Here is a 288358-nt window from a genome sequence, read left to right on the forward strand (position 1 = left end):
TAATGACCTAATCAAGTAAATTAAGAAGTTAACATTGTTGTTAATTCATGCTTGATCTGTAGAACTGCACAAATGCTAGTATATATTTGCCAGGCCATCTGGCAGCCCTTAGCATGCCAAATTTCTGTGCTGCCAAGCGTGTCTCAATAAGTAGTTCAGGATAAGTCTGCACTCAACTGGATGCACTGTAAAAACTACAGCCAGGCATTTTAATTTATTTTTTAATGTGGGAGTGAAGTGCAACTTTCAAACAGCAGGAGAAACTAGCCATTTGTATGTATGTAAATAAATACATACATTCATAAATAAATAAATAGCAATCATATAGTGCTACTGTTCATCAAAGCCCTGTCTGAAAAAGTCTCTAGGATTTTATCTAAAAGAATGCCAGGTCAACACACATTTCACTAAGTCCCACAGTAGAAATTTTCAAAGGCATCTTAAATGATGGAAGTATAGATATATCTGACGGCAAGCTTCCATATCATCATTGTAATATACTGCTGCCCCAAAGCACTGGTATGTGCCATTATATGAATACAGCTTACTGTATTATATGAATACAGCTTACTGTTTATAAGGCGTTCCTCAAATGTCCAATGTATTCTCTGTAAAATAGGCTAGAATAATTTATTCAGTATTATCGAGGGGAAGCTGTGATAGATCACTAAGATCAATAAACATACTCATTCCTAAAGGTAAGCTATGAATACAAGAATTCCCTATTTGCAGTTCATAATAACCACTAGTGCCAGATTTGGCTTTGTGGTAGAAATGGGTAAGGAAGTTCTGCTGAAACAAAAAATGACCGTGCGCACATAAAAACAGAAGATTCAGCACCAACCTTGTCTAGTCATTTTCTGCTGGGAAATTGATCCTTCCTGGGTCTACATGGCAAAGCAGCAGGATGCAAAACTGAAATGGATATGGTAGGATGAAAGTTCTGTCTCTACTGTCATGACCACTACTTTCTGCATTTCTAGAAATTTAAGAAATAGGACTGCAAGATTAAGGCTGCAATCCGTAACATATTTCTTCCCAGCCAGGATGTTGGTGACTAAAAAAGGCTGCTCCTTATTAACATAAAGGAAACACAGAGCTATAAAAGTTAATCTGCTAATGGAATGTAACAAAATTCACACAACATATATAAAGGTTTATTAGGCAATATAAGTGCCAAGTACTCGTAGATACATACATTAAAACACATTTGAAGCATACTGTATTACATTATAAATCTTCACACATTTAGCACTTTCAGCAATGGAATAAAGCTCTGCTCATCCCTAGAGTAGCTCACTGAATAGTAACTTAAATGCATTAAATAGCCTGTTAAAACATTATTTCTACATTACGAGTTGATTAGCCAAGCAAAACACAATAGAAATAGCTGAAATTACACCTGCAGAAAACAAAAAGAGCATTTGCTTCCATAAATGACACTCAAGCAATGATAAGCCTTCAAGAAGGAACAGTGCTTTCCCTTAAGACAGATAATACTTTGGCCCCTAGATGCAAACAGCTGCATTAACTGAATTCCAGAAACAGATGCTTACTCAGCTCCTTGAAGGATATGTAGCTCTCATATGACAAAACATATCTGCAATGGGTTAGATACTGAATTAGGGTAAGAATCATGGAACATGGCACTCTCAGCTCCCTCTTCCCTCTGGAGATTCCTGCACCCTCCTGAATTCTGCTTCAGAGGGTTGAAGGAACATCTGGAACAGATGTGGTGGTACTGGTGAATAACATAGGGAAAAGCATAATTGGTGAAAATTCCCTTGCTTCCATTTGTCAAAGGTCCACTAGATTCAAGTTCTTTTCATAAATGGAAGGGAACTTTTGAATTCAGTCAAACAGCTTTCCCCTTCAAAATCACGAATCTTCCCTGTAGTCATTCAGAAATGAACTTTCATAGTCTTCACACAGAAGTTCTTCCACATAAGCATTTCTTCTTCTGATTCTCCCACCATGATAGTTGAGCCTTCTGGAAACCCTGAAAAGGAAAGAGGATCTTGTCTGTTCAAAATAGTGTTGGAAAGATGCAGTAAAATGAACTGGCAGCAAACAACTTCTTCCCAAAGACTAGGATATTTTTTGCTGTTTCAACGGAAATAAATAATAATAATAAAATAATAATAAAATAAAATAATAATAATAAAAACAACACATTTCCCTCAATCTCCAGTTCCTTGCATAATACACTGGTGAATATTCATGGTGTTTCAGATAAATCTGTACAAAATATAATCCATTGTATATCACATAAAAAGAGTGCAATAAGTAAAGAGACTTCATATTAAAGTTACTAATTTTAAACCCAACAAAGTGCTGCAAGCTCAAAAGGATGCTATAGGTGCAGCAATTTCAGGATCTCGCTCAGTAATGGCATTATTTTCACTGTGATAGACAGCATCTATTGTCTCTAGAAGAGTATTAACCATTTGGAGATGACTCCTGACTAATGCAATAAAACACCAATATAAAGTAACTCTTCAGTCATCCCTGAGTCATATATAAAAAAGTTGTGCTCATAACGGACTTCCTACATTCTTTTAAATACCTTTCCAGTTTCCAAACCAACCCCCCAATATTTGGCACACTACTGCCAAGACCATATTTCTCAAAAAGGAATCAGCACTGCAAAGGGGAGGGAAGAATGTATTAAGCCAACTTGACAATATGCTATCTATTATAATACCAATAAATGCTACACGGAACCACACTACCTACAGGAGAGGGCTACCAAATTTCATCTGGTCCTAGCAAACTTGAAAGGAGCAAATTTAACACATTCATGTCAAACATCCAATAGTTTTTAACAACAAATAAGTGGTTAGTTAGATGCCAGTCACATAAAGCACCAATGTGCAAAGTAGATTTTAAGACAAGTTACAGTGCAAGTCCTTCAACTCATCTTAGGTGTAGCTTATAGGAAACCATTATTGCTTCTCCTCATCATATACTTTCACAGAGAAATACAGCAAAGGGATACTGAAAAGGAATTCAGGTGATACTTAACGGTGATGTATAGTTCTGTGATTTTCTTATGGAATCACTATTTTGCACAAACGTGGGCATCTTTTCATCCACACTTGTAATTCTGGATTCTGTGATGAGATTAGATGCAGTAAGTAAAGCAAGAAATTTGCATGCTAATTATAAAAAAGCAATTTCTATACCACTTTATATTTTTAATAAAAATCTCAAAGCGGATTATAGAATATTAAAACATCAATAAAACATCAATAAAGCCATCTGAAGAAAGTCAAATATAGAGTCAAACCAACATAATTAACAGAAAACTAAACTATTATCTTAAAGATTTCAAAATAAAACATTACAAAGGAGGTCAACTACAGAATACGTATTTAACGCAAACAAAGTTAACAAAAATACTTTAAATCTTAGCAGGGTGGATAAATAAAAGGGAATTACAATGTTTTTGTAACTTGCTGGGAGAAAGTTTACCTGTTTGACAAAACGGGAAACAATGGTTAATTGGAGACTTCCTGATTTAACTGCAGCATGAATGAAGAGAGGAGCAAAGGGATGTCTGTACAAGCAAAATGATTCTGTGTATCTCAGCTTCCCCAGTTTTAATTTAAGAACTTCAGAACCAATACCCAAATTAAAAACAGACAAACCCAGATAATAATCACTGCAGCAGATGTGAGCATTACTCAGACATTAAAAATTACTGCTTCTTCCTTTAGAATGAGCGGAGAAGGAACTTGGAATTTCTGGGATGTGCCTGCAAATGTTTAAGAGTCCATGTAGCACTTTAAGTGTTCTATCACAGTTCTCATGCTTTTGCTTGTGTAAGATGTGACATAAATAGAACATTTTGGTTTTACAGTGCAATCCTGATCACGTCTAATAAGCAAGTCCGATTCCATTCAATGGGACTTACTCACAGGGAACTGAGGTTAGGATTGGAGCCTTAGGACTTATCCACACTTACCTTTCCTCTGTTTTTTCTAGGCACAGTCCGTGCTTTAAAGCACTGAGTGCCCCCCCCTTGCTCCAGAGCTTTCTTTGCGAAAATCCACTCTTTAAAGCTCAATTGGAGTAAAGAGCAATCCTTGGAAATCCAAACAGATGTTTGCTCTGTTGAGTGCTAAAGAGTGGGTTTCCATGGGAGAGGGACCCACATCTAGACATGGCATTTTAAGTGTAGAACTATGCCTGGAAAGAGCAGGGCAAAAGCTAAGTGTGAATAAGCTCTTAGTGTCCATCCTTCTTTTCACACAATGCTCTAGCCACTAGTTTTACAAAACAACCCTGCCACCAGTAGGACATCTTTGGGACTAACACACTGAACTGAACTAAAGGGCTACAAACAAGCCAACCAGACGAAAATACATGCGGTGGGATACTGACTGGAATATAAGAGCTCCCCCCCCCCCTTAGCTCAAGAAAAACCTCTTTTTCAAATCTGGAAATCCCCCGTTTGCTTGGCCAACAGCATAACAATTCAGTAAGTCAATGCTTATGTTTGACATGTATGCATGTCTAGATTTAGGTTCCATTTTCTACTCTTGTATTTAAAATAAGCAGGCCATGTGAATGGAATATTATTTCTAAGACTGAAAAAGGTTTCAATAATTTCCATGAATATTTTAAGTTTTCCAGCTTTACCCAGTCAGTACCACGAGCAACTTTCTTTAAAAATCTCCAATCCCCAAGTATTTAACAGCACTCTGTCCATATCTATTTCCCCCCTGGAGAATGGACCTGGGAAAGAGAATGGGTACTTTCTAAACAATGGTTATCTTCTGCTGTGGAACACCTCCAGGCTATTCTTATTTTATTGTTCTTTCGTATACAGCTGATGCCCCCCAAAAAGTTTTTCAAATTAAAGCTGGCCAAGTAACTAAAGACTGGATAATTCTTGGAAGCACAAGAAATGATGGGCTAGAGAAAGAATGGGCCTCCTGTCAAAGATCTAAAGAGAGCTGCTTCAATTTCCTCTGGACAACGCTTATTCGATACCATAGATTACTTTCTCATCTTTAAAACCTACCTTTTATACAAGTACTTGGAACAGCCATAAAGGTGTGATTTGAAGAAATACAAAACCCAGAATCCTAAAAATAAAATGTTGAAATATTAAAAATGATGCAGATGGGGGCATATTTTTCAGAAGATTGGGAAAACCTGAATATTACTTTTCCCCTCCCCTGCTTCATACACATTCTGTTCAGTTACCAAGATGCAAAGTGATGCTGTTCTATAGTACCATAATTCACTCAAGAAAGAATGGGATCGGGGACATGTATAATAAGACTTCTAGCCCAGTCCTATGCAAGCTTACTTGAAACAAGTCCTGGAAATTTATATTTTATCTACTTCAGGACTCTTGTCACCGAGGGCATACTTAAGAGTCTTTCAGTTTGAAGTACTGTTTCATATATTTTGAAGTCAATAGTTTACTTACCATGTTTGAGGTCCAATTGTTGGCATTAGGAGTATGCAGTGTGAAAGTCATGTCAGTTTTCTGAAGACTGTTTTTCCAGTAAGGTAGCTTCTGACTTATTCGATAAGGTGAGTTCTCAGATATATTTTTTAATCTTTTCAACGGTGAAGTCTGAGAGTCTTCAATGCAGAAGTTTGCTGCTCTTTTAATTCTGGCAACTGCAGGTAAAGTTCTTACAGGAGAATTAACTAGGGCATTCACTGTGTCAGACATCGGGATTCCTTCATATTTTTTTAAGTTTGCAGCACGCATGAATGTAGGAATTTTGGGAAGCCCTTCAGAACACAATTTCTGATATATACTCTCAATCATATTTTTACGCTTCTGATTAAAATTTGAAGAAAGACTTTTAAAACCAAACTTGCACAGTTCTGGAGACTTCCTAGGACTCGTGCATATAGTTGAGCACTTAAATGGTTTTCGCATCTTTGAACAACAAAGCTCCTTATACATTTTTTGGAAGGCATCGTCACATTTCTGGTGAGTTTTGATGGGACTGCGATTAACAGGAAGTGATGAAAATGAATGACTTCGCTGTAGTGAAACAGCTTTGTTGAATGTTTTAATTTCATGATTCCCAGGTAATCTATTTGAAGTTTTCACCGGAGAAGACTTGTTATTTTGCAAGCCACAGCTTATGCCTCTATTCAAAGACAAGCTTAAACATGATGTAGCATTGAATGTCCTAGTGCTCATCTCAGTTTTATAATCTTCTGCTAGATTAAATGTTGTTCCTGTATCTACAGTGCAAATTGAAGAGTACTCTTCAAATGATTGAGCCTTTCTTCCAAAGTTTGACAACGAAGGGATATAAGATGCAGTTCTGACCAGAGATGTTTCTTCTGTAGAAAGATCCCTGGGAAAAATGGTGGACTCCACGCCATTTAGTCCGACATTCTCTGTGTATGAATGATCTTCTATGATGCCAGAAGCATCCATTTCCACACTATCTGTATTACAGTCCATGGAAGATACTACTTTAGTTGCCTTGTTCATTGAGCATTGCATTTCATGATTGCCATCATACGAAGGACTAATTTGCCCATTATTTGCCATGGACAATTGATATCCCTTAGAATCATCTTCTCTAATTGTCAAGCTAGACTTCTGTTTTAATTGTCTGGACTTCCTTACTCTCTCTGTACTGGTATTAAGCTTTGTTTTCTTAGGGTGCCAATAGCCATATCTGTACCGTTTAATCAATGAATTAGAAGAAGCTTCACGGGATGCTTTATGCAACAATCTGCTAAGTGCCTTCACCATTCCTGGATACAAGTCTACTATTGTTACATTATTCCAAGAACAATGCTCATCCGCAGACTCGTACATTTCTAAAAAGCTACTGCAGGCAGTTTCATTTCCACCCCCAAGAGACTGATTTTCAGGCAGAATTGTCATAATGTCTGAGCCTGCAGTAGCAGAGTTGGACAGCTGCAGAGATGTTGATGAAGGATGCCCATTTATAGATTCTGTTTGCTTCCTCAGGACCACATCATGGTGACCTACTAGACCAAATAAAGGGAAGTATAAGTACTACTACTTAATTTTTTTTTAACCATTAAGACTATTGCTAATGATGTTCCAAACAAGCTATAATGTAAGAAAAAAAAATTAAAATAAGAAGGCACTAACCACATTTTTAAATTACCTAGGATTTTCTCAGTTCCCATTGTGAAACCAGATATTTTCTATGTGTTTTAAGAAACAATCATTGTCATGATTACTTTTAAATTAAATTTTGTAGCAGCAATTTATAGTTTCACTTGATAATGAGGCAATGCAGACCAATATGCTATTTAATGAAGATACTGGCACTCTCTACCTGGTGAAATCAAGTCTACATAGCTTCAGGCACCAACTTAAGACTATTTCAGAAAGCCATCTTATGAAAATTATATGTGTGTGTGTGTGTGTGTGTGTGTGTGTGTATATATATATATGTGTGTGTGTGTGTGTGTGTGTGTGAGAGAGAGAGAGAGAGAGAGAGAGAGAGAGAGATATGACCCATTTTTATATTTGTTTCTTCTGTCACAAGAGACTAGGGCCCTGCGGGACCTGACATCTTTCCGCAGGGCCTGCAAGACAGAGTTGTTTCACCAGGCCTTTGGTCAGGGCGCAGCCTGACTCCCTCCTCTGGCAACCTGCACAGAATTTTGCTTAATCGGTTGCCATTAATTTGATTTTAATTAATTTTTATAATGAAATATTTTTAGAATGTGGGATTATTTGATTGTTTGATTATTTGATTATTGTTAGCCGCCCTGAGCCCGGCTTCGGCTGGGGAGGGCGGGATATAAATAAATTTTATTATTATTATTATTATTATTATTGATTTATGTCATTTTTGTTTTAACACATATATTTTTATATGATTTTGCACGTATGCAAGTAAATAAATATATGAAACAAATTATTGGTAATCCCTTTAAAAGACCCCCAACTCTGATCCAAAGGATGTCATGCAGTCTAATAAGTTGAGAGCTCCTAAATAAACTCATATTCCCATTCCTATCAATATCACAGGGACATCTCTACACACATAACGCTTAAATGAGACAGAATTTTCTCCAGCAATGTAGAAGCTTCAGTAAAGATTCTGTATATATAGATATGCACAGTACTTTGATTAGGCTGAATTGCTGCATTCATCATTCTTCAAATCCATCCAATAACTAACAAAAATCAAACTACAGTAAAGCATTTTTAAGCTAAAAAATTCAGAGATTTACAATCCTCATTTCGCTTATCCTCAAAGAATAAATTTGGTTGAAAAATTGTCATTTGTCCAAAGCTATCCAGTAAATTTCAAAGCTAAATGGGAATCTGAAGCTGCATATCATACATCTAAACACAGCTTAAGCCACTGCACCATGTTGCCTCAAATTAATGTCAATCTATGTAATTTAACTACATATAGCTAGGAGGAACATGAAACAAATTGCTTTGTAAGACAGAACGAGAAAATATGACATCCTTTGACATAAAGCAGCATTCAATTTACTACAGCTGATAGAGAGTACTAGACACCTGTTACCTGTTAATCTGTTCATAATGATACTTCAGGGTGTTGTAAAGTACAGGTTTATTACCATACACCTGTAAGCATATTCATTTAAAATTACCTAGAGTGCTACCCTTATAAAAATTGTTTGCAGCTGACTTAAACAACACAGTAGAATCTAGCTACAGTGGTACCTCCATTTACGAACTTAATTCGTTCCAGAGGTCCGTTCTTAACCAGAAACTGTTCTTAACTTGAGGCGTGCTTATGCTAATGGGGCCTCTTGCTGACTTCCACTCACATCCCGGGCAAAGTTTGCTACCCGGAACACCTACTTCCGGGTTAGCAGAGCTCGTAACCCGGTGTGTTCGTAAGGAGGACAGTACACAACCCGAGGTACCACTGTACTGAAAATGAGCTACCAAAGGAAAACAAGTTCTGACAGTGGGCTCATATCAGCCACCAGAGTGTTATACAGGGGTCGGGGGAGACACACCAGAGACTTCCATGCTTGTGAACAAATGCCAAGACTCTGGACAGGATGGAGTTACTGTAGGGACAGGAGGGACCACAGATCAGTGGTAGAATATATGCTTTGCACAAAGAAGAAAATACTTCTTCATGCAGTGCATTGTCCAACTATGGAGCTCACTCCCCTAGGAGGCAGCCAAGGTCACCAACTTGGATGGCTTTAAAAGAGGATGGAGAAGAGGACTATCAACAGAAGGAGCAATGCTTCTGGATTCCAGACGCAGGAAACCACAAGAGGGGAGAGTACTCTTGCGCTCATGTTCAGGGATGTTGGACTGGATGGGCCATTGGCCTGATCCAGCAGGCTCTTCTTATGCTCAGAGGTGGGAAATACTCGTGCCAGAAGCCATGAATAACTACTGCCAATAAGCATAGACAGTGCTGTGCTAGTTGGACCAGTGCTTTGACAGGTAGGTAAAGTGCTCTGACAGGCCATGGCACAGCATTAAAAGCCCTCCATGGCTTCCGGCAGAACGCTGGACCACTCAGATCCTGAGCAGTTGCTCTTGCAGCACTGAGGATCCAGCTGAAAAAAAGAATGGCAATGGCGGCGGCGGGGGAAGAGATGTTGCAGTCCTTACAAGGCCTTTTCATAGCAGATGCAAAGGAGCAGGCTGGAGCTAGATAAACAGATATGCTGTTACAGCCATTGCTTGTCAAAGGAGCCATAGCAGGTAAGTACATGCTGGTCCAGTTGGTCTTTGTATACTCCACAAAAAAACTCAAGAGCTAGACTCATATGTAGCTCATTTCCAATTCAGATAACAAAGTTCCTAAAAACATCAATTAATTAGGTTTTATAAGGAGTGCTTAGCATTACGGTACCAAGCCAGCCAATCAGAGCTAGCATTTGTGCTCACTAGATTGGAAAGTTTGTTGTGCCAGCCTTCTTATGCAAGTAAACCATTTACTTCTTTAAACACTACATTTCAGTAAAACATTTAGGATTTGTCATGATGCTCACCACTCAAGGATTCACCTCCTAGATTTTGCAAAGGAGACCATTGGTAAACACTCTTTGCTCTGGGTCTTGTAACCTAAGCCAAAATCCCAAAGGTAGATAGTCAGTAAACAGAAAAGATTTGCAGAAAGACACAAGCCTTAAATGACTGAGCAATTAAACACTACTTGAGATATATATCCTATGTACTATAGTTTGATGCTTTCCAAATTGAGTATGAGTGCCAAATAATACATTCAAACTTAAAATATTATGTAACAGTTGCATTTTTATACCCCATTTATTATGTCCCAGCCCAATGAGACCGAAGCACACACAGGAAGAACAAAATCCCATCTCAATAACTATTAACCTGGTTTCATACTTTATGGCTATTACGGTGTCAGTACAGGAGATATTACACTTAAGTCTTCCCCATCCATTTCAATAGAAACACAGGAATGTGTACAGATAATGTACCTCCAAGAGAAAAAAATAATAAATGGGGAAGACAGGAAAACTGAACTGCACATAGAAACCTGGATTTGCATTACTAGCTATAAGTTTAAAGATTTCAATACAATCAGCTGAACAGTTACCGTAAGTGATTTTGGACCAAAGTAGACACTATTCTCCAACAGAACATCCATTTTGACTTGGTATTTATTCTTTGCAGGTGTTCCAGAAAAGTATACGAGAGAGGTATCTTCCTTTTGTTAAAAAAAGAGTGAATAGAAGTTGAAACAAGATGCTACGTGGGCCTTCCACTCAAGAGTGTTGTTGATTTTTATGTTGAACCAACAAGGATAGTACACACAATCAATGTAGTCTACTCTCATTCTTAAGTTGTTGAGGGTTTTGCCTTTAAGGCTATGTTTCTAAATCCATATGTGACAAAGCCTTTTTGAGCTGTTTGAACAGGTTGCACATTCCATTTGTCTCATCCTACCAGGTTTCAGTAATGCCTATTAGGCCATATTTGCTTGTCTGTATTAACATATCAAGCAAATTATTATTATTATTATTATTATTATTATTATTCCTTGATTTCCATAGGTACCACTTGCTGTACATGGCAATGACCAATATTTTCTCTTCTCTCTTAAACTAGAAGAAACCCACAATGACTGCAGTCCCTGCAATAAGGAAGAGAAAGGCTTTTCATATACTATCCACTCAGCCACATTAGTACACTGTGATCAAGAATTTGGAAGGGAATCACAGATTTTGAAAAGTAAGAAAGAGCAAAGCAGAACTCATGGCTATAGTTTGATAAACACAGACAGAGCCTATGGAATATTCAGAAAACTTTTGGCAGAACTCAGGGGAGCTTCGAGTTCAGAGCCACTCCTCATATTCCTTGTTACCTGCCAATCTTCTTCCTAATCGTATCTCTCCTAAGACAAATATCCTAAATTTTCAAATGTTCAAATAATGTAACCAAAATTCTCATTTACCTTGATATGCATATTTTCCAAATGTCTTTGAATGGATGCCGATTCAACATCACTTTTGTGACCTATAATTCAAAGTTAAAAAACAAAACATATCTCAAATATAAGATTGCTTCCAATTTCTTTGATAAAAGAAATTTGTACAAAATTTAACCTGGACACAAAACTTCAAGGCAATGAACTATGCAATATTCTGTTTCCAAAGACTGAAAATTTTCTCTGGGTTTATTATTCCCCTCGTTGCTAGCACACCTCTCTTTGGGTGTTACTTGGATGAAGCAGGTAAGTGTGGTGAAAGTAGCTGTAGGCTCATGCAATTTATAACCCTGACTGCCCAGGAATTTAAATCACACAGGGAGTCTCAAGCACAATGCAGAGTCTCCACTTTAGAAGTTATGCCTCTGTAGGCACTATGAAGGAGTCGCACAACTCTGGGAAAAGGGGCAAACTGCACAACGTCAAAACCTCCTTCCCTGCAACACCTGAAGGAAGAGATTGTGAAGCTTATGTATTGTCCCAAAGCCATTTCATTACTCTCACCTCTTGATAGGTAACTATTTAATAGGGATGAGAAATGTTGGAATTAAAAGTGTTGTTCTTTCTTTCCCACCCTAAAGGTAGGGCAGAGACCAAAAACAGAAGGCGGCTCATGAATATGGCATGCAGAAAAGCTACTGGGTCAAAGTTAGGGGTGTAGTCTTGTTTTCCCTTTGCAATTATAGTTACCCAAAGGAGAGCAAAATTAAGGATACTAATAAGAGTGCAGAAGGGGCTACATTGTGGCAACAATACAGGATTCAGCAAATGATAAGACAAGTAGTTGATATTGCTCCTTAAGTTACTGACTTTAATAAGTCCAAACAGTACCCCAATTTGGTTACTGCTATATTAACTATCTCACTTACAGAAGAAAACTTTTGATGAAGGGTTCAACTGTTTGAACAAGGAGTCATGCTCAAAAGAAAATGAGAAATCATTTTTCAGTTAAGGTGCATGTCACAACCTTAATGTACAAATTTATGTACAAAGACTATAGATTCCTCCCTCCCCTGTAAATTGGAAAGAAATAAAGCAAAACAATCATTGCTCAGTGGCATATAATAATTTTAAAATGCATGTGATCATCTCTCTCAATTGTCATCCACATCCAAGACAGCTTGAATGCTCTTCCACCAAGTCTGCCTTACCTGTATCAAGTAGGCTCTTTCCACATGAGTCCATGGACTGTTCTTCATTAGGTGACTTAATAATTGCAAAAAACAAAACAAAAAACAACAGCCCTGTATTAGCTAAATTTGGGCTAGAAAATCAACTTTAATATTAGAGTCAACGTATAGGGATGTAATGGATCTTCATTCTATCAAACTTACATATTTACTGTACTTGATTTAAACATTCGATCAAATGCTAGCATCACTCCACATAAGCCTGCGATGGCTATGGCTGTCAACAATCTAACTGTGCAATACATATGTTGCTTCAAAAGACTTAGGCAAGCATTTTAAAATATATACTACACATTTACCTGCCCCCATCACCTTCTCAATGCACAGGCAATTTAATATTACCTTCAATTATTTGTACACTTTTCTTGCTACTAACAAAAAAATAAAGTTATGGGATGGGAAGATTAATCTCCTTCTGATGGGGAAGAGGGCTATCGATGGCTACTAGCCATGATAGCTATGTTTTGCCTTCACAGTTGGAAGTAGCAATGCTTCTGAATACCAGTTGCTGGAAACCACAGAAAGGGGAGAGTGCTCTGGTGTTTGAATCCTGCAGGTTTCCCACAGGCATATCTGGTCGGCCACTGTGAGAACAGGATGCTGGGTCATTGGCTGGATCCAGCAGATAAAAGATTCATGCAGAACTGAAAGTTTCAGGCAAATTCTAAATGCAGAAGCACACAGCTTTAGCTGAAGCTGTTTTCATGAATTTTACAGGGTGTGAAGCTATTCAAGACTGCAGGGGAAGTGCCAATAAGTTGGCACAAGCTATATAATATTATTTGGGGGCATTTCTCTAAGCAAGGACAGTTTTCTTGCACATTTCTTAATAGGGTTAGAAAAGCACCCTACAGCTCTGAGAGTTTGGGTATTGTTAAGCACACTTCTGACACCACAGAAACAATATTTTATAGGGTTGCAGTTCTACCCTGCCCTACATTGGAAATCTCAGTGGGATGGAAAGTACACCCCTTAAACCTGTTAATGTTATTCTCATTCTCCCCACGCCATGTTGGATGAAGGTTCATATCTACATGAAATCTGCTGAAAACAGTCATCTGGAGTTTTGGAACTATCAGTACACTGATGACATGGAGCTCTATTTCTGCATAATAACTGAATCAGGAGAGGCTGTGTGAGCCCTAGACCAGTGTCTGGATGCAATGGTGGGATGGATGAGGGAAAATAAACTGAGCTTGAATCCTCGTAATCCACTGTGAGTGAATGGTTCCCATGGTCTACCCTGGACAAAGTTGGGTGTGGGCTGGATCCAGCTTTGTCACTTGATGCCCAGGTAGCCCCAGTGACTGTTTCAGGACTGGGAGAGCTTGACCACAGTAGTTCAGGTACTGGTGACTTCAACATTGGATTACTTCAATGTAAGTCTTCTCTTTTGCTACATTTCATTCTGAGTGCTGCAGTAAGGTTGCCAACAGAAGTGAAAAACCTTGTGAGCATATAATAGTTCTGGTCAGAGATCTGCACTGGTTGCCCATTTGACACCAGGTCAAGTCGAAGACGTTACTATTAGTACATAAAACCTTTAATAGCTTGGCACGTTTACTTGCAGGATCACCTTGGCCCAATACAGTGGTACGTCAGTTCTTGAACATATCCGTTGATGAACGTTTCAGAACCCGAACGCCGAAAACGCAGAAGTAAATGCCTCCATTTCCGAATGCACCTCGGAAGTCGAACAACTTCCGTTGTGTGTTTTTCAATTTTCTCAATTACATTTGCGGGCAGCCTTTTGCGCCTCAGTTTTTGAACGTTTCGGAACTTGAACGGTCTTCCGGAACGGATTACGTTCGAGAACCAAGGTACCACTGTATATATTTCATAATAATTATAAACTGTTTGATTGTAAAACAATTCCAAGTGGTTTACAAAAAATACTTGCTAGACTGGTTCGAGCTATGGAACTGGCACTGTTGCATGTACCACAATCAGTATTTTTGTGTGGCAGCGCCTACACTTTGAAACTCCCTGCCTATGAACACCAGCCAGGCACTTTCTCTGCACTCTTCCTTCAGTGACTGTACCATTTCCTCAATAGGCCCATGAACAGGATCCCGGAACAGACCCTATTCAAATACAACTCCAGAAAAAAGTAGATGGATAACTATTCTGGTTGACTGCTGTCATGGGTCCTACATACCTGATACTCCTCGTAGTTCTCATTTTCAGAGTCAGAGGCCAGCTGCGTCTCAATTTCTTAATTGAAAAAGAATTCATTGAAATTATAAAGCTGAAGATAATAGCTCTCTCTTCAGTGACAGGTTATAATCAGTCCACATAGTCAAAGGTAGCCACTTGGCTTTTCCATCTGAGAACCCTTGCCCCACTTTACAAATTCTATGGAGAAATCTCCCTTTAAAACTGGCTGTACAGCCACCTCTATTGTAGTGACTGTTCTGAATGGGAAAATGATTCATGTGATCCTGGAAATGATTGTTTGTAGCACAAGACTCAGTTTTGCTACACAAGCGCAATGCAAATTTTTGAAATCTAGATCTTACACCTACATATATGCAACCGAGTTGAATATATGTTTAAATAGTTCTCATAGGCAGTTAAATAAAATTAGGCATGATACAGGTTTCATCATACCAACACTAGAGTATATATCAAAGCAACTGCCTTCAAGTCCCATGAAGTTGATGCTTAACACAATATCCTTAGGAATTAATGAGATCTGGTAAGTGGCAGGTCTTAAAGAGAGGAAGGTCAGCTCTTCTAATGAAATGCATTGCATCCAAAGACACTTTTCAGAATAATAAGTACAGGCAAACCCCCCCCCCCATTTATGTGTGTTCTATTTGTGCGCGACCGCAAATGCATGAATCACGCCAAACTGGGAAGTGATCCCAAAACATCACAAAAGGGGGAAGACTTGGGTGGGATGGGGCGGAACAGGGTACTTGCAGGTTTTGCTAGTTGCTTGTAATTCAAACATATTTGAGTGAGCCATAAAACTCATTTAAAAAGCAATTCCATAACAACTAAAGAATTAAGCTCAAGTGACTATTTTATGAATACCTTGCAAGAATGAACAATTAGATGCTGCTTTATAACATATAAGGCTCATAAAGTCTTTCCAAGTGAAAAGCAGGCTTTTTAAAAAAAGATACAAATACATTCATATGAAGAAACAGTACACTGATAAACATATCCAATAAAAATAGCCAATTTTATATGGTATTTTCCCCTTTGCAATATCTTATTTAAATTAAGATTACAGCAAGATTATCAATCTGTGGATTTAGTACAAAAAAGAACAAAATCATGTATCTTAAGCCAAATTAATCTTCTTTCATAAAAACTGTTGACTATTATATTTGCAAGCAGTTGTTTTTTAAGAGCCAGCTCTAGAAAGGAATACTGTCTCAGATTTATAATTGATCTTTTTCTTTCACCATTAAGAACCATTAAAGTTAAATCTTTACACAATTTAAACATACAAGTATTGCAGAAAGTTCTAAGATTTCCCTTACCTGTGTTTTCCTGATATGATACAATATTCTGTAATATGAAAAGCAGGAAAATTTCAGTGTATAAAAATTATTTCTTGTACAAAAAAGGCACCGTGCTTTCATTTTCAAAAGAATGTATTTTTTTTTCTTTAAAAGATCCTCCCATTCAGAAATAAGCATATTGTAAAATTGCTTATGTCTGTAACCCTTTGCCTATTGGTCTGGAAACATGAAGGATACTGATAAAGATTGTCATTTGGTTAATTACTGACACACTCAGGGCAAGCAGGCAGCATGATCTGCCAAGAATTCTAATACTTGAAATATTTTGATATACAATTTCTACACACACTGCCAAACTCAAGTCACAGGGCAAAATAATTAGGGACAAAGATAACAGTTTTCATATTTCTTAGTTACAGTGGTTCCCAAGCTACTTCCCCCATGGATCACTTGAAAATTGCTGAAAGACTTGGTGTACTACTTAAAATATAATTCTGCTTGCTATAGCACCTGTAATGTGCTGTGCTAGATGCTGCATAATTTTTATTTTATTTTTTGCTTTATTTCTTCTATTGGATGTTAATTGTATTACAGTATGAATTCCATAGAACTCAAATATGAATTCCATAGAAATCAAATTGTAAGTGTCCTTTACACACACACAAAACTACTTGAATGAAGCTCATGAACCACTGGTGGTCCGTAGACAAGTTTAGAAACCCCTGTCTTAGCGCACTGAATTTGATACATCTGCACTGTATCAAGTGAATTATCTTCCAGTAAGTCTGGAAGAGTAATTAAGACAAAATTTGAGAATTTTGTTCTGAAGACTGGTATCACCAATTTAAATCACCCCACCAGCATTTCAGATTGCAGGTAAGACCACAAAAGCTGTGTTTTCATCAGTCAAATGTCTCCATTAATTAGAGCAATGTATAACAATGAAAACAAATTTCATTGAGCTATTTGGATGTGCTCTTTTTGGTATCAGCTTTACCAATGGTCTGAAATTTAAGGAAAAGAGAAAGCTGAATGAGAGAAAGCAATATTCTCCAACTTAAGTTCATAAACCCTGAATAGAATCTATGGTTTTTCCCCGATTCAAGTTGCCACAGAAACATTGTTTAAAAATACTACTATTATAGCTATGCATCCAGTCTCCCAGAGATATTTCTAGATTTTTAATTTGTCACAATAACTTAGAAAACATCAAAATACGGTCATTACAAGTTATGCATTTACCGTACCTGAGAGCGATCTATAATTTCGGTGCTTGTGTGTTGTTCTTCTCCCCAAACCCTTGGCCCTAGAAACAATACAAAAATTTCTACAATAAATGCCACATGCATAAGAATTTCTTAGAACAGACATTTGTGATAAACAGAGGAGTAATGTTAATCTTTTGCAGTAAACATAGTAAATAAGTCTTGTGGCACTCTGAAGACTAATTCATTCTGGCATAAGCTGTCATAGACTACAGTCCACTTCATCAAATGCATGAAGAGATATACAGTGGTACCTCGGGTTAAGAACTCAATTCGTTTTGGAGGTCCATTCTTAAACTGAAACTGTTCTTAACCTGAGGTACCACTTTAGCTAATGGGGCCTCCCGCTGCTGCCCAATTTCTGTTCTCATCCTGAAGCAAAGTTCTTAACCAGAGGTACTATTTCTGGGTTAGCGGAGTCTGTAACCTAAAGTGTCTGTAATCCGAGGTACCACTGTACTGGGTTGTATGTCCATATATACATGGTTGGGTAGGGGATTGTAAAAAGTAAACTCAGAATTAAAATTCACAGAAATACAGTGATACCTAAGAGTGGCAATCCACAAAACAGTTTCTGATGACAGATCGCTCCTGCTTTGCCACCGATTCTCTCCAGCACAAAGCAACAAACCACGATTCTTAGCTTAGTATTATATCTGAACCAAATCATAATTTATTTTGCTCCATGCAAACTACAGTTTGAAGCCATGGTTTCTTATTGGCTTCAGGTAGTCATTTTGTTTGCAGTGAAATAAACCAGAACCCCCAATTTTGAAACAATGCTAGGCAAAGATTGTGGCGATCTCACTTGTGCTAGGGGAAAAGCAAAATGACAGCAATTTGTTTATTCATGGTAAACAGTTTACCATGACTTATGGCATGCAAGCCCTATCACTATTATGTATAGTCACACTGTTACAACAAACATCGTTTCCAATCAGTCTTTGATTGAATAAAGTTTGATACATTTTCATCAGACTTTGTAAATTGCACTACAGACACAGCATCCACAGGTTTCAAAAAGTCTCTATACTATGTTTTTATAAAGGCAAACTAGAATATAGTAATCAATAAAAGCGATCTTACCTTGAGGTGTATCATAAGTCAATGATCTGATAGAAATGACCATATCATCATCAAAGGGGAAGTTGTACTGGATTAAAAGAAACACACACCATTTTTACCTAAGACTACAGTGCTAGAGATTATAATAAAAGCTTTTTTGGGGGTGAAATACATACATATTAAACCTCCATTCAAACTTCTAACTAGTCTACTTGCAAGTTAAGTCACTCCTATCTAGTTGGAAGTACACAGGGCCCAACTACATGTTACATGACACATCTGTGATGGAACATCATCATCATCATTATTATTAGAATTTATATACTGCCCTATACCCAGGGATCTCAGGGCAATTCACAGAATAAAATCAAGATATAAAACCATAACATACATGATAAAAATAAAAACAACAACCCCCACCCCCAATTTTGATTTTTTTTAATATTTTTTTTATATTAAGGCAGTGTGTCCAAATTTGGCTGAAACAGACAGACAGGGCTGGATTTAGGTTTGATGAGATTTAGGGTGTTGATGTTTTTTGTGTTGAATATATGCTATATGGTAATTTATGGACCTAATAGATATCTAAAGCCATTTGCACATAACAAATAGGAGCCCACACAACACAAAAAACTATTGCTGTATGTAGGTTTTATCTTATATTTTGGAAATGTACATCCAGTTTTTTCCCCTTTACATTTTTTGGGGAGCCCTAAGCTATAGCTTGTATGAGACAGACAAAAGTTAGCCCTTAAGAGTGCAAGAATTATGGTGCTGGAGGAGACTCTTGAGAGTCCCATGGACTGCAAGAAGATTAAACCTCTCCATTCTGAAGGAAATCAGCCCTGAGTGCTCACTGGAAGGACAGAAAGTGAAGCTGATTCTACAATACTTTGGCCACCTCATAAGAAGAGAAGACTCCCTGGAAAAGACCCTGATGTTGGGAAAGATGGAGGGCACAAGGAGAAGGGGACGACAAAGGACGAGATGGTTGGACGGTGTTCTCGAAGCAACAAACATGAGTTTGACCAAACTGCGGGAGGCAGTGGAAGACAGGGGTGCCAGGCGTGCTCTGGTCCATGGGGTCACGAAGAGTCGGACACGACTAAACGACTAAACAACAACAAGAAGAAGAATGCAAGAAACCCTGCTGGAAGGAAGGAAGGGAGGGAGGGAGAGGGACCGAAATCTGACATTTCAATTGCATTTATTAATTATCTCCTCGCCCCCGTGACGTCACACAGCGGGTATTTCGAACGTTTCCCCACGTATATTCCGTGGAAAAGGGGGGAGGAACCGGCCCAGGAGCCCCGAGCCGATCCCGCCCGGGGCCTCGGCCTTCCGGAAAAGGCCTGCGACCCTCGGCCCGTCCAGCTCGCCGAAGCCGCCCCTGGAGCCGCGTCGAGCTCACCTTTTCCACAACGCTGCTCATGGCGGAGGCGAAGCGGAGGGTGCTTCTCCTCAGGCGGCGCTCCATGGCTGGAGTGCCGCCGCCGCCGCCGCCTCCCGACCCTCCTCTTCGCCGGCGGTCCGCGGCCTGGCTCTCCATCCCTCCCCCCCTCGCTCTCCCCATCTCGGCCGTCGCCTTGGCCCGTTCGGTGCGGCCCAAGGCCGAGGATTGGTCGCTTCCAGGTTGGGCAACTCCTTCAACCCGATTCAAATCCGCCGCTGCGCTAGTCCCGCGAGAGTGCGCTTCATTTTACCGTCGCCGGATTGGTAGTTGTTCGCCAATCGGGAGAGACCCGAGGAGCAGTTCTGTTTTGATTGGCTGGCTGCCGCCGCCCCACCCCTGACCCCGCCTCCCTATCTCTAGCTGAAACTCTCTGCCCTCAGCAAGGTCTTCGTTGAGCGCGAAAGTCGAACGAGCAGGAGAGATTTGGGAATGGCGCGGGCCAGCGTAGCGACGCAAACTGCGTAAGCGTGCGAATGGGAGAAGCAGAAAGGTTTTGTTGTTCAGGGAGATGTAAGGAGACGCCAAATGGGTAGTGGATTAGTTTTGCCCGTTCGAAGTTAGCTGTTTCTACGGACTATATACCTAAAGATCGATGAGTTTTGTGGCACTTTGGAAGCTCACACATTTATTGTGGCATAAACTCTGCCGGGTTGGAATTGCTCGTATCATCATTCAGTGCAAGGCAATGGTAGTAGTTTGCTTTCATAAAGCTTTTGAAAAATGCCAGCTGCTGATTATATCAGGGAATGACTGCTGCAGATATATATTTTTTATTGAGTCTGTTATTTGGATAAGTCTTTTCATTGTGTTTGATTCGCGTTTAATTATTTTGTTTTTGTTCTGTTTAATAGGGTTTTTTGGTTACCTGATCTGCAGATTCAAAAGTTCAAGTATTTTACGGTTGCTTTAATTAATAAATAAAGAATGGAAAAGAATTAAGCAAGCTTTTGAGTTCATCATGAAGGTTGATCAAGCTGGATGTTAAGCTTAAGCATAAAAGCGGAAACAAAAGGTGGGGGGATGTTACGTGGTGAGTTTAAATCTGCAGATTATCATATTCCGATGACAGGAGGTAGGAGGTGTCACATCGACTTCCTTAGATTAGATTATGCTTGTTGCAAAATCTTTTCGAATTCCACCAAATGTCATCGGGGATGGAGAAGCATGTTTAACTCTTCATATGGTGCAACATGAAATCAGAGTGGCTGAACCAATTAACAAGTGTTTTATTGTTAAATTTAGTGCCTGAACTGGAACTGAAATGAAGAATTCGAAAACACCAAGGAACCTAAACTAGAGCCAAAATCAATTTTTGTATGTTTCTACTGCTTAATTTACTGGAGTATAGTTTTTAGCTGAGAAACAATGTGTTTCCCCTAAATCCTTTATGTTTCATGTCAAAAAGGCAGAGCTCTTTTTGCATAATGTGTCAAAGGGACAAACAACTCAGGCACCAGTAATAAGAAAACCGTAGTTTCTATAGAGTTTATCACAGTTGTTAAATTATTTCAAAATACCATTGATCTCTTTGAAGTGTTACTAGAAAATCAATATGTAGAACAAGAATAGTGTACAATTTTACTATTATTAATTACATATATCAGTTGTCTTTAAACCTAGTCCTCTGGGTGATGTACAGCAAAAAATGAAAACACAAATCAAATAATGCAGTAAAATATCAAATCAGATAAAATGCAACATCAGCACAAAATATGTAGGTACATAAAAAGGGCCAACATAATCCCACATGGTTAAAATAGCATGTGCAAATGCTGTCAGAGCAGAGAATAAAATCATACAATAATTGATAACAACCTAAGATAATATTTTTTATCTCCATGGCTTGTTAATCCTTCCCATTTGCTTTGTTCTTTTTTCAGCCTTATATTTTCAAGTCCACATTTCCATGCTGGCCACAAAGGATGACAAGCATGGAAAATGCAGGCTGGTAAAAATGAAATACAAAAGCAGGCCTTAAAAGGACAGATGGAACAATCCCTCAGTCCTCAGCCACCTTCCACATTTCTATACTGGCCATAGAGGAAGGTGTTTCCCATCATCTACAGCTACCATAGAAACCAAAGATGGAGTGAGTGATTCATCGCTCCTTCACCAGCCCACTCACTATCCCAACTGCCTATGGCAGTTGAGAAAGCTATTAAATACAAGGCTGCTTTCTTCTCAAGTTATAACTTTTTGGTTATTACCCAGAAAAAGAAGTTGCCTCTTCCAGAGACTTTGCAGAACACCATCAACTCTTAAATCGTTTGAAATAGTTTTATGTAAAATGTGAGTCTTTGACTGATGTAATTAATTGCCATTTGAAAACATGTTTTTTTGTCTTTTTCTGTGGTTTTCTTTAGCAATGGATGCCATTAAATGTGAAGAGCATGGGATTGGATCTGTGCAGATTGTTAAGAGATGTGTGGTTATGGAAACAAGAGGAGAAAAGGAGTGTCCATTCATTGGTGATGTTGGCTGATCTGTAGGAACCCATCCTACATTAAGGCTGCAATCCTATACACCTTTACATGAGAGTAAGTGCAATGGAACTTTATGAAACCTGAGCAAGACATGCATAGGATTGCTTGGTTAGTCTATGTACTTTTTCATCCAGTGTTGATATTCCACTCTCTTTCCCCTTCTGCACTTGTAATTTACAATTAAGATAACTTAACTGGCACCCTCAATTATTAAAACATCATATAGAGTATAATAAGCTCATTTCTCACTCAGTTATGCTTATAACCACAATGAAACATAAGGATGTACGAAACAAAAATGTCACCCTTCTTACCTGTTTCAGTTGCTCAAAACATAAAATAGTGACATAAAAATATAAAAAATATATAAACAAAGTATATACCTTGAGAGCAATGCTATGAAGCGACAGATTTGCTCAATGAAGTCTTCTAATAAGTGTTTCCCAACCCGTTCACAATTAAATCCTATGCATATCTACTTGGAAGTAAGCCCTATTGAGTTCAGTTTACTCCCAGATAAGAATGTATAGAACTGGGGTGTTAGCCCACTATTAATCTACACATGGAGCTTGCAATCTGGAAAAGGACTACCTGGTAAAAAATGAGGTCTCAAAGTTTGGACACAGGCTTTTCATGATCTGAGTTATGCCTGTGCATTGAAAAAAGAATCTCTTCAGCTATGGTGTTACCTGCACTGAAAATCATTATCCTTCAGAGGCGGAGAAATTTTCCTGTTTTAGCTTACTAGACTGTAAAAGCAAATATAGAAAATGACTTGCCTGACACACAATGGACTATAATGGGTGTGTCCTCAGGGGAGCATCTTCATTTATTCTGTTATATTTTCAGCAACACTTTTTACATTATTATTATTATTATTATTATTATTATTATTATTAAGCTAGGTTTTCTAGGATGTTTAATTCTGACTGATGGGATTATCAGTTTTTCCAATGTCTCCTCTGCCTCCTGTGATCTTATTCTGATTATTTATATATCAATATACCTGAAGGAGCATCTCTACCCCATCATTCATCCCGGACACTGAGGTCCAGCACCGAGGGCCTTCTGGCGGTTCCCCCACTGCGAGAAGTGAGGTTACAGGGAACCGGGCAGAGGGCCTTCTTGGTAGTGGCACATGCCCTGTGGAACGCCCTCCCAGCAGATGTCAAGGAAATCAACAATTATCTTACTTTTAAAAGACATCTGAAGGCCACCCTGTTTAGAGGAAGTTTTTAATGTCTGATGTTTTATCCTGTTTTTAATATTCTGTTGGGAGCTGCCCAGAGTGGCTGGGGAAACTCAGCCAGATGAGCGGGGTATAAATAATAATTTATTATTATCACTATTATTATTTATAAGACTGGTATTATTTCAACATTTTGTACAGGCAGCAACCATTTTGCATCGGAGTTCCATTCCTAGCTGCCGTTCTGTCTCTACCTCCATTCTGCCTCCATTCTGCCCAGTTGGACGCAAACAAAATGGTTGCCGGTTGTAGGCTAATTTGAAAGGCCAAAAACCCCCAAAGTGGTGTAAACATGATTCAAATAAAAAAAACAAATCTCTCTTCAGCAGGTAACCCCGTCTCTCCCCCCCTTCTAGTTTTCAGTGGATTTTTAAGAGCCAAGAAATAACAGAATTTCATTTTATTCAAATCAGTTGGCTCGCTCACAAAACTGGTGCTCTGCACATCATCATTCGAATCAAAACTAACATTTTCAACCCTAAAAGGACTCTGGAAAGCTCAAAACCTTTCTCAGAAGGGATGTAACCTAATAGACTGCTGCTGCACTGTCTCCATTCACTTCAGGAGAATACAGTTTCCGTTTATTTAATCCTTCCTTGCTACATTGAGTTTTTCCTTCAGTTATTAAAAAATACTGAGACAGAACGTAATATATTACTGTACCTATGTTGAAGAAGTTGAAGTTCCCATTCATTATTGCAGGTTTTTTAGAGGGTGGGTGGAAATCATAAAATAATCTAAATGTCAAAGCTATAATGTCAACTCTGCTTATAATACCAAGTGATACATTGCATAGTTTGGCTGTCTGCTATATCGATCAAACTACTGGTAAAATAATTACAGATGATGTGGTGCATTTCACGCACACCTATCCATAGAGGCTAAGCAAAACTGAAAACATTTTCATTGCTCAGGTTTGATCACCTTTTGGGGGAAATTGCTTGCCCAGCCTTGTTCACCATTCACTTCCAACAGAATTCAAGCACTTACAAGGATTCAAAGGAAAGTTTCAATAAGGGATACCTGAGGAAATAGATGCTGGGTCTCCGCAATATTTTCATTAAGAGGTATGCCCTTAGAGCTGGTCTTGCCCAAATTTGAAGTGATTCCCCTATTGTTTCCTGTTTCATGCCACTCTATATTTTTCATTACCCTGACAATACTTCACATTATTATTATGCCATTATTTAGTATGTTTCCTCCCTCAAAGCTCAGTATAGCTTCGTGTCTGTGCTTATTTTCCTACATGTCAAAAAACCTGTAGATGAAAGTGAGGCTGACCAGCTTTAGGCATCCCTTACTCTTTGAAGCATGGCCAGCGGAACATGTTCTTTCAGCATGTTAAATAAAACTAGGCCTCCAGTTTCCTGCCAAAACACTACGGAAGTAAATCAAGACCAACCCAGTATACTTTCTTTACACCTCATTACTATTTCCCTAAGCATTTTCTGGGATGAGCATTAACTTGAAACAAGCCTGGTTTATAATCCTGTAAAATCTGAAATCACGCACATTGGGACTTTTGGATACATAAAGAAATATTCAAATTAATTGGAATAAATGGAGAAATTTTGCTATCATCCCTGCTTTCAGCACTGCAAAGCCCTCAGCTTATGCCTGAACTTCAGGCTGCAGTGGTTCCTGCTGGGCTGTGTGGGTGACGTGCACTGGCATGAGTTCTATGCACGTTCCACAACTAAAGAATGACATCAAGCTCCCTACACGGGGTGGTAAATAAAATCTCTGTTGTAGCACTAGAAAGCTAGAATGAAGAAACAAGCTAAGTCACATCAAGCAATTGGGCTGAAAGCCAGGATGCAGTGTGACAGGAGAAAAACAACCCATAATCAAACATCGCAAGCACAAATTTGATGGGGATGTGGAAGTTTAGAATAGTAGTTAAGGTCAGCAGATGCCAATGAACTGAGATAGGACTGAGATGGGAGGTCTTCCAAACTGAGAAAGTGGTCCACAAGGCATTTTTTGCCATTTCCAAAGGTGACTTTGAGGCAGGTGAAACCCATTTAGGACTCTCAAATAAGAACAGGGGATGTTGTAAGCAAAGCAACTCCTTCTTCTGTATACATCCCTCCTGGAGTGATCAACTGTTTCCCATTTATTATTAAGAGTATTAAGCTTGTGTATTTTTTAAAATAAACCGTAGGGGGTGGGGATTGTGTGAACTGGCTTTCCGTTGAATCGAATAGGCATAAATTCTCTTTTAAAGTCATGGAATTAATCTTGGATCACTGAAGCCAGTGTTTTTGAAGCTTTGAAGTTTTAATTATTTCCCCGAAATGGTGTCACTCCATGACAAATGTAAAGCTTCTCTAAAAAGGTTAATCCTTTTTTTCTAACTACATCATAAAGGTAAAAAGAAAAGAAAAAGGCAAAACAGTTGAAACATCAAAGCCCTAAGTCACATTAACTTACAGATGTAATAATAATACCAAAGTGGTAAGCAGCTTCCATAAGTGGATATTTATCTTTGGAGTCATAAGCTGATTGAGGTGTTTCCCAGATAATCCATTCCTATTTTAAGCACTGATTAGTGCAAATGTTAAGTTAATGCAAACCATGCTTCATCCTTAATTGATCTAGAAGGAAGCCAATCCTATCTAGTGGTTTATCACCACATTGTAAATTTCAAGTTAAACAACCAGTACTTAAAAGGAGCAATTTATCAGCACAGGATCTTCAAGAAGTGTCCGGTTTGTCTTCTTCCTCTGTATAGTTCTGTTTTGCTAATTCCCCCATTACAATCAATGAGAGACTGTGTCTGTTTTTGCTGCACTAAATAGCTTTTGTGATGCATGTAGACAAATGTTGTGCTCTCACAGTGGCTGCCACATCCACTGGGAAGGAGAAACGGTGAAAATAGATGGCAGATGGAGCTGAAGTGAAAATTCCTCCTGGAGCTTCTTATATCCTGAACAGTGGATGGGAAATGTAAAAGTCAGTGCTGAAATTTAATAGGTTCCTTGTCACAAGTCCCATTTATGTTATGAAAAGTCTCAGACGCTGTGTCTTCGCCCACTTTGTATAATTTTCAGTACATTGGAAAGGTCAAAGCTCTTTGAAATCATTTCCAGGAGATTTTCATCGCTTTCCACTCCGCTGATGAACTCTTCTAAACTCAATTCCCCTAGAATAAAAAAAACCCATAAGTGCTTAGGAATATACATAGGTAATTATAGATCATAAGAACTATTTCAAAATACCATACCTTTTAACCCCTAAGCTCTTCAATGGAGCAGTAACTCTCAAATTTAGGGAAAATATTATTAAACACCACTGGAACATTTTTAAGTTCTTATAGGACTTGGCAAAGACAATGCATGAGTTGAAGGGTCTGCACTGCATAATGAAACTAGTCAAGACCAGCATATCCCAGTTGTTTTTTAAAAAATGCTATGTTGTCGGAGATGCTTATCAGTTCAAATCTAGAAACCAAAGTTTAGCCAAGCTAAGCTGTTTAATAGAATACTCACTTGTCTTCCAAATCTCCTGGCTTTTTTTGAGGAATCTATGATATTCTCATTGATTTGGCTTACCTCCCCATCATAACGTATTAAACAGACTCAGGTCATCTTAATTCTGTTTTTGTTTTGACGATTTATATACCGCTTAATTAGAATTGCATTGAAGCTGCTGTTTAGCAAATGATTTATAAAGAAATTACATCTAGTACCACCTTAACGCTCTTGGTTTAAGATAAGCTCACTTAATAGCCTTGCTGCCCATAAAAGTCAATAAGAGAAATGGCTGGTTTTAAATTTCAGATATTTCTAATATTAGAGTCTGGAATTAGTTAAATTGATTATATGACTTGCATAAAAAGCCCATTGTCTATAGTGCATTGTATACCTTTTAATAATAAAAGTTTTTTAAAAGTAGATACGTTAAATATAACAATAACATGCTTTAACTCTAGCAATAATCACCAGCTGGAGCTACTACAAGAATAATGAAATGACAATATCAAAATTCATTTGCACTACATTGGCATTATTATTTTAAAATTCCCCTTAATGCATGTTGTTTTTACTAAAGCCACTGCACCAGATACTTTGCTTTGTATAGTCCAGATGATTTGGTAGAGCATTTAATGCATTTCTGAATCCTGCGCTGCACATGCAGAGAAAAGATGGAACGGAAAGAACTAGTGTGGTGTAGCAGGCAAAGTGCAGGCCAGCGTCAGATTTGGCGTAGATCCAAAGCAGACATGAAACATCTACACACACCATATATTTAAAGCACATGGCTTTCCCCAAAGAATCATGGGTGTTGGGGATTGCAGCTCTGGAAAGGGTGAACTACAGTTCCCAGGCTTATTTGGAAGAAGCCATCTGCTTTAAATGTGTGGTGTGGAGAAATACATGGCAGGTATTTGGAAATCCGGAACAGAAAAAGAAGCAGAGAGGAAAAGAGGAAGCAGCCTGCCTTCAAATCCCTACCTTCCTTAGAATGCTTTGGTTGAAAAAAATAATTGAAAGGCAAAAGAAAGACCCATGTAATCGTATGTCTCCATTAGTTTGGGCCTCAGCTATAAAGTTCCGCAGATGGCCTTTCTAAAGTACCTCTAAAGTGAGGCTAAAATGGGGTTTCCCATGTATTCCAGCCCATGTTCCTTGGAAGAAAGATGGGTTAGAAATGTGTAAAGGATCCTGAATAGACCTCCAACACTTTCCCCCCAAATTATGCCCATGCCTGACATACGTAAAGTGTGGGGCAGGTAAAGGCATTGCTGACATGGGCAGCACTAGGAAATCCCATATCGAGAACTGATGTGATGGGGCTGATTCTCAACACCAGCAGGCTGATTGGCCCTGTGAGCAACTCCTGTTGGGAGTCTCATTGCGGGTATAGCTTGCATTCAAATGCTGCTTGCAAATGCACATGTTTTTCCCTGCTGACCAGCAAAGAAAAAATGTAAGTTTGAAGCCATGGTTTGAATCCATACCACACCTGCTGAGAGCAAGTCCCTTTGAAGTGGTCAGCCGCTGTCGTCATGACACCAAGTGATTGACAGGTTGGCTGCCCAACCAACTGTCAAACTGGACCCACACTTGAATTTTTTTTTATAATCTTACCGTCGTTGTTAACATCTATCTTCTGGAATACCATGTTTGTGAATTCTTCTGGAGTCAATTCTTGGTTGCCATTGATAGCTTGAATGGCCTGAAGGGATGGGAAAAATGCAAACATGTCAGCAGGTCATAATGCGAATTTAATTTATGGCTGCTGGTTCGCTCAGCATCTGAGGCAGGAGTGGGTGGCAGGAGCAGGCGTAATCTCCAGGAAATCTTCAGTAATGAGGATTGTAAATTAAATTATTATAACAGAACCGAAAGGATTATAGATCCAATTAGCATATCATTGAAGATCCTGTCAGGACACGTGATTTTTCTTAAACCCAGCTACGTTTTTATCCTGCCCTGGAGAATCTGTTCTTTCAGAGTATTCCATGTCATTTAAAGTAAGGATTATTTTATATGTATGTACATGGTGTGGAAGCTTAAGCAACTTTTCTCATCATATACATATAGACGTACAGTGCTTTTTTCTAAAAAAATGTTTAGGGGTACTCTCATTTTCCTACACATATTGAAATATTGCCCCTCAATGAGGCCTGACTTAGATTCACAAAATGTTTAGGGGTATGCGTACCCCTGTGTCCCCCAGAAAAAAGCACTGGATATGTACACCCACCCACAAACTTAATCCTTAGCATCATAAAAATGTATAGGTATTTTTCACATTGCACAGGAAAACAGGCTTTACACTACTAGCCATACTGACTATTATCTATCTTCACTACTATTGTGCTCATCAGTGTTAGAAATGAAAGCTAGGAGCTAAATGGCACCTAAAACCTAGATTATGGGGGCAATAACGGAATGTCTAGGCAAGCTTTTTTATAAGAAGAATACAAAACTGAACATGAGTGAACTGCAGCTAAAGTATTATGTTCATTTTTCACATGGTCTAGTCCTTGCCCTGCCCACCCCCTAATATTCCTAAGAGGGTCTCTTCTCCAGTCTTCAGAGAGTAGCTGGAAGTGGGGAGGCAGAAAAAAGGCCCTCCTTTCCTTCCCCTCAGCAGTTTTATTCTGAAATCTTAGATGCAGTACTGCGCCCAGAGCTCAGAAACTGCTCGCACTAATGAAATTCCCTAAATGCCCCTAGAACAATGGGAGTTTCAAACACCGCTGCTCTTGTCCAGCTTGTAGACTTCCCACAGACATGTGGTCGGCCACTGTGAGAACAGGATGCTGAAAAATATGAGTCATTGGCTTGATCTACTTGTCATTAATCTTGATCTACTTGTCAGAATTTATGGAAGGGAAAAGTTGTTATCTACTGAGTTGAATAGGATCCAAAATGCAGCAGTCTGGTCCTAGAACAATAGGATCCAAAATGCAGCAGTCTGATTGGTCCTAGAAGAATAGGATCCAAAATGCAGCAATCTGATTGGTCCTAGAACAATGCAGCAGTATGATTGGTCCTCAGGAGCCACCCAATCCAGCTCCAGATGGAAGTGAATCCACAACCTGATTGGCTTACAGGAGAATCCCGGAATTAGCCAGTCACGTGCAGCTCATTGTGTAAATAATGTATATAAAGCAGATATTGTGGGGGAACTTCCATTCCTCCTCACCACTATGAGTTGAATAAAGAGCATGAAATCCACTCTCGACTCCGAGTATATTTCAAAAGCGGAAGGGAGCTCTTTTTTCAACTTAATGTACTTTCTTAGGACATTTTCACATTGCCCCAGTTCTGGCTGGGGCTGATGGGAGTTGTAGGGTCCAGGTTGGGAAAGGCTGATACAGAGCCATGCTAGCGATGAGACATTGTGGGAAACTAAATCCAACCATATGGAGCTGCTGAGAGTGCCAGTTCAGAACCTTTATTCAGAGCATAGCTGTCAACGTTTCCCTTTTTTTAAAGGGAAATTCCCTTATTCCAAATAGGATTCCTCACAAGAAAAGGGAAAAGTTGACAGCTATGATTCAGAGGCGCCTAGCGTGGGTATCCGCAGTGGGCCCTGACAGCTACCCAAAGATGCCTGGTGCTGGCACCAGCCTTGTGTAATTCCCTCTATTTCACTGCATTGGGGACAGGGAGATCTCATTGCAGGCCCGTGTTCCCCTTTCCCATTGATTTCTGGAACAAAAGAGAAGCCATGAGTGACCGTCTAGCCAGATAATGACTGAAACAGGCAGTGAACTACAGCCAAAACATCAATAGGTTTAAATAATTGATTTCCCATAAAACGCTTCATGGCAAATATATGCTAACATATAACCATTCCCTTACCGTGAATATGCTTAAGAGTTCTCTTTTGTCAATAGTTCCATTCCCATCAGCGTCATAGAGTTTAAAATACCATTTCAATTTTTGGTCAATTTTTCCTCGTATAACCAGATTTATTGCAGCTATAAATTCCAAGAAGTCGATAAACCCATCCTAAAGAAGGAAAGAAAGATAAGTTTGTAGCATGTATAGCCCTTAATTTATTCTGGCAATAATATTAATAAGGGGCTGGTCTGCTGCAAAAAGAATACAAGCTGAAAGCAACTTACACTGAAATCCCCCTGGGGCATTCAAAAAATGTGAATATATCAGTTCATACAAAAGCAATACAGAAAAGCTTTAACACATAAGGGCATGTCCTAACTGGTGAAATTAAGATACTCTCTTTTCCTCTTCAGTGATTATTTCTTGTATAAACGATCAACCTTTTGTTCTTGGAGACTTCATAGGCAATTGGTTTTTCACACAAGAAATGCACTATTGGTACTCATTTGTTGTTGGGAGTCGGATAGCTGGCAGTTCTACTGCAGGGATACCGCATTTTCTAAACAATCACACCACAATATTTTGTCCCCAAGAAATAACATTTACGGTATATTCGAGGAAAAAACAGTTGTTACTATTGCCATCGTCATGTCAAATGTAGTTGCTGATGGCACTGTCAATGAACCATGCTATTTCCTGCATCTTCCCCATGCCTGCAATATTTTGTGACTTTTTTAAAAAAAAATAAAGTTATACGATGGCAATTTATTTGCATTGATTTTTTTTTTTATTTGATAAAGGATGATTTCTCTCTCTGTACTACTGCTTCAGAGTGTCCATAGAGTCTGAAAAAGAAAAAATGATGAACCGCAGAAATGCCACTGCGTGGAGTAGAGCTGTCTATTGCAAAAATGGCAGCCCTGTGTCAAGTCCCTTATCCTGTGTCCTGATGTCACCAGCCAGTGTTTCCTCACCTTGTTATGCAGAGGTTGGGAGCACACATATCTTAATGGGTGTGGCTGTGTATCACAAGGCCACATGTCAAGCCTTGCCCCCATCCATGTGTTTGGTGCACATGAGAAAGGGATCTACATGCTTTTATGTTTGGTGCACGTAGAGATCTCCTATGTGGAGAAGGGATCATGGCTCAATCAGGATCTATGAGTGTATGTCATGCTTTCCAGAGAATCCAGACACACAGATGTCAAGGGGACATGACCATTTAATGCATTGGCAGTGAGCACTTCCGGGTCGGTGCCATCGCCGAATGGCGGACTCCCTCCGAGCTCCGGAGGGAGTCTGCTGGGTAGGGGTCGGGTCCTGCTGCGCCGGCGACGCGGGGACCCTCAAAAACCATGGGCGGTGATGCCCATGGACTTGGTGACTCGGCGGGCACCGTTTGCCCCCCCCCGACCCGCGAAGGAGCCTTTTTAAAGGTTGCGGAGTGGGTGACGGGGTGTGTGTGGTGCTATGAGTCCACTGCTTCCCCTGCCTAGCGAAGCCGCATGCCATTCGGCGGAGAGCAACGACTTCTTCTTTGGAAATTTCGGATTTGGATTAAAAAGAACAACCCGTGAGTAAATTTATTGGACTTAAAAGGAAAATCTGATCGATGAATTTGGAGCGGGGGGGGGGGTGCAAAAAGGAAGTCCGCCCCCCCCCCTGTTGTAGATGGCTTAACGCAAGGATTTGACAACTAAGATCGAGAGATGAACTTGCTTATTTGGAAAAAAAACTAATTTCACGAAGGGAAATTACAATAATTGCGCTGGAGGAGAAGATTGGTTTGAGGGAATTAAAGAGCAACCCTCCGGGAACCGGGAACGATCCGCTATGAGAGACTGGCGAAGGGACACAGAAACTTTGACAGCTGTCAAAGTAGCTGTCAAAGCAGGAAAATAAAGAGAGAACTTGTTACGATGGCTTTGCTGGTTAGATTTGTTACAATTTGGACATAAATTATTGGAAATAAAGGCAACAAGTTATTTGACTTTTGGGTCTGATCTGGAAAAGAAATTAAGTTACCATATTCCCTCTAGAGGGAGGCCGGGACATTGCAACAGTAGCAGCAAGTGGAAAAATACTATGAATTTGAGCAGGATTTGTTATCTCTTGGGAAAGCTGCAAAAACGAAGCATTATTTTGTCTACAGAGGTCTCTATACCAAAGGAGACAATGGATTTATCTATTGAAGAAAGGAAGGGACTTGACGTAAGTTTATGTTCCTGAATAACAAAAGCCTCTGTGGAGAACAAGAAGTTTCTGAATAAGTTTCTGAATTAGAAGGTTTTTGCAGCAGAACAGGAAAAAGAAATCTGAAGAATAAGAGCTGGACTAAACTTGAAGTTGGAGCATTTGGGACATCCAGACTTTAAAAGGATCAAGAAACAGAATTTGAGTTACACTCTTAAACATAGAGGTCTGGAAGGAAGAAGAATGATCTTTTCTGAGAGTTTCTCCAAGATTGGACTTTCTGAAATTAAAAGCTATCAAAAGACGGCAAAGTGGAACTGAGACATGGGCGTGGATTCACCAGGCTGGCAGTAGACGATGGATGAACTCTGGGGATCGGAACCGGGGAATGGGGGGGGGGGGATTTGGAACCCAAAGGCTGTAAAATTACATATTTTTTCTTTCTTTCTTTCTTTCTTTCTTGTTTGTTGTTTGGAAATTAACTTAAGGGAAATAGAATACAATGGGGGGGGGGGGAGTCCGGGAAAGATGTTAATGATACTAAGTGTAAACTATACTTTTCTCTTCTGTCTATCTTTCCTTTTTTATTCTGGGAAATTTAATAAATATTATTAAAAAAATAATAATGCATTGGCAGTGAGGGAAAGATTACCCCACATATCTTTATCACACACATGCACACACACATGCATTCTTTGAATGCACAATGGGCAATATGAATGGAACACAGGAAGGTGCCATATACCAAATCAGATCATTGGTACGTCTAGCTCAGGATTGCCTAGCAGCTCCCCAGAGTTTCAGACAGAGGATCTCCTCGCCCTACCCTTCAGTACCAGCTGAGTCGCATCCCAGTGCTTGAAACAGTTACATCATCATGCAAAAAGAAACAGCATTTTTAATATGGCTGAAAGTGAGTAAAACATCTGCTTTGTGTGGACTGGGTATCTCACTCATGTCTTTGAACAGCATATTCCACAATGAATAAAAGGCAGATGGGGCCAGCAGGCTATACCATCTAGATCAGACTATGTCTCCAGATGTTGTTGAACTACAATTTCAACCCTGTGATACGCTGAACGAAATTTTACTAATGGGTGGAGCCAGACACAGGGATACCATTTTCAGCCACCATTCCTTACCATTGGTCTGACAAAGTTCCAACAACATTTGGGAGACAGGTGGGGCAGGTTTCCTATTTATGATCTATATAAATTCTTGAAATTCTGGGTTAAATCACTGCTCCAGTATATCAGTTTAAAATACATTGCTCACTTTTCAATTCACTGAGCAATCTCCCTTTTCCATTCACTGAGCAATTGCCTTCTTTTTTTATTTTGCGAATTGCCGTACAATAAAAAACAACAACAGTTACAGATCTATCATGTGTCGTTGTTGCAGTATATGATTGGAAAGAAGTGATAAGCATTGAAAACAGATAAGCAATAAGTAAAGCAACACTGTAGTTTCCTATGGATTATTCCAGCCCTTTGGTGTCAGTGACAGTTTTCTTTGCTGTGGACTCTACCCTTGCCTTTCTGTTATGACCACCTGCAGACCTTTCTTAGACAGTACATCCACCTGGGGTGCTTGATTCAGCCCTGTTGATCACCACAGTTCCAGTGCATTGCTGTTTCCTTCCACACATTCTCCTCAGCAGTCTACACAGTGACACAGTCTAGATGGCATGGCATGTCTTGGAGTTTTTTAAGCAGAGGTTGGCTGGCCATCTGTCTTGGATGATCTAGTTGAGATTCCTGCACTGCATGGGGTTAGACTATAGATGACCCTTGGGGTCCCTTTCAACTCTACGATTCTATGAAATTCATCCTTATTAAAGACAGATTCATTTCTTTTCAGAATGTTTGATGGCAGCTGATTTTGTGCTCAAAAGCTATGCTGAATGAACTAAATGATTCAGAAGACCAGGAAGGATGTTCCCATTCAGCACAGATACCATATAGTTTTGCTTTAGGTTTCTCTCATTTCTGGAGGAACCTCCACATGTTCACATGGAGTGGGCAGTGAAACCACATCCACCAGCCTACTGCACCATGCACCAGCCAACTTTGTCTCCTAGTCTCTGCTCTCTACACTTTTGGGAACTCCATTTGACCAAGGTTCCTCATAGCACAGAGTGCCTGCTTTTTTGTATAATTTTCACACTTAACTCCCCTTTCCAAAATAAAACACGTGTGTTGGGGGAGCTCTGGAAAGTCATAGGGATGTGTCCCACTGCCACCTTGATGGGTTGACAGAACAAATGTCTAATTTCACTAGAATGAGACATAAAACAGGCGCCCAAACTAGTAAGATGTTACACAACAAAACAGGATGCTGTTACTGATGGAATTTGGATGCATCAGCAGAAGCCTGAACTGAACACTGAATCTCTGCTGGAGGAGCACACTTTATTTATAGATGCAATCTCACTTAGACTCTCCGTTTGGAAAATAAGAAAGCTGAATTTATTAAAGGAAATACAAGTGTGATAAAGCGGATCCTAGTTCTGTCTAAAGAGGATGCCTGTTCTCGGCAGGAGACACACACAAAGATATTTCCTCAACCCAAGGGTTGAAGAAGGGTGGAACAGGAAATGAGATCAGCAAACCCTTCATTCCATTTGTGCCACATAAAATCATAGAATTGTAGAGTTGGAAGAGACCGTGAGGATCTAGTCCAACCCTCTGCAATACAGGAATTTCACCTAAAGCATCCATGCCTGATCACCATCCAACTTCTGCTTAAAAAGGAGAGATTTCACTACCTTCCAAAGGGATCGATTCCACTGTCTAACATTCCACTTCCTGATGTTTAGTCAGAATATGCTTCCTTTTAATTTGAACCCATCGGTTTGGGTCCCACTCCCTGGAGCAGGAGAAAACAACCTAGCTTAATTTTCTGTGTCATAGTGATTTAGAGTCAGAACCTGATTGATGTTTGTTCCAGTTCAGTGGTAAACAGCGGGTTTTCCCAGGGAAAGGATCAGGACAAAAAACAAAACCCCACTTGGACCTATGCCTAGAAATCATTAACCTGTGCCTAGAAACCACAGGAAAAAAAGAAGTGTGATGACCCCCCTGAGAGTATCACTTGAGAGAAGGCAGCAGCGGATTTAGGGTTGTGCAGGCAGTCCCCCCCCCCACCTCCACAGGGTGCCAAGCTGAGGGAGCACAAAATTATTATTATAATAAAACCTATTTTTATATGTGTATCTACTGAAATCCATAAAAAGCAACTGTACTAAAAGGAATTATTATGAAAATAAGTAATTTTAGGGAGGGACACCAAATTTTACTCTCGTTCAGCCTACCAAAGCCCATCCCTGTGGAAGGTTAGCAGAGGTTAAAGGGACAGTCTAGGACACCTGGAGGTTCATTTCTCTATTTGCCTTCTCCCCACTCAGCCCCGCCAGTCTTCAATACAAGCTGAGTTGCACCCCAGCGCTTGCAACAACTACATCATTACCCAGCATCATCACTAAAACAAACAAAATTTTGCTGAAAGTGAATAAATTCCAAAACAGAAAAGGGCAGGGGTTAGATGGGGAAGGAATTCATTTGTCACTGAGCACTAGTGCAGGATTGGACAATTCAAAGTATGGTCAAAAACAAATAGCACTTCTTGATATGTAAAAACGGAAGCCACCTCTTGGTGTAAATAAAAAAACAAAAATGTGAATAGTTTGGGTTCCACTATGGTTACGCTCCTTTCACTATAATGACAAGGTCTGTTTGAGGGTTTATCCACATCTTTAAGGTTCTATTAAGTCTGTCCCTATAGATATAGCTAAACATGGGAAACGGTGCTGAACAATTTCTTGCACCTTTCCTGGAGAATAATTACTCACAGTTTTCTGCTAGGCTAGGATCATTAAGTTGTATCATGTCAACCAAGTTTATCGATACATAGGGCAACTCCCAATGCTGTCCACCTACTTGTGCAATAGGATTTCTGCTCTCCTCCCTGCAGCAACCCCTCAACCTCAAAATTGGAGCCCCCCCCCCCAACCATCATTAGCAATTCTGCAGGTCTGAGAGGGCTGGGGGGCGGGGGAGAGAGAGATGAAGCCAAAACTGCATTGCACAAGTGGATCCTTGCCTATGCTATGCTGGATGTCACCCATTTTATATAGCCTTCCAAACCTTCCTGGCCCTCTTTCATTAGTCTGATAAACCTGATTCTGGACAAAGGCATTGAAACAAATTAGTTCTCCAGAATCTCACAACTGCATTTTCAAATTATAACTACATATTTTCAGTACAGTAATCTGTAAAAAATTTGGTGCTTACAAGGCTATTAACATACCTGGCTAAATAGGAGGTTCAGCCAAATTCATGAAGGACATTACTGGTGATTTTTTGGTATTTATAAAAGTGCACTATATAAGTCTATCTTTTATATAATTACATTTAAGGAGAGGAGGGTAATCTCACTGGGCCAGAAAGCATGCATTAGTACACCCTTTGAAGTTGAAGATACATATGCACTAAGTGACCAAAAAAAGAGAAAAAAAACTCAACCCTTGAAAACAGACTATCAAACTATATTAGACTTGTATGGTAACATGATATCCAATGGTGTATGGTACAATGACATCAAAACATCCTATATAAACACCCAGATGTGCCAAAATGAAAAAAAAGATTCGTTCCGGAGGTCCGTTCTTAACCTGAAACTGTTCTTAACCTGAAGCACCACTTTAGCTAATGGGGCATCCTGCTGCCGCTGCACCGCCGAAGCCCGATTTCTCTTCTTATCCTGAAGCAAAGTTCTTAACCTGAAGCACTATTTCTCGGTTAGTGGAGTGTGTAACATGAAGCGTATGTAACCTGAAGCGTATGTAACCCGAGGTACCACTGTACAACGTATGCCTATCCAAGAGGACCTTATTCATGAAACAAACAAACAAACAAGCAGCTCAGTCTTATATTTTTTTTTTCTCAATCTCGGAGCATTTGAAACTATGGTTGGGAGCCTGAGGCAAACTATGGTTATTGCAAACACAGAAAGGAGGAAGAGCAGAATGTGTGCAGATACGTTTGCAGTGCCTGAAGCGCATTCCTGAGTGCCAGATCTTTATATCTGATTCAATGTTCTTTGTTCAGAGAATTTCTACAGCTGTGGTTTCATGAAGATAACAATCCCTTCTGTGCTTATAGGCCTCTTCTGGGGCTTCCATTCCAGGAACCTTCAGGCAAGAGGCTGTTCTAGCCTCCCCCAATCTGGCGCCTTCCAGATGTTTTTAGACTACAGCTCCCATCAGCCCTAGCTGATGGAGAATGACGAGGAGAGAGAAAGACATGATAATTTTGGGGCACAGGGCTTGTCCACACATCTGCTTGTGGCGTGCCTAAAAAGCACGGGGTCAAGCAGTTTTCCGCTTGTCCCCCTCCTTTCCAAGGGAAAACCCACTCCTTAGTGATACTTCGAGAAAAAATGGCAATGGTTTTCCCCAGGAGGTAGGGGGAAGCAACAGAAGAGAAGTGTGGATAAGCCCACAGTACAAAGTCAAACAAATCTGTCACTACAGAATTCTGACAGAAACTCCAAATTCTGCCTTTTGACCACTAGGTGGCAACAATATGTCCATATGCTCAGAAGGCTTTCATGCCATCCAAATGGAATCCTGATCTTCCATCAAGTATTGCCCATAGACTTCCAAGCTTATTGTTACATCCTTGAGGGCTAAAAACTCGAGGGGGGGGGGCTGGGCGATATGCAGAGAGGAGGCGTCTATGTTGGAGAATTCTTCATGCAAGAGGAAGAAGGTATCAACTTTCCTTTTCTAGCTTCCCAGGATGGCGAGATATTTGCACCTTGCGCCAGGAGGACTGCAGCGTCATGGAATATGTACAGTCTTGAGATTGGATGCTATATATCGTAGAATGTGTGTATAAAGGATAATCCCAGAACGAACTATTGCTTTCCCTGCCACATTCAGGTGCACATTCTGTGACCGTCAGTGGGATTTTTGTAGAACGAAACTCCTGTAAAATGGCTGTAAAATTGGGTAGGAACATGGTCCTTCAAAGCCCACTGTCCTTGTTCACAGCCTACAGAGACAGTTGTGCCCATAAAAAAAACAAAATGGGACATGTGAGATTAGAACATTATGCAAGGGTTAGGTAACAGGCACTGGAAGCTGGAAGCTTAACAAGGTCGTTATCCTTTTATATTTAGAGTAGCGTTGATAATCCCCTGTTCAAACTGCAGTTCTTTCCCTTCTGATAGCCTAACCGAAACTGATACATAGCACAGGCGATCCCAGTGAGACTGCTTAGAAGCCTGGGGTGTGATTTTTGTGGGGAAAGGGGTTCTTCCCATGGTCATAGCTGTAAACATTTCCCTTTTTTAAAGGGAAATTCCCTTATTCCGAATAGGATTCCTTGCAAGAAAAGGGAAAGGTTGACAGCTATGCCCATGGTCCTAATGTAAACAACCCACTCACAGCTGCTCTTAGCACTGCGGGGGGTGGGGGGGCGGCGGCAATGGGGCAGGAAGGACCAGAACAGGATCTCTTGCCTTCAGATTTTATAAGACAAAAGTCCGTACCCAACTGTAAAGGGAGAATTGCTTGGTCAGAGCTTAAGAATCTTGAGATGTTTTTCTTGAGATCGGGTGTGGGGAACCTTTGACTCTCCAACTGCTGAACTACAACTCCCAGAAAGCTTGGCCCAATGACTAGGGATGATGGAAGTTGTAGTTGTCCGGAGCTGCAGTCCGGAGCAGGTCAGCAACAAAACACTCAGTGTCAGTGAAGTTATTCTCTTTATTCAAAGAACCCAAAACAGTGCAGGCCTAGTGCAGCAACTGTTCCCAGTAGGTCTTGCCCCAGTGAGGCAGTTGTGAGTACTGAAGGTCTCTGCCTTCCCACCACTCTCTAAGATTCCTCCTCCAGGGTCCTCTCCCAGTAACCTGAGGCTCCTTTGTCTTATCTCTCTTTGCTCTGCTCTCTTCATACCTCTTCAGGTTCTGGGAGACCAGGAGGGGAGAGGAGCTGGTTGCGCCAGGAAGGGGAGACTCCTTGGATTCTTCAGCAGCCTGTCTCAACTCTGTCTCCTGCCCCACCTCCTCTCCAGCCTCTGAATCAGGACTGTTCTTTGCCCCAGCTTATTCCTGCTCACTAAGTCCTGTTGTCTTTTCTGCTGCCGATACATCCTCTTCCCAGTCTTCACCCAGTCTTCTCCCTCTGACCACTCATCGTCTTCCCACCACCAATTCTCTGAGCCTTCTTCCCCTGGAGGTTCCTTTGGGGGTTCCCCAGCTGGTGCCTCCCACCACTCCTCTGCATCTGGCCAGTCCATGACAGGTCAGCAACATCTGGAGGGCCAAAGAGTCTTCATGCCTGCTTTAGCTACAGCACTTATTTCATCCCTATATGCCCACATGGGCAAGCGATGGCTTAGCACTGCCCTCAAATCCTGTTCTTCTTGGTACCATTTCCTCTTTCTTCCTTTGGCTTCATGGTCCTCTTACTCATCAGGACTCTGATGTTGGCTCTTGTGATCTCACATGATGTTATTGATGTCATGACACCACATGTGATAAAGTCACAGATGCTCATAAAACCAAATCCACAGTCAAGATTAAATTGCAGGGTGGGCAAATGATGCTGAGGGTTCTGGGAGGAAAGGAGAAGGTTCAAACAAGCACTGCAAATAGGCAGCATCCAGGGAACAAAAAAGGTGTGAAAGAGCAGTGAAACAGTGCAAATGTTTAGCCGGTTTACTACTCTGATCAGCTACATATAATAGTAATAATTAAAAGTTTATTATTATTATTGCCCACGCTTCACCATAAGATCCCAGGGTGGATGAGAACAGTATAAAAATATAGATTAATATCAGTTAAAACAAGTCTCAAAATGTGCTAACATTGGAACCAGCATATATTAAGTGCAGCCCTAGAATAAAAAATCATTAAATAGACTGTGTATTGTAGTAGAATTCTGGCCATCCCCGTTACCTTGGTTAAAACCCCCCAACAGGGATACTGTTTTTTAAATGATCTCCATTATCGCAGCGTATATCATTTATCTACAGTGAAAGGATGAAAAGCTAAGTCACAGCTTCATGAAGCTTATAAACCTGTCAGTCTTCCAGACAGTCTGGGCATTTCTAACCAAAAGCTTAGACCACTAAGCCAACCCCTCTGCCTTTTAAAACACTTCTTAAGAAGCATCAGCAAGATAGTGGGAAGAGGTTAATATCAGGTCTGGCCAAGGGCTGGATTCCCACAGCTTAGAAAAAGTAATCCCACCTTTCATTACCAAATTTATTTGAAAAACGAGATTATCGGAATGAATGTAAAAATTCCACAGGATTGCAATTCCTAGATATGGCAAAACTCTGGCCATCTAGTTTTGTTGCCAAATTACAAAACCGTATTGTTATTGTTATTTTTAATTGCACACAATGCTGGACAAATGTGCTGTGACAGATGTTTCATTTAATGCCAATGTTTCTGATAGAATTTAAATATGCTGAAGATTGTACACTTGAGTATTATCAAGAGCCCCCAACAAACATATCATATACCAAAGGATGAGAACAAAAGGGAAATTGAACATATGTGAAATTTAACTGAAGTCTTTCTGTTTCCACTATACACACAAAGATATATCTGGATGAAAAGCCTTCTTTTCTTCCTAATACTGCTGGAAAATGAGCTCTAGAAATGCTGGCCTGGTTCACAAAAAGCCAGACTAAAGGCATAGTCTGGCCAGCTGAAGCGTCTCATCAGAGCTGGGTTGCAAGAACCTCAGTTTGCATGGAACATGCTTTTCTGTAGATCTTCAGTAGTTGTGAACTGGGGTTACGATGCAATAGCTGGCGTGAAATGAAATGATTTTACTTCTCTTACTTTAATTGTGAACCTCAGTGTTTTGTTTTACACAGCTTTTGTTAATGATAAGTTGAATTCTGTTTTGGGAAGATATTTAGATTTGGAAAGGTGGCTTAGAAGAAGGGCCTTAAATAAATAAATATATTAGACAGAGGTTAGGTACTCCTTGACCTCACTATGTCAGCAGAGATCAGCCTGCATTGGACAGGTAGTGAAATGTCTTTTAGCAGTGTCTGTGGTAGCTTCAAAAATCCTGGAGAAATGGTAGTTGGAAGTGTTAACACAGATGGTAAATGATGGATGATAAATTGGACATAGGGAAGATCAAGTGCCCATATGTCGTCACCTGTTTAGGAGACAAATTGTCTATGAGTGGAATCATTTCCTCTAACAGGGCCTTAGCTAGGACACTGGTGTAAAGTGCTGGGACAGACTGAATTAGAACTAGATGAGCAATTGTTCTCATCTTCAGTACTATGTGTATCTTGCCACCTATCAGCAGGTTCACCATTATTCCACCCATTAAAGTTTGTGGAAATGAAGAATAAATCCACAGAATGTATAAGTCCTCTGTCTTCAATCTGTCTCTCTGTCTTCAATAGCCTATGAATCCATAGAGACATAGGCTATGCACATATCATACAATTAAACCATATTCTCCCCAAAGAATCCTGGGAACTGTAGCTCACCACTCCCAGAGCAACTGTTGCTGTTCCAATGATTCTTTTTTGGGGCGAAATGTGTTTTAAATATATGGTGACTATGTAGCTATAGTTTCAAGATCCAAAGATACAAGGAGATGAGCATCCATCCCTAGACGTGTAGGGTTTGAAAACATAACCTGTATCTTGCAAAAATGGAAGCTACAAATAGAGCACACTGAATTTAGAGGTTTGGGTATGTATGTGAAGGCACCAGTGCAGACAAGACCTTGAAAAGTGGTGAAGATTGGGGTGGTGGCAGCAGGCAGCAGGCACCACCCCAAACCTCTTCTACGTAGTCGTCTGTGCACAGATTGAAGGCTTGCATGGTGGTTTGCTATAAAAAGCTCACAGACCCACTGCAGACCTGTGCCTGTGCAGATCTCCAGTTTATTATCATCATCATGTTGGAGTGAGGAGAAAAGGAGAAGAGTATCAGAAGGTGGGTGGAAAGGAGAAGACAGATCAGAATGTGACTGGGAGGAGGTAGAAAAGGATCAGTGGTGGTATCTGGGGGAAGGAAGCATGTTGTGTTCAGTAGCCTTCATCCACCTGGTGCCCTCCAGCTGCTTGGGACTACAACTCCCATCAGCCACAGCTGTAGCACAGGGGTGGCCAACATATTTGGCCCTCAAACATTTTATTGAGCCCTCTCCAGGTCCTCCTAGATTTTGTAATTTTAGATTTTAGGTGGATTTTAGAAAAAAAGCAAAACAACAACAACATTTTTTCTTCTTGCTCTTCTTCCTTATTGACACTAGCTGTTTCAGGGAGAGGGTTGGTATCCAAACCTGCCTGAACACCCTAATCTTGTAAAATTGTTTCCTGCTGCGTCCTGTCCTTGGTGCCTCCTTGGCTTCCTGGCTCTCTTTGAGGAGAGATTGCATCTTTCTGTCAGCCTACAGAGCCAGCTAATGCTTCAGCAACTTGTGTATATAGAGCCAGATCATTCAGTGTGGTGGATGAATGAATTGCAACAACCAAGAAGAAACAAAAGAAAGAATGCTTCTATCTACCTATCTAAGTCTTGATTGAGGACAATCCATAGTGGCCAACAACCCTTACACTAAAATAAAACTAATGCATCAATAGAGCAAAACTTCAGACCAGGAAAAGACTTGAAGGGTTCACACTGAATTGATCCCATACCCAATCCAGTTAAGAAGCCATTGTAAAGGTTACTGAGCCCACTCTGACAAAGGCCCCATCTCCTTTAAAGTAGTATCATAGCACATTAAACAGCCATGGCTTTCCCCAAAGAATCCTGCAAATTGTAGTTTGTTATGGGTGCTGAGAGTTGTTAGAAGACCCCTGATCCTCTCATGAAGCTACAATTCCCAGAATTCCCTGTGGAGAAAGATTGATTATTGTACCACACAACTAAATGATCACACTGCCAAATCCTGCTCACAAAAAGTGCCAGTTTCCAATATGTTTACTCCATACCTGGATATACAACACACCTTTTTATGTTCATTTCCTTTCCTACACTTAATGTGAAACTGATATAGCTGTAATGCCAAATACTACCTGATAATTACATTCTCTACTCTTCATTTGATGTGTAGAGCACTGCCTGTGATCATACATGGGTATCTTCTGCATGTGTGCACCAGCGCATGTAAGAACATAAGAAGAGCTTAGTGGATCTGACCAATGGCCAGTCTAGACCATCCTGTTCTCACAGTGGCCAACCTATGGAGAGCCTGAAAGCAGGACCTGAGCACAACAGCAATCTCCTCACTTGTGATTCCCAGCAACAGGCATTCACAAACATACTGCCTCTGATAGTGTTGGTAGAACAGAGCCATTAGGGTTATTAGCCACTATTAGCCTTATGCCCTCTAATACTCTTTTAAAGCTTTCCAAGTTGGCCATCACTGATTCTTTACTCCACATTTTGGAGAAGTCCAATCCAGGTGTACTGGGTGTATAGTCATTCACACAAACAGCTGAACATGTGGCAGACTCCTTGTATATATGGACAGCACAACGTGAACAGCCCCTGTGTTGCTAACATGATGGTCATATGCATTTCAGTGGAACTTACTTCCAGGTAGGGGTGTGTAAGATTGCAGTCTCAGACAAACTGTGCTTCTGAGTACGATCTGCATGGTTCAATTGCCCATATATACCATTTTAAACCAATAGCATGTAAATAATAATAATAGTAATAGTAATTTATTATTTGTACCCCACCCATCTGGCTGGGTTTCCCCGGCCACTCTGGGTGGCTTCCAACAAAGATTAAAAATACACTAAGATGTCACACATTAAAAACTTCCCTGATGCCTTCAGATGTCTTCTAAATGTCAGGTAGTTGTTTATCTCTTTGACATCTGATGGGAGGGTGTTCCACAGGGCAGGCGCCACTACTGAGAAGGCCCTCTGCCTGGTTCCCTGTAGCTTTGCTTCTCGCAATGAGGGAACCACCAGAAGGCCCGTGGCGCTGGACCTCAGTGTCTGGGCAGAACGATGGGGGTGGAGACGCTCCTTCAGGTCTACTGGGCCAAGGCCGTTTAGGACTTTAAAGGTCAGCACCAACACTTTGAATTGTGCTCAGAAATGTACTGGGAGCCAATGTAGGTCTTTCAAGACCAGTGTTATATGGTCTCGGTGGCTGCCCCCAGTCACCAGTCTAGCTGCCGCATTCTGGATTAGTTGTAGTTTCCAGGTCACCTTCAAAGGTAGCCCCACATAGAGCCCATTGCAGTAGTTCAAATCGATTCAGATCCAATACAGATGCCAACTGTGATAAATATTTTAATCTAGACGACTTGTGTTAACACATGGAGGGCTGATTGCAGACATGTGGGCTGCACCTACAGAGAGGCATGGCAACTCCAATGTTTTCCAAGGGGTGGAGTTGGGCAGCAGTTTGATTCATTCAGTGTTTGTTGATGCTAATTCTCCCCTTGTTGATCCAAAGCAAATTTGGAAAGAAAACACTAGGCTAGATTTTGCCTTCTCCCCCTTGAAGCTTGTCACTTCCTACTCGGTTCAGACCGCATCTTTTATTTAAAAAATGCTTCCTAGCCTGGTGCCCTCCTGCGGTTCTTGACTACGATTCCCATCAGCCAGAGCCAGCAGGACCAGCCACATCTGAAGAGCACCAAGTTGGGGAAAAGTTGATTTAAGCGCCTAAACTCAGTGGTGCAGCTGGGTAATTTAAACCCTCATGAGGAGGGCCCTTTAGATCACCATGTGTATTCACAGTTGTGAAGTAGACAATTAACATTTCTCTCCTCCACCATTTCATGATTTACAGAGGTTTCTACAGTCCTGATAGGTGAAAGCTAAAAAAGCAGCTTGCCAGCCTTGATTTTTAAAAACAAAACAAAACCCTGAGCATGTTCAGCTTCACATTTTAAACTCCGTTAAAGCACAGTCACGACTAAAGAAATAAAATGGTGTTTGCTTCCGCTGCCCTGATGCTATAAACATTATTTGTCAAGAAGCATTATTTTGTTGCAGGAAAATATAATTGTTTTCAAAGCCTCTTTTCACCATTTACATAACCAGCCAGCAGTCCTGGATTGTAATTTTTTAAAGAATAGAAAGAGAGGATGCTGTGGTGACTAGGGTCAGTTGGCATGCCCATGCTGGCCCAAGTGCTGATGCTGGACTTCTTTGTCACTAGCATCTGGTGGTCATTTTTTTTCAGAGGATGGGGGCTGTAGGGCCACAGACTTTAGCTCTGAGTTCCAGCCTCAGCTGTGCCCCTGCATGAACTACATTATTATTATTATTATTAATTATTGTTATTTTCTGAAGTTACATAACAAATCTAGTCAATCAAAAATTCAACAAAGGAGAAAAGAAACATCACAAAATCTAAACTATAACCAACTAATCAGAAACAGAAACACCAAGTGGCTTCTGTGTGCAGACTCTGCAGAAAGTTTTCTAATAAATGCAGAGATACAGTATTTAAATCAATAGAAAGGAAAAACAACACGTAAACATAGCTGTATATTGGAGTACCCCCTAGGGATTGTATTTCCTTTTGCATAAGCATCAAAAAGCAAGAATAGTTATTTTCCCCGTGGCTCATATTCTTTTCTCTTTTTCTACCAAGACAACGGAGCACCAGTAGCTCTCTGTCCTTGGGCATGTATGCAGTTAAACAAAAGAAGAGGGAGAAGGAAACAGCCAATATAGTTGTCATCCATTTTCCAGCAGGAATCATATTCCTGTACTGCTAAGGAGAGGTGGAAATTCCTTAGGTGAAGCTTTTCTTGACACTGGACATAAAGTGATAGGAATACAAGTTTGCCAAAAGGAGAAATATGGCAAGGGATGATTTCTACATTATCTTATTTTAAAGATTTTTCTACCACTTTTCAGAGTTTCAGAGAGGACATTCTGCTTCATTTCCAATTAGTACAGGCCCTGTAACCTCCAGCTGAAATCCTGTAACTTTTTATAACCACAAATGTTCCGGTTGTGTACCCCCCCCCGCCCTGCTTTTGTCACACTGTATTGCCAAAGTGCCCCTCCAGGCAGTAATAATATGGTGACACTGTGGAAGCATTGCAGGACTATGAAAATGCAATGATATGTGGATGGTCCTGTATAAATCCACCATTAATGCTTGTATCCATGTTGCGGAAAAGACTTGCAAAACCCCCCCCACACAAAACAACAACACTAGTCTGGAGGGTCCTTGGAACTGAAATTTAACCATAGCCTAGAAAGAAAAGAGGGTTTCAGGGCAATTACCATATGGATGAAATCTGGCAGAAATGGAATACAATGGAATAAACCTTTGATGTTGGACTGGTCAAGCCCTGTATGTGAAATACGAACCTTAGACTTCCTGGCCTTTGTTAACCTGATGCCCTTCAGATGTTTTGGAATACAACTATCAGCCCCAGTCATCATGGCTAAAATAGAAGAACTAGCAATGTGTGCAATGTGCAGTGGCGCAGCTTGATGCTCCGGCACTGGGGGGTGGAGAGCAGGTGGGGGCGAGGCTGGTGTGTGTCCCAGGGGTGATGCCACCCCACCGGGATTGCGCTGCCGGGGGCGGTGCGCTCCCCCCCCCACTCCTCTTCCTCTGCCAGTGGCAATGTGTTGAATGTATTAACACACCCTGCACACGGTTCAGCATGATTACTTCTGAATATTATAAACAGGGAAAACCCTTTGTTGAATGTGTGTTTGGTCTAATAACTGTTAGTAAAAGTAAAAACACTACACAAATACTGGAGCTGCAAATTTGTAATTTCACCAGTATCAGTTTCAACTTAACTTTCCTTATAGCCCCAAAGTGTTGGTACATGTGAAGTTAGCCATTTGAGGAAAAGATAGCATAGAAAATTGTTATTGCTTTTGTTATTTGTGGTAGGCAGTTCAGCTTATGAGCTGTACATGGCATTTAATAGCATGCTAAACACCTCTAATTAGAATCAGCAGGTAATTTAAGCAGAAATTGCCCCAGAGTGACTTCAAGCAATCACAGCAAAACAACAGATAGTTAATTGAAATAAATAGAGAAAGCATTGTTACTCAAAAGTGTTCCGTTAAGATGGCTTTCTGGTTTCTGTGAGTGCTACATAATAGTTTCTAAATTAATGTTTATTGTGTATTTCGGTTTCTTTTTCATCTATGCAGAGATCTGAAACTGGTTCCTTCTAGGAAAGGGTATTAAACTGCAACTGATAATTATGTACTTTACAGTGCTATCCAGTACATGTCTACTCAGAAATAAGTCCCACTGAGTTCAAAGCAGCTTACTCCTCGGTAGGTGGAGATATGATTGCAGTCTTAGTTATAGGTGGCAAAATGTGTTGGAGATTTTTTACAAAGGAAGTCTCCTGGTCAAGTCTCACTATAGTCATGAACTTCCTAGCTTACTTTCGACATGCTGATATTATCTCATCTCCAGCACTCCATCTGTGATGTGTCTTATTCAATATCTTTATCAACGACTTGGATGATGGACTCAAGGACATCCTGATCAAATTTGCAGATGACACCAAACTGGGAGGGGTGGCTAACACCCAAGAGGACAGGATCACACTTCAAAACGACCTTGACAGATTAGAGAACTGGGCCAAAACAAACAAGATGAACTTTAACAGGGAGAAATGTAAAGTATTGCACTTGGGCAAAAAAAATGAGAGGCACAAATACAAGATGGGTGACACCTGGCTTGAGAGCAGTACATGTGAAAAGGATCTAGGAGTCTTGGTTGACCACAAACTTGACATGAGCCAACAGTGTGACGCGGCAGCTAAAAAAGCCAATGCAATTCTGGGCTGCATCAATAGGAGTATAGCATCTAGATCAAGGGAAGTAATAGTGCCACTGTATTCTGCTCTGGTCAGACCTCACCTGGAGTACTGTGTCCAGTTCTGGGCACCACAGTTCAAGAAGGACACTGAGAAACTGGAACGTGTCCAGAGGAGGGCAACCAAAATGGTCAAAGGCCTGGAAACGATGCCTTATGAGGAACGGCTAAGGGAGCTGGGCATGTTTAGCCTGGAGAAGAGGAGGTTAAGGGGTGATATGATAGCCATGTTCAAATATATAAAAGGATGTCACATAGAGGAGGGAGAAAGGTTGTTTTCTGCTGCTCCAGAGAAGCGGACACGGAGCAATGGATCCAAACTACAAGAAAGAAGATTCCACCTAAACATTAGGAAGAACTTCCTGACAGTAAGAGCTGTTCGACAGTGGAATTTGCTGCCAAGGAGTGTGGTGGAGTCTCCTTCTTTGGAGGTCTTTAAGCAGAGGCTTGACAACCATATGTCAGGAGTGCTCTGATGGTGTTTCCTGCTTGGCAGGGGGTTGGACTCGATGGCCCTTGTGGTCTCTTCCAACTCTATGATTCTATGATTCTATGAAAGATAATAGACAGTGTTCTTCTAAACAGTAAATTCCACATTTTGCTGGTGGGTGCCAGGGTGTCCTAGTTTTTACTTTTTGAAATATGGAGCCCTAGGTAATGGGGAGATGTGGTGATAAACATGCTAGTTCTGCCCTGAAATTGCAATTCCATCACTCTCCATGGGCTGAAGGGCGACTTCTGAAGCGGGGAGCTTCCTGCATTTGTGGAGGCTTCCCACACAATTTAAATTATTGCAAAATTATGTTTCTGCATTGCATGGGAGTCCTCCGTGGAGGTTCGGATGGTTCTGGGAGAGATAGCACATTCATCACCTCATTCACTTCTCATTGGAACTGTTGTAAAGATTACTGAGATATGTAACCTATAGGAAATGTTCTGAACACTCTGGCTGCAATGCAAAGCCCCTTTGCTCTGGGCTGCAGGAAGTTTGGATTGAGATGAGGTGTCCCTTTGCCCAGCCCACCAGTCTTTGCTAGTCTCCGCCCACAGAACGATGCCAACATCTCTCCAGTGGTGTGGAACTCCCTATTGTGCCCATCCAATGGGTGTGCAGGCAGGAGTACCACCGTTGGGACACTTTGGGCAATAGCCCACAAAAAGCCCTGAAGGGATTTACTAGGGACAGGAAAAGGCTGAGATGGGCTGAAGCCCATGGACCCTGAGCTGGTCCCATTGCTGTCATGTGACCAGCATCAGGCCTTGTTTGCCTGCCTTCTGCCCATTTTGAAGCAATGCTACTGAATCTAAGTACCTGCATGGAAAGTTCCTATTCAAGAGAAAGAGGCTTATTTCAGGGGAAATTGGAAAGTGACGTAAAATCAGACATGCATGTAAATAAACAGAAAATGCAGACCCGTAAGGTAAACAAATGAGGAAATTGCTGAGGAGCACTGTACATCATTTGTAGAATTAGCAAGGACATTGGCAGTCAATTTCAAGAAACATATAGAAACCTATGTTTCTCTCACACTGAGAGCCAAAGCAGATGCGAAGTTAAATGTGTCTTTGCAATAAATGTGCAAGAATTGTTTAAAAGCAAATAGTATCAGCTGGAGGTTGGTAGTTATTGTGATTGTGGCAGACATGGAGGGGGATTTAACTCTTTCCTCCCATGTGGCCCTAAGGAAAATATCTTTCCTGAAGCTGGTATTTGATTTGGGGGGAAATTCCAAGCCAATATTAGCTTCAGAAAAGCAGGCAATATTTTTCCTGAGCAGATTCCTGCTATGATCCCATTAATTAGTCACCGCAGTCGCGGTCCTGTGTAGGGGCCCATGAGGAAGAGCAGCAAAGCTGGCCAGTCATTCCAGCACCATGGAGAGCTCCTAGTGGACAACTTGCTCTGATATGGGTTGGAAACTAACAGAACCCTTCTGTATCTCTGTATCTCAGTCCATTCCTTCCAGAATCTGCCCCCTTATGGAGAAGCAGAGTTTTTTCAGGGGCCAATTCTGTGGCCAGAAGAAAGGCTCCGCTCCTTTGCTGTATTGCCTCCTGTCTGATATGCTCTTGGCACTGATGAGGGACTGTGGGAGGCATTTGGCTTCTTAGGCTTAGGGGAAGACAGACGTGAGGGTATTGGCTCAGGTTCATGGACACTGGTGCTGTGGCATCTGACCCAGTGGGCTTCTGTCTGCTACCCTCGTGTTCAGAGGCTCTCCATTCATCAACCTCAGATGCAGGAACCTAGTTTGGTTCCTTAGCTGGTAGCACTGTGGCTTCCAGTTCGGTTTTTCTGGTAACTGCTGGGATCATGGCATGCACCCAGCTGGTAATATCTGCATTTTAGAACACCAGCACATTAAGTGTAAGGATGCAAAACAGCACAGCTAGTTTGGCTGCCTAAGTGGTTGATGGGAAACCAGGAACAACTTAAGATAAACAAAGAGAGAGCTAGGGTACGCCACTTTTTATGGATGAGCTTGTCTGGGAGTTTGCACAGATTGACAAGAGAAGCCAAGGATGAACACAGATGTTCAACAAAAGCACTCTCAGCGGGTTCTTCCCAACTTTACAATTGAACTGACAGATGAGCACAGCAGTGAATCAAATGCTGGTTCAAGCTGTCACTCATACCTGCCCCACTTCCACTCCATCTCAGTATTCCAAAGTGCTCAAACATTATCTCAAGAGTCTTTACAACTATCGTGTAAACTAAGGCAGTATTGTTAAGTTCAGGTTACATTTTGTCTGCACAAAAATGTATGCTTCACTCTCAATCTAGAATCATTCATGCTCCTCCTCAACATGTTGCTTTCAATCTAGATTGATTCTAGACCCTATCACCCACAAAGAGGGGTGTGATTACTTGATAGGCATTTGAAAACCCTCCCCTTGACTAGGTTATTCACACATATTCCTTCCTGCACGTGCCCCATCTTGTTTGTGAGTTCTAGAAGACCTGCCCCCTGCCTTGTAGGTCATTCCCCACCTGGCCTGGGAGGGTGGGGCCTTGATTGACTCCAGCTACAAAAGATGAGGCTGCTGAGCAGAATCTTGTGTTGGAGTATTGTTTAGGGGTTTTCTGGAGTTTTTTTTTTAAAAAAAAATGATATTAAATTTTTGTATCTTTATTTTAAACCTTATGCTTTTTGTGGAAATTATTTAATTTAGTTTGATGTTCTGTTGATTGTTTACGGCTAATTTTGTTAAGTTTGTAATTATGTATCCCCCCCCCCCATGTTGTAAGCAGCCTTGAGCATGGTTTTACTTCTAAAGGTGCCATACAAATAAAATTATGCATGTATGTGTGCTAATGAAGAAGGAAGTGATGATTGTGATCTTGGTATACAGCTACATCTGTTTTCAAATGGACACACTGCAGGGTAATGCAGACTCAATCTGTGATGAGCTTTTATTTTCAGAGTGAAACCAGTTTTTCAAGATGCACTTTTCAGGGGCAAAAAATATGCGGCAGATCTGGATTGAGTATGGACCATGTAGAAAAAACTAGAACCTAGTCTCCTTCAATTCTAGATTAACCTGTAGCGTGTATACAACCTTAGTGAGTTCCTAGCCAGGATTAAATTTGAACTAAATATCTCCCATCTTCCAGATCATGCATTTGGCCATTAGGTTCCTTGGTTTAATGCGCTAACCATGTGCACTTGGTGTTCCCCTGTTGAATAGAAATATGATGCAAACCCTAGCTTCTAAAACAATTCCACAACCACTTAATGTTAATAGAGCGTCACTGAAATCAGTTGGAGTATGTCTCTGTAAAGTAGTAACTGAACTGGCAGCTTGGAGATGCTCTTGTGCAGATTTATTTACTTACATATTTAATTTTGATCTATACTTTATCTTGCACTTCTGTTCTGAATTTATTTTGGAGGCCAATAAAAAATTATGGCTGTTTTGAAATTGTTATTGAGGTGGAATACCACATGGAACATCAGTAAAGCAGTGGTACATGCTGATAAATGGATTACCCCAGTCTGAAGGAACGGCAGGAATGAATCACTCTTGAAATCTCCTAAACCATTTTAAAAGGTGAATGTGTACCGTGAGCTTGAATGCAATGCTTAATTTGGGAGGCATTAGTTACCCCAGGGTTCCATGTTAAATAAAACACTTACATTATGCAGTCATTTTGTTTCAAAACCTCCAATAGCTCCTTGTTTTAAATTCTTTAGGATTGGGGAATTAATTATAGGACTACTCAAGCTATTCCAATTGCTTTTTTATTTCCATTTGCTTTTTTATTTCCATTTATTTCCATTTCTGAATAGAGGAAAACAAAAATACCATCACATATTGCTCTAGCTCTTGAAACCACGACAGTTCTCTTTGATACACAGGTGATCTCTCACTAGAATTTGCAATATATGTGTGTGTGTGTGTGTGTGCGCGCGCGCACACACACACACAAACACACATAATCACTTTAAACAGAGAAGAGGGAAGAGAAAATTTAAAGGCAATTTAAAACTTACGAATAAAATCCAGAGTAGTAAAATCTAGTAGGTGGAATTCAACAATGTACTATTACAAATGTTCTATTGGTGCAAGCATACCGCCTGCTGAAGGAACTATCTGCCTCCGCACTCCCAAAGTGCTGTTCTAGGTGTTCGCCTGTGATCCCCTGAGCCAATTTCAGGGGTGTGGGGCACACAGGAGTGAGGAATGAGAGTGGGGGGAAGTGTCATTGTACAGGTGGAAGACCTTGCATGGGGCTTCTGCTGATGGGGTTTGATAGCTGAATCCTTCTCTGTATCTTGCTTAATGTGGAAAGGGTTGCATCTCATGCACACGTTTCTCTGAGCCCAATTCAAGCTCCCCACATTAGTCTGTCAAGCCCTAAATGACTAATAATAATAATAATAATAATAATAATAGTAATTTATTTATACCCCACCCATCTGGCCACTCTGGGCAGCTCCCAACAGAATTAATAATAATAAAAATAACAATAATAAAGCGATAAAACATCTGACATTGAAAACTTCCCTAAACAGGGCTGCCTTCAGATGTCTTCTAAAAGTCAGATGGTTGCTTATTTCCTTGACATCTGCTGGGAGGGCGTTCCACAGGACGGGCGCCACTACTGAGAAGGCCCTCTGCCTGGTTCCCTGTAACCTCACGTCTCGCAGTGAGGGAACTGCCAGAAGGCCCTCGGAGCTGGACCTCAGTGTCCGGGCTGAACAATGGGGGGTGGGGGGGTGGAGACGCTCCTTCAGGTATACTGAAGACCCTACCTGCCTGCGGACTGTCTCGCCAGAGTGATCCATACTCTAGTTATCTCCCGCTTGGACTACTGCAATGCGCTCTACGTGGGGCTACCTTTGAAGGTGACCTGGAAACTACAACTAATCCAGAATGCGGCAGCTAGATTGGTGACTGGGAGCGGCCGCCAAGACCACATAACACCGGTCTTAAAAGACCTACATTGGCTCCCAGTACGTTTCCGAGCACAATTCAAAGTATTGGTGCTGACCTTTAAAGCCCTAAATGGCCTCAGCCCTGTATACCTGAAGGAGCGTATCCACCCCCATCGTTCTGCCCAGACACTGAGGTCCAGCACCAAGGGCCTTCTGGCGGTTCCCTCATTGCGAGAAGCAAAGCTACAGGGAACCAGGCAGCGGGCCTTCTTAGTAGTGGCGCCTGCCCTGTGGAACACCCTCCCATCAGATGTCAAAGAGATAAACAACTACCTGACATTTAGAAGACATCTGAAGGCAGCCCTGTTCAGGGAAGTTTTCAATGTGTGACATCTTAGTGTATTTTTGGTCTTTGTTGGAAGCTGCCCAGAGTGGCTGGGGAAACCCAGCGAGATGGGCGGGGTACAAATAAATAATAATAATAATTATTATTATTATTATTATTATTATTATTATTATTATTACTGGGCTTAGACCCCAAATGCCTCAAAGACTGTCTCTATCCCTACCAATCCTCTTGGCTGTTAAGATCAGCAGAAGGGGTCCTCTTGGTAGTTTCAGCAGTGGCAGCCCCTACCTTGTGGAATTCTTGTAACACAAAGGTATGCCTAGTACCTTCTTCCTGATGCAGTTTCACATTCTGAGGGCACACCCCTTTACCCTGGCCTTTGACACCTGATGTATATTCTTAGGATCACCTTATTATTTTTGGGTTTTGTTTTTTTTTTTAAATAAATCTATACCACTCTTCAGCCGAAGATCACAGGGTGGTTTATAATATAAAACACTAAAATACATACGATGATAACAAATAAAAACTGATTTTCAGATTGTATTTTTAAATTGCTATAGCACACCCTAAGCCCTCATAGTGAATAATAATAATAATAATATGCCGATAGAGCTATTTGATCCAGCAGCAGAAGTCTGGGGAGGGAGATCTCCTTGCCGTTCCCACACCATCTTCCAAGCTGCTCTGAAGGGTCTTTGAATCCCAATTCTTTGGATCACATTAGGGGCCTTGGGGAGCTTCAAGGGGAAGAGGAAAATCAGGGGGGAAATTACCCCTTCCTATTTTAGCGATGGAAATCTTGACTGAATAGAAGTGCCTTCTAACAGCAGTTGGACGCCATTGAATACAAGCCTGTGTATAAACAATTAGCAAGATATGACCTCTGATTTTAGCAGACAAGAGTCAATAGACTGATGCCTGAAAAGAAGGGTTTGATTTTCTTAACATATGCGATACCCATTGCATATATGTGCCTCAATGCAAATCCTATTGTTAAAGGCAGGTAAGTTGCTGTTATTATTCCGGTAACATGTTATGAAATTCAAGCCAGTGGTGCTTAATGAATAACTTATTTTCATTTTAATATTTTATATAGGGGGTAAACAATGCCATAACTATTGATTGGAAAGACAGCTTGCAATGAGTGCAGACAAGCAGAAAATAAAAATAAAAATAAATGGATGGCTTGTGGAAAGCTTATTTAAAATGCTGTATATGTTCAGTAATAATACAGTTTCTTGTGGTTTAATGACATGTTAGAAATTTGATTATCTTATAGAAGATTGCATTGACCTGACAGCCAGTGGGACTGAATTGAAATAGCAAACAGAAAAGAGGGGTCTTCAAATAGGATTTCAGTTTTGTGAATAAAAGACACTAGACAATCCTGTTTCTTTATAAGCCAATTGTGAAGTTCCCATTAATTTTAATGGAGTAGGGCTTAAGAGTCTGTATATTCAGCAAGGCTTAGGGCAGGTCATACAGTGTTTGCTCAATGCTTCAATTCCCATTTTCGAAAGCAAAAAAAAAAAATAAAAAAATTCTCCTCCTATCTCTATGGGTTGAAATTGTGATAATATACGGTACTCTTGAGTATTTTGAAAGTGCTTTCAAACTATAGTAGCAACTACCAGCAACTGAGATAATGGTTAACTGGGGAAATAAATATGGTTAACAGAATTTTCAGACTGGCTTCATTCTTTTTTCCATCTATCTATCATCTGTCTGTCTGTCTGTCTGTCTGTCTATCTAATCTATCTGGCGTATCTATGTTTTAAATGCTTCCACATAAATAGACGATGACAATAATTAGGAATGCTTATAGAGGCAGCCTGACTGAGCATAGCAAAATACTATCTTCACAGCATAGGCCTGTGAGCCATTCTGCTGTTTTTAGAGTGCATTTAAATGGTAGCTACCCTAGCATCAAGGTATAAAATTGAGCTTACCTTGTTTAAGTCAAATGTGTTGAACACTTGATCGACATAATGATTTGCCTGTGGACTCAAACCAGTGAGACCCAGAAGCGCCTTGAATTCATGCAGGCTCAGTTGCCCCGATGGACACTCTTTCATAAATTTGGTATACCAGTGGTGGGCGTCTTGGGTCAGAATATCTTCAGCAGGTGTTGATTCATTGGCGCCCATTGCATAGTACACAGCAAGTATCCTAAATTCCAGTGTTTTATTCATCTACCTCATTTCCCATCTTCAGTGGCTTCTATCCACACACACACAAACCCTGTACTGACAACTCGTCTAAACCTCTTACACGATGGGGGCACAAAGGCTAAGTAATAATAGAAACTTAAGCAAGATTACCTTCAGCCCCCTGTTTTAAACCAGAAGAGTTCTGTAACATATGTACAGCAAACAGATCCACTCTCGGGATAAATTTAAAGAAAATGTATTCATATCAGAAGGCTTCTTATATGGCGCATTGTAATTTTAGTGAAGGCGTCTCACACACACACACCCCGTCCCAAAGAGTTACCAAGCTTTCAAACAAGTTTTCAGGACCTTGGGAGCTATTCTTGGCAAAAAGCCAATCTCTAAGCAATCATGACTGATAGGTTCCACGTATGCGGTAACTAAGAAGAAAAAGATCAAGTGGGTGATGAGCACGTGCTGGTAGTGAACGAGGGTGGGGGAAGTGATAAAGGAAAGAGTGAGAAGGTGAAGCTGAGAACAACTTTGGGTAGATGATACATCCTTAGGGACTATAATAGAGGTGGGAAACATCAAGCCTAGGAGCCAAATGCAGGTCCCCCTGGGCCAGTCTGTCTGGTCTTTGGAACTCTACCTGGCCACCCCAAAACTCCAGGCCACACCCCTCACTGGTCCTGGTTCACATCCTGATGTCATGCCTAGTTCTGACCTGATACTAGACACAAAGTCCTCAGAGGATGAACCAAGCACCCCACAGGTTGAGGAGCAGCAGCCAGGGTCTCCTGGACCCACTGCTGAGGATTCCCTTGAAGCCCCTAGGGAATGAGACCTGATGAAGGACACTGGAGCTATCAAGAGTCACCGCCACACAGTCCTTGAGAACAGAGAGCCAAAGAGCAACAACATAGTGTGTGTTATGGACCCAGAGTTATCACAAAGTTCATGAGTAAGGTGTCTCCTGATGAGTAAGGAACATAGCTGTCAACGTTTCCCTTTTTTAAAGGGAAATCCCCTTATTCCGAATAGGATTCCTCGCAAGAAAAGGGGAAAGTTGACAGCTATGGGAAGGAATCACTGAAATTTCTTTCTCTGCCAACAGCTGTGGTTAGGTTGTGGCCCAGGAAAGATATATAATGCTTCCTTCTTGAGTTGCTGGAAACAACAGAGGTCTGTGGTTCTTCATTCCAGAGTCTAGTCCCCGGCTTACTGTATTGTATGTTGCCTGAACACCCTGTGATATTGACCTTGGATTCCTGCCTGACCTTATGTCTGGATTGGATTTTGGATCAAGACCGATACACTGTGCTTGACCTTAGTTCGTCTGAACTGCATTGCATCTGTAACCCTGTCCTCGTTGGTGAGTATTTTGGTAAGAGGCTTATGCCAATTGGAACCCCACCGCCTGAGGGCACTCACTAGAGCATAACAGCTGTGTGTTTGTGCCTGGCTGAAAAGTATTGTTGAACTCTGCTAATGTCTCTTGTTTATCTGGCTGGAGGATAAAGAGGAGCCTATGTAGAACGGAGCCTAAAGCAGAATTTGTATTTGTTGCACCACCCACTTCTGCTTCTGGACACGCCCATCACTGTCATGTGGCCCTTCAGAGGTTGTAAAGAAGGAAATGTGGCCCACAGGCTGAAAAAAGTTCCCCACACATGGTCTCTAAGTTTCTTTGGGCTTCCATTGGATGTATTTCCTACATCCACTGAGATCTTTTCCTTTGCCTCAGGCAGCAAAATGTCATGGGCTGGCTTGAGCTTATGAATTCAAACTCTGTGTAGACTGGTGCTCAGCAAATGTTGATAATACCCTTTATCAAATATTGATGGAGCCTTTTCCAATCTGGAAGAAGCTCAGGAAAAGTGAGATGCTGAAAAGTGAGGAAAAGTGAGATGCTGATTTGATCCCTGTTTTGGGGGGCAAGGAAAGGGATCTCTGCCATTGAGATCAGAAATAGGATACATACAGATCTTTCAAGGAACTCTGAATGAACCTAGCTTGATTGGTCCCATATACTCTGGTGATCCATAAAATCATGTCTTGATTTGGTTCCCCAAACAAATTGCCACAAAAGATGAGGGCTTATCCAGAAAGGAAAAACCGGAATTATTCCCATGCACTATTCCCATGGTCGCTCATGCTATTTTTTTTTTTTTTTTTTTTAATTTTTTATTAAGTTTTGCATAAGTATATTTCACAAACATACAAAAGACAAAAGACAAAAGTAAATAAAACAAACATAAAAAAGAAAAAAGACATACAATGCATACTACCTAAACAACACAACTTAACATTAATTTTACAACAACATTGATCGACTTCCCTTTATCTCGATTTCGGATAATGTTATCTTGGTTGTCTATCTGCTGTATCTATTCCAAAATGACATTTGTAACGTAGTAAGCGTTATCTCATGCCTACTGTGATTTTTTTTTTTTTTTTTTTTGATACATATATATTTCTGATTAACATTTTGATGTACCCCTTGTCTCTATTTCCATATATGTTTTAAATTTATCCCATTCATTACTAAATTTTGTACGTTTTTGATTTCTTATTTTTTGTGTCAATTTTGCCAATTCTAAATAATCCAATAATTTAAATTGCCACTCCTTTAATGTTGGGATTTTTGGTGTTTTCCAGCACTGTGCTATGAGGGTTCTAGCGGCAGCTGTTGCGTATTGGAAAAAGGTCCTATCTTCTTCTTTGATATCCTTGCCAATTATCCCCAGCAGGAAAGCTTCAGGTTTTTTGACAAACGTATATTTGAGAATTTTTTTTAATTCATTATAAATAGATTCCCAAAATTTCTTGAGAATCTCGCACGTCCACCACATATGGAAGAATTCGCCCTCCTTGTTCTTGCATTTCCAACACAATTTATCACCTGTTCTATAAATTTTATGCAATTTTATCGGCGTTATGTACCATCTGTACATCATCTTGTACATGTTTTCTTTGAGTGTCGTGCATGCTGAATAGTTCATATCTTTGCGCCATAAAGCTTCCCATTTATCAAATTCTATGTTATACCCTAGATCTACCGCCCACTTCACCATCACCTCCTTTACTTCCTCGTCCTTGGTGTCCCACTCAAGCAACTGGTTGTACATTTTTGATAATAATTTTGTTTTACTTTCTATTATTTCAATCTGGAATCTGGATTTTTTCTCACTTATGTCGCTCATGCTATTAAAGCAAAGGTTCACTGAGCAAGGCTCACCAGGGCTTAGCCCTAGAACTCCCCCTGACCCCCAAATGCTTGGTCCTGCAATATGCCAATTCAATAAATAAAGATAAGAGTGAATATATACAGGTGCGTTGTCTCCATTGCTAAGTAACTAACTAACTATATTCAGCTATTAATATACTTCAAACAGTAACACCCTGCTTTTCACTAGGTGGGTCCCAAAGCTGCTTATACTGTATAGAAAAACACAGAAGGATAATGAGATTCTACACACTTGAGCTAAAGGGAAGGACTTTCAGCTCAGAGAGTGTTACATTTATGCAGGATTAACCTTTAGTATGTAGCAGTGGTGGAGTGACCCCTAGCTAATTGTTTTGGTGTGGACTGCTAGCTATGCCCTCCTCCAGGACAGAATTCTTTGTCTCTTTTTTGCCCCACCCTTTAACATAATGGGTACCCCGCCATCTTCACTGTATGATGTTTATATTGCTATTCCGAAATCTGGTAATAATGTAAAATACAGGTCAATCTCCTTAATTAATGTAGATGCCAAGATATTACCAGCAATCCTTGCTTGCACCTTGCAGGTTGTGATATATCAGGTGGACTTTGTTTGCCAAAGGCAGGGTGCACATAATTTAAGACTAGTAGCAAATCCGGTGGCTTTAAAGAGTGAAAGAAATGATGCTGCTTGGATTCCCAACCCCCCTCGATGCTGAAACAGCATTTTATAAAATATATTGGCTTTTTCGTTCTGTTTTTTAAAATTTGAGTTTCCTCAGGAATTTATTAATTGGACTATAATATTGTACCTGTCTTCCCAATCACAGGTGAGGGTAAATGGGATTCCCTTCAGCATGGCTGGTTTAGAGAAAGGTAGGAGGCAGGGCTTCCCTCTCCGTTGATCTTTGATTTGTGTTTGGAGCCTTCGGAAGAACAGAGATTCATAGCTTCGTACACAGACAAGTGGAATTTAACACTGTGGATATCCAGATTCATTGTTGTAATTTATCAGTAGGCCCAAATCATCCATAATTTTTGTGTGATTTCTGGCTATACAATTAACTGCTTAAAATTTGAATTAATGTCAGGGGGCACAATTAATATATCTAGTTTATATGCTAATTGGCAATTTATTTGGTACTTAGAGGTTATAACAGATTAAGTTACAGTCAAACCTCGGTTGTCGAATGTAATCCATTCTGGAAGCCCGTTTGGTTTCCAAAATGTTCGACAACTGAGGCTCAGCTTCCAATTGGTTGCAGGAGCTTCCTGCACTGCATGTTCGGCTTCTGAAAAACGTTCGAAAACTGGAACATTTACTTCCAGGTTTTCAGAGTTCAAGAGCCAAAAAGTTCCAAAATGGAGCTGTTCAGGAACTGAAGTTTTATATTTTGTTTCCAAGAAGCATTTCTCCATGATTAGATTGATTTTCAATAGTTTGACAGAGAAAGCTGTTTGGAAACATGGGTGTTTCTTGGACTTCATATTAGGGTGAGGCCGAATAAGATGAATATTTGGCCATGGATCATATGTGCGTCATGATATTTCTTTATGAATTCCCCAAGTGTTTTTCCTCAAATTTCATGGGGCATTTCAGAGGTTTGCTTGGGAGACCTCTTTCTTTCTTTAAAAAAGCTTTAGTTGTCAATATTGGAAGAAGGATTTGATTTTTAAGGTCTTCGTTTATATCTTAAAGCATACTTTTTACCTTGTACAAATGATTGGTGAGCCTCATTTTTCTGCAAATACCCTCATGTGTATAAACTTGGTAAGGATGCATTTGGAACGTTTTTATGGATGGATGTTGTTAGGGTCTACAGAAATAAAAAGAAAAGGACAAGCGTGGTGTAGTGGTTAAGAGCGGTGCACTCGTAATCTGGTGAACCGGGTTTGCTTCCCCGCTCCTCCACATGCAGCTGCTGGGTGACCTTGGGCTAGTCACACTTCTCTGAAGTGTCTCAGCCTCACTTATCTCACAGAGTGTTTGTTGTGGGGGAGGAAGGGAAAGGAGAATGTTAGCCGCTTTGAGACTCCTTAAAGGGAGTGAAAGGCGGGATATCAAATCCAAACTCTTCTTCTTTTCCACCTGTAGTTTCAGTGGCTAGGGAGGCATGGCATATAATGTCTCATCAGTTGTATTTTGACCAATATTTTCATGCCAAATTAACTCCTTGTACCTCTGATCAGTTGTTTGGATGGGATGGATAATTTTAGTTCTTTTCAATGCTGCTGTTTAGGTACCACTTACCTGCTTGGGCTGAATGGTATTATCTTCAACTGCAGCACCTATTAGTGCCCATTTATGGATCATCAGCTTTGAGTTGCCTCAGCATCTCATATATTGCTGGAGGAAATAATTGGATATTTGCAGAAAGCTAAACCCACAACAGTTGTTTATAAATGTTTATTGGAATGTTCTAAATTGGATGTTCAGGATCTTAGAGATGAATGGAATAAGGAGTTAGAGGGTTCTATACAGCCTAATCAATGGAAAGTTGCTTTAGCGGCTATATTTAATATTTTTTAGATTTAAAATGGAGACCAGCTTAACAAAAATGGATGTTCTGGGTATACTGGACTCTACAATGTGTTTTTAACAAGAAATTCATTAGTTCAGAGAGAAGCTGACAATATAATTCTGATAATGCCTCTTTGAAGCAGATGATTTGGGCATGTCCTGTGCTATTCTTTTTCTGGTCAGAAATTATTGTTCTGATTGACTTCGAAAAAACAATGCTTTGAGGATGTTCATGCACTCTCAAATTATATTCTTGTGGTGTGGAGACTAGCAGATGGACAACAAAAGTGTCTGTCTTATGGTTGCAAAGAGATTTATAATTCAAGCATGGAAGAACAAACAATTTGAACACGTAGCTTATGGTCATCAATCTAGTTTGGATATAAGTTTATGTGTGGAAGTCAAGATTGATGGAATAATTTTGTGTGTGAATGTCAGCTGATTATGTTTCTTTCCTGTGTGTTATATTTGCAAAAATAATGTTGGCCACCTCAGTTGCCAATTCCAGTCCTTTACACTTTACCCAACCTTACCGAAGCCTGCCATATCTTCACAGCTTCCCTGTGTCCATCCATCCCTGCTTTATTCAAAGTTTTGCTGTTGTTTAAAACTCTTATTTTAAAACCTTCCAAACCTGCCTTCTGTTACACTCTCTTTCCCTATCCTAACTTTATTCAAATCCAGGATTGTGATGTGGCACTACAAATCCTCCAATGGAGACTGCTCAATGACAGCTTTTACATTTTTACATATGTAGGAAGGTGCCTGTAAAATCTCATGCTGGCATTTCTGTCAAATTCTCTTAGGGTAGTTTATGTTAATAGAAGAATAAAATACAGTAAAAACACATTAACAAAGCTCCATATTAAAATGTTAAATCAGCAGGAAACAGGAAGGCACAAACATGATAGAATCTAACAAAACATCACTAGGTGTTCTGGGCGAATGAAAAATGTTATGCCTAGCACTGAAAAAAGCTGGAACTACACAAGCTTCTCTAGGGCAACACAACCAAGCTAACCCTCTCCCCGTTCATATTATGCCTAAATTCAGAATATACTTGTAGAAGTGCATGCCTTCTTCTTAAATACTTCACATGAAAAATCTCATTTGGAGTCAAAACATGTTGGGTGGGACTCTCCTGCCACCACTCTGGAGTAGCCATGTGGATAAAGTTGAAAACATTAGTTTTACTTCTTAACTATCCATAGACAGTTTAATCCAAACTGGAAACTGAGGTTAATTTTAACGATGGCTTATTTGAAAAAGCCAGCGTCAGAAACCATGGTTTGACGTTGGCTTGTTTGCGGGTGGTGCTGTGGGTTAAACCACAGAGCCTAGGACTTGCTAATCAGAAGGTCGGCGGTTCGAATCCCCACAACGGGGTGATCTCCCGTAGTTCAGTCCCAGCTCCTGCCCACCTAGCAGTTCGAAAGCGCATCAAAGTTCAAGTAGATAAATAGGTACCGCTCTGGCGGGAAGATAAACAGTGTTTCCGTGCGCTGCTCTGGTTTGCCAGAAGTGGTTTAGTCATGCTGGCCACATGACCTGGAAGCTGTATGCCGGCTCCCTTGGCCAATAAAGCGAGATGAGCGCCGCAACCCCAGAGTCGGTCACGACTGGACCTGATGGTCAGGAGTCCCTTTACCTTTACCTGTTTGTACAAAACCTTAGCTAAACTAACTACAGTGTGCCCCTATTCAAACAAAACAATAAACTGTAGTTACTTGAAAATGGTGTTGGGCGCTTCCAAGTTTCTTCCAGCGGGAGAGCAACAAGCCTGAGTTTCCTTCATGTAAAAATCAGCAGAGGGAGCCTTCTTGGTAGTTCGTCCACCCTTGGGTTTTGAAAGGAGTGACTTGCAAGAGGGAATTCTCTGTGGCAGCCCCTGAGCTGAGGAATTCCCTCTCCACAGAGCTGCATCTGGCACCCTCCTTGCACAACTTTTGCCCTATGCTGAGGAAATGCCCTTCTCTATATGAAACCTGCCCTGGAACCTTTCTGGTGAAGAGAAGGTTGTTGTTATTAACAATACAATGTTACTAACATGAGAGAGATGTCTATGCATGACAGTTCACCAGTGGTGCTTTATATGTTTCTCCTTAGGTTAGAGATAATGGTAGATATTTATTTAAATTTGCATACCGTATTTTGCCCTTCACAGAGGCATTGCTCTGTGCTTCTTCTGGGGGTAGTTTGTCCATCTTTGGTTGAACAGCCAACTAAAGGAAACTAAGAGTCCTGTCCTTTTATGGGGGGTGGGGACTGAAGATTGAAGCAAAGGATGACACTATCCTTACCCTTGTGACATTGTACAGTCATTTATGTGCAAGGACTGGAGAAGGTCAGAAGCAAGAGTTTGTGAAAAGCATATTGACAAAGCTCGTTTTAAGAAGAGTTTTTCATTAGAATTTCCATGCCAAAGGTAAGCTACCTTGAGTGTAGATTCATTATTTAGAACAGGGAGGCCAAATCTGTAGTTGATCTAAATCTCCTCCTCCAAACTTGCTGTTAGTTCCTCAGTACAATAGCAACACACACAAAAATTATTTATCATGACTATTTCTCCCCATGATAGGACAAGGATCAGCTCTTTCTGTGTGGGGGGTGCATATTAGTAAAATGGCAGGGAAGGTTAAACACCTTTTCCCAGTGTCTGCCCCCTGGGAAGATCTTTTTTAAAAGTCAGGCCATCCAATCACGGAAGTCACATGTTATGTTGTTTTGACATTTAATGAATGGATTACTAGTACTAAAGCTTCATATGAAGTCATTATGTTGCCTTTTAAAGCTTGCCCTTTTGCATTATATAATCTGCAAAGGTCAGTCCCAGCATACATTCCGATTATTTTCTAAACGAAAAAAACAGGCAACAGATTGCAAATTGCTGGATGCTATAAAACTCCATAAATTGAATAGGAATTGTGGAAACAGCCCACAGGAACTTTTTTCTTTTGCATAGCTCACAGTCCACGGCCCTGAATCTCCAAAGATCAAGTACTGCAGTTTGCTATCTTATACCTCACTGAAATAGGCATGGCTACTCTAAAAAGTTTTGTTTGATTCCAGTTCCTACAATTTCTATGTGTCTGTTTCTAGAAGACAGTGCTGCTTTAAGTTTTGTCAGCAGTTTTGTTTTTAGGAAAGAAACTGAGCTCGTATATAAAGAAATGTGGAAGTAAATGTGGAGCAACTACCCTATAAGGAAGGGTTACAATATTGGGTGCTCTTCTTTTAGTTTAGAAAGAGGGTATAAGGAAAATGTCTGGGGAATGTTTGCCTTAGCATGCTGAAGTCCCAAGCCCAGATCCTGCTATCTCTAGGTAGGGCTAGGACAGACCCCTAGAGTCTGATTTTGTATAGGGCAGTTTCCTATTCTATAATAGAGGAACATAAAATTATGCCTGGAGTGAAGAAGGTAAACAGAGATGGTTTTTCTTCCTCTCTCATAATATTAGAGCCTGCAATCATTCAGTGAATATGAGTACAAAATACTTGGGACAGACTCAAGGAAGCACTCCCACAGCACTGGAGATTGTGGTGGAGAAGATGTGATTCAGTTCACATTTAACAACAATTTACTTCATTTATGCTTCCTGAAACCATAGATGAACTGAAATGTAATTGTCCTTCAAAATTTGCACTTCTCCAAATTGTGCAGTACATTTCTCCAAACCATGTAAACAAATATGCATTTACTAGGCAAAGTGTGCCTAAAACCCAGATATTCTTAAAAATAGTCTTAAAAAAATAACATATGAAATGCATTATATTAGGAGAAATTCACACAACGCTGATGAATTTTCATGAAGCCTTTTTTCCATTTTTTTAAAAATCACAAAAAGATGTGGAAGACTGGACTTGATTGGGGGGAAAATTAGAATCCAAAATGGACAGATTAGTCTATAGCTACACAGCACTTAGTTAAACTATGGAACACGTTACAAGGTGTAGTGATGGCTTTACAAAGGATTTGGACGATAAGAGTTATCAGTGGTTACAAGCCACAATATCTATGCTCTATCACCATAGTCACTGGGAATCTTGAATGACTCCTATCCTGTTTGGGAGCTTCTGATAGGTATCTGGCTTCCCACTTTAAGAACAGTGTGCTGGATGAGATGGGCCTTTGGTCTGATCCAGCTGGGCTGTTTTTATATTCTTACGTATATGTATAAAATGAGAAGACACAATTAAAATTACAATTTTAAGAAACGCTGGTAAGATTTTTATTAAATTACCTTCAATTTAGAATTTGCTTTTTCTTCAGCATGGTTGCTGGAAAATATCGTTCTATGGCTATCAATATAAAATTTCAATGCATGGTATGAGTCATAAACCCCAAAATATCAGGGGAAATACTGCAGAATAATTTGTTTACTGTCATCACGTTTAGAAAGTTTTAAACTGGCACAGATTCTTTACTGCCTACGGTTATTTCATGTAGATGCCGCTATTGCTAAAAGAAAAGGTAAATCTGAATATGAGTCAAGAATACAATGTGAGCTATTCAGAATTTAAAATAATTGAATAATAAGTGATGCACAACATAATCCAAACAATGTACTCTAGAAATAATTCTTACCTTATTTGAATCAAATATATTAAACACTGTCTCAACATAGGTATTTGCCTGATCAGTTGGGTTATCAAGACCAAGGAGCCTCTTGCATTCATACATGCTGAGTTGTCCAGACGGGCATTCTTTCATGAATTTTGCATACCAATGATGGTTTTCCATAGCAACAATCTCCTCAATTGATTCATTGCCACCCATCTTGTTGTAAGATGCTTGTCCTTCTCTTTGCTCAAGTCTGCTTCTACACAGGAATCTACCCTCACTATCAATGGCTCTCATCCAACTGGGATACACAAAGAAACTACAAACCCTATAGCTATTGTAAACCTCTTACACATCATTATAGATGTAGGCTGGGTAAAAATAGAAGCCAAGTGGGATTACGTACAGCAATCCATTTTAATATGGGTGGATTTCATTGATAAGTGCACTCCCATCGAGTTACAAAAATAGCAGTAGTCTTCTGTGAGGACCATAAAGAAGACTGATCGCCAAAAAATTGATGCTTTTGAATTATGGTGCTGGAGGAGACTCTTGAGAGTCCCATGGACTGCAAGAAGATCAAACCTATCCATTCTGAGGGAAATCAGCCCTGAGTGCTCACTGGAAGGACAGATCGTGAAGCTGAGGCTCCAGTACTTTGGCCACCTCATGAGAAGAGAAGACTCCCTGGAAAAAAGATCCTGATGCTGGGAAAGATGGAGGGCACAAGGAGAAGGGGACGACAGAGGACGAGATGGTTGGACGGTGTTCTCGAAGCTACCAGCATGAGTTTGACCAAACTGCGGGAGGCAGTGGAATACAGGAGTGCCTGGTGTGCTCTGGTCCATGGGGTCACCAAGAGTCGGACACGACTAAACGACTAAACAACAACAACAATTGTCAAAGTGGGGCATCATTCAGGCTCAAAGGAAACTGATATTCCATCTGCCATTCGATGTCCTATGAAATGTTTTGCATGGGCAGGGAACAAAATACTGGTTGCCCCAGTGATGGTCTGAAAGTGCCCACTGTAAACAGCTTTCAAAAATTCCCATTGTTCTAGGTGCGTTTTGCAACAGGGAATTTTATTAATGCGAGCTGTTTCTGAGCTCAGGTTGCAGTACTGAGCCAAAGATTTCAGATTAAAACTGCCACTGCTGGAAGAAAATGATTTTTTTCCTGCCTCCCCACTTCCAGCCATTCTCTGAAGACTAGAGAAGAGACCTTCATAAGAATATTAGGAGGGTGGGCAGGGGAAGTATGGCTTCGTTTTTTGCAGTCTTCAGATGAGGACTAGACCATGTGAAAAATGGACATAAGATTTTAGCTGCAGTTCATTTTCAGCTTTGTATTCTTCTTATAATAAAGCGCACATAGACGCACCATTGCGGCGCCCATAACCTAGGTTTAAGGTGTCATTTAGCTCCTACCTTTCATATCTCAGTTTCTAACACCTACTGTAAAATGTGCTAGCAACCAGCAGTGCTCTTTGCCTCCCAATAACTGTAGCTCGTGTGTTAACAGTATCCCTTCTTCTCCTTAAATATGCCTAAGTTTATATCCCATGTGCTGATTCCACCAATATACATTCTGCCCCGAGAAGGGCAGTCCTGGGACCTTGCTTTTGGCCAGGTGAGTAGCTGACAGCCTGTAACCCAGCTGGCATTGTTCCCCTGGCCAGGGGCTGGATTTCAATTTGGTGTGATTCAGTGCTTGGGACAATCTGGGCACTAGGAGAATGTGGGAGCCCATCAAGATTTTAGAAATGCTGGGATGAGTTCTGTGTTACACAAAGGACCAAACTCTACCAGCACATCCCTACAAACATGTGTCAAAAGAACTGAGGAAGAGTCTCAGTGGACTTCGCCAACTATCTAATCTAGCACCCTGTTTCCAGAGTGGCCAATCACAGTGGTAGACTTTGCGCTCTCAAATTTCAGCGGTGTCCTGTGTGATGCTAAAATTTGGTGCCCCCTGCCTCTCATGCTCCGCTCTACAGCATTGTGTTGGATCTTAAAAGTGAATACCTTGTACTGAATTCTGCCCTTTATTTCCTTAACTTGCATTGTGGATGGTTTCTTTGCTACTAAGAGGGTAGTTTATTGTGCCACTTCCACCTCAGTTCAAACATGGCTCTTATTCAGTTCCCTTTATTTAGGTAGTTTCCTATTCCTTAAAAGATATTAAGCATATAACTTCTTGGAAGAGGATTCATTAATTTGTCAAAGAGGTAATAAGAAAGACGCAGCAGGGCTCCCAATCTTTAAGCTTTATGGCATTAATTTTATCTGATTAATTTGATTACATCCGGATCACAGTTTTCACAACAAAATTCATCGGCCTTGTGCAGAAGTTACACTTATCAGTTATTGAGCTAATAATTATTTTGCCATCAGATTTCCTGATCTATGAGCCACTGCACCACAAAATATCTCTAAGCATGGGGGATGGGGGTGGCTGCTCACGGTTTTCACAATAAAATTAATTGCTCTCATGCAGACATATTCTTGGTTCATGAGATAGTATCTGTATTCCCCCCAAGTTACCTGATCTATGAGCCACTGTACCAGCAAATATATGTTTTATGTATGGGGATGGATGTGTGTTTGATGTGCCATCAGTGTTATGAATGGTGATGCTGTATGAGCCTCATGATTCAGCAACCTTAGAATCTAGATTATGCTGAAGTAGCTGCATACTTCATTTATGCTGAAACGGCTGCCACTGTTGATGGTGCAGTGCTGTACATTTTGGGATGGTCCATCAATGTTGAGGGGGGAAATCCTGCATCACATTTCTTCTCTGTCCTTTTCCTGTGGTCATAATTCAAACACACACTATTTTACCCTAAAGTAACTTCCATTGAGGGACGTGGGTGGCGCTGTGGTCTAAACCACAGAGCCTAGGGCTTGCCGATCAGAAGATTCGCCGGTTCGAATCCCCGCGACAGGGTGAGCTCCCGTTGCTTGGTCCCTGCTCCTGCCAGCCTAGCAGTTCGAAAGCACATAAAGTGCAAGTAGATAAATAGGTACCGCTCCGGCAGGAAGGTAAACAGTGTTTCTGTGCACTGCTCTGGTTCTCCAGAAGCCGCTTAGTCATGCTGGCCACATGACCCGGAAGCTATCTGCGGACAAACGCTGGCTCCCTTGGCCTATAGAGCGAGATGAGCGCTGCAACCCCAGAGTGGTCCACGACTGAACCTAATGGTCAGAGGTACCTTTACCTTTAACTTCCATTGAATACAGTGGGACTTACTTAAGAATATACATAAGAATGCAGCATGAGGGTGCTTATGGGCTTGCACAAGTTTAGCGAGCTTTTTATTCTCTTTGGAACATTCCCTTTATTCAACACTGCAAACTACGTTCAAAATAGGCCCATGTTTCCAAAAGCAATTTGGAGTGCGTATTGGGCCAGGCAGTTCTCTAAGGTGTGGCCTCTTTCAGCAGAGATGGAAAGCCCATCTTCAAAAATCCTGGCTTGTGCTTCCCTTCTATTAAGAAGAGCTGACTCCATGCTTGGGGGGGGGGGCATTGTCCAAGTGCCCTTTTGTGAACCTCCCCATATATCGCCAGGCTCTCTCCAGCCCTTTGCCAGTGTTCCCTTTCTGGTGGAGAGCACAGGTAGTGGCATACAAGAGCAATACTCCAGGCAGCTGAATCGGGAAACTTGCCATTAGAATTCCCCACAAAGCCCTGGCATGATACTAGCTCAGGAGCATTGTGGGATATTAAAATGGTGGGCTCCGGACCTAGCTATTTGGTGCCAATTGGAGCAATGCCTCCCTCCATCCCCAGAAAAGACATTAGTAGCAGATCCTGCTGGGGTCTTGATGGCTGCCTAATATTACTAATACTGTAATACAGAGCCTTGGGTGCTAATAAATGTCCCTTTACTCTTCAGCAGAAAAGATTTGCTTCATCTTAAGAGGTGTAAACAAAACAAATTCCTTCCAGTAGCACCTTAAAGACCAACTAAGTCAGTTCTTGGTATGAGCTTTCGTGTGCATGCACACTTCTTCAGATACCAAAGAACTGACTTAGTTGGTCTTTAAGGTGCTACTGGAAGGAATTTGTTTTGTTTTGACTATGGCAGACCAACACGGCTACCTATCTGTAACTGGAACTTAAGAGGTGTAGAAAGAGTTCTCCTGAGCAACAGGAACAGCTTCACCCTGTCCCTTGATAATCACACCAGTCTATCAGAGGGAAGGGAGAGCACCTTCTCTCCATTTTCCTACTATCTAATTGTTGCAGCAGTTGCCCTTTGGAGGTCAACAGATGAGACCAGAAGGCAAGCAGTTTTGGGGCTAGTTGCATTCCCCGATGAGGGAATGACAGCTGCATTCTCTTCTGAGATGTAAGAAATTTGGTTTTACTCCTGTTCAATTATACAATTTTGAATAGGCCACAGCTCCGTTTCCAAGCAGAAGCTTCCAAATTCAATCCCTGGTATGTCAGATTCATTGGATTCTTGAAGGGAGCACTGGGGTGTCTCTTTGCCTAAAGAACAAAAGTGCTCTGAAATTCACGAGAATGTAAGAGGCGATTGGATCAGGCCAGGGCCCTATCTAATCAAGCATCCTCTTTCTCACAGTGGCCAACCAGATGTCTATGGGACACCCACCAGTAGGATCTAAGCTCAACAACTCTCCTCTCCTTCAGCATACTGCCTCCTATGGTGGAGGGTAGACTATAGTCATCCTTGTTAGTAGCCACTGATAGCCTTTCCCTCCATGTCTTAAAAGAGACTATTGAGCTTCCATATGGAAACTTTCCCTGGTTGGGGAAAACTTCCCTCTGGTGGACCTCTGCCCTTCATCAGAAGGCTTGGCAGATTGACCTGTCTGTGGTAGCAGAACACCAAACAGCACCAGGTGGCTGGATTGAGTCAGCTTTTGAGTTTCCCACAATGCCTCAGGGCATGGGCATTATTGGAGGTTAAAAGTGTGGCTAGATGCAGCCACTGGACGATGCTCATAATGCCAAGTCATATTATTTTTTTAGGAGCCCAGGGCATGTAAAAGCAGTAGGCCCCGCACCTGCTCAAGGCTGCCAGGTGTCAACACCATTCCTTTTTATTTTTCATATACTACAGTCTTTGACCAGAGAAAAACCTGTAAACACGGATCTAGGTTTTTAGGTCTGCTAGGTCTAGCTGCTTGCTAGAGATGGGCACCATCCCTATAACTATTCTTTGAGCTGAAAATAATACTAGAGAACACGATTTGTACTATTGCGTCCTTGTGTTTCTCTTATCACTTCCTCAACTGTGCACCACTTTCTTCCACCCAAAGTGCATCTAAGAAAGCTCAGGTGACGTGACAGCTGTTAGTGCCTCCTTACCACTACTGTGACTCGTCATTTTGCAATGGTTTTTTTATGTTCAAGTACCGACCAACTTAAGAGTCCTAGGAACACTGTTATACATGTCATCAAATTAGAACTGTGGTGTTCCCAAAGAATAGGGGTAGCTAACGCTGTTCAAGGGCCTGAGTCATGTATAAACCCAACCACACACCTATGTTTTTGTAGCTTCCCAAGCCTCTCCCAATTTTAGTGATGGACGCAAAAATAATAAGTCCTTTGAAGGATATGCAGTTGCTCCTTGCAGTTCATTCAACAAGTGGAGAGGGGACAATGAGCATGGATCAGCTGAGGAGGTGGGTTGTGCCTGTGTGTGTCCTTGCGTGTGGGAATGTGCATGAGTGTGGGGTGGACTCCATCCACCACACTGACTTTCAAATACAGGCTAGATAGCTTTGGGTTCAAATCCACATTAGGCCAACAATTAATTGGGTATCGTCAAGGCAAATCCATACCCTTTTGCCTCAATTTATCGCCTTTAAAATAGAACAATAGAACCGTTGGCTGAAAAACTAAGACAAAATTGGAAAACTACTGTGTATTCTAAGTGCACTAGAGTCACTAATAACAACTGATTTTTGTTTGCTATCTAATAAATGTGTCATTCAACACCATGGTGCAAAATTCCAGAAGAAAAACCCAACACCACTTTTATATTCCACGACAAGCCACATCCATTCTCTATCACATGGGAATGTTTCCTAGGAATGACTGAACAGAGTTTAAATGATTTGATTAGAAAGGACTTGATGTCTAGCATATTCCCCAGGGAGCCACAGAAATGCAATTGTCAAGTAAGAAGCTGGATTTTCAAAAGAACATGGGCTATAAATTGGCATTTCTTTCATTTCTAAGCATTGCATTCAATGAAACGGTATGATGCCGAGATACATTTCGAAGCGTATTCAAAGTTGTTTAAAGGTGGTTTTTATAGCCAAAGTACCAGCAGTGAGAACAATGCAATTGTAGAAGATAATTATACCTTACCTTATTCATATCAAAAGTATGAAAGACTTGCTCAACATACTTATTGGCTTCTGGAGTGAGTCCTTGTAGACCCAACACTGATTTAAATTCATGTAGACAGAGCTGTCCAGAGGGGCATTCCCTCATAAACTTTGTGTACCAGTGGTGAATTTCCAGAGCATCGATGTCATCCGCAGACCCATTGGCACCCATAATGTCCAACATTCCAAGTATCCTCGTTTGATTTTTTTAGTATATTTTCATCCAAGTGATTTCACTGCCCAGTAGCAATTGCTTTGCTTATAGCTACCATTCAAACACCAACATGTCATATAAGGAACGAGCTACCGTAAACCTCTTTACAGCTTACTGCAGAAATAGGCTATGTATATATAACTTCCTAGACAGATTACCTTCAGTACCCAGTTTAAATACAGAAAGGTTTTCTCAGTGGGTGGCAGTATCTCCTCAACCAGAATAAAGCAGTACGATATCTCTGTGTATTTATTTGTACAGTGCATCGTACAATGATCCCAGCTGTCTTCAGTGTGTGTATAGATGTTGCTGAGTTGTTGTGTTTTAAATATCCTGCATTGATAGGAGTAGGACCTTTGATGCACCTTCCAAAGCTCTGTTTCTACCAGGCTTTTATATAAGTATCAATTGGGGGGAAAGTTTTCTTAGTAGGGTATTCTTACCTTACAGCAGGCTTTCTCAACCTGTGGGTCCCCAGATTTTATTGAACTACAACTCCCATCATCCCTAGCTAGCAAAGCCAGAGCTCAGAGATGATGGGAGTTGTAGTCCAACAACACCTGGGAACTCACAGGTTGAGAATCGCTGCCTTAGAGGGTCTCTTCTAGGACTTTGCTATCGCTTTGGTGGCACAATTACTTTTCTGTTCTCCTAATCTTTAACGTTCTGAATTTTACCGTGGTCTTTTTAAAAATAATAATAATTGTAAGCCTTATTACTTTTTATGTTTAATTACACCGCTTTCATTGTTATTATATTATCTTGTTGGAAACCAACCAACCAAACTCTGTGAACTATTTGGCTGAAGGGCAGTATATAAATGTACAAAATTAACTAAACTGACCTCTTTTGGATACCTCCAGACTGGCATTAATTTGCAGGAGTGATTCAAATGCAGACTAGAGTGCTAAGTTTGTGCATTTGAAGTGGGTTAAAGAGCTGTGTTGTCCCACTTCCCAGGAATTTTTTGCATGTTTGGAAGGTAACTGGGAAATGCATTGAAAAGCGTGCGATGAACAAATGATTAACGGGAAGAGCTGTAAATACCCTATGCATATGGGATGAAAAAAAGAATGAATGCTCATGGTCACATCACTGCCTGGTGAACAAATCGGAACAAATGCTCAACAAAGACTGGACATAATCCAACCATGCTGTAATGTTTGTACAAGCAAATCAGGATGAATGTTGAATCAACAGGTTATCGGGAGGAGCCCTTTCTTAAAACAACTATGAGACCTTGTTTAATTGCATGAACTTGGCAGGGTAGCACCTTGCTAACACTGACTTGCTTCTTCAGTGACAAGGGCAGTATCAAACTTCCATGTAGGACATGCTATTATGCCAATGGACAGCTATTTATTCTGGCTTTCCCCAGTTCAGACTTTATTCCCTTTATTGTATTTTCTTTTCCCCTCCTCTCTGATGTGTAAAAACAACAACTGTTTTGCAGCCTCTTAAAAGACTAACCTACTTATAATGGCATAAGATTTCATGAACAAATGGAATCGAGTCCGTGACAGTATATGGCACCTTTAACTAGGCTACTCATCTGAAAGTTGCTCCTTATGTGTTTTGACTTTACCGTTTAAATCACGAGTGGGGAACATTTAGCCTGTCCAGATGTTATTGGACAACTCCCATCAGCTACAGCCAGCATGGTCAAGCTGATGGGAGATGTCTCAGCAACATCTGGAGGGCCAAGGTTTCCCCACCTCTGGTTTAGATTGTTATCATGAGGACAAGGCAAAGCAGCATAACAAGAGTGCATCAAAAGATCAAGAGTTTACCCCGGGTTACATTCTCCTTGTCATCACATTACTGTGAAGTTAAGTACATAATGTACTTTAAAAGTCATACTTCCCCACTAAAGATGCATATATAAAAGCCTCCTGCATGAGTTTGACTAAACTGCGGGAGGAAGACAGGAGTGCCTGGGGTGCTCTGGTCCATGGGGTCACGAAGAGTCGGACACGACTAAACGACCAAACAACAACAACAACAACAACACAGGAAAGTTCCCTGCCTCTAAGATCCCAGTGGCTTCAGGTGTCCTCAATATTTGAAGGTGGGAGATGACCCACACATTTTCAACAGTGGCACTATGGGTTCAGAATTCCTCTTAGAATAAGTTTATTCCCCCACCCCTCCCTCTCTCTCTCTCTCTCTCTCTCTCTCTTCCTCCCCCGCCTTACTTTATGTTGGTTTTCCAATGCCAAGCAAAGGTGGTGTTGTTTCAGCAGCTGTTTGGAGTTCTCTGGGTGTGAACGGCATTGCTCTCCAACTGCTGTATCAGGTTTTTCTTTTTGCTATTTTGCTACTGGACTGTTCTGCTGTTTATATGACTGGTAGGGTGGGGGCAGGCATTAAATCATAAATGGTCCACTGTCAACTGTCCTAAAGTGCCTTTGGCAGAAAAGGCCAGATCAACATACTTAAATAATGGAGAGATTAAAAAGTGATAAAATACAAAACTTGAAACAACGTTTCTCATTCTCTAAGATAATTGAGGCAGGCACAACCAGGTGCCTCTGGGATGCCAAAATACAGAAGCTCAGCACTTCAGCCCTCTTCCTGTTTGTGATTCCCAGCCACTGGCATTCAGAGGCATAGTGCATCTAAGAAAGCACCAGTATGTTCGTCATTAGCATTCTGAATGCATCAGAATGTGCCCAGCATGGCAGGGAAGCACTTGCTGCAACTCCTGTTCTTGGTGCATCTGTACTGATTCATGCACACCTACCCTGCAACTTCAAAATTATGGTACATAACTTCAATGCTTGGCATAAGAGCATAGTGAATCGGGGGGCAGCATCCAAAAGGACCTCATCCTAAGAATCATTTTGCTTGCAATAAAAAATATATATTAGGTTAACATCCAGATCTGCATCTGTTATTGCAGGAGGAAAGCACTCAAACTAATCCCCATGGATTAAATGTTTCAAGTTGTATAAATACACATCAGTTAACTTCAATCTGTAACACTTGGCAAGTTGAGCAAACTGCAAATTATCTTCCTTTATTATGCAAGGTGATTTGTATCATGAATACGTTGAAATGAAAAGCTTTAATCCCTGTTGTGGGGGTGGGGAACAAACCCAAAAAATGCCCACTATTTACATTGATAGAAGTTAACGTATTACGTTTAGTGAGGTTATTATTTCCAAACAAACAGAAATCACTTTTAAAGCAACAACAAATGTTTCAGGGTGTCCCCCCCACCCCACTACATAATATTCACCAGGACCCATTTGGCTGAACTGTGTCCACAGATTTGTGTTTGGAGTGTTCCACTGAAATGAAGAGAAACTACACAGCAGCAGTGCAAGTAGGGCTGGATACAACACCACCAAAATATGGTAGGCAAAGAACAAAACATACTTAGGATGACACCATCCATATCATTTCCTCTACAAGCTCTGCTATAATATTTAAGGTTTCAAGGAAGACTGTGTCCTGCATGGCTTGTTTGCTATCTATTTATATTTTTGACCATACATTATCAAGTGCTAAGACCCTTCCCAATTTCTTCATGGAACAAAGAAAGTTCAGCTTAATTTTGTGGTGTTAACTGTTCACAGGGACCAATGCTCTCACGTCTGTCTTCCTTCAGAGCCTTTTCTAGGATGCTGTCAAGGTCTTCCTGGTTATCTATTTGAAGATGCTGAAACAGAATGCAGCAAAGTGAGACATTATTATAACATTAATGGGCTCCACGGAAAGCAACCAGAATAAGCAGTCAGTCAGCTCCTTAGGCCCAAACTACACAACACAGGCAACTGTAAGTAATGGAAAAGACAAATTAGAAGGTGCATGGGAGATAAGCTACTGGGGGGGGATGATTTGGAGGCAGTAAATGGTAGTTGGGGAAAGGGCCATCCCTCAGTGATAAGTAATCTTTGTTTCTTCCCTGGCAGGGCTGTTGGGCTACAGTCAATGACCATTTCACGTGCCCCCATGAACTCGTGTTTTAGTGTAACTTGCGGTTTGGGTCTCAGCATCACAGCTTTATAAAATTTCTGTAATTATAACCACATAATCTCATTTCCAACAAGATTATCTTCTCATGAAGATAAAATTATTATAAACATGACAAATGGACAAAGGGTGAAATCAGTTAAGTAGTTAGTATTAAAGAGAATTTCTAACACTAATGATTAGAGGAGGATTGGAAGAAAATTATGGAGTATTATTAGTGTTAATTTGATTTTTATAACTCGCCCTTCGCCATAAGGTCCCCAGGTGGGTGACAACCAGGGCTTTTATTCAGCTGGAACACAACTGAATTCAGTTCTGGCACCTCTCAGGTGGGAACCCTTTCCATTATAAGAGGACAAGGGAGGCGTTCATGGTGAGTTCCAGCACCACTTTTGCTAGAAAAACCACTGGTGAGAACAATTTAAAATACAAAATTGGAAACTGTTTAAAACAAATTATAACCACAATAACAGGGTTGGTCTCTCCCTCCCTCCCTCCCTCCCTCCCTCAACTGTCAAAGGCCAAAGCTATGGATTCTGGGGATGTGAATTCTATGTGTATCCCGATTAACAGGGATAAGTGGGATTTCTGCGTTGGACTGCTCAGTTAACAAGTCATCTCAAGTTGGATCATGGACTCCCCGAGCTACGAAATTGCCTACTGGAATCACCTGTCCAAAAAATTCACAGCTGCCCCCCCCCCCCGAAATAAAACCAAGTTGTTGGGGAAACACCTCAAGAGGGTAGGAAGAGGTGAGGTGGGGACAGAATGGAGGGGGCATGACCTCTGCCCAGCTGAGTTGCTGCAACACTCTGAGATAGGGAGAGGGAGAGGGGGCAGCAGCAAGGTGCAAATGGAGCTAAACTGGTGCTCCTGGCGGTGCGTCAGGTATGTGGTACAGCCCAGCCACGCCATGTGCTGCTGGGACGGGGGAAGATATCTTTCATCTTGACAAGCTTCTAGCTTCTAACTGTGGTGAATCGTTTTCCTAGGGTACTGCAATTGCAGTGGCTCAGAGGATGAATTAAAAACCACATTTGTTTTTCACATGGGTCTGTCCACCAACTGGCAACATTAATCCACTCCGGAAGGTCTGCTATGCTTGCAAACTTCTGTGAGAAGGAAGGGGGGGGGGAGTAGCCATTTTTAGATTCCCTGTTATAGTGAATGAAAGGGGAAGGGAGCTTTTTTTCTAACGGATCTAATTTGGTCCCCAACAATGTGTTGAACTGGCAAGGTACCAAGCATGGCTGCTTTTCAGAGATACAGATATAGATTCAAGTTGAATCTCGTGACTGGCACACATCGCTTAATGGATGAAATGGTGGCTCTGACAGTAAATCTTCTACCACCACACGTGACCTACAGCATTTCTCTGTCCATATTGCGGCCATGTTAGAAATATTAGAATGCATCCTATTTTCTCAGATGTAGCAAAACCAGTTAATCAAACCAAGCACTGGAATAAACTGTCAGCACTTACTGGATGGGTGCGCAGTAGTAATTGTGCTACTTTCTCCTGCAGATGCTTAATTCGTTCTTCTGTCGCTTTTATTTGCGTCCCACACAGACTAATCTTTTTTTCAGCAGCATGTTTGGCTAGAAGCCCATGCTGCTTTATAGACAGGAGTTTTTCAAAAAGTTGTTCATCATATTGCGAAAAATACTGTAACAAATATTGATACCCTTGAAATTTTAGTGTGGACTTTAAAAGCAATTTCCCCTCTTACACTCTAATATACAATTTGTTCGTCCAACTAATCAAAAAGAAGCCCCAAGATATATCCATGTGGTAAATGTATCATCCACCCCGGTCTCAGAATGCTGCCCAGGGCAGCGAGAGAGTCATTCATTTGTCAATAGCTCTGCCATCCCCTCGGGATGAGAGCTCTGCTCTTGAAATTATAAGCAAATGGAAATACAGGGGGAGTTGCTTAGTGGTGGCTGAGTGGCACTTTATACAAGCATAAAGGTAAAGGGAACCCTGACCATTAGGTCCAGTCGTGGCCGACTCTGGGGTTGCGGCACTCATCTTGCTTTATTGGCCGAGGGAGCCGGCATACAGCTTCCAGGTCATGTGGCCAGCATGACTAAGCCGCTTCTGGCGAACCAGAGCAGCACACGGAAACGCTATTTACCTTCCCGGAGGAGTGGTACCTATTTATCTACTTGCACTTTGACGTGCTTTCGAACTAGGTTGGCAGGAGCTGGGACCGAGCAATGGGAGCTCACCCCGTCGCAGGGATTCGAACCGCCGACCTTCTGATCGGCAAGTCCTAGGCTCTGTGGTTTAACCCACAGCGCTACCCACGTCCCTCTTATACAAGCATAGAGGTACATTATTTATGGTCTTTAAAGAAAGTACATGGCCAAAGATGGAGGATGGTGCTGAATAGGCTTGGTGGGAAGAGGAAAGGGGGCAATTCCAAAAGGATTGCAAGAGACCTTTTTCTATTTACACCACAGGTAATCATTTTGTGTAGATGGTTACCAGTAGGGTAGTTGTACTGTGGAGTGGTAGCTTCAGTTGCATCGTCTCCATGCATCTATTCCAGGGAACAGACAGATAGGTGCACCCCTCAGCCACCCAGATCCAAATTGGTGGTGAAACTGGAATTAACCGCAGGATAGGAGACCATACCATATCAACATTGCCTAACTAACACACCTGTTAAGGGCATAACCCTCAACAGCTATCACATCCTGGCAATTTAGAACTTGAGTGAAGAAGGAAAAAAACCCTTAACACAAATTAAACTGCAAGGGTTTTTGTTTGTTTGTTAATTGTATGCAACAAAAACTGTTCTTTTTAGACATTCATTGAAGATGCCAGCCTCCCATGCGTTGCATTTCTCTTCATAAATCTCACATGCCTATGACTGATCCAATAGAAAATCATTTCAGAGAATATGAATTGGTCGTATTAAATAGCTTTTACCTGAATTATGTCCACAGGCACAGCCTTATTCCGCTCAGAATCCCTGTTCAGCTATTGGCATAAAGGAAACAAAATGCCTAGACTTAGAAAATGGCAAGAAGGGTGAAAATCTTGTACGGTAAGATGCAAAGCAGTAGCGTGGAACCTGTGCCCCACAGCAGAATTTCATCCAGCTTGAGACATCCAGTGCTCTTTCCCACACTGGCCCATCAGGAAATGATTGACTGGATGCTCTGCATGGAAAGTGGGTGGGTGGGGGAGCCCAACAGTGTTGGCTTGCCCCCACTTGGCTCCTTCCTTGGCTTCCTCATCTTCTTATCAACATCATATCCTGTCTTCCAAGTTGGAATTAAGAAACAGAAGTTCCAAATGCTGAAGAAAATGCAAAATTGGAGCAAGTGTCCTGAAGCTGAACAAATGAGACAGCAACATTATACAGTGGTGCCCCGCAAGACGAATGCCTCGCAAGACGGAAAACCCGCTAGACGAAAGGGTTTTCCGTTTTGGAGGCGCTTCGCAAAACGAATTTCCCTATGGGCTTGCTTCGCAAGACAAAAATGTCTTGCGAGTTCCTGCAGTTTTTTCCTCCCCCCCCCTCTTTTCCTAAGCCCTAAGCTGCTTATCAGCCGCTTATCCGCTAAAAGCCACTAAACTGCTAATAGCGCTAATCCGCTAAGATGTCAATGGGCTTGCTTCGCAAGACGAAAAAACCGCTATACGAAGAGCCTCACGGAACGGATTAATTTCGTCTTGCGAGGCACCACTGTAGTCCCTAAACAACATACTCGGAACAACTTGCGCCGCATACCTGAAATCTGAGTGGTTAAGCGTCCTTGTTCTCTTTAGACTAAATACAAATAGTTCCAGCACATTCACACAATTTTTATATAATTCAAATGTCCACTCACCTTGAACATAGATAAAATGTCTTCAGGGGTCATAGAAGAAAGATGTTCTCTTGTAAGATTGCATTTGGGTAAAAAGTATAGCAGGATCTCTCTGGAAAAGACAACAATTGCAACATACCAAAACAGATCCTTCCATCATAGGTTAAAAAGGCTGAATCCAATGTGTGGGGAATTTTTAACATTCCTCCCATACTGTTTTCTCACCAAGCGTAGCAAAAGCTGCCATTTGCTCCTGAAATGAGGGTTTTGGATAGAAAATGATGCACGGAAAAGGAGCTAAACTGCAATTGTTCCATGATCTTGACTACCCCCCCCCCCAACATAGCTGTGGTTTGTTAAAAAAGAGGACCTAACCACATTTCTGAGAGTATTTCATATAATGTGTAATTTGGCCTTGAGTGCAAATGTACACTTTCAAAAACTGGGTTCAGTGTTCATCTAGCCAGAATGCTATATTATGATCAACTGAGTATTTTTTTTTTAAAAAAGTAAGGATCTTGATGGAATTAATTACTTGTCTGCAAAAAATAATAATGCTGAAAGCCTTAACAGAGTTATTAAAAATATTTTAAAGAATCCATACAAGCAGCTATTCTTGTTGACCATATAATCTATGCCTTAAACTGGTCCCTGGAGGACCATTTCAATGTCAATTCCACACAGTAGTGTATATTCATTAAGTATTTCACAGTCCAATAGGCCCATCACTCAGTTGCCTTCTTGATTCATATTTAGCATGAAATTAGGCCTCAAAAGGTCCTTGTTAGGATACAAGGACATCACATTTGGCTGCAAGACTGTACCTTTAGGAATACTTACTTGATGCGAGCTGTCAATGTTTCTACCATTTTGTTTTCAGAAGTGCTCTGGGGATCCCCACATGTGTGCAAAACTGCATCATTAGACTCCTGCTCAGCAACAAGAGCTTGCTCTTTGCTGTCGTCTTCTGAAGTCTCCATGGAGTCACTGAACAGACATACCACAAAGATCAATTCAAGGACCATACCCCTCCTCCCAAACAGGGAAAGAACCATAGCTGTGGGGTAGAACACAGGCTTTGCATACTAAATTCCTGGCATGCCATCTCAGTTAAATAGGATCAGATAGTTTTGGTTGAGAACGTGGAGAGATGCTGCCATTCAGAGTAGACAATACTGAGCTAAATGGATGAATCTAGCCAACAGGAATGTTGTCTGCCTTATTTTAAGACTGGCTGGGGCAACCCAGTCAGATGGAACAGGTCTAAATACAGTGGTACCTCAGGTTAAATACTTAATTCGTTCCGGAGGTCTGTACTTAACCTGAAACTGTTCTTAACCACTTTAGCTAATGGGACCTCCTGCTGCCACTGCGCCGTCACTGCACAATTTCTGTTCTCATCCTGAAGCAAAGTTCTTAACCTGAGGTACTCTTTCTGGGTTAGTGGAGTCTGTAACCTGAAGCGTATGTAACCTGAAGCATATGTAACCCAAGGTACCACTGTAATAAAATTATTATTGGCCAATCTACCATTGGCAGTATCTCTCCCAGATTTCTGGCAGGAGTTTTCCCCAACCCTACCCAAAGACAATGGGACACTGACAAACTGGAACGTGTCCAGAGGAGGGCAACCAAAATGGTCAAAGGCCTGGAAACGATGCCTTATGAGGAACGGCTAAGGGAGCTGGGCATGTTTAGCCTGGAGAAGAGGAGGTTAAGGGGTGATATGATAGCCATGTTCAAATATATAAAAGGATGTCACATAGAGGAGGGAGAAAGGTTGTTTTCTGCTGCTCCAGAGAAGCGGACATGGAGCAATGGTTCCAAACTACAAGAAAGAAGATTCCACCTAAACATTAGGAAGAACTTCCTGACAGTAAGAGCTGTTCGACAGTGGAATTTGCTGCCAAGGAGTGTGGTGGAGTCTCCTTCTTTGGAGGTCTTTAAGCAGAGGCTTGACAACCATATGTCAGGAGTGCTCTGATGGTGTTTCCTGCTTGGCAGGGGGTTGGACTCGATGGCCCTTGTGGTCTCTTCCAACTCTATGATTCTAGGATTCTAGGATTGAAACTTAAGCTATCTGGGCTTAAGCTATCTTGGCTCTTTTCATGTCTACTCATATTTACATTATTTCTATTCCCTATTGTGATGTATAGGGACGCGGGTGGCGTTGTGGGTTAAACCACGGAGCCTAGGACTTGCCGATCAGAAGGTCGGTGGTTTGAATCCCTGCGACTGGGTGAGCTCCCATTGCCCGGTCCCTGCTCCTGCCAACCTAGCAGTTCGAAAGTACGCCAAAGTGCAAGTTGATAAATAGGTACCTGTCAGGGAACTGCCATCAGGGACGGAGGGAGAGAGCGGGCTCCGGAGGGGTCCCAGAGAGTGTCCCGGGATGGGGAGAGGCAGCCCATTTTCTGGGGAAGAGAATCAGTGTAGCACCAGTGGAGAAGGGGGGCAGATGGGGGAATCGGCAAGGCAGTCCCATGACTCCTTGCCAGGGACCAGCGGGGAGAGTAAGGGTCCTCCGCTCCCTACACCCTCCTTGCACAGAAGGCTTCCACGCAGGGAGAGTAGGAGGAGACTAGGCGTCAAAGAGCTTCTTTGCTGGAAGAAGTTCAAGAAACGCCCACTGACGGATTCTGCCAGCGATTGAGGCAGCCACGGGTGAGTGGCTGTCCGGACAGAAAAGGTTCACTCAGGCAACCCAGCCAGGTGTGGCGCGGGTTTACGCACGAGCAACCCCTAGAACCATTACAGTACCACTCCGCCGGGAAGGTAAATAGCGTTTCCGTGTGCTGCTCTGGTTTGCCAGAAGCGGCTTAGTCATGCTGGCCACATGACCTGGAAGCTGTATGCCGGCTCCCTTGGCCAATAAAGCGAGATGAGCACCACAACCCCAGAGTTGGCCACGACTGGACCTAATGGTCAGGGGTCCCTTTCCCTTTCCCTTTCCCTTTATTGTGATGTATACACTGTAAATAAATTAGAACTCAAAACCTTATTCCGTGAGGATCCTGGTACACTCACCTTTCCAAGTGCGCTGGTGGCAAATGTTTTTTCTCAAAATCAAAACAACTATTTGGGTTGAATGCACTGCCTCCCTTTTCATCACACTCTTCCTGTTTTTCTTCTAAGTGAATTGAAAATATCAGAAGAAATAGCACGCAAGTTAGCTTTAACTGAGCGAGCAAGTCTGGATGCGGGAGCCCCATGCAAGCTGCAGTGAGGTTCCTGAAATGTGCTTGGCTAAATGTTTTTGTTCCGAGTAAATTGCGCCTATACCATTTTCAAACCCTTGCCCTACCCCCATACCCTGTAGATTCTTTTTCATAAAACTCCAGGAAATATTGTCAAAGGCTTTCTCCGCATCCACGAATATAAAAACTGCTTTCGTGTTTATATTCACTTCTAGTTTTTCCAAAATGTCAATTATATTCCTCAAATTATCAGATAAATGCCTTCCCGGGAGAAAGCCCGCCTGGTCTTTATGAATCTCATCCATCAAAACTTTTTTCAATCTTCTAGCCAAAATATCAGCAAAAATTTTGTAATCCACATTTAATAAGGATATGGGACGGTAGTTCTTTAATTGAGTCTTTTCAGTCTCTACTTTCGGTATAAGCGTAATATATGCATCTTTCCACGACTCCGGCGCCCTTTCCCCCTCCAAAATCTCGTTGCAGACCTCCTTCAAAGGTTGTATTAAATAGTCCTTCAAAGACTTGTAATACCTGGAGGTCAGCCCATCTGGTCCAGGAGACTTGCCCAATTGCATACTTTGAATGGCACCTTCTATTTCCTGTTCTGATATTTTGTAGTTCAACATCAATTTGCTTTCTTGTGAAATCTTTTGTAATCCATTTACCTTTAAAAAACGTTCTATATCTATATCTTTCTGAGGCCCTTGTGAATATAATTGTTTAAAATACTTTTGAAAACAGTTTCTGATCTCAGTTGGGTTATGTATGTTCTTCCCTTCCACTTCTATATTTGTAATGGTATTTAACTTTTGTCTTTTTCTCATTTGCCAGGCCAAAAGTTTCCCACACTTATTTGCCGATTCAAAGGTCTTTTGTCTCATTTGTTTAATCTTCCATTCTATTTCTTGATTCATCAGTTCCATATATTGTGTTTGATATAATTTTATTTCTCTCAGAATTTCTTGAGACTTTGGTCTTACTCTCAATTTCTTTTCCCCTTCTTTTATTTTCTTTAAAATTTTATCTTTCTTCTCATTTTGGCTTTTCTTCTTTATTGCATTCTGTTGGATCAGAAACCCTCTCATAACAGCCTTACTTGCGTCCCAAATTATTCTTTTTTCCACATCAATATTCATATTTATTTCAAAATAGTCTCTCAAAGTTTTTTGGGCCTTTTTATAAACTTCTTCATCTCTAAATAGGGTGTCATTCATCCTCCACCTAAAAGAACCAGTTGTTATTTGTTTCATCTCCATCCTAACAGCATTATGGTCGGAGCAAGTTTTGGGGCAGATTTCCACTTTCTTTATCTTCGGTGCCATCCCTCTAGTTATCCATATTTGGTCAATTCGAGTCCATGTCATCTTGGCTTCAGAAAAGAAGGTTCCCTCTCTTCCCAAAGGATTCTTTGTTCTCCAGATATCCACCAAGTCCATATTGTCAGTCATTTCAAAGAAGGTTTTAGGTAGTCTACCATCATTGGTGACTACCTGTTTTTGTGCTTTGTCCATATTTGTAGATACCACTCCATTCATATCTCCCATCAAAATTAAATTGTAATCCAAATGTTCAAGTAAAGTCTCATGCAACTTCTTAAAAAATTCAGATTTTCCCTCGTTCGGCGCATAAATTCCAACTACCAAAATTTTTTCTCCTTGATATTGAATTTAAACTGCCAGTGCTTGGCTAAATGTTAATGGGGCTGGAGTTCATTCAAGTATGAGTTGGTTCATGAGCTGGGTTTCCAGTAATTTCAAATCCGGATAGAAATGAACATGTAGGTCAAGTCTGACAAACATGATTGGATTTTTCTAGAAGTCATGTAATACAATTTTGCAGTCCTTGCAAGCACATTCTGAACAACTGACTGTCAACAATAAGGGCACATTGGTGTAACACTGGTGTAGTGCAGAAATCTCTAGGTGACTGTGCAGACACAAAACCAGTGACATTTTCAGCCTGCGTCAAAGATCTTTTCACAGTGCCTGGCACCACAAACCCAAATACCTCTTCTGACCTTGGCCACATACCAATGGCAGCAACCATGACGCTATTCCCTTACCATCTGTGGTTATGAGTCCTTAAGCACAGCAGTCTTTAATTCACCTTTAAAGCATTATGTAAGTGGAGATACTGGCTATGACGTATTTTAGAAACATGAAAACAGATATCCCACTGACAAAAATATGACTGATTTTACCTTTGTACAGGAAAATAACGTCTTCATCTTCTGGTGTAACTTCGGTGTCACTGTCAGATATTATAATCTGCAATGTAACATTTTGATTATGAAGAGGTCTTTTCTCAAAATATTTAGAAATACATGGATCTTTGGCATTGGGAACCCCATTGGAATTTTAATTTCAACTTGGTAGCTAACCTTGTAGTAATCTCTGTCTCCTTTTTAACCAGTACTTTACTGATTCTGCTGTAGAACTTCATTTGCATCTGACTATAAGAACATAAGAAGAGGCTGCTAGATCAGCCCAACATAATAATTACAAGAAAAGAGATTATTCTGCACATTTCCACCTGCTTAAAATAATTCTTGTTGTGGTGTTCAGTACATTGTTCCTAGCTAACTTCCATCTGTCTGCACCCTACCCAGTAACTTTCAGGATCTTTTCCTGGGATGCAATATCAGTTGCTAAAGCAACTGCAGTTTGACCAGGAGCAAAGCTTACTCCACAAGACTGTGTATGGAGGTCCTGAGCTGCCCAAATGACAAGATTCCCCCTCTCAGCCTCGCTGATGTGGTCCAAAGGAAAGCAGGGCATATGTTTGGCACCAGCTTGGCTGCAGGAGTGGTTGGAAGGAGACATACAAAGCGCCATCCAACCATCCTGGGGACTCCAGACCTGACTAGGGTGTACCCCTTAGCCTTTTCTTCTCCCAAAGACATCCTGCAAGGCAGCAGAGGTTTAGGATCAGAGTTCTCCTACCTTCCTAGGTTAATGAACCCCATCTTCTCCTTAATTCCCTCTGCAGCATGTGCAGAAACCACTTTCTTGACCATTCAACCCGCCATGGGTCTTGTCAACTCAAACCACTGGAGCCTGTCTTCGCATGCAGAGGAAGTCCCTAATTCAATGAGGGCTTAAAACCCATCGGCTGCCCTTGCTGGGTTTAGCCGACCAATCAAAGCCTTTTCCTGGCACGTGGCCTCTGTCACATGACAGCTTCTGGGAGCCACAGGTGAGAGCTGATTGCATGGTGGGGACCAAAGGTACACCAGCTACCCCAGAGGGAGCACAACGTGTCCCCCATCAGAGGTACTACCCCTCCTCTAACACCCCTATACATACACCCCTAATTTGATATGGATCGATTAATAATTATTCTTGTAGGGAGAGCTCTTCACTTAAATATCAAATAATATTTCCTGAGTCAGATCGTGTACAAAAATCAACAAAAGATTTTCCATCATATCTACATTTCAAGTTCTCTCTTTGGGGAGCCCAGCAAAATTGGCTTCAACCTTTTGTTTCTGCCCTTTATAGGGCCCTCAATGGCATAAATAATCTTAAGTAATTTAAAGATGTTTGTTTTGCATTGTTTTCTGGAAGCCATTGCCTTAATTTTCTGATGTTTCTCATTATGCTACTTGCCAGCACCGCAGCCTCCCAAAGTAATTGTAAACATAAGACTTGACATATGTTAAGTGTAATCTCACTTGCTGGCATTCTTTTTGTTTTGGGTCGACCACCTGCTATTTACAATAAGTGGCAGGAACATAATTAACTCAGGATAGCAAACTCTTTTAAATGTGTGCTAATTATACCTGCATAATACAGTTTGTCGACTGCTTTTTTCTTTGTCAGAGGAAGTAGTACATATTTCTAGACAAACCAAACAGTTGAGCAGATGAGCCACAAGTAATTAAAGCAAGGAGTATTTCAAAGGAGAGGCTTAGAGTGCTCAAAGCAGCCAGCTGAGTATTAGGGACTTTTAAGTAATTCAGTCGCCATCTATGCTACGTTTTCTGCAATGAAAATTGCTTTTTGGTGCCAGTATCAGAAAAACAGGCAAGGGCATTTTTTTAAAAGGAAATGTTTCACTCTTGCCACCTGTTCAATATATATGTTTTAGAAGCAGCCATCAGCTAAGAGATGTAGGTAATGTGGATTTCAAAGTAAGGCAGTCTCAAGCTACATGTAACCAAGTTGTTTCTTTAACCCTAGGTGTGCCCCAATCAAGAGCAAAAGTTCCCCCTGCTCCCTCCAACACTTTTCTTTCAGGCCAGCCCAGCTTCTGATATTGGAACCAGACTGTGAGAGGCAAGGCATGGCAGAAGAAGGGTTGAGCACTGTGGATACCTATTCTATCCTCTTTATACAGTGCTACCTCGGGTTACATATGCTTCAGGTTACAGACTCCGCGAACCCAGAAATAGTTCTTCAGATTCAGAACTTTGCTTCAGGATGAGAACAGAAATCATGCTCTGGCGGCACGGCAGCAGCAGGAGGCCCCATTAGCTAAAGTGGTGCTTCAGGTTAAGAACAGTTTCAGGTTAAGTACGGACCTCTGGAACGAATTAAGTACTTAACCCGAGGTACCACTGTATTCATAGTATGAGGCAAGCTTCAAAATTATCTTGCCCAACAATTATCTTGCTCTGGCGGTGTGGCAGCAGCAGGAGGCCCCATTAGCTAAAGTGATGCTTCAGGTTAAGAACAGTTTTAGGTTAAGTACAGATCTCCAGAACGAATTAAGTACTTAACCCGAGGTACCACTGTACATGACTGAAAGCATGCACCTTCCTCCACGTGTAGCCTAAACCTCAGAATCCAGTCTGATTTGCACAAGGAAGTAACCAATGGGCTCTTACGCAAATGATTTCTTGCTTGCTATCCACTTCAGTTTTGCTGAACTCAAGCTTTTCATTACATGGCTTTTCATCTTCTGTTTCAATAGGTGACACCTGCATTAGAACGAGAACAATTAGGGCAATTAATTAGAGCTCAACAACAACAACATAAGTGTTTGCTACATAAATAAAAGAAACCGCCTTTCCCAAGATAGCTTACTAATTTAAACAGTGCTGCAGCGCCATGATTAACAATGACTGTGACAGAGTCTATTGCCACGTTAGCTGGATGGCTGTAAGCGGAATGTGACCTCTGACACAGAATCAAGCTACCTGCCCATTAATGTAATGATGATCAGCAATAATAATAATAATAATAATAATAATAATAATAATAATGTTGCACAAATATCTGGAAAATAGTCTGAATGCGCTAGTAAAAAGAAAAAGAGCTGGTTCACACATACAGGTGCACCACCTGATTTCTCTACACCTGATTAATGTACACCTGATGACTGGAAGCTGAATGTGTGAACTGATGCCACTGAAAAGCATGGCACATGAAGGATGGGAGAGGACTCGTGGCACTGTTTGACATGTCATGGCCATTCACACACACAACTGACCACTGGATGGTCACAGTAATCTAGACATGAATGTGTGTATGTGTCAACTAGCCCAATGGCTTGATCAGAATACCAAACAACCCCCTCCTAACACCCTGCCTCCTCTTTTCTCTGAAGTTGAAAATCTGTTCTCTAATCTCTATATTCTGTTATATTCTTTCTGTGACTCTTGACTGCATTAAAAAAACAACACCCCAGCCCAATTTTACCCCATGTGGATGTGCCTGTTCATTTAAGCAACATATTAATAGGGGGAAATGAATCATTCAAGGGAGAATAAGAATTATGAAGCACATCGAATATTGTGAGGCCTACTGATTGTTTTCAACACATGTTGCCATATGCCTGTACCTCTGATATATCATGATCCTTCTCCTCCTCCTCCTCCGCTGAAAGGGAACATTTTTCTTCCTGACAAGGATGCTGTCTCCTTTGAGGGCAAGTCATTTGCTTTGCAGGTGGCTCCTTTTGATGGCTCAAGTGCTGTGTGCGTCTTTTATTTGTACTACTCTTAATCAAACGTCTGCAGGCTGGATGTGGATCTTTATGAAAAGCTTTTCTCTCGCACAGCATCTTCTGGGCATTTGAAAGAGAAACTGGCATCACTTTTTCAAGCTTGGATAGAATTGTTCCATTGGTTAGATTCATGAGAGAATAGAAACTATTACTTGATTGAGGACAAATCTAAAGACTACTGATGTTACTGATCCTAAAGATCAGATTATTTGCCAAATTATTTTGTTGAGTCGCCTTTCATAGCAGTTCATATTGGGTGAGTAACTGTTGTTTTACAAGGCCGGAAGAACAGATCATGAACTTTAGAGTCTAGATATACAGTGACGAAGAATATATGAGCATACATTACTGTCTTTTTCTCCATCCTTTTTTCCTTCCATCTCTCCCCTAAAGGCCACATAACACACCAGAAGCCAGGAAATAGAAGTATTAACAAATGGGGTCCTACAACAAATTGTTGCAGTGCATCCCTGGTGTTATCTAAACCCATGACTGAAAGGGTTAAATGCATCAATATAAGCATCAAAGGCAGGAGTCTTTGCTCTTACTTGGGTCTTATTTCATGTCCATTTCTTTCTTTCTTTAATTTTTGAACATTTGTAGAACCAATCTGCATGGAAGTCAATGGACCATGAAACTTCCACATGCATTTGACCCGGGAAGAGATTTGAAGGCACAATTTGGGTAAATTGACCTTTCCGCAGTCTGAGAGGTATGCCGATTTTTGAATGGGAATCCAAACAGCTGGCCTACATGATTAACTGCATTGCAAGGCTGTTGTAAGCTACTCATTCCCAGCACAGGTCTCCAACCTTCCCTACAGCTACACCAGAGGCTTGCTGTAAAATCTTGCTGAGACCTTCCCTCTTGTGGGAATTGTATTCCAACAGCATCTGGAGGGCCTGAGTTGACATCTGGTAGCAAAAGGCCTTTGACTGCTGGGTGAGCAGTGTTCCTCGAGCCATGGGTGTTATGTACTGAAGTTCTCACCCTGGGCCAGCAGGGGGATACTGTAGATAGTTTTCACTCAGGTCCACATATGCAAATAAGGGATCGAAAGTGATTATCAGTGATTGGATAGTTGCAGAAAATGGTTACTGTTGCGTTCTAATGGAGCCCTATATAAGCAAGCTGGCTGAACCCTTCAGTAAAGTTCTGTTCTGGCCTGTGAATAAACAAGAGCTGTTTGAAGAATCTCTGTGTCGTCTGATATGTTCACCCACAACTTAACAATGGGCCTCTTGATGGGCCCAATGCCATCTCCAATATTGTGGGGCTGGGTCCAGGCAGCCAAGGTTGCAACTCATGGGCAGATGACATGCATTCAGGAGGCTGCCCCACCACAAACATGCCACCAATGCACGAAGACTCTCCTACCCCATGTGATTATAGTCGTGTGAAGCTGAATACCTGAACTGTGCTGGTGTAAATACTAGAACCCACCACGTTAGTACAGAGGTTGCTCTGTATCCTGAGGTTGATTGAATTGAAATATTTCAAGAGCACTGGGTTGGGGAAGGTTGACCCATAGCAATTCTCATGTTCCTGCTTGTTAGGTATAAAAGAACGTTTCTTGAATAAGAAGACCTCCGAGTGCAGAAAAAACAACAACCCATTGGATCTAACCTAATGAGTGCTACACAAATTCTTAATAACAATAGTCAAGGAGGACAGTCAAGGAGGAGGAGGTAACAGTGGCAATGGTGAGGTGGTCTCAGGATTTTGGCCATTCAATAACCATGGCCCAATGGGAAAATTTATGGAAGATCAACTGGAAATTCACAAATTGTTACACGATTAGAGAGAACTTTCAAAAAATGCAACATCGATGGTATCTAACACCATGGAAACTCTCAAAAATGTATAAAAATGTGTCAAGCAATTGTTGGAGATGCGGAGACTCAGGAACATTCTACCATATGTGGTGGACATGTAGGAAAATACAGGTATTCTGGGAGAGTATACACGCAGAACTGCAAAAAATTCTAAAGATCTCATTCAATAAAAAACCAGAGGCCTACCTCCTGGGAATAACAGATTTGGATATTCCACAAAAGAGGAAGGGTATCTTTTTATATGCGACGGCGGCAGCAAGAGTTTTGATCGCAGCAAAATGGAAGAGTAATGAAATCCCCTCTATACAAGATTGGATCCAAAAGCTGACAGAATATGCCGAATTAGATGGTTTATCAGAAAAAATAAAGAATAAATCCAAACAGGAATTTGTTTCTAAATGGGAGGTTTTCAAAGAATATCTGAAAAACAAATATAGTAGTTTAAATTCTGTTGCAGCATTCGAGGAACTTCAGTAATAGTTGCTAGGTAGAGAGAAGAAATTAGATTTATTGAGAATAAGTTTAATTATGAAAAAAAATGTGTATTGGCAATAAGTAATTTGAACTTGAAATATGGAATAGACGGGAAGTTGGGTCTTTAGTATTAAGACCAATAGATGTTTTATTGTTTGTCAAGAAAATTACGCGTCTATGGTTATTTTTGTAATTTGTGTGTAATTTGATACTTGTGGGGGGGTTTTGTGTGTGTGTGTTTTCTTGTTTTTTCTTGTTGTATAAATAAATATTTTTAAAAAAAAAAAAAAAAGAATTGAAATATTTCAAGAGCACTGGGTTGGGGAAGGTTGACCCATAGCAATTCTCATGTTCCTGCTTGTTAGGTATAAAAGAACGTTTCTTGAATAAGAAGACCTCCGAGTGCAGAAAAAACAACAACCCATTGGATCTAACCTAATGAGTGCTACACAAATTCTTAATAACAATAGCATGCCAAAATAAATGGTTTACTGCCCAATCACAGCCATGTCTCTTAAGATGGCAGTTCCACTGATCTTAGTGGTACTTATTCACAAGCTTAGGGCTGCAATCCAAGTGACTCACATCCTTATGAGTTTTGCTGTCAGCTGTAGGCTGGACAATTGTATGGGGTTGTATCAAGTGAAGTTTCTGTAAGGTAAGAACAGAGGAATTGACAAGCAGGCATTTTAATCTATTCATAATTCTTATAAACAGAAGCAATGATCTTATAAATATAAATGCAACTGTGTTCTTTGAACAGACTTAAGACTTGGGACTGCAGAAAATACTTTTCTGGAAATATTTCTCAAAATTATTTAAAAAAATTTAGGGGAATACAGAGAGACCCAAAAGAGCTCCACAGCTGCTGCTGCTGCTGCTACTATTATATTATATATAATTTCCAGTGTAAAAGTGGGGTGGGGGAGAGAGGAGAAAATTATTAGAATTTTGGACCTCAGACACATAATCATTTCTTAAGTTTTTGTGCCTAGAATCCCCCCCCCAATGTCTCTTTACGTTTGACTATTCAAAATTTCATCTAACCCTAAGTGCACTCAATAAAAAGGGGAAACCCTAAATTCCAATTATCCAATTCCACAATGAAACATATATAATGACAGGCAACTCCCTGTTTGCATGGGGGTTGCGTTCTGACAAACTGTGTGCGTAAGCCCACTCTGCCCCCATTCTGCCCCCTTCCAGGGCTGAAAATGGTGCACGCAACATACGCCATTGTGGAGTTACTTGTGTATGGACGTTTGTACAAATCTCAGGAAGCAGCTCACCTGTTCCAGATTTTCCAGCCTCCATTTACGTTGCCGAATGGCATCTACGACGAGCTTTTGTTTGTCATTCTTTGACTGAGTTGGGTTGAAGGTGCCCAAAGGGACGCGGGGCAAACATTCTGGTACACCACACCTAGTAAGTAATATTGACTTTCAATAGAAAGAAACGCCTGCGCCATCTCTCTAAATGGCACAGGCAAGGACGGGCACATAGCTCAGTGGCCCAGCATCTGCCTTGCATACAGGAGGTCTCAGGTTCAACAGAGAGAGCAGCTACTGGGGGGAAAGTATGTCTTCTCCCTTGAGTTCTTTGGAGAAAAGTTGGGATATACATTTAAGAACAGATAAATTGAATTACACTTCCAATGTCATATTTTAATAAACAGAAGTGGACATGTGTCTTAGAGGTGTCTTGGAGAAAGTTATTTCCAAGATACATGCTAAAGTTGGTATGAATATAAAATACTTGCCAGTGTTACATCTTTTTTCATATCATGTTATGCATTTTTGCACGTGTGTGTAAATATATAAATTTTGTTCTGGATTTCCTGCACTTAGGAGATTGTTGGGCAAGATGATTTTGAAGCTTGCCTCATACTATGAATACAGTGGTACCCCAGGTTAAATACTTAATTTGTTCCGGAGGTCCGTTCTTAACCTAAAACTGTTCTTAACCTGAAGCACCGCTTTAGCTAATGGAGCCTCCCGCTGCCGCCGCGCCGCCAGAACACGATTTCTGTTCTCATCCTGAAGCAAAGTTCTTAACCTGAGGCAATATTTCTGGGTTAGCGGAGTCTGTAACCTGAAGCGTATGTAACCTGAAGCGTATGTAACCCAAGGTATCACTGTAGTAAGAAAAGAGAGATCTCTGCTGACTAGATAAGACTGTAGGTTCAAGCCAAATGTAAAAGCTTACTTATTTTCGTGAGGGTTAGGATTCTGTCTGCAGTTCCAGGTGCCGTGATGCCCTCCATGTTTTATACTGGTGTCATATGACAGGAGTCTCCATTTGAGGCAAATATCTAATGAATGAAATTAACAGATTTAAATCCAAATTAATGGTTACAATCATTAATGGCACAATTGATTTAATATGGTACTGTGGTTGATTGCCTGCATTTTTGCTCTTTAATTCTCAACCCCCTGACAACTTTGGTCACAAATGAGATAGAAACTATTTGAGCAATGGCATTTTCTCTTGAAAGAAATGTTTCTTTGACAAACAGGTAGCTGACACAAGATCCTCAGTGCAAGTCCTAAAACAGTCCACCCTAGTCTTTTTGAGCTTATTCTATTTGTGCATCTCTCCTACATCTCGCCCCAAAATGACAACCTCATGCAGAGAAAAATTTAAAAACAGGTGTATGTGTAGATTTATGTGTGTGTTCTTTTTTAAACCACAGAAACAAAAAGCTCGCAACATGCCTAGAGTTTTCTTTATCCCACACAGAGGCCTACAAAGCCACTCAAGTTATATGCCAGCAGCCTTTATAACAAAACATGAAGGAGACCTGTTACATTAGCTGCCCCACAGTGTGCTTTTAACGACAGCAAAAAGTGAAACAAAGGAGTTGTTTATAAGAGGATCCTTTCAAAGAAGAAGAAAGTGAAAAACACAGCAGTGCACGGCATCTGTGAAGAGGAATGCTTGAGCAAACATATTTGAAGTCAAAGAACAAAGAACTCTCTTTTTCACCCCGCTGAGTTCTACCTTCCCCCTGCCTTGTCTTCCTATTTGTCCAAATGTAGAAACTCACCACACTGAACAATGTCAGGGATTTCCACAGCCCGCCTTCTCTTGTACTGGATGCTCTCTGAAGGTTTAGCAGACCAGTTGTTACTCAGATACCCAAAATCACTCCAGAACAAGGCTTCTTCTTTTTGACCTTGGGAGACAAATCGTTGCAATGTTCTGTTGAAGTGTGTATGTACACGAAAGCTCATACCAGTAACAAACTTAGTTGGTCTCTAAGGTGCTACTGGAAGGAATCTTTTTTTATTATTATCTTTGTCAGCAGCGAGACAAACACTGATAAGCACTGCAACATAGCATGGGTATAGGCTGGATGATCATGATTGCTCTATAGAAGGCTGCCTTATTTACTTCAATGTAGGGCATTGATGGCTACATCCAGAAGAGAACTGCTGGCTGGCCAGCGCTCAGCCATCTCTGGTCCGCAGACAGTGAGGCACTTTCCCTAAGAATAGAAGTATAACCTAAAGAAATGGGACTCAGTAGCGGGAAAGCCCTGTGGAAGAAAGGAAGATCAACAAGCTTTCCTGGCACACGGTTATGAAAGACAGCGAGGTTCAGGTGAATTTTGTGATTGGCGCTTAGGGCTTAACTCAGGAGTAGCCAATGTGGAAACCCCCTCCCTATGTTGTGGGACTACAACTCCCATCATCCCTCGCCACTGACTGCGCTGGCTAATGGAAGTTGTAGTCCTTGTTTACAACCACTGGTTTAACAAGACAGTAATCACACTGCAAGCGTGGCATATATTTTTATTTAATTAATTACAGGCCTAGGGTTAATATTCACTGGGAACACAGGGCATGGGAAGGATTAACCCTACATCTGCCATGTTTGCAATGAAAAGACACACACACTGCAGTTAGGCGTGGGGTGGGAGGAGAATCCTAACTGATGCTAACTGATCTCTTTCCTGCAGCTAACTGCCGTGTGAATAGGAGGGGGAAGGGTTGAATATCATTACAATTCCCTTAAGAGGAAACAGGTAAATATCTCCACCCCACCTTTATGAGCATTGCTTCTCCACGCCAGTAATAAAAATGATTAAACATGTGACATGATTGCAAGTGGCACAATTAGCATTAGCCTTTAATTTATCATAGTCCTACACACTTTGTGACCCACTAATCTGAATTTCATCTACCAGAGGCTTCACGTCTTCTGTTTTGGCTGCCTGCCTAAGGCTGCACAACTACCTGTGCATTTTTCTTATATATAAAAGCAAGAGCACACACAGGGAGGGGGAGAGAGACTATAATTGCTACTGGCACTCAGCTATTGGAGAGAGTGCATCTGATCTTTTGTAGTTAAGCAAGGAAAAGTATCCAAACTATTTGGAAGGCAAAGTCAAAGACAGGGAAGGGGGAAAAAGAAGCAGCTTTGGTACATTATTTAAAACATTCAGAATTCACATAAATATTAATGATTAAAACCAGATTTTTAAATGGGCATCAGAGCAATGGCATTCAGATTCCAAAATGAGGGTTATCAAAAGCATTTGCATATGCACACAGATCTGATTTTGCAAAAAGAATGCACAAACGTGTTTGCCTGTTCTTCTAGCCTCTCTGCTAGGTGAACAGCAATTGCTTGTCAGATTTTATTAGCGAGAAATATCTTGCAGTTTCCCATCTCCTTTCTATTCACCCCTTGCTGCCATGCCTTGTTTCTTCTGTTTGGAGAGACTCATTAGCAGTACTCAAGCCAGGCCTGGCCCCAAGATGTTTTGGTTCTCTTGCCATTATATTAAAATTGTTATCCCTCCACTGGGATCCTAAAATGGCTGCATTCCTCTCCATTATATCCTGAACTTCCTGCATCTCCTGGTCTGTTCTGAATTTAATACTTAAACATTCTGAACTACCCAGGACTAGCTGTTGACCATTTTAAAGCATAAACTGACCATTCTGTCCTTCACCACTGTTTTGGCTACCCTATGACAAGCCTTTCAACTGATTACTATGCATGTTGAGTCAGTTGGTGTGTGTTTTTGTGAACCTAAAACCTAAATGGGTGTTGATATAAATTTTGCAAGGATCGCTGCATGCGTTTTTCCTTTTTGCATGGACTCTCCCATGTAATCATAGTAGATGCACATTTTGTATCCTCTTGGTGTGTTCTTCCTTTTTTAAAAATGCACCTTTGGGCAAGGTAATAAAGGAATGAGTCTGCTTATCTGAGAAAGAATGGGCTGAAAGAGGTTGGGATGAAACATGAAGCCAGCAGTGTACTTAGAAAAGGAACCCACAGATCGTCTTGTCACTCAAAGCCCACAAAAACCTGAAACTGACCCTAGTATCTAATTCTCACATTTTGAGAGGAGGGACATTGTTCCATACCACACCATTCTCCTTAAAATGCAGAATATATTAGAAATAAAAGAAGAAAACCACACGGAAGGAACCATGCCATGGCCACCCCTTATATGGCCCTGGAGTGATGCTTCCATGGGCCCCTAAGCCTTCTGACTCTGTAGCATTATTACATTACTGGCAGCAGCTGGCGTGGAATCAGAGCGCCTAGCAAATAAATGGTTCCCCTTATCTATTACGAGTCGAGCAAACTTTTGTGTATCTTGGTGCAGGGAAAGGGCTGAACTGGTGTAAGGATGAGTCAGAAGCTTAGTCACTCAGCCACTCTGATACATTAAGGGTAGTTGTTCACATAATGTGCTTTTAAGGCCGGAATTGTAACTGCCCAAATGCTCCTAATGCTTGAAACTCATACATTAGCAGCTCAATTACTGTTCAGGTAGCCCCTGAAAGACCTTTTAAAGAGTCAAAAGAGCCGCTATTTATTTATTAAAAACTTTTGCCCTATATGGCAAATCAGATGTGCAGGGACCGTTTAGACTAGACAGGGATGACTTTGTTGCGCTGTTTGCTTAGAGAAGCTCATCACGAAGACCCTTTTGTTTTCAAAACTGTAACCACGCACCCCATTAAGGAGGGTCTGTCATGAACTGGAGGCTCCATGCTGTGAATTATTCAGTGCAAATAGGGCTGGATTTTATGGAGACACCATGGGGCTGCTTAGTTGTATGCTTTGGTACCCTCCTGCTTAGACTACTGCAAGGCATTGCACATGGGGCCCACTACTTACTCAATCCTATGTCTTTCCAATACTGAACAAGACAGTTTTCCATTGCCTTCAACAAGCGGTTATATTCCCTAGCGTTTGCAAAGGCCTGCTTGTTGTGCGTTGGCTCCATGATTTCGCACGGCACATCCACGATCCCTACAGCTCCGGAACCAAAACTGCAATAGTAAAAACATACTTTAGGGATGTTTTTAATATGTAATGCTGTATTGTTTTTAATACTGATTGGGAGCCGCCCAGAGTGGCTGGGGAAACTCAGCCAGATGGGCGGGGTATAAATAATAAATTATTATTATTATTATTATACTTTAGATTACACAGTGGGCAGGGCCTGATTTTAGATGTAGCTTCTCCACAAACTGAGCTTTTTAAAAAAATTAATATACAGTGGCTGAAGTTCAATTGGTAAAATCTTATAATATTTAGGATTTAGAAAAATTAATTTGGAATCATAGTGCGTCCAAACTGCCAGTGTGGTGTAGTGGTTAGAAATTTGGACTAGGACCTGGGAAACTAAGGTTCAAATCCCTGCTCAGCCATGAAGCTCACAGGGCTCATATTATGTTTTCAACTGGTTGCTCACCCAATGTGTGACAACCCTTTCACGTCACAGTCTTAAAGTTACTATAAATCACTGCCAACCAACGAAGAGGATTTCCTCCTTATGCTAACACCAACTTCAAATGATGGATTTAACTCAGGACCACTTTCCCTCCAAGGACTCACAGAGAATATGGTTTTCTCTCCACCTTGATTTCATCCTTGCAACAGCCCTGTGCAGGAGGCTGGTCTGGGAGAGAGTAACTATCCCAAAGTCACCCATTAACCTTTGAAATAATACTCAAAATGACACAGAGAATATTTCTATCTTTAAGGAGAACTTTGGAGCAAGCCCACCGGCATGTAGTAGAAATGCATTTTCAAGTAACCCTGAAAGGTGGCCCTAAAACACTGAAAAATAAAGAAAACTTACTAAGATCCTCTATTCTTCTGTGGTCCAACTTTCTCAAACATCTTGATCAAGCGTTTATTGCTGTAGATAAGCATGCCATATTGACTTCTGTTCAGAATGTTGACTCCAAATGTTAAGAAGAGCTTTTTGGGTTGTTTCAGATTTCTAAACAGTAAACAAACAAGACTTTATAAAAGATTTCCCCACTGCACTTAACTTCATTTTGAAGGCTACTGGCTTCCACAAGTAAATTGCGTACGTAACTATGGATTTAACCCAATTTGATGCGATAAATTAGGAAAGAATCTGATTTTGCTCTGTGGCAAAAAGGTTTAACCCATGCACCATTATTAAACAGATATTCATTCTATGTTTTAGAAGTATGGCTCATGAGCAATTTTCAACATTTCTACTGAGCCTTCGGCAAGCACCACTGAACTCATAGTTAATTATTCTGAAGTAGGCACGGATAGGTTTCACTGTATGACTCCACAATGATTTCGCAAATTGCCTCAAATGCAGGAGAAGTTTTAATTGCAGTAGGTTGGTGTTCCAATTAGAACTACAAACCACACTACTGAGATGACGGCCCCATCTGCACTATACGTTTAAAGCAGTATCATACCACTTTAAACTGTCATGGCTTCCCTCAACGAATCCTGAGACCTGTAGTTCGTTAAGGGTGCTGAGAATTGTTCCCCTCACAGAGATACGATTCTCAGAGTCATTTAACATCAATCCCTCTTCCCATATAACTCTGGGAATGGTAGCTCTGGGAAGGGAACAGAGGCTTCCTAACAACTATCAGCAATTGTAACAAACTACAGTTCTCAGCAGTCTTTGGGGAAAGCCACAGCTGCTTCAAATGGTGTGATACTTCTTGAAATATACAAGGGTCCTTTGTTTTTCCCTTTTCTTTACAACAGCAGTGAGGATGCTCCAGCTTCTGGGTGTAGTTAGGCCTGGGAAGCCTCTCCGTCTGGCATGTAGAGCAGTTTTGTCCAAGCCACACCCACCCGACATACATCTGACATCATACATGACACCAGGTCTGGTGCAAGCAAAGTTGCAACTCCCTGATCACCAGCACCTCAAAGCCACGTCCCTTTGTCCCTCAAAGCCACGTCCCTCAAACCATGTGGGCAAAGAGAAACCCTTCACCTGACACCATGGCTTGCTGAAAAACGTTTTCCCAAGTGATCCAGCACTGTTAGCCCCATTCTTCATAGGACCCATATTGAATAGTGGCTTTCAGTGTTAAAAAGAGGCTGCCTTTTTTTCTTTACAACGTAAAGTTTGAACAACGGGGGTAAACTCTCAGAAATGTTTCAATGCCTACATAACTGAAAACATAATGCCAGGAATATATAGCACCCACATGTGCCCATGCTTCAACTACGATTGGTCATTTTAGGCAGGCAGGGCTTTTTCTTTTTCTTTTGCACTCGTTCCCCTTTCCTCTCTCACATGACCATTTCACCAAAAGTAAACCACAGTGTCATTTAACTTGCCTCTGCTTGTCTTTCAATGTTTCCCTCATTTTCTTTTCATTCTCCATTGCATCCATTAATGCGAGCTGAGCACGCCCGTCACCAGAAAGGAAAGAGCAGTGGAATAAGTTACTCTGAGCACATATTGTATTCCAGGATCCTCCCAGAGATTATTTATCTGTTTCATTTACATCTCAACCTTTTTGCATAGGAACTCAAGGGGGTGTACATGGTTCCCCCCTTGCTTAATCCTGGTCTTCCAGATCCTAGTCTGGCTCTCAACACCACACTTTATCCTACAAATAAGCATTCTTTTCTGTGTTACACTTGTTTATTGGAAACTCCTGGATTACGACTCCATCACGTTCCTTTGGGGTTTGACAACCTTATTTTCTGTCAAGCGCCACAACATTCTCTCAGGTTCTTGAAAGGCGGGTGCATACCTCTGGTGGGTCATAAGGTTAGTAGAAATCAATAGCCTTCTCCTTCATGAATTTTGTCTAATTCTCTTTTAAAGCCACCTACCACTGCTTCCTGCGGGAGCGAGTTCTGTTCTTAAATTATGGACACTTTGTGGAAACTGATATCTGAATAGGGCTTAAAAGTAAGTAGTTAAATTGCCTTGTCTTGGACTGTGTCACGTTTATTTATGTACAGCACCTAGCACACTTTTCACACCATGCAAATATTTAGGTGGTGCATTCAAAGCATTAATCATAGTGATAGTTGTGGAAGGCTTGTAAATCAGTATAATGGGGATTAGTATAATAGTGAGCGTTCCTATGAATATAAATGATAATTTGCGCAGGTGCAATTAGTCTACATAATTATCACATTGAAAGTCTTCTGAAGTGGAAAGTGCCTTCTAAACACTCTTTAGGAAATAATTGAATCTGAAGCCAATGCAGCTTAATAACGACTTTAAGAGTCCTCAGCAATAGTAAATAGGCAATTAACAGGATTGGAAAATCTTCCCCACTGTTTAAAGGTCATGCTAGGCAAAACTTTCAAAAGCCTAGCATTAACACCGTGCATGGCCTATATTTCTGAGCAATTATCTTTTAAGTCTATCCAAGTAACACAGCCAAATGTGGAAAAAGTTGACACTATACTGGCCGTTATGGGCCAATAAAAGCGGCTTGCGAAATAAAGCACAGACTTTGGACACAATTCGCTGGGAAATCACCCTACTCAAGGCCAGTGAAATGCAGTGGATCGGTATTAGAGATTCTGCTTAATTTTAAAAACCTGGAAGTGGTTTACATGAAATAAATTATGCATTAAAATGCATCAGTAAAAGTCAGAGTTAAGCATAAATTAACCTTAAAAATTAATTATTTAACATTTGTAAGGTTATTCACAAATTATAAATAAAACCAGCAGTTAAAAATATTGATTATAACACATATGTACATATTAAAATGTGCATCAACTCTACATATCTGGTTAGGTTTGCCTAAACAAAAATGTGGGTTTTTTTTTTAAGCAGGAACCAAAAACAGAACAGTGAAGGAGCCTGCCTGATGTCCACAGTCTGGCAGTTCCAGAATGCAGATCTCTGCAACACTATGAGATTGATTCCTTATAAGTGCAAACATTGTGGTGCGTGTCCAAGTGCCCATTCTGCAGACTGAAGTGGCATACATAGGGTAAGGTGGATCTTCAAGTAACATCATGGACTGTGTATCAGAGCCCTCTTCTTCAGGTCCAGAAAGGAACAAGGTTTTGCAACATCAGCCCCTACGACAGGTAGGAAGCTTGAACACTCTGGATTGGCCAGGTTCTTACTACGAGGAGCCTAGCCTTTGCGGCTTCTTTCATTTCTTGCTCCAACCCCTAATTCTCAGGAACCCTGAGGCAGAAGATATACTTTCCCAGCCTGGATTTGGCCATAGTTACCAAAGTCTGCCCCTAAAAGGTGGTTGTGTTCACGTTCTTGCACAGCTTTCATTCAATTCCCCTGGAGATTTCCCTGGTAAGACTGTGTGCTTTGGGTGGGCGGGGGAGGAAATAACAGCACACCCTAAATATCTCAAACATTTTTATCCTTGTTACTATACCTCAAGTTTATCCTGGAAGAGGGAGTCCTGTGACTGCTGTAATGTGCACTTGGCTTCTTTCACAGCATCTTCAGCTATAAGTATAAGCAAAGGCACCTGTTAAACCACGGAGGAGAGAAACTAACCCAATCTGCCACACACAAGAAAAACGCAACATGCCATTAAGTCAAAAATATTAACTCCGTTTGGAACCTGGCATTAAACAAGCTCAGGTGATGTACAAATGAGCACATACTTGCCTTCCCCTTTAACCTAAGCACATTTGGGGAAGAGCACTTTATTTCCTTTCTGATCTCCCTGTTTACAATCCCCTCCCCTCATCCCCCCAGCCATCTGTACATAAAACTCTTTAACTCTAGATAATGCTTCATGCATCTGAATAAACGGACAAAAAGCATATATGTCATAATAAATTTGTTAACTTTATTAGCCTATCACCGTAATAAACTTTCTTAGCTTATGTGCCATAATAAATTTGCTGACTCTGTCTGTAGAACGGGGTCAACTTCTGAAGGCATCTAGGCCCAACTGAAAAGTGGCGTGGGGCAGGGGGGCGGCGAGAGGTGTCAGAGACTGTAGAAAACTTGCAATTTAAATCTTCCCATTCATTTCATGACATTACTATTTTTCAAATGCAACTCCATGCAGCTTTACTCAAGGCAATTCTTAAATCCGCCACTTTTGCATTTCAGTAGTATGAGGGAATGATCTACCAATTTTCCTCAACATGAAGCGATATTTGTACTCGGCACTTGCTGTGGTGTCACAGTTTTAAGAACATGCAGGATCAGGTCAACAGCCTGTCTAGCCCAGCGTCCTGTTCTCAAAGTTGTCATCCAGATGCTTATTGGGAAACCAAATACAGGACTTGAGCACAATAGCGCTCTCCCCACTCCTGTGGTTCCCAGCGACTGGCAGCCATTCATTCATTTTATTGGTACGTTGCTTCCCCACCAAAATAAAAAAATAAAAATCATGCTCAACAAGAAAGAAAACAAGAAGGCATTTCAAACAAACACTACAAAAGCAATTTCACAGCAACGTTGCAAAACCATAACATAGTAACTATTCATAACGTAGCAAGTATAGTAAAGTACAAAAAAGGCCACATTTCAACACTGTAAATATAACATGATTACAGTGGTACCTCAGGTTAAGTACTTAATTCGTTCTGGAGGTCCGTTCTTAATCTGAAACTGTTCTTAACCTGAAGCACCACTTTAGCTAATGGGACCTCCCTCTGCTGCCGCGCCACCGGAGCCCAATTTTTGTTCTTATCCTAAAGCAAAGTTCTTAACCTGAAGCACTATTTCTGGGTTAGCGGAGTGTGTAACCTGAAGCGTATGTAACCCGAGGTACCACTGTACTTAAACAAAATGCAGCACCCAATAGCAAAAATAAACAAGGAAGCTTCACAGTTTCACCTTCGTCCTAGAAACATCCCTTCCGGGATGTTGCTCATTACCCCTCTCCTGCAGCCATTTGCAAGGCTTCCAAGGGTGAGGGTTGGGCTACCTAGAAAACCCCTCCCATTCAGAGGCGCGCTGCCTCCGACAGCACAGCAAGAAATTATTAACAGTTAAAAGTGAAGGTGCAGGTTTCAGGTAGATGTTCAAACCTTCACTGACGATTATCCAAGATTAACCAGGGACATAGGTGGAATCTACACACATATAAAAATATTATGAAAATGCTTTTTTAAAGCGTTTTTTAAAAAAATATGTTGAATTTTCCATAAACCACACCATTGCCATCTAGTGTCACATTGTATATTGCACTTAAAACACACTTTAAACATTTTATTTGCAGCTGTATAGCTGAGTCCTTAGTCTCTTTATCTGAGGAACAATGAAAACAAATTCAAAGTCTAGGATGAATGCAGGCAGGCAGTCACCTGTATCCTCCACCCTCTTCCAAATGACAGAAATCCCACCATCTGATTGACATCTGATGCTCCCTTCAACTTCCCCATTCCACTTACTTTAGCATTCTGTAGTCCAAGTGATCTCCCTGTTCTCTGAACACAAATCCCAGAAGTGCTTAATTCCATCAGAATTTGGTTTTCTGGAGCAGATTTTGAGGATCAGTTTAATTGCAAAAATGGAAGCCTGTTGTGTGCATGGAATGACAGGCACTGGATACAACCCAGTTTTTCCCCCAGGCTATCCAAAATATGATACCTACATCATTCTTTGTGAACTAAACCCGTTGTTGTACCTATTCAACTGGTGGTCCACCAAGTGCAACGGCAAAAGTCATCCCGCAATGGAAAAGAGATGCATAACTAGATTTGCTCCACAGATGCTATGCGCAAAAGCATCCCTTTACAAACAATGCTAGCAACCGCTTAGAGAGCACTTAGTATTAAAACTATTATAGTTACGGGACAATGCCTACCAGCCTTCACATCCATTTCTGCCTTTTGCAGTTCATTTCTAGCAACGTGTTTGAACGAAGATGATATGTATGGATACATCCTGTGAAGACAAGAAAAACACAGTCATGCCATATGAAAGACAAATTGTTATAATAACACAATGAAGTTGACCCCTATTATTTCCATTTTGCAGATGGGAATGGCAAGGACTTCCTTGCACAAGCGAGGACAGGGTATGCACAATCCTTGTGCCCTACAGTAAACGACTTTGGACAGGCCTCAAAAGTGCATGAAATGCTCAAAAAAAATCAGTTGTGCCATCCACAACCAATATAGGATTCAGAACCATGGTCTACATGATGACAGAGGCATCATTTGGATTTCCTTTTATCCCAAGGACGGGTGTTCGTCTGTTAGAATTTATCTGGTAAATTTATTTTAAAATTTATTTTTGGGTGGTATTCACTTGTGTGTTTGTCATCACAAAGTCCTTTCAATTCACAGAAGATTCAGTCATCTGAAAACTGAATATACACTTGCCAAATATGAAGCCTCATCCACCATACTGTTAAACTGTATATTTAAGATCCCTGCCTCCTCACTTCATAGGCCCTCTATCACTCAGCGCAGCTAGAACTGGATCAGATCCTATCAATGCTGGAACTTGTATCAGAACATTCATTCAGCTTGTTAAACCGTACTTCAAATGCATATTATACATTATAAGATTAGGAGTCCATTAAAAAAAGACCTCTATAAGTGGCCTATAATCATTTAGTGGCACCTTTACAGAATTGCCTGAGCAACTTTCACTCAAGTGAAAACATACACAGAAAAACAAACTACACCTCCCCCCTCCCCGCAGTTCGGTGATTATCTTATGTAAAGTGTTCTTTGTTCTGGGTCAAAGTGTTTGGTCACAGCTGATTACCTTTTCCGCAGTCCAGCCTGCCAGTGTGATTTGAACTTGGCTTAGATTACAAATTGCTCCGCCATCAAAGTCAATTTCTCTCCATGGCCAAATAGAGAGAAAAGCTAATGCTTTCAAGCACACTGCTTTGGAAATTTAAATATCTGGCTTTATAACAGTCTTAGGAAAAGCTGGCTCACCTGGGTCTGTAAAAGCAATGTGGAAAACGCTTGGTTTTTACTTCCTTGGCTTGAATGAATATCTTCATTCGTGGGTCTAAGTACAATATAGCTGTGTAGGCTCTCAGCGACTGTCGTTCTGGAAGGCTGACACAGAAAAGTGTTTAAGGCAGAATAATTTTAGGCTCACAAAGGGAGAACTCTGGTGGATAGAGGAAATTGGGCACGTAATCCACTTGAACAAAAAACAAACAAACTCAAAACATGTTCTCACTTAAGTCCTCTTGAAGCCTTTCAAGGTGCAATACAATTCTTTAGTGTGAAATTAAACCAACTTTCTAAAACTTTTAATGCTGGTGATTCTACCCACCTTCCGGGGAAGAATTTAAACACTGAGTTAAATAGACCCAACTAGAGATAAAGGTCTGCTCATTGGTTTGCCGGGAGTCCCATGTCAGCTGCTTTAGTATTTCTCAAGGAAGAGCAGGATATAATTAAAATGTGGCAAATACTATTGTGAATTAGCACATGATCTTTGTATGTTGAATCCTGCACTGTATTGCTATAGGAATCATGACCTTACACCTGGGTAAAAATAGAGCCATGTCTTTGTGGTATCTTCATGCCAGCACAGCTCAGGAGGACAGGTTATACAGGCAATGACCAATTTATGCACATCCAATTGATGAGTGATTACACACATGGTTCAGAACCCGGAAATGACCTGAAAACGTCACTAAAAGGGTGGAATGGGGGCGGGACAGAATGTTTTACATGAGTCCTGCAAGTGCATGCAGGGATCCGTAATGTAACCACTGTGTAAATCAAGGATTGCTTGTACAAGAAAGACTGCGGTCCCTTAATATGTATACCAGGTTGAGGAATGGAGGAGGGGAGAGAGAGAGCATCAAGTCAAACAGAATGTTACACTGCCCATCCTACCGTATTTTTCGCACCATAAGATGCACCGGACAATAGGACGCACCTTGTTTTAGAGGGGGGGGGGGAGAGAACAAGGAAAAAAATTCTCCCCCTCTCTGCCCAGCGCCCCTTCAGCGAAGCGGCAGGAGGTGCTGCGCAGAGAGGGGGAGAACTTTCCCCCTCTTGTTTTCCCACTCTAAAACAAGGTGCCGTTTAAGGTGCGTTCAGGCGGCTACCTTGGAAACCTGGAGAGCGAGAGGGGTCAGTGAGCACTGACCCCTCTCGCTCTCCAGGCTTCAGGTTCCTTTCGACCTGCTCTTTGGGGCTGGCGGGGGGAGGCCCACACCAGCCCCAAAGAGCAGGTCAGGGAGCAGCGGAAAGGCGCAGCGGAGAGGCTCCTGCCATAGCCGCGCGTCACCTCTCCAGCCGGGAGAGGGTCGCGGGGCTATGGTGTCTTCGCTCCATAGGACGCACACACATTTCCCCTTCATTTTTGAAGGGGAAAAAGTGTGTCCTATAGAGCAAAAAATGCGGTACATCCAGCCACTGGAGAACCCAGGAGGCACAAGTTGACTGGGCCTTCTTGGCACGCACACAGGCATCAACACCCCGCTTTCTGTGCATACAAACAGTGAGCTGAATCACATCCATTGTTTGAAGCTTCTTTTAGGATGCAATCCCTTGCACACTTTCCTGGCTGTAAGCTCCACTGAACACAATGGGATTTGCTCCCAAGTACACAGAGGGACGGGGGTGGCGCTGTGGTGTAAACCACAGAGCCTAGAGCTTGCCTATCAGAAGGTCAGCGGTTCGAATCCCTGCGACGGGGTGAGCTCCCATTGCTTGGTCCCTGCTCCTGCCAACCTAGCAGTTTGAAAGCACGTCACAGTGCAAGTAGATAAATAGGCGGGAAGGTGAACAGCATTTCCGTGTGCTGCTCTGGTTCACCAGAAGCGGCTTGGTCATGCTGGTCACATGACCTGGAAGCTGTACGCCGGCTCCCTCGGCCAATAAAGCGAGATGAGCGCCGCAACCCCAGAGTTGTCCGCGCCTGGACCTAATGGTCAGGGGTCCCTTTACCTTTTACACAGAGATAGGTTTGCACTGATATTCTCTCTCTTTCTGCTCCTAATCCATTAGAATTGCCTGTCATGGGGAATACATGGAAGAATTTGGGATTCGAAGTACACCGTTACAAAATTAAAGCAGGTGTTAAATTCCATTCACCAACACATTGTAAGTACATTCTGATTTCTAGTATGCAAGCAAAGTGGATTGTTTGCAAGGAGCATCTTCCAAATATATATTTTTATTCATACCCTTTGTCCATTCAACGTATTGTTTGCTTACTCTGTAAAGAGTCTCTAAGCTACTCACAAAATGTCCACAGCATTAAAGTATATCATAAAATCAGAAAATGACCATGAAACTTACTTCTCAGGTGCCGCAGCAAGCAACATATCCTCCTCATCTGTTAGGATATCAAGTTCTGGCTCAAAACTGTGAGTGAGTTTCAGATTGTATATTACCAGCAAGGTTCCTATGTGTGAAGGTTAAAATCTATTACTGAAATATCAGTTTTACAATTCTTATGCCAATTAAAGTAGAAGAGAAGCAACAGTACAATGGATAATTGCAGTTAAGCAAACTGGGGTCCAGTCACAAGATTAGACTCCCCCCCTCCCCAGATTAATATACTGTTAAGCATTTGGGGAGGTGGGGAGTAGGTTGTAGGCATAGACCTTTCTAATGCCCAGAATAGCCAAGTCAGCCTGGTAATAGCCTGCTAAATATGGGAATACAGTGGTATCTCAGGTTAAGTACTTAATTCGTTCCAGAGGTTCGTTCTTAACCTGAATCTGTTCTTAACCTGAAGCACCACTTTAGCTAATGGGGCCTCCTACTGCTGCCGTGGCGCTGGAGCACGATTTCTGTTCTCATCCTGAAGCAAAGTTCTTAACCTGAAGCACCACCCGAGTGGTATCTCGGGTTACAGATGCTTCAGGTTACAGACGCTTCAGGTTACAGACTCCGCTAACCCAGAAATAGCACCTTGGGTTAAGAACTTTGCTTCAGGATGAGAACAGAAACCAAGTGTCAGCGGCACAGCAGGCAGAGGGAGGCCCCATTAGGTAAAGTGGTACCTCAGGTTAAGAATGGTTTCAGGTTAAGAACGGACCTCCAGAACGAATTAAGTTCTTAATTAACCCGAGGTACCTGCTCTTGCCAACCTAGCAGTTCAAAAGCACATCAAAGTGCAAGTAGATAAATTGGTACCGCTATGGCGGGAAGGTAAATGGCATTTCCGTGCGCTGCTCTGGTTCGCCAGAAGCGGCTTAGTCAAGCTGGCCACATGACCCAGAAGTTGTATGCTAGCTCCCTCAGCCAATAAAGCGAGATGAGCACGCAACTCCAGAGTCGGTCACGACTGGACCTAATGGTCAAGGGTCCCTTTACCTTTACCACTGTATGTGTAAGTAAACTATATATCCTAAAGAGACCAGTTTCTTCTGTGCCTCATTTCCAAAAGAAACACAAACCCTGGTAAGCGCCTGGAACCCCCTGAAATCTTGCACTGAGAGATTGGGGTGGCACACAACAATACTTTGTCATAAGTCTAGGTGGGATTAAATCATTTTGGGGGCTCTCCAAATGGGCAAGTCTATCAATGGCTAATACTCGTGGTGGCTGTGTACTATCATCAGATCAGAGACGGCATGGCCCTGAATGCCAGTGGCCTGGGAAGAACTGGAGAGAGCCATTGCCTTCATGTCCCAATTTTGAGATTCTCATAGTCATCTGCTTAGCCACTGAGGGAACAAAATGCTGAACAAGATGGATCTTTTGTCTGATCTAGTAGGGCTCTTATGGAGTCAAGAGAACACTGCCTTTACTAGGGGGAGGTGGTAAAGAATAATTTGTTTGTATCTCATTCATGTGAGAGGAACCAACTGATGAACAAAGATCCAAAATTATTCAGGGGAGGGGGGCACCCAGCATAAAATAAAACAAAACCCCTGGCACACATGTTTAGTCCTCAAAACGCTAATTATAATGCATTGGTTAATTAGAACTTTCGGGGATAACAAAGTCACCTGTTTTTCCATAAATGGCATCAAACTGCTTCACCAGGTCAGCATTATTCTTAAAAGGTGAATATTTGTAAATTATGGACAACTGTATAGCAAACGTCTCTGGATTGTCTATTATTGGTTCTCTTGTATGACTTGACCATGAAAGAATTGGGACTATAACCTGTAAAGGAAAACAAAATGAGAGTGGACCCAAATCAGAGATATTCTCCTTCACTCACGCCTATCACATCTGAACAGGTAACTTGAGACAGTGATATTTGCTTCTTTCCTAACTTCCAGTGCCAAAGATGATGGTGCTGATAGTAGTATGAATAGCACACCCCGTATCATACCAGCAACATTTTGAGTTTTATTAATGATGTTCCATTCCAGGAAGTCCCACCCCAGAAGTTCCGGTGCAGATGACATCAACGGCAAAGCAGGATACAAATATTTAAATGACGAAGACAGACATACCTCACTGAGACCTTCTGTTTCACAAAACGTCTGAGACAAAAGGAGGCATGTCATTGTATTCTCTTCCTTGGTGAATAATATTAAGTCTTTCCCTATGCGCATGGACCCTCTATAGTAAAGATACAGGAAAATACAATAGCTGTATTGTCTGGATGTTAACACCTTTAGGGCAATATAGGCAGTAATATAGACAAAGTGGGTGTGCTGAAGGCAGAAAGGGATTTCCCATCAGCTAGGCAGCCTGAGGTTTCTCTTTACTTCCTGTCTGCACTATGGAGGACTAGGAAATACATTGACAATCCATTCCCTTCTAATACGTTTAAGGTATCTAATAAAACAGTGCTTAAGGGGGCCAGTGTGGTGTAGTGGTTAAGAGCGGTAGTCTCCTAATCTGGGGAACCGGGTTCATGTCTCCGCTCCTCCACATGCAGCTGCTGGGTGACCTTGGGCCAGTCACACTTCTTTGAAGTCTCTCAGCCCCACTCACCTCACAGAGTGTTTGTTGAGGGGGAGGAAGGGAAAGGAGAATGTTAGCCGCTTTGAGACTCCTTAAAGGGAGTGAAAGGCGGGATATCAAATCCAAACTCTTCCCTTCTTCTTCCCAAATGTGGGTCTCCAGGTGTTTTTGGACTACAACTCCCATCATCCCTAGCTAGCAAGACCAGTGGTCAGGGATGATGGGAGTTGTAGTCTGAAAACAGCTGGACACCCAAGTCTAGGAAACACTGCAATAAAACATAAATGCGGCAGAGAAATTATTGATGAGGCCCAGTCATTGGGACCATGTGACTCCTTTGTTACAGCAGACACAATGGCAACCAGCCTGCTTCCGGTTACAATGCAAAGTGCTGACCTTGAGCACCACCTGGTGGAAAGACGGGATACAATTTCAATCATAGTAGTATTATTACTGGGGTTGGGGTTTTTTGCTACTCTTATGCATATGTTTCCCTTGATGTAAACCACTTTACATCAAGCCATTTTTTTGATGAAAACCAATATGCAAGACTGCAAGAACAAATAAACAGGTTCCCTCAATCCCAATAGTTAAATATATAAAAAGGTAAAGGTACCCCTGCCCGTTCGGGCCAGTCTTGACAGACTCATCTCACTCAAGAGGCCGGGGGCCAGCGCTGTCCGCAGACACTTCCGGGTCACGTGGCCAGCGTGACAAGCTGCATCTGGCGAGCCAGCGCAGCACACGGAACGCCGTTTACCTTCCCGCTGGTAAGCGGTCCCTATTTATCTACTTGCACCCGGGGGTGCTTTCGAACTGCTAGGTTGGCAGGCGCTGGGACCGAGCGACGGGAGCGCACCCCGCCGCAGGGATTCGAACCGCCGACCTTTTGATCGGCAAGTCCTAGCCGCTGAGGCTTTTACCCACAGCGCCACCCGCGTCCCCATAGTTAAATATATAATGCAAGCCAAATCACCTTTACGGTCATGATCGTGAAACAGTTTTTCATTCAGCACAAAGTTAACAATTCTGAATCTTGCCATTAAAGGGGTGTCTGTCTGACAAACAAAACCAACAAAGAACAAAGAACTCTTACGATTTAAGCCCGTTGCCATAGCATCCAATCATGTCAGGCCTGTCCCGCTTAGAGGATCTTCCGAAGTGCACAAGATCCACAGTTTTTCCTGCAACAGATTTGTAATAAGGTTTCCCTCTAAGGCCCTCACTAGAATTCACTGTTATTGTTATTTACAGATCAAAGTCCGTCACATTTATCAGCTTGCTTTATTCTCCACAGCAGAAATGTGGAGCCTGTGGACCTTCAAGTGTTTTTGGAGTCCCGTCAGCCCAAGCCAGCATGGCCTGTCATCAGGGATAATGGGAGGAGGTGCCATCTTCTGGAGGGCTACAGGTCCACCACTCCCGCTTTACAAGCTTTTGGTATTTTTGCCCCCGGAATTGCACACTGTGAGCTGAGGCTGACAGACTGTAGCTTGCGTAAGGCTGCCTATCAAGCTGGTTGCAGAGGTGAGATTCAAAACCACAACCTGCCGCCTCAATGCTCTTAGCTTTGTTTCTTACCACTGTATTTTATAAACATGTGTGTCAATACTAAGCCTGCACTGCAGGGGGTTGGGCTAAATGGCCCTCAAGGTCTCTTCCAACTCTACAATTCTAGGGTTCAAAGAATACCTCTGAGCAACTTAACCTCCAGCACAAGATCTCTGCTGTTAGCAATAGTCAGTCACGGCTTCCTTCACCTCCCAAGAGAAAGCTTGCTGGAGAAGGAGGGATGGCATAGCTGTCAGTGGATAAACGTAACATCCGAACTCTGTGTTGTGGTTTAGTAGTAGTTGTAGTAGCAGTAGTAGTCATCATCATCATCATCATCATCATCATCATCATCATCATCATAATTTTTATTTATACCCCGCCCTCCCCAGCCGAGGCCGGGCTCAGAGTGGCTTACAAGCAATAATAAAAACAAGTTGAATGATAACAACTTAAAAACAAAATTAAAATACAACATTAAAATATTGAAACATTAAAATATTAAAATGTAGCCTCATCGCAGGAGGAGAACGAAAAGAAAAAAGAAAGAGAGGAAGGGAATCAAACTGGCTCCAAGCCAAAGGCCAGGTGGAACAACTCTGTCTTACAGGCCCTGCGGAAAGAAATCAGATCCTGCAGGGCCCTGGTCTCATGAGGCAGAGCGTTCCATCAGGCTGGAGCCAGAGTTGAAAAGGCCCTGGCTTTTTATTATTACTAGTAGTAATCTTATTATTTATACCCCACCCATCTGGCTGGGTTTCCCCAGCCACTCTGGGCGGCTTCTGGCAGAATATAAAAACATAATCAAATGTCAAACATTAAAAACTTCCCGATACAGGGCTGCCTTCTGACATCTTCTAAAAATCATGCAGTTCTTTATCTCCTTGACATCCGATGGGAGGGCATTCCACAGGGAGGGCGCTACCGCCGAGAAGGCCCTCTGCCTGGTTTAGGTACAAATATGCTATGCTATTAATTGAATAATGCTCATAGTTTGCATTACAGTAAAAATTTGATGGGAGAACGTGGTCCCTTTCTCAACAGATGTAAAGAATACATTTTATCCCCTTTTGAACTTGTGAAAATGGTTGCTATGGCGTGCAGTGTGGGAAATAGCTGTTATAAATTTGACTGATAGTTCCTGGATCTATAATATACAGCTGTTTCAGCTGAGGGGGCCTTGACGGATGTGGCTTCTCCTATTCCTGCCGACGGATGTGGTTTTAAAATGTGCACTATCTGACTATGATTGCTGTGAGATTTGCTGCTGATCCTCTGTGATTTTTGTTCTATGGTTGAATTTCATTTTTTTTGCCACAGGGCAGCTAGCCTCCCTCTCTCTGTGGTGGTTTCTCTCAGGCTTCAGAATGATGGGGTGGTACAGGTGAAGGATGATAAAATGTTAACCTGCAGACCAGTGGTGATCTGATAAATAAGAGTGGGAAATTCAGAAGTAGTTTAAGCATCTTTTGTGTGAAATGCTCCACAGTGTTTCGACAAGAAAACTCTTGCACTGTGTACACACCATACATTGAAAGCAAAGGACTCCCCCTCCCTTCCGCCAAAAATCACTGGGAACTATAGTGTTTAAGGGTGCTGGGAAATGTAGTTCTGTAGGGGGTAAATCACAGTTTCCTGGATTCTTTGAGGGAAGCTATGTGCTTTTGGAGAAAAGCACATAATTTCCCTCAAAGAATCTTGGGAGAAATCTTGGGAGAAAAGCAATGACAAACCTAGACAGCATCTTAAAAAGCAGAGACATCACCTTGCCAACAAAGATCCGTATAGTTAAAGCTATGGTTTTCCCAGTAGTGATGTATGGAAGTGAGAGCTGGACCATAGAGAAGGCTGATTGCCGAAGAATTGATGCTTTTGAATTATGGTGCTGGAGGAGACTCTTGAGAGTCCCATGGACTGCAAGAAGATCAAACCTCTCCATTCTGAAGGAAATCAGCCCTGAGTGCTCACTGGAAGGACAGATTGTGAAGCTGAGGCTCCAGTACTTTGGCCACCTCATGAGAAGAGAAGACTCCCTGGAAAAAAGACCCTGATGCTGGGAAAGATGGAGGGCACAAGGAGAAGGGGACGACAGAGGACGAGATGGTTGGTCGGTGTTCTCGAAGCTACCAGCATGAGTTTGACCAAACTGCGGGAGGCAGTGGACGACAGAAGTGCCTGGCGTGCTCTGGTCCATGGGGTCACGAAGAGTCGGACATGACTAAACAACTAAACAACAACAATGTGCTTTAAACGTATGGTGTGCACACAGCACTAATATTCCTTCTCCTACTGCCAGATAAAGAGAACAAATGTTGGGGATCCTGCCATCTTCCATTCTGTGGACATGACCAGGCCAGTGTAGACGTCGTCGAGACAGGAGTGCGAACATGCTGGGAATGTGGGCTAGGGAGAGCACATCTTTGAAACCCTGTCCTGCCATGTGATACCCAAAAACTTCCTGACAGCATGTGGAAGGCACTGATGGTTTAAGTTGCCCACAACTCATTTCCATAATGCAGCATGCTCAACACAAAAGACCTTCATCTTGTTAGCATTGCATTTCCCCATACCTTTTGGAGAGGCAAGCCACTGCTGTATCTGCCTTGCCAATATGCTTATCCAGCTCAGCATTGATAGAGAAGCTGCTGGTTGTGGTGGAACCAAAGTAGACAAAATTGTCTACTACTTAATGATGGCTTTCCCCCTATTTTTTTAGCTGCTTCTGTGTTAGCTGTAAGCTACCTTGAGTCCCTCTCAGAGGAAAAGGCAAGGTGTAAATGAAAATAATAAATGAAATATGATGAACAGAGAAACAACCTCCTGATGCCTCAGTCCTGTATAGCTGAAGGAGTGTCTCCACCCCCATCATCCAGCCCGGACACTGAGCTCCAGCGAACCAGGTTACAGGGAACCAGGCAGAGGGCCTTCTCAATAGTGGCGCCTGCCCTGTGGAATGCCCTCTTAGCAGATGTCAAGGCAATAAACAACTGTTTTACTTTTAAAAGACAACTGAAGGCGGCCCTGTTTAGGGAAGTTTAGGGAAGTTTTTAATGTCTGACGCTGTATTGTTTTTATTATTTGGTTGGAAGCTGCCCATCTGGCTGGGGAAACCCAGCCAGATGGGCGAGGTATAAATAATAAATTATTATTTTATTATTAATATGACTGACGTTTTTCAGTCCTGTTAACAGTGTGGTCTGCATAAATAAGGAGACACCAGCACACAATGTTACATCCATCAAAGGGAAAGAAAATCTTCAAACTTTCAGCTCAAGCTTGGAGCACCTGTTTGTCAAAGCCTGAAAACAGAACCACCGTCTCCTCATCCTCACACAGCTAAAAATACCAACCTCCACCCTTGTTTGCAGCTGCTTCAAGCAGCTTTTTACGCAACGAACCAGCCCCACCTGCTGCTCGCCACTGCAGGTACAAAGTCGCCCTTCTTCCTTTTGCGCTGGAAGTTTGCACGCCAAGTTTCAAAGAATTAATTTGGCACAGAGGGGATTCTCAGAACCCCTGAGACGCACGTTCTGGGAACAGTCTATTTCAGGCGCTGGTTAACCTAAGCTGCAGGAGGCAGAAGTCGTGTTATCTCCTTGGCACCAGCTCCAAGCAGCCATGATCCCTTCTTACTGATTAAGCTGTTTGTACTTAACGACACCAGAGGGGGAGAAAACAGTTGACTCCTGGCAAAAGGAAGCCACCAGGCAAACAAAAAGAGAATGGAGCTTATTGACTTTCACCACTTGGAAACCTATCTCCACGTGGAGCAGATATGAAAAGCTAAAACGACAAGCGGTTATTTAGGGGAGGTGAATGGGTTTTTTTTTGCATTGCTTGTGGGACTACTTGTTCGCAGGTTTGCACCGGCTGCCAATCTGGTCCCAGCCCAAGTTCAAGGCTTCGGTACTAATGTACAAGGCCCTATACAGCTCAGGAACAGGACTGCCTTATCCCTTATAGTCCCCATAGGTGACATCCTCCAAGTATCAGAAGGCCACTCAGAACAGGCCTCTGTGTTTGGGATCAGCCTCCATGTCAAGATACAATAGGTGCTCATTAGCTGTACTTTCCGGGGGGGGGGGGAGATATGTTTGTTTTGACAAGCTTTCCCAACTGGATGATTGGGAAAACAACATGGGGTGAAAGAAATAAGGATTGTGTTTCTGAGTTTAACAGCCCAGACCAATTCAGTGCCTTCCATTCCACCCTTGCGTCTTTGCCTCTAAGCTTTAAGAAAGACTTTGAGTGCCTCCTCCACCACCCTGCTTGGTGATGCTGAGGACTGAACCTGTGACCTTCTACATTTGAAAAACATGCTCTGGCACGAGGCTACTGGTTCCATTTTAAAGTGCACCAAACCAGTCCCATGTGAACGCATCCTCAGGATCATGCCAAAATCTGTCCTGCAGATTCTCCAAGACTTTCTTCACTTGAAAAAGAGGATTCCATTTCCCTGCCTCATTCCCAGGCACTTGATGATTTCTTTAGAACTGTGGTTGAGTTTATCTTATTAGTGTGAGGCGGTTAAGGGTGATGGGTGTTTTCTTCCTCATCCAGTAAACAGATCTCCAGCGCTCTGCAGTCTCCCTGCCCATGGCTGCTCATGCTTCCTGACCTGAAACCTCCTCACCACAAGAGGAGTTGTCTCATGATGTCTACCTTCCCCTTGGCTTTGATGAAAGCACTAGCACCCAGAAAGGCTACAGAGTGCAGGCCACTGGTGAGAATTGAAAAATGAAAGGAAGGGCACTCACAAACAACTCCCTAGCCACCTTAGAAGTAAGGTGAAAGCGTCAAAAAATCTGCACTCCACTCATGTGAATTTCACCAAAATTCTCTGCTTGGATAATTTTTGAAGGCAATTTCTTTCCAAGTTAACTGATGGAGAACGGTTGGGAAAAAAACACAGGAGAAATTTCTGGCTCAGTGCTAGTAGTTTCTCTTGAGCTGTCCTGTACACAAATACTCCAATGAAAACAGTTCTTTGGAACTAATATTTGAAGAATTTCTGACCCAATAACAGTATATATAACACCAGCGGGAGACCCGATATGGCACATATCGGGTCCATTGCCAATGTCTGGACATTTGAGGACAGAACTGGTACCAAGGTTAGTTGCATGGCTTAGTTCCTTCACATGTATGGGTCTTCATATATGAATCACAGGGAGTTGGACCAGATGAACCTTGGGGTCCCTTCCAATTCTATTGTTCAAGTACTGGAGTTTATTGCATTTATATTTTACACAACAATCCTGTGAGGTAGGCTAAGAGCGTACGTGTGGCCCAGTGAGTTTCGTGGCTGTGTGTGGCTTTGAATATGGGCCTCCTGAGCCCTAGAATGACACTGTCCTAGCACCCAAACACTCAGTTAAACGAATACAGGAGTATTAACTCACGAGGAGTCATGCCACATCCATTGTCCAAAAGGCACAGCAGAAATCCTCCTTGCAGGTCCTCATTATTCACTGCAAAACAAAGTATGGAAAAAAAGGAAACAGCTCTTAATAAATATTTGGAAACCATACATTGGTAAGAAGGTTTGTAGAAAAACAAACAACCATTAGGTCAAAAAAGAAAATTCCCGTAATGGGAAGAAAATAAACAAACTGTTGCCCAATGAGGACCGAAAGTCCTCCGTGGGCACGGAATAGTCACTGTTGATGGGAAGAGGTGGTTAAAAAGTTGGGGTGGGGAGGAGAATTGTATGATTTCCTTGGAAGGGAGCATGGCCAGCTGGCTGGAACTTTGAACAGGGGCATTCTTCATTGCAACACTTCGTTGCCAGTCCCGCTAAGTTGGTCAACCGTTGCTTCACCTTCTCAGTCGAAAGGATATTTGTTGGCTTTAAAAGAGGATTAGAGGACAAGGCCATCAGCAACTACCAGCCATGATGGCTGTTCCACCTGCCAGAGGGATTGTGTCTCTGAATGTCAGCTGAGGAAACTGCAGGAGAGGAAGAGTGCTGTTGAGCTCAAGTCCAGTTCCCACAAGTCGGCCACCGTGAAAACAGGATGCTGAGCCATTGGCCTGATCCAGGATATTATTCTTTTGTTCTTAAAGTACAAACATCTCCCCCACCTTTTGGTCTAAGTTTGCAAGTAACACATCTGCTGGTGGTGTCATTTCAAGGCCCCTAAACAAACGGACCAAGTTTAGCAGACTGCTCTCCCGTAGATTTCTTCGGAAGGCATTTCGAATGAACTGAACAGAGACTGCTTTTAGTGTCCTCAAGATTGCAGTGCGTAATTGTAATCCTGGGCACGCCTGGTTACTAAGCAGCGAGTCCCATTAAACTAACTAGGATAAATTTCCGAGTTAACTTGCTGCAAAGGGATCAGGCTGCAAAAGGACTTCCTCAGATAGAGCTAACGGACAGTAGACCATGATGTCAATTAGCGAAGCCAATGGCCATGGGAGGATTCATATTAATTAGCATGCATGGAATTAGGCCAGAGTCACAATTTATTTCTTTTGAAGGGGTTTCCTTTACAGAGTTATATGCGCGCTACTAGGCCTTTAACTATGTCAACTGGTTAACTGTCGTACAAGACAAAAATGTTTGAGATTCTCTCCCCCCCCCCATATATTTCTCAGCAGGAAAGTCATGCCAAAAGGTCAAAATTATATTCATGTCAGAGACATGTAGAATCTGCCAAATAGTACATTTTGGCACAGAAGCAAATGTGCAAATTTTAATGCTATGCTGTTTATATTGTAATTATTTGAATGGTTTCAATAGATTTTCATGTGTATTCAATGTTTAATTGTTTTTACATAACTGGGTTTCCCCTCTATGTTTTCAGCCATTCTTTTTTCTATCTGTAACCCACCCTGGTCCCTGTCATGGAAAGGCAGCGTTTAAATAAATATATCCTCACCATCTTATGAAGCAATTTCTTCTCAACAAAACAGATAATGTGATCAAACTAAGAAGCATTCAGAAACAGGACCCCCATTTAGACAACTTACCTGTATATATGTCAAGTCTGGTGGCATCAGCATCTCTGGAAATATTGTTTAAATATTGTTAAAAAGGTTTTAAATGAAAACATTAGCGCAAGTAGATGCTCGTAAAGCAAATTCACTCTGTTACTGAACAGTGTCTATGCTAGCTGGAAACACAAAAACACTCTGAACAAAACTGCACTTACTTAAATCATATGAAATCACTTGAATGCTACTGTACATATTCTGCACCAGTGGTTTTAATTATATTGTATGCCACCTTGGGCTCTCAATGGGGAGGAAAGACAGTATAGATATAAAATCAAATAAAAAAATATAATGCAATAGCAACTCACTTCAATGCAGTATCTATGTATGAAAAAAGGAATATAAATAAATTTAACTAAATCAGTGGACATAACTTAATTTTTTTTTATATCAGACTTCTGAAGGAGTATTGTGATAAGCTAACAGTCTCGAATGAAGTTGTAAAATATGAAGCTGATCCAAAGGAAAGCGTTAAAGCAGTAGAATGCAAGTCATCCTGAAATTATCAATATACCATCCCAGACTACCAGTGAGAAGATACTAACTGTGATCCAATAACAGGATTGTCTGGGCTTGAAATCCCAAGGGAGGCAACAAACCCAGAGAGGAAGCAGTAGAAGGTGAATTTCACAAACTGATTTGAAATAACCAACCACTTTCAGAGGGTGGAAGAAACAAACACTTTAACCAAGCATCAAGACCAGGGGTCAACAAACTTTTTTTAGCAGGGGGCCAGTCCACTGTCCCTCAGACCTTGTGGGGTGTCAGACTATATTTTGAAAAAAAAAATAAAAATGAATTCCTATGCCCCACAAATAACCCAGAGATGCATTTTAAATAAAAGGACACATTCTACTCATGTAAAAGCACACTGATTCCCGGACCGTCCGTGGGCCGGATTTAGAAGGCAATTGGGCCGGATCCGGCCCCTGGGCCTTAGTTTGCCTAGCCATGCTCAAGACTCAATCTGCTAGGGGACTAAGCTTCCTGGTAAAGCTGCTTGGAGGGAGTGCAATGATGCCACAATTCCAGAAGTCTTGTCCCTGTGAGCACCTTGGCCAATAAGACTCCAACTTCCCAGGCTGAAGTGCTTCCAGATGAGTGTTCCCCACAGGATCAATGTTGTTGTTCATACATGCACTTTTTTTTTTTTGCAGTGTCCACAGAACGTCTTCCGACCAAAAAGTCGGAAAAGTATTTAATCCAAATTTACTCTTTCCAAGGAAAATCAGGATGCTATCCAGACTATTGCTATTTTTGGGGTGGGATTCAATCACACAATAGGAAGTTCAAGTTGCACTACTGCAGTTGATTGGGACATCTTGTGCAACAAACTCTCTTCCCCAAAAAAATTCCAGAAATTTTGCACTGGGGAAATGATGTGGAAAATGCACTGGGCAGTGTGGAATAACACGTGCTTCAGTCAATGTCATCTAACCTCTCCACAAACCAATCAGGAAGAAAGCTACATAAACAGGTCACCTGGAAGTGCCCTCTGATAAAAGGAACCACCTGTTACCAATTACACATTTGTTATGACCTCCCCTGTGATTTTAAGCCCATCTAGAAGCAACAGTAGTTGGCCATCCCAGCCACAGAGGATAATGTTGTTCAATTCTGTGGATAAGCTCAAATCCAAAGAAAAGACTTGTGCGGCAGGAGAAATAAGCTTTCGTATACAACACTGAATAAGGAAGGAGTATTCCAAAGCCATTTCCTACATTTGAGAAAGATTTAAAATCTGACAGCTGCCTTCTTACGCCAAGTAGAACAGAACAAAACACATCTATTTCCACAACCTAGCATGACACACTCTCTCAAGCCCCAAGTACAGTAAGCAGCATAAAATTTAGTTCCTAAAAGTAGTATTTACCGGGAATTGTCAATCAGTTCAGCGATGGCTCCAAATAAAAAGTCGTGTGTTGTGCTAGAAAGAAGCATTAAGGGAGTTTTAGAAGAGAGAACCTGGAACAGCAACAAATCGAACACTTAAGCGTTATTTGGCATGCCAGAAAACAAAGCACCTCCTCTTCAAATCGTGGAAATGTCAAACTGAGGGCAGGGGAGAGAATGCTTGACTGGGGGTTCCTTCTACCTTGACACTTGAAATACAACTGGAAGGTGCGCATGCAAAAGGTAACAGCAATTCTTCTTCCTGAGCGGGTCACACGATAGATAACAGGAGACTGCAGTCCTTACGCAGCCCAGTCCTATGGATATTTACTCAGAGGTTCGATAGGACTTCACATTCAAGCAAGTGTGACTTGAGTCTTAATCCAATCTTTACTCAAGAGATAAACGCCACTTAATTCAATAAGACTGACCCCCCCAGATAAAAAGTACAGACAGGATTGTGCTGTGAGAGTGTTACTGCCAGATATATCTATACATTATATTTTGACAATGGGTGACTGCAATGTAACAGGTTTGTTGTAGTATAAACTCTCGCAGACTGCATATCATTTTGTCAGTTTCATGAAGGGTCTCTTGTTTTCCATACAGATTTGCCCAGGTTTTACACACTGTCATGCAGGCCTTGCTCTCTGGGCCATCGCAGACTGCATGTCACAGCTTCCTCTTGTTTGGGAAACCTGACTCCACAGTGCTCCCAATGTTTGTAAGTGTATTCAGCTGAATGTGCTTACAATTCTCCTTCTGACCTTCCTGACCTGCTCAGTATAGGAAGTCTGTGGTGGGAGTGAAACTGGGAAGTGAAACACCTCTCAGACAGTGAACGTCATAACGCCTGAAGAGGGCTGCAGAAATAGCTGGGCAGAAATCAACTCTGTGGTTGTGTCTGGAGTCACCAAATGTCTGCACACAAGTGACAAGGAAAAAATAGAATTCAAATGGCAGGCCATTACAAATTAGGCCTGCAACCAAAGTTGTGCAAACAACTCCCCTTTTCCACAAGTTTCAAGGAGGCAGAAAGAACACAGCAACACTGGAAGATGCCTTGTACTGTATCGGATCAGTGATGCATCTAGTTCTGTATTGTCTACACTGATTGACAGTGACTCTCCAAAGTTTCATCCTACCAGGAGATGCCAGGGATTGCATCTGGGACTTCTGCATGCAAAGCATGTGTCCTGCCACTGAGTTATAGGGCCCTTTCCAAAAGAAAGAAAGAAACACAGACAGATTTAGGACCCTACAGTACTAATTTCCATGTAAAGATGAACATTTAGGCCAAGTGGGGAGGAGGAAATCTGGCTCTTGCTGCCACAGCTTAGTCTGAGCTATGGGTGCAACAAGCTTTTCTGGGCCCAGCACACTGCATGTTGTGGAATGGGCCTTCCACCCCACCCACAATATATTGGCAAAAACTGCTACATAGTTACAGAACTGCATCAAAATTATTTTGAACAAATTAAACCACTGAAAACAAATTTGATTAACGGAAGCCTCTAAATGCAACTTTGTGGCCCATGAAAAAGGCTGAAGATATAGACAGGAAATAATAACATGTAGTTACTGCACTGGGAGCTGTAAAACAGCCAAGGCCATCCCCCCCCCACAACATTATGACGACCTGCATATAAATGCTACTGATAGGCAGAAGCCTTGCTCAGGGTGGCATTTTCTTAAGCCAGCCCTGCCCAAACACTTAAATCTAGATATAAAACACACGGTGAACTTGGCTTGCCTCGATTGGGATAATCAATAAATACTGGTTATGAACCTCGTGTCGCAGGAGATATTTGTGGGAATGCTGTTGTACCTCTTCAGGGGCACCAACGTGTAACATCAGATTCAATTTTTAATTGGTTCTGAAATGACTGTATGTGGGAATTTTTTTATTCTGCTTGGTGGGAACTGCTCTTTGCTGTGGGAAAATAAATCCATCCTTAGTCTTTCCCTGCATGGGTGCTGTATATATTGAACAAGAACAAAGAGCCACGTGGCCCCATAAAAACTAACGTATTTATAGCAGAAGCTACAGCAGAGGGACTTTATTTTATGAGTCATCTTGTAATGCAATAAATAAAGACACAGAACTTCAGTGCAATAAATGTGTTTATATTTAAGGTGCTGCAAGACAGGGTCTTTGGCTATGTATACACCAGTGGCTTAAAATACAGTGAGCGTCCCCCCCCCCAACTGTGTTCCTTGCACATTGGCTGAACACACCAGAGAGAAGACAAGGATGCCATCACCTGATGTATGTTCTGTTCCGTTCCCCCCTGTAACTCCCCTGAACTCCTATTAATGAAGCTGTCATCTGTGCATGTGCAACAGCTGCCTCAAATGTCCACACCTCATCTTAGCTGTGAAGTGCACGAGACTTATGTTTTCAAATCAGACGGAAGCTGGTTTGAGGGGAAACGCCCCAAACAGAAGCATTTCTCAAAGAACTACAGGATAAATATGGACTATGGCTGATGACATGTGACCGCCACTATGGGACTGTGCTGGAACCAGAATAAACGGTAATGTGTACAAACTGCCTTTGTTTTCTTTGCTCTAGTATGTTAACGGTGCAATCCTATAGGTGTCTATTCAGAACAAATCCCCCCTGAATTCAACAGGACTTGCTCACAGGAACGTTTGGGCATGTTTGGGCATGTTTGGGCATTATTGTGGGGACCCTCTTCACAATTTTTCTGCTTCACTTCTTTATACGCTCTTGGAGCAAATCAGGGGACTCTGCCTCCTAATGAGCCTGCTTCAGAGTCAGACTGGCTGGCTGTGCCCATTTACTTGGAAGCAAAAGTGGGGCTCAAGATGGCTTTTCTTCTCAAAGCCTAGGGAAAGGGACTGCACTCCGGAAGTTGTGAGACGACAACGCTCATAACTCCTGACAACTGGGTGGGCTGGCTGAGGCGCATGGGAGCTTTGGCCTAACAACATCTGGGTGGCCACAGGTTCCCCAACCTCTGGCCTAGGATTTGGCTGCATGCTTCACCCAGTTGGACCTTCCCCTCTTCCTAAGAGCCCTCACATGGTCTTCTCTAAACACAGCGAGCCTGATGGCAAGGTAGGTCCAAGCAGACACACACAAAGAGCTCCAGAGAGCCCCCTTAGGGGCTCAAATGTCTTTTAAAAACTTGGCTGGGATGCACAAGACTTGTCCCCTTCCCAGGGAAAGAATAGTAGCTCAGTGGTAGAGCATTTGCCTTGCATGCATAAGGTCCACTGGTTCAATCCCTGGCGTCCGCAGGTAGAGTTGGGAGAAATGCCACCAAATACTACACAGGTGCTGCTGGCCAATGTGTTAAATGCTGAGCTAGGTAGACTAGTGCTCTGACTTGGTATGCCGCTTCCAGAACATTTTAGATGTACAGTAATCACTGGTTGTTGTTTTTTTCTTAAAAAAATGTTTAGGGGTACAGTACTCTCATTTTCCAACTCATATTGAAATACTGCCCCAGAAAAAAGGACCAGGTGTAATAAAACAGAGGGGTAAGATAGTAAGGTGTTTCTTCCCCATTCTTCTAAGTGCTCAAAATGCTTTGCACAGAGCTTTTATAAAACAAACATTGAATTTAGCCAAAGTCTCCAGGGCACAGTACAGTGTGCTTTACTTTTTCTTTTTCTTGACCCAACCCTCATTTCAGTATGGAAGAAGTTTTAATGCCAAAAAATACACGTCATTCCTGCCATTTAGAACACGCATCCCACCTGGGAAAGGCAAAGGCCTTTCCAAATGATCTCCTCTACCCTTTTGGAGAGTTTTTTCACTCTTCCTTTTTGTTTTTCAAAAAAGCAAACCCCTCCAAATTTGGACCTATTTTTTAGAAGCATGTCCCGCTATAGGAAATGCAAAATTCCTTTGCAGCTGCTGGACCACCCCCCCCCTCCTGCCCGCCCCCCTCCTGCCCATGCCTTGGTGAAGCCAACAGCCAATGCATTTGGCCTGCATAAAACGAAACTGAAAAAGCAAAGGTCGCTCCACTTACGAGTTTGCATACAGGTACTCTAGCCTCAACCCTGCCCTGCAAAGAGCGCTGTAACGCGCAGCGTCGGCCATCGCCGCGGGGCCTGGAGCGCACGGGCCCAGACGCAGTCGCAGGGCGCCCCCTTGTGGCCAGCGTGCGACGACGCACCTCTAGGGCCCAAGGCGAGACTTGGGGGTTTAGGAAGGAGGAGGGTGGCGACGCCCTTCCGGCTAAGACCACCTTGTGATAAAGCTGAAGGCGATCGGGGAAAGCCAAGGAGGCAGCAGGAGGCTAAAGCACGGAAAACGCCCCAGGGAGAGAGAGAGGCTGCGTTCGGGGAAAGGAGAAGCCAGCCTAGCTTAACAGAAGAGCCCAGATGGTTCAGGCCAACGGCCAAAGTGGTCCATCATCCTTGTTTTCACGCGGACCAAGCAGATGCGCTTGGAAAGGGCGCAAGCAGGACCTGAGCCCAGGATCGCTTTTCCCTACCTGCTCTTTCTGAGCTTTCCTTCCTCCGGAGGGAGACCTTTCCTAGCCTTCTCCTGCAGGAACTGCAACCCCCAAATCAAAGAAATAATCCGAAGTTACACATATATAGGAATATACCAAAATGGAAGGAAAAAAGAGAGAGAGATGGTATTCAGTCTTTCTATCTCTGCGTTCACCTGTTTGAGGCCAATGAGGAGCAGCGGATGTACAAAGCAAATGTCCTGGCGTGTTTGTTTATTTGTGGAATTTTATATCCCACCGTGGCTCTGCAAGGAGCCCGGAGCGGCGTACAGATACGTAATTTAAAAGCAAAACACGATAAGCAGAAACATTCTCGAAACAAGCAACTTAAAAGCATTTGCATTTTTTAAAAAAAGTACAAAAAGTCTGCTTTCTTGGTGGCTGCAGTGCTTTCGGATTTTGGAACTCTCTTGTTAGGGATAATAATAATTTATTATTTGTACCCCACCCATCTGACTGGGTTTCCCCAGCCACTGGGTGGCTCATAATACATCAAACATCAAAAACTCCCCTAAACAGGGAGGCTAGACTACCTCTCTCCTTGCTGCAGAGGAATACAGCTTCATTCTGGCAGGCTTTGGGGAACTGAACTCACAGTGGAAGATCTTATTGGACATACGTGGAATATTTGATTATTTAGTGGTCTTAAGTGCATGCACCAAACCATAGACAGGACTCTTGCAGTATAAGGTAACTTCACCAGTTCATAATGCCGCCCCCAAAATGGAGCATATTTGATATTGCTGGTACTCAAAATTTAGTGGGTAAGTTCGGGAGGGGGAGGGGGAAGGGGACACGTCTGAGTTATATCAAAACTTCCATGTAAAAAGTCCAAAGGTTAGAAAGAGGTCGGGGAAACATGTCAATGCAACAGTGGACCCTGCCCTCTGCCTGCAGAACTCTTCCGATGGACATAGTAAATGATTGATAAAGCAAAGGGGATCTCGAGTACATAAAATACCTGGGTTTGAGGGTTATATACTCTGCTGGAAAGGTTGTCAAAGAATATACACCATGTCTGCTTCCGTGCTTCAAGTTGCTACATGTGCTGTATTGCTTACAGGTAAGCTTTTAGGCTTTGGCGTCAAAATGATTAATCAACCCTAGTTGTGGATTAAAAAGAATAGACAAAGATCGGTGAAGGAATTCGCAGTTAAGCGAATAATAATAATAATAATGATAATTTATTATTTGTACCCCACCCATCTTGCTGGGTTTCCCCAGCCATTCTGGGCGGCTCCCAACAGAATATTAAAAACACGATAAAAAACCAAACATTAAAAACTGGGTGCGCCTCTGAAGTGCCCTCCAGATTCACTTTCTGTGGGAGAGTATAAGAGAGCATGTAGAAAAAGAGCCGTGGAGGAACTTAAAAGCAGATTTCATTTTCATGTGGCATTCTGTAATGCCGGCAAAGCATTATCTTTTAATTGAAATACTTCTGTGGTCAGAATGAAGAAGTGTTGCTGAGCTTTTTTGCATGTTGCACTTAGTAACATTAGAACGGTAGTGTTGGGAAGGGTTCTTAAAAGCTAATACAGCCTCACCCACCCAGTGATTCAGGACATCTGCTGCTTTAGCATTCCTGCCAGGTAGACATCCAGCTTCTGCTTAAGAATCTGTAAAGATGAAGAGTCCACCAACATTCGAGACACAGCAAAGTCATGACTCTCTTATAGAAATTGGTGGTGCAGCTGCACTTGGAACCCTGGGTACAGGTCTGGGTGCCACACCTCAAAGAGGATGTTGGAAAAGGAGCAGACCAGGGCAACCCAAATGGTCAAGGGTGTGGAGGAACATCCCTGTGAGGAAGCATACAACACTTGTGGCTGTTTAGCTTAGAAACGAGGCAAATAGGGGACGCATGCTGCAGCTATGTAAAACAATGTCGGGCGTGGAGAAAGTGGACACAGAAAAGTTTTTCTTCCTCTGCATTTTAAATTGCATTTTAACCTGTATTTTATTTTATTTTTATTTTTTCTTGTTATGTTTTTACTGAAAATTTATTGATGTTAGCCGCCCTGAGCCTGGCTCTGGCCAGGGAGGGCAGGGTATAAATAAAATTTATTATTATTATTATTATTATTATTATTATTATTATTATTATACTGGGAGCTGGGTCCATTGTTTTGTTTATTTGCTTCACAGAACGTATATACAGCTTGATTGTGAGAAAGCCTCTGAGCATTTTACAGAAACCTAACATACAACATTAAAAATTATCAATAAAAACAGGTATTTAAAAATATACAAAAGACAATTGAAGTCAACAGCGGCTAAAAAGGAAAAGAATGCATGGATAGACATACCTTAACAAGCAGATTCAGGAAAGAGTACAGTGAAGGTGCTGGTCTGATTTCAATAGGCAGGGAGTTCCAAAGGACAGATGCTGCCACACTAAAATACCGATTTCTTACAAGTGTGGAGCAAGTATTGTGTAGCACCTGTAACGGAGCCAGTTCCGCAGTTTGAAGTAGTCAAGGGGGAAGGGGGGATGGATATGGGCCTAGGATCTCCACAAACCCACAGCACAGATCCTGCAAAGCATCTTCATTCAGTTGGCTTTGCTTCCTGCTATGCTCCTGGGGTTACATGGAGTAGGTAAAAACAAATAAGTGGGAGCAAAATTCTACATGTGTTGGTATGGATACATGTGCCTTAACCAACACCTCCCCTTGTTGCTGCTGCTTTCCCCAGACTGGAAAACTGCTCTTAAGCGCTCAATTGGAGCAAGCAGCAATTCTGAGTTTTCTCTGGATTAACGCTTGCTCCGATTTAGCACTAAAGAGTGGGTTTCCCCTGGGAAACGGGTGGGGAAAAGCACAGGTCAAGCAGAAAGCCCCTCGGAACTATGATTTCTGGGCATGGGATGAGCAGATGTTTGGGCGAGCCCTTTGTGCAGATTCACATCGGAAGCTATCCAGGAAGTTTAAATCACTCAACTTCATTGCAGTGATTTGCCCTTAGTGCACTTTAATGTGCTGGTTTTCAATGCCTTGGCTTTTCAAAGTTTGATGTTAAAACATCACTGTGAAATCTAATTTAACTGCTTCGTTAATGTAGAGTATTAATCAGTGCATTGATCATGGGAGAGATTCAGCTAACTAGTCCCTCTAGTGCAGTGCTTCCCAAACATGGATCTCTGGCTGCTTTTGGACTACAAATCCCATCATTCCTAACCAGCAAGACCAGTGGTCAGGGATGATGGGAATTGTAGTCCAAAAGCAGCTGAAGACCCAACTTTGGGAAACATTGCTCTAGTGGAAGGACTTCAGCTGGTGCAACAGGGTCCCCCCCCTCTCCTTGCTGTCCCCAGAACAGAGCATGCGGGGAGAAGAGGGGGAATTCTTGTATCTGGACAGTTGACAACTTTTCTGATGGAATGATCACCATGACGCCATGTTAAATTCCTGCCCGTATGTATGAAATCTTCATGTTCTGTTAATCCATGACTGTGATTGCTGTGCCTTTGCCATTTCAGGGATTTGGGGACTACCATTTGTCTCCGAGGAAGAAGCCAATGAGTTCTTACGACTTAGGAGACAAGCACCTTTTTCAGGCTATTGGGGTCCAGCTAGCCCCCAGAATGGCTGGGGTATGACCGTGGCAGAACAGGTATTCACAATTTTCTAAGATTTCATGGTAGAGCTTTGAGAGAAGGTCATTGTGGTTGGGGGGGGGCAGAGGATTTGCATTGCTCACTTGCAGATTTGATGGGTGGTGTGGGTCTGCGTGGATTTCTCTGTCTTAAAAAAAAAATGCAAAAGTAGCTCTTTTTAGGGGTTCAGAAATGTGGGTGTCAAATGTGAAAGGGTCTGGGGGAGAAGTATCCCCCCTCAGCTTGTTAGAATGCCTGTCAAGGGTTCCCAGGTCTATGCAGACATGGCAGACCTTTACAGACAGAATCTAATGAAATCCTGTCAGCAGGATTTCACCACCTTTCCCCCTCAAATAATGTGTGTCCATTATTCACATTGTGAATGCCCCCAAATGCCCTCCCCCAAAAGCACCTAACCTCTATTTAATTACATTTAACTTTTAAGTCATTTCAGTTTTTAAACAAAGGTATTATTCCACAAATTGCCACGAGTTCTGGGAGGCTTAAAACCATGTTCTATTGATGTTACATATATAATGAAATTATACCAGGTATACGTGGGTTTTTAGTTTGTCCGTTAATATTGTTTGAGACCCGGATCTCACAACTCTGGGACTAATTGTTAATGGGCAAAGGGACAGTTGCCATAATGCATGAGGTATCGTGGTTGAGAAAGGGTTGGTTACATTAAGAATGCAAGTACTTTAACATTGCTATGCTAATATTACTGGTGTGTGAGTGAGGGAGTGAAGTGAATGACAATTGTGCCATGTAATCCAGTGTTTCTGTTGAGTGTTGGGTTATCCCCCCCCCCCCCAGGGAAACATACTTGAGGGCAGAGCAGGCTGTGAATTGATTGTAGCAGCAAAGTTGTGGGAGGGGGCCGTTAACTGCTTTCCCATTCCTGGAAGGGGGGGGGGAATCTGATTCCTGAGGGTGGGTTGTTGCTTCTGGCGTTAATCATCTGTTTTCACCAGGCCAGCGAATACTGGACATCGCTGAGGACGTCAGCACAGTACTACATGGATTTGGGATCTGTTGCATTTGATACCGATACAGCCAGGTAATTTGCATGTGTGTGAAATTCAGTCTTTGTGAAGGAATCTCTGAACCTACTGCATTCAGTGAAATGCATCTTAAATTCAAAGGCAGGATATAAAATGCCTGAAAGAAATTTGCATCGTTTGTGAGTTACTGCTGACATCATTGGCCTAGGTGAGCCAGCTTACAATTCTCTCTCTGTGTTCCTTAGACTTGATAGATAGATGGTAGATAGATGATAGATAGATGATAGATAGATGATAGATATAGATAGATTAGATAGATAGATGATAGATAGATAGATAGATAGATGATAGATATAGATGATAGATTGATATATATATAGATGATAGATTATTGATAGATAGATCGATAGATAGAGTTGGAAGGGACCACAAGAGTCATCTAGTTTAACCCTCTGCAATGCAAGGAATCTTTTTGCCTAAGGTGGGGCTTGAACCCACGACCCTTAGCTTAAGAGTTTCATGCTCTACAAACTGAGCTATCCCACAGGCTCAAGCCATCCCACTTGCTCTAGACTTGTGCATGTACAAAGGAAAGGAACGTAGCTCAATGGTAGAGCATGTGTTTTGGATGCGAAAGAGCCAAGGTTCAATCCTCGGCATCTCCAGGTGGGTCAGGGCAAGGCGCCAATCTGAAACCCCCAGAAAATTGCAGCCAGTCAGTCTTGACAGTACTGAGGTAGATGGACCAATGAGTGTGGGTTAGTCTTATGCAGGTCACGGGTTGTATCCCACACTGCATGAACAGTGCTGCATTCATGCCATGGGACTTCCACTTCCTCTCCTTTCCTTCTGCACTCACAAAATGTGCTCTAGAGGGTCCCACAACCCTCTGGAGGAGATTTTGAGGGTTTGCCTGGGGCTGTAGGGGAGAAAAGCAAATGTTTCCATGCTAAACCTTTTGCAGGAGTCTGACAAAGAAATTCTGATTACAGGGACCACATTAACTCTTACATGGATCTGTTACGGGAATCGGGAGCGCATCTTCAGCAGCAGAAACGTAAACGCCACATTATTACACCTGAATCAGACACTGACATTTATTGTCCATAAAGTCCATTGCTTATGCCAACTTGACTGTCAACACCTCAGAGGAACTGTACTATCCAATGGAAATTCTTTTCACAGGGACCAAATTAACTCTCATATGGATGTGTTGTGGCAATCGGAAGCAAATCTTCAGCAGAGGAGAAGTAAACCCCACATTGTTATAGTGGAATCAGACATTGATCCGATTCCTCCATTCAGAGTTTAGTCCATTGCTTATGTCAACTTGACTCTAAACTGTAAGATCAACACCTCAGACAAATTGTACTATCTAATGGATATTCGGCATCCTTTGAGTCAACAGAAACCTCTTCAGAAAGACTTGGATTAAAACAGGCATAGGCAAACTCCATCCTTCGTATGTTTTTGGCCTACAACTCCCATGATCCCTAACTAGCAGGACCAGTGGTCAGGGATGATGGGAATTGTAGCCCCAAAGCATCTGGAGGGCCGAGTTTGCCTATGCCTGGATTAAAATAACAAGAGCAGAATCCATCAGGAAGCCATCCATCTTTCTCAGACGCATAGGAGGTGCCCAAGAGGTGCCTATTCATCTCTTGTACAGCTCTTGCTTGCCTCAGGCTGTAGGTCTAGAGCTGCTAAACCCTATTGTATCCCACACATTCAACAGAATATAAAAGAACACAACAAAACATCAAACATTAAAAGCTTCCTGATACAGGGTTGCCTTCAGATGTCTACGGAATATCACATAATTGTTTATCGCTTTGACATCTGACAGGAGCCCGTTCCAAAAGGTGGGCACCACTACCAAGAAGGTCCTCTTCCTGGTTTCCTGTAACTTCAGTTACCTCAATGAGGGAGCCACCAGAAGGCCCTTGGTGTTGGACCTCAGTGTCCAGGCTGAACGATGGGGGTGCAGATGCCCCTTCAGGTATACTGGGCTGAGGCCATTTAGGACTTTAAAGGTCAGCACCAACACTTTGAATTGAGCTCAGAAATGTACTGGGAGTCGATGTAGGTATTTTAGGACGGGTGTTAAATGATCCCATTCTTCTTGTATCTTCAGGAAGTGATTCTTACCATCTCTCTGCCATCTCTTCCTACCCGCAATCACCACTTTTGTATTGCTTCCTTCTTTTGTTTGCCTTGTCCTTCCTTCTTCCTGTATTTACTATTTCAGCTTCCATGTCAAATATTCAGACAGCAGTTCTGTAACATTTCCCCTAAATAACCTACTTGAGAGTTGCTGTTAATTTCAATGGACCACTAATAAACTTTGTTCTAAAAAATCAAAGCACAGACAAGTGCCTTCCTTTATTAACCATAATTTTGCCTCTCTTTTCTAATGTGATGGATGTGTCTGGATGTGAGTGAGTCAAGTTTTGTGAAGTGGACTGTAATGTTTGTCAGCTTTAGCTTTGAGTCAGGCTCAGCATTCCCTTTGCTTCTGTGTTTGAAAGCATGCTGGCTGCCCACCTTTCCACAGGACAATGATAAAAAGTGCTTCTTCACACCGCACATAGTTAAGCTATGTAATTTGCTTTCACAAGTAATAATAATAATAATAATAATAATAATAATAATAATAATAATTGTACCCTGCCCATCTGACTGGGTTTCCCCAGCCACTCTGGGCAGCTTCCAGCACATATAAAATCTTAATAAAATGTCAAACATTAAAAACTTCCCAATATAGGGTTGCCTTCAGATGCCTTCTAAAAGTTGTGTTGTTCTTGACATCTGATGGGAGGCCATTCCTCAGGGTGGGCGTCACTGCTGAGAAGGCCCTCTGCCTGGTTCCCTGTAACCTCACTTCTTTCAGTGAGGGAAACACCAGAAGGCACTTGGAGCTGGACCTCAATGTCTGGACTGAACAATGGGAGTGGAGACGCTCCTTCAGGTGAAACTAGAAGTGAAACCTGAAGGATTTGTTATATCCAAGGCAAAAACTAGATACAGCAACAGATGAGGACCAAAATTTCAGCTCTCATCCCTCCCACTCCTCCATAATGTTCCACAGGACCAGTGTGGGGGTTCATTCTTGTGTGCCTGCTGAGGTCCACAACTCAACAATCATTGCTAATCCATGGAGCTCCCTGACCTGCTCCTCTTCATCTTTTTTGTTGTCACACACGCTATGGAAGTGAGCAATGACAGGAAGGTAGAAGCTTCCATTTGCCTTGCCCTTTTGCTCTGAGCAACCATGCCAATTGGCGGTCCAAAGGTCTGGCAAGCAAATGAGCAGCAGCAACTGCAGGAAAAGTAGGCTTACTAAAGGCATCCTATTCCTACCCAAAAGCCTGGCACTGGCACATTTGTCCTCTGATGCTCCACATGTGCTGGTTTTCCTATCCATTCTATAACACACACACATCTCCATGTGAATGTGGAAAGTCACAACACAGTGATGTTGCATTATGTGTACACTATCCCTAAGCATTGCGCAGGGACAGGGAAGGAGAAAAATGGCAGCCTGTTTCTGATGGTAGCTCTGTCTAGCTCCAGCCTCAGAGATGTAGCCATTAGCCCTAGGGCAAAAATGGCTTCCAGTGGCACCAATGGGAGCTTTTCCCCCAATGGTAATTGATTTGCCCAGAAATGGTGCTTGCGTGTTTAATCTCTGACTCTCTCCTGCAGTGATTAGGCCTTGTGCCAAGAGTCCTGCAGAAGTGCAACCTGAGTTTATCTATCTTATAACAAATTTCACTGTTCCCTGAAAAAAGACACCATGCAGCAGAATATATAGCATTTGAAATAGCATTGGAACAGCAGTGACAAATTAGATCATCGGATTGAGGTTGCAGAGTAGCACATAACTGCTCTACCAATCATATGTTCAATATAAATAATGCATTTATGCATGTTTCTGTCTCGTTATCTTGTGAAAGAACCACTCTTCACTTTCCAGTGCAATTATTTGTATAAAGTCTCCTTAATGTCACTTGCTATGCCTATCTGTTCTTTCTCTTTGCTTGTTCGTTCCATTGGGAGGACTTCCACAAATCCTGCCCCACACCCCGGAGTCGATACTCTAAAGCAGGGCTGGTGAACCTGTGGCCCATCAGATGTTGGGACTACATCTCCCATCCATCCCTGACCATTGGCCATGCTGCCTGGGGTTGATAGGTGTTGGAGTTCAACAGCATCTGGTGGGCCGTAGGTTCCACAGCTCTGCTTTAAAGCAACAATGTCTAATCCACAATTAGAAGAAATATCCAGTCTCTAACTTGCTTTGTGGTCCAATAGGATTTTGAATCTGAGTCTCTCAATTTCATGTTCAGAGCTCAGTAGTGGCATTCAAGTTAGAATGTGCACTTGCCCAGGAATATTCTGCTATGAATTTCAGTACTGTAAGGAAAAACCCCTGCAGTCTAATGCCCAAGAAATAGTTCAGGATTAGCATCCATGCCAGAGGGAAAGCTGTGATTTTCTAGAAGTTGCTGGATATGTTAGTACTAAATAAAAATAATATTTTTTTCCATTTATTTATTTGCTTACTATATTGGTTAAATTTGTATCTTGATTTTCCACCAAGCTAACAACAAAAATTAGAAAGCAATAAAATATAATAAAATACAGTAAAACAGTAGTATAATATAGCCCCTCCCCAAGCAAGGTTAAATATCCACAATAGCAATAAAAACAATCAGGTAAAAGCTAATTTAGGATTACTCCTATGAACAGAGAACATAAAATAGACCAGATCTGTTCATCCAACACCATCATCTCCCCCTCCATCACTGCTGGCTCCTTCCCTGGGGAGAAGGATTGTTAAACCAAACATGGTTGGCACCATGTTGACCTCACTGCCACCTCCCCCTCCCCTTCTGCCTCCCAGGAAGCAGTAGTAGGGTAACTGACCGGAGGTCAGGTGAGCGCCCCCCCCATCACCCTCTAATAGAAAGATATACAAATGCATACACAGAGGGAGAAAGAACAAATCAAATATCATCATCATCATCATCATCATCAATACTAAATTGTGGCTGCAGCTGAATGCCAGCACACCATCCATTACTGTACAGTATCTGTATCCAAATCTATGTGATGAAAGGGGAAAGGTTGTAAAATAAGTCTGACCACCTAAGAATGCCAAGGAAAAGCCTCCTTATGGCGATTTGTTCCATGTTAAATGATCGTGTCAATCGGGGATATAAATTATGACCGAGGAAAAAAAGAATCTGATAATTTGGGAATTTGTAATGTACATGCATTTTTATTATATTTTTTTGCAGCAAAACTTGATAAATGTGTATTATTTCTGTCAAGGAAGCCTGACAGCAAAGGCATATTATTACAGCCCTCTCTTTAATACTTGTCATGCAGGAAAAATAGGCTTTGAGTCTCGAAGCGACTGTTAATATGGGTGAAATATTCTACAGCAATCCCCGCAACTGATGTGACATTATTAATACAAATGTTTTGCTAAGATAATAGCCACTGCTACTTATCTGCCAGAGCAATTAAAAAGTGCTAATAAAATAATATTGAGATAAATTACACAGTGCTTTCTATTATAGAGCCGGTTGCAGGGAAGGGGCGGAAAAAACCCTTTAATTTTTTTACAGCTCAGGCCACAACTTGTTAGGAATTCATTTTTGCAAGTAATACCACGATAAATTTTAATAGTATAGATAGCGTGTTCTTCATTGCCACATTAATTATGCATTTAAAACTCTGCGGCCCAACACTTCCAAGGAGGGGGACATGCCGCCTGTCTGTGTTGCAACCTGAGCCAAATTGCAAAGGTGCCCAATACGTCAACAGTGGCGGCATTTGACATAGTTATTCTACTCCAGCCTCTCTATGCATTCAATTACTGTCATGCTCCCTTACCTTCCTGGCTTATGGAGGGAGGAGCAAGAGCCTCAAGGATGTGCTTCCAGGACTTCCAGGCCCAGCTGATGTTTAGTTATTGGAACAGTTTCTCCACGTTCCCAACTAGAAATGATATCTGGCTCTGGTGTGTTAGTAGACTGGGCTACAAACAAAATGACTATGGCCCTGATCGTCTGTGTTTTGCTCAGGCAGCAGTGGACATTCCGTGGACTCAAACATGGCCTCTCAGATAATATGGGAGAGTGCCATCATCATGTTTGCGGTGAAGTGAAAGGTAAAAAAAAAAAGGTAAAGGACCCCTGGACAGTTAAGTCCAGTCAAAGGCAACTATGGGATTGTGACACTCATCTTGCTTTCAGGCCAAGTGAGCCGGCATTTGTCCACAGACAGCTTTCTGGGTCATGTGGCCAGCATGACTAAACCACTTCTGGCACAATGGAACACTGTGACGGAAACCAGAGTGCATGGAAATGCCATTTATCTTCCCACCACAGCAGTATCTATTTGTTTACTTGCACTGGCAAGCTTTCAAACTGCTAGGTTGGCAGAAGCTGGGACAGAGCAACAGGAGCTCACCCCATCGTGGGGATTTGAACCTCCGACCTTCTGATCTGCAAGCCCAAGAGGCTCAGTGGTTTAGACCACAGCACCACCCGCGTCCCATGCTTACTTCAGTCATTTGATCTTCCCCTCCTCTCTTCAGCCTCTGTAGATTACAGGTTGCCTCTGAAGGAAGTCAAATTTGCATCAAACTTTTAAAAGCTATTTTATATACATTATTATTATTATTATTATTATTATATATTTATTTATATACTGCCATCAAAAGGGACTCAAGGTGGCTTACAAATAAAAATAAGAACAGCTAAAAAACAGGGGGGGGAGGAACAATCTTAAAAAACAAAAACATTGATAGAATTAAAACTATATATTTATATACACATATAATTGCACATGTGAAATTCTGTTAAAGCCACACAAATCATTACAATAAAAACAGCACAGCACCAGCCCCTTCATTAAAAGCACTCAGTTCCCAATGCCAGTTGGAACAAGAAAGGAGGAATCTAGTCTAACTAGACAGATGGACCAATACTCTCACTTAGTTTAAAGCAACGTTCTATGCATATGGTGTAGTCCTAACTAAACTATGTGCATGTTTTGCATTATGTTATTGCAATAAAGGCCATAATCACTGCTGATGTGATGATGTAGTTCTGTTTGGACCAACCTTAGGTGAAATTTTGTGCTCAGTTTTGGACTTTTAAAAAAGTAGTCAAAAGGGGAAAGTTTAGGATAGCTTAATGTTTTCTTGCCTGCTATTTACGGTAAGCCTGTTTTTGCCTTTTCTCTACAAGAAAGAGACAACATTCTTTAATAATATTTTTTTCTCCTATCACAGACTTCTTGCTATTCCAGTGCAGGCCATTTGTCTTCTCATTAGCATAGGATCCAGCATCTACAGAACAACATTATTTGCTCCAAACCGTTGCAAAACCATGATGAAGTACCATGCATTTAAAACAAGAGACTCCATGTATTTGTACAAGGAGCATCTTCAGTAAAAGGAAAAATAACTAGATTAAATGGGATGCAGGGCAGCTTAGAAATGGATACGGGAGGGAGGGGGATGCCCCATAAACACAACAGCCACCAAGATTCTTCCTTGAGATTAATTGGTGTGTTTTGACATGCTCTTAATTATTTGCAGTCACATGGAACTAGCCCAGCTGCTTTCTGCATCCACAAAAAGGCAGAAGGAAGCAGGAAAGAAAACGTGTGTGTTTTGCTGCATCCAACAATTAAAACTACAGGGCAAAAGTCAAAATTCCGCTAAGCATAATTAAACAAGGAATTAATGGCAAGTCAGTTGTGCAATGAAGCAAACACAGCTGGGCTGAATATAAGAAGTCCTAGAACTTTCTATTGACAGACTGGAAATTACAAGAGGCACATATCATAGGAATACAGGAAGCTGCCTTATACTGAGACAATGGCTCATCTAGCTTAATATAGACTACTCTGACTGGCAGAAGCTCTCCAGGATTTCAGATGGGGGCATTCCCAATCCTGCCTAGACACGCCAGGGATCGAACCTGCGACCTTCAGCACACAAGGCTCTAGCACTGAGCTATGCTCCTTGCACATACCCCTGGCAAGTAGAGCTCTAAGTCGAGTTACAAATGCAGTGGTGCCCCGCAAGACGAACGCCTCGCAAGACGGAAAACCCGCTAGACGAAAGGGTTTTCCATTTTTTTTTTTAAATAAATATTTATTAAAGTTTTTAAATATAAATGCACAAATAATAAACAATCTTACTTCTATCACAGACATAGTTTCATCACTTCTTTGGACTCCCTCACGTCTCCCGCTCCCATTTACATCGTTAAAAGTTTTTTCCAAACAAATTATCAACTTGTTTACAATCTCATGTCCACTCATTCAAATATAATCTAGCACTTCTTCCAAAAAATTTTATATTTTCTTTAGTCTCACTTATCATCAAATTTCAAATCTAATTTAGTGGTGGCCAGTTTTTTATAATCTAGCATCCCTCTTAACATTCAACCAAATTACAATGTTTTTGTAGATACTTCTTGAATTTCTCCCAGTCTTCCTCCATCTTCTCTTCTCCCAGGTCACGGATTCTGCCAGTCATCTCGGCTAGTTGCATATAGTCCATCAGTTGCATCTGCCACTCTTCCAGTGTGGGTAGATCTTGAGTTTTCCAGTTGAAAGGGTTTTCCATTTTGGAGGCGCTTCGCTAAACGAATTTCTCTATGGGGTTGCTTCGCAACACGAAAAAATCTTGCGAGTTCCCGCGGGTTTTTTCCCGCTTTTTTCCACCCTTTCCCTAAGCGCTAAGCCGCTTATCAGCTGTTCCGCTGATAAGCCGCCTCTCAGCTGATCGCTAAAAGCCGCTAGACCGCTAATAGCGCTAATCCGCTAAGCTGTCAATGGGCTTGCTTCGCAAGACGAAAAAACCGCTAGACGAAGAGAATCGCGGAACGGATTAATTTCGTCTTGCGAGGCACCACTGTGCTGTGATGCTGCCCAGGCTTTGCTTATGGTGCCTTGCAACATATTTACTGCTAAGAAAAGGAGACTGTAGAGGTGGATGCATATTAAGTGGGATTCCCAAGTTAAGATGCAACACTTTCAGGACTCTCCCAGGAAGCGGGTGGGGTGGGAATCTGCTATAGTGATCTCTCTGGACTTTGAAGATTTTTGTTTGTCCCAGTATCTAATGGTGATCTAATATTTATTTATCCCATCATTTCCTTCAATTTGTGAAAATTTATTAAGAATGTATTGAGCCATTAGAATGGTCAAAATAATGTTTTGCTGTTGAAAACAGCGGCTAAGAGAGACTTAGACAGCCAGCCTGCTGCCTGACATATGAGACTCACATCAACGTCTTAAGCCCAACACTTTGTCTAATGTGCTACTTTGGCTCACACAAGCTGCCAACACCATGCAAAAGTAATCCATGATTTTCACATGTTTCAGAAAATACTCCTACAGTAAATAGATATCTGTGTAGTTAAATTCCACAGTTTCAGTTTCTGAGATGAAGAGGACCACTGTTTGCTTATACTTTGCTCAATCCATCATATACATTTTAAAATAGTGGAACGCATTTCTTACTTTCCTCTTTCCCCACACTCTTCTTCTGAGTGTTATACAATGGTACCTTGGGTTACAGGTGCTTCAGGTTACAGACGCTTCAGGTTACAGACTCCGCTAATCCAGAAATAGTACCTCGGGTTAAGAAGTTTGCTTCAGGATGAGAATAGAAACCGTGCGGTGGCGGTATGGTGGCAGTGGGAGGCCCCAATAGCTAAAGTGGTACCTCAGGTTAAGAACAGTTTCAGGTTAAGAATGGACCTCCAGAATGAATTAAGTTATTAACCCGAGGTACCATTGTATACCCACCTCTCTCTCTCTCTATATATATATATAGTCCCCATGGAAATTATTCATCATCTTATTGTATTTTTCTCCCAATATACAAATTCTTGCAAGTGATTTCCCATAACATAATGTATATTTGTAAGTTATATTCACAAACATGTTCATTTTTATACACAATTTATCCTAGTACATGCATTTTCCTACAAGTTACTTGGCTGGAGAACTGCACTACAAAATTCAGAGCAGTGCAAATTTGGAAGGAAGGTTGAACGTAGTGTTTCAAAAAGTGCCAAAAGGAATAGGTTTGCCTCTAAATGTGGACTGAACTAAATTTGTCCCACTTCTCACATTAGGTACAGAAATGTTTGCAGAAGCTGAATAGAATGAATGAGAGAACCAATTTTGCATTAAGTATCAGAACCTCCCGAGAACTGGAATCAGCATGTAATGACAGACCACGAACCCTCTGCCATGACCAGACTCTATGTTAGGGGTCTGCAACCTTTAAGACAAAAAGAGCCACTTGGACCCGTTTCCGAAGGAAAAAAAACTGGGAGCTGCAAAACTCGTCATTATAAAAATAACTTTTTTGTCACTTTTTTATTATTTATTTGTTTGACCCCTCAGAATTACTCCTCCTCATAGAAATAAATGTTAAATTAACAAGTTACCTTTTTGTGTGTGTGTGTTCTTCACTTCCCTTCAAAACAGTGACCAGCGTACATGCCCCCTTTCAATGCAGTGACCAGCGTACATGCCCCTTACAATGTAGCGGGCGGGCGGGAAGGTGACGTCGGGATGGTGCATGACTAGCGCACGCACTGCCCCCATGCGACGTCACAGCCAGTACAGCACCCGCCACAGTGGGGAGTGTCGGGGCCCACAATGCACCTCCTCCCCTCGCTAGTATCCGCCCTGGAGCCACGGCAAAGGTGTAAAAGAGCCACATGTGGCTCCGGAGCCACGGGTTGCAGACCCCTGCCTCTATGTGATAAATAGGCTTGGATTTTATAGTAAATCTCCTCCACCTAGAGAGTCTGTTTATCACTGCTGTCCTCTCATTAAAACAGGGAGCACAGAAGGAGAAAATGAGCTTTCATCGCAAAGGCAATTGCTTTCCTCCTCTGATATATTGCAAATATAAGCATGCAAAACAATTGTGTTTTCATGTGCATGCATAGAAGTGGACCTTGCCAGGGGAAAAAATCTGTGTGTTTTCAAGTTTGTTTTCATTTAGAAGTACAGTAAAGCCTTCTGGTACTAAAAAATGTGTTCCCTGAATAAGCAGCTGATTTGAACTATAACCAGCTCTTCAATTTGCACACCAATGGCTCGAAAATCGCTCAGGTTGTGAGGTGAGGAAAGTAAAGGTTGTCTAATGCTGCTGTCCACTTTAAGAGTGCATCATTAGATGGAGTAGATCTTTTCAGCAGTTGTGCAATTTTGGAGACACCATATTGAAGCCTCCACATCAACCTAATTTCAGCAAGGTTCTCAAATACAGTATCACATGAGTCCATTGATATAAGTGTTAGCCTGATATAGGCACAGAGGCTCTGTTCACATTCTGTATTTCCTCCCCTCTGGTATTTCTTGCTTTGAAAAATAGTGCCCCATATTTTTTCAATGAAAATATCCTTCTATTAGTGTATTGGAACTTCTGTAATTTGAACTTGTATTGTGCTCCTCATCAGTTCTTGGTTAGGAGCTCGATTTCCACTGCCACTTGCTTCACAAATCCTCATAGCTTCTGGATGTCCTAGGTAAATTCCATCCTAGCACTGGGGAATCATTGGAGTAGGCAAAAAGTTTAATAAAAAATGATTTTCTAGAGGGCTCTCTAGAACCTGGGTGAGCCCTCTAGAATAACAACATTCCATCTCTTAGTGTAGGATTTTTTTCTGTTCTGGGATGTTAAATCTGAACACTGGATCTTTATCTACTTAACCTCAAGACACTCTCAAAATTGTTGAGCTTTTTTTTTAAGGAGAGCCCCAAAGTGCCCCCAAGACAGCAATTCCACCTTTGAAACCCTGGTAATGTCTGGGAAAATCCGGACGTATGGCAACCCTACTTTAAGTATTTATTCAGGTTCAGAGCAGCTCCACCCAACATGTGACCCAGATGGTTTTAGTTCAAGAATTAAATATTGTGATTGGTTTTTTAAGAACACAAAATGGAAAATAAAGTAAATATAAAGTAAAGTAAAGTAAAGTAAAGTAAAGTAAAGTAAAGTAAAGTAAAGTAAAGTAAAGTAAATAAATACTACACAGAAAGGGTTCTTATGTGCACAGGAAGAGTTTTGCTAGCACTCCTGGCCAAAGCTCCTAAGTCTCAGTCTAAAAATGTGACCCTATGCCACACTTAACTCCATCTCCTGTGCACCAAATATAGCATTTGCCCTTAACCTGAAGACCTTATTGGAGTCTTTACATACTAAAACCTAGATGTTTGGTCAGCATCCTGGAATTGCAGAGAGCTTACACTTGTTATTCTCCAAAATAACTTCCACTAGGTCATGTGACCTTTGTGATGCCATGCACCAGGATGTAACTAGGTGTTTTGTGGTACATCTTGTGGTTTCCTTTTGTCTACGACAATGTCTCCATTCCCCCTCATTTCCTTCCCCACAATTTATAGCTTCTTGTTCTTTGCTCTTCCCTTATGTGAATAAGCTTGTGATGAATCTTACCTTAGATCAGTTCGAGGCTATGTGAAGATTCCCACAGCAGGTTCAAGGAAAGGGTAATCGTAAACACCATACAAGTGCCCACTTGCCGGCCACAGTATGTAGATTTCACCCATTTACTTACTGAATTTATGAAAGCATCAGCTACAGCTGAGCAAGGGCATTGTATGACAGGAGTTAAATCCCAGGAGGTAAGTCCACAAGGGTAATATACCACAAGGGCAACAGACAGTATACTTAGATATTCAAAAAGCCTTTGATAAAGTACCCAGCAAATATTCCAAACATTCATGAATCAGTAGTTGTTTAAAGAATGGAAGCAGAGAGTGGAAGTAAATGGACAGTTCTAATAAAAAGTCCATGGACCAGTATTAGGACCACTGCTTTCTAACTTCTTGCTTTCTAAATGACCTACAGTTAGGGATGAGCAGTGAGTGGCCCAGTTGGTGGATGATACTAAATCCTTCAGGGTGGTAAAGTCAAAAGGTGGGGTTGATTGACCGAGAAGCTAACTCTCAAGATGGACCTGTCCTGGAAATACTGTTGCTGCTGTATGGTTGGTTGGTTTGTGCACAGGATGCTGTCCTAGGTGGGTCTTTACTCTGATCCAACAGGCTCTTCTTATGCAATGGCTGCCTGCCATCTGAACGAGTGCTTAGAAACAGCAGATTTGCAGAAACTCAAGCTGGTCCATAAAATGATCTGTGGATCAGAAAGGTCTCTGTTTAGATGCAGGGGCTTCCCTCCCCTCTTCTGACCATTACCCAGATGATTCTCTCTCTTTCTTCAAAATGATTTTTAAAAAGGATTGTCACATTTACAGCCTATATATATAACCATTCAAGTATTTCCCTCTCTCTCTTTAAAAAGAGAGAGAAGTCAGTGAAGTGTTCAGCAAATTTGTAGCTCTTAGGCTTGTCGCAGGTGGCGCTTTGGGTTAAACCACAGAGCCTAGGGCTTGCCAATCAGAAGGTCAGTGATTTGAATCCCTGTGATGGGGTGAGCTCCCATTGCTCGGTCCCTGCTCCTGCCAATCTAGCAGTTTGAAAGCAAATCAAAGTGCAAGTAGATAAATAGGTACCGCTCCGGCGGGAAGGTAAACTGCATTTCTGTGCGCTGCTCTGGTTCGCCAGAAGCGGCTTAGTCATGCTGGCCACATGACCCGGAAGCTGTAGGCCGGCTCCCTCAGCCAATAAAGCGAGATGAGCGCCGCAACCCCAGAGTCATTCATGACTGGACTTAACAGTCAGGGGTCCCTTTACCTAGACCTGTCGACAGGAAACACCCTCCACTTTAATCATTAGGTGGCCTAAGTAAGTTGCCTTTCACCATGCTTCCTTAAATACTTTTTGCAAATCATCATTTTCTGCCCTTCAGGAGTTATTCACACATTGTGAGCATGAGAAGTAATGGCCGCACTAAATTAAAACTTACGAATGCAATGAGTTTGCTTTAATGTTACCTGGCAGACATGGACAAATTGGAAATTTTACATCATGCAGCCATGGGTATTTCTAGCAGGCTCTCTATTTTTAACACAAAGTATTCTTATACATACCTTTTCAAGAAAGAAAAGAAAGAAAAGAAAAGCTTAAGTTCTTTGAGAATCCCTAGAGAGAATTATATTAAAAAAAATAATTCTGTATAACTTAGATACTATAGTCCCTTTTTGTGTTAACAGCTAACGAAATACAGCTTGTTAAATTGATTTCTTTCACTTTGTTTGACAAATGCCATTGGTAGATGTTACTCAATGTGGACATTCATTTTCAGAAGTGTTGAACTGGTGCAGAGTGGCTATTAGCTTGAAATATGTGCAGTGCTTGCACAGCAGAAAAAAAAGCTTCCATTCTTTGTACTTTTAGAAAATATATATCTTGAGGGACTGATTAACATGGGGATAGGAAACTTGTGACCTTCCAGATTATGTTGGACTACAACTCCCATCATCCCTGACCACTGGCTGGGTCTGATGGGAATTGGAGTCCAATATATGGAGAGACACAGGTTCCCCATCCCCTTGTGGTTTGAGTTCCATGAGCTTTAGACCATGTGCTGCTAAAGGGACAATAAGGCACTGGTAAACACAGCCTGCACCATCTGAAATTCAGCATTCATACACCTATTTATTTACATTTTTTATATATCTCACTGTTCTACTCGTAGAACTACTCACTGAATGCAGCACTGCATTAAACAATGTTGTTGGACTCAAGCTTGCATCATCTCTTGCCACTGACCATGCAGGATGGGGCTGAGGGGGCTTGAAGTCCAACTGCATCTTGAGGACCATAGGTTCCTTATCTCTTACCACTGGGAAGAGCTGTAGCTCAGTGGAAGAGCATCTGCCTTCCATGCAGAAGGTCCCAAGTTCAATCCTTGGCATCCCCAGGTAGGGCTAAGAAAAGCTTCCTACCTGAAGCTCTGGAGACCTGCTGCTAGTTGATGTAGACAATACTGAGCTAGGTGAACCAATTTGTTCGGAGCCGACCAATCATTCCCCTCCATTGGAGGGAAGGAAAAGGAGGTGGAGTTAAAGCACAAATCAGGGCAATCTATCCTTAGACAACCTTGTCCAAGGTTCATCCCAGAGACTGAATCTTACTATAAAAGATATGAACAGTATTTCCCCCTAAGTAAATATATGGCTTAGGGACGTGATGGAAATTAAATCAAAGCATGTGTCAGCAAAATCAAGTCAACTGCATACTAAAAAAACACAATCTTCTATAACCATACAATGTAGTAAATGTGTTTCTTGCTACCCCACCATCTCTAATTTAAAATAAAAATAAAAATGACATTAATGTTAACCAATTTACCACTTCAGTTCACAGCCCACCAAATCTGATACAGATAGCATAGTGTATATATTAACATGGAGTGAGTGCAGCAACGTGCCATTTTTCATCACGGTCTAATGCAGCGTGGTCTTTAACATACTTCAGTGCTTAATATCTAAATTCTTGCTGTATTTCTCATATCATGGTCATTTGTGATTAACAGATTTATGAGAACAAAGCTTTTAAAGCTAAATTTAAGGGCTGAATCTCATTCTGTGTGAACTACCCTAAAAATATACTTCTGTACGATTTAAAAACACACCACAAGCACAATACTAAAAAAGAAGAAGATTTTTTTAAATTTTAAATTCACATTATGGAAGGGTGCGTCTATGTGGGGAATCATGTTGATAGGCTTTATTCTTAGTTTGGGTAGTTCTTTTGAAATTTTTGCTTAGATATCAAGTGATGGTAGTTTCTAAGTTGAGGGGAAAGTTCTAATTTTTGAGAGTTAAAGCATTTGCTAGTCTTGGTAGCTCCATACCTTTGGTTTCCACCACTGGAGACCAGCAGATGGTGTATGAAGAAGCCAGGAGTCAGGCTGGTATCAGCAGCTTTATAGAACCTAATGGAACCCTATTGGCTCATTGAGTCACCTGACCCTGGTTGGCCTAGAAGCTTCTGCTTTACTCTCTGGACATCTGTGGTGGAGGTGGTGTGGCACATCAGAGATACGAAGATAGTATCACAAGGGCCACCGTTACACAGTTAGAAATCTTAACAATCATGAAAATAACAGGAGCAATATTTTTCTTAATGAACATTCATATATTTGAATCTTGATAGCAGAAGAATCCACCCATAAAATCAACAGTTGCTCAACATTCGGACATAGTTCCAGTATATACCACAAGGTGTTGCGCTTAGTGTCCTTTTTATATAAGGAAGCAGATAAGCAGTTCCCAAAAGAATTAAATCTGTTGAATGAAGTCCATAGAATCCCTGATATGGATAGTCCCATGGCTCCATCTATAGCCAGTTTATTTATGGCAGATTCTGCACATTCCCTTTCATATGGTACCAGTAATCCTTTTGCATCAGATCTGGTGTTCTATTGTCGCTTCATTGACAATATCGTTTTGGTGGGACTTCCGGGTTAGCGCGATCGGTTAATGGCGGATTCCCTCCGAGCTCCGGAGGGAATCGGCTCTGCTGAAGACGGGTCTTGCCGCGCCGGCGACGCGGGGACCCTTAGAAACTGCAGGCGCGGAAGCCTGCAGACTTGGTGACTCGGCGGGCACCTTAAGCGCCCTCCCCGACCCACGAAGAGCCTTTTTAAAGGCTACGGAGAGGGTACGGAGAGCGGCGTGGTGGTGTGAGTAGACCGCTACTTCAGTGGAGCGAAGCCGCGAGCCATGGCCGGAGAGCGCTGACTTTTCCCCCAAAATTTGGACTGGAAAACAAACAACCCGTGAGTAGAATGGAATTTGGACTTTAAAATTTTTACCTTTGAATTCGGCACGACCGGGGGATGTGCTAAAGGGAAGTCCGCACCCCCCCTACCTACAAACGATCTAAAGCAAGGATTGGAGAACTAAGGTGGAGAGATTACTGTCTTTTTGGTGCTAGATAAAAGATATTTCCATGAATTTGACAGAAGAAGTCTTTGTGCTGGAGAGAAAGGGAGGAATTTTGGAAGTTTTTGTGTAACTCCCCCCCCCCCCCGAACCCGGGAGCGTCCTGTGCGTGTGCCGGAAGAAAAAGAATAAGGAGTTTGACAGCTGTCAAAGGAGCTGTCAAACGGGCGGTTAAAGTCAAGAACTTTGCTATTTAATAACTCTCTGAACTAAAGGTGTTACATTTGAATTGAGGTGGTTGGAAACAAAGTAGTAATAAACAACAAAGTAACGGATTGTTGGAAAAGGACTATTAAGCAATTGGAATCCCCCTAGGGGGAACTAGAGACATTACAATGGCTGCAGAGGGAAAATTACTGGCAGAGATAGAAAAAATGTTTTTTCTCGTGGGAATCTTGCAAGAGCAGAGTACGGCTATGAACAAAGAACTTATGACCTTGAATTCTAAAACAAACTCTGCTGAATGCATAAAGGATTCGACTGATAAAAAATCTGCAGCTGAACCAGAAGAGACATCTTTGGAATTGGCGGAGAGGAAAGAAGGAGTGGAGAAAGTACAGGTGGAAAATACCAACCAGAAGCCTATATCGTCAGAAAATAAAGAAGAAGATCTTTGGATTACAAATCTGCGAAAGATGAGAAAGATGAGGAAGGAAGTCCCTGGAGTACTTGGAATACTGGAATTTAAAAGAATAAAGAAACATGATGGGGACTTCCTCTTTGAGTATGGGAGAGCAGCTGACCTTTTGCAGCAATTGCTTTTAAACATTTTGGATGGAAGAAAATTTGATGTGACTGTGACAGAACTCCTTCGAGACCTGAGGACCAACAAAAAGGATTACCAACAAAATCGGCAGAGAGAGACTGACAGAGAATTGAAGGCCTCGGATGTGAGGAATCCGGGCTAGGAACTGTTTTTGTGGACATTTGCTTGGGAAGGGATGGAAACCGGGATAGGGAGGGAGGGGGGAATAGAATTTCAAAATTTTATGATTTTTGTATTTGGCCATTGTGACCTATAATTAATATAATAAAGGGAGAAATTCGTGGAAGGGAAGTTAGGTCGACCTTAGAAAAAGGATTTAATGTTTATAAGAGAATTGGATAAATTAAATGTGGACAAGTAAAAAGAGCTAAGTTTTAAAAATAATAATAATATGTTTAAGATTATAGATAAGAACTTGCTGAACTAATTATCGGAATTGGGATGTATGAAGAGGGGGTGGGGGGAAGTCAGGGAAAGAGGGTAAAGAAAGTAAGGGTATGAAATTGTATATGTGTTGTCTTTGTCTTTTTGTGTGTGTGTGTCTTTATAAAATGTAAAAACCCAATAAAAAATTTTATTAAAAAAAAAAAAAAAGACAATATCGTTTTGGTGTTTCCATACTTTTTGGCCTGGATTAATCAACCACCCTACTCTTTGGTGTTCTCCGCCAAGACTAGCCCTGAATCCGTTCCTTTTTTTGTACACTTTAGTTATCGTATGTGTTCTGTTGGGTGGGAACTGTTTATCTGTTTCCTTATATAAAAAGGACACTGACCACAACACCTTGCTACATTTCAAATCACCTCACCCCTACAACCTCAAACGAAATCTACCTTTTGGCCAATTTTTATGGAGGAAGAGGAATTCCTCTATTCCCGAGTTGTGAGGTGAGGGAGTTAGAGACTGCTCTGAGAAACAGAGGCTATCCTAGACATATCATTCATAGAGCTAAAGTGAGAGCAGATGCACATGACAGGCGGGACTTACTTGTCTCCAGAAAAAGAACACCACAGAGATGCATTACATGTTCTTTTGAATATATGCCTCAGACAATGGTGATCTGCCAGATTATAAACAGGTACTGGGGTATTGTGTCTAATATTGCTGGCTGTGATTCTCCAGGACCCGTAATTTGAAGGATTGTTTAGTCCATAGTGATTTTAAGAGACCACAAGTAATTTCAAATCTGCTAGTAGGTCACTTGGGAACTGCTTGTTCCTAATAGTTCAGTTATTCTGAAATCTACTGGATTTACAAATTGTGCCACCAGAAATGAGATCTATTTGATAAGCGTGTACTTGTCAGTTGGTATATATTGGAGCCACGTCTTGGCCAGTGAAGACCTGAATCTTGGAACATCACTCTCGGATTCATGGTAAAATTAAGGAAGCCTCATTAGTTGAACACTTTATTCAGCATAACCACACTTGTGATGATTTCCATTTCTTTGTGATAAAACATATCCGTCAGACCCAATCAACTGGTGGGAACATGACCAGATTGCTTTCACAGATAGAATCTAGGTATATTTATAAATTGAATACACTGGCTCCATATGGGCTGAATTCAACAATAGAATTTGCAGAATTTATTTAATTGTGTTCAGCTGAGTTTGCAGGAGGGTCCTTACTTTACCTTTAAATTTGTGAGCCCTGTTCATATTCCTTAAGGAAGGCTTAAAAGAGGCTGTCTGCCTCTTTTTTGTTCTTCCTTCAGGAAATATGCACACAGGGACAGGTATGTTTTATAAGACTTTTCATATCAGTAATGGTGGATTATAATGATGATGATGATGATGATGATGATGATGATGATAATAATAATAATAATATATTTCTACCCTTATAGATTTACCCTTTTTATAAACTAGTAATTGCACATGTCTACATTTTATTACCCAGGTAATGTTACATGTATGCATTCTCTTCCCATTTTATTTACCTCATATGGAAATAGATGTTGACTGGAATCTTGTTTTATTTAATTTTGTTAGCTCGATGATTAAGCACCTCTGGGGAAGGAAACGTGAGGTATACAGGAGCGACGTCCGAATGTTGAGCAACTGTTGATTTATGAGTGGAATTTTCTTCTTTCAAGATTCAAATATATGAATGTTTGTTAAGAAAAAGATTACTCCTGTTATTTCCATGGTTGCTGAGATTTCTGTGTAATGGTTGCTCTGGTGATACTACTGTATCTTTTGTTACATTGCATTGTTACATTGCATCACCAGCCTCCCTATTGTGTTGTTGATATATCAGAAATCAAAGCAGCAGTTCCCCAGCTGCAAAATCCCATAGTATTTCAAGAAGTAAGGCATGTGGACTTTCCTGTCAGAATGTCTGGCTGGGAGATACCTTAGTACTTCCCGAAGTTCCTCACAATACTGTAAATTCTTTTGGCTAATTTGAGATCCAACCATCCACCTATTACGTTACACTTTTATGCCATCCTTCCATACTATGAGGTAGGTTAGGTTGACTGGTCCAAGGTGGCTGATCCAAGGGGTACTTTGTGGCTGAGTGGGAATTTGAATCTAGGGCACCCCAGTCCTAGTCCAGCACTGAGTCTGATCTCTCTACCACTCTGATTCGATATGCAGAATGGTGATCAAAGCACAAAACTAGACATCTGCAGACAAGGACCGACATTTCCCAGTGAAATATGAGGCCATTTTGCTTGAAGAAGCCAGTTGTGACTGATGAAACATTGAGATTAAAAAAACAATGTTGCACAGATTGTCATTGTGCTTAGCAAATCAGTTTTCCAACTGGAGAGCATCTGGCACAGAATTCAGCTACACTTAACTGAAAACCTAAACAAAAGTTGGAGAACATGATTGCTGTATCTCAGAAACTTGTGGGATGAATAGTTAGGAAAGTTCCAGTGCTATTTGTGCAGAGCTTTAAAAGTCTTTTTGGAACAAGAACAAGTGAGAAAGGAGCCAGAAAAATCCTACATTACTGGAAAGAGATGTACTATATTTTTGTATTGCTGTATTTTTGTATTGCTTTCCAATTCTTTCCTTCCTTCCTTCCTTCCTTCCTTCCTTCCTTCCTTCCTTCCTTCCTTCCCAATAACATAAGAACAACCTACTGGACCAGGACACTGCCCTATCCAGTCCAGCATTTTGTTCTCATAGTGGCTAATCAGATGCCTATGGTAAGTTCACAAAAAAGGACCTGAGTGCAGCAGCCTTCCAGTAACTGGTATTCAGAAGCATACTGCCTCTTACAGACAGTCAGGTCATGCATCCATAGCAGTGACCATAGCACTGGGTGGAGTGCAGAGAGAAGAAATGGCATGGCGCATCTGCAGCAGCACAATAGGACGCCTCCATTTGCCCCAGCTGCCACGAAACATGTCTCTCCTGTATCGGTCTCTACAGCCACAGCTGGCACTGGAATCTTCCAACAGTTTGATTTCGCCCCCAAAGGGGCAGACCTACACTGTTTCCTGAGAAAGATGGATGTCAATGGCTTCCAACAGTGGTCATCAGGGCTATCCTATTGCCTATATGCTATGTTAGACTGCTTGTCCTGTACCATATACCCTCACACTGGCAGTGGCTCTGCAAGGTCTCCAGCAGTAAGGGGCCTTTTACATCAGAAGATCTCTGCTGGATCAGGCCAATGGCCCATCAAGACTAGCATTCTCAAAGTGGCCAATCAGGGAATTTCTCCTCTTCCTCTTCCTCCTCCCTGTGGTCTGGCTCTGCTCAGCAGCGCCCTCTCCCCTTCCTAGGGCATGCCTTCCAACTCATGCCTGAACTTGCCAGCCATTCATGCCAATCCTGCACCATCACAGATAGGTAAAGGTAAAGGGACCCCTGACCATTAGGTCCAGTCGTGACCGACTCTGGGGTTGCGGCACTCATCTTGCTTTATTGGCCAAGGGAGCTGGCATACAGCTTCCGGGTCATGTGGCCACCATGACTAAGCCGCTTCTGGCGAACCAGAGCAGCACACGGAAACGCCATTTACCTTCCCGCCAGAGCGGTACCTATTTATCTACTTGCACTTTGACGTGCTTTCGAACTGCTAGGTGGGCAGGAGCAGGGACCGAGGAACAGGAGCTCACCCCATCGCAGGGATTCGAACCACCGACCTTCTGATAATAATAATAATTTTTTTTTATTTTATTTATATCCCGCCCACCCCAGCCGAAGCTGGGCTCAGGGCGGCTAACAACAATCAAAATAATCCAACATTCTAAAAACATTCATTATAAAATTAAAATCAAATTGATGGCAACCATTAAGCAAAATTCTGTGCAGATTCCCAGAGGAGGGGGTCAGGCTGCGGCCTGACCAAAGGCCTGGTGGAACAGCTCTGTCTTGCAGGCGCTGCGGAAAGATGTCAAGTCCCGCAGGGCCCTAGTCTCTTGTGAAAGAGCATTCCACCAGATTGGAGCCGCGGCCGAGAAAGCCCTGGCTCTAGTTGAGGCCAGCCTAACCTCTCTGTGGCCTGGGATTTTCAGGATGTTTTTATTTGCAGACCGTAAATTTCTCTGTGGGACATACCAGGAGAGGCGGTCCCATAGGTACGAGGGTCCTAGGCCGTATAGGGCTTTAAGGGTTAAAACCAGCACCTTAACCCTGATCCTGTACTCCACCGGGAGCCAGTGCAGCTGGTATAGTACTGGATGAATATGATCTCGCAGCGAAGACCCCATAAGGAGTCTCGCCGCGGCATTCTGCACCCGCTGGAGTTTCTGGGTCAGTCTCAAGGGCAGCCCCATGTAGAGCGAGTTACAATAATCTAGTCTGGAGGTGACCGTTGTGTGGATCACAGTGGCTAGGTCAGGGCGAGAGAGATAAGGAGCCAACTGCTTAGCTTGGCAGAGATGAAAAAATGCCGCCTTTGTTATAGCTGTAATCTGCGCCTCCATAGAGAGGGAGGTATCGAAGATTACACCCAAACTCTTAACGGATGATGCTGGCACTAATTGCACCCCTGCAAGAGATGGGAGTTGCCCCCTCAATCCCATATCGCCCCGTCCCAGCCAGAGGACCTCTGTCTTCGAAGGATTTAACTTCAACCGGCTCCCACGTAATCATCCAGCCACAGCTTCGAGACATCTGGATCAGCAAGTCCTAGGCTAGGTTTAACCCACAGCGCCACCCACGTCCCACACTATCACAGATACACCATCACAAATACAGATACATCACAGATACTGCTTACTGTTCTTTCTGAGACACAAACACCCCACTTCTAAACTGCAAGATCATTACTTGTTAACTGAAAAGAGAGCTGCCCACTAGCAAAATAAGCAGGAAAGATCTTCGGCTTTTCTACTTAACTGTGCTTAGCTCTTTTATCTTCAAAGCCTTTTTTTTAAAATAAAAAAACATGCATTAACTAATTAATCCTCACTACACCCTGGGGGAGAGGGAAAGAGAGACTTATGTTCGATACTGTTATTTCCCAGCTAGTCCAATTAGGCGTAATTGTGTCTCATTTAGGCTGACCATTTAAAGAGTCAGGCAAACAGAGGCAGCAGCAGATTAGAGAGCCTCACACATAAAGCCAATGAGGAAAAAGAAATGGCTGTGAATGGCATAGCTGCTGCTCACTCTCCTCTCTCAGGTTAACTGGAGTCGATTCGCACCGCCAAATGCCTATTGAGAGAATCACTTCTGCAGGCACATTAGGACGAATCATTCTTTCTGCAAAAAGCACACACTTTTGTTCCAGTGGGAATAGATATCGCCCCGTCATTGCTTCCCCCATAAGCTCAAGACACAATCCTGCCACCAGCTATCTTCAGGAAAGCCCCACTGACAGCAACATGGCTTCAATACAGGGGCCACAAACAGGGTTTCCAGACTCAAAGCTGGAAAAAGGTTCCTGTACATTAAATCCAATGCAGCAGGAGATAAAGTAGGTGAGGATTTTCCTGCATGTTCCCTCCTCAGTCCTATTGCCCATCCTCTCCTGAGCTTGCTATAGTTGATCAGTGATGTAGGTATGTCACACAGTAAGCAGCAGAGGAAGGTGGACATCAGAGCTTTCTCCTTATCTCCTGCTGTATCGGGGGGTTTAAAGATTTTTCAATATTCATTTTCTTGACTCTCTGGCAACCCTGTCCATATCCTAACCCAGATGTGGTATAGTGCATGGCCTAATGCAAAAAGCTCTTCTTATGGTCTTAGTTAGGCAAATTGCAATTCAGGGTGTGGAGAACAGCCTTTACCAAAGGTGTGATGGGCTTTGAAGACACTCGAACTCAGGACGCAAGGGAGAAATGTGCTAGGAGGAAGGCACGCTTGGCAAATCCACACCGTGAAATCCACACCATGATCAGCTCCTGCGTGGAAACCAATGTCCCCACTGTGGAAGGATGTGTGGATCAAGAATTGGCTTCCACAGTTACTTATGGATTCATTGTTAAAACCATGTTTATGGAAGACAGTCTTACTCGGCTATGAGTGATCACCAAAGAAGAAGTGATCGCCAAAAAATCTGTATTGAAGCCAACATTACATTCCAAATTCTTCATTCAAATGTTATCTCTAAACTCATCTGAAGAGCTGGGTATGCAAAGAGGGCTGATTTGAAAATACACCCAGAACTTCCCAGCTATGTAGAAGGGACACAGAATCCGTTTACTGGCCCCTAGGAGTCCAGCTTAGTATTTCTTTGATTCGTGAGTTCCTATCCTGCAACCATAAGCATAATAAGTAGCAGCTCAGCTGTCAAATTGTGACCAAGGCTTAATTTGCATTGGGTCTGACTAGTGCTCACTTCTGATATCTATTTACGGTACTTTCTTGGGTGACCTTTCTTTTAAGCAAACATACAACGGCGCCAGTTTTAAGTTACCATGCATTGCAAGTTTAATTTGCGTTTAATATAAGGCATCATTCACAGTGAAAATCAAGCTGCGCAAACATAGTGTGAATATTAGATCTGCATGATATCTAAAAGTGGGACCTGCAGCAAAAGATTGCAGTGTAGAGTGTTCCTTTCACAGGTTTTCTGCCACTCGTCTTATAGGTATCAGACTACTCTAGCCTGTTTTTCAATTTAAAATAAAATTCCCATAAAACGTTGCAGGTTCAGTAAATGTGATTAGTAAAGCTAAAAAGGAAAGATCTGAATTCTGAATAGTCTTTTAAAAGATCAACCAAAGCATTACTTTAAAAACAGCTCAGCCACCATTATCTCCCCTCACTGTGGGGAAGAGCTGGTAGGAAAGCATTTGCCATTGAATGCACAAGTCCCAGTTTCAATTTCCAGCATCTCCCAGTAGGACTGGGAAGACTCCTGTCTGAAATCCTGGAGAGCCACTACCAGTCAATGTAGACCATACTGAGCCAGATGAACCAATGGCAAGGCTCGGTATACGACAGCTTCCTGTGTCCCTACCTGTCATGCAGTTCTTATTGTCACTTTTCCTGAAAATATATATTTTAACCCCTTTGAAACATAGTCACTCTATTTTTAATGCACAACTGATACAGCAAATGGGGGGGGAGGGGGGAAGTCTTTTCCGGATTCAAATATAATTTAATTGTACATGCAGTAAAAAAATGAAACAACTTCTGTAAACAAATGTAAGACATTCTTGAGCAATCACCGAAATAGGCAAATCTAGGGCTTTGCTGGTAATCCTTTTTCTGAGAAATTGGAAGAAACAACAACAAAAAAGGCTTGTGTTGATTTATTGTGTATTTAACTTAGTTCTAGGGTGGAATGTGAATGGAACAAATGAACTGTAAAGCTTCAAACTGTCTGCTCAAATTGATAGATTTTTTTAAATAATAAAAAAATACATTTGAGGCTGCAAATCTGTAAGAGGCAGCTCAGAGACATTAGGACTCTTCTCCCAACAACTCCCATCGCTTGGGCCATCTTGGCTGGAGAATATGGTTTATTAGATCAACCCTCAAAGCTTTTGAAATGCTCCAGTTTTGAGTTGGTCAAATATGCCCTTAAATTCAGGACGCAGTCGAAATAAATAAAAAAATTGTCCAGTAGCATCTTAGAGACCAACTCAGATTGTTCTGGGTATAAGCTTTTGTGTGCATGCACACTTCTTCAGATATGGAGAGGTACCTGGTATCTGAAAAAGTGTCCATGCACACGAAAGCTTATACCCAGAACAATCTTAGTTGGTCTCTAAGGTGCTACTGGACATTTTTTTAATGCCCTTAAATGTTCACAGATCTTTACTAGAAATCAGAATTATTATCTGACTTTTGCATCATCTTTCATCCCGACTTTCTTGACAGGCACATGGAGTGTCCTCCCTGCTATGCAAATCTTTGTGGGCTGCATCTGGAACTCAGTTCAGAGGAGAAAACAAGGTCTTATAGCCCAGCATTCTGACAGTGCTCAGCAGGCAGCCAGATGACTTTGGGGTAGGTCATCAGAGGCCATGAAGGCAGCAACTCTTCATCTTGACTGTCCCCAAGACACGTGGTATTTGGCTCCTTCTCTCTGAGAGACACATCCCCCAGTGGGCATTGTGTTGGTTGTTAAACATTTATAGAAGTATTAGTACCTGGATTTGATTGTTTTCATGCTACTTCCCCATATACCGCCGCAATCATGTCTTTTAGATTGGATTAGATTGTTATATTGGAAGTCTGCAAGCAAGGACTGTGTTGTTTTTAATCTTGGTAAAGAGCCTTCAGAAATTTTCACGGCAATCATCATCAGGTATTTAGACTAAACTGCTTCTGAAGTTCCACTTAGGTATAACAGCTAATAAACATTGACAGATCTATCATCCAGGTGTATCCACAGGTTCCGGACTTATTACTAGAGTCTATTTTCAGCAACAGTCCTGTGCTTCAGTTATTAAACTGAATGCTAATGATAATACTGCAGACACCGTCTTTAAGAAGGCAAAAGAGATGCAAACAGCTGAGTCACTGAATATCTCCAACCAGAGCTCTGCTCAACATTCAGGGTTCCTTGTGGTGCTTGCTTTCAATCTGAGGTGAGAATTATATGACACTCAACAGTTTGGCTCACATTGTAATCTGAGCCGCAGAAGAACTCCATCCTACTCACCACCAACTAATTTACTAATTTATTCACTCAACCCTTGACCCTTTCTTCACATGAGATGAGCCTGCAGACCCATCTAGTCTGGCATTCTCTTCTCAAAGTGGCCATATACAATATACCTGTGGGAAAGTGGCAAGCTGGACCCAAGCACAAGAGCACTTTCCTTTCCAGAGGATTCCAGCAATTGCTATTCAGAAGCGTTACTGCCTCTGACCATGGAGCCAGAGTACAGCTACTGTGGCTATGAGCCATTGAAAGCCTTGTCCTCCATGAATTTGTCCAGTCCTCTTCTAAAGCCACCCAAGTTGGTGGCCATCACTGCCTCATGGGAGCAAGTTCCATAGTTTAACAATGTGCTGTGTGTGAAGACGTACTTACTTTTATCCATGCAGAATCACCCAGAGCTCCACTTCACTATTAACCTTATGGAACTGCAGTGTCTGTGGTTGTGGAGAGCAAACAAGTAAGCCTTTCCCTCCATCCCTGGCAGATAGATCACCGCTGAACTAACTCAGGTGGCAGGGAGAGAGGGAGGGACGCTGCCTCTGTTTCCATCTCAGCATCAACCATCCAGGAAAGGGAAAGGGAGAGAGTTCTTCTGGTGCTGCTACTGCTACTAGTGTTACAGACAAACAGCCAGGTAAAATGGTTTCAGAGGTGGGTGGTCAATGATAGTGATTAATAGGAGAATTTGAAGAAAGGATTCAGACCCTGTCATGCCATTCTTTCAATGGAGTGAAGCTTGAAAAGGATTGTAACTAGACTGGGGGGGAGGGCGGACACCTAGTTATTTTCTGATGTTTGGAGTAGAGATGAGGAAGCTATGGCCTTCCAGATGTTTCTGGACTCCAACTCCTATCAGTCCCAGTAAGCATGGCCCACAATCAGGGATGATGGGAGTTGTATTCCAGAAACACCTGGAAGGCCAAAGATTCCTCATCCCTGCTTTAGGGGAAATAGTTCGGTTTATTTATTTAAATATACTGAAAGCAACTCCCCAAAATGCTAATGAATACATCATTACAATAAGAGCCAAATACTAAATCATTTCAAGTACAGCAATCCAACCAATCACTCTGCTTGATTATCAGAACATCATAACATTTTAAAGCCATCATGAAATGAACTATTGATCATGAAAGCATATCATTGATCATATATTACATGGGATGGATTTCAGCACAGCAGTAAAACAATTGTTCCATCAGCACAAGCATTTCTACTTGCCAGGTAGAATGATCTCCCCTTCTCCTCCACCTCTACCATGTGCTGTTCTGGGGGTTCTGCTGAGGAGATTTGGGCAGGGGGCAGGAGGTGTGTGAGGGGAGAAGAGGGGCAAGTCCCATAGTACTAGCAGGACTCATTGCACTGGCTTTTGCTAGCGCAACAACTTAGCTGATTCTGGCCCATAGCAATTAATAAATTAATATACTATCAAGTGCATAAAGTATTTATAGAGGCCCTTAAAGTGTACACTTTCCATAGCAGCTTGATCATACAAAGTGCTTTAAAAAATCACCTCTTTATCAGTCCTGCATGTAGCCATATACAATTCTAAATAAAGGCCAGGACAGGTGGGCTGATCACTGCTTCCCAACATGCCAAGGCTGTGGAGCTATTTGGTGGCTCAGTTGGTTTTATATATTTATTATGAACATGCATGTCCTGCCTTTCTCCCTTTGTGGGACTGAAAGGGCCATATATGAGACTCCCAGGAGGTCTTCTATCCAGGCACCGAGAAGACCCAGCACCTATTTAGCTCCACCAAGGTGGCTGCCTCATGTGCTTTCAGGCCATATCTTTACGAATGGAAAAGAGCAATATCTTCTAGAAACATAGAAAATGTGTTCACATCACCCCAATGAGACCTAAGTTTCTCTGGAGACTGGAAATATTCTCTCCCCATAATGACTGTATTCACCAAGATAAAAAACAAACAAACTTTGGGTTAATAAAAAAGCACACTTGAATATCATGAACAGTGACAACAGTTCTGTGCCCAGGCACAGTTCACTAGAGGGAGCACTAACACTATTTCCTTCTCGACGGCATCATCTTTTTACAGAAATGGTTGAATTGTAGGTTGATGTGTTTTCCATTTCTAAAATCTAAATGACAATAATAAATGGGCTGAGAAATCACCATAATATAATTGGGGGAAGCTGTCTCTTCAAAAGAAAATGGAAGTATTTTGATTAGTGTGGTTCTATTAAATAGATCCTGATTTGTATGCTGAGGAACCACCCTTTGTGAAGCTGACTGGTTGATGTTTCCCTTCATAGTTAATCAGGGACTGGATCAAAGTATGCTAAATGTTCCTTCCTGAAAGGGAAATCTCTCTCCCCAGCCTTTGGAAGGAGACACCCTACAGGTGAGGGGAAGGGCAGGTAATCAGTTTAGAGGTAGTTTGCAGCTTGAACTGGAAGGCAGAAAAAGAGAATGAGCAAGCTGTGATTAGGCCAGAGATTAAACATCTCAAGAATGCGGAAGCTCTCTTAAGGAAGCCAATGTGAGAAGGAACAGAAGCTCTTCTACCTGCCACTAGGATTCTGCATGAGTAGTAGATGGCATTAGAAGGGCTGTGCTGCTCACTTGACCACCCTCTGACTGAGCTGCTGCTGCTGCAAACTGGGGTGTTGAAGGGAAAGGGGCGAGGTGGCTGCAAGGTTGGCACAGTGCAAAGACACCAGCAAAGCCAATCCAGTGTTCCAGCTGGCACATTTGCACCATGCTGAACTCACTGTACTATTCCATCAAGCTGTCTACTACTGCCTGATTAATTTCAGTAGGGCTAGTTTGCATATTTGCAAATAAAACAAATACTGCAAGTCTCCAGTGTTATCTCATCTAAAGGATACTAAACCTTTTAATATTACTACTGGATTTTTCACCACTTGAGGAAATGAAGAATGTGTGCTACTGGCCTTGGATAAATCCTAGCGACACTCCATAATGTATTTTTATTAGGTGAAGAGCACTCAGCAAAACACCATCTTCCTCCAATGCATAGAAGCAAGAAGTTTAAGATATCGCCTGATGTACGATGACCATGACTCCTGTTCTACCAAGGATAGTCCTCATTTGCAGGGTTGTCAGAGAACAACCCTCTCCTGAAGAAGTCATCTGAAGTACTATCCTAGAACTATAGAAACATAAAGTTTGAAGGGACCCTGAGTGTCATCTAGTCCAACCCCTTGCAATGATGGAATCACAGTTAAAGAATCCCTGATATATGGCAATCCAAATACTGTTTATCCCCTCCAAATACTTTTTTAAAAATTTCCAGTGAAGGAGAGTCTACCACCTTCCTAGATAGTCGGTTCCACAGTCAGAAATTTCTTCCAAATGTTTAGTCAGAATCTTCTTTCTTGTAATTTGAATCCATTAGTCCATCTTTCATGTGACAGTCCTTCAGATATTTGAAGATGGCTATCATATCACCTCTTTTCCACACTGAACATACCCAGCTTCCTTCTTGTCCAAGTCCAGTGAGCAGGGGCCTCTAATTTGCACATCAGCCTAGACAGCAGACTGAAGTCAGCTGGGCTGAAGGCAAAGAAGTCAGCTGCTCAGAGTCCTCCCCACTTTGTTGAGATGTTTTCTATTAAAGTTACAGGCACTATTTCTGAATGTGCTATAAATATGAATTAGCATATTAAAATTTAATGCTGACTGGCATCCTCCTCCTCACTGGTGGTGCCCCAACTGTGGAATTCTCTCCCATCTAAAATATGGATGGCTCCATTCCTTGTCACATTTAGATGAAAGCTGAAGAGGGCATCTATTTATTTAGGCATTTGATGGGCATTGGTGTCTGTTGTGATTGTGTTTTAACTTCCTGGTTGTAATACGAGCAGAAGCTGGTTGCTGGATGGGACTCTGCTGCTTACCAGATGGGAAGGAAGGAGACTGTGGGGAGGTTGGTGCAGTGCAGTGCAAATGCACCATGGGGAGCACCAGATTGACTCCACAAATGTGTGTGTGTTTTATGCTCCCCGCTCTGATATTGCTTTGCAATGAAGGGCAAGTAACAAATTTGTCAGATCATCAGTTAAAATTAAGCAGTTTGCACAATGAGTCTCTTAAAAGCTGGTGACATATTTCCATCCCCAAGAGTCAACTTTTGTCCATATTTTCTTGTCCTGGAGTACCTAAGGCTGCTCCTTTTCTGCGCACCTAATGAGTCCCTTGCAGGCTGCTGCTTTTGTGTTCTAGCGATTCAGTCGAAGTCACTTGTGGCATGAAATGCCACTCATCATTCATAGTGGGTGATATATTTCTCTCTGTATCTTTCTTCCTATATATACTAACAGCTCTTTTGTGTATATATATTTTCTCTGGCACTTGCAAGTGTACCAGTTTCTTTCAAAACAGACCACTCAATCATGAAGAACGATCTGTGTGGCACAGGAAGCACCACATTTCTTTCTCTTTCAGTTCTTCAGAAGGGCTGGGTACCAATTTCCCCCCATCAGCTCCACCAGGGAATATGCATTGTATAATGATATACAAATCAAGTGAATCTAGCCCCTTCTTTTTGGACAGCTGCTTGAAGATAAAGTAAACCAACCCTCCATGTAGAGATGGCCTTTGACTGGAAAGATGAGGCCTAAGGGAAAAGGCTGGGAGGAGAGCTGAGGGCAACAGCAAGGTGAAAGGGTTGATGAAGACTCTAGAATGCCTAGGGATGGATGTGCATGATAATCTGAAAAGGAGCTTATTGAGGTCCAACCAGGGCTCAGTTAGAAGCATTGAGAAGAAGTAACGAGTAAGGAAACAGAACCAAGGTAACTGGATAGCGTAATTATTGGAACTGGGGGAGGGAAACCAGTCTGGTGTAGTGGTTAGAACATCTGAATAGTTTCCTCAGACATTCCTGCATTGTCAGTGATCTTCAGATTAGAGGCTTTCCTACCATTCATTGGTGCCCTTTAGTTGCTGGATTTTGTAAAGAAGGATAGTGGGATCCTAATACGACTAAAATTAAGGGAAAGCAGAGGTTGGCCTTGCAGGTTTCATTAAGGGTCTTCCTCACTTTACTCCCCACCCCCTGTAAATGCAAGTCTTGGTGCTTGGCTGTCATGGTCACTGAACTTGCTCTATGAACACATTGCAGGAGAATTTGTGCAATATTTTTCTAATTTTCTTTTTTTACAAGACTTTTACAAAGATGCCCAGGAAAATATGAAATATTATTTTTACTGCCAGAGTGAAATATTCAATAGAAGCAACTACAGCATGAAACAAAGTGTTCTTCTGAATACTTTTGGGATATATATTTTTTTTAAAAAAGGAAAGAACCTGAGGTTGGAATTTTTATATACTTTTAGTGGTTAAAAGCAAGTCAATATAGTTTGCTAAAGGAACAGGAGTAAACAGTCATGAATAAAGAGCATGACAGCAAGTAAGAAATCTTCTGTGACTTCTGAATTCACCTTTATAAATATTGTACATTGTGCCACATTCTCTGTAATCAAAATGGAACAAGTGTTTCCTTCCTCACCTCTCAAATATGTACAAAACTGGATAGACATGATCTGTCTGAATAGAATAGCTCTGAGCTCTTTTGAGATGTTCATCTTCTGGGGTCAACCAGTATAGAAGAGTGGGAAGGCAAGGGTGACAGCTTTGTCTCTCATCATCTTTCCATCACCCTCCATGAATTAAAGGGTGACTATCTGCAGCAGGGGGCCAGCTCTACTTGTGTTTGCTCTCTGTGCAATGTGAAAGCCTTGGAAATTAGGGTTCTGTATAGTGATGGGCGGAGCCAACCAGGGGCCCACCAGTGAATAGAGCCTTGCTGGTGGACTGCGTATTGGCCACGGCCACAGCGGTCAACCAGCAATGCATAAAATCCATCTGCACCTGACTCCCTCACTTTCATACTCCTGTAATTGTGCATCATTAGCCTTTTATTGCATTCAAAGTCAAGGCTTTTGTTATAAAATTTAACCCTATTTTGCTTCCTAGGTTCCTTGTTTAACCATGGTTTTGCTTCCTTTATTGCCCAACCTTGCTATGGTGGCCAGTGGTGGCCAGGAAGGTATTTGCCTGCAGACAAACTGGTCTGTCTGGAGGTTTTGGTTTACACATAGCGAAACACCACAACTTTTGGTGGTTGAGTCACTGAGTGGAATCCTAGTCATTAAGCTTTTGAGTGAAGTGGTGCCTCATCCTGTCATGAACCAGCAGTGTAGTCAGGGTACTCCTTAGAGGAATCTCAGTGGAAGTCTCTGTCCAGAAGCCAAATGGTGGCCATAAAACATCCAGTGACAGTCTTTGGAGGGCCACCTTGGTAGATTGGCATCACGGGGAGGCCCTAATTCTTGGCATCACCCTAAGTTTCAGCCCTCCAGCAGGAAGCTAGAACAGATATACACCAAATGCCTGAGCCAAAATTCTATCTACATCTGTAATCAATAAAGTTGTTGCCATTTTTAATCCAGCTCGGTGTCTGCCTGAGTTTCTTTATCAAACCTTAGCTATACCTGCTGCGCAGGGAAGGGTGACACTGCAAATAGCGATGTAACCCAGAGGATGAACACCAGAATAGGGCTAGCATCTTTCTGGTTTTTTTTTTTTTTTAAATAAAACCCCTGTTTTGTATATTATATATATTCTCTCTATTATGCTGTGCTGGATCTAAACATTGTTTGTTGGTTAAATATCATTATCTGCTCTTTTTGTTTGTTGATTTTTAGGGTTGGTTTACAGGATCTTGAAAGTTAGGGCTTGCAGCACTGCATAACAACATGCTTTACATGCAGAAAGTCTCAGGACCAGAGGCAGCTGGTGGAGAGGAGTTGTGCTGCACACCTAACCCCTAGTCAACCATGTTACTGTGCTTACTGGAAAGGAAAGGACGAGATGGCTAGGAGGTCAGTGCAGTGGAAGCCCAGAGGCGCAAGCCGCTGATAGGTTCTGCTGCTGTGTGTTCACTGTGCTGACCTCTCCCTCCTAATAAGCACAGTGGTGCAGCTGACGGGTGGCTGTGTGCATGGTAATGTCCCTCTCTGCTCTGGCATCTTAAATCAAAACAATTGATATAGCAGGACTTGGAGGGGGGGACCCTGGTGAGAATGATAAGAATTATCTGTGAAATATCCTTAGTCCACAGAACTACATCTCCCAAGCTTCCCTGGGGAGAGAAAATTAATACTATACTTCTTTCAGTCTTTAGTGTATATGTGGCCTAACTGAAAGAAGGTTCGATTCAGTGCATCCCTCATTCCCTCCTCCCAGTGACAAGCAAGTAATGGAAGGGCTTTGATTCGACAAAGAGGCACATAACAAAGGAGGAGATGCTATTAATCACTGGAGATTATATAAATCCTAGAATTCTTACATGTGAATGGTTTAGCAGAAAAACATACACAGGTTTTTCATTAGCATTTGCTTTATTTATCACATTCCTGAAATAAAGCCTAACAGATGTGACTGTGTTTGCAGATCAGGAAGCACATATTAATGGGGAAAGAGACTTGATATTTAATTGAAGCATGTGGGACAACAGCAATGACACCTGACACCTGGGGATACCTGCCACAGTTTGGACTATGTGCTGCCACTGATTGTTTTCCTTTCACTTCGCTGATGATGATGATTTATCAGATATTTTTTTCCAATATAAAGAGCAAACAAACCCACACGCATCAGTGTGCTGCTGAGCAATAGATTGAGTCCCCTTGAATTCAGAACTGTTTTTCCTCATAAGGCTTGCTTTCCAGACACTTGAATCCCTCAGTGCCAAGCTTTGGGTGAATTCAGACAGGAAGGGAAAACACACACACACACACACACACACACACACACACACACACACCCCAAACAACACGTGTGAGGCCTTTTCCAGCACTAATGGGGGTAAGTGGATCCTGTGACTCCACGGCTGAAGGAGGTCTTCAAGATTATAAGAGCACTCAGGTAAGTTCTGAGTGGTGCCATTTGTCCCCAGAGCATTGTGAAAAGATGTTATATGAAGCTGCCATACACTGAATTGAGCCATCTTGGAATGCAGGGAAGCTGCATTATATTAGATCAGGCTGTTTGTCCAACAGTCTGTTCTGACCAGCAATGTCTCTCCATCATCTTGGGGAAGCCCTATCACCTACGACCTATCATTTTAAGTGGAGATGCTAAGGACTGAAAATGGGACATTCTGCATGCAAATTATGGGCTCTGCCACTTAGCTAGGGTCCATCTGCATCCAACCCATCACCATATATTCTGGCAATGGTTGGTCACGGTGGGATACAGGATACTGGCCTTGGGAGGGACTTTGGTTAATACTGCAGAGCTTCTCTTATGTTCTTGGTACCCCTGCCCCCCTCCTCCCTTTGCATCAGGGCTCGCTGTGGTGCAAAGAATTGGGCCACTGTCCAATATGGATGGCTTTGGGGTTGTTGCTCGTCTAATAATCAGAAGCCATATTTGGAAAACCAATGCTTTACTCCTTGCATTGACATATGTTGGGAAGCAAAAAAGGCAGGACTCTTGAGTGTTGTTCAACACTAGGTGCATGAAACCTGAAGACATAGTAGCTCACCCCCAGGGGATTAATATCGACACATTTCAGAGTGGTAGACCCAGGAGTTTCTGTGCTAGCCCCCTTGCAAGTTTTTGTTTTTTGAAATGTTTTCAAAAGTAAAAAGTAATAGCCATGATGGAATTCTAAGAGCCTAGGTAGACAGGTATTTTTAAAATAGTAGACACAAGCTTATTGCATCATCATGCTGCTAATGCTAACTTCTTTAGCATTTGTGTGTTGCCTGTGTGCACAATATACTGGATTGTGTATAAAATGTACTAGTCTTTGGGGGACAGAACTATCAGCATTTAGAAGGGGGGAAAAACTGTTGAAAGCTACTTAGAGCCTATAGGATAAAGGGATATAAAGTACATCTATCTATCAATGAAGCTATCAGATAATTAATATTGTGGAGATTCTCATTAGTATTCTGCCATTCAAAGTACTGTAATATAAAAATTAATATAAATCAATATAAAGAAACAAATACAGTCTTCTGAAGCTGAAGGTTGAACAGTCCTTAGTGGGACTACTCTAAATTAGTTGCAGCAGATAGACAGGTACAGCTTTCAAAATCTGCGTCCTTCTGAAAATCCTGCAATGCTTGGTTCCATATCCCAGGCAAATGAAAACTCCCCCACTTCCCCTTTTTAAAAGTGACTTCAAGTATATTTATTGCTTGGAGGTGACCATTAATTTTGCATTGTGGAGCACGTTACATTTCTCCTGTGTGCACTATTGCTCTCAGATCATTTCCAGTTCCTTTGCACTCGTTCCATTTGGTTTTGCTGTGGTCTGCATTCCGAAGATTAATAAAAAAAAAATATTCTGCTACCTCTTCAGTCTGAGCCTTCCTTCTGAATTGATGACCTTGATGTATTAGTCAAAGCTCAAATATAAATCCTTTTTTTTTTTTTTTGCAGAATGGGACCTACATGGCATCCCTGGATGTTCTTGTGATATATAATTTCTCCCTCCAACAAGGTGAAACTCATGCATATGAAAGAGGAATACAACAGTTCTCACCATCTGGTATGGAGAACCATTTGGAGAGAGAAGACCCAAGGCAAATGTCAATCCTGATGGTAATTTCTGCTTAAGTTCTACAAGCAGAAAAACAATACAAGTGCCAAGATTGCCATTTATGTGACTTCTGAGGCTGGAATATGGAATGACTATGTACATGGAAATGAGTGGTTGAGTTCTACTGTCTTGCATAGAGCAACTCAGCTCTGACTTGCTGAAAATTAATATTTCCATGACAGATGGTACATTGTTCCTCTATTTTCCAAAATTGGATTCAGCTCTATGCTAGAAATTCCTTCCATAGAGGGTGCCCATTGAACACTAAATATTACTCTGTTTCATTTTCTGTTTGTTTCTTTTTTTACACTACACATACTGGGATCTTAAAAAGTACTCCGTTGTGCAGGAATGGCATTTGTTTTCTCATCACATAACGGGAAGCAATTGTTATGTTCTTAGGACTTAAAATGAAACCGGGGAATCGGCTTCAGAAACACAATAACCTGGAAACTTGGGTCCTACAGACCTTTCGTTTTACATCTTCTCCATCATGGGACATCCATGCCAGGGAATGTTGCAGTCTCTTTGCCAAATGGGGGTTTATTCTGTTTGGGGCCACTCCGGCCACTGCCATTAGGTGAGTCAGGATGGATTCTAGCATGATGAGATTTCCTTCCATGTCCTGACCTATGTCCTGCCATGGGGTGGGGGACATGAGCAAGAAGCCGTAACCTGCATTGTATTGCAAGGATGGAAAGCAGGTGAGGATGCAGTTGAAGGTGATGAGGAGAGAGCTGTGCAACCAAGAGGCAAACCTTCCCCTTCCCTCTGTCTTTTCTCTCATGTATCCTGAAATGAAGAGAACAAAAAGGGGGACAAATCTCTTCTGCCCGGGGGCAGCACTGCAATAAATGCACTTCAGGACATACTCTTTAAAATATATTAGGTGTGTGCACCTAAAACTGCACTGCAGAAATGAAGCAGCCTTCCATTAATGGATTTTTTGGCCACGTCACAGCAGCTCCTTGAAGCAGGTGGGAACACCTGCCCTGAGAGGAAGCGTTTGCAGCTCAAGCTCTTTCTGATAAGAGGGTAAGAAGAGATTTATAAATGTATTATACATACACATAACAAAGTACTCCATGAGCTGTTACTTTTATCTTTTGTTGGACAAGTGATCCTGACAGACAGGTCTATTATTCTTATCTGAAAATGCTTCTTCCATTCTCACTCTCCCAACACCTCACAGTGCAGCCACAGATTTTAATGGATTTGGAACTGGTAGCTGACTTAGGTCAGCTAGAAGGCCAGGATGTCAGTGAAAAACAAGTGCAAATGGTGGGGAGAGAAGGGGGGAAGATAGAGAGCTGGAGAGAGAGAGAGAGAGAGAGCACAAAAAAAGACACTGGGCTCAGATATACAGGCAAAAGGATCCCCCATCACGAGCGAGCAGAGGATGCCGACAAGCTCCTTCTAACTATGTTGCATTCGGTGACAATGAAGCCTACAAATTACATTTGCTGTTTCACATAAAGTCGATTCTAGTCTTGAGCAAAAGATGATGCCCAACTCACCCATGCTTGAAATCAGCATTTATGTTAAATCATTGACTTGAGGCTGTACTTCCTTCCACTGTTTGCGCTCTACTCTTGTATAAGCAATGAAGATATTAATTAGTGCCCTTGGCATAGCAGACTGATCTGTAAATGGGCACGGGGGGGGGGGGACAGGACTATGTGCTGCCACCTCATAAAATGATAGGGGTCACTAGTGATGCAGGAAGACTCCCTGAGGAAGGTATTTACAGTACAGCTCTTGACTGGACATGTTGGCCTTGCCGTGCCATCATTGCTAAAATAGTCTTCAGCAAAGCAATTAAACCAAATCTCTCCCCGTCACCTTACACAGTCAAAGTTATCACCACAGAGAGCTAGGGAGTGGAATGGAAGGAAACTTTGGCCAAGGAGCTTTGGCCCATGGTTTATTTTATTTATTTTTATTTATTGAATTAGTTAGACGCTTTCTCTTGCCCAAGGCAACCCAATGCAACTTACAAGCAAACAGACAAAACTTTAAACAGGGCTGAGGGCTTATCCACACACCTGTTTGCCCAGCCGCTTTCTCCTGGGGAAACCTGATCTTTAGTGCTGAATTGGAACAAGCAGCAATCAGGTTTTCTGCAGGTTGCCATCTGTTCCGATTTAGCACTAAAGTATAGGTTTCCTTGCTTCTATAGGTAGCTATAAAATCATTTCTTTCCTCTTTTGATAATGTTTAGAAGAAGCTGCTATATAGCTGTAACATAGCAAAGCTTTCGATTAGTTTGGACTTGTGGGAGGTCTATGCAGTAAATCAAAGCAGAGTTGAACAATGATTAACATTATTGCTAGTTTTGCATGCCATACTTACCATTTGTAATAGTAATTTTATCTGTTGCTTCAATATTTTCAATATTTTCCTTCTAATTAATTAAGATTAATTAATCCCAGCTTACCATACTGTAGTCTTGGCATAGACTAGCTACTCCAACTTGTGGTTTAAGATTGCATATTCATATTCTATTTTGTTTTTCCATGTGATCCTTGTAATTTATTTTCCTAGCACATAATGTTTCTTATATCTTCCCGTTTCCTAAGATTCACTTCTCCATAATGTGGCTTTGGATTTACTTTTGATATCCTTTGTGCTTTAACTTTCAAAACGTATTTACTGGTTTTCTGCTAAATAAATTCATAAAAACTTATTTCAGTCTCTGGTCATTTCTAACACCTTCTCACCCGTTAGGGCGAATTAAGGATTGCACTTTCACATTGCTGACCTTGGTTTCATTTTGCTGCATTTTGCATATTAATTAATTATGGGCTTTTAAAGCTACCCACTCATGAGCAGTGAGTTTGAAGATATAAATAGAGGCTTGCAGGAAAAGCTCTATTAAACTCTTGGGTAGATAAACACAAGGTATTTACTAAGAATATGGTAGTCACTGCCTCGTCTATTGTGGCTAAGTTCCCCTCTTTGGAAGGCAGATTCTCATGTACATTTGCTAATGTTAGGACAGGTTTGTTTTCTTCTTGGTCTCTGACAAGGCTCCTTGGAGTGCAGCCGTGCTGTGAATATTTCAGATAGGCTCACTGCTCCCATTATGTCAAATAGCCGCACATTACTCTTCTTTATCTTCTGGCAGGCAAGAGCATCCATCTGCATTCGAGAGCACTTTTTTTTCCAAAGGCATTGCTGAATAGCGTCAGATGCTCTGTTCTAGCCAGCTAGCTACCTTCTTGGCTACTTGATATTATCGCTGTCAGCCAGTGTAATCACTCAAAATCACACCGAGTTGGGTAATGGATGTGCTTTTGTGAACCCTGGCGCCAAACATTTGTGTACGTAACCTTGACCAAGTTTTTCTTAAAAGAGTACCAGGAAAATGCTGGGTACGTGTGACTCATTCCATTGGCAATGAAAGGTTATGATTTCTAACTTCTTTTCAACAGATGACAAGGTTTCTTCCATCTAAGGAGTGATAATGAGTTACTGGGACTCACTGAGCACCTTCAGGAAGAAGGGCAGGATGTAAATCAAATGATTATCAATGCTAACAATAATTTCTAGAATATAAATGTATGTAATATTGCATAGTAAGCATATATAGAATTTTGAAGTGGGATTGTTTTATTACCTATAACCCTTCCTGGGATCTTATGGTGAAGGGTGGATAACTAATAATAAAAAATTAGCTCCCTACCTTTCATTATTCTATGTTATTCATTATTATTCATTGTTATGATTTAGTAAAAGTTTAGCAGTGTGGTTCTATGGAGGGAAATACCATAACCACTTATTGTGATAATTAATAATGATGATGATAATAATAATAATAATAATAATAATAATAATAATAATTATTATTATTATTATTATTCCACCCATCTGACTGTGATGCCCCAGCCATTCTGGACAGCTTCCAACAAAGTATTAAAACACAAAAACCTCAAACATTTAAATAACCTCCCTGTACAGGGCTGCCTTCAGATGTCTTCATTTAATCAGATAGCGACATTTCAGTGTTGAGTGGGGAGGTTGGAAGGTGGATTCTAAGCCCATCTGGCTTAACGTCCTTTGAATTCTCCCTCCTCCACAGTCTGGAATCCTGCACTATGAGGGTTCTAGACTGAATGAAAGTTTTTAAATTCATTCAGCTGAATCCACTTGCAAGCCTCCTTCAGACCTTCCCATGCAACACATGAATCTGGAAGTGGGGTTGTTGTTGTTGATGATGATAAGGATTAATACAGAGAGACCTAAAGAAAGCACTGGACTTTGCTGGGACCCATTCACAAACATAGACATGGACCAACACATTGTGCTACCAAAAGCAGCCTCACTGTGTAACCTGAAAGTTGTACCGGACCATCTCTCAAAGAAGATCATGAAAAATAAATGTGTTACATTAGGGAAAATAGGTTTGCAAGAATGCATTTATTACTCAAAACTACATACAAAAATTATATATAAATTATATATTGGTATATATATATTGGTATAAAAGTATATATTGGTATAAATCTGCACTAAATGCTGATAAAGTTTCAAGAATTTTTTTTTATGTTACAAACTTATGTGGAAATATGGACAGCTGAATGGAAAAACTGAGTGAAACTCAAATTGACCGATTCATCCATCCATTGATAGTCAATGGTGTTAGATTATGGGATTTGTAGTCCAACTACATTGGGAGGGTCACAGGGGCTCTATCATTGCTCTCTAGTCAAAGGCAGTATGCTGTTGAGTAACAATAGCTGGGGAGCTCTAGAGTCCCCTTAATGTCAGTTGCACTGGACTAGAATGCCAATAGCCCTATATAAACATTCTGAACAGAAGAACAGACACATGGAGAGGAGGCTGGGATAGTGCCCATTGACCACACATAACCTCTATTCATTGATCAGATTGGTGTGCATAGAGTCCACACATGCATAGTGCACAGCAGGGACGCGGGTGGCGCTGTGGTCTAAACCACTGTGCCTCTTGGGCTTGTCGCTCAGAAGGTTGGCGGTTCAAATCCCCACGACGGAGTGAGCTTCCGTTGCTCTGTCCCAGCTCCTGCCAACCTAGCAGTTTGAAAGCATGCCAGGGCAAGCAGATAAATAGGTACCACTGCTGTGGGAAGGTAAACGGTGTTTCCATGTGCTCTGGTTTCTGTCACGGTATTCCATTGCACCAGAAGTGGTTTAGTCATGCTGGCCACATGACCGAGAAAGCTGTCTGCGGACAAACGCCTGAAAGCGAGATGAGCACCGCAATCCCATAGTCGCCTTTGGACTGAACCATCCAGGGGTCCTTTACCTTTTACCCTTTTAGTGCACAGATCTCATCATTGCATGGAGGTCAGGGGCAAGCAAAAAGCCCTCATTCATTGATTCACACCATATGTCCTGGCTATAGCCCAGACCATGACAATAGAGGCTCTTACATGAGAGTAAGGAATATATCTTGAGAGTAAGGCAGTGAAGAGATGCAGACTCAGCAACAGATAGAGTCACAGCAGCCGCTACATTCAGGCTAGATGACAGGAAAGAAAAGGCTCTCCAGCTAGAAGCAGCAGTCCAAGTATTTATTGTAAGCTGCCCAGACAACGTTATGTTATTCGTCAGCATGCAAATATAATAAATGAAGCAAAAGCAAGTAAATAAGTAAACTGGCACAAATAAATGTTGTGAGCTTAGGGCATGTCCACACACACACCATATGCCACTATGTGTCTAGTTATTTTAATTTTTTGTCATGGATTAAAATAGAAGCAATGCAAAGGTTGTGTACTGAGTCTAATAAGAGATGAAAAGCTATTCTTCTGTCTTCTAGCTGTGACACCCACTACATGCTGAATAATAAGCACACCAAATACCTGTCAGTTTACTGAACACCTGTTTTACATTCAAGCATGTGAAATCCAAGTATATTTGAATGCAATAATTGGTGCCAAGTGCTTTCTTTATGATGTTGTTGCTTTTCAGCAAGCGCCTTGTTTTACCTGTCAGTAGCTTAGAATCACTCACTTTAAAGTATTGTTGGTTTACAAGAGGCAGTTTGGCAGCCAGGCTTTGAAAACACCAAATTACTAACATTCAGTCTGATCCACAAACCAACATGCAAGCACAATCATCATAATGAAGAAAGGGTTGTGCGCTGGGAAAGTGGTTTGAGGATCATGGTTGTTGACTTCATTGTAATGTCTTCTAAGAAAGAAAGAAAGAAAGAAAGGTGATTCGAGAAACAGGAGCATTTGTTGTGCACCTGCAGTCTGAAGATGACTTAGTATTGGGAAAGAAGATCTGCATCACATGAGATATAAGCCAGGCAAAAATAAAATAAGAAGCGTATCTTTGAGTGCGCTAGATACACGAACATGATCAACAGCTCCTTTTCACATCTGTTGCAAATCATTACAGGTTAATGTTGCAAATTAATGATCCAAGATTTAGAACCTCAAAGCCAAAGTGAGAGCATTTGGGTCAAAATTAAGGGAGAGAAGAATAACAGTGACCTCATTGTGGGAGTTTACTATAGATCCCCAAGCCAAACGGAGGACATAGATGATGCCTTCCTGGAACAGATGGCCAAGCATGCAAAAGGAAGGGAGATAGTAGTACTGGGGGACTTCAATTACCCGGATATTTGTTGGATGTCAAACTCAGCCAAGAGCATAAGGTCAAACAGATTCCTCACTGGCCTTGCAGACAACTTCATTGTCCAGAAAGTGGGAGAAGCAACAAGAGGAACAGCCATTTTAGATCTGGTCCTAACCAATGTTGATGACCTGGTTAGTGGGGTAGAAGTGGAAGGATCATTAGGCGCGAGTGATCATGCTCTTCTGAAGTTTACTATACAGCGGAAAGGAGCAGCCAAGCATACTAGGACTCAATTTCTTGACTTTAAGAAAGCCGACTTCATAAAACTTAGGGAAGTGCTGGGTGAGATCCCATGGACAGTAATACTAAAAGGAAAGGGAGTTCATGATGGCTGGGAGTTTGTTAAGAGGGAGATAGTAAAAGCACAACTTCAGGCAATACCAATGAGACGGAAACATGGAAGGTGCCTAAAGAAGCCAGGGTGGCTATCTAAAGAACTTTTAACTGAGTTAAGATTAAAAAAGGATGTGTACAAAAAATGGAAAAGGGGGGAAACCACCAAAGAGGAATTCAAAGAAATAGCCAGCATGTGTAGATACAAGGTCAGAAAAGCTAAAGCACAGAATGAACTCAGGCTTGCTAGAGAGGTTAAAAGCAACAAAAAAGTCTTTTATGGGTATGTTCGTAGCAAAAGGAAGAAGAAAGAAACAGTGGGGTCACTCAGAGGAGAAGATGGTGAAATGCAAACAGGGGACACAGAAAGGGCTGAACTCCTCAATGCCTTCTTTGCCTCAGTCTTCTCCGATAAAGAAAACAATGCCCGACCTGAAGAATTTGGAGCAAATGATTCAGCAGAGGAAACACAGCCCAGAATAACTAAGGAGATAGTACAAGAATACTTGGCTAGTTTAGATGTATTCAAGTCTCCAGGGCCAGATGAACTGCATCCAAGAGTATTAAAAGAACTGGCAGATGTGATCTCAGAACCACTGGCAGTCATCTTTGAGAATTCCTGGAGAACAGGTGAAGTCCCGGCAGACTGGAGGAGGGCAAATGTCCCTATTTTCAAAAAGGGGAAAAGAGAGGACCCAAATAATTACTGCCCAGTCAGTCTGACACCATTACCTGGGAAGATTCTGGAGCAGATCATTAAGCAAACAGTCTGTGAGCACATAGAAAGGAATGCTGTGATCACCAATAGTCAGCATGGATTTCTGAAAAATAAGTCATAGAATCATAGAATCATAGAGTTGGAAGAGACCACAAGGGCCATCGAGTCCAACCCCCTGCCAAGCAGGAAACACCATCAGAGCACTCCTGACATATGGTTGTCAAGCCTCTGCTTAAAGACCTCCAAAGAAGGAGACTCCACCACACTCCTTGGCAGCAAATTCCACTGTCGAACAGCTCTTACTGTCAGGAAGTTCAAAGGCCTGGAAACGATGCCTTATGAGGAACGGCTAAGGGAGCTGGGCATGTTTAGCCTGGAGAAGAGGAGGTTAAGGGGTGATATGATAGCCATGTTCAAATATATAAAAGGATGTCACATAGAGGAGGGAGAAAGGTTGTTTTCTGCTGCTCCAGAGAAGCAGACACGGAGCAATGGTTCCAAACTACAAGAAAGAAGATTCCACCTAAACATTAGGAAGAACTTCCTGACAGTAAGAGCTGTTTGACAGTGGAATTTGCTGCCAAGGAGTGTGGTGGAGTCTCCTTCTTTGGAGGTCTTTAAGCAGAGGCTTGACAACCATATGTCAGGAGTGCTCTGATGGTGTTTCCTGCTTGGCAGGGGGTTGGACTCGATGGCCCTTGTGGTCTCTTCCAACTCTATGATTCTATGATTCTATGATTCTATGATTCTATGAAATTCAAGAGTGTAATAGCCTATTGCGCCAATTATGCCTATTCATTTCTTGGCAATTCATCTTATTTTGATTTTTTCCCCCACCAGGTATAACATGACAAGCACAAGGCAACCCAATTACCTGGGCCCATAATGACCTAGAACAAGACAGACATTCATCATTCCACAGTCTTAAACTGTGTAATGTCTACAGGTATTTTGCAATTAGTAGCTTAATGCCAGCTTTGCAGCAAAAGGCACACGAAGCATTTATGCTCGTTTCTAGGCGATGCTCATTTGAATTGGTAGAAATAGAGAGTCCTTGAGAGCGCCACTGCATATGTGTCTGCTCATATATACCATTCAATAATATTTCGGCTTATTCATTAGCATACCGAGACACAATCCTTCCCCCGTAGTCGGAAAGAGTGTGAGAATAGCCTTGAGCAGGTTGCACTCACTGCCTCTTTCTCTCCCTTTGAAGCTGTACCTTTGTCACTGGATACTCTCACGTCCACATCCACGCTAGAGAAGAGTTTCAAAGCACAAGGGACTGGGTTGTGCATTGAGAGGGGAAAACATTGCGTCAGGGAAGGCCAAGTGACAATTATCTGGAAACTTATGCAGGTGGCTTCCAAGTACTTAAGCTGCCCCCTGTAGTTGTTGGATAAACAAACAAGCCAACCTTGACATCTTCAGGGATTTTCTTTTTTTAAAAAAAGCGATCAGAAAACTGATGTATTTTGACACCTGGAAACATGCAAAAATAGAAAAATACATTGTGCTTTCACATGTGCCAACACATTAGGCCTATTGAACTGCATGCTGACAGCTTTTAGAGAGTCTAGATCTTTGAGCATTTGACCTTCTCATTCTTGTGGGATTTTTTTTTTAGTTCGTAGGTGCCAAGTGCTTCTTTAATTATGGATGCATATTAATAATGCAACTGCTTTTGTACAAAGAATTGATGGGATGGTGGTTCAAGGATTGTGCATTTTCTGCTAAGAGGGCTTTATTCGTGGTAAGAGGGCTTTTAGTTAACACGATGGCTGTTGTTTCCTCCTTTTACTTCACTCTGGAGTATTCTCAGAATTTCACCAATTTCACCTCGTTTATAAACGAGGGGAAGTCGTGATATTGTTACGGTGCTGACCAACTGACTCATGCATTGAGTCCCATTTGAGCATATGCATGTGCTCAGGGTTTTGAAATGGAACAAGTAAATCAGATTTAATTTACAAAAGTGAAGCAGGCATTTCTCGGTCAACAACAACAGCTTGTGGTTTATGCAGAACTTATTTTTCAGGTCTCTCCCCCCGCCCCCCGTCCTTTACCATGACAGATTCTATTCAAGCCTAAAGCTTGCATATGCTTTCACCTACAGAGATTGGTCCATTAAATTGTACCACCTTTCACACATTTGTCAATTTCTTTGGCCCAATTCAGTTAAAAGAAATGGGTGTTTAAAGGAAGCTGACGGTAATCTTGTATTTACAGATAGGTAGCCGTGTTGGTCTGCCATAGTCAAAACAAAACAAATTCCTTCCCGTAGCACCTTAAAGACCAACTAAGTCAGTTCTTGGTATGAGCTTTCGTGTGCATGCACACTTCTTCAGATACACTGAAACAGAAGTTTCCAGACCCTTCTATATAGTGAGAAGGTGGGGAGGGGTATTACTCAGAAGGGTGGTGGGAATGGGTGATTGGCAGATAGCTGTGATGAGCCTGTTGACGACTCTTAACGACTGCAATAGGTCTTACAGGAAAAAGCAAGGGGTGAAAAGGTGAAAAATGGCTTTGTCATGTATAATGAGATAAGAATCCAAGGTCTTTGTTCAGACCAGGTTTCTCCATTGTTTTGAGTTTGGTGATAAGTTGTAATTCAGAAATAGACTGGAAAGAGAAGCTGCTGAATTACAACTTATCACCAAACTTAAAACCATGGAGAAACCTGGTCTGAACAAAGACCTTGGATTCTTATCTCATTATACATGACAAAGCCATTTTTCACCTTTTCACCCCTTGCTTTTTCCTGTAAGACCTATTGCAGTCGTTAAGAGTCGTCAACAGGCTCATCACAGCTATCTGCCAATCACCCATTCCCACCACCCTTCTGAGTAATACCCCTCCCCACCTTCTCACTATATAGAAGGGTCTGGAAACTTCTGTTTCAGTGTATCTGAAGAAGTGTGCATGCACACGAAAGCTCATACCAAGAACTGACTTAGTTGGTCTTTAAGGTGCTACGGGAAGGAATTTGTTTTGTTTTGGTAATCTTGTATGTCTGCTATGTTTGATCACTAAAGCAGATTCATCTGATAATTTCAGTTTGAAAGCAATTAAGCTGTCAGTTTTTACCTGTCACATAGTCTACATTAAGCAAGGTCATTACTGTTGTGTCCTAAAGAAATGTTATAAAACTGTTCAGCAAATTCAAATATCTTTTTGCTCTTTTTGTCCGGGCAAAGATCAGCTTGGTACAGATTAGGGTAATGTGCCAAAGACAACATTTGCTTCAGGCCAATTTGACTTGGACTGCTTCAGGTACAACTCACTTCACTTTGAGTCCAAATTGGCCCCTCACTTTAGAAACTTCACAGTTTCATGTTACTCCACATTGACTTATATAGGGAAATATCGCAGAAATGGAGGAAATCTGCAGGCCTAGTAGCCATTCTGAGCTTTCGGTCCTCTCTGCCAGAAAGTTCAGGGAAATGGATACAGAGCTGATTATGATTTATCCTAACAACAGCCAGGTTAGGCAGAGGGCTAGGTCATTACCCCAAAGTTGCCAAATTAACCTCATGTTGGAATTAGGATTTCAGTACAAGACTCCCTAGTCCAGAATATTGTTGAATGCCTATGAAGCCTTCATGATTCCTGCTTTATGTCTGCCTGGAGTGCAGCAAAATATAATTTGCAACCTGTGCCTTAAATGAACTGTTCTCACAAATCAAATGTTACTATTGCATAATAAAATTTCATACCTTGTCAAAAGTCTCTGCATATCACACGTTATAATAGCTCTTCATCCTCTCTTTAGTTTTTTACTTAAAAATGTGAAAAAGGTTATAAATCAGTGTTTTAGAAAAGTTTAGATTCCACCATCCTGATCATGCTAAAAGATAAATTAGAGATATGTCCAAAGCAAACTTTTTGAAAATAATTCGGATAGTCCCCAAACTGCTACAGATCTTTTCTTTTCTTTTCTTTTTTTACTCCTTACTCAACATATAATACGGTACTTCTCTAAACCAACAGAAAACAATCTACACAAATAAACTTGAGATTCAAACAAGCACCTGTTTTATATATTGGAAAACATATTCAGAAGGTAAACAGACTTTCCAGATCGCACTGCATTTACAAAACCCCCATAGCCTCATTCAGTCTTCTCTAGAACAGTCTGCATGAGAATCACATAGTCTTGTTCAATTTTCCCCTGGAATAGATGTCCAGGAACCACTAAAGTAAAATAAGCCATTCAGTGAAAAGGTCACTGATCTTTGCTATTGTGTTACTGCTATGCTTCTAGGCACAGTAGTACAACCTCATTTATCTAAACCATCTGGAAGTTGTCAGGAGCCTATGTGGAAGTACTGTTTACATTAGTTTATATATTCACTCTGAATTTGGGTAACAAGGAGATTCGAATAATCTAGATTTGATGAAGCAAGGTTGTATTGCATGTGATTTGCTATGTTTCAGATTCGAATGTCTGGACCTCCTATAATCCCACTTCAAACTTTGCATCATAGTTGTCAGGGCTGGGCAGAGGGGGAGGAATGGTGGAGACCACCTCCCCATCCTGACCCTTCCAGGAAGGAGGAAGAGGAAGACAGTATAGATTTACAACAGTGGCTTGCGGGAGGTCATAGCTCAGAGGCAGATGTGGGGAAAAGCTGAGAAATAATAGGAGAGGAGATGCAAGCAGAGCCCGAATAGCAGCTGGCTGACACACTAGAAAGCATCCCAGACCTGCCATCTCCCAGAACCCAGCAAGACTTAAAAGTAGGAGAGCAAAGAGCTCAGAGGGCACTTAGCGGTGCTTGTAAAGGAGGTGATGATGATGACGAATGAGGAAGTGGGAGAGAAGGGGTGGGGGTGGAGATTCACTCAGGACAACGCCATTATCCAAGAGGCTGGGTTCTATAGCCTCTCTCTGTAGAGTTTGAAATAAAAAAGATTGGTAAGAAACTTTTCCTTGTCTTTATACTTTCCTGGGCAACCAGTCAGGGGCTGCTGACAGCATCCTGGCAGAGGTACAGATTTGTTGTCCTCATGAACAGAGTTGATGATGGTTTTGTCCCCCACTATGGGATTGCAGCCCTTCATAAATGGAGATATTTTGAAGACCCTCAGCAGAGCACCCAGACACCATAAGTGCTCATGCAACTACCAGTTGGGAAGTTTTATTTTGGATTTTGGATCCAAGTCGCTGTAAATAACAAACAAACGAGATGTCTTCTCAGGAAGCAGTTATTTGATGTGACCTCTAACTTGCCACTGCAGAACTTAATTATAATCAGTAGTTTCAGTTATCAAAAACTAGCCTATAAAGAGCAAGGCATTTCAACATGGAGAATATATCCGAGAGTAATTTGAATTCAGACAATTCCTGTCCTTGGTTAATTCATAACAAACACAGATTTCTCATTGAAGCACTGCATATTAATGCACACTTTGATAAACTAGCTGTATTACTTGCAAGTTTCAGAGAATGATTTATTCCTGTTTTTATGGGCTTTATATATATATGAAACCCTTTTAAAGGTTGGAAGCAAATTGCTGCAGTTATAAAAGTATGCTGGCATAAATTTTTAGACAGAGGAAACAAATATGTGTAGCAATTTGCAAGTGCTATAAAGACTTAGTTTTATCAGATTTGAATATTACAGCTATTGCAGGAAAAGACAGCCTTATTCATGAAAAGCCTATTTGGTTTAACTGGAGGAGTCCTAAACAGACTGCATGGGTAAGGGTTTACAATTGGAGTTACTTCTGAGAAAGCACTCACAGCTAGGGAATCAACCTTCTGTTTCCGCTTGCTGCTTCTGATAACAGAATGTTCATATTCTTGTGTTTCTGTTCACAGTGATCCAGTTTGAAATACAAAATATATGTAACACAATATTACAGTTCAGGAACTATAATATTTGAATTATCCATATCCTCCTCCTCCCTCACATGTACTCACCAGTGTACATGGCTTGCTAGTAGTAAGAAAAAAATGACAACTTATTTTTAAAGATATCACGACAGGATTGTTGAACAACTCTGAGAATTGAAGCTCTGTGAGGGGAACAGGATAGGGGTCTCTTGACAACTCTCAGTGTCCTTAACAAATTACAGTGCCCAGGATGCTTTGGAGAAAGTCAGGATTGTTTGAAGTGGCATGATACTGCTTTAAATAGAAGGCACAGAAGTGGTGGCAGACTGGGATATGGCAGAGTGAAGAGGGATTGCTGGTCAAAGGAAAAGGGTCACAAACTCCAATGGGCAAGCTTTTAATAGCGTTGAAATGACTGCATCCTGGTCACAGTGGTACTGCTTCGGGTGGGCTGGCTGGGTGGTCTGACACTCATGTCCCCCCACATGATGCTGCCACAGTGAGAATCCCCATAACATTTTCATTGTTTTGTTCCTTAAACAATTCACAGGAAATATGCTTCTGCACAGCTGGAAAAAAGCTTACCACAGCCACATGCCTCCTGCCATCTTTAATTCTGCAGAGGGGCTCTACACCTGTGGGCCCAGCAACACCCTGAGATGCAGACATTTTTGCTACTGGCCAGGCATTTGTATAATAAACTAGTTCTGGAAATTTCTGACATCCTGCTCAGATGGATTGTGGGAGGTGTATAGGTTTGCATAGAATCCAGCAAATTCTGAGGTTATTTGTTGGGTGGAGAATGTCATGTTACCATCTTTTTTTAGTGATGTGGTATATTCTCATTTTGAGTGATCCTTTTTTTTCTTCTTTCTTTCATCTATTCGCTAATAGTCTGGAGTTTATTTCCCATATTCGTAAAAGTGTTGTTTTGAGTATAGAATGTTGATAATTGTTTTATTGATCTCTAGTGAGTCAATTTCCCTTCTTTTTTGTTCTATGAGTTTGAGGAGGTTCCTAGCTTTACTCTGTATACAACACTAATGTCTCAAATCATATGTAACTGATATATAGAAAAGACTTAACAACCTGAGAAAAGAGACAATGCACGTACTTTTGTAAACCAAGAAAATATTTTTTCTTTTTCCCCCTTTTTAAATAAACTAGCTTTGGGTGCTGTTTTAATGATAGTACTTGTTGCTTGGTTATTGTTGTTAGGACCTTATGGTCTAAACAATGTGCTATTTTGTAAGGTTGGTTGTTAGAGGCCCTCAATTCCAGACTGGAGGAAGGGTGGAATTTAGGAATCTTGGAAAATATAAATATTTGAAGCTTTGCTCCAGCAGCAGTTTGGCTGCTGTGAGAAGGTTTTTTTTTTAAAAAAAAAAAAGAGAGAGAGAGAGAGAAAGAAATGAAGCAAAACATGATGGGGTGTGGTGCTAGCTGGCTGTTGAGGAGGAAGATGAAGCTACTAGGCAGGCAAGCAGGCCTGCTACGTGACAGGAACCCTTCCCCATTCCTAACCTTTATTCAAAACTCCTTATACAGGTTTTTGAATATGCTGGAGGCAAACAGAGGCAAAAGTGAGTGGAGGAATAAATTTAAAGTTTGCATTTGTACAGGAGGATAACAAAAACACAGATAAGCAAGAAGCAGGATCAGAATTCAAGGATGCATTCCATCCAGGCAAAAACAGGTTTTTTTGGGGGGGGGGGCAGTGGCGTAGCGTGGGGGGTGCAGGGGGGGCCGGCCGCACCGGGCGCAACATCTGGGGTTAGGGCAAATCCACGGGTTAGGGGGCGCAAATCCACGGGTTGGGGGCGCAAATCCATGGGTTAGGGGGCGCAAATTACTTGCCTTGCCCCGGGTGCTGACAACCCACGCTACGCCACTGGGGGGGGGAGCAGAGGAAGAACTATGAGGGGAGAAACTTCATCAGGCAAGGCCTTCTTTCACCTGCCTTGCCCCCCCCCTCCGGCCATAAAGGTAAAGGACCCCTGACCATTAGTTCCAGTTGCGAACAATTCTGGAGTTGCAGTGCTCATCTCGCTTTACTGGCCGAGGGAGCCGGCGTACAGCTTCTGGGTCATGTGGCCAGCATGTCTAAGCTGCTTCTGGTGAACCAGAGCAGCACACGGAAATGTCGTTTACCTTCCCTCCAGAGCAGTACCTATTTATCTACTTGCACCTTGATGTGCTTTCGAACTGCTAGGTTGTTCCTGGAGGAAGAACTGTGAGGGGAGAAACTTTATCAGGCAAGGCCTTCTTCCACCTGCCTTGCTCCACCCTCTAGTCTCTGCTTCTCAATTTGTATTGTATTATTTGATGTACTGTGGCTTGCTGTTTTATTTATTGTAGTTTAGAAATTATTTATTGTAACTGTTAAGAGTGAATTTCTGTTTAACTTTTATATGCTGATATTATTATTTTATACTATTCTAATGATTGTTGAATGTTACTTTGGATGTAGGTTGCTTATTTTGAAGTTATGTTTTATCATCATGTTTTTGTATTGCATTAGATTGTTATAAGATGTACATGTTTTGTTTCTTCAGTTTGTAAACCACCTTGAGCATTGTAAGATAGAAAGACAGTATGCAAATTAAAAATGATGATGATGAAGTTAGGGGTGTGGCTTGGGGAGAGTTGCAAGGGCCATATAGCTGAAGGGACACATTTGGCTCCTGGGTCTAATGTTCCTCACCCCTGATTCAGTGGGTGCTCGTCAATGTTAGTAATATGCAAGGTATTTAAGTCCACTCTGTTATGTACTGAAGTTCTCACCCTGGGCCAGCAGGGGGATACTGTAGATAGTTATGCAAATGAAGGATCGAAAGTGACGTTCATTGATTGGATAGTTTTAGAAAGTTGCTACAGTAATGTTGTACTGGAGCTCTATATAAGCAGGCTGACTGAGCCCTTAAGCTCAGTTCTGCTCTGAATAAACAAGAGCTGTTTGAAGAATCACTGTGTCATCTGATATGTTCACCCACAACTTAACACACTCATTGCAGTGGGCCTATGAGTATGACTTAGATGCATATGGGTGGTGTAATGGTAGGAATTAGAGTGACCTAGGAGGCCAGGATTCAAATCTTCATTCAGCCATGAAGTGCACTAGGTGGCCTTAGGCAACTCACTTGTCAGTAATTCTGAAGATTAAATGAGGTTGGGGAGACCCATGTATGCCAGCTTGAGCTTCTTGGAGGAAAAGATGGCATAGAAATGTAATAAACAAAATCAGTATTATCCATTGTTATGTGTCTGGGGGGGGGGTATGAATTCAAGATACGCTTCAGGAACATTTGCTGCAGTTCTTAAATAGTTTGTGTTTCTTATGAAAATAAAATGTGTTTACAAAAAGTTTGATTTGCATAATGGATGGGAGAATATCTAGCATATGGTCAACAGATCAATGCACACTGTACTCAGTGTATTTATAGTATTGTAGCATTAACAATAGTGTTGAGTGATGACAGATAAGACTACATGCAAACAGTCTTGTTTTAACTCTGTAAATGTTTTTGGGAAATGAGCCATTTCTCAGACCTTTCAAGTTTGATCAAAGAAGGACACGTTTCATGTTTCACTCTGCTGCAAAAGTAATCCTGGAATAGCGCAAACAAAAGGTTACAAAGACCATGTTCTAAATAACACAAAATTAATAAAGTACCAATTATCACGAAGAATATATTTGTTAGATAATTAGTTCCTGCAATTTTAAAATAACTTTTTCTCAAAATAATTTTATTGGCTTCAACAAACAATTTGAAGAGAAGAGATTTACATCTAAAAATGGATCTGAATGATTGCATTAAAATAAACAAATAATTAAGCCAAAATATTTTGTGCCTATTGGGGTGATTTTATTTATTTATTTATTTATTTATTTATTTATTTATTTATTTATTTATTTTATTACATTCACATTCCACCTTCTGTCATGGAACTCAAGGTAGCATTCATGTGGTTCCCAGGTATTCACCCATCCAAGCACTGACCAGCCCCAGACCCCCTTATGTGTCTTCAGACTATACCTTCAGACCTGTTCTACGCAAGAATGTATGAACAGCCCTATTGGGTCAGGCCAAATGCCCATCTGGTCCACCATTTTGTTTTCACAGTGGCCAACAAGATACTGCTAGGAAGCTCTCAAGCGGAAGACCTCTAAAGGAAGACAGACTTCTATTTATGCTATATCCTGATAGTTTTGTGTTTGGTTTTTAGTAACGTTTTTGAGCTACTGTTTCTGAGATTTCTGGTGTTTTTCTATGGTTTTTGGTGTTTTTCTATGGTTTTATATTTTATTATATGTCTCTCACTTAGCTTGTAAACCACTTTGTGAAGATTTTGAAAAGTGATATCCCATTTGTTAAGAAAAAGAAGATGTGTTTGTCTGACATTGTATGAACACAGGCCATCTCACATTTGCAATTTCAATTTCACAAACCATTTGTGGAATCTTGTCCTTTGGTTGCCTTTGGGTTCTTAGGGTTAAAGTGCCATGTTCTGCCATATACACAGAATACCTGACCTCCCACCAGGTGAATTCCTATTGCTTTCCACCAGGGGGAGTGGTGAGGCAGCAGCAAGTTCAGCTTGGTGCAAATGCAGCAACTGAGCCAATCTGGCACTCCTGCTGAGGTGCTTGCACTAAACTGCCCTGTTTTTCCCTTTCCCTTCTCTTTCCTGGTAAGCAGCAGCAGCAGTTAGGAGGTCAGATAAGTGCCTCCATCCACTATGGCACCTAAGATCAAAACAGTGTTGAGTAGTCACACAGAATCTCTTACACACTGGATTCTATAGTGTGACTCTAATGCACAGCTTCTCTGTGCTAGGGAACTACCAAGGTGCTCTGCTGTCAATTGTTAAGCACATTTTAACCCCCCAATTGAACTGCTGCAATCTGTTTTTTTCTATTGTCTTCTCTCCCTCTTGAAAATATCTGCAGTTTTTAAATATGCTCTGAGCTACTTCCATTCTGCAATGATGCCACCACATCATTTCTGAAAGCAAAAGCCAAGGTAACGGCAGCAACAGGGGAGTTTGTACCAACTGGGTAGGTGCACTGTCTTGCAAGAAAGAGCAAGGCAAGGACACAAAGAGAAACTAAGGATAATGGGGACTGAAAATGCTGTCGCTGGTAATGTAGCCCAAAGAGGAGAAAAATGACAACAGCCCATTTTTAGCAGAAACTGTGAAACTGGTTATAGGTGCCTGTTCAATATCAGGGAAGATCATTGGGCTGTTATCTTGCTGACAACCTAATTGATCTGGCATTCATTCCACACTTACAGAAGTGGTCTGGAACTCATGCTGCTACCAGCAACCAAGGTAGCTATTATTCCATTTAAAAAACTAGAACAGAAATGAGGAAATGAAAATAACTCATGCGGATTGCGGGGAGGGTACCTGGTGCCTGTGGTTCATCAGACCAGGCACTGGCTGTGGGTACGAGGACTCAGAAGAGCCCCTCCCTGGCCTGACTTGCCAGGTGTGAGGGCTTCCCACTTCAATCTTCCTGCTGCCTCCCCTGGACTCTGAGAAAGGGCCAAGACAATCCTTCTCAGAGTCAGTTATTCTGGGTGATATGGCAGGAGAATGGCTGCACTGCTGCTGTGGTTTGACTTGGCTGTCAGGTAAAGGTACCCCTGCCCGTACGGGCCAGTCGTGCCCGACTCTAGGGTTGTGTGCCCATCTCACTTAAGAGGCCGGGGGCCAGCGCTGTCCGGAGACACTTCCGGGTCACGTGGCCAGTGTGATGAAGCTGCTCTGGCGAGCCAGCACCAGCGCAGCACACGGAAACGCTGTTTACCTACCTGCTATAAAGCGGTACCTATTTATCTACTTGCACTTTGAGGTGCTTTCGAACTGCTAGGTGGGCAGGAGCTGGGACCGAAAGACAGGCGCTCACCCCGCCGCGGGGATTCGAACCGCCGACCATGCGATCGGCAAGCCCTAGGTGCTGAGGTTTTACCACCCGCGTCCTATGGCTGCCAGAAAGCTATCTTAAACTTATAATTTTTACAAAAGATATTATTTTTTAATTTTAAGCTTAAAACCTTTTTCTAGCCACTATGGCAAACTGCCTAGAATGTCCAGAAGGACCCTGGAATTCTGCCACCACTTAAGGGTTGTCTAATAATGATATTTTCTATAATAGAATCTTGAACATCTTCTCAGGAACATTCAAAGGTACTTCTTCAGATTTTCTAAGCTTGGAAATGGGATTCTGCCAGTTAAAATCACAGTCAATGTGTATATTTTCAATAATTGGACTGAACTAATGAACATATTAGAGGAGAAATTGCCTAGAATTGGCTCAGCGCTATTTCCAATAATAATAAATGGATTATTCCTGCTCCGGTCAAGCTGCAATCAAATTTTATTCTTGTTCATGTATTTGAAGGCCAGTTGGACAATTAAGGTAGCTTTTGGACTGTCTTAATTAATGATCCCTGATGAGGAATTTGCTCGTATATTGGTTTGATGTTGCTGTGTCTGTTCTGTTTTTATGTGTATGGCATTTTTCAACTGTAATTTCATTATGACTTATAGCCAACACAGATAATATTTATGCACAATCCTTACAACTACCCTGTAAACAAGGGTTAGGAGTAAGGTCTTTGGCAAGAATTATTTATATCGCTATGTGAGAGGTGATGGTAGACAGCAATAAAATATGAATGTTTTGAAAATGAAATACTGTGAAAGGAAAGATGAAGAGGACACAAATAATTCAGTTCAAGGGATTTCAGCCTAAAATAGATATCAGGAAGGTATTTGCAAAAGGCAGGCATAGGTAGTGGAAAAAAATTAGAGGATGAATAATTTTGTCAGGGCTGAGCCACAGGCAGTTGCCTAAGGTGGGCCAGGAGCTACCAACCAGCAGGTTAGCCAGGAAGTCAGAGCTCAGGGATGAGCCAAGACATCAGAGATGAGAAATAAGCAAAACTGAAGGGTGAGACAAAGCTAAAGAACATGCAGAAAAAGTCAAGAAGACCTTGTTACTCAGGTTTGGGTCCAGGACCAATAGGAACACTTTTATAGCCATTCCTATTCAGCAGTGTCTAATGGCCATCTTTAGTGGGTGGGAATAGCCCAGTGTTGGAATATAGTTAATGGTTAGGTAGATCCTCGTAAATGCTGTCCAATGGCTCACTGCACAGAGTAATTTAGCACCAGTGCTACGCTTTTCCCAGAATATAGCTTGGTAATGGATCTTGGAGGACAATGTTTTCTTGATAATCTGAAGACCCATAAAATGCCATGGTAATGTCTCATCAGTAAATTACACAGGTTACACATGCAGTTTAATGAAAAGTGGTCATAAGGAGGGGCTGTGATTTTGAGCAAAGGAATGGCAGAATTCACTCTTATCATTTCTCCACTCAAAACTGCTCCCCCAGTCCTGGTTGGGGAAGATGGGAGTGGGTGACTTGGAGCTAGAAAATGGCTAACGGTGAAAAGGGTGAAATAACTCCTTTCCTCTGTTGCTGCTCTGCTCACAGCCTTCTGTCATGACTAAAACACAGCCCCCTGCAATACTCCAAGAAAGACACAGGTAATGAAGAAATGAAGGCTGTTTCACCCAGAGGGAGGAGACCCTCGGGGGGGGGGGTGAGAACCCTTAGAAAATGAGACTTCCTCGATGTAGAATTCAGTGCTAGATGAATGAGACAAAAGTTGTGTAAATCAATACTGCCATCTCTTTATGGAGGTGGGGCCAAATGCAATAGGATAGGCCTTGCCAGCCTACATAAGGTTTCAGATGGCCCCATTACGTGACTGAGACAACCTCAGCTAGCAGGGCCCACTGGGAGCTTCTAAGGATCCTGACCTGACTTCGTCCAACCAGACTTTGTCCAGCTTCACTTAACTGACCTGACTTTCCCCAGAACTGACTTGACCTGCGGGTCTGACCTGACTTGACCTGTTTGTTGCTTCCTGTCCCTGCAAGCCCTAAGCCCCAGCTGAACAGGAGACATCCCAATGCTGCTTTTCATTTTAAAACTGCAATGGCTTTGTTACACAGATTTATATATAATATGCATTTGGGAGATCAAACCTCTGAGATGTTATTCTGCAGCAGAACAAAGAGCCGTGTTGGAAAAATTGCTCATTTTTAGGTAATGAGGGGAAAGCAAATAGCCCAGGCCTAAAGGGCAACGCTTTGCTGTAGATTGGAAACATAATAAACAGGAGGAAACAAACTTGTAGTAAAAGGATGACTCAGAACTGAGAAAGGTTAATAGCAAGGTGCCCATGGGGGTTTCTCCTAACCCAAGGGTATTTAATATATTAATGAGTTGAAAAAGGATATGAACAGCAATTCGTTGAAATTTGCTGATGACTCAAAATGATTTCACTAGCCCATTGAGGATTATGAGAACTGCATGTTCCATATGCATTGGAAGACCTTCGAGGATGTAGCTGCAGGTAAGGGGTTAATGATGCAGTCCAACAAGCACTCTTGTTGTGCATCCACCAGTCATGCTGTTGTGGCTTTCACTGGGACAGAGGCCACTGAAATTAATGGAAATAGGACAGCAGCAGTGGTTTGAGGTCTGCTTCCTAAAGCAGTGGTCCTAAGTCATTGACTTGGAAGTAGCAGTTGGTTGATAAAGACGATAAAAACAGCAGTTCTATGCTCATGTGTCAATTCATGACAACGTTTCCTTCCAAGAAAGTATTGTGCACTTACCTTTAGCAAATTTGCTGAAGAAATCTAGCAGAAGCAAAGTTCATATTAGAGCTGTGGCAAACATTTCTCCTGCCTCCTGGCCCACACTGGGATGATTCTCCATGCATCTGTGAGGAAGAGAATTGCATAAAAAAATTATGGAAGTGGAAATTAAAATGTTGGTGAAATTACCATGAGTGGAATGGACTATGGTGGGTTTTTGATGCTGCTGTTGTGCTTACCTTACTGTTGAGATGGATAAAGAGTGTTCGTGAATGCCCTTTCTTTTAGTCTACAAATCATACCAGTCTAGTCTGCACTTTGCAGCCTTCCCAGAGGTCCACACCTCAAGACTGGGGGAAGGCATTGTGTTGTAACTCTTCCAACATTCCCCCTCCCCAGCTCAGGAAGTGCAGGTTCCCAGGGAGATTACAGACCCGCTTGAAATGACAAGATGAGCTCAAGTCCCTACACCCACCAAAAATCTAACGTGCCCTGAAAATGAGGCAGAAAAAGGGAAGCCCCTTCCATGAGGGAAGGAAAGTTTCAAGAGACCAGGGTGCAGATCTAGGCACAACATTCGTTCATTTATCTTTTAACAAAGAGATAAGCGTGGTCTGTGGCCCAATAGATATAGAAAATCACTAGAGAAACAGACAAACAAAAGAGAGCTTCACAAGTGACCAGAAATGCTTCTTCTCACAATATGGATTTTTGAAAACATCAGTTGGTTAGTAAGTGCACCACAAAATTCACAGAAGAGTGAATTTTGAAGGATAGCTGTTCACATATTGTTTTGGGACATGCAAATTAGATAGGTAAAGGTAAAAGGTAAAGGTACCCCTGCCCGTACGGGCCAGTCTTGACAGACTCTAGGGCTGTGCGCTCATCTCACTCTAGAGGCCAGGAGCCGGCGCCGTCCGCAGACACTTCCGGGTCATGTGGCCAGTGTGACGAAGCTGCTCTGGCGAGCCAGCACCAGAGCAGCACACAGAACGCCATTTACCTTCCCGCTATAAAGCGGTACCTATTTATCTACTTGCACTTTAAGGGTGCTTTCGAACTGCTAGGTGGGCAGGAGCTGGGACTGAAAGACGGGAGCTCACCCCGCCATGGGGATTCGAACCGCCGACCATACGATCGGCAAGTCCTAGGCACTGTGGTTTTACCCACAGCGCCACCCGCGTCCCTATAATTAGATAGGTTCACCTTCAAATGTGAACTGAATAGACTTTATCCCCCATTCTTAGAAATTGCTCTTAGAATGCTGTTCAAAATGTATTGCTTTGTCAATGTCAAGGCAGGCAAGAATGTGAAGGAGAGCCATTTTTAAAAGGTAGGCTTTGCTTTCAAGCTGCAGACATGTAAACTGCAGGATGCAAAGAGCAATGTAAGTACCATTGATAAAAATTGGTTTAAGAAGATATATTTCTTTGGGATCCAACCCCTGTTCTCTCTCTCAGAAGAAACCACCACTGAACAATAAGCTGGTAGGATTTGCATGCGAACAAGAGTCTTCTATATGCTTTGAATGAAACAGTCTGAAGGACCTTTACAAAACACTGAGAGACTCACTTAAACACCCCCCTGAGCATATGCAAAGTCGAAACTTAGAAATAGGCATAAGACACAGGAAAATAACATCTATTGTATTTCGGACTGCAAGGCATTTCAACACAGCAGCGTTCTAGATAACTTTTTCTTCTCTTTCTCAAAGCTATCATGCTGACATTTGGTTGCAAGCCCCTAGAGAAGGAAACTGATAAATGGAGAAAAGTCCACAAATGGAGCGACGGTATATAAATGACATGGTTAATATGCTGGAGGAAGAAGCAGCATAAGGGAGAAAGCCCAACCAGACATTATATAAGGCAGTTTAGGAACTAGAACACAGGTCAGCCATGGAGACCGGAGGCAGGTAAATTTACAACCAGCGAAAGAAAATTGTATTTTAGGCAGCCTTTGTGAACAGCCGGTAATGACAATTACCTCAACAAAGGCCAAAAGATGAAAATTAATGAGTTTCTTTTAAAATCCATCTTCTAGGCTTTCTACAATTATCTGTGCCTTTTAAAACATTTTAAAGTCAGAATCGTAATAAGACCAGTGTATTAGTCGCAGTTAGGCCCAGCTTATTACCAGACTCCTCTCCACTGGGGTGGCAGTTCAGGGTGCTTTGAGATAAGGACAAGGTCAAAAAGCTAGCAAATGGTCCATTGCGCTTCTTTCTCATTACAGTGGTACCTCGGGTTACATACGCTTCAGGTTATATACGCTTCAGGTTACAGACTCCGCTAACCCAGAAATAGTGCTTCGGGTTAAGAACTTTGCTTCAGGATGAGAACAGAAATCGTGCTCTGGCGGTGCGGCGGCAGCTGGAGGCCCCATTAGCTAAAGTGGTGCTTCAGGTTAAGCACAGTTTCAGGGTAAGAACGGACCTCCAGAATGAATTAAGTACTTAGCCTGAGGTACCACTGTACTAGATTCAAGTCCATATTCACAACTAAGGGATGAGCTGGAGTAAGATGGCTTCTAGTAGCAGACAGGAAATGGAGCAAAGCAGGCCATGGGATCCAGGGAGTGAGAGGAAGGTGGGTTCAAAAGGCCACAAGGGCAAGGATCAAGCCTAAGTACTCAGGGCTAATCATGATACAAGGACAACAAGCATCACTAGAACAAGACTCTCCTGCTTGTCAACAAGTCACCCTAGATTCTGCAGGGGGCAGAGTTGCTGTAGGCTTGCCCAAGGTTGCATTCTGCAGTGCGGAGAAGGGAAACCCTTTGCAGCCTGAGGGCCGCAGAACCTTCTGGGGGCCACATACCGTTGATTGGCAGGGCCGGAGGCAGTGAAGCAATGGATGTGAATTTTACCTTTGTATGGTGGGCTAGTTTCTGCACATACACTCCTGTCTCTGTCCTTCAGACAACAGGCACTGCAGCTGATGAGGCATAGCATATGCTCAGTGCTCTTGAATTAGTGAAACGTAATCCTGGCCTGAGTGTCTCTCAGATTCTTTACAATGTAGTGTTTTTCATGACTTGGACCCAAAATCAGAGCAAGTGTTTCTGTTTATCTCTCTCTCTCTCTCTCTCTCTCTCTCTCTCTCTCTCTCTCTCTGTGTGTGTGTGCTTTTGACCCTATTTCCCAGCATCCCTCAACCCTATGTCCCCTGAAAAAAAAAAACCATCGCAAGAGGAACTCTTTGGAGTGGCTACTTGAGGGGTGCAAACGGCTGCACTTCTGGTAGGTTGAAGTTGAATCTAAGCCGCACATATCTAGCACATCTACCGGTAATTCAGCGTTTATTTATTTGCCGGTTCATGTTACCACAGCCTTGTTCTCTTGTGGCAGATTGCAGACCAAGCAGTTCTCAAAAGTCTGTTACTAAATTCACCTGAAAGCTAAGGTTATATATGCAAAGGTAGACTAATACACCTTCCTCTCCAGTGCTGTATATTCAGTGTACTTGCTCTTTGTGCTTGCTGCTTATTTTTGTGAAATTAGCAGTGTCATATATGTGAGCAGGATGTATTGATTTAAATGGGTTCTATCCAGTTCTATCCTTAAGGTGAGCATTCAGATCAGCTAAAAATAAAAGACAAGAATAACAGGGGTGAGGGTGGGGGAAGCCAGGAGGGACCTCTCTGTTTGCCGGGGAGACAAATTGAAAGCCTAGAAGCTGCTAGCTAAACTGATTCTTCATTTTCTCTGCCATTTATGTGCAAGAATGCCGCCAAAGCATATTTTTCTCAGTTCCAGAGATTTACCAACTGATAATATCACTTCATCACTTTTATGATAAATAACAACCAACTTGCTCTGTTTTGATCCATGATAATTTTGGTATGACAAGTCGGGAGATCAGCAAAGGAGAAATCAGTGCTGGCTATTATCTACCAAGCAGGATAATCACTTTTTTTCACTCCCAGAAAGCCTGATTACAGAGCCATAATGCATCCTTTTCTATTAACAAGTAATAAGCAGGTTCTATTCTTCCTGTAATCTCACAACAGTCAATAGAAAACGGAAATTGTATAAAATACCCTCTAGGTTTAAGAATGTGTAATCTAAAAGTGATTCCTTCAAAGAAGGATGTTTTGTTTGTTCACCTGAAGTGTCATTATGTTAACATCAGTAACACTGCTTATACAAAACAGGTCTGAAGATGGAGCAGAGAAAGACCCAAGTTGATATTCCCAATCAGCCATGAAGTCACTTGCACAGAGTTCTTACCCTTGCAGGGAAGTTACATGTACAAAACTGGCTCCTTGCTACAGAGGACCTTCCTTTCACACAGTGTCTCCCAGCATGATGCCCTCAATAGCCAGATGTTTTGGACTACAACTCCCATTAGTCGCAGTCAGAATGTCCAATGGCTGTCCAACAACTTCTGGAAGACCAGGTCCTAAACAAGACATTGGTCTTGTGTGATCCAGCAAGGCTGTTCCTTCTCCCTTTGCCCCACAGCATCTATTTGAGCTAGTTCCTTGTTTAAATATAGTGAGCTAGCTGAAGACTGGGAGTTTTGGGTGTCCTCTGCTGTCTGATCTTTGTACCCAGCCCTGATTCTCAGAATGCCAGATTATAAAGAACACATCATTATGCATTTTGGCAGCATAATAGCAGTAACCTCCCATTCAGCCTCCAAACACAAATTTGTGAAAGGCTCGTGACATATTGCTGGCAGCCCTGTGAATCTGACAGTGAATATTAGACCAAATATCAGAAGCAAAATGAATGACAATACTAGCTATTAGACTAGAAGCTAGACTCCCAGGGGAAGTGATGGAATCATTTTTTTTTCTGAGGATATTTACAGCCTGAGAAGACAAAGGATATGAGCAGAACAGAGATTTATTGCAGAATGCCCACAGGGAGACTAGAGGTGCAAAGAGGCCCTTTAAATTACTAATTTCTGTGATTTATGGCTTTGAACTCTTTCACTATAGAATTTTGCAGCTCTTAATGTAGCCACCTAATGTGAGTAGTAAGAGAGAGCCTTGTGGATTCTGCTTCCTAGAGCCATTGTTTGATCTATAAGAGATGGGTTTAAAAGTTTTCACCGTTGCATGGGGGGGGGGGAGAGAATTGTGGTGTTATTGTGTGGGAAAGCATACAAAACCTGAAAATACTTTCCAGATATGTTTGAGACATTGCTTATATCCTGCTAGGGTTGTCTTTTAAAAAATTCTAGCACAGTAAACCTAATTCTGTCTATGTATGTAAAGCAGTGCATAGGTTAAGGAGCTAAGATCTCAGCACTGAATAACTATACCCAATAATCTGGTGTGGTGGGGAATCTCAGTATGCAAAGCCTTTAAGTTTTACATTTTGTGAAAGCTTAATAATAATAATAATAATAATAATAATAATAATTTATTGCCCCTCCCCCCGGCCAAAACCGGGCTCAGAGTGGCTAACATCAAATGTATAACACATTAACATAAAATCAGGCAATCAATTAAAATATATCCTAAAATCAGATCAGGATCAGAATCAAATCAAATCAAATGGCAACCTGCACATTCAATAGACTACCACCCTTCTTTATTTCTTTTCTTTCCATCCCAAAATCTCAGGGAATACAACATTAAAACATCTCTAGCAGCGTGAGATTGAATAAGATTAGCGAAGTCCAAAAACACAATGGAAAGCCCTTATTGCTCTCCTAGCATAACCTTAACCCTCCCAAACTGCTTATAGCATTTTGGAAAGATGCTCAGTCTCCAATCATATTTTATTTATAAAGAAAATATCCAGATTGAGAAGCGTGTGTGCATGAAGTGCAAGATTGCCCCCATTATCTGCCATGCATTTAAGAAACCATTAAGAACTAGAGAATGAGCACCATCCATTACCCACTGAATTAATTTTATATTCGTTTTGCTGCTGCTGGAGCCCAGTGGCTGAATCTCAAGGAAAGCGGTTAGAACCCCCTGAACAGCATTGCTGGCTTATTGTCATGCACCAGTAAGAGTGAAATCTGACCCACGTCTACTTGGAAGCTAGCCCCAGTGAATTCAATAAGCCTGACTAAGTGCATACAGGATAAAGGCTATGAATAAATAAGAGAAAGGCATTCCAGCTCAACATGTACATATGTTCATTTGTCAAGGGTTCAGGTCCTATTAACACTACATCGTTATCAAGGATAATGGACAAAATTTATTAAAATGCTCAACAGGGATGCCATTTCTGATTTTAATGAAGGAGGGGGAGGTTTTGGAAGATGGGAATGGAATTCACAACAAGGGTCAAAGGCCAGCCTCAGAATCTATGCAAACTCCTCTCTACTCGGGCCCTTAGCTGCCACTGAGATACTGATTCTTCACCATCACAGGGTTGGAGAACTGGGTCCAGCTGGAAGGCTGGATCCTTACTTACTCTACCCACTGTGGGCCAGGTTTGACAGGTGGAAGGGGCCTGCCAATCACCTGATCTCATCATCCTCATCTTCCTGAATGGAGAAAAGGTCAAGTGTAGAAACACCTCGAGTTTAAATTGCAAAAATGCACAACAGTGCATCTGAAGAGCATTGTTATACTTCATTTATTTGAATACCTTATGTGAACAAGAAATATAGATGTTGCTGTGGAATAATCAAATGTGATCTGAGCTATCATTTTAAAAATCTTTTTATCTTCTATGCTTTTAAAATTTATTATTGTTTTTATATGTGGATCTTTTATGCATTTTTATCTGTTTTACTGTAATATTTTCTTTTTATTTACGAATTTTGCATTTTTGTAGATCACTTGGTGTCAGGGAACTGCCATCGGAGAGACAGGTGGTGGACAGGCTACAGGAGAATAGGAGAGAATCTGCAGTAGAAGAGGGAACCAGCAGGGGGAGTGCAGGAGTCACAGCGGAGGGGAGGCTCTGGGATGCTTCCAGTGAGAGTAGTGGAGAGGTAACGGGACCCCCGTTGGGAACGCCCACCCTTCGCCGGAAACTGTCACGCAGAGAGTCTCGAAAGCGCATGTCTGTCAAAGAGCTTTTATGTTGGCGTAAATTCCGTAGACGCCCACTGTCAGATTCTACCAGCGACTGACGGAGTCATGCTTTGGGGGCTCCGTTAGTGCATCGGTTTGGATGACCAGCCAAACCCCAGAGGGATCAAGCTTTTACGCACAAGCAGCTCACTATCCCATCACACTTGGATACATCTTTTGTGTAGCAAACAACACTGAAGAGTGTTCATTGAAGAGTGGTATTAATAATAATATACACCTTACTGTGCCCATTTTGTTTGTTACTTGTAATATGTCAAGTAGCTGGACTAAATTGCTTCTGTTTGCCTTCTTCTGTTCAGCCTAAACTGCATGTTAGGATGCTTGAAGGCCGTGAGAAAAAAAATGCCCCCTTTGTTTGTGGTGAGCACACAGTTTTTGTGGCCCAGCGTGGCTGCGGTGTTAGGAAGCAGCAGCAGCCAAGTCATGATGTCTGCATGATGTAATAAGTAGGAAGCACAATAAAATGGGACAGATTTATTTTAAGCCGGTGCTTGCCAACTACTGTCACTCTGTTGTCTCATCAAATTCACTTATCTTTGTTAGTACATAACCCAAGAGGCGGAGAGGTTGGATGCCTTAAAAGAATTACACAGGGATTAGAAAGGCTTTGTATCTCAGATCTGGGAGTGAAAGAAAGCAGCTGGCAATGTGGGGTAGAAAATTCTTCCCCAAGACACATTGCCAGCATTGAATTACCTAGTAGTGTGTTTCATCCATCTAAAGTGCTGCCTAGTCAGATCGTGAACAACTCCAGGTTTGAGTGGCTGTTGGCAAAGAAGGCTCTGGTGGTCTTCCTCCTTTCTTAGCAGGTGCCAACGGCTGGTCAGCTTAGGCAGTGGCAGTGGGCAACAGGTGCAAGCTGTTCCCCATTGTAGCTTTGTGGGGAAATTCAAAAAATGTTCTCCTGACTTGGACCTTCCAATAGAGGATTGCCTTCTGCAAAGTAGGACTCATGGCCACCCTGAATAGGAAAGGGAATGGAGCATGGGTGGTCACCCTGGAGTATTTTTGTGCTTGTATATTGTAAACTGCCCTGTGAACCTCGGATGAAGGGTAGTATAGAATTTTTCATCATCATCATCCAAAGGACTAGGTGGAAAGATAGAGGGTAGGACTGAGGGCAGCTGCCCATGATTTCGGGAACTATCAGGTATAAAATAACATTGGTGTGCTGGGAGACCTCAAAGTATGATGCCTACTAATTTTACAGGGCCAGGAACAGATACTGCTATTATTCAGTCAGTTTGGAAATCCTGGGTAAATAAGATCTTTCCCATTTTACTGGTTCCATCAGAGATCTCTCAGCCTTTTTTTTTTTTTTTCCGGCTCCCAGCCCATATTGGCAGGTAGCCCACACAGACTTTTCTTCAACCTTCATTGGATGTTTTTTGCCATTTGCTTTTTTGTTGGATAATGGCAGAAGCATGTACTCACCCAGCCAAATGAATTCATTCTCTCCTGAAAGGGATGCTGGAAAAATCTTGATGGCCCCATCTCAGTTGTAAGCATCTGGCTCACATTTAGGTGGGTCAATTGATTGCTGGCCAGTCTCTTATGATCTGAATGAAATTAATTCTGTCCCAGTTTCCTGGTGGCTGGAGTTTTTGAACCAAGTTCGCCGGTTGATACCCATCTACTCTCAAATTATTCCACATTTCACTCTGTGTGGATTCTGTTGAATGTTGCCAAATAATTTTTGAAAGTGTAATTATAGTTTCTTGGATATCAGATGGCTTTCAGACTATGTTTTTAATGGACTCAGGTAAGGAGGGGGGGAATTTGTTTGGATCACATTTCAATGCAAACCTACCTAATCACAGTTTCAGAACCAATAAGTGAACTGAATTGCAACTAAAATTTAGTTGCAATTCAGTTGCAACTGAAACATTTACACACACACACACACACACACACACACACACACACAACATAAATTAGGGAAAAGTCTCCATAAAAATGCAAAATGAATTATATTGAAGAAAACACTTGAATTATATTGAAGAAAACACTTGTAAAACATATAATAGGCAAAATTTTGCACAAAACTGTATGTCTTGGAGAGATGCACACAAGAATGTTTTGTTTTTTAAATGCAAACCAATGTGGAAGTAAGGTAAACAGATATTAAGGCTGGAAAAATAAGAAACTGGGGAAAACTGAAATAGAAAGAATCATCTATACATGGTCTCTGCACAAGGGAACTCTCCACAAGGGAGGGTGTTTGAAAAGGGGTGAGGGGCTGCCGGCTCTGCAGGCAAGGGGTGGAATAACTGGGCTCCTGAGCCCCACAGGGGTGCCATAGAAAGAATGTAGTTGGTCAAAGGAGTCATGGACCCAAAAAGGTTGAAAACCTCTGGGCTAGTATATCTGGATACTGGGTTTCACATCCCTTAGGCATGATAGTTGTCTAATAAGAACCACCATTCACCACTTGGGCTGTAGCATTCTTCACCAACTACAGCCTTCGGACCTGCTCCTAGGGTAGCCACACATAAAGTGTGTGCTGATCCTGGGGGGAAGGTTACCGTTGGCGTAGTCAAAGTCTGGTCCTGGGTCACTAGCCTGGAATCAGTCCACAAGGAGCAGGGCGAGGTCCGAAGCAGGAAGCCGGGCGGGGACAGGAGCACTGGAGAGTCAGGTCTGAGTCCGGGCAGGAACAGGTACTCAACAACGACGTTGCTCCCACAACCTGGGACCGGGCCGACTGGCCTTTATCTGTTCTGAGGCCAGGGGCGGCCCCGGCCCCTAGGAGACCTGCCTCTCTTGGCCTTAAGGCGAGCACTCCTCCTGGGAGAAACCAGTTCCCTTCGCCTCTCTGCCCTTTGCCTCTGCAGTTCAGGAGAGGCTAAAGGGTTACTGGGCCCAGGGGGAGACTCACCTGCAGGCACTGAGTCCTCAACCACCTCTGGAGCCAGAGTGGAATCACCTGGTGCCTGCTCCTGAGGATCCGGCACAGGTGCAGGCGCTTCAGAATCAAGGCCCTGCCCCAGTTCAGCCGGCCCTGGAGGCGGGGACTCCTGTGCAGGCTGGGATTCCTCTGGTTCAGCCTCTGAATCGGAATCCCAGGCCATCACAAAGTGCGTTACAATAGTCGAGACATAAGGTTACCAATATGTCACAGTGGGGAGAGTATCCCTGTCCAGGAAAGAGTGCAGTTGATGTACCAGCCAAAGTTGGTGATAGGTGCTCTTCATCACAGAGGTCACTTAGATCTCCACGAACAAAGATGGTTCCAGGAGCACCTGTATTCTTTCAGAGGAAGTGCAACTCCATCTTGAACAGGCAGATTCCTCAGTTATCGGACCACTCACCCACAGTGTTTCTGTCTTAGCAGGATTCTGATCTACATACTCGGTGAAGCAATATCCATTGGACGACGCATACCTTGTGCTTCCTCCATGCTGATACTGGACACTGGGAATGATTGAGCTAGATGTCACTATTAATGGACTTTTTTTTTTGACAAAGAATGGCTTTTCTCATGATTGTAGGTTTGAAATGGCCAATAATCTTTCATAGGAATTAATGGTATATACAGAGATGCAGAAAAAAAGCCTGCCACTGAAATAGAAAATGCAAATTTTTAGCCATGAAGGTTTGTATAACTTTTTTTTCTGTCAGGCTGCCAGTTGTAACCATTCCTCATTCAGCCATATCTTGTTGTTTGACATTCATATGCAGCCATTATTATTAACATTTGCAGTGATTATGACAGATTGCACATTAGGATATTTAATTTTAGACCAGGTTAGTGGCAGTAGATTCTCTCCAGAGGCTCTGATTAAATGTAAAATTTCATTCCATTAATTTGCTGCTTCTATAAAAAAGTATATTAAATGTTTTGTAAATGACAAAAGATGCTTATAAAATGAGTGGTACAGAAGACACAGTTTTGCTTGCAGAAACGGTACAGCATTGATATAGGATTGCTCATTTACATTTTATTTTTTAAAGGTGTGATAGCTGAATTGCTAATGCTGTGTTCCGTGAATGAATGCAAACCAAACCAGGTTCATGCCATCTTTTTTTTTTTTTGTATGGGTTGCTCACTTATATGCTGGCCATGCTCCCTGTGAGGGCAGAATTACTTCTTTTTGTGGCTGATAGCTGCATCCTGGGACATTCACAAAGAATTTAGGGATAGGACTATGTATCCTTAAAATGAAAGAAGATTCCATATGCCTGCACTATGGGTGTCTGAAGAAATTATTTTTGGTGGGCAGGCCAGGTCTGTGACTTGTAATGACAGGCTGTTGACTATGTCCAGAAAACCATCTTGTGGCTTTAAAGGACTGGTTCAGATGTTACACGACTGGCATGGTTGCCACTTACACCCATGCTTGGATCCAGCATCACTCCAAATAATATTTGAAAGGCCATATATGTTAAAGCAAGGACATATAGATGGTATATATAGATGGTACATGACCCCAGTTAAACTTGCCAAAATATACCATTCGTCTGATAATAAATGTTGGAAATGTAAAGAAAATGAAGGAACATTCTTTCACCTCTGGTGGACATGCCCTAAGGTGAAGGCCTTCTGGGAAATGATATATAATGAGCTGAAAAAGGTATTTAAGTATACCTTCACTAAGAAACCAGAGGCCTTCCTTCTGGGTATTGTCGGCCAGAAGGTGCTAAAGAAGGACTGAACATTTTTTATGTATGCAACAACGGCAGCAAGGATACTCATCGCTAAAAACTGGAAAACTCAAGATCTACCCACACTGGAAGAGTGGCAGATGCAGCTGATGGGCTATATGCAACTGGCCGAGATGACTGGCAGAATCCGAGACCTGGGAGAAGAGAGGATTGAGGAAGACTGGAAGAAATTTAAGACGTATTTACAAAAACATTGTAATTTGGTTGAATGTTAAGAAGGATGCTAGATTATAAAAAATTGGCCACCACTAAATTAGATTTGAATTTGATGATAAGTGAGATTAAAGAAAACATAATTTTTTTGGAGAATTGCTAGATTATATTTAAATGAGTGGATATAAGATCGTAAACAAGTTGATAATTTGCTTGGAAAAACCTTTTAACGATGTAAATGGGAGCGGGAGACGTGAGGGAGTCCAAAGAAGTGATGAAACCACGTTATGATATAAGTAAGGTTGTTTATTATTTGTGCATTTGTATTCAAAAACTTTAATAAATATTTATATAAAATATATATATATATGTTAAAGCAAGGACATTGTTCCTGTGGCAACATTGCTCTGAGCTATGAATATTGTGTACCGGCAGAGCTCAGTTGCTGGTGATGCTGGCATGAGAATCAAGCATGTATTTCTCAACCTATATACAGTATGTGTACAGTTACTTACCGGTATTTGCTGCTGCACACAGTCTACAAATTGTCCTTCGGGTTGCTCTTCTCTTATAGCAATATAATCATTTTCATGCATTGCATTCATTCCCTTTTGGAGTGAAGCAAAATATGGTTCTCCTCCAAAATGGCACATCAGCTGCTTCTTGTGACTGCAATGTGTAATGAGGGATGTATGTATTATGCATAACTATTGGGTTTTGCCTATATGACATAGGTAGCTGTGAGTGGGCAATTATCATTCCCATGTCTGTGACATTTTTTGCATTTCTACTTTTTTATTCTTGGTTGTCTTTTATTATTAAAAAAATAGCATCCTTAGTGACTGTGTGCTTTCCTAATTTTATTAAACCATACCACTGGAATGCTCACATACCACTGGAATATTCAACAGAAAATATTCCATGAGCATCATTCCTAATTTATTTCTGCTCCATATTACCCTACCAGTTCAAAAGCAAAGACAGAGCAGGGTCACAGAACCATTTTCTACCACAAATGCAGAATATCTTTGTGTGTGCAAAAAAGCATTCTGAGACCAAGGTATACTTTTAGAGGAAAGGAAAGAAAGAAGTGGCAAAGAAGGATCTATAATAATAGTTAGCCTTTAATGAAAGAGAGCTCCAGCTGCTCCTGTCCTGAGCTCATCGGCTTTGCTAGCCTGAAGTCCCACTGAGGACATGTACACAGCAACAAACATAGCTTAGCACAGCTGAGCCAAATAAAGGTGCTTTCTCTGGGCAGTTATCTGACTCACTGAAGACTTAATGAGGAGATATACAAACCATCAGATGCCAAGTGCCTAGGAAAGATCTGGATTGTGAGAAGAACGGAATGAATCAGTTCTAGTTGTGCCCTGTAGACCTAGACATTCTCCCTAGGCTTGCTGTCTGGCTCATTTTAAACCAGTTGCATCTTGTTATCTCTCTTTTACTACTGGGAACCAGGCAGATTTTCAAACATTTAATAGGGCACCAATCTAGAGGAGGCTCCTTCCTCCAGCGTTTCAAGTCACATCTGATTATTCTTCAGAAGTAACTATATTTAATTTCTGGCCAATTGATTGATGAAGTAGTTTGCTAGGAAGGAACATGGGAAACTGCCTTATATCAAGTTGGACCACTGGTCCGCCTAGCTCAGTACTGTTGACCCAGATTGGCAGAATCTCTCCAGGGTTTTAGAGAGGATTCTTTTCTTAGGCATACCTCAAGATATTAGGGATTGAATCTGGGACCTTTTGCATGTAAAGCATGTATCCTACCACCGAGCTTCAATTCCTCCCTAAGTAAACTGCTAGCAGCAGCAATATTTATTGTCATTATCATTAATAATACTTCACTTATTTCGTTCAGTTCTTTCAGCAGTAGCATAATATCCTAGGGAGCAGCTGAACCATTGAATTTTTGCAGTATCTGTAGCTTCTGAGTCAGCCTGAGAAGCAACAAACCTCTTATTGGTCTATTATTTTCATAAAAGGAACAATTATTACAAAACCAGTGCTTTTTTTCAGCTGGAACTCACTGGAGCTCAGTTCTGGCACCTCTCAGGTGGGCTCCATTGCCATTATAAGAGAACAAGAGAGGTGTTCATGGTGAGTTCCAGCACCTCTTTTTCAAGAAAAATAGCACTGCACAAAACAGAACACACATTTGCCTCTGCACTTCTCAGTGTGTGGGATGGTGAAAATGCAACATACAAGTCCTTAATTTCTTTACTACTATTGACAGCTAGAGTGGAGATAGCCCCAAACTGGAAACTGGTAGATATCTTGACCTTCGATGTGTGGCTACATAGACTTTGACATATTGATATGGTGGGAAAATTGACTTTCGTCATAAAACTTGCCAAAAGAAATGCTAAACCAATGGACTTCTCTGCAGTCTGGCATCCATGCATGGGTTATGTCAAAGCAAATGAACAGAAACTAAATGTGTCAGAAGCTTTTCTCCAGCTCTAGGATAAGCCCTGCTTTTTCTATGGAAAATTCAGTCATAAACATTTTTACCTTCTGTATAGTCCAGCGGAGAGGTGGGTGGTACAGGGGGAGGGTTGGTGTTAAATTTGGGCTTACTATATTTTGTTCCCGACATGTTATGACTATTGAACGTACCTAAATTTTTGTGTCAGTGCTATTATGGGCCCAGGCACAGTGAAGCAACGAGGGTGGGGTGCAGACAGAAAACAAAGACCAAGAGACATGAATTGGATTGAAAATTCGGCACCAACTTTATTTATTACAATCAAAATGGGTTTGACATAGTCATTGGGCATTGGGCATTGGGCATTCTGCCTGCGGGTTGATTGGCCATTGAGCTTGACCAATGTTAGGGGTCCTTCACAGCATAAACTGCTTCTGGTGGACCCCAGTGAGTGGTGGGAAGTGCTTTGGCTTGTTAGCCCCTGAACTGAGCTGCTGGACAGGAAGGACTGCCTTCACAATCCCTTAACGGGATCCCCCAATGGGATGAGGCCGCTTCCCCTGCTTGTTCCTACTAAGGATCCAGCCCAATGCCTCTTCTGCTATAAAGTTGCAATGTTTCCTATGAGCCGGTCAGTCCACAAAGTTTCAACATGCAGAGCTGGCCAATCTGTTTGCAGGAAAATTCCTCCCCAGCTCTGTAACCAGCGACTGACAGACGTCCACAACGAGGTCCAAGAATTGTGACATTCTGCTTTCACGGGAACAGCTCTGAAACGACAGCAAGCGTACAGCAGGTAGGTGGGAAAGCTGATTGCGGATTGCAGTGCTGAGAGCACCACACATCTCAGAGTGTGCCTGGATAAGTGAAAATCATCACATTGAAATTTTATGCAGATCTCTGGTTTTAGTCCTCTTTCTGGTAGGGAGTGAATATCCCCCCTTTTATGAGTAAGGTATTACCTTACTAAAAAATTGTATTAGCAAGATGTCAGAGACAAAGGGAGGTAACTGCAGGGAGACTGAGTAATATTCGGCAGGGACTTCTTGGTAGCTGCTCCCAAGATCAAGAACTCCTTTCTAAGAAGGCCCATCTAGCCCTGTCCCTGATGGCTATCTGCAGTCAGGCAAATACATTTTTATTTATAGGGCATTTGCTCATAAGCTGGCTTCTAAATAAGTGTTTTCATTTAATTTATTGGTGTTTTACCTGCCTTTTGTCATTTGTTTCTCCTATATTATTATATGTATTGCAACGTTTTATTGCTGTTAACTGACTTTTTTGTTACTCCATTTTGTGAAACAGCGAGACACAAATTTCACAATAAATAAATAAAAGTGTGATGATTAATTTGACTCCCCCACGTATGTCATTGGGTGCTGTGCCAAATGAACAATGATCATACATGTGTGAACCGATCCTCATATGAGAACCATCTCTAAGGAGAATTTTATGGCCTCTGGCTGGCTGCAATAAATAAGGGATAAACAGCATGTAATTTTCTTTGCCACACAGTGAGAGGTGCTTGGCAGCCAAGTTATACGAAATTAGAGACTGTCACTTACTTAATAAATTTGCATGCAGAAAAGCCAAATGGTTTCCTCTCAGACTTTTATGGACTTTGACAAGGAAAACAAGATGCTAATGCTTCTAGCCTGGAAAAGTCTGCCATATAAGCAACACCCCTGCCCTCGATGGCCAATTTCTGCTCCAAGCATTCATCTCAAGAGGACAGCTGTTGTTTTTGCTCCGCTACGAGGGCACAGGTGTTCCTGGAACCTTCCAGAAAGCAGACAATTCCTTCCTCCATATTCTCCTTCCAGAGACACGGTGCAGCTCATTTCTCAAGCCCAGTGTGCCTAACATGTGCTAATGTATGTTTCTCAATAAGAGGGTTTCAAAAGTGAAGCACCTAACCTGTGAGGCTGTATGAAGTTGGAAGGGGCGAAGAGTGGATGGGTGGAAGAAGCAAAAATAAACTGGTCTGGTGATGATGATTAAATTTCACCTTGGCCATTCCTCCTCAAGGAGCCCAGGTCGGCAAACACCAAAATATTAAAAACAATACAATTAAAAATAAAACAGAAACATTTAAAAAAAAATCTGAAGAAGTGTGCATGCACACGGAAGCTCATACCAATAACAAACTTAGTTGGTCTCTAAGGTGCTAGTGGAAGGATTTTTTGATTTTTTTAAAAAGACATTGTAGGCCATTGATCACTTTGAAATGCTTTTGCACACTACTGCAGAAGTGCCTGGTCTTGCAGGGTGAGGTGGTTCACTCAGGAAAACTGGAGCTCCTGAAAGAATACAAGAGCTGTGGGGAAGTGAATCTCCTCCAGGGGTGGAGCTATGTGCTGTTTTAGCTGCCACGGACCTCCTAAGCTAACTCATCACCCTTGATTATTCTTTCCTTTATCACTAGTGTTGAAGGATCACTGTGCAAGGACGTATGGATCCAGAATTGGTCTCCATAATCACTTACAGACTCATTGTTAAGACTGTGTTCATGGAAGACAATCTTACAAGTGATCACCAAAGAAAGAAGAAGATGCTAGGTTGACATGGTAGTCTGTCCATCTTCTGTATTTGGAATGGAAGAGGGAAGCAGCTTGCCCTGCCTCTGAGGACAGAAAAATGTCTTCAGCCAGCCTACTGAAAGTATATGAATAGGCGTGAGGTATGGCAGCATGAGGGTCAATATATGACTCAGGCCCCCAATACCTGAAAGAATGAAGGAAAAAGACTCACCTTATTTCTGATTAATCAACATTCTTTGAGTGCAGCACAGATGATATGGTGCTGAGTTTAAAAATGTAAGACATGTTGGTATCTCTGCTCAGCCAGGAAGGTTTTGTGGAGATCATGATGGGGAAACCACTTTTCAGGGCTGTTCATGGAACCAAAGCATTGGAAGGGACCTCAGCAGTCATCTAGCCCACTGAGGATAGAATTAGGAGAAACCCTTCTTATTTCATCCTCCAAGGCCCTGAGAAGTGATGCTGAAATGTGCTGTCAAGTGGATGGGGGCAGGAGGATTGGTAAGTCTGAATACAGTAACGAGAAGCCTAGTCATCATAGCATAAAGGTGAATATAAAGGGACCCCTGACCATTAGGTCCAGTCGTGACTGACTCTGGGATTGCGGTGCTCATCTCGCTTTATTGGCCGAGGGAGCTGGCGTACAGCTTCCAGGTTATGTGGCCAGCATGACTAAGCCGCTTCTGGTGAACCAGAGCAGCAAACGGAAACGCCGTTTACCTTCCCGCCGGAAGGGTACCTATTTATCTACTTGCAGTTTGAGGTGCTTTCGAACTGCTAAGTTGGCAGCACTTCTCAAACACTTGGAAAGTGTGTGTGTGTGTGTGCTGTAAAGATGCATGTTAGCAGTTGTCTCCAGCATTTTGAAATTTAAGCAGCTGATGAGCTGTGGTATGCATACAACCAGCTTTAAGAGTGACTCATGCAATGTAAAACTGCAGAAGCATTGCTGTCATTCCAAAGTTTATATAGGAGAAGATGCTAGTGTAACATAGTGGATGGAAGTATGAACTGTAATCATCCCCAGATTAAAATACACCTGAGCAGCTAACACACCAGGTGGCCTGAGGCAAACCACAAGCCTCCTCCACCTCAGCTCCTCATGGGAATGCTAATAAGACAGGAACATACAAAAGAAGCTGCCTTATATTGAGCCCGACCATCCCATTGATTTCAATAATATTTATTCATTTTTTCATATAGGGTTGAATCCAGGGGTAGTCATACTCAGGGCAGATCCATTGAAATGGATGGACTTGTCTCACTAGGGTCCATTAATTGTAATGGGCTGGATTCAACTAATCTGGCCTGAGAGCAGAAGCTAGTGAAAGGGCTATGGCCTTTCAGACTTCAGTCAAGCTTTCCCATCTCTCTATGCCCCTCGGCCTCCTCCAAATTCACTCTGGAGGGTTGGGAGAACCCCTGTACAGCATGTGAGTGTGGAGAGGGGAGATCATTTTGTCTGGCAGGCGGAAATGTTTGTGCACAGTGTTACATTCTTCCCTATGGTTCTGCTCTGGGTGAAAATGTAGTTGGACACAGCCTGACATTTTTATCTTCTCCATCCTCCCTAAAGGAATGTGATTATTTCCCCCCAGATTGGGGGCATTAAGAATGATCACTGAGCTTTTGGAGAAGAAGCTAGACCCAATTTCCTTGGGCTTCATATGGACTTGAGCCATCTTGATGGAATTTAATATGAGCGATAGCCACATCTAACAAAATAAAAAATGTGGCCTTCTTCTCCAAAGGGTTGCGGTATGCAAGCACCATTCCTGCCTCATGTTTTCAAGTAATCTTTTCCACTTCCTTGCTCCCTTCTAGATTTGGCAGAACTACAGTCACCTTGTGCTTGCACTGAATAGCAGCAGATATTGATTAGAAAAATGTTTGCAGATTAGGAGCCCTGCAAAACAGTTACTCAGCAATCTCTTTTAATTGGATCTGTTGAGTGCTTGGAGCCTTACTTCTATCTCCATTTAGCCATGTCGATATTGCAGAGGCAGCTGCACTACCAAATTGGCTGTGTAACCCCTCCTTGCTCCCCCCCTCCCAGCCCACAAGGGAAAGGGCAATAACGTTTCTATAATATATGTATAGTAGAAAAATAAGCCTGAGAGCTCTTACCCATGTTTCATGTTAAATGGCTATGGGGTCTCATGCTGCTTGTAGGCCTTAATTGATTTTCTGAATGGCTCTAGAATTCTCCAAAAGGACAATTGGGATTGCTGGGTTGCTAATGATGAAGGAAAGCAAGTCTGTGACATGCCACCTTCAATAAAACTCCAGATTTTTAGTATGTTGGGTATAAGTGTAAACTTTCTACAGTGATACCTCGGGTTACAGACGCTTCAGGTTACATACTCCGCTAACCCAGAAGTAGTACCTCGGTTAAGAACTTTGCTTCAGGATGAGAACAGAAATCGTGCGGCGGCAGCGGGAGGCCCCATTAGCTAAAGTGATACCTCAAGTTAAGAACAGTTTCAGGTTAAGAATGGACCTCCAAAATGAATTAAGTTCTTAACCCAAGGTACCACTGTATTTCTATTCTGCTTTTTCAGTGGTAATGTTTAATTTTAAAAATTGAACACCCGAAGATCAAAAGGGCGATTTACAACATAAAAACATGGTACTACTATGACTGATTTATTTTACTTTTCCTGTTTTAGACTTGTTAGGTTGGATCCAGGGGAAAGTCATGACAGGTTGGATCCAGGCAAATTTATCCACACTTTAGTCCCGTTGAAACCAGTGGGAATGAAATTTAGTCATGGCTAACTTATACTGATTTCAATGGAACTGAAGCCTGATGGTAACTCAGGATGGATCTAACTCACTGTTATTTATTTTTATGCTGTGTATTCTTTCGTATTTGATATTGTAAGAAATCTGAATTATTTTATAGAAAGGTGGGATTTAAGCCCATAAAATAAAATTTAAAATAATGTGCTATGGGAATCAGGGAAAGGAGATTAAGCATTCTTGTGCTATGCAAGAATTTTGTGAACTGGGGGCAAAGATATGCAAGCCAATTCTGAAACAATTTCTTTTGTTAAGTTTTCTTTGTTCAGATTTTGAATTTCTGATCCCTCTCCCCCACCCCTTTTTGGCACATAGCAAACACATCTCTGCCCATATCTATGGAAACAAGTCTGCAGAACATCTTGTGTGAGACACCACTGGCCAATACTCTTAGTTAAGCTTGAAATTTGAAAATGTTCTTCTGACTATTTAATTGACATTAAAGAGGATCAAGTCTGGCAAAGAGGGTATGGCAACAAGAGTGAAGACAGAAGGCTTTGCTTTTTTTCAGATGCAAATAAGCCCTCCAGAGTAGCTGCAAATGTGTGCAGAGAGTATTACTTTCCACCCGACAAAGGGAGACACATGGGACAGGCAACATAATACGCAGAACCCATGTTGTCTAAAAGAACAACATGACCTTCATAATGGATGCAAGTTTCCTTTTCTCCTTCTGCTGTGTAAATCTGAAAGGGTTTCTATTTCCAAAGAAACCAGGCTTTTAGTTGAACAGCTGGAGTCATCTGAATAATTACTTTGAAAGGACTATGAAGACAGTTCTAGTGTGTAGCTTCAGGTTGGACCATGTGTGTGTGTGTCTGTGTGTTTGTAAAATACGAGAACACTGGGCATGTCTGCCAGTCTGCAGGAGAACTCAGATCACAGATTTATTTCCTTTTCCTGGAAAACTCTAAATGCCAGATGTATGGAAAGGTGATAAGGTTGAGTCTCAGGGCTTTGGCACTGTGCAAGTTGGGTTCTCAAATCCCATGCTTCCCTGTGGCTGCTGTGTGAACAGGTGGAGAACCCTTCACATGTGGCTTGTGAGGAAGGCTGTCATTCAGCTGGAAGGCACTTCACATGGTGTGTATGTGAAATTTACAACAAGTGTACATGCATTATTATTATTATTATTATTATTATTATTATTATTATTATTATTTCTATACCATCCTTCATCTGAGGGTTACAGGGCAATTTACAATATAAAAACACAAACATACACAACATAGTAAAGAAAACCAGAACAATACCCCTCAGCCCCAGTTTAAAAGGCCATAGATTCAATTAGCCAAAGTCCTGGGAGAAGAGGAATGTTTCACCTAGAATCCAAAGATATGTAATGAAGGTGCCTGGTGAGTTTCCCTTGGGAGAGCACCCCACAAACAGGGAGCCACTGCAGAAAAGACTCGTTCTCGTGTTGCCACCCTTCAGACCTCTTGAGGAGGGGGCACAAGAAGAAGGGCCTCGGATGACAATCACACACACCATTGTGTTTACAACAGCTTCGGACAAGAAGAAGCTGCAATTGACCACAGCTAGTCCCAGCAAGGTACAGTACACAGTACATGCTGTTGATACACCTTCAAATGAAGATACGCAGACAGTGTAAACATTTAATCTATAACAAAGGAAGCGTCTCAAATGCCTGTGAGAACTCCTTAAATCTTTAATTTCTGCTCTTCATTCTTATTCTTCAACGAAAGTATTTCCGCGTCTATTTTTCTTTATATAAACTACAGGACGGCACTATGGCATTTAGGCGAGACTAAAGAATAAGAATAAGAATTAGGACATCGCCTCAGTAAGAGATGAAATTGCTCGGGAATTTACCCTGCCTCATGACTTCCAGGTTTCATTGTAATTCATATATTACCAATGAAGAGGCACTCACACCATCTCATAATGTAGGGATGGTGCTAATAGTACAGTTTTCCTAATATAGAAAAACTGGAAGGAACAGCCTATTCAGTACAAAATGCACCATCATGATTCAGTAAGGTAGAGATTCATTAAGCCGCAAGACACATAAAGTGTGAGACAGTGCAAGTATAGGACCCATTAAAAAGCATCAAGCATGAATCTTGGGGGAAAGTGGCAATAATTAGATATTAGTTTGAAGAAAGGGCAACCCTTCTACCTGTGATATATCTCTTCACACTTTCTGGAAAGAAAAAAAAATTCCCACTGATTGTGCTCCTAATCGAAGAAGTTGGCAGGTTTGCCCTTTGTTTCATGAAAGATATTCTTCCCTGGGAAGCCCTTTGCAACTTTTTTTTGTTTCTGTTAAAGGTTGATTACTGATATTTGTGATAGCTTAAACACACACAAGATTATTGCAGGTGAAGCCTGCATTTACACAGAGGCAGCACTGATTGCAAAGAAAAGTCAACAGAGAGTCTAGAAGTGACTGGATTATCTAATGGAAACTTGGCCAACCTGATGCCCTCTTGGGACTGATGAGGGTTGTGGTTGAAAATATCTAGAGGGTGCCAGGTTGGCACAGGCTGATATAATGCATCTAGTGCATTGAACTGAAAGTTTATGTAGCATTTTTATTTTTTACTGCTAAATAATTTTTCATATTTACATTGCATTTTTGTATGATGCTAGCTGTTTGGGATTTTGTTTTAAAACAGGACCAATAAATGATGATAATGATATCAGATCAAGGAGTGGGGATTAACTCTCATCAAGAGCAGTACATCTGCTTGGGCTGAATCGCAAGTGCTTTTTAGAAGGAAATTGGAGAATTAGCAATCTCTGAAGGCAATATTCAGATGTGCCTTGTCAGGTCATAATCTTCTTCTCCAAAGGCTACAAAATCTATATAGAAGGTACAAGATAAAAATGCTTTAAATGAAATATTGTATATAGTATTGGAGGAACTATACAAGAACCTTGGGAGCCATCCAATGAAGATGAATACTGGAAGATTCAGGGACAAACAAAAGGAAGTATTACTTCACACAGCACACAGTTAGACTTTCTTAACATGTGGTGGCGGCCATCATTTTAGACAGCCTTAAATGGAGATTGGGCAAATTCATGGACGGCAAGACTATCAGTGGCTACCATACATAATGACCATATAATCTTCCAACCATCAGCTTCAATGGATGACCCCTGAAGTTCTAGTATTATAACAGAGGAAAGATTTCTTTCCATTTGCTCTACACCATGTATACATGTATACAGTTCTATTACCCACCTTTGAAACAAATTAAAAAACAGCATATAACATTGTAACCTTTCCCTGTAGGGGAATTTCTTGGGGTCTGTGATAGTGTGGATTCCTATACATGGACTCCTATTATTTAGCAACTTATAGTTGGTGGATACAGCATAAAATAGCAAAAACAATTATTTCTTATCCAACACATTCAAAAGAGGATTGAGAGACATCACAAAAGCACCAATTTCCCTTACATCTGAGCAAAAGGATGCTGTTTTTGATTGTGATTAGTAATTCAGCTATATTATTCAGTGGACACCAGCCAAAGCTGTAACCTCTTGGTTTTCGAATGAGGCACACACATTGACAACAGCCAAACATTGAGCACAATGATTAAAATTTGTGACCTTCAGCTACAAATTTATAGTGGTGACATTTCCAAATGAATCTTTAAGGTTAATTAGATGACACGCCGTGTATGCTGTTAACCTTAGCTGAATACTGTTTTCCTTTCTATGTGCTCACCACATAGAATGTTTAGGATATATGGCATTTTCAGGATTCAAGGTTCCAGAATGACCAATGTATGGATGGAGTAGGATTATATTTGCTATCCCTGCCCTTCATGTTTTGATTGGCTCTGTGTGCACAGATTCTACATAAATTCATTTGTACAAATGTGGTCTCTGTATAATTAGGAATCCTGCTGTGTTTTCAGGTTGAGCACAGTCAACATGTAGAAGATGGGGTACAACAGGCCTGATCTTGCTCTCTTTCCACTCATTGACAGGCGATAACTATGGGGTGTGACAAGGGTGATTATGGGATGTGGCCTCTCAGAAATATTCCTGGTTTTCTCATTGAATGTTCAGCTTTTGTTGTAAAAAACTGAGGCTCTAGTCCTTGTTCATAGGGAGATGTGGCGTATTCTATTTATTATTTGCTTTTATTGATGTAATTGTATTTTATGTTTTTTTCAACATCTCTCTTTTTTTAAAAAAAAGGTTTTCTGTTGTAGAAATATTTGCAAATAAAATAAATGTATGAAGTGTGGACAGTGATGAGCTAATACAACACTGTTGTCCTGGGATTGGCTGTGGGGTTCCAACAGTCACCCTGTGATGGACTGTCAGGGGCTGGACTGAGGAGGAATGATGGGAACCACCCCCCTTCTTCCTGCAGGTTCCAAAGAAGAGATGGACAGTATAGATTTAGAATAGTGGTTTGCAGATGGTTCAGAGGCTGCAGAGGAGAGAAGCTGGGAAATATTGGGGGAGCAGCTGGAAGAAGAAACACCAGGGGAGAGACAGCTAATGGACTCAGTGTCTCTTGAAAGCATTTCTGACCCCTCCTTTCCCAGAACCGGGCATGCCTTGAGGTTAGTAGAACAGAAAGCTCAGAGACAGAAAGCACAGATCAGCTGGCACAGGGGTGATGTAGAATAAGAGGGACTGAGGGGGTAGGACTTTACTTGTAGCAACACCATTACCTGAGAGGCTGCACCATCCATCTCTCTCTGTGAATATTGAATAAAATACCATGGTAAGAACATCTTGTATTCCCATTTCTGGCTGCCAGCTGTGAGGGAGGGGGATCGGATTCCCTGAAGCCTTGACATGGACATACAAGTTATCATGCCAACAGAAGAGGTGGGATGAGCTAGATTTTTGCTTATTTATTTGTCTATACTTCAGAGAGAGAGAGAGAGAGAGAGAGAGAGAGAGAGAGAGAGAGAGATCATAGTGGTGAATAAAAACACAGTGGTGACCACAGTGATGAATAAAATCAGCAATAAAATTACAAGGAAAAAATATCAGGAATCAGTAGATCATATTAATACATCAGTCTAGCTGTACAGTGGTACCTCGGGTTACAGAAACTTCAGGTTACAGACTCCGTTAACCCAGAAATAGTACCTTGGGTTAAGAACTTTACTTCAGGATGAGAACAGAAATCGCACGGGGGCAGCGGGAGGCCCCATTAGCTAAAGTGGTACCTCAGGTTAAGAACAGTTTCAGATTAAGAACGGACCTCTGGAACGAATTAAGTTCTTAACCCAAGGTACCACTGTATCAGTGAAAAGCTTGAGTGAAAGAACATTTTAAGCAGGTGCCCAAATGCCAGTAATGTAGGTGCCTGCCTGATATTTGTTGGAAGCACATTCCAAAGGACTAAAGCCCCTGATATTAAGCAGATATTAAGGGTAGCAATGGGTAAGAAACAGTTGACAATACAGATGGTTTTAGACTTAGAGGCACGTTTTGAATATAGATGTTAAGGAGGGATTCGCTTAGATTGGGATACACTGACAGGCTTTTCTAGGCATAGTTGGCGTCACAAAGGTTTCAAGTTAATGTAGGAAGTGTCAGAAACCCAAAGATTTAAGAAGAGATGTGTCATAATTATTGCAACGGGGAAGAAAAAATAGTTCTGCCAGTGGCAGCCAGAGCTGATTGAAATGAAGCAAAAGTGATAGGAATGAAGGTCAGTGGAAAAAGGGGAAGGCACATTGCCCACGACATAGAAATTTTTGGTTTTCACACAAGAAATGGAAGGGTAGATTATTTTCAGTGTTGAAGAGAGAAAAGTGGTATGACCTGTCAAGCAGTGGCTTGGCAGTGCAGTGCAAAAAAAGAAAAGAGAAAGAGGAATCAAGGAGCTGATTCACACATTGCATGTTCAGCATTTAGAAGTGAAAACATTGGGTTGGATCCTGACTTTTCCCTTTGTAGACATAAAGGCTGTTTCCATCCACAAAGGGCTTTCGATCCAATGGAATGGTTCTGATGGGAGCTTGTGTGATTAGAACCTTCCAGAGGTGTATGGAAGGTGGTGCTGGGAGCTGCATAGGGAGTAGTGAGCCACCCTCTCCATCAGTGGGAGCGATGCCAGTTCAACCTACTTTGTACGTGTAACATGTTAGGGTGTGAAACCTAAGACGCTGGCAAGTTAGCAATGTCATGTGACTTTAAGTAGTCAAGCTCGTTAAGTTGTTAAGTTGCTCAGTATATAAAGAGTGTTTGTTTTCTCTGCCTGTGGGGCGTGAAGCAAAAATGTCTGAAAGCTCCGGAGGTGTTTTTGTTATCTTCCTGCAATAAACCTGTCTTTGGAAAGACAGGCTTCCCTGTGTCATTATTTCTTTGCTGCTAAGACTCTGAAGCTTGTACTGCAACAAGAATCTCTGCACTGGACTTAATTAATGCTCTGCAAAGAGAACTGTTGCTGGTTGCGCAGCGGAAGCGTTTACTGGACCAGTACACAGACTCTCTTAGGTTATGGCTCCTTCTACGTTTCTACAGCTGTATTGTGTGCAGAGAAGGTGAAAGCAGCTTTCGGATGAGAGAAGACCAGCTTGGTCGTAAATCCAGCTCTTAAAGGCTTCAGAGAAGGAACTGAGAGGCGTCTGAAAAGTGAGTAAGACAAATCCCAAGGGGAAAGAGAAGCAAGGGCACACAGAGGGAGTAGCAGCCGACCCCAAGAATGGCAGTGGAAAATTTCCAGGTTCCCTTTACAAAGTTGAACTCTGCTAATTACGTGCAGTGGTCTAAGAGGGCACAAGTCTGGTTGGAAGCCAAAGAAGTGTGGGCTGACTATGTCCAGAGGCGAAAGCCGTTTGTGGCTGTTGCAGCAGATGCCACAGCAGAGCAACAGGCTGCTGCACATGCTCAGAACAGGGAACATGATAAAATGGACACTAAAGCTAGATGCATGTTGATGGTATCGATAGACGATTCCCAATTACCTCATGTGGAAAATTTAAGGTCTGCATTTGAAATTTGGGAAGCTCTTAGGCAAATTCACTATAGAGCCACCATAGAGCGTGGGGGAACTAGCAGGCAGAGCTGCAAGGAAGCCTCACAAGTGTCTGCTATGGCCAGCAAGTTATGTTTTCGATGTGGCAGCCGGTTTCATTTGATAGCAAAGTGTCCAGAAAAGCAACAGGAATTTCAACAGTCCAAGGTCAGTTTCCGGAGCTACAGGGGAAGACGAAGTGAGACGAAGTGAGTTTGAAAATGATGTGTGCACCATTTCGAAACAGGGGAAGGAGCTAGTTAAAATTCCCTGTGAGGATGGGCTTTTTGTTTTGGATGAAGAGCAGTTAGCAGCAGGTAGATGTTCAACAGGTGAAGCGCAAGCTAAGTGTGTAAATAAGGCCCCTCATACAGGTTGTGCACATCTACTACACAGAAGGTTAGCTCATATATGCTTTAAGTATGTAAGCAAGATGCCAGATTTAGCTGAGGAGTGTAACATTAAACCCTGTCCAAATTTTCTGGATTGTTGTGCTTGTAAACATGCTAAGGTTAAGACATGTAACTATCCTAGATCTGATAGAGTAAGCAAGAAACCCTTTGAACTTGTGCACACAGACGTGTGTGGCCCTATGCCAGTCAAATCGCTTGGAGGTGCGAGATTTATGCAAATTTTGGTGGATGATTTTTCAAGGGCTAGTTGGGTTTTCTTTCTGAAAGAAAAATCACAAGCAGCTTCCATCCTGATGGATTGGATTGAAGAAGTCGAATGTAAATTTGACACTAGGGTGCGTAAAATACAATCAGATCGTGGTGGGGAATATGTGAACCACACGCTGGAGACGTGGTTAAAAAGGAAAGGTATAGTTCATAGACTTACCAATCCCTATTCACCACAGGAGAATGCAGTTGCCGAAAGAAAATTTCGAACATTACAGGAAGCCATTGCTGCTTTGCTGTTTGATTCTGGACTTCCACAGCGGTTTTGGGCTGAGGCTGCACTGTATGCGAATTATACTTTTAACAGAGTGTACAATGGCACAGTAGGCAACACTCCTTACTTCATGCTATTTGGGAAAAAACCAAAAATTGATCATCTAAGAGTTTTTGGGTGTCGTGCTTATGTGCTGGTGCCTAGGGCACAACGTAGGAAAGGCGATCCTAGATCTAAAGAAATGCTTTTCTGTGGTTATCAAGCAAACACAAAATGTTGGAGATTTGTGAATGTAGAAGGCAATCAAACAAAAATCACAATCAGCAGAAGTGCAGAATTTTGTGAACAGGATGGTTGGAATAAAATTCATGGAAATCCTGACATACTATTTGATGTTGTGAACAGTAACAATGAAACTCAGGCCCCAGGGCAGGTATTAGTTCCAGAACAGGCTGAGGAATTTGAGTCTGAGGACGAAGGTGAGAAATCGTCTAGTTCACCCAAGTCTGTAAAGTCAGAATCTTCTAGCTCTAAAAGTTCACCTGTACAGCAAGAGAGACGTGTAAAGTCAGAATCAGAAAGTTCTTCAACTACTAGTGACAGTTCACCCGTACAGCAAGAGAGACGTGTAAAGTCAGAATCAGAAAGCTCTTCAACTACTAGTGACAAACAGGTGACGACTAGTGATTCTGGGTCAGAGGGGGAAACTGAAGGAACATCACAGGAACTGTTAAGGCGTTCCAAGCGTGCCAACAAAGGTATACCTCCTGAAAGGTACCAAGCTATTAGTGTTTGGGCTGGTTTGGCAAATTGCGAACCTGAAAGTTTTGAGGAGGTTGAGCAATTACCCCAGGAGGAGGCCAGTAGGTGGCATGAGGCCATGCAAAAGGAGTTGAATTCTATGAAAGAACTGGGTGTGTTTTCCATCACCAAACTGCCAGAAGGTACCAAGGCAGTAAGTTGTAGGTGGGTGTACAGGATAAAGACAACAGCGATGGGGAAACCAGAGTACAAAGCAAGGCTTGTAGCTCGAGGTTTTACGCAAAGAGAGGGGTTACATTATTCCGAAGTCTATGCACCCACTTCAAGGAGTCAAACCCTACGGGCACTATTAGCAGTTGCTGCTCAGAAAGGGTTCAAAGTGAATCAATTTGATGTCTCTACAGCTTATCTTCATTCAGACTTGGCTGAAGAGCTCTATATGGAGCTACCGCCAGGATTGAAAGTTGGTAAATCAAATCAGGTATGGAAACTACATAAATCTATTTATGGACTCAAGCAATCTGCTCATAATTGGAATGAGTGTTTGAATGACGTTTTGGTAGGCATTGGTTTTAGCAGGAGCAAGGCTGACAATTGCTTATATTTCAGAGGTTCAGGAGATGCTCAAGAATCTTTGCTTGTTTATGTAGATGACCTGATTTATACTTCAAAGACACAAGAACAAGTAAAAAAACTAGCCAAAGAGTTAAATAAACACTTCAAAGTTAAGAATCTTGGTGATGTAAAGGTCTATCTTGGTGTTCAGATAGATAGGACCAAAAATGGCAGTTTTCTACTGAATCAAAAAGGCAAGATATTGCAAATGTTGAAAAAGTTTGGCATGACGGAGTGTGCAGGTGTTAGAACACCAATGGAAATGGGTTTTGTAAAAGACAATGAGTTCAAGGATAGTGCTGAATTCAAGCGTGCTGAAATCTTTCAGTCAGCACTGGGAAGCTTACTTCATCTTTCGCAATGGAGTAGACCAGACATTGCTTACGCTGTTAACTTACTCAGCAGAGAAGCTTCAAAACCTAGTGTAAATGCATGGAAAGGAATTCAAAGAGTGTTAAGATATTTACAATACACCAAAGATTTTTGCCTTGAATTATCTTCTGAAGGACAAGCACAGATTATTTGTTGGGCAGATAGTGATTGGGCAAATTTAAAGGATAGAAAATCAGTGTCTGGCTGTGTAATAAAATTTGGTAACTCTCTGATTGGGTGGAGATCCAAGAAACAGAACCTGATTGCTTTGTCGTCAACAGAAGCTGAGTTCTGTGCCTTATCTGAGTTATGTAGAGATCTGGAATTTTACAAATGCTTGGCACAAGAGATGTATGAAAAGGCCATCACTCCAATCACTGTATGGGGTGATAATCAACCGTGTCTTAAGTTAGCACAAAATGGGCAGTTTAAAGGTCGTACTAAACATTTGGATATCCGCTTTCAAAATGTTTGTCAAATGGTAAAAGCGGGAATTGTTAAATTAAATTACTGTTCCAGTCATGAAAATCAAGCTGATGGTTTTACAAAACCGCTTGGGTTTCAGCGGCATGAAAACTTTTGTGAAGAAATGGGTCTGAAGTAATTTTGTTTTTGTATTGCCAGCGAGAGGGGGTGTTAGGGTGTGAAACCTAAGACGCTGGCAAGTTAGCAATGTCATGTGACTTTAAGTAGTCAAGCTCGTTAAGTTGTTAAGTTGCTCAGTATATAAAGAGTGTTTGTTTTCTCTGCCTGTGGGGCGTGAAGCAAAAATGTCTGAAAGCTCCGGAGGTGTTTTTGTTATCTTCCTGCAATAAACCTGTCTTTGGAAAGACAGGCTTCCCTGTGTCGTTATTTCTTTGCTGCTAAGACTCTGAAGCTTGTACTGCAACAAGAATCTCTGCACTGGACTTAATTAATGCTCTGCAAAGAGAACTGTTGCTGGTTGCGCAGCGGAAGCGTTTACTGGACCAGTACACAGACTCTCTTATAACAAACTTTTTTCTACTGTATGTGGGAGATATAGGACTGGGCACAGCCTCAATGTGCAGGAGCATCTGATAATATATGTGTTTCATCACTGCATAACTTATGAAGTTTAAAAGCTTAAAAGACATAAGCAGAAGTGAATGCCTGGAAGTATTGGAAGTGTGACAACTGTTTTTGTGACACTAGTGAATATGATGTTAATCAGGAGATGCCAGGAGAATCATCTTCTTCCATTCCCTGGAAAAACTGTGTGCTCAATAATCTGTGGAGAATATAACAACAACAACAACAACAATTTTTTTATGCCCCACCCATCTGGCTGGGTTCCCCCAGCCACTCTGGGTGGCTCCCAATAGAATATTAAAAGCACAATAAAGCATCAAACATTAAAAACTTCCCTAAACAGGGCTGCCTTCAGATGTCTTCTAAAAGTCAGTTGTTTATTCCTTGACATCTGTTGGGAGGGCGTTCCACAGGATGGGCACAACTACAAAGAAGGCCCTCTGTCTGCTTCCTTGTAGCTTCACTTCTCGCAGTGAAGGAACCTCCAGAAGGCCCTCGGAGCTGGATCTGTGTCCGAGCTGAATGATGGGGGTGGAGACACTCCTTCAGGTATACTGGGCCGAGGCCATTTAGGGCTTTAAAGGTCAACACCAATACTTTGAATTGTGCCTGGAAACATACTGGGAGCCAATGTAGAACTTTAACCTAGCTACTCTAATACTGACACTCAGGAAAAGTTACGTGTCGGTAAAGGACGAAACAGGAGGTTGTCAATGGCAAATCTCCAATGGGATTAAAGGTAAAGGGACCCCTATGCCCTAAGGTGAAGGTCTTCTGGGAAATGATATATAATGAGCTGAAAAAGGTATTTAAGTATACCTTCACAAAGAAACCAGAGGCCTTTCTTCTGGGCATTGTCGGCCAGAAGGTGTTAAAGAAGGATCGAACATTTTTCATGTATGCAACAACGGCAGCAAGGATTCTCATCGCAAAAAACTGGAAAACCCAAGATCTACCCACACTGGAAGAGTGGCAGATGCAGCTGATGGACTATATGCAACTGGCCGAGATGACCGGCAGAATCCGTGATCTGGGAGAAGAGAAATTGGAGGAAGACTGGGAGAAATTCAAGATGTATCTACAAAAACATTGTAATTTGGTTGAATGTTAAGAAGGATGCTAGATTATAAAAAACTGGTCACCACTAAACTAGATTTAAATTTGATGATAAGTGAGACTAAAGAAAATATAAATTTTTTTGGAAGAAGCGCTAGATTATATGTGAATGAGTGGACATGAGATTGTAAACAAGTTGATAATTTGTTTGGAAAATTTTTTTTTAATGATGTAAATGGGAGCGGGAGACATGAGGGAGCCCAAAGAAGTGATGAAATTGTTGTGAAAGAAGTAAGATTGTTTATTATGTGTGCATTTATATTTAAAAACCTTAATAAATATTTATAAAAAAAAAATAAAAAATAAAGGTAAAGGGACCCCTGACCATTAGGTCCAGTCATGGCCGACTCTGGGGTTGCGGCGCTCAGCTCGCTTTATTGGCCGAGGGAGCCGGCGTACAGCTTCCGGGTCATGTGGCCAGCATGACAAACCAGAGCAGCTCACGGAAACACCGTTTACCTTCCCGCCGGAGCGGTACCTATTTATCTACTTGCACTTTGACATGCTTTCAAACTGCTAGGTTGGCAGGAGCTGGGACCGAGCAACAGTCGCGGGGATTCGATCTGCCAACCTTCTGATCGGCAAGTCCTAGGCTCCGTGGTTTAACCCACAGTGCCCCAATGGGATTATTAGTCACTAAAGCTATGTTGTTGTTGTTGTTGTTGTTGTTGTTGTTGTTGTTGTTGTTGTTGTTGTTGTTAATATACCACACTTCACCCAAAGATCACAGGGTGGTTTACAACACAAAAACACAAAACCCAATAAAGCTAGCAGAGAGAAGTCTCAGTCTTCATAGTTATTGCTGGAAGAATTTATTTAGATAAAATCCTCCCTTGCCGGTGGAGGACCTGCACTTAAATAAGAATAAATGGAGGTTTCAAATTGAGAATACTACAAATACTCCATTTCTTAAAAAAAAAAATGTAAACCCTTGGCACAACTGATGAAACATTAAATATGACAGTCCATCTAATGTGAAGGTACGGAAATTAAAAGCCTGGAATTTCAAGGGGAACCTTTAGCTTTGAGTGCCATGAATCAGACTTCACAGACCCATGATAACAAATGCCCAGAGTTGGTATCTCTTTTCATGTTTATCTCTAGTACAATGTACCTTATTTGTTCCTAGCCCCTTCTTATGACCCTTATATATACTTAATCTGCCAGAAATATATAAATGCTCTAGGTTTCTTTTAATGATACTCTGAGCTATTTATAAATAGCAAGTGTGTTCATTTTAAAGCTGAGGAAAAATGTCCTCTCAAAACTTTCCACACTATTTGTTAGGTGGCAAAACAGGGGAGCAAAGGTAAAATCATCTAAGTTTTAATGTTAAATGAAACTAGTTCATAGTGACAGCAGAAGGAAGCAATTGGTTAAGAGTGGAGGAGCAGAAGGAGCAGCAGTCAAGTCCATTTCTTCTTTCAAAAATATTAAAATAATATTCAACAACATTAGAACCAGATCCAGAGGAGCCCCCTCAAATTCACAGATGTCAAAACTGAGAGAGCCATTTTACTAAGTATTTTCTGGGAGGAGACAGACGTTCTCCAAAAGCTCAGAAGAAGATGAATGGAGAAAATTTAAAAGGTGCACTAAAAAGCACACTTCTCTTTCCTGAGTTGGTTGAAAAAGGATGACAAAAAAAGAAACAAGGTGGCATTTCCTGTATTCCAAAGCAATGAGTGATTCACGATATTAAGAGAAATGACTGCTTACAATGCTCACATTGCCTGGGATATTTATATTGCTTTAGTGTGCTTTGTCAAGCACAACTTGACAAAAAATTGTGGTTTATATTTATAGACTATAACAGGAACATTCACCTCTACCATCTCTCTTTTTTAAGCCTAGGAAACATTGTGGAGCAATCACTTGCTGTTAGTTACTCAAATCTGTTTTGGATCATTGTATTGGAACTGATGGATATTGACTGACTATTCTTTCTTCTGCTAGCAAAAATGTACCCTTAGAGAGCACAGAGAACCCCCATCCAAGAGACAATTAAGTCAAAGCACAAAACAGTTTGACTGAAGGCCAACAAAACTGTATTTAGCTCTAATTCAGTGGGGTGAGGGATTATATTTAGGCTTAGTGTTGGGGTCAGTACTGCTGAACAGTTGCTGAAGGTCTGAGCCCGCAGAGACCCACCACTTTGCCTCACTTCTCTTTAACTTGATGCAGAAAGAAGCAGTGAAACAGTTGATCTAGCTGACATGTGCTGCTGCTGGTACCTAGCAAATTAATTTCCACACAATAACTCTGGACTGGAGTGTTATTCCAGAGTAATGCTCTGTTGGAGGGCATGGAGGCGTTATGGGTGAATTAAATGTCCAGACACTAGCAACCGTCCTTATGATCTAGAATGTTGTTGTTGTTGGTTTTGTGTCTGCCTGCCTCAGGTTTAGGAGAGGTAAGGAGGGGACATAAAGAATTGCAAATTCAACCCTTTAACATCTCAGTTACATGGTAATAATATCTCACTGGGAGGTTTCTTCCTTTCTTATTGATACCTTCATTTTTTAAAAAAGAGGATTTTATTACTTTTCCCATCAAGTTGTGTGATAAGGCAAGGGAACAAGGGGAATAAAATACAATTGAACAAATATAGATCTCAAATCATTTCCCCCATGATATACGATACATGGAAGAGTTGGGATACTGCCAGGGAGATAAAGCCCATCATGGCCCCCACGTTGCCTCTGGACGATCCATCGATCTCCCGTAGATACAGTATCAGCAATTAGCGACATGAGCTCCAGAAAATAGCTTACACATTCCAGAGCTGATGCACGCTCTATCAGCAGAATTCGCACAGCGAAAGATGCACGCAGGAGAGCATTATTTAGAAGTTTATTCAGCGTTGGTCAGAACAAAGGAAAAAACATGACTGCCTGCTTGCGGGTTCAGGCACAGAGAGAGAGAGACAACAGCTCTATCAAAACAGAAACATCCTGTGAACAGGAAATACGCAGACTCTGTGACTCACAAAGACTGCTCCCTTTTAAGGTGGAATGGAAATATCGTAACAGTACAAAGCCAGTATACAGAACAAGAAAAGCAGGGAACCAGTTGTGTCAGTGCACGGAGCTTCTCCAAAGGTCAGCGTACAAAGCAGAGGACATTAGCCCTTCTGAAGTAGAATTTTTAAAAGTGAGAAAGAGAACCCATACATTTGTAAACATGTATGTCTTAAATTGTGAGTAACCTTCTCCATCAAGGCCAGATACCAAATAACAGCTGTACCAGTTTTCAATGGAGAAGTCCAAGGATAACTGCTTGAATGGCTGGGTTGGATCAAAATTTGTCTGCCACAACTTATATGGCAAATGCAGAGATGGGCATCCCTGCTTCATTGTGCTCCAGTATTACTGTTGGTGAGTCAAGTGCATTGACCCTGACCACTGCATCAGACCCTGCAGATGGTTGTCACAGAAGACCCATGAAGTTGCAGCTTATCCAGAAGGGCAAGTAGAAAAGGAGTCAGGAGTAGGTCAGCAATAAAACAATAAATTGCCCACGGTCAGTAAAGTTAACTCTTCATTCAATGAAACAAACCACAGCCCAGGTCTAGTGGTCTCAGAAACTCTTTCCAGGAGCTCTTGCCCCATTGAAGCAGTTGTGAGGACTGAAGGTCCCCCCCTTCCCTCTGTTCTTTAAGGCCCCTCTCCTAGTTCCTTCCCCAGTAGGCTAAGGCTTTGCATTGTCTCTTTTTGCCCTGCCCTCTTCATTTATCTGCATGTTCTGGGTGACCAGGGGGAGGGGAGCTGGTTGCAGTAAGAGGGAGAGACTCCATGTCTTCTTCTGCAGTCCGCCTGCACCCAGCTTCTTGACACTTCTCTCCAGTCTCTGAGTCAGCACTGCTCTCTGCCACAGCCTCTTCTGGTTCACTAAACCCTGTTGCCTCTTCTGCTCCAGACACCTCCTTATTCCTCTGACAACTCATCTTCGTCCCACCACCAATCCCCTGGCTCTGAGCCTTCCTCCCCTGAGGGTTCTTTAGGGGGTTCCCTGACTGGTGCCTCCCACCACTCCTTTACATTCAGCCAGTCCATGACAAAAGGCCATTCCAGGCTAGCAAATACCTTGAGAAGTACAACAGTGCCCAACTCCCCCCTCCCCGAAATATGTCTTCCTGGCATGAAACTGGCCTGCTATCTGTGTGATAAGGTAATTGAGCCTCAGGACTAAAATTGTTGATGTTTGCATCTTTAACAAGTGCAATAGTACTTTAGATGAAGCATCCCCAACCTGCGGCCCTCCAGCTGTTTTGGCCTACAACTCCCATGATCCCTAGCTAACAGGACCAGTGGTCAGGGATGTTGGGAACTGTAGTCCAAAACATCTGGAGGGCAAAGGTTGGGGATACCTGCTTTGGATCCTTTGCTGGCTTAGGACTATGGTAATTTGCAACTGCTTCCAAGATTCTGGGAAAACTTCCTTTGAGAATGATAGTTTGGGAATGAGAAGTTCAGAAAATGTTTTATAAATTCCCCCAGGAAGACCATCAAGTCCATCTTTCCATTTTTTAGGGATTTGAGCACCCCACTAATTTCCTCAGCAGTACCAGGGCAGTTAAGTTGACATCTTTGCTCATCTTTTAAACCTGGGTTGGGTTAGGAAGCTAAATAAGCATCAATATCAGCTGGAAAAGGTTTCCATGTGGTGCAGTTTCTTGCAAAGAGCACTTTGACTTTTTGAACAGTAAACTATTCGTCCCTCAGAATTATGCACCCCAACTATTAGGTTTTTCAAGGATTTTCTCAAAACAACTCTAGCAGGCAGCCTTGAGGTTTTTTTTATTGCTGTATTCATAATACTGTCTGTTTACAAAGATAAGGCATGTCACTATTTTGTCTGTTTCAAGTGCTTACAATCCAGCTTTCTTGTCTCTGGGAATTCTTTTACTGCCCGTGGCTCTGTGTCAGCTTTCAAGGTTACTAATTTCTGTAAAAATCACTTGTCTCACCCCCACCCCAGCCCCCACTCCGTTCTGTTTCCAGAGTGCACTTGCCTCCTGTATGCAATATCCTCTCACAACGGCCTTCATACAGTCCCAGGGTCTGGTTTGAAGGATGTTGGGGGTTCATTACACTGCAATTTAACTCTGAAGACTCTTATTAAGATGTGCTTTCATCTCTAACCACCAGGTGCAAGAGCATGCAGGCTGGATTAATCCACTTAGAATCACCTCAAGCGGGGTGTGGTCTGAGACTGTGATGTCGCCTATGGTGGTATCAGAAGCTCTGGTTAAAAGGGAATCTGTGTGTAAAAATCAGATCAATACAGATATAGGAGTGAATGTTATTTGAAAAAAAGGAGAGACCCACAGATGTTGGGTGCTGCTGGTGCCAGGCACCCACTGTCAGGCAGCAGAGGACCCAACCCCCCCACGGCAAGTTGCCAGGAACAGATAAGACAAGGAAATGTCCTTACCAACTGCTTTTGATTCAATATTCACAGAGAGAGGCTTGGAAATGCATACTCTAGGAACAATGGCATTGCCCCGAGTGAGTCTCCATCCCTCTCTCTCCCTTCATGCGTCATCACTATGGGTGCTGAGAAGTGTCCTCTGCCTTTGAGCTCTTTGCTCTCCTACTTTCAAGGCTCGACAGGTTCTGGAGGTGTGGTGGTCTGGAATGCTTTCTAAAGACACTGTGTCTGACAGCTCTCCCCCTTCTGGTGCTTCTTCTTCCTCCTCTCCCATGATTTCCCAGCTTTCCCCCTCAACTGCCTCTGAGCTGTGATCTCCCTCAAACCCCTGTTGTAATTTTGAACCTCTGTCTTCTTCTCTGGAAGGGTCAGGTTGGGGAAGCGGTCTCCACCATTCCTCCCTGACACCCAGCAACCCAGCCTCCACCAACACTGAGGATATCTTTTGAGACACAGATTTTTGCCCTCTCCCTGCATTGCTCCTATCCAATTTGTCATTGAAAGCGACATTGAGATTGCAACCCAGAACAATTTATCCCAATTTAAATTCATACAGAGTGCGCAGTAAGCTTTCCAGGAAGGTGTCCTGGGCAAAATTAGGACTGTATGCCAAGCTGAATGTAACAGAGAGATCTGCACCACAACATAGCACCATTCATACCTTCATGTGATAAAAGCTATCGAACAATAAAGCTTTCCGTTATATTATTTTAGTGTTTGTTCTTTTTTTCAAATTGTCTGTTGGTTGTGGTCACAGATGGGGAAGAAATTTGATTCAGTTTGCATTTGTACTTTATGAAACAATACATGAATCTATATTCTTGCTTCACGTCTTTCTTTCTCTTTCTGACTTACACATACAGTGGTACCTCAGGTTAAGTACTTAATTCGTTTTGGAGGACGGTATTTAACCTGAAACTGTTCTTAACCTGGAGCACCACTTTAGCTAATGGGGCCTCCTGCTGCCGCCGCGCCACCAGAGCACGATTTCTGTTCTCATCCTGAAGCAAACTTCTTAACCTGGAGCACTGTTCCTGGGTTAGCGGAGTCTGTAACCTGAAGCGTATGTAACCTGAGGTACCACTGTATATCATGTGAAAATTTCCTCAAAGCAGTTGGTTCTCATTAGCTGTGATTTCTTTTTTTCTCCATTCCTTGTCTTTTTAAAACATCGCTTGGGTTCCCAGTCCCTTAGCAACCCTTGTCTCTGGGTCTTCGCCCCTTAACCTCCCATTCTCCTCGCAACTCCAGTCTATATTCTCACTCCTCTTGTATTGCCAGCAATGCAGAGCTGCTTCTGTTCTATTGGCCTGTACATCGGGGGGGGGGTGTATGTTTCTCCTCTCCAAAATGCACTATTGCTTTCTTCACACTAGCTACACAGTTTGGTAGTACTATTATGCTGCTTCCTTCAGCTCTGCACATTTAGAATATTCATGAATCCTCTGTCACAAAAGTTCAGCAAGTGTTACATATGGGGAAGAGGTAGGGAGATCACAACTAGTGATAAAAGAATCTGTCAGTTTCAATTTCTCACGGTTTCAGTTTGTGATATGTTTATTTTTATTTTTTTAAAAAAACCTTATTAAAAACCTGCAGCATTTTAGTACGAAATTATCCTAATTTCCCTACATTTCTAAGCAATTTTGCCTTCTTTAGATACATTTTTGCCAAGTAGGTTTCCCAAACATAATGCATTTTTAATTGTTAATTTTGCTAATATATAGCTTTAATGCACATTTTGCTCTTGTAGATGCGCTTTTGCACATGTTACTTGGCAGGTGAACTGCACTGCTTTACTTCTCTTCACCTCTGTCAAGTCTTCATACTACATTAGTGGTCAAAATTGTGGAAGCCTTTTTGGAAAAAAAAGTATATTTCCAAGGATTGACACCTGATTGGCTCTCTAAACACTTGTGCTCATTGGCTACATTCAAATGAAGGAAAGCTACTGCATATCAACCTACAGTGGTACCTCAGGTTAAGTACTTAATTCGTTCCGGAGGTCCGTACTTAACTGAAACTGTTCTTAACCTGAAGCACCACTTTAGCTAATGGGCCCCCTGCTGTCGCTGCACCACCAGAGCACATTTCTGCTTTCATTCTGAAGCAAAGTTCTTAACATGAAGAACTATTTCTGGGTTAGCGGCATCTGTAACCTGAAGTGTATGTAACCTGACGCGTATGTAACCTGAAGCGTATGTAACCTGAGGTACCACTGTAATCAAGTTGTGCTTCCTTTTTCTGGTTATTTGTCTATAACTTTTGATAGAATACAAATAATTGAAAAAAAAATTGTTGAATTACATTCTTCATTGAATTATCTTTCCATTGATATAAAATTTTGTGGTGTTACTCCAAAAAAAGTCGTGTTATGAGACTTTAAACCTCAGAAATACATTTTCCCCAAAAGGTTTCCACAATTTTGGCCACTAGTGTAGTTTGTTCTGTAAGCCACCATGTATGTTTTTGGCACTGACTGACCTCTTGGCATTCTTCCTATGGCAAATGTGCTTCTAAGTACTTCTTAACTGTCAACATAGCAAAGCTTCCCCTCTGTCGTACTTTTTTCTCCATTTCAAACTTTTCCATACACCACTTTCGAAATCATAAACATTATTGACTTTTGCTTATTGATTAAATTGGGCCCATAAACCATTATTTGATTCATTCACTGCCTACTTTCCCCTCAAACCAATGAATTCAAGTGACACTCAAAACATCATCTAACGCCCAGAAATCATGGTTTAAAGTGTTGTTTGACAACAACGGGTAAAGGTTTGTTGTGAGCAAAATATTATCCTCATGTGTATGTTCCATTTCCCAGGCAATTAGAAACTTGTGGAGGGATGCATTGGCTATTTAAAAAGAAATCCCACAATTCCTTTTTTCTCCTCCCAGCTGCTTCTGCTGTTCTTAAAGTCATGGTCTGGAAAAGTCTCCTGGGGCTGCAGGGTAGAAAGGCAGGGAGGAAAATGGCAGGAAAAGTCATTGCCTGATGGCCAGCGGAAAGACTGTCTCTGCTCACAGTTCTTCCTCTGAAGGGCATTGGACACATAGCACAATGAAGGAGTGTCCTCACTTAGGGGATTTCCAACGGTTGATATTTTGGGGTGGGTTTAATCACACCCAACTGAAGCTCTTGTGCTCAAACCCATAAGATTGGACTTTTGTGATGAGGAAAATGGTGGGAAAATGCAGGAGAAGGTGTGGGACGCAGCTTGCTCCAACGCAACATCATCTAGCCTCCTTACCAACAAATGAAAGTGGATGCTCAGTAAATAGCAAACATTGTCTAATTTCCCTTCAAACAAATCAGGAAGAATGCCCCCAAAACAGGTAATGTGGAAGCCTGCTTAGAGGATCGATGTGACACTGCAAATAGTAACAATATCTTTTAAAATATGTGCTGTGCTTCACTGTAGTAAAGAGAAATCAGCTTTACCAGCTTACAATAAAGTCGCTGAAAAGACCCAAAGGATCTTGGACAAATAATCCAATTACAATAAGTTCATTACAGATTGCTTATTTTAATAGTTTCAGTCTCAGAAAGAGGCTCTTGGGGCAAAGTATTCGGCTAATCCATGGAACATAATATGCAGGATTTATAAATTAATAATAACAAGGGGTGGAAATGTTAATTTGATTTAGAAGGGCTTGTCTATATCTTTCGGCAGACAAGTTTCTGCTGAAGCCATTGGATGCAAGCCAGTCTCTTTTGAAAAAAAATAAAATAAAAATTACACATGAAAGGCAAAAATCTTTTTATTATTATTACCATATTTACTCCAGGCTGGCTTGCTTCTTCCTGATGAAAACAAGAAAGGGGATTTTTGATATCCCTAGCAGTGCATGGCACAATGCATTTGCTGGAGCAATATGGATTTTAAAAGATATTTTAATAATTATGTCCTGAAAAATACTTTTCATATCATTACTCTATTAATGTCTGCACTCCACCTTTGTGTATTTCTTGTATAATGGCTGTCCTTCAGGGGCTTGCGCTCCAAGTGTTCCGATTTTCCAGGGACAGTCCCAGAATTATGAAAGCCATTCCAGGTTCTGATTTGATTCCAGAGTATCATTGTTTCCTCCACCTGTGTGGCCACCGCTGACCTCAAGGAGGAGGAGGAGCTGGTACTGTCCTGAGTGATTTTGGCTGCGGTAGCTGTGGCTGCAAGGGAGCAACATGTTGCCTTTCCATGGCCTCTCCATGACTGCTACTGCTGCTGACCTCCTCCCTTGGGCAGCTCATAGCAGCTGTTGGAGAGCGGGTGACAAGGAGGAGAGGCTGCCACTGCTGAGGCCCTGCCTCGTGCACCACACCGGCTCTGAGGGGTGGGTAGATGGCAGGGCCTGCCTGGGTGGGAAGTAAGGGGGAATGGAGTGGAGTGCAAGGAGTAATTTTAATAAATAATGATGATGGTGGTGGTGATGTTTTGTGTGTCTGTGTCTGATCTTGCAACTTTCTAAAATTTATCTATTGGTGTGTTTTTCTTTTTGTAAATCTATCATAAATAAAATAGGGATTAAGGGGTTATTTATTTATTTATTTATTTATTTATTTATTTGTACTTTGTAAAATTGGTGGAATGTACAAATTTGAAATCATTTTAACATTTCAAAGTTTGACTTTGTTCCCCCCTCTCCCTGTGGTTCCTTAAATTTATTTTTAACTATCTTCTGCATATCCAAATTCATTTAATTAGCTCATTTAATTATCTGCTTTAAATATAAACTCTTATGAAACTGCAGGTTATTACAATAATCCTGCCAATGTTTTTATCTGTTTGCAATTTATCGGTAAATATTCAATAAACCATTTTCGTTCTTTTATAAATAGTTTGTTATTTTGATTTCTTATTCTGCCAGTGAGTTTTGCCATTTCCGCATATTCCATGAATTTTTGTATCCATATTCCATTTTGGGGTGAGTAGCATTCTGTAGTAGCATACATAAATAAATTTCTGTACAATTTAGGTAGTTTTGTCCCTATAATTCCCAAAATAATTATTAAGGATGAAGGGGTTTTCTCAGGTTGGTAGAGGGTGGGTGTGTTGTGTAGCAGTGGTGGAAATTCTCTGCGGGGCAGGGGGAGATGACAAAAATCTGGGGCAGGTTCAAGGAGGTTCAGTTGGTGGGGAGTGAGACATGTCCCTATCTGAGGAGTGTTGGAGGATATGCAGGAAACATATTTAACCTTGGATATGCATCTGAACAAGATATGCTTGACTTTAGGGCCACTACAGAAATGGGGTCCCCCCCCCAAGTGCATTCTGCAACATACCACAATGAGAACAAATAATCAGCACTGCACAATGAGAGGGGCATATGGGAAGGCCTGAAGTCTTGTCCATCTGAATTTAATAGCAGTTTGGTATGAAAGAACCTTGATTTCCTGGGTCTGTTTGTTCTAGATATCCTCACTCCACGGAGAGTAATTTCTACCTTCCCTCCAACACCAAAAGACAGAGTTATATCCATTGTTAGGTCTATTGACAGGTAGTGGGGAGTGGGACAGTAAATCGTTAGTGATTGGCACACCAAAAGCTAAAATCCATGTTACAAAGGACAAAGCTGTAGCAGAGTATAAAATTGATTATCAGATGTCAGTCTGATTACGTTTTGAATATCTGAGACTGGAATTTCAAAATTCAGATTTTGCAGCTATCAATATTCAAGCTTGAAGTTTAAGCAATGAATATTGTCCACACCAAAAGGAGGATGGGAATTAAAGCAAGATACTTCTCAAGTAATTGGATTCAGTCCTCACTTTATCTGATCAGTAGCAAATAAGTGCAGCTTACTGTGAACTTCTGGAAAGATATGCTTAACATCATAAAACTATTTAAACCATATGTTTAAACCATATTCCGGCTGTCTAACCAGTGCCATTTGTTGCCTATTTCGTAAGGAGCAAGACTCTTCTGGGATTTCATAAATCAAGGTTTTAAGAAAGAAAGAAAGAAAGTAGGATAACTACAAGCCAGTGTGGTGTTGTGGCTAGAATGCTGGACCTGGGAGAGCAGGGTTCAAATGCCCATTCAACCACAAGGTCACTGGGTGACCTCAGTCAATATCTCATAGCCTAGAGGATGAGATGGAGGCAGGAGAATCATCTGTGCTGCTCTGGTCAACTTGGAAGAAATGCAGGGCAGAAATGTAAAAACAAACAAACATACAATAGTCTGTGAGGCATGGTCTTAAGCAAGGACTAACAATCAAATGTAAGAAAAGAGCAACTACACACATTCTTATATGAACTCAGCCCTGGCTGCATTCACATGGCAGCTGATTCTATTTTCATGCTTCCCTAACTGTTAATTTCCACATTATACTTGAGCTTCCACGTGATGTAAAAACCACTTCTGGAACTAGAGTGGAATGTAGCACAAGTTTAGCACTCACTTGCATATTATTTACAAACATATTCCCCCCCCCCCCCCTTGAAGCAAATAACACATAAATGAACACTAAACTTGCACTATATTCCGCTATAGTTTCAGAAGCGGCTTTTACGTCTCCATTAAGCTGGAGAACCAAACATGAGAATGATATCGCATCTCAACTATCAACATCCCCACATCGCTCCCACATCTCGAACTGACATAACTTTGCTTGGCCTTTTTTAAAACAGGTAAAGGTAAGGGACCCCTGACAGTTAAGTCCAGTCGCGAACGACTCTGGGGTTGCAGCACTCATCTCGCTTTACTGGCCAAGGGAGCCAATGTTTCTCCACAGACAGTTTTTCTGGGTCATGTGGCCAGCATGACTAAGCCGCTTCTGGCGAAACCAGAGCAGTGCACGGAAACGCCATTTACCTTCCCGCTGGAGCGGTACCCATTTATCTACTTGCACTTTGATGTGCTTTCAAACGGCTAGGTTGGCAGGAGCAGGGACCAAACAACTGGAGCTCACCCCGTCACGGGGATTCGAACCACCAACCTTCCGATCGGCAAGCCCAAGGCTCAGTGGTTTACACCACAGCGCCACTCTCGTCCTAGCCTTTTTTAAATTTTCCCTTAATATGAATTGTGCATTTGAATGTTCCAAAATGAAGGAGACATCCAAGTAAATATGAGTAAAATACCATAAGAAGTGCCATTATTTGGCTTCCTTTCTACTAACCATACCACTTACAGGCCTGGAAGATAAATAAATTTTATCAGAAATGGAATCTGTAAGACCTGACAGACACAATGGATTGGTCATGTTTTGACACCTTCCAGTCATTTTAAACAGCCCTTCACCAACAGAGTATTTCATTGTCCAGGTTATTGAGGTGACAGCTTCTCTTAATGCTTAAAATAACAAAGACAAGCCCAAAATTGTTGTGTCAAGCAGAGAGTTGTACAGTGTTATAAATCTTTCCGAGAAAATGAATATCAGCTGCTGAAGAGTCTCATCTAGAATGATCTGCTGAAGAGTCTCATCTACAGATGTGTCATCACGTCACATCACTCTTTAGTCTTCTGGATTCACCCAAGAGCCATTTAAGCCAAAGTTGATGCTTCCATTCTGCTCAAGAGCCACTAGAGTTTGAGACAGCAAATTTGTTCAAATGGAGTAATTAAAAAAGAAAAGAACAAACTCACTGGGCATGTACTATGTGCCTACAGATTTCAGTGTGCTCTGTTCAATATTTGGACAAAAGAAAATGCAGCGTGTTAGGTGAAAGGCATATGCCCTATAGGCCCAGTTTGCATGTAAACCATGGCTGCTTTGCTCCTGTCATCTAAACCCTGGCCTGTGGTTTGTCTCCTCCAGACAAACCATAGGTGGGTAAGTCATAGAAAAAATATCGGCTGCAGTTAGTGGTTTGTAAGGCATTCCACAATCCTGGGTTTGGAGAACACAGTGAACCAAACCACAGCTTAGCTCACAGCAGTGGAGAAGAACCAAAGGGCCAGTAAAGCAGCCATGATCTCTTCACACATTATGTGTGAATGGGACCATAGAAAGATTTCAGATTTCAATACAAAGAGGCACTTGGGGTAAAATAATAATCGGGAAATAAAAGCTTGCAAAGCGGGTATTACATCTTCAGTAGTGATTAATTTAAGAGCTATATTGAGTCTATGGACTTGCCTAAGGTAAACCAGCACCATAAATTGTCCAAGGCACTGATTCATTTGATTCCTGGTTGTCTTTCCTCTGCTATAAACCACCTTGTGATGAAGTTGATACTCTGAAAGGTGGGTACCCCCAACCCCAAACTATTGAATAAATAAGTAGAAATGTAAATAAATGTTGGCTTCAAACCTACTGCACCTAGCAGGGCCATTTGTGTAAGTCATTGCTGGAAATATAGGGATGGAGCAATCTAGCCATTGACTTCTGTCTTCAGCGTTTTAGGAAGTGATTTTGAGGGTGCAAATTCAGCAAAGATAGTGCTGTAGTTCAGTAGTAGGGCACATTTTTCCCCATGCAAAAATCACAGGTTCAATCCCTGCCATTTCTAGGGACAGAGATGGGACAGATTCCTTGTGTGTAGCACTGAGGAGCCATTGCTAATCAATACAGTGGTAACTCGGGTTATAGATGCTTCAGGTTACAGACGCTTCAGGTTACAGACTCCGCTACCCCAGAAATAGTACCTCAGGTTAAGAACTTTGCTTCAGGATGAGAACAGAAATCGTGGGGCGGCGGCAGCGGGAGGCCCCATCAGCTAAAGTGGTATCTCAGGTTAAGAACAGTTTCAGGTTAAGAACGGACCTCTGGAACGAATTAAGTTCTTAACCCGAGGTACCAATGTACAGGCAATCATCAGTGTAAGGGGACTTACAGGAGACAATGATGGCTACCAACATGGATGGCTTTAAAAGAGGATTAGACAAATTCTTAAAGACTTTTGATAGCTACCACCCTTGATGGCTATGCTGTGCCTCACAGTTGGAGGCACTAAAGCTTCTGAATACCAGTTGCTGGAAACCACAGGAGAAGAGGGTGCCCTTGATCTCAGGCCCTGCTTGTGGTTTTCCCACAAGCATCTCGTTGGCCTCTGTGAGAACAGGATGCTGGACTAGATGGGCCACTGGCCTGCTCTAGAAGGCTCTTCTTACGTTCATATGTTTAAATTTTCTTCCTAGATTTCACACAGGGAGCACACCCATAGCTTTTTGGTAATAAGAGTTGCCAGAAAACTGCTACTGCAGAACCACACAACAAGCAATGTGATGTAGCCTACCGCTAATTTACAGCTGCTCTTTTCTTTGTCTTGGCCTTTTCCTGGAATTTTGTGGAGCAATGCAATGCAATGCATTCTACCTGTCACTCAAGCCTTGATAGTTATAAATAGCTCTTGGAGGAGGCAATTTAATGTTTGATATGAGCAGGTGGTAAAATTACATGCATCTGGGAAAATCTGCACGAGCTAAATTGCCCCTAATCCCCGGAGTGAAGAGAGAGATGGTAGAGTTGGCATTGTGCTAAGTAGCCACCTGCTGCTGGATCAGTAATGGTTAGCAGGCGACAAAGGAAGTGGAAGTCTCCTGGGTGGGCTGACAATGTGACATCTTTTTTTTTTTTACCCCTTTTGGGCAGATACCAAATGAGGATCTGATCTCCTTGGGTGTTTTTGGCAACACTAGTCTACCTTATAATACCAATAAAGTATGTTTAAATAGCATTCAGGTCGTGTAGGTAATTGCCAGAACCACTTCAGTCTCATTAGTGATTGTATTTGCTTAGAAAGGCCAAAAAGGAAAAGGGGGGGCGGAGAGACTTTAGAGAACCAAGTCATCCACTTTGGCCTCTTAAAGCACCAATCTCCACCATTTCCTCTGAAAAGGTTGGTCTTTGATCAACCCGCCCTATTACATTAATACTAACACTTACTACCATTCAGTTGTGTGAGCTCCAGAAGTGGGGGGCTGTTTCTAATATGTTAGTCATAATTTTGACTTTTAAAAATGCTGTGGGAAATTTTGCATGTAGGAGAGAAATGCGGTTGCATTCAATGCTGTTGTTTTAATAACAAATCCCTTTTAGTTCTCCCTGCCCAATACACTTTCAAGGTTCCTAGCACAAAAACTGCTTAACCTGAAGTTAGGCCATTTTCTAGGGACACCTCTCTCATATCTGCTATTTTCAGGTAAATTGCTCACAACACATTAGGAGAGAATAACTGGATCCTGTTTACACGTCCCCAAACTATTAACATTTCCCTTGTGGGGGGAAAACAATCACTGCAGCTATCTTAAAATTTGACAGAATGTATCCCCTCAAAAGGCTTATCATGCCAATAAATAAAAACTTCTGCCCCCAATTAAAAAGAGCTATAGAATTCCCTGTATTTTTTAAGGTGCCCAGTACAAAACACTAGGTTCATTTGCCTGTAATTATGCAGGGATAATTCAGTCTTTGGTGGCTGACTATGCCTGAAAATTTCATCCTCTTCTGTGATAGGTCTTTTAAATTTCCCAGCAGTGAATTAGGGAGAAGAAATGAAGCATCGTTGTCTCCCAAAGTGAGCTTAGCTAAGATGAACTGATCCTGAATACATCCTAAGCACTTCAGACAGAGGAGGCAGTTTCTAAAGCATTGAACAGAGATCCAACCCAACTGCTGTGGTTAGTGCAGTATGAGTGTGTGTAATATGTGTATGAACACACATACAAATATATATACCGGTACACAAAATATGTGCACACAAACACACATGATAGACAGATCAGTCTATTTTTAATCTATGTCAGCTTAAAATGTGTTTAGTTATAAGTCAATACCATCCCATTTTTGTATGCACCTCCCCCCAAATGTGTAGTTTGTACATATTTGTATGCATTTCTCCCCAATATACACATTTTTGTATGCTTTCCTATGTATTGCCTCCAAAATATTTACTTGTGTAAATATTTAATTGTGTAAATATTTACACAATTTTCCCATTAAAAAATGCAATTTTGGATGCATTGCAAAATTTGTTGATGTGTGCAATCCAACTGTTAGCTGCATTCCAATTCCAAGTATAAGTCAAGGAGCCACCCATGACTTCGGTACACTTTAAAATGCAGACTGAACAATATTACCCTCCATACTTATTAATACACCTCTTCTACAATGCAGTCTATATATGTGTGTCTACTCAAATGTAGGCACCATTGGGTTGTATCAATGATTCCACTCATGCAATGGGACATCCCCTTCCTCTCCCCTCTCCCTGTCAAATGTCCCCAAAATCTGCTCCAGGGGATTCCAAAACCTTCTGGAGCAGATTTTGAGGGGTGTGCTGGCAACTGCAGGGGAGAAGAGGCAGAAGTTCTATTGCACAAGCAGAAGTCTGCTGTGCGAGTGGAATGCAGGGATTGGATACAACCCATTGCCTTCAGTGGGGCTTATTTCTAGGTAAGTGGATATAAGATTGCCCCTCTAAAACAAAGGTATATTTGAATATAGAATATAGATATATCTGCTAAGTGTTGAAAACTTGCAAAAAGATAACATGCAATGCAGTACAGATAGGTAGCCGTGTTGGTCTGCCATAGTCAAAACAAAACAAATTCCTTCCAGTAGCACCTTAAAGACCAACTAAGTCAGTTCTTGGTATGAGCTTTCGTGTGCATGCACACTTCTTCAGATACACATGCACACGAAAGCTCATACCAAGAACTGACTTAGTTGGTCTTTAAGGTGCTACTGGAAGGAATTTGTTTTGTTATGCAATGCAGTAGTGTTAGATACAATTAAGAAAAGAGAGAACACTTGGGGGGTGTCTTTTTGGGTTTATTTTAAGAAATCTACCCATATTTAAAGGCACATTCTCCTAAAAAGCATTCATAAGGGCACCTACGCTTTGAAGCATTTCTGCATAGTGGGTGTTTTGAGCGACAAGATGGTTTCAAGACAGAGGGTGCCATCCGCTGAATACTAATTAGAGATCCTTCTGCACTTGATTACAAATAATTAAAAAATATTACAGCCTCTTCGAGTCAAGCATGCAGCGTATCATATATAAAGTGGCTGATCATTCTCATAATTTGAGTCAGATTGTTTGAGAACAGCCACATCATTGCTGAGGTTGAACAAAAGCCTCGGCAAAGCTTTTACATTGTTGCAAAATAGAACACAGCGGGGTGCCCCAAGTAATTTGCCTAATTAGTTCAGAAACATGCCATGACTGTCCCATTCTCTAGTTTCCTATTAAAACGGCAAATTCCAAAATTAGAGTAAAAGGATTGTGCCCTCTTTGTTTTATATTTCCTGCCGATAGGACATTCGGACATTTCTCCCGGGCTTTTGTATAGCTGTTCATTTCTTATCTAACTAGATGAAGCAACAATTCCAAGGGATGTGTAATGTTGCAATCAAATGTCACGCCAGCCTCATTTTACCTAAGAATGAACTAAGAATTTCCCTAGGCTATAGGTCTATTGTGCCTCTGTAATGAAATCAGAATATATCTGCCAGCAGGGACTGCTTCCGTCATGAGTCACTTGAAGTGCTTGAATTATGAGAGTGAGCAGGAAGACTGTTTCTCCGGTTACTTTCACCCTGCTGACATAACTGTGGGAAAAGAAAGTATTATTTTATTTATTAATTAAATTTCTATACTGGCCTTCATCTGAGGATTGCAGTGTGGTTTACAATACAAATAATATCTCCAGTAGCCCAATATCTCCAACATTATCTCCAATCTCATCACTGCAAGATGCTTTATCAATCCCCCTAAACCAGAGAGTTTGTCACTGTTGCCATTCAAACATTGGCCTCTGTAACAGAGCTGAAAAATAGATAGCATTAAATGGGTCCAGTCCATGCCATTTTTATTTTATTTTTATTTAACAAATCCTTAATCAACACAGAGGTCAGCTCCAAATGTTATGCTTGCCAAGCCGTTAGGTGCTAAAATGGAAATTGAGGTGTGACGTTGTCATGTGTCTTGCTTGCTCTAGATGAGTAATGAATGAGGTGCAAGACTTCCCCCACTTGGAGGGAATGTAATCATTACAAGTAAGATAGCACATCAAAATATCGCCAAATCACAAAAACCCAGCACATTCTCCACAAGCAATACATGCTTCAAACACCTTACAGCTGAGGTTTTCAATCTTTTTGGGTCCACAGCTCCCTTGACCAACTACGTTCTTTCTACAGTACCCCTGTGGGGCTCAGGAGCCCATTTATGTCACCCCTTGCCTGCAGAGCCAGCAGCCCCTCACCCCTTTTCGAACACCTTCCCTTGTTGAGGGTTCCCTCAGCCTCCTCTCTTTTCCCCTCTCCTTGGGAATCCTCTGGACAGCCGCTGCCCCTGGTCTCTGAGCTGCCCCCTCTGCCCCAAAGAGAGGTGCCTCCTCACACTGCCCCACAGGGACCCCAGAGCCACCATTCACCTGGGGAGCTTGTAGCCAGGGCTGCTGCAACAAACAGCTGTGTAAGCCTTTGGGAGGCAGAGATATGAGAGGGCATCAGAGGAAGGGAGGGAAGGGAAGAGGGACAGAGGCAAGTGTCAGGTGACCATCATTCAAGGCACCCCAGGGTGCCACGGCACACTGGTTGAAAATTAGTGCCATACAGCATGCTGTGAGTGTAGTATTTAGACCTGGCCTAACTCTCCTTCTGTTCTCCTTCACAAAGGGGAATAGGAGCAGACATTTCTTCCTCTGAAAGTCTGTAACCTGAAGCGTCTGTAACCTGAAGGGTCTGTAACCCAAGGTACCACTGTATATGCTCTACAGTGTTACCTTGGGTTACAGATGCTTCAGGGTACATTCGCTTCAGGTTACAGACTCTGCTAACCCAGAAATAGTACCTCGGGTTAAGAACTTTGCTTCAGGATGAGAACAGAAATCGCATGGCAGCAGCAGGAGGCCCCATTAGCTAAAGTGGTACCTCAGGTTAGGAACAGTTTCAGGTTAAGAACGGACCTCCAGAACGAATTAAGTTCTTAACCCGAGGTACCACTGTACTTTTATCCAAGTAGGTCACTCCCCATAACTTTGTAGATATCACTACATCCATTTCCTATTTAGGAAGCAATTTCCTATGGTATTTTCTTCCATTGTGCAGGCAGAGCACAATCTCAAAATAGCAATTTGGCATGCCTCTCAGTAATAGGCTTGAACCAAACATTGTTCTGTTATTTGTTTCAAATGGAGCACAATTTATGTAGATGAGCAATGTAACAAAAAGAGAAAGGCTAGCCTGACCACAAATCCCAACAGCAGTGCTGGTTGGTGCCGATAGCCCAAAATACCTCCAGGGTACCATATGGAGAGCCAAGGCTGATATGGGGGGGAACAGCACTAATAGGCAGAGCAATGAAACAACACAAATGTGGTTGGAACAAGTACTTTAAATTCATGGGATTGGGAGGCAAACACTATGAAAATGTATCACAAAATAAGTTGTAGTCCAACCCTAGTTAATAAACACCCCTTTCATTTGGTGTGCTGTTCAATGTACAGCTCCATCTATTTACATTAGTAGTTGGTTGAGTAATTAAGACTGCAGAGTTTCCCTCTTACTTGGGTCAAAGCTATTAAGAGCAAGATGCTGGAATCCATTAACCTTATTCAAAATTTAAATGGCTCATAGGCATTATTTGAATATATTTCTTCCTGGGAGCTGTTAATTACAGAGCCTTCCATTTCTACGTGTTTACATTTTATATTAAAAGAATTACAATTACTAGAATAAGAAATGAAGGGGAAAATGTACTTTTGCTATCCATTCAAATTAGATAAAAGTTTTAAATAATTCTACTTGGCTATTTGAGAGAAAATAAAAATGCAAGATTTAATTTATATGATGTAAAAGTAAATCATTACATTAACCTCAGCAGAACGACATCTGAAAGAACTCAAAAGGCTCCTATTTAATATATTAAAATACCTGCTATTCAATATGAAGGAAAATACATAAGGCATGATCCAAGAAATGTTAAGCATTTCAAATTCCCACTGGGTTCAATAAAAAGTCAAGCAAATGATTAAATCTGGCATGACTCCTGTGAATCTATTGCAGAGCACATGGTTGCTAGGTCATGATCCAAGGAACATGGGCTGTGCAGTGGAGAATGAGAATCCAGCTCCATCATGGGGAGAAGAACTGCCAGGACATTCTTCATGACCCGCACAACCAGAGGATATAGCCTTGCCACCCTCTAGTGCATCACAGGAGATGTTTCCCACAATGCCCAGCCACAGTGGAGCCAAAGGCTTCAGAACAAGGTAATGTGCATACTCTAAAGTTCTATGAGGTCAATATATTTTCTTTCAACAGAGCACTTCTGTTTTGTGGCATGGTGTACTAGGCTTTGGAGGGAATATGGCCATGAATGCCAGTTGCTGCCAGCCCCAGCTGGGGAACTGAACTCCGATTCTGTTTGAGGGCTTCTCATGGTCATCTGGTTGGTCACTGTGAGAAGAGGGTGCTGGGCCTTTGGCCCAGCAGAGCATTTCTTATGAAGCCCCCTCTTAGCCTAGATAAACTATCAAGCTATAATGGACTGGGTAAGGGCTTATCTACTATCTACTCCAGTTTACTGCCTGTAAATATATCTGTAATGTTACCTACTGAGTAGAATAACAGGCTCTTTCATTGTCAAGAGCAGTTACGGTACTTTGATTTAATGATCTACTTGGTTACTTGGACCTTCTTGACTGATACATCTCCCAGCATCTAATCTTGAACCACAAAACACCCAGACCTTCCAAGTGTCCCTATTTCACTGGGACATCCCTGATTTGGAGAAGCCATCCTGGTCTCTGATTTGATCCTGGAATGTCCCATTTTCCTCTAGGATGTCCCTATTTTCATTGGAAAAACGTTGCAGAGTATGACATTATCCAACCCCTGAGCCGTCTGAAGGCAATCCTGTATGGGGAAGTTTTTAAAAAAATGTTTAATGTTTTATTATGTTTTTGTATATGTTGGAGGCAGGAGTGGTTGAGGCAGTAAAATGTGTGGGGTATAAATAGTAAAATTATCATTATGGAATGGGACGTCCCTATTTTCATCAGAAAAATGTTGGAGGGTATGAACTCCCCAACAGTTACATTCTTTCTTAGTTTAGCCAAAATCACAAAAGCATCCATAAATGCTATGATAAGCCTATTAGAATGCACCTCACACAGAAGATGGGCTTATTATATAATATACATGAAAGATATAAGGATGGTTCCAAGAAATAAAAAGCATAATTTTGCTTCTAAGTTAAGACCAAGGGAGGCAGTGCTGCTGCAAATGTTTCAACAGTGCAAGCATTTCGGCTTCCTCAACGGAATTATCTGCCCTCCTCTCTCCCTTTCTGGGGCTTCTCCTGCCCCAGTTGGGATCCAGGGAACCCATGGGGGGAGGGGGAAAGCCCTATTATGTTAGCAGATGTCCTTGCATGGTCTTCTTATAGCAGGACTAGTTATTCAGTCTGCCCCTAAATAACTGTTGTTGTTTAGTCGTTTAGTCGTGTCCGACTTTTCGTGACCCCATGGACCAGAGCACACCAGGCACTTCTGTCTTCCACGGCCTCCCGCAGTTTGGTCAAACCTAAATAACTAGAAGACCATTTATAGCTTACCTGAATTACTGCAAAGCACCCAGAGAACTGTTGTCACTGTGCAGTGTATCAATTCTGTAAACAAATAAGTAAATAAATTTGATCTTTGCAAATTCTATGACAAATCAACCTGATCAACAAACGCCAGTCTAATGAGTTGGTTGGAATATCTATCTATCTATCTATCTATCTATCTATCTATCTATCTATCTATCATCTATCTATCTATCTATCTATCTATCTATCTATCTATCTATCTCTATCTAATGTGAGAAACACACATTTTAGAAGAAAATATTCTTAGAAATGCTTATTTTTAGAGCCAAAGCATTTTAAATATAAGTATTTAAATACACATTTTTGTGAGATTTTGTTTAAAATGTTGTTTAATGCACAAACAAGATGGAATGGACATATGAGTAAACTCATATGAATATGACCCAGAATGGAAATAAAGTGATTTCTCCGTTCCTAGTGTGAGGTTGATACTGTATTTTCTGAGCATTCAATGCACAACATTTTGTGCCTGGGAAAATGCCATTCTCATTCCAGATAGCCAAGCCATTACTTTGGCAATTACTTACTATGTGCAGTGTGATTACAGAAATGTCATGGGCACTGCTGTGATATGGATCGTCTGGATAAATCTCTAGGATCTGGCATAAATGTTTCCCTTTCTCGGGAAATAGTATCAGTAGCTGTTTTCCTTTGCCAAGAAAGTGCAAGGTTGGACTGAGTTAAATCTGCAGTGTACCAATTTGTTTTGATTGTGCTATTCAAGCATTAAAAACATAAATACAGAAAAATTCAATTATCTATAAGTCTTAAATTAGTTGAGTTTATGCACAATAAACAGATAATAGATCATCAATGCCTGGAGCAGGGGGAAAACCTAAGAGGAGTTGGATGAGCAATTTCAATTGCCATAATCAGAAAATTAGAATATTAGGAAGTTGATAACATGCACAGCACTAAAATATTGTTAATGAAGTTGTGCATAAGTTAGAATGCATATAAGTGCAAAGTACCATTTTAGAGGACAGCGAAAAACAACATGCTCAGTTAGCAAGGAAAAGAGTTTGTGTCAGTGTATTGTTCATTGGTGTGATATTTGTGTGTGATTTTTTTAAATCTTCCTGTTATGAGAATGATAAGGTCTAAAATATAAAATAAATGTTCATAAATGTACCAGGCAAACACATACATAAATATATAGATCATCTGTCTGAAACACTACAGGAAAACAGTCCTAAAGCCATTTTGACTCTTTCAGTGACCTCAAATATTCCTCTGCAGTTTGGATGGAAATGGGAAAAGCCTCCCCATTCTCTCTGTGCTCACAAATCCTGCCTTAAGGGCACATTTGTGTATGAATAGGGTGAGCCTGTGACCTGGACTCAGGAGTTAAGTATTTATCATCACAAAAGAATGGCCAGGCTGTCCAGGTAAACCCATCAACAGGTTTCCTGCCAGACAGGATTCTGCTATAGACCGCCCCTTCTGTGATGTATGTATGATGTATTGGGGTGGTGGTCTTGGGCTAGAGGGGGGCAATTTCAAAAGTCTATATAAGGGCTTGCACACCATTGTTCTGGGTTCCTCCTCCCTCCTGCGTAGGTGTATGTGGGTGTGAGCATCCTGTTGCAACAGTTTAATAAAGATCAGGCTTACTAGCTGTTTTGCTTCTCAATATTCTCTGGCTGACCTCTGTTATTTCTCCTACCGATAGAGAACCTACATAAGGAATCTATACAGGCTCTTGGGTACCCATAAGAGAAAAGGAGCATTTTTTCTTATAACATTCTGTTATGTGTGCCGGCGTGGTTGCTCGAGAGCAATCAGGCAAGACTCCCCGTCGGTCTTTTCAAGGCTTTATTATCTGACCAAAACATTCACAATGCAGATTGACTCAATTCCATGTCTGCTCAGTCGCTAGCAGAATCTGGGATTGGGCGGTCCTTAAACTTTCCCCAGCAGAGCAGTTTCTTGACCCCCATCCTATGCCTCCCCTCTCCGCGCGTAAGCCTTCTGCGCAGAGAGGGCGTGGGCAAAGGGGGACCTGCTTCCCCCCCACTTTGCTCAGGTTCGGTGTTGCGGCTCTCCCTTGCATCTTCCGAGCCCTGCATCCCTTCCTCACTGGAGGCGTGGCTTCACTCCTCCCCGGAGGACGAGCTGCTTCTCACGATCTTTGGCGGCTCCCTGTAACCCAACTGCCCTTCCACCTCCCGCCTCTGAGCTGACGGCAGTTCCCTGACACATTCCCTTTAGGATGTACCCTACCTTGGCATTAGTACCAAAAGATTAATTATAAAAGTAAATAAAGTGCTCATTCTCCCCCAAAAATTCATTGCAAGTGGTGCAAATGTTTATTGAGAGCATGTGCACAGAAAATTTTTTCCCCTTCCATACTTGTGGTACAACATCCAAAGGGATGGGGGAACATGCACACCTGGCCTGAGCTGAGATGCTTAATCCCAAGCTCTGTGGGCATCTTGCACATTTCCCCATGGAGAAGACTCTTGAGTTCTTCCTTCGGTGGAAGTGCATGTGACTCACGCACCTGCCTCCTTCTGCTTTCTACCAGGTCGAAAGCAGCCCATAGTTCCATGGCAAACATGCTAAGAAAACCTAACAATGGCAATGTGAAGAAAAGGATACGTATGTGGAAGAAGGCATTTCATCTTCCCAGGACATTCTCTCTCTCCCTGTTGCATTAAGTTCACTATTGAGACAACATGGATGCATGAGTGAAACTGCTTGGACACCCGTATTTAGGGTGATTTGGGTACCTTCTCATCCAATATATTTCATATACCACTTTGAAGGGTTATGCAGAACAATACATGGCTGCATAACCACAACAAAGAGCTGGCCCTCCACCTTCTCCATAAGGGCTATTTGGTCTGTATTGTCTGTCAATATGTAGCCCATGCATTATCTTCTGTGCTGGAGATTTAGACACTGTGCTTGAAGTGGATGCATGTGTTGGTTAAGTTCTAAAGAGAAACAATGGGGTTCTGGTCTGCTTGTCCCCGTTCTAACGGTCCTCTGTTGATACCTACAAAATATGGAGGCAAACTGTCGTGAGATATATGCACTATTATTTATTCAAGTGCTTCAGAGATGCATGGTAGAAACAGTTTGGTCTCATTGAGAAGTCTTTCAAGCTAAGCGCTGGCTTTTGTTTTGTTTCGACTACAGCAGGCCAGCACGGATACCTACCTGTAACTGGTTGTACCCAGTGATCTAATTATCTCACCAAATCTGATTGGCTGTGTAGTGCTGTGATGTCATTATGTTCACTGTGTGCTCCCTGATTGGCAGTGAATAAGTTATCTCTAGTGAAAAAGTTAAAGTACTGCTCTAGTGGCAGCACAACCCAGGAAACAATAAAAACTACAAGGACTGAATGGTCTAATAGCCAGTGCCAGCTGTTAATGATTAAAGCCTATCTGTTCAATAGTTCAGACCTGTAAAATTCATAGGCTCTTCCTTCTTTCTGATCCTCCTGCTTAAAGGAACAAGACTCCTCAAAAGACCTGGCGGAGATCTCAGGGTTTCCCTTGAATATGAATAAAATAATGTGAATAATTAAAACATCGCATATTCTTAAAACAAGCTGCAATGTGGATATGCATATGGTATAATAATGTATTGAGATCTGTGCTACTAAGGCAAATGTGGTGGCTACATTTTAAACATCCTTTTATGCTATGTCTGTTTGCCAATAAAAATAGATTTGCTGCAGACTTGACCGAAGGTCCTACCAAAGGGGGAATAGAGAAAAAGTGCACTGGGCCTCCTTATAAAAGGGATAAATCAAACAGATAATTCACAACATCCTTACCACACCACCAATCCAAATGTGGAGTACGGGTATTTCTACAGCAGCTGTCAAGGATAGCACAGCAGCAGGTACTATAGGTTTAAATTCGTCAAGGTAAGTTCTGCTTAATTTGCTGTCTTTATAATGGGACTTCTCTTTCCCAAAAGTCTAATTGTAATAGATTCCATATCTGCTCGAAATAAAATGAAACAAATCACTATGTTTCAGAACAGACTGCATGAGGAAGTCAAATAAAGTGTCTCAAATGAAATTATAACACTGCATGTACAGTAGGCAGTGCCTTGGAGAGTTTTTCTGACCTGGATAGACATTTGATCAAAAGAGAAGACATAGCTAAGATCCCATTGCACTTCCCATTTGCATTTTCCATGGGTACAAAATTTCATAATTTGCTTTGCAAACAGAATAATTGCATGATGGAAATGTAACATGTTATGGATGTGCAAAAGAAAACAAAAACACATGAATAAAAGAAACACACATCAAAAAACAAAACAAAACAAAACACACCCAGCTGGCTCAATTTGCTAATTGGGCATCTAGTAAATAATTTATCTTTAATGAATTAAGCAGTTTTTGATCAGCTCAACCTATCTTTTAAATGTGTAACAGACCAATTATGATTTATTCCTAAATTGACATGTACCTAAAGATATGCAAAAAGGAAGCAATTACACTGTCAATATTCTCGGCATCTGTAATTAGCTGCTCGCATTAGTGAGACCCTATTTTCTCTTATGCTAAGGGTCTGTAATTAGTGTAATTTAGATAATATTTCAATTACATAGATTGAGCCTATTATCTCTTCTAATATGAAACTAAGTGCATTTTGTAATTGCTCTCTTTAAAAGCCAGCCATATCTATTCAATCTCCCTTTCCCCTTTCTCTCTCTTGTTTAGTTCTCCTCTTTAGACTCTGTCATAGCATACAAGACAAAAGATGTCTACGTGTTAAATACTAGAGGCCAAATCTAAGCGCTTTTCATTTCCGTTTATTTCAATGGGAGAGAATTAAGCACCTTAAAATTGTGGGATAAATCGGCTTCATATAACCAACGTGCTTAACTCTAATTAATGCATGATGGGGTATCCCATAGAGTAAGTCCTGCCTGGTTTATTTTGATCGCTCCCTCTCACCTTAGGAGGATTACCAAACTCTTTGTTCTCCCACTTCCACCATGTGAAGCTTACCAATAAAGAGGTCTAAGCTGGATGCTTAAGCAAGCCATCTTTGTGTTTCTATACAAATATTTTAGAAACACTTACCAGTTTGGATCCTAAGTTTTACTGCCTATCTTTCTTGCTGCTGTATGAAAAAGCACATGAATCTGACACTTGAAGAATTTGTAAGTAAAACATTTTTAACTTACCAAATGTGGTTTCTTTCTATGCTAAGGGAGGTGGGGAACTTTGGAAGCAACTTAGGAAGGGGGCACATGAAGAAGGGCCTCAGATGATGATCACAGATGTCTAGGTCAGTTTACATTGGGAGAGGTGGTCCCCTGTACTTCTCATAGATGCTTATGCTGTGTTTTTTTTTTTTTTTTGAGGGGGGGCATTATTATTGACTGTGTTATGCATTTTAGAACAAAAGTGTTATAAACAGTTTAAAGATAAACCAATGCACTGTTGTTATCAAGAAACAAATTATTCACTGACTTGCACAAAGAGTCATTAGCAGAAAATTAGCCCAGATTTACCAAGTCTAACAGGAGTATATAGATTTATTAAGTTGCTTTCCTTGAACATTTATTCTCTCATACTGCACTAATTACAGGATATTAATCACTATGAAATTTGTAAGAAAATGCTTTTGTGACTGTCAGATACCTGTTTGTTTTTGTTGTTCAATTGTCTCCTCAAACCATCAGTCCGTTATACATTTTGCCAATATGTGTTTGGTACCATTTTAAATTGCTTTTTTATTACCATAAGGGGAACCATTTGGATATTCTGCCTTAGCCTGTATACCTTATTCTGTCTCTGATGCCATTGATTGTTTCATGTTCTTCATCACACATCCATTTAATGCCTATTACACAATGGCATGGCCACGATTTCAACTGTGATGGATTCCATATCAGCTCAAATATCAGCCTGACCAACCTGATTATAAATGCAGCAAGCTATTTCAGGGGGAAAACAGAGTGTGGCTGATGTAAGTCTAGGAGGCTGTAGGTCTGTGTTAACCCTTGTTGTGTTTAACCACCTCTGTGTACCTATGTGATGTATGCAAGAGAATGGTGTACGTGGCTCACACAAGTATGAGCTGGAAATATGGTTCTTCGATAGGCAAAAAGGTTAAGGTAAAGGATCCCTGGATGGTTAAGTCCACTCAAAGGCGACTATGGGGTGCGGCGCTCATCTCCCTACAGGCCGAGGGAGCCGGTGTTTGTCCACAGACAGCTTTATGGGTGATGTGGCTAGCATGACTAAACTGCTATTGGTGCATGGAGAACAATGACGAGTGCCAGAGCGCATGGGAATGCCGTTTACCTTCCTGCTGCAGCAGTACCTATTTATCTACTTGCACTGGTATGCTTTTAAAGTGCATAGGTTGGCAGAAGCTGGGACACAGCAACAGGAGCGCACCCTGTCATGCTCAGTGATCTAGACCACAGCACCACCCACGTCTCTGGTTCTTTGAAGTGAGTGCTGCAATAATATGTTGTGATGTGGAGTGCTTCTGTTCAGGGTTCCAGCCAATCATGGCCTTTACCTATAGATACTTCCCCTTCCCTCTGGTTTTCTGCCTGCACCCAACAGAATTCCATAGATACTGAACTTGCTTAATCTTCATTGGTCTGTTTTGGTTACCCCTCCTCAGACACTCCCTGGTGATGATGATTTGGTACTTTTTTGGTCTGCTGCCTTGCAAAGGTAATCTAATGCCATGCATTATCAAAGTAAGGGGTTTTGGGGCATTAGGAGGTAAGATGAGTGCCACAGCAATGTTTTCTACCATTGTAGAAAGACAAATTTACAGCACAACCTATTCCCTTGTGAGTATAGGATTGCAGCTTCCGTTGCTTAAAAACTAGCACTTGTGAAAAGAAAGAACTACCATGATATTCCTCCCATATGCAGGAAAACCCACAGGAAGGCCAAATCATTTAAAAAAAATTAAATCAGCTCTCTTAAATCAGCTTTGACCAAACACCTTCATGCCTGCCCAAAGTAAGACATTTTCATTCTATTCTAATGAAAAAGCTAAACCAATTCCCATGGTTTAGCAATTGAATTCCTCCTTGTTACCACATAAATTAAACCTTTCCCCCTTTGCTGCCCTCTACCTTTGTATTAATGGAAACCTCAACTTTCCCCTAATTGTGGCAAAGCAGATACACTCTGGGTGCATAGTAGTCAAGGAATTACTGAACTGGGTTAACTGGACTGACCAAATTGATATAAACTATCTTTCTGTTTTACTTCAAAACCATTTGAAAACTAAAAAGAATCTAGTTCCAGGGAGCATTTATCATCCTATTAAGTCCACCTGGGGGATATTAATGGATTTGGAGTATTGCCTCTAGGCTGGGCCTCACCTCTAAATGTGTATTATGTGATGGCAATGCACATTTCATAAAGATATATTGCTGATTATATTTCCATTAAAGACTATAGCCAAGGCTGATGTCTAATTTTCTCCTAGGCTAATCTACAATTGAGAATGTTTCCTTTGATGAGTTCATTGTTGGGAAAGAGATTAGTTTTCCTGTCCTCCACCTCATTTGCACAGCTATAAACCTGAGAAATGAAGTTTGCCCACAATCATTTCTCAATTAATACTTTCAATTATGGCATGTTAAAAATATGGTCCACAGCGTCTGAGTCGAGCACACGTGCGTCAATCCAGCAAGGGCATTTTGCAAACCCAGAACTGTTTTGCGTGTGTAGCTCATGCCTTTGACTCAGATGCACCAAAGGCAGCTTTTCAAGGAGGTGGGGGCAAATTCGGGCAACCACTGGGGCAGAATGTGGGGTGTGCTCTGTTATGGATCAAAACCACACACATGCTGCTTAGTGAAAGATATTTATTTAGTTAATTCAGTGGGTGATGTTCAACTGAGTTTTACTCAGAGAAGACCCACTGAAATTAACACCCCTAAGTTGGTTATGTTCATTAATTTCAGTGGGTCTGCTCTAAGTAAAACTTACTTGAATACTACCCAGGTGATTATACTTTGCCCATCCTCTGGTTTGGAGTTCATGGTGGCTTCAGACAGTTATAAACAGCAATATAACATATAAAACAAAGTAAAATAAAATCGCACATCCATTATGAAAACAGACAGTTATAAACAGCAATATAACATATAAAACAAAGTAAAATAAAATCGCACATCCATTATGAAAACAGGAACACTAATCCTCATTAGTGGATTGTAAGTGGAATGTAGTAGAATGTCATTCAGCAACAACATCATCAAGTCACAAAAGTATTGGCAAAGTAATCGATTTTTACCTGTCATCTAAAAGTAGCTAATGTGGAGGTCTGTTGCACCTCAATCGAGGTTAGTTCCATAAATGGGGAGCCACCACCCAAAATGCTTCCAATGTGACCTGCCGCACTAGCCAAACGGGATCATGCGCAGGGACTACCTGGCAGTGTTTAGGAAGTGACAATGGTGTTCTGTCTAGTATCTTGGACTTGTCTCATTTAGGGCCTTATAGGCTAGTGCCAATGTCTTGAATTGGGTTCAGTACCTTACTGGCAACCAGTGCAATGCCTCCAGGATCTGAGTGGCATGATCATGTCTGGCAGCGTTGATCCTTTCTTTGAATGAATGGATGGATGGATGCGGGGGGTACTTCCTTTCCCTAACAGATGAATCAACCATCTGCTCAGTGTGGAGAGTCTAATCTGCAGCAAAAGCCAGCAAATGTAAATAGTCATGATAAAGGTAACAAAAGCAATATTTTGGTTGCAGGCAGCATTCTGCATGTGTTAACCTTGTTGTTAGCCTTGCAACAACCATGTCAGCTCAGTGAATACAGTATTATTATCCCCATATTGCAAAAGAGAGGGAGAAAGGAGCTGGCTTGCCTAAGACCACCTAGTGACTACAGGACAGATAAGCAAGACTCCCTTCATGCTTATTTCTACTGGTATAGCATGTAGAGATAACGATCTTTGGACCCCGATCTTTGAGCCGTGGCCTCTGATAGGTTTACGATCCCAATCAGTCTTTTACTGCGTCCGGCACACTTCCTTCCTAGCTGCGCAACAAATTCTGCTGTCTCTTTAGCCACGGCTTAGCAGAGTAGCATACAGCGGTGTAAAGCAGTCTTTTTCTCCTTTTCTCCATGCAAGCATACACAGACAGGTTTGTCTATTTACAGCTCTTTATTGGAACATTTGTCCATCACTGCTTGCAGCCATCTCTCTCTCTCAAACACAGAGAAAAAACAACAAGTACAGTCTCCTCCCAGACTCCTCCCAGCTTCTAAGCTGACGTCAGAAAGTGACGCACATCTCAGAACACTTAACCAGTTAAGTTCTGAACTCTCACACACCCCCTTGCGTTGCTTTCTGACAAGACCTGTGTAACATCTTCAGCAACACCCTGTGAGATCAATCCCTTCCCCAATGCCTTGCGCCCTCCCTTGGCGTACCTGTTAGGCATCTGTGGAATCACCTCACAACTCTCAGAAACGCACTGTGCGAAACTTACCCACGCACCTGTGGCCTGGTACCTCTCAGGTGGAATACCCTTGGTTGTGCGACTGGATCGTCTAGGCACAAACTCTGGTGTTTCCTCTGGCTCACTGTCACCAGCAGGTGTGTCCTCTGCATCACGGGATTCCCCCTCTGACTTAAAGCGTCTTCGAATCCTTTCCATTACACTCACAGGAGAACTAGGCTCACTCTTGGGCTGTCCTTTTCTAACAACTCGTGGAGACGCCCCATCCTGCTCCTGACCTTGGTCAGTGACCTGATCGTCATCAGCAGCCTCAGCCTCTCCTTCCTCCTCAACAGAACTGTCCTCTGGATCAGAGAGACATTCTGAAAGAACATCACGCTGTGCAGAAATCTTTGGCCTTTCATCCTGCTCAAAGAACTCAGCGTGTTTACTGATCAGCACCTTACTCTGATCACCTGACGGGTAAGCAAACCTCCAAGCACGAGCGTCTGGCTCATACCCACAGAAGATCATTTTCTGGACTTTGGCTCCATCTGGCCCTTGCAAAGCCTTAGGCACAGGGACAACCGCAGGAGATCCAAACTTGCGCAGAAAGTGAACCTGGGGTTTTCTGCCATTCAACAAAGAGTACGGTGTGTCACCTACCAGTGAGTTGTAGACACGATTCCAGGTGAAAGACACACAACGGATTGCCTCCAGCCAAAACTTCGGAGGTAACCTAGCTTCCGTTAGCATCACCTGTGCAGCCTTAACCAGAGCTTCACTCCTCAGCTCTGCCACCCCCCTCTTACTGGGTGAAGTAACTGTGTAACTTATCCCTGTCTTGTGAAAGAACTGCTGCAAAGCAGAACCAGTGTACCTAGCATTTCTGTCACTGACGATTGCTTTCACCTTGGTGGAGAACCTTAGTTCCACCCCCTCAATCCAGCTCTTGATCAGCTGTGCTGCATCCTCCCTGGATTTGAGACCGTGGGTCCAGGTGCTCTGCGAAAAATCATCCTGAAACGTTAGCAGATACCTGGCCCCCCCTAGACTCTGTTCCCTGACAGAATCGAACAGATCTATGTGTACCAGCTGAAAAGGTTTAGTGGTTACCCGTTCCACCTTTGGGTAACTGCACCCTTTCTTCTTCGCCTGCTTGCAAGTGGCGCAACTAATGGCACGTCCACAATCTCTAATTTTACACCCTCTGGTAACCTCAGGAAGCACTTGCAGTTCTTCTAGAGAACCATGAAAAGTCCTCTGATGCCATGCACAAGTACATTGAACATGAGTGGGAACTGTAGCACGCTGCGCCTGTGCTCTCTCAACCTTCCCCTCACCCCCAAGAGACGTTTTAAGAACGAAAAGATCATTCTGCCCCTTCTTAACCTTGGCAAGTACCCTCTCCCCTTTGGAGATTGTGCAGACATCATCCTGGAAACAAACCTGAAATCCTTTTTTCAACAAATAAGGCACAGATAACAAACAGTGATGCACCTCTGGGACAATACAAAACTCCATCCTTTCCTGCAAAACAGAAAGATAGGCATTAGCAAACTTATAAACTTCAGCTCTTTGTCCATTTGCAAACTTAACAGTCTGTCCCTGTCCTTTTGGAACTGCCGTGCAATTCCACATCTCGACTGCAGGGGTCTCTGGAACCATGTTGCGGTTAGCTGCAGAGTCAATGACAAAGCTAAGTTCGGAATTTTCCACACAGCTGTTCTCAAACAAGGCCATGCTCTGCAGTGACTTGATAAGACTCTTCCTGTTGTTTACCACGACGTCCGGACTCAACCCCACGCTTGCCTGCCTTTGCAGGCTGGTTGCCATGGAAACCCGCCTGATTCCCATGAAAAGCGTCCTTCACAACATCCTGCCGTGGCTCTGTGCTCCGGTGGGGGCAACTGCGACGCAGATGTTGAACTCCAGTGGAAAAACACTGCCCGGGGCTCCTCCCAGCTGGCCTGGCCTTCCTTCTCCTGGAACGGCGCCTCCCACCAGCCTGGCCCCCATTGAAGCTCCTCTTCGCTTCAGCACTTCCTGTGGAAAGTTTCTTAAACTTGCCTTTGGAACTCTTCGCCCCCCCGATCTGCTCACCAGCGCTCCTAGAGGCCGATACATCGGGAAATGGGCCTGCCAGTCCAGCGTCTCCAGGGCTCTGGCCTTCTGCTGAAGCTTCACACAAGCCCTTCAGCACATCCCAGGCAGCCCTTGCTGACTGTACACCCTCCAAATGGGGTCTCAGCGATGCATGAACGCATGCTCTGAGCATATCCAGCTCTCTCTGAAGCATTTTCTGCTGGCTGTCTTCCCAGCTAAGGGGTGGTGCTTTTGGCTCCCTCTGGCTTCCTTCCCAAAGCCCATGGACCAGGAACCAGCCCCTTACTCTTCTGCTCCAGGTTGCCCAACTTTTTAAAGTGAGCTTCTCCACCGGCATATCCTGGCTCTCTGCCATATTCTCCCGTTCTCCCAAGGTGCCCCACAAGCAGTACTCACTCAGTACCAGCTGATTCTGGCTCCTGTACGTGGAGAAACGGCTTAGCTGCTCCGGCTCTCCCTTCCGTGGAGGAACAATTTCAGCTGCTCCCAGCGTTTAGCTCTGTCTCTCAGCAGCTCTCTTGCCTCTCAGAAGCAGGCAAAAACTCCCTCTGCTTCCCGGCATCAGGCTAGACTCACGGAATGCAGCCTCCAACCTCCGGCTAGCTTCCGTGCCGACTTCAAAGCATTCCAGTGGCTCAAAGCCGACTGTTTTACGAGCGTTTACTGACCTCCATAACCTGTAAAGATAACGATCTTTGGACCCCGATCTTTGAGCCGTGGCCTCTGATAGGTTTACGATCCCAATCAGTCTTTTACTGCGTCCGGCACACTTCCTTCCTAGCTGCGCAACAAATTCTGCTGTCTCTTTAGCCACGGCTTAGCAGAGTAGCATACAGCGGTGTAAAGCAGTCTTTTTCTCCTTTTCTCCATGCAAGCATACACAGACAGGTTTGTCTATTTACAGCTCTTTATTGGAACATTTGTCCATCACTGCTTGCAGCCATCTCTCTCTCTCAAACACAGAGAAAAAACAACAAGTACAGTCTCCTCCCAGACTCCTCCCAGCTTCTAAGCTGACGTCAGAAAGTGACGCACATCTCAGAACACTTAACCAGTTAAGTTCTGAACTCTCACATAGCAGCTAGTGGCCTTGAACATATCCAGAGCAGTATGAGAGCAGTCCAGTAATATGTTTGTATGTGTTCAGAGGTCTGAGACAACCTTTCACTACAACTTCTAGCTGGGCAAAAGTTATTTGTAGCTTTGCAGTTGAATTTTCTAAGGATGCTAGGTTTGAAAGTTTTATGTTATTCATAACCTCAAAATACAGTTGTACCTTTTGTACCTTGGAAGTTGAATGGAATCTGTTCCAGAAGTCTGTTCAACTTCCAAAACGTTCGGAAGCCAAAGTGTGGCTTCTGATTGTCTGCCGGAAGTTCCTGCAGCCAATCGGAAGCCACGGAAGCCGCGCCAGACATTCAAGCTTCCAAAAATTGTTTAAAAACTGGAAAACTCACTTCCAGTTTTTGATCATTCGGGAGCCGAAACGTATGAGTTTCAAGGCGTTCGGCAACCATGGTACGACTATACCCTGTTTGTTTTAGGTTTCCATTTTTTGTTTTTAGAATTGCATAAGAAGGAAAAGAAAAGGCCTTCTCCTCTAATTCATCTACCCAACACTCCTGTAAGGTAGATCACTGCTACTCCCACTTAAAAAATGGTGTGTGTGTGGAGGGGAGGTTGTGAGACAGGCTGGCACTCTTAAGTGAGCCACACTGGATTTTATTTTATTTCCCTTTGTTCTTCAAAATAAATCCAATTAAGAGACGCTGATCAAGATGCTAGCTTAATGTGAAACGTCAGCCCGCAAACATGCCCATCAAAATGTTCATATGATGCAAATAATTGAAGCCTGCCACACAGGATCACTTTTCATTGTTTTCTATGATCACTTGAAGCCAAGAACAACCATTTAGAGCTGGCAGAAGCCCTGACTGCAACCCTGTTTATGGATCTAAACCGAAAGAGAAAGGAGTGTGTGGAAATAGGCTGTACATTAACATGATTTTAAAAAACACTCAGCTTTGTTAATAATTAACAACAATTGCTTTAGGGACTGCCTTGCCTTTTCAGCTTTCCAGGAAATGTAGCATATGCAGAAAGCACTACAGGCCTCCAAAGCAGCCAATTAGACTTTCACAAGTCGTCCTCATTAAAAGACCAGATATTTAGTGGGTAGAGATATTTTAAAAAGGGCAGCCCTAGAAGAACACCAGGGCTTGTCACTTGTTCTTTCTTTTTAGCTTGCTCTTTGTCTTCATATTAGACTCAACTAATTGTGTGTGTGTGTGTGTGTGTGTGTGTGTTAAGCAATGTTAGGTGCAAGCCAACCTCCCTTTCTGCTGGTTTGGACTGGTTGAAAGGGCCCATCATTCCACCAGCACTCCTTGTTTTGCCTCCTGAATATGCAGGTAGGTGGCAGTAACCCACATAAAATCCCAAAGTGGAATGTTCTGTGGGTGAGGAAGGAGTGAGCAGGCCCAGGTTCCATACCCTCCAACATTTCTCCAATGAAATTAAGGACATCCTATTCCATACCCTCCAACACTTCTCCAGCGAAAACAGAGATGTTCCCCTCAACATTTCTCTGATGAAAATAGAGATGTCTTGAGGAAAAGCAGGGCATTCCGAGATTAAATTGGAAAGTGGGACAGCTTCTGTAAATTTGGGACTGTCCCTAGAAAATAGGGACACTTGGAGGGTCTGAGGTTCTACTGGATATATGACTGGCCCCAGCATCTTTCTGTTGATAGCATCAGGCTCCTGATGACTGTGCCAGCTGAAGGTTGGTGGAACAATTTGCCTGCCCTTGTCTTCTACCCCTTTTGGAGTCCACAGCTCCCTTGACCAACTACATTTTTTCTGTGGTACCCCTGCAGGGAAATGCACTCCAAGCCTCAGAACCCCAGTTATATCACTCCTTGCCTGCAGATCTGGCAGCCCCTCAGCCATTTTGAACACCCTTCCTTATGTAGAGTCCCTTCAGCCTCCTCTCCACTCTCTTCTCCTTGGAATTCCCCTGGGCAGCTGCTGCTGCAGCTGCTCCTGGTCTCTGAGCTGTCCCCCACCCCAAAGAGGGGTGCCTCCTCACGCCACCCCCAGGGGGCCTGGGAAGAGGGTGCCCCCAACCTTAGCAGCCTAACAGAGACTGGCCAAAGGTGAATGTGAGGTCAACACCTTACTCACCTTGGGAGGCAGCTGTGGCGGCAATTTTCGATCCCTGAGCTGGGAGCATAGTAATGAAAATAAAGAGAGAGAAACAACCATATACAAACATAACAAAACTATGTAAACAGGTTTGATAAACAACAAATTAACAGATCTTTCATGAGGTAAACCAGCAAAGCTACAATGACAAAAATAATTTCCAATTTAACAAAATACTTAGGTAAAAAAATAAACAAATGCAAGACCCTTGTTATGCCATCCTGCATAATTTACCATCAACATTATTGACTGAAATGTGCTCTCTACCTTAATGGTTGCCCTTTGGCCTCTAAATGTTCATGTAAATCTTAATTTTGCAATTGAGAAGTGAATTGAATTTTAATGAACAATTTGGAAACATAGAGGCTAAAAGGAGCTTAGCTCTTATTAAAATCTTTTGAGTTTTGCTTCGTTTTTTAATTTAGACACACGGCTTGAGGAATCACATGCCAGCATTGTTGTTGTGTTGTGTTGTTTGTTTTTAATTTAAACATGGAACATAATTCTTCATTAAGAACAGATTTTTTCCCCCATTGACAGGATACAAATAGTTCATTTCAGTCAACTTGAACTGCCAAAGGGGAAGCATGAACTTCCCAACCTTTGCTGTCTGTTCTGTACCAGGCATCGATTACACTCCAAAGAATTCACACATAAAGTGAAACTCATTAAACCATCCAGCTTTTGACTTCAGATGTGAAATTCAACTAATGTCTATTTCACACCAAACATTTCACTTACACTATATTATATTGACCAAAAATAAATAAATAAATCTGCAGAGAATCGGAGTGTTTGAGTTATGACTTTGAATTAAATGTTGAATGAAAATACGGCAACATTGATGAAAGATCAAAAAAGGGCTCTGGAATGATCTATAATGAGTTAAAAAAGGTATTTAGATATACCTTGCCTAAGAAACCGGAGGCCTTCCTTCTGGGCATTGTAGACCAGAATGTGTTAAAGAAGGATAGAACTTTTTTTATGTATGCTACAACAGCAGCAAGAATTCTCATCGCAAAGTGTTGGAAGACACAAGATTTACCCACACTGGAGGAATGGCAGACGCAGTTGATGGACTATATGGAACTGGCGGAAATGACTGGCAGAATCCGAGACTTGGGAGAAGAAAAAATGGAAGAGGACTGGAAAAAATTTAAGGACTATTTACAAAAATATTATAAGCTGTATGAATGTTAAGAAAATGCACTTTTTAGGAAATATTAGCCCCAGCAATGGTAATTAGGTGAAATGAAAACTAAGGCACAAGAAAAGAGAGGTGAAATTAAGAAAAATCTTTATTGCATTATGTTTTAATCACAATATATAAGATCATGGTTTACAATAACTTTGACTTTGGTAACATGAAATTGAAAGATACAATAAGTAATGAATTGAAAGATACAATAATGAACTGAAAGATACAATAAGTAATGAAATAAGATAATAAATAGCTGAAGACTTTGTATTATGAATATTGGGTTACAAATATATTGAAATGGGTAATATGACAAAATGAAAGATACAATAAGTGATGAAATAAGATAACAAAATGCTGAAGTTGGTATTATAAATAATGCAGATTCGGGAAGATGTGGGGAAGTCCAAAAGATTCTGTAAAAGAAATATGATTTATGAAACTTTTGTATTTTATTCTTTGTTCTTTTTTATTCTGTAAAACTAATAAAAATATTTAAAAAAAAAAAAAAGGGCTCTGGAAGATAAATGTTCAGCCCCTGAACTAACCTTTGATAACATTACTTTTTAAAAAAATAAACAGCAACAACAACCCACTCCACTACCATATTTATGTTGTCATTTTTCAATCTCAAAATCTGTAAAATAATAGAGCTTTAAAAATAAAATATAATGTTATTTGAACAGTATTAGAATACTACAGCAAACAGTTAACTATGGCTACAGTCTTAACTATGTCTACTCAGAAGTAAGTTCCATTGAATTCAATGCGACTTACTTCCAGGCAAGAAAGGAACTGACTATTGTCCAGTTGTGTTGCTGTGCACTTAGCACTGGAGTGAATTTGATACACCATGTTCAAAAAGGGAAGGAAACAATCTTGGATAATAGATAATGATAGAGGCAGGCAATCTTTTTGGATGAGCTGCTTTTCACTAGTTGCAAAGGGAAGGGAAGAGAAACAGCCCCTGAAAATTGAGATGGAACAGGATATATATTTTTAGATATTTGTGGTGTTGGCTTGGCTTAAGTTACTTTGCAGATGAGGAGTTTGCGGATAGATTTTTCCACAATTTAAAAAACTTTTTTTAAAAAGCCTTGCAAGTCACTATAAGTACAGTGAGCAAGACTCTCCACAACCTTCTGAGAACATTCTCAGGACTAGATGGGGCGGGAGAGGCCCATTAGGCTTGGACCTCAAGGTCAAAGGGGGCCTCAAATTTAGAAATGTCTTCATTTTTTGGCATCTGATAAGTTTATGTGCATTGTACCAATAGGTGATGCAACCTAAGCTGCAAATTTAAGCAAATAAAAGATGTGATCTGATTTCTGGCACATTGTTTTGCTTTTGTGTTCTTGGCATCTGTCTGTCTTGAAAGACAATGGAGTGCGCCTCTGGAGGGTGAAGTCAAACCACTGCATTAGCAGCACCGAAGTGACCTAACCGGGGGCAGAAGCCTGGGCAGTGTGTGGAGGCCCTGGGTTGCCCAGACAACAAGACCCTCCCTCTCAGCCTCTCCAAAGGAAACCAGAGCAATAAGTTTGGTATTATTAACCTAGGATTTCATTACACATGGAGATGCGCACTCCAGCCATGAGCCCTACCCCCAACGTCTCCTTTCAGTTGCAACACTTAGTAAAAAAAAAAGGTTCCTAATGGCAGCAAGAGGAACCCCTCTTTTTTACCTTCTCATTACTCCATGTGTGGATGTGATTTTAGGAGTGGGGTTTGCATTCAATGTTGAGTTTGAATGTAATGTTGGATGTCTGCCTCTGGTGTTGGGCATAGGAGATCTCTCTCTCTCTCTCCCCCTCTCTTTCTCCTCCCCCCCCCCCACAATACAGTTGGTGAGGCCCTTGAAGTATATCAGCTCAATGTAGGAAATCCAGATCTGGAGCAACCCCACCAGATGGCAAACCTTCACTTCTACACCACCAATTAGGAAAGGCACATGACCTCTCTAGGTAAAAGTAAAGGGACCCCTGACCATTAGGTCCAGTCACAGATGACTCTGGGGTTGCGGCGCTCATCTCGCTTTATTGGCCATGGGAGCCAGCGTATAGCTTCCGGGTCATGTGGCCAGCATGACTAAGCTGCTTCTGGCGAACCAGAGCAGCGCACGTAAACTCTGTTTACCTTCCAGCTGGAGCGGTACCTATTTATCTACTTGCACTTTGATGTGCTTTCAAACTGCTAGGTTGGCAGGAGCAGGGACCGAGCAACGGGAGCTCACCCCATCGCAGGGATTCGAACTGCTGACCTTCTGATCGGCAAGTCCTAGGCTTTGTGGTTTAACTCCCAGTGCCACCCGCATCCCTCCTCTATAGGTAATTGCTCCATTTTCAAGCTGCTCATACCATCAGTAAGTTTCTCTGATGTTCAACTGGAATCCCTGCTCTTGGTCTAAGGTCTATTAGATCTATTCCTAAAACAGATATAAATTCACATCAGCTTTTCTAAGCCATCCTGACTGGGTACACGGTGCTGAACATGCTGGAACAGGAATAGTCAACATGATGCCCTGCAGATGTTGTTGGACTACAGCTCTCGTCAATGCCAGCCATGTCGCCAATGGTCAGGGATGATGAGAGCTCCAACCAAATCTGGAGGGCACAACCTTGGCTACCCATGTGCAGGAGGAAAAGGCTCAGTAACATCACTTCAGGATTTAAAAGCAGCTACTGGATGAGGGAAAATGGAGAATAATATAATATAATATAATATAATATAATATAATATAATATAATAATATAATATAATATAATAAATATAATATAATATAATATAAATAATTTGTACTGCAACATATTTCCTGAGCAAATCCCTATAGTTCAGATTGTAGGGGACATGGGTGGCACTGTGGTCTAAATCACTGAGCCCCTTGGGCTTGCTGATCAGAAGGTTGGTGGTTTGAATCCCCACTACGGGGTGAGCTCCCATTCCTCCGTCCCAGCTTCTGCCAACCTAACAGTTTGAAAGCATACTAGTGCAAGTAGATAAATAGGTACCAATGTGGTGGGAAGGTAAACGGTGTTTCTGTGTGGTCTGGCACTTGCCACAGTGTTTTGTTGCACCAGAAGCGGTTTAGTCATTCTGGCCACATGACCCAGGAAGCTGTCTGTGGACAAATGTCGGCTCCCTCGGCATGAAAAGCAAGATGAGTCCCACAACCCTATACTTAAGCGTCCAGGGGTCCTTCACCTTTTTACCTTTTAATTCAGATTGTAATAATTTGTGTTTAGATGTTTCTCCCAACCAACATATATATCTATATCTATATCTATATCTATATCTATATCTATATCTATATATATATATATATATATATATGCTCTGACTGAAGGATAACCAAGTAGTATTACATAAGGCAAACACTCAGCAAAATCATATCAAGACAAAGACAATTTCATTACTTGAGAAAATATGAAGACATTGTAGAGAAATAACATAGCAGGAAGAAAGCAATCACAACAGTTAAGCGACACTCCACAGTAGGTATTAATGGGAACTGATGTATTACACAGTAGCAGAGTCAGATGTCAAAAGCAATTCACATTGCAACCTTCCTAAAAGTGTATGATTCTGTTCTTTTTATGGCATATGGTCTGTATCTTTGAAGATATAGTATTTCTGTTTGCTAATGGGTCAGAAGCAATTATGCTATAGTAGCCCTTTTTTATGATTGTCAGTTTTGCTTTCAGGAAAATGATTTTTTTTTAATCAATGGGCAGAAATTAATAAAAGCCTAACTTTTGTACAAAAGGAAAACATGCCTGTTGAATTTCCTGCTAGTTGTATTTGTTCATTATATACATATTACACACGTGCATGTATACACACACACACACACACACACACACACACAAAACAAAACAAAAAACGCTTTACTTCATAAAATAAAGTCAAAGTTAGTTTAAAGCCAGAGGTAAAACAGCATCAGGGACCAAAGATGGGCTGGTGGATGGGTGGGTGTCTATGTAAGAGATATGGGTAGGTTGTTAAGGATACTGAGAGTTGTTAGGAGGTCCTTTCCCCTCACAGAGCTACAATTTCCAGAGTGGTTTATCAATCAATCATTCACAGAGAACTCTGGAAACTGGAACCCTTCATCATATTTGCTGGAGGGTTAGAGCAGAACAAGGAACATGCATATTACTGAGTAGATGAGAGAGCCTTTTACAGTACACAGGGCTCTCAGTATTTTCCATTAATAAGTCTCAGGGCATTCTCCATTTCTTATTGTGGTGTGAAGCAGTTTTGATTTAGCACAGCTAAGAATTTGATGGCCATTCAGGTACCAGGACATGCTCCTCTCCATTTCAGTGGAGACTGGAGGTTGGTCAGACAATCAAGCCATTCTGCTATTAGCTGCTAGCCTCTGCCAGCTTGGTTTTGAAAAACAGACCAAATGGAGGCATGGGGACAAAATAGAAGCCGTATGGTAACGTAATCCTATGTATCTTTCCTCAGAAGTAAGTCCCACTGGGTTCAATGTGCTTTCTCCCTGGTAATTGGGCATAGGATTTCAGACTTAATCTGTTAGAAAACTTTCTATTTTGTGATTGTTGATATTTGTTTATTTTGTACACTGTCATGAATACAGAAGGCTGGGGTATCAATAGTTTAAACAAAGCAATAATTGTACACTTAGGGTAGAAATCCAGGCATGGCAGTGGAAATATAGGAAACTGCCTTACTCTGAGTCAGAACTCTTGTCTATCCAGTTCAGTAGCGTCTTCGCTGACTGGCCAGAGCTCCCTAGGGTTTCTCACATCAGGTATTCCTAGCCCTACCTGAAGATGTCATGTATTGAACCCAGGCCTTTCCACAGGTGCTCTGCCCCGAGCTTCCCCTGTAATATGAGGGGTGACCCTTTGATAATTGTACAGCCCTTTAGTGAAGCTTTCCTGAATACTGTTGAGAACTGAGCCATCTTCTTGTGGTGGTGAGAGGCAAGGAGGAGAAAGGCGCTGTAAACCATGTCAACTTCAGCATTACTGTCATATCCTCTGCACAAAGGCACGCTCTTCCAGAAGCGTGGCTTGTGACTGTGGATCACATTTTAATCTGCTGGACTGAACAAGCAATATTGGTGCATGGAGGTAGAAAGCAATTGTGCTACATCTATGGTCGACAGTTTTATGTCTGCCACCATTCTTGAACAGCAGAATTTACTTTCTTCCCATTCCCACCTCTTCTTATATCTCTTTCTAGCATTCAGCACTGACAAATATACCTCCTCCTAGCCAGGCAGCAGTGATACTCTCTAAATGAACTCCAGGCATTTACTGCCACACTTCTTAAGCAGGTATTCACTCTTCCCAGCTTGCAACAGATATCCTCCTTCCATTGTTTGTACAATATTAGCATAGGCCTCCTACACTTAAACTGCTGCTTAGAATCACCTAAAATTGCCCCCTAACAATCGCAGCACAGAAGGTGGTGGAGGCTGAGAAACAGATTCCACAGGTAACGCAGTCTCGCTGTGCACACACAGAATGAGACCTATTTTCTTTCAGATTAATGACATGTTTGTTTAACATTGCCAAGAAATGCTTTGTCAATTTCACCCAATCTTTGTCAATTTCATCAAAATCTACAACTTCCCCACTTAGCACAAACAATGGGTTTTTTTAAATAAAGAGTCAAAACCTGTTTATATATCCCTCTATGCATCCGATCTGTTCAAGCCTGACACAGAAGCTTTGCTGATCCCTTAACAAACTTCAGCTTCCATGATTCTTTGGAGGAATGCCTTGACTGTTTAAAGTGGTACCACACTGCTTTAAATGTATGGGGTGAATGTGGCATGAGTGTCACAGCCTACCAGAATACTAGGAGGATGGTTGTTTTCAACCAGAGTGGACACCTGGCCATGGTGATCCATATTCAGACGTCAGTACTTTGGCCAGCTACCCTCATGTTGAACAATGTAGGGTTTTCCTCAGCTACACAGAAGGCGGGTTTCTGGGTGTATCCTTTTTTCCTAACTCATGGGAGTCAGTGGCCATAATCCAGAGCATCTTGTCCACACCTTTGTAACTGTCGGAGCTCTGCCTACACTCGAGTAGGTCCCTGGCAGAGACACATGCCTGACTGGCATGTTCTCTCCCTCCTGGTCAATCGTTCGGGAGCTTCAAAAGCTTTCTTCAGCCCAAACATCACAGCGACCGATGCCAACCGACACCGGCACACTTAGGGATCCGCAGAGTTTCTGCACCTTGCGTGACAGACCTCAGCAACTCAGCATTTTGGCTAATCTACTTTATTTACATATAAACACACACAGAGCACTGCAACATGGCTCCCTCTCTCTCTAGCATCAGACAGCAAAGAGAAAAAAACAAAGGACAATAGTCCCACTTCACGGAACACAGTAACACAAACATCCTGTCTCCATCACTTCCCACTCTCAGGAGCCAAAACATACACCATCATGTGATAGACAAAAATCCCATGACTGCAATCATAGATCGGGAATTCTAACAGCAACTAGATAATAAAGGTTGCTCCTGTTCGCAGCTGCCTGGATCCTATGTTTCACAATACTGTAGAAGGTAGAGCATCTGTTTGCATGCAGATGTTCCCAGGTTCAATTCCCAGCCGTTCCAGATAGAGCTGGGAATCCCCCTATCCGAAATCCTTGAAAGCTGCTACCAATCAGTGAAGGCAATACAGAGCTAGGTGGACCAATGGTCTGACTTGGTAGTAGGCAGCTCCTCTGCTCCTAAATACCACCTGGCTTCTTGCCTCTGATACCCTGTGATCCAAGTGTATCTATTATTATTATTATTATTATTATTATTATTATTATTATTATTACAGTGGTACCTTGGGTTAAGTACTTAATTCGTTCCGAAGGTCCGTTCTTAACCTGAAACTGTTCTTAACCTGAAGCACCACTTTAGCTAATGGGGCCTCCTGCTGCTGCTGTGCCACCGCTGCACAATTTCTGTTCTCATCCTGAAGCAAAGTTCTTAACCTGAAGCACTATTTCTGGGTTAGCGGAGTCTGTAACCTGAAGCATATGTAACCCGAGGTACCACTGTAGTAGTAGTATTATTATTATTATTATTATTATTATTATTATTATTATTATTATTATTATTATTATTATTTTATTTTATTACTGTAATTACTTGAATCTAATGCTCACCTTTTTTTTGCCAAATTACGTTGCAAAAATTAAGGTGCACGTTAGATTCAATGGCACATTTACATTCACAGCAAATACTTTTTTTGGTTTCAAGGTTCTGAAAATTGATTTGATGGTGCATTAGACTCAAGTAAGTACGGTATTATTATTAATATGCCACACTCTGGGTGACTTCCAACAAATTAAAACACAGTAAGATATCAAACATTAAAAATTTCCCTAAACAGGGCTGCCTTCAAATGTCTTCTAAAAGTCAGATAGTTGTTTATTTCCTTGACATCTGATGGGAGGGCATTCCACAGGGCGGGCGCCACTACCAAAAAGGCACTCTGCCTGGTTCCCTGTAGCTTCACTTCTTCCAGTGACAGAACCTCCAGAAGGCTTTTGGAGCTGGACCTCAGTGTCCAGGCTGAACGATGGGTGTGGCGATGCTCCTTCAGGTATATGGATATATGTATATCACTTAAAGATATATATCGCTTAAAGAGTAGTCAATCTTAAGTGAAATATTTCACATATTAAGCATGTTAAATTAATATGTAGAAAGCTTGGTGAAAGACAACTTTGATCTAATACCATTTCCCCATCTCACTCCCTGCCTTGGGATTCTTTCCCTGTATGAATTCAATATTAGAAATTCAGTTTACAAGCAAGTTGGTTGTTGTCTCTGTGTCGATCTTTTCCCATGGGCTTCTTCCGTCTGTGAGCGAAATAATCATGTTCTGGGATAGATAGATTTTTGTCCAAAAAACCAATCACACACCGCTTCTTCTAATTGTGGGTTTTTCCAGAGGGACACAAGATTATATCTTGTGTGACCATTTTCAAGATTATCCTATTTGAACCAGGCGTGATGGTGTGTTCCCCCACCTCCTCTTCCCTTCTGCTGTCACTGTCAGCGTTGTCTATTGAGCGGCTGCTTAGATTGTCCTTGGCTTTATTAATTCTTTCCTCCGCTCTGCTTGTCCCGACTGCTATGTCAGCCAAGGTCATATGTATTGTTTGCCTAGCTCCTTTAATTGGCCGTAGACTGCACGTTAACAGAAGGCAGTTACTCTTTTCAGTAAGATGGCTCGACTGTTGGTGTCCCTAACCAGCCTCTCCTAGATTCTGTTCTGAAATTATGGCTGCAATTGTAGTAGGGATGGGGTGGTGGTGCGAGGATCGGATCCAGTTTGCATTTAAAAGTGGATCTCCCTAAATCACACTTGCTGAAACAATGCACAAACCAAAACATAGCCATCCTTGAAAATCTGGGCTTCTATGAGATTTACAATGCAGGTCTCTAGCCAATTAATGCATACAAGAATGCAGAGTGAAGTATCCATACTGTTGCACATCACCCCAATCTTGGAGTGGTGCAAGATTCCAGGCAGTTACCCAGGTTTTGGCTTCCTCAGAATGAGGACAGCAAAGACCGTGGTGTCTTTATGATAAGTAGGCAACTCCCCATTTAAATGGGGGTTGCATTCTGAGGCAACATTTTCTGAGGGTTATTTATACATATATGCAATCTGAGCCTATGATGGAAAGGCTCACAGCATTAGCACCACAAGAGGGTCTCTCTTCTCCCATACTTGCAGCCTTGGATTCAAACAGGAATCAGGCATGTCTCTGTCTCTCCCAGCTGCCCAACCTGTAGCCTGCTGCTTCTCACTTCTAGCTGACACACACAACCAACTCTGCTCTTTGTAACTACCAGCGAGTTGCTGTCCGACAAAGGACCACTTCCTTTGGTACCTTAATAGCCCTCTATGTACGGGCCATACTTAGTATGGGCCAAACAGGAAGCTAGCCTGGTTATTCCAGGAATAGAATCCATTCTGGATCCAGGAATTAGAAGAGGGCTCAGGCATGCAGCCTACCAGCCACAACTCATAACAATGCATTAGTGAAAACGGCATACAAAAATGTATTGTGTATACTAAAAACTGTTGGCAAAATATGTATATCAGGCAAGAATTGCACACAAATACATTAGGATAAATTTGCTGATGAATTTTCATGAGGATGCTTCATTTTTAAAAATGCCAACTGATGTTGAAATGTGGAGAACTGAATTTTAAGATTGGGGAGGGGGGAAAGAAACAGAGAGAAACTAAAAGTGACAGATTTGCCTATCCTTAAATCTTACAACATTTATCTTGGAGTGAGCCCCATTTAACACTTAGTACGATATCCTTCTATGAAGCATCTGTAGGATCAAGCTATTAGTTGACATAGTTGCCACTTCCCCGAAGACAGGTCCTACAATTATACCAAGCCAGACCATTGTTTCAACCTGCTCAATATTTCCTACACTGAAGTCATTCCCAGTCCTACCTGGAAATGCCAGATTTAACTTGGGACCTTTTGAATACAAAACCACAGCCCTTCCTGACTGTGTGATGCATGGCGTTTTAATAGACTCAACTTTCAAGCAGAAAGGTAGAAAGATGGGATTCTGCACCTGTTGAATTTCTAGTTTGCTAAAAATGTCTGTTGTTGTTTAGTCGTTTAGTCGTGTCCGACTCTTCGTGACCCCATGGACCAGAGCACGCCAAAAATGTCTACTGTATGTCTAATTACCAAGGATGTAATAATGGTTATCTGTGCAGGCCCTTTGTGTATAGACTGCTTCACTTGCCCTTTGTTCTGTTATGAAAGCAAGATTCCAACTTCACCATCTCCCAGAGGAAATTTTGGTTCTTGTTCTTACAATGCTTGTCTCTATAAGCTTTGTGGATAGAATCCAGGAGTAGGATGGTTTTGGACATTGTTGTAATTAAGCAGCCTTGCAAGGAGGGACATTGTTGGGTGGTTGGCTGGAATTTCTGGAAATAAACGTAAGAAAGAAAAGAAGCTGAGACAAAAAACAAACCTGAGGTTTCTAACCTTACAAAAACATGACTTTATTTTTGGTACTGCCTGATTAACAGAAAGAAAAAAAGAAAGGGAGGAAAGAAGGAAGGAAGCATGTGCTCTAAGACTTAAGCTTGCCTGAAGGCAATACTTCCAGAAACTGCAAGTCTATGATTCAGAGAATATGGTTTAAAAAGCAAGACACTTTTAATTCAGGACTTTCTCCCAGGTAAGCATGCACAGGAGTGCAACCTAAGTTTGCGATCTTACAAGCAGCAGGGAAACTGCTTCCGGATGAGTGGTTTTAAATGAATAAGATACGAAGAGCTTAAAAAGAAAGAAAATGCTCCAATCTCCCCATCCTCTCTGCTGTTTCCAAATAGAAAGAAAACAAGCAGTATAACTAGCTTGAGAGAGCAGGGGTGAGTAAGTGAGGTGAAACTGAATTTAGCGGGGCTCATTTCCATGTAAGTGTGGCTTGAATTTAAGCTTTAGCAAGGAGAGTAAAAGTCATATTGCAGCAGAAGATCCACCTTCTCTGGATATTTGAGGGGGCCTGCATGGGGGGGGGGGGCTTCTGAACATTGAGGAGGCCCAGCCCCTTAAAAAAAAGGTGGGAGCCACAGTGCCTCGGCCCCCAGGAGCTGGCACCATTGGATTGTAGCTATGATCCACCAACTGACCCCAACTTTCCAATGACTTTAATTGACAAAGAAACTTATTGGGAGATATCTCCACTAAAGTGGTTCTAGAGATGGGGACATGACATTTTGTACATTGTCAGGGAAATGCTAATTTCCTGGCAATTTACAGCTGTCAAGAAAATGGACACCAATAAATAGGCAAGTGTTCTTGCTTACTGACAAAATGTTCTGGAACCAAACACCTGGAAGCCTTAGACTAAATATTTTTTTTGGGGGGGGGGGGGTAGGAAGCTTTCAGGATGCACAAACATCTTTATGCCTAAAGAAAAGAAATGTGGTGTGAAATACTGCTTTTCCCTCTGGTTCAATAAAATACATATGCAATTTTTAAAAACTGAAAGATCAATTTGTGTGACTTATAGGAGTCTGTAAAGAATCTCCCCCTACTTCTATCTTTTGTAATTTGGTTATCACTCACTCTTGTTTTTCCATCATGAAATTGCACATTTTGGATGTGAAAGAATGAATATGAGCAATGATAATAAAAAGAAAGTAAACAACAATGCAGTCAAGTGTTAAATTTTGGGAGCTGTTTTAGATTTAGTAATATAAATAAGACTACTCTGCATTCCAAATCATTATCTACAATGTTCTCTTTTTGCAGAATATTGATATGATAAAGAAAGTGTAAGACCCTTTTGCAAAGAGACATTTCTTGAGCTGCTTTTGAAGAAAAGGCTGTTGCGTGTTGAGGTCCCCAATCCACCCCCCCAAAATAACTCACAACGGACACGTAATTTTTTGTTTAAGATTTTTGGCATGATTTTGGCCACAACTTTATTAAAATACAAACTGTGAGTGGTTGTTTAGGCATTGGTTAAGACTATCTGTCCCCCCGCCTGGGGACAGAACTGACTTCCGGGCACCACCGAAAGACAGTGCGGGGGAAAGCAAGTCGGGGAAGAATTGGAGCTGAGACACAGACCCTCAACTCTCACCCGCCTGCTCCCCGAAGGCTTGCCGGCCCTAGTCCCATTCCAGGGATTGGACGAAAAGATGGCAAGCCCCAGGATTCCTTTAACGGAATTCCCTTTCCGCAGCAACCATGGAGGGGCAGGCCCAGCCTATCCTAACCCCTCCATGGAGGGGCAGGCCCAGCCTATCCTAACCCCTCCTCCACCAGATTTATAACCAATGCCTAACCACAACCTTACAAGTTGTGACGATTTGCTACACAGTAGGCAAAAACCACCCAGCCAGCCAATTTGCCAGGTGGAAAAATTCCTACCAGGCCCCTGCTCAAAGGCAGACGACCCCATGACAGGCATAGCAAGGTCAACGCAACAACCCCTTATTCTAGGGCGGGTGGGCGGGTGATCCGTTGCACGCAACAAAAAAGAAAGTACAAGGCTGTGTGCAGAGTATTTAAACCTTTTACCCCTCCCACCAAAATTGCAACCTAACTTTTCCCCCAGCAACTCTGCAATCCGATAAATGCCCCCTGGCCATCCTGGAGAACTTACCCAGCAACAAAGGGGGTGGCTCAGTAGACCCCACCGCAACACGTGCTCTCCCTGAAGGAGAACACGCTTTGTGTCATTTTCATACTTTCAATGTGCATCACCCTCCTGACATTAAAATAGAGAAGACAGTGAAGATACATAATGGAGACTGAACTTCATGGAATAAAGTGCTGCATAATCATGTTATTAGTATAAAATCATTTTTGAAGAAATGTTAATGTGATTCAACTATTAACGTAACCTGGAAATACAGTTTTCAAAGAAAGAATAAGAGGATCTTTTGGGGGCTATCTTTTTCCTTTTACTTTGAGTGGACAAACCTTGCTGCAAGCCCCATGGGAATGAGTAGAAGTTGGTTGTAAGAGCACCATAGTGCTTTAGCACACCTCCTGTTCATTTCAGTGGGACTTGTACATGAGAACATTCCAGTGGGCTGCCTATGCTAACCTCAATACAGCTGCGCATTGCAAAGAGGTTGGAACATACGTTTCAAATTTTAGAAAACGTAACAGTGGAATCCAGGCATTTAAAGGAGAAATACATGAAGTTATTTACCATTTTTTTCCATGTGTAAGACTCTATTTTTTTCTTAAATTTTTGAAGTTTAAAATAAGGGGTCATCTTATACACGGATAGTGCATAGTGCATTTTCTTAATTTTGAGTCCCAAAAAATAGGGGGTGGGATGTCTTATACACGAGGGCCTGTCACACACGAAAAAATATTTTTCCTGTAAGACCTATTGCAGTCGTTAAGAGTCGTCAACAGGCTCATCACAGCTATCTGCCAATCACCCATTCCCACCACCCTTCTGAGTAATACCCCTCCCCACCTTCTCACTACAGTGGTGCCTCGCAAGACGAAATTAATTCGTTCCGCAAGTTTTTTCTTCTTGCAAGTTTTTCGTCTTGCGAAGCACGGTTTCCCATAGGAATGCATTGAAAATCAATCAATGCGTTCCTATGGAAACCGCCTTCAGACCAGGTCCGGGGACAGTCTGTCCCCGACCTCGTCTGAAGGCTGGGGGGGGGGGGACAAGGGCTTTTCTTCCCACTGCCAGCCTTCAGAAGGCTGTTCTGAAGGCTGGCGGTGGGAAGAAAAGCCCTTCTCCCCACCTCCCACCCCGCAAGCTCCAGGGACAGGAGGGCTTTGCTGCCGACCGCCAGCATTTTAAAAGCCCCCGGGACAGCGAAGGTCTTCTGAAGGCAGGCGGTGGGCGAAAGTCTTTGCTCCCCCCCCGCCTGCCTTCAAAAGCCGTCCGGGATAGCGGAGAAACGCGCTGCGCTTCTCCGCTATCCCGGGAAGGCAGGCAGGGGGGAGCAAAGACTTTTGCCCCCCGCCGGCCTTCAGAAGAGGTCCAGGACCTCTTCTGAAGGCCAGCGGGGGGCAAAAGTCTTTGCTCCCGACGGCCAGCATTTTAAAAGCGGTCCGGGATAGCGGGAAAGCGACGGCCAGCATTTTAAAAGCGGTCCTGGATAGCGGGAAAGCGCAGCGCTTCCCTGCTATCCCGGATTGCTTTAAAAATGCTAGCAGTGGGGAGCAAAGCCTTTTGGCCCCCGCCGGCCTTCCTGGACCTCTTCTGAAGGCCGGAGGGGGGCGAAAGGCTTTGCTCCCCACCGCCAGCATTTAAAAGAGGTCCCCGGAGATTTCCCTATGGGCTTTCTTCTTGCGAAGCAAGCCCATAGGGAAATTCGTCTTGCGGAACGACTCAAAAACGGTAAACTCTTTCGTCTTGCGAGTTTTTCGTTTTGCGAGGCGTTCGTCTTGCGAGGCACCACTGTATATAGAAGGGTCTGGTGACTTCTGTTTCAGTGTATCTGAAGAAGTGTGCATGCACACGAAAGCTCATACCAAGAACTAACTTAGTTGGTCTTTAAGGTGCTACTGGAAGGAATTTTTTTATTTTGTTTTGACTATGGCAGACCAACACGGCTACCTATCTGTAACGAAAAAATATAGTATTTATTTGTTATATATATATCGCTGTATCATAAATATATATCACAGCAGTTTACAACAATATAGAAACATAAAACCAAACAAAAAAAATCATAAAATCAACTTAAGAGCAAAAAGAAATTGAAAACAAATATCAACAGACCATTGTGGGAGATGTACTTTTACTTGCCTGCATAGGCCTGGCAAAACAGTAAAGTTTTCAGCTGTGTGGTGGTACTACTACTACTACTACTACTACTACTACTGCTACTACCAAATTTTGTATACTGCCCTATACCTGCAGGTCTCAAGGAGTCTCACAGGATAAAAGGTTAAGCCTTTTCTTTTATAGAAATACAATTATGAGGAAAACATCACCCATTCACATTCTGCCTGTCAACCATCTTATCGCCTGTGTGTAGCCACCAACTTTTGGGGGCTCCTACACTCCACCTGCAAAAGAGGACAAACTCCTATATAGCACAAAGCTTATGCAGATTTTATGCATATCTACCCCCTTTTTTGTTAGCAGGTGGAGAGCCCAATCTACATATAGCCCCAGACAACTCATTTGGCACCCCTGTGTAGATTAACAGCATTAACAAAGCAATGACCTATTGGCCATTGCTTTGTTGATGCTGTTAGTCTTATTGCATTCTAATTGCTTTGAATTGTTTTATAGGAACACAGGAAACTACCTTATAATGAGCCAGAGCATTGGTCCATCTAGCTCTGTAGTGTCCATAGTGACTGACTGTGGCTTTCCAAGATTTCAGACTGGGATTTCTCCCAGACCTACCTGGAGCAGCCGGGGATTGAACTTGGGACCTTCGACATGAAGAGCAGATACTCTACCACTGAGCTACAGCCCTTCCGCAACAGAGCTATGCAGTGTTTAACTCTGCAAGCCACCTTGGTGCTCTGTGACACAAGGTGGGGTTCAGATGCATGAAACAAGTCAATGAAATATGGTAGCAACTCCCTGTTGACCTTCTCCATATGTACTTGTGTTGTTGGAAGCAGCTATGAAGATTTAATTAATGATAGTGATATAATTAGGTTTGGTTTGAGCTTGGGATCGGACTTATTTCATGGCTTTGGGCAACTCATTTAAGCCCCTGTGTATCCAGTCCCCCTTCTGATGATAAATCAATAGTGACAATGCTGCTCATCTCTGAAGGTGAATTCTTTTCAAAAATAGAATGTGCAATACACAGCAAATTAGTACAATGCTTGGTATTCCACTATCCAGTAATTAAGCAGCAGTCTGTATAACCCCCCTATCTGGCAGCTGAAAACTCTGTGTGTGTGTGTGTGTGTTGTATAAATTCCAACAGACAAGGTCTAAGAAAAGAAAAAAGGATCTTTTGGTATTTTACTGTCAGTTCCCTGAACTGTCTCCCAGCGCTGTAATTTCAGGTCTGCTTAAATAAGACATCAATCTTCAGTATGTGTTGAACAATTAAAAACTGACACACACACTCTTTCTTATCTGTCATGCTGATGTTTCAGCTTGTACTCTTGTTAACTTGCCAGCAGAAAAATCCAAAGGATGAGCCACAGATGGCTTCTTACTAAGCATTCAGTACCATTAATTGTATTAAGATGCTCCTGTTAAATAAGTATCAGTCTATAATTGTTACACCCGCTGCTTTTACGGTTTTTCTCAACTGTTGGGCTATTCTCAAGCCTCTGGGGCTCTTTAAGAGCCATTAGCTCTCCTCCTTTTGGGGTTTTTTCCTCAAGTGTTGTTATCTTACGCTGAAGGAAGATGTGATTGTAATTAAGGCAGCTCTGAGTGGCCCCAATTAACCCCAAGATAATCTGCTGTAAAGATACATTGAAGAGATTGACTATCTTGTCTGTTTAGATTTTAAGCTTTTTAACAGAGGACAAACAGTGGAAAAGGAAATGTTCTGAGGTGAAATGACTTTCCTGTTGTTCAACAAAATGAGAATGATAATAAGAAAGGCACACACAGCTTTGTCTTCTGTCCATATGGCCCTATTTAAAGCACACAGAGGATGTTTCTACAAGGTACAGAGATCCTGGACCAATTTTGTGGCAGATGCCTCATCTTTAAGAATTGATGCATTGGTATATCCAACTATTGCATCCAAGTTTTCTCATCCAAGTCTGTTCTGCCATGTTTCTGTTTCCATTACTGTAATTTTTTAAATTAAAAAAATGCATTAAATATTGCATTTAAAAACATTACTTACCGGGCTATATGAGGCCACAATTGTTACACCAGCCGAAGCTGGCAAAAGACACTCCTAGTCACTGAGGTGATCTAGGCCTCTAGTGACTGAGATGGTTCCAGAAGAACTGTCATGACTAAGGTCTTTGAGAGCAGAAATGGGAAAGTGTTGGAAAGTGCTGGAAGATTCTAGCAGATTCACCTCTGATGCAAATATTGTTTTGACTATGTAAAGGTCATGCTGACCCAGGAGAGATAATTTCCTGCACTCAGCGAGCTGCTCTCTCTCTCTTATTTTTGCTTGTACAGTTACAGATATAGTCAAAACAAAATAAAAAAATTCCTTCCAGTAGCACCTTTTGCTTGTACAGTGCTTGTAACGAAGTTTTTTTGCGCCAGTAAAGTTTTTCCTTTACTGTGAAATTTTTGTCTCTGCATTTTGACTCTGCGTGGTTCTTTTACTTGACTGTCCATCAAGAACCTCCACAACTACTAACAGGCTTCTTTAGGAGGAATTCTACCCCATTCGAAGCAGACTGTTGGTCAGTTATCTGAGCAGCCCATGGTAGCCCCATTTCACTTCTTGGAAACAATTGGAGACCATTTTGTTTTAAACGAGCTATTCCAGTTGGATGAAAGTCTGTGTGTATGTTGATTGACATTGTTTTTAAACCTACTTCCAGCTGCCTTTATAGTAGGACTGTAAACCACAATGAGACTCATGTGCAAGGAAGGTGATTAATAACTGAATAAATAACCACTGCCTTTTCAAAAACAGGCAGTAGCTAACGCAGTGTCCTGCCTCACACATTCAAAATATACATGCAGACACTCTGGGAAATGACAGCTTGTGATGACAGGCCATATCTCCCAGGGCCATTGGAAGGGGAGGTGGGGAAGTGTCTGCTCCCTTGCAACCATTGGGGCAGCCATATTTTTCTCCATATGATGTCCTGAGGTCCTGCTGCTGATTCTTCTGAGTGGAGCTGTGCTTCAGTATTCTGCCCTGATGGCTCTTCTGCATCACATATTCATCTATTCCAATGGCCATTGCACCCAGGCATACTCAGATCAGTGAAATCATTGTCATAATTTGGATGCTGCCCATCTGATTGGGTTGCCCCAGCCACTCTGGGCAGCTTCCAGCATATACAGGACATAATAAAAGATCAAACATTAAAAAACTTCCCTAAACAGGGCTGCCTTCAGATGTCTTCTAAAGATTATATAGTTTTTTTATCTCTTTGACATCTGATGGGAGGGCATTCCACAGGGTGGGCGCCACTACCAAGAAGGCCCTCTGTCTGGTTCCCTGTAACCTCACTTCTCGCAGTGGGGGAACTAACAGAAGGCAGATACACTGAGATGCACCTCTAAAAGTAAACCTTTTCAAAAGTAATTGTAGAATGCTTACATGCAGGAAACTTATGGTGAACTCTGAACATCCAGAACGTGGCAGCTAGACTGGTGACTGGGAGCAGCCGCCGAGACCACGTAACACCGATCTTGAAAGACCTACATTAGATCCCAGTACGTTTCCGAGCACAATTCAAAGTGTTAGTGTTGACCTTTAAAGCCCCAAACGGCCTTGGTCCAGTATATCTGAAGGAGCGTCTCCACCCCCAACGTTCTACCCGGATACTGAGGTCCAGCACCGAGGGCCTTCTGGCGGTTCCCTCACTGCGAGAAGCCAAGTTACAGGGAACCAGGCAGAGGGCCTTCTCGGTAGTGGCGCCCTCCCACCAGATGTCAAAGAGAACAACAACTACCAGACTTTTAGAAGACATCTGAAGGCAGCCCTGTTTAGGGAAGCTTTTAATGTTTGATGTATTACAGTATTTTAATATTTTTTTTGCAAGCCACCCAGAGTGGCTGGGGAAGCCCAGCCAGATGGGCAGGGTATAGATAAATAATTATAATTGTTGTTGTTGTTGTTGTTGTTGTTGTTGTTATCATCTCCCTGTCCTTCCTTGTCTTGTAGCATTTTTATCCAACAGCAAGTGACACTCATAGTTATCCCCATTGTCTTGTGTCCATACCTGAACACCTGCCAGCTGTAGTGATGTACTGCTATGAAAAATGTAAAAGCCATGGAGGACTCAGGCATATTCATTCTGCAGACAAAGCACTCTGTCTATTTGCAAAATTGGCAGGGTGCCCTTAAAACGTATCACTTTTCCATTATGTGCAAAGTGTTTTAATCCTGATCCCTAATCACCCATAATAATGATATTTACTGTGCCACTGTATCTTAGGGTCCATTATTAAGCCATTCATTCCATTACGAAACGTCTCCTTTATACTAGAAGGGCCAGAGGCAATTATGCCCTAAGATTATCTAATATACAAGGTTCTCATTATGTATTTCAGCTCCTGGGTTACCAGCAAAACCAATTTTGGATTTCACTCCACAATCAATATTTTTATTTTGCTCTAATGGCTTTGCTGCCAAATAATTTGCTCCAATATGTGTAATGTTCCATGATGTAATCTTTCACAGTATGTCTTCCCTTCAGAACATAGCAACAAACTTGCACAGAAAAGTTCTTGATTAGCCAGAGTTTCAGTATTGAAGTATTTTAAGGGTGCATGATTAGCGGCAAAATTCTTAACTAGAGGCTTGATTCAGCTGTCCTTAACTTAGCAGAAAGCAACATGTTTCAGTAGAATTCCCTACATATATCAAAAACTGAGGGCAGAATTGCTTCAGTTCTTTGTAGATCACATTGCAAGGATGGTTCTAAAATGGATACATAATGGTCATATTCATTCTTTCAAAAAATGAGCACTAAATGGCTCACTCAGCAGACAAAAAGTATGCCTTTCTACGTTTCCCCCAGATGCAATCAGTCTTTAAAAGTTATTTTTCCAGAAAATCAAAGGCGTTTTCTCAGGCCATTATCTATTTCTCTTTGCTTTTAGGGGAAAATATGATACTAAACTTGGTCTTTAAAGTATCACTTTTTTTAAAAAAAAATAAAAAATCATCCATGGCAAAATATAGCAATGCCACAATTGCTGAGATTTGATGCAAAAACAAACCACAATTTTGAAGCAACCCTTCTCCCAGACTTCCTTGTGAATATGTTTTTTAAATGAAGAAGGAATTAGAAAAATAAAGCTAATAAACGAGATGTAAGCAGATATTGTGGTGGTGGTGTTTTTTTAAAAAAGCTGTTGATGAATGTTCTTACTTGATGTATTTAACAAGGAGTAGTAGGCAGTGCATTATAAATTGAGTGGTTGAATAAACAATGATACTGGAGCGCATGACAATAATAACCTTGAGGATTTTTTTAAAAAATGCATTAAATCCACTATGATGGACATTTGATCATTGCTATAGATTTTCCCTTTACTACTGATTCTACGAGTCTGTAAGCTACATTATACCTAGAGCTGATCTTATTAGTTATACTCTCTGCATTGCAGTTTAGAACCCAGAAATTCTCAGGCGTCCGAGGGAGGCATCAATGCAAATAGGGAGAGAAGTGTCTCCTGTCTAAATATTCAATGTGCCAGCTTGTTGGTGGGAAGAAACAGAGGCAAATGAGTTTTGGATGAACTAATGTGGAATAAAGACTGCTCTGCTTTAATTTTCACAATGTCTTCTTCAGATTGGAAAGTCCAATGTTAAGCAGGTGTGCGCAGCAATAAGTTCCACTGGTGTTGTTGAGGTTAAAAAGGGAAAGGGAAAGAACCCCTGACAATTAAGTCCAGTCGCAAACGACTCTAGGGTTGCGGTGCTCATCTCGCTTTACAGGCCAAGGTAGGTGACGTTTGTCACAGACAGTTTTTCTGGGTCATGTGGCCAGCATGACTAAGCTGCTTCTGGCGAAACCAGAGCACTGCATGGAAATGCCGTTTACCTCCCCGCCAGAGCGGTACCTATTTATCTACTTGCACTTTGATGTGCTTTCGAACTGCTAGATTGGCAGGAACCTTCTGATCGCCAAGCCCAAGAGGCTACATGCCTGCTGATATAGACAGATTCCTCTGAGCTGGAAGCCCACCACTTGCCCCCTTGACCCGTGCCCGTCCTGGCTGATTAGAGTGTGTCCAGACGAGGTGTGGGCCCCCCTGGGTGAGATCATCAATCAGTCCCTTGGCGCGGGGACTTTCACAGGGGAGTTGAAGGAATCAGTGTTGCATCCACTCTTAAAGAAAACATCTCTAGATCCTTTAGATCTATCCAATTACTGCCTGTTTCGAATCTTCCATACCTGAGTAAGCGGTTGCCGAATAGCTTGGTAAGTTTCTGGATGAAACATTGGCTCTGGATTGGCCCTGCTTATGGGACCGAAATGGCTTTGGTCGCCCTAACAGATGATCTCCATAGACAGCTCGATCAAGGCGGGTCGGGACTGCTGATTCTTTTAGATTTGTCAGCAGCCTTTGATATGGTCGGTCATGAACTTTTGGACCACTGCCTTGCCGATGTGGGGATTCAGGGCACAGTCCAACAATGGCTGCGCTCCTTTATCTCAGGTCGGGGACAGAGGGTGGCGCTAGGGAGGGAGTTGTCGCTGCAGCACTCCTTGGTGTGTGGAGTCCCCCCGATGCTTTTCAATATCTTTATGCACCCCCTTGCCCAGATTGAAGTTTTGGGCTGGGTTGTCATCAATATGCTGATGACACCCAGCTTTATCTGTTGATGGACGGCCGCCCTGACTCGGCCCTGGACACACTGACCAGATGCTTGGAAGCTGTGGCTGGATGGCTGTGTGGGAGCCGATTGAAGTTAAATCCTTCAAAGACAGGTGTCCTCTGGCTGGGTCGGGACGACATGGGATCAGGGGGCCAACTCCCATCTCTTGTGGGGGCTCAATTAGTGCCAGCACCTTCTGTCGAGAGCTTGGGTGTAACCTTCGACGCCTCCCTTTCCATGGAGGCGCAGGTTGCAGCCACAGCAAAGGTGGCATTTTTCCAACTCTGCCATATCAAGCAGTTGGTCCCTTACCTTTCTCGCCCTGATCTGGCCACAGTGATCCATGCGACAGTCACCTCCAGGTTTGATTATTGTAACTCGCTCTATGCAGGGCTGCCCTTGAAGCTGACCCAGAAACTCCAGCGGGTTCAGAATGCCGTGGCAAGACTCCTTATGGGGTCCTTGCCACAGGATCACATTCATCCAGTGCTTTACCAACTGCACTGGCTCCTGATGGAGTACAGGGTCAGGTTTAAGGTGCTGGTTTTGACCTTTAAAGCCCTATGCAGCCTAGGACCCTCATACCTACCGGACCGCCTCTCCTGGTATGTCCCACTGAGGACCTTAAGGTCCACAAATAACAACACTTTGGAGATCACAAGCTGCAAGGTGCTTAGATTGGTCTCAACTAGGGCCAGGGCCTTTTCAGTACTGGCCCCGACTTGGTGGAATGCTCTGTCAGAAAAGACTAGGGCCCTGCGGGACTTGTCATCTTTCTGCAGGGCCTGCAAGACAGAGCTGTTCCTCCTGGCCTTTGGTTTGGACTCAGTCTGACCCTTATGTTTCCCTCCCCTTATGGTTTTGATTTATGGGCTACTACTAAAATGAGGCGGCATTTTAAATTGTATTTTAACCCGTATTTTAATTAACTGGGGTTTTTTGTCCCCCCCATTACGTTTTATTGTTATTTTATTGGTGTTAGCCGCCCTGAGCCCAGTTCTGGCTGGGGAGGGCGGGGTATAAATAAAAATTTATTATTATTATTATTATTATTATTATTATTATTATTATTCAATGGTTTAGACCACAGCTCCACCTGTGTCCCATGTGAAATATCGCATACACTTTCACTGTGGAGGGTGAGCAAATAAGGTCACTTTTTCCATATTTCTGGAAAGACATCATAAATATGAAAGACTTCAGAACTTATCAAGGGAAGTAGAAATGGAAACTGAAATCCACAAGCCATTCATGCGACTTCCTGTACAACAAGATTCCACATTTGTTTGTGTTTTCTTTGAGATGCCCTCAGTCTAAATATTTTTCCCTGTTGCATGGGAATGTAGGATGTTTCCATATGCTGAGTCAGATTATTGATCTATCTAGCTAAGTGATGTCTACACTGACCAGCAGTGGCTCTTCATGGTTTCAGATAGAAGACGTTCCCAGCACAAGCTGGAGATGCCAGGGAATCAACCTGGGACCTTCAAGTTAACAAGCTGGAACATGTGCAGAGGAGGGCAGCCAATATGATCAAGGGTCTGGAAACCAAGCCTTATGAGCAGCGCTTGAAGAAGCTAAGTATGTTTATCCAGAAGAAGAGGAGAGATACGATAGCCATCTTCAAATATCTTAAGAGCTGTTACAAGAAAGGAGATTCCGACTCAACATATGGAGAAACGTTCTGACAGTGAGAGCTGCTTGACAGTGGAACAGTCTCCCTCGGGAGGTGGTGGGCTCTTCTTCCTTGGAGGAGGTTTTTAAACAGAGGTGGGATGTCCATCTGCCATGGATGCTTTAGCTGGGATTCCTGCATTGCAGGGGATTGGACTAGATGACCCTTGGGCCTTTTCCCCCTTGGAGAGCCAGCGTGGTGTAGTGGTTAAGAGCGGTAATCTGGGGAACCAGGTTCGTAATCTGGGGAACCAGGTTCACGTCTCCACTCCTCCACATGCAGCTGCTGGGTGACCTTGGGCTAGTCACACTTCTCTGAAGTCTCTCAGCCCCACTCACCTCACAGAGTGTTTGTTGTGGGGGAGGAAGGGAAAGGAGAATGTTAGCCGCTTTGAGACTCCTTCGGGTAGTGATAAAGTGGGATATCAAATCCAAACTACTACTACTACTACTACTACTACTACTACTCTTCTTCTTCTTCTTCTTCTTCTTCTTCTTCTTCTTCTTCTTCTTCTTCTTCTTCTTCCTCTTCCAACTTTGCATCATTCTTCATGCAAAGCAGATGTTTACCACTTGAGCTATGAGCCCTTCTACCTTTCTAGAGAAAAGCCAGAGCCTTATGAAGATAGCCAAAATGCAGCCAAAAAGAAAAGGAAAGGGGAAACACTTCAGCGAAGGCTTTAAAATGGGGTGGGGGACCTCCACCAGCATCACACAACACTCCTATCTTTCTATCAGTGACTGGGAAATTTCAAGCTGTAACTAGGCTGCTGCAGTACTTCCCCCCATAGTGATAATTGTATCAGTAGCAACGTAAACTCAGAGAATAGATTGAACAGACGAACAGTAATCCACACAAGTCAGCTGGGGAAGTTAATGGATTTTTTTGGCTCTTTCTCTCCTCAAACAGAAAAGGAGAAATAATATGTGTTAATGGTCACAGCCTAGCCCAAGCCAAGTTGCATTAGCTGTGGAAAATAGGCCATATTCATCTCACCACTTCAGTCCTCTATTTTTAATCTGTATCTCATTATCTCCTTCAGCTTCCACTCTCTCTCTCTGCTTTGCTTTCTGTTTGTTACAACCTGCCCAGATATCACACACCTCACACCCTCCCATGGTCTTAGAGCTGCTGTCCTCAGTTATTTCTATAAGTGACTTTGGAGTTCTCACTTTCCGGCCTGGCAGTCCTTTCGCCAAAACAGTCACAGCGACTGGGATGAGTGTTAACAACATATTCTTGTTCTACTTATTATAGTGACCCAACAGAATCAACTTCCCTCATAATATGCAACGTCTCACCCAAATGGAATTTCTCCACCTTTATCAGTATATCTTCCGTGTCTTGTGTTCTTTCCATAGCCACCAATGGGAATTCTATGTGTTGAGGACCTGGGCTTGGTTAGGTCTTATGTACATTTAGGACAAACATAATTTAGGGATTTAGCTCTGCCTAAAGATGCAAGGGCTAAAAGTGGGGAGGAGGCTGGTGTGTGTATGCAAGCCCCTGCCCTGGAGTCCCTGTATGCACCAACTTCACTTCAAATCTTTCCACATTGAACGGAAAAGTATGAAGAGGGCTTCTAAGAGCATTTGGCCAAGCACTCTTAGAAATCTCTTCACAGTAGAGATCCTTTGTGTTATCAGGGGTCCAATCATTGGAAGGCTTCTAAGTGCATTAAGTCAATATGCTTGACAGCTGCCTTCAAACCTTCCCACTAAATGCAGAAAGTGAAACTGGTATGTTCAGAGATCTTCCCACATTGAGTGTGTTGGTCTGGGTGCCCTCTGAACTAGGGATGGGGGAGAATTTTGATTTAGTTAGCATTTAAAGGTGACCCTACCTAACTCACACAATACACAAACCAAACCACAGCCATCCTTCAAAATCTGTACTACTCTGAATTTTGCGATGCAGTTCTCCAGTCAAGTAACTTGTATAAAGATGCATGCAAAATGTGCATGACAATACATATGCCAGAGAAAAGAATAAACAAAAATGCATTTTAACTGGGAAATTGCTTTGCTAAAATTGTGTCTATTAGGTGAAATTGCACACAAAAATGTGTGTATTAGGAGAAATTTGCACCAGAGTGCTGATAAATTATTATGAGGTCTCAAAACCCAAAAACTACATGCAGCCTTTCAGAACTTGCCCCTCAATCCGGGAAGGTCTAGAGCAGTGTTTCTCAACCTGTGGGTCCCCAGATGTTGTTGGACTACAACTCCCATCATTCCTAGCCAGCATGACCAGTGGTCAGGGATGATGGGAGTTGTAGTCCAACAACATTTGGGGACCCACAGGTTGAAAACCACTGGTCTAGAGCATGGGTAGGCAAACCAAGGCCCGGGGGCCAGATCTGACCCAATCGCCTTCTAAATCTGGCCCGCGGACGGTCTGGGAATCTGAGTGTTTTTACATGAGTAGAATGTGTGCTTTTATTTAAAATGCATCTCTGGGTTATTTGTGGGGCATAGGAATTCATTCATTTCCTCCCCCCAAAAATATAGTCTGGCCTCCCACAAGGTCTGAAGGACAGGGGATCCTGCCCTTGCTGAAAAAGTTTGCTGACCTCTGGGACTCTAGAGTGAAGCTCTTTCCTGCAGGGGCATGGGGAGCAGGGTTTGTGTGCATGAACCAGCTTCTCATCATATGTTTCTGCAACGAGCAGGAAGTTCTGAAGAACGTTCAGCTGAATGCACTTAGATACAACCTTCAGATCTTCCTACTCAAGTGCAGCTTGGGGGTAAAGTGAGCACACAGACTGCACCCATGGATGTGTCCCTCTGCTTCTGCTGTTAGCCCTTGTGTGTTCAAACTGAAGAGGGCTTTTCTGTTCTTTGTAACAAAGGAGCTGCAGTTGCCTCCAGTATCTTACTGCAAGCAGTTCAAGCAAATGGCAAGGCAGGATATGATGCTGTCAGTCTCAGTTTACTGAAGAATGCACAAATATGGGTTACAGTTGCAAAATGTGTGCGTTTCCAGTGCTGCCACTGCCTTTGATTAATGGTTTTGCAAGAAGATGAGCGAATACAGATTTACTTGCAAACAAAGTTAAGGCATCACTGAGCCACTTGGGAATAAACTTCCCTTGTAAAACCAATATGCAGTATTTCACCTTCCTATCAAAATCACAGCAGATGAATGTGAAACTAGAGTCTAGGAGACAAAATTTTAAAGTGACTGAAAAAGAGAGAGAATGCAACTAGGAAAGACAGAATAATGAAAAGTGTATGATAGCAAATTGATTCTCCCTACTGCAAACAGCAACAAAGGGGAAATCATTCAGAATTAGTTTGGTACAAATCTTGTGAACTGCCCTGAGACCTGCGGGTATAGAGTGGTATATAAATTCAACTAATAAATCATAATAATAATAATAATAATAATAATAATAATAATAATAATACTGGGGACAGAGTTGGATTTTATCCCGTTTTTGCTTTAAAATAATTAATAGGTGGTGCAATTTTTTGCTAGTTCATCCTTTAAAACTTTGCAGCTTCACACCTGCCTTTCTTTTTGCTCACTTTACATGTATCCAGTAGACTTCACAATGTGAGGTTGTCTAGAACGAGGTCTGTGGAGTTGTGAAGAGATCAGGGCTTTGCTTATTTGTTAAAGCAATGTGACATAGGATTTTTTTTTGGGGGGGGGAATAAATGAAGCTATTAATGCACAAACAACAACAACAACAACATTCTCCACTGCTCTGCTGTAACAATCAATCAATCAATCAATCAATCAATCAAAAAGATCAAAATGGAGAGCTCTTGAGTGCTCCAAAAGCAACATTTTGAATCTCCTCACAAAACCCATGGACTAGAGAAACAGAGATACTATATTGGGGGGGGGGGATAGAGCTACACAGCACAGAAAAACACAGAAGCAGAGCAACAGAGTGAAACAAGGCTTTGTGGGGCTCCTGATCTGACATGATGAGAGAATGGATTATTGTCCTCACATTTTGACTTTGCCCTAATTTGCTTTATTATTTGGCCTGCACACAAAGCCAATGCACACTCGTAATAAATACTTTTGAAAACTTGCAGTTAAAGGAAAGCTTCCTAATATTAGATACAACTGAGCTCAGTTGTACCAAAAACCAATCTTGTGCTTATGAATCAAAAATATGTGCTATATATTCACCAAAAGATTTGAGGTCAAGCTAGATGTGGGTTTTTGTGTTTTGTTTGCTGAATAGCAGCTACAAGGGTGTGAATGGAGCTGCTCCACTGTGCAATGGCCCCTTTCCTGGCTACTATTTGACCATTGAGGAAACCAAGGGGAGATCATGGCTGAGGCACAGGGCTAAATCCCATTTTCCACCATGCTTTGTTCCAAGTATGGAGTAAAGATCCAAGCCTGCAAGGGCCAAGCATCACAACTAGCTTGGCCTTCAGCCTACAATTTTTAGTAGCACAGGTGGCAGCAGGTATAGTATCTCTTCCATCCTAGTGCTGCAATAGTCATGCTGGATTTCTGTCTGACAATAAAGAACTGAAAGTGTAGGATCAGTCCTCAAGGTTCACCACTGAGTCTATAAATTCATTTCCCAGAACTGTCTCAATCCCTCACCATTATGAGATGGGCTTAATTCCATGAAATATTCCAATGATGTGTTTGCAAAAGTTTTTTAGGGCCATTGTACTGCAAAACTTTTTTTGGGTAAAAAACCCATCTTGTAACATATGTCCTGTGATGTGTTATTGTATATAAAAGCCAGAGAACCTCTCTTTTGTGGACTCTGTTTGTCCAGACATTTTGAGAAACACGCACGCACGCACACACACACACACACACACACGTTTTTACAACACAGAGAGTGATGATGACATGAGGAGATGTTTAGGTTTTACTTCATGTTGCAGAGCAAGAAGGGGAGAACTGAACAAGGGCACATGACATGCAATTCCATCCTCAGCTGCCTGCTTTGGATGCAGACCCCATCAACATGGTATTAATGAAAACAATGGAAATCAAGTTGGGGGAAATGGGAAAACACACTCTCTCTCTCTCTCTCTGTGATAGTTCCCGTGCCGCTTAAACAAATATATATTGATCACAGAGAATGTAGGAGCCATTTCTAGGAAGTCACTGCACACCAGGAGCAAAAAGAAAATACCAGTGAATCATTAATGACCTTTGAAGCATGTGCTGAGAAACTTCTACCAGGAGAACATTCTGCAGATGTCACAGTGATTAAGGGCAGATGCAGAGGATGAAACCAGTCTGAAGATTTCATTATATATATGTGTGTGTGTGTGTGTGTGTATTATATGACTGCTGACGAGAGAGAAAATGGGATAAGCTACTGTAACCTCAATGACTCATACACAACATGCATAATAATTGTGACTGACAATTTTTATTTGTATAACAGGCTGTTAAGTCAGCATCAATTCATTTTTCTTATTGAGCGTTTGTTTTCATCATGGTGTGAACTCTGCCAATTTTGTTCCAGCTTGGCTAACACATTAATCCTGAAGTGTGACAGCATGGCTTCAGTCGTTGTGTTCGACAAAGTGATTATGTTGGGAGGGGTGGAACAAGCTTCTGTCAAGAAGCAATGAGAGCTTCCTTCTACAAAGTAGAGAACTTCAGGTCCAGAATCATGAAAACTGATTTCAATCCTGGACTGAGACAGGGCAGTGTTGGAGACTAGAAGCGAACCAACCATCCATGACCTTGTTTGAACTGACTTCAGTGCTTAGCCTCATTGACGCCTGTATTTATGTAAAGTTTCACTAAGGAAGGTCTGGGCTAGCACTCTGATGGGATGTATCTCATTCTAGGCCAGGATGCTGGAGCTTAGAACACAGCATATGGAACCCACCCCCACCCCCGATTCTTACCTTTTTATCCCACCATTCACTGCCTCTACGGACACTTGATGGAGGCCATTATTTAAATATGCAATTAGAGCTGCTTCTTCCTCACAATGTGATCATGTTCACAACATTGACGATGGCACAACATCAAATGGCCAATCAGATTTGGCTTGGAGGCAACATGACTGACGACAAATGCAGCCAATCAAAGTAAAGATTATTGTATCATATTGCCCTTATTTTAGAAGGGTGGTGGTTGCTGTAACAGAGAGTTAGACTGTTATCCATCTTATAAAAAAAACACAAACAGCAGTCAGGGGTTCTGGTCTAAAAGGCAGGTGCTTTCTCTTACAATTAATAACTTAATCTCTTTCTCAGTATTGTTGTATGTCTTTTGCCCCAATGATGGGAGAGAACAGGAGCTTGTTTGTCCCAGATTCATGTTAGGTGGAGCAGAAAGGGGTGTATAGCTGCAACCAGGCAAGTTGGAGATAAGGAACAGTT

At 41.9% G+C, this 288358-nt stretch overlaps 4 protein-coding genes and 3 long non-coding RNA genes across 13 annotated transcripts; 3 read left to right on the forward strand and 4 right to left on the reverse strand.

Annotated features, from left to right (window-relative positions):
• Positions 1 to 1135: 1135 nt before the first annotated feature.
• On the reverse strand, positions 1136 to 20123 carry HJURP (Holliday junction recognition protein). Of its 2 annotated transcripts, none has more exons than XM_081859674.1 (13): positions 19852 to 20123; positions 18462 to 18528; positions 17358 to 17416; positions 16129 to 16156; positions 14793 to 14848; positions 12596 to 12650; positions 11412 to 11473; positions 10554 to 10664; positions 9979 to 10051; positions 5444 to 6984; positions 5030 to 5093; positions 3026 to 3113; positions 1136 to 1999 (listed from the first exon to the last, which is right to left on the reverse strand). In XM_081859674.1, exons 1-13 carry the CDS (start codon positions 20011 to 20013, stop codon positions 1879 to 1881), a joined length of 2487 nt encoding a protein of 828 aa, XP_081715800.1. In that variant the 5' UTR covers positions 20014 to 20123; the 3' UTR covers positions 1136 to 1878. The 2 variants fall into 2 exon arrangements, with proteins under 2 accessions (XP_081715800.1, XP_081715799.1); XM_081859673.1 differs by having other exon boundaries at positions 5444 to 6987.
• Positions 20124 to 24540: 4417 nt separating this feature from the next.
• Positions 24541 to 73753, reverse strand: GUCA1C (guanylate cyclase activator 1C; the record flags this gene model as incomplete). Of its 2 annotated transcripts, none has more annotated exons than XM_081859833.1 (4): positions 24541 to 26770; positions 28719 to 28806; positions 30948 to 31097; positions 73492 to 73753. In XM_081859833.1, the coding sequence occupies 4 exons, from the start codon at positions 73693 to 73695 to the stop codon at positions 26640 to 26642; spliced, it is 573 nt and encodes a 190-aa protein (XP_081715959.1). In that variant the 3' UTR covers positions 24541 to 26639. The 2 variants fall into 2 exon arrangements, with proteins under 2 accessions (XP_081715959.1, XP_081715960.1); XM_081859834.1 differs by lacking the exon at positions 73492 to 73753 and adding an exon at positions 67163 to 67354.
• Positions 73754 to 76723: 2970 nt separating this feature from the next.
• Positions 76724 to 126773, reverse strand: MORC1 (MORC family CW-type zinc finger 1). Of its 5 annotated transcripts, none has more exons than XM_081859653.1 (27): positions 126475 to 126773; positions 122448 to 122501; positions 120551 to 120585; positions 118978 to 119046; positions 113121 to 113208; positions 111568 to 111676; positions 111112 to 111271; positions 109451 to 109556; positions 107117 to 107242; positions 106027 to 106106; positions 103630 to 103703; positions 101591 to 101655; positions 100101 to 100244; positions 99131 to 99285; positions 96033 to 96161; positions 95192 to 95297; positions 94276 to 94408; positions 93572 to 93637; positions 90513 to 90734; positions 89557 to 89649; positions 86929 to 86995; positions 84556 to 84658; positions 82369 to 82515; positions 81550 to 81640; positions 80642 to 80692; positions 79187 to 79369; positions 76724 to 77389 (listed from the first exon to the last, which is right to left on the reverse strand). In XM_081859653.1, the coding sequence occupies exons 1-27, from the start codon at positions 126543 to 126545 to the stop codon at positions 77279 to 77281; spliced, it is 2838 nt and encodes a 945-aa protein (XP_081715779.1). In that variant the 5' UTR covers positions 126546 to 126773; the 3' UTR covers positions 76724 to 77278. The 5 variants fall into 5 exon arrangements, with proteins under 5 accessions (XP_081715779.1, XP_081715778.1, XP_081715781.1 ...); XM_081859652.1 differs by having other exon boundaries at positions 90513 to 90737; XM_081859655.1 differs by lacking the exon at positions 79187 to 79369 and having other exon boundaries at positions 90513 to 90737.
• LOC309340810 lies at positions 82917 to 136925 on the forward strand. The gene is made up of 2 exons (XR_014156113.1): positions 82917 to 83012; positions 136538 to 136925. It is a non-coding gene; the product is annotated as an uncharacterized lncRNA (long non-coding RNA).
• Positions 127880 to 129602, reverse strand: LOC309340811. Its single transcript, XR_014156114.1, has 2 exons — positions 128511 to 129602; positions 127880 to 128066 (listed from the first exon to the last, which is right to left on the reverse strand). It is a non-coding gene; the product is annotated as an uncharacterized lncRNA (long non-coding RNA).
• LOC309340778 (uncharacterized protein C3orf85) lies at positions 127898 to 133930 on the forward strand. The gene is made up of 4 exons (XM_081859857.1): positions 127898 to 128026; positions 130445 to 130578; positions 131539 to 131624; positions 132561 to 133930. The coding sequence occupies exons 1-4, from the start codon at positions 127978 to 127980 to the stop codon at positions 132676 to 132678; spliced, it is 387 nt and encodes a 128-aa protein (XP_081715983.1). The 5' UTR covers positions 127898 to 127977; the 3' UTR covers positions 132679 to 133930.
• Positions 136926 to 157507: 20582 nt separating the features above from the next.
• Positions 157508 to 168182, forward strand: LOC309340333. Its single transcript, XR_014155941.1, has 2 exons — positions 157508 to 157633; positions 167739 to 168182. It is a non-coding gene; the product is annotated as an uncharacterized lncRNA (long non-coding RNA).
• The last annotated feature ends 120176 nt before the right edge of the window (positions 168183 to 288358 follow it).

Source organism: Podarcis erhardii, assembly GCF_964252035.2.
Source record: "Podarcis erhardii genome assembly, chromosome: 4".
NCBI classification, from domain to species: Eukaryota; Metazoa; Chordata; class Lepidosauria; order Squamata; family Lacertidae; genus Podarcis; species Podarcis erhardii.

Bases quoted from the DNA above. Each gene is read 5' to 3' on its own strand.
- HJURP (XM_081859673.1), bottom strand. From the start codon at position 20,013: ATGGGGAGAGCGAGGGGGGGAGGGATGGAGAGCCAGGCCGCGGACCGC. The intron at 17,417-18,461 runs GTAAGATCGCTT...TATTGTTTCTAG, and splicing joins GACTTATGATACACCTCAAG to GGCCAAGGGTTTGGGGAGAA. The intron at 14,849-16,128 runs GTAAGGGAAATC...TTTTCAATTAAG, and splicing joins ATCATATCAGGAAAACACAG to AAATTGAGACGCAGCTGGCC.
- MORC1 (XM_081859652.1), bottom strand. From the start codon at position 126,545: ATGGCCGACGCTGCGCGTTACAGCGCTCTTTGCAGGGCAGGGTTGAGG. The intron at 107,243-109,450 runs GTAAGTTTCATG...TTTCTGTGTCAG, and splicing joins CTTGCTGCGGCACCTGAGAA to CCTTCCAGAACGACAGTCGC. The intron at 77,390-79,186 runs GTAAGTGCTGAC...ATTCTGTTTCAG, and splicing joins TACTACTGCGCACCCATCCA to CATCTTCAAATAGATAACCA.
- LOC309340778 (XM_081859857.1), top strand. From the start codon at position 127,978: ATGTCTGCTTCCGTGCTTCAAGTTGCTACATGTGCTGTATTGCTTACA. The intron at 130,579-131,538 runs GTATTCACAATT...TGTTTTCACCAG, and splicing joins GTATGACCGTGGCAGAACAG to GCCAGCGAATACTGGACATC. The intron at 131,625-132,560 runs GTAATTTGCATG...TTCTGATTACAG, and splicing joins TTTGATACCGATACAGCCAG to GGACCACATTAACTCTTACA.